Here is a 288,358-nt window from a genome sequence, read left to right on the forward strand (position 1 = left end):
GTGTCACTAAGGCTTGCCCAATTAAAAAAGGTTGCATTTCTGTTGGCAGTCAGTTTTGAGTGGTCACGAGAAGACTTGTGTGATGGATTCTATGTCTGGAGAGAATTACGTATGTTCTGAGAATATAATAGAACTCGAGTCTAGAGTTAGCATTCCTTCACTCAAAAGAAGATAAGAAAAAGTATGTATCTATTAGAGAGAGTCTTTTATTTTATTTATTTTAATATTATTTATATAGCCACCCAGCTCCCAAGCAAGTGACTCTGAGCAGTACACAACATTTTGAATAGGACAAAATAGAACTCTTTATTCGCCAAGTGTGACTGGACACACGAGGAATTTGTCTCCATTGCATAAGACCTCAGTGTACCAACAGACAACAAGATCATAAATCATAGTTACAATCGTTAATCATAAGATACATTTTTTTGCTTTGGTTATTTTGATGCTATCATTCTGCCTTTAGGCAAATACTCTGCTCTAAAATGAAGACTTTATCCTCACAACATTTAGACGAAGTAGGTTACATGGGCAGACAGTGATTGGCTTGAAGTCCTTCAGTCATCCGTGTCTGCACCTGAGTCTTCTTCCCAGCCCCCGTCCAGCAATCTAACAAATCTCTTTGCTATTTTGAGCCTCTTTTAAATGTAAATATCAGCACCATTCATAATGTTTAAGGGCTCAGGGTTTCCCCTTTACTATGGGAATATTGCAATGTTCATTTACCTCCACTTCTCCAAACATCAGTAACTCTTCCCACGGGCCAATTTCCTGTTAAATGTTTTTGGGAAAGCTCTGCATTTCATAAAGTACTACCAAAATCAAACCAATAACAACAAATCCAACCAACCTCCCTCCCCCAAGGGTTAATTTTATGATTCCCCACTGTATGATCTTCTACCATTCTATACTCCACAGTCAAACTACTGTGTTTCCCTGAAAATAAGACCAGATGTTATATTAATTTTTGCTCCAAAGGGCTTATTTTCTGGTTAGGTCTTATTTTGGGGGGGAAATATATTAAATGGCTGACAATCTTAACTGGGGCTTATTTTGAGAGTGGGGCTTATATTACGAGCATCCTGAAAAATCATGCTAGGATTTATTTTCCAGTTGGGTCTTGTTATCAGGGGAAATAGGGTAGGTTCTACAAGACACAGTAGAATAAACAGAGAATTCTAAGGCATCTCTTGAATCCAACTTCAATTGTCTTGGTAATACAAAAGCTCAAGGGGTTGTATCCGGGGATTTACTTTCCTTTTCTTCCCAAAGAACCACCCAGTGAAATAGATTGGGTTGAAAGACAGTGGCCCAATCTCACCCAAAGAGTTTCCAGAGCTTATGGTCACCTTATACTCTGTCCTGTTCTAACAGTTAACCATTATGGTGTAGTCCCAGAGATTTAAGTTGAAAAGCTTGCTGCACTCGTTTTAATGACTGTACTATGCTTTAATTATTATGGCATTATTCTTTAATAGCTGCTTTGAATATTGGCTGGATAAAAAATAAACCACAAACATGCAATGTTCTAGTTTATAGATAAAGTTAAGTAAAAACATTTTACCTACCAGAGTACCAGCTCAAACAGGTTGGAAACTGTTGCTTATCAAACTAACTGGAGACCTGCTGCTAGATTCCACAGCGTTCATCCAGCAGTTCAATAGTTCCTGAAAAGAGAAGAAAAGAACAGCTGAAGTAATTCTGTAGCATAGCCACGTTATCTAATGTTTATTTAATGTGATATTGCACAAACTGGAGAGAAAATATCAGTGCTGCAGATCTACAAATATACAAAATGACCATGTGAGTCCAGCGAATCAATCAAATAATTTGTAGGGCCTGAATTAATAATGCCTGCAGTGTAGAGCAACTGAACGGTTACAGAGCTGCATTAGACTTTCCGGACAAACAGACAGACAGACACTTCAGCTTTGTCCCTGCAAATTGAAAGCACCTCTCAGAATGGTGGTTCAGATTAAAACTGTTTCCTTTGATATCTTTCTGTGTTTTGGGGCCTTTGCTTGAAAATGTGTTTATCAGAGTTTAGTCAAATAAGCAACAAAGGGGTATACTATAGGGTATAAGCAGCTGCATTTTGTGAGCTGCTGTTTATGTAATCACCTAATGAGCTTTGATTTCAACCAGGAACAATATCAGATTCATTTTTCTGGGTGGGCAGAATGGGACTTCTGGCTCCAGCATTTCAAGCCAGCATTTCTGGAAGCTAATTCACTTAGAAAATTCCAGATTAGGGAAGGAATATTTTATATGCTGTAGGTATGTTTCTTCAATAATATGTAAGGTATCTTACAAATAGTTTTCTTCACATAATGTTTAGAGACTATCAGGGGTTGTTTAAAAGTTAGGGAAAGTATGTTTTGGGAAGTATGAGTCACTTCAAATAATTGTCAGTTCATTCCTGTGAAAGGTGTTAAGATAAATTCAGGGTGTATGTTCTCAGTAAGTGTCTATTGCCTATACTGCAGCAGGTTTATGTAATCTTTTATTTGCATAGCTAGCTTTATATTTAATCTAATATGTCATTGCTTGGAAGTAAATCCTTCAATTCTCTTTGCTAAGATCATGTTGTAAATGCTATTCTCCATTGCAAAATCTTTATAAAAGAAAAATGTGGGGTTCACATATAGCACTATGGCTAATGTAGTTTGTTTTGGGTTTTGTCTATTGCAGTGTGTAAAACTAGCTATTGTAGCTTAAAAGCTATAGTTTATTGTTTTATGTAATCAGGCCAGGATAGCTTCTTTAGCCAACAATAGTTTACTGCAATGTATGAATCCAGCCATTACAGAGCATATTTTCAACATTTCCATCTTGTTCCTTGGTCAGTCAATAAGACAAGATCAAAACGTATCTCTTAAAGGTTATAAATTGATTAGTGTCAGAACATTCTACACATCTCCTAAACAAGAAACAGCTCAAGAAAAGAACAGCTTCCATTAGGGTGGTGTTTTTCAGAAATGGCAACTTCAAGATGTTTGGACTTCAAGACATGTTTCTACATTTTAAAGTTAATTTGAAAATAAATCTCTTTGGAGTTTGTATCTAGATGGAGAACATCCCAGGTCTATTGGGCTCCAGGTTCCCACAGTCTGTTCTGTGCCATGTAGTAGCTTTAATCATGGTTCAGGGCAGTGGTGGATTCTGGATCCCGTTGCAACCGGTACGGTTCAATGGGGCCCAGAGTGTCCCACATGCAAGCGTGCAGCACACATGTGCAACGCACACATGTGTCCTTACCTCTGTGATGCTCCAGCAGCTTGGTGGAGCATCTCACAGGGCGCCGTACGCTGTTTGCACATGCACGGAAGCGCTGAAGAGCTCAAATACAGATAAGGAGCTCGAGTGGGCCCTCCGGAATACTGTACCGAAACAGTACCCGGTGTTCCCGGCAGGCATCGGTACGGCTGTACCGGGGCGTACCATCTGCAACCCACCACTGGTTCACGGATAGTGGAGCTATTTTTTGCAAAAGTGAAGAAGAAAAGAATTTTGCTGCAGTAGGTTGGCTCTTAGGATAAAAGGGACAATATCTTTTAAACAAGGAAATATTTAGCTTCATGCTAGAATTGGAAGACAGAGTCTTCCAACAAATATGTCCTGAGGTGTAGAAAGTTACTGACAAAAGCAGCTGCAGTTTTCCATTTTCTGCTGGATTTTTTAAAAGCTATGCAGGAAATTCTGCAAGAGAATAGTATACCTCCCCTGGAAAGACTTATCCTCCCAAACCAAAAGAACATTTTAAAAAAGCTTTATATAAAGGCTATCAGAATAAATACATGCTTTCCATGATGTCACAGACTCTAGACTTGGATGGAGGCCTCACCAATTATAAGTTGTAGCATTTGGGGACATAAAGTGGGAGGAGGAGTTGGCCTTCCCAGAAACTGACTTGATTTAATTCATGTGAGAACCTCTGCGTGGGAATCACTTAAGCAAGTAGCCAACTTCCACCCTCAGCTGATTGTCTGAGAGACGGCCATGGCTTACCTGTGTCCCGGTGAGCAAACATTTATTGCATTCCTAAATGCTTGACTGGCACATTATGCAACTGAAAGAACAAGTCAAGAAGTTGACTTAGCTGCCTCTGGGCTGTAGTGACTCAACTCAATCAAAACTGGGTTACCTGCTGTGATGAGTTCACATCATCACAGCCTGCCTTTGTTGTGGGACAGTGCTTCAGCTGGGTTTGGTATGCTTCCTAGATCTGTCTTCTGACTTTTTATTTTGGGCATAAATACTTATGTTTCTTCTTTACTTCTCAATATAATTTAGCTGTCTCTTTTCTTGCTGATTCTTTTACTGCAGTGGACAAAATAAATGCATTTTTTACAGTTCTGATTCTTGATAAGTTTCAAATCTGTGCAGTTTTGCCAGACTTTCCATTGGGATAATAAAAACAACTTAGATAAACATGGTGATCTTTTTCTTATTCCATTCCCAATGCTAAGCCTTAACCACAAACTTTTTCACTGGAAGAAAATGGCCTTTTTCCACCTCCTCCCCCCTCCCCCCAAATACATTTTAAAACTGTATGTGTGAATGTTTAAGAAAACACACACAGCTGCTGAGGTTTTTATGGCATTCCTATAAGAGTAGAGGAAAATATTTGATCAAAAAGGTAAAATAATTGCGATTCTATTTTCCCATATTGCCCAGCAAATGTCAAGCATTCTCAATCACAAACAGAATTTGAGACTTTCTATAGTCCTGATGTGTTAGATATTAAACTTTGGTGACCAAATACCCTGCTGCTTGCATTGCTGAAAGATGAAAGTTCTAGGTCTGAGGTTATATCAATTGTGTTTTATTTATTAAATTTATTTGCTGCCTGTCTCATTTTGAAGTGACTCCGGGAAGCTTATAGCATTAAAAACATTAAAATCATAAAGAATTTCTAAAATAATAAAAATGGAAATTACAGTTTTGTATCTCACACCACAACAACCAGAAATCTATGTTAATAGAATGGTGCATGCTCAGCATTGAGATAGAAATATCTACACAAACAAAACAAAACCAGAAAATATTCTTGGAGACATTGACATAGCCACCACTCTGAAGCCATTGTAGCAAAGACACCAATATATCCTGTGGGCATAAAGAGAGATGGTGAAACTGGTTGTCCCGTTGCTATAGCTCAGGGGTTAGCAACCAGCAGCTCTGGAGCCACATATGGCTCTTTCATCCCCCTGCTGTGGCTCCCTGTTGCCAGTCGGTGCCACAATTTTGAAAGGAGCTTCCAGTTACGGGGGGGGGGGGGGAAGCACAGTGCACCAGGAGGAGACTCTATAGCAGGTGGTGGGTTTGCCAGTCGACTCCACAATTGATAGGGCTTTCAGTTAGGACAAGTAGAGGAAAAAGGATGCTGCTCTAGGAAGAGACTCTTGGGGGGGGGGGGGTGAACTGGCTTTCCAGTTGCCTCCAGAATTGAATGAGGGGCTTCAGGTTAGGACCTTTGTGGTTCCTGGTGTTTTCTTTTCTGTGGGAAACGGGTCCAAATGGCTCTTTGGGTGTTTAAGGTTGCCAACCCCTGCTATAGCTCAATCACGTAAAGAATGCAGAAATAGGCAGGGAATAGAAATCTCCAAATAAATTAATATTAAACATTATTCAGAATAAGTTACTAAGGACAGAACTGTTTCAAAGTAGTTTCATCTTTAGCAAAGCATTTCCATTTGCCTCAGGCCACCACCTAAAAGAAACATTGGGTCAGATAGTATCTACAAGCAAGAGGGCAGTTTCAATGCAGAAGCAAATGTCCTTGGAGCTCATGGTTCAAACTGACCTCCAGTGGGTTTTTGCCTATTTCTTATTATTAGTTGAAAAGAGGAATGAGGAAACATGAAGATATACAAATGCACATATGCTGTTATTGGAATTGTTTCATGTACTCCTAGGCGAAAACATGTTCACAATCCTAGAATAGAATAGAATAGAATAGAATAAGAGAGTTGGAAGGGACCTTGGAGGTCTTCTAGTCCAACCCCTGCTTAGGCAGGAAACCTAGTTTGGTGGTGCTAAAATCTAACTGGCTACTGCAGAATTCTACAGCATCGATGATGTGAATTGGAGCCAAAATTTCCATCTCTAAATGATGGAATCACTTAGTCCGATTTCACAACTTTTTAAAGTCATAGTCGTTCAGTGAATCATGTGGTCATTAAGTGAATCCGGCTTCCACATTATCTTTGCTTTTTGGAAACTGTTTGGAAGGTCACAAATAGTGATTACATGACCCCTGGATCAGAGGTGAAATTCAGCAGGTTCTGAAGAACTGGTAGTGGAAATTTTGAATACGGTAGTTCAGAGAACCCGCAAATACCACCTCTCCCTGGCCCCAGAGTGGGGTGGGAATGGAGATTTTGCAGTATCCTTCCCCTGGAGTGGAGTGGGAATGGAGATTTTGCAGTATCCTTCTCCTGGAGTGGGGTGGGAATGGGGATTTTGCAGTAACTTTCTCCTGGCGTGGGGTGGGAATGGAGATTTTGCAGTATCCTTCTCCTGGAGTGGGGAGGGAATGGAGATTTTGCAGTATCCTTCTCCTGCAATGCCCACCAAGCCACACCCATAGAACTGGTACTAATTCTTTATGAATTTCGCCACTGCCCAGGATTTTACAACCACTGTAAATACATGCCAGTTGCCAAGGGTCCAAATTTTATTCACGGGACTATAGGGACACTGCAATGGCTGCAAGTCGGAGGACTGGGCATAAGTCACCTTGTACAGATAGTCACTGTAAAAATATTTCTAAAACTGAGATCAGCTGGAAAAGGGGTACGTGTGCCACCTGGTGCATAAAATCCATGGAAGTATGCACCACCAATGTCACACCCAGCCTTTTAGCAAGCTGTGGGGATTTGATTACCATTAGACGAGGTCTGTTTGTGCAATCTTTTCACATAAGGGATCGCTGGCTGTCCAAGGGGGAGAGAATCAGAACAGCTCTGTTGTTTTCTTCCACTGCCCTCCATGGGGATAGAGAAACACGATCCCGATTCTTTTTGCTTTGTTGTACTCCTTCCTGCGGCTTTTCCACTGCCTTCAGACTCTTTGCCGAGGGCAGAGGGAATCTGCTTAGCCTTTACTTTCTCACATGGTTCAGATGCGCAGGGGTGTGATTGTAAACAAAGTTGTCAAATGCTCCAGAACTGTCTACTCCTCCTGTGTCTTGTTCCCATCATCCGGGAGAGGGGGGGGGGCTTTCCAGCAAGAGGGCGTAAGCAAACAGAACAAAACAGTAATCTGGAGCTCTGACAGCATTTTAAAAAAAACACAAAACTTTAATGATAGGTTATCTGACTACCCAAGGTTTGGATTCACTTACTCTTTCTTAAGCACATCTGGTATTTTGTAACAATTTAAGTAGCAGGAGACATAGCCAGTGTTGCCTTGCAGGATGGAAACTCATCAGGGAAGCCAGTGAACTGCACAGCTCCACAGCTTTTTTGTACTCTGGGCACCCGGCCAATGTAGCTAAAATATGTGGATTGGCACTGAGTTCTTGCCACGCAAACACTTCTGGAAATTTCGGTGTTCAGGCCTGCCAAGTCCTTTATGCGTAACATGAGTTACTCTCTTCCTGAGCGGTTGTTTTTAAGCCTTTGCTTGTCTATACGGTTAAGAAGAAATACAATATCTTTAACTTAAATTTCCATTTCTCTGTTGCCAAGGTCACCGTTTCAGTGAATTAGTAGGAACTTCCCAAAGCATTTGTTTTAGTTACATGGAATAAAACATGTGGAAGAGAACTCTTATTTCCTGGAAATTTCTTGAAAGAAAGGCTGTCTGATTAAATTGAGATTGGTTGGCATCTGAAAATGGTAGCTAACTGGAAGACAATTGTTTCATGCTTTAAAAAGGCATATAAAATAACGTGATTTATCGTACATTAAAATACCTCTGCTTGTCAAGCCAATGTCTTTGCAACCACAAATATGAAAGAAAGATAATCATCTTGTCAACACAAAGGATAATTTGTTTCATCTGCCTGTTGTTAAAAAAAAGCCCTTCCCAAAAGCTGCTCCATATTTTTTAATATTGTGTGAATCATACAACTGCATACCTTTGTAGCATGGTGCTTAAGTGATTATACTGTAAAATCTGAAATCTGGCAGTGGATGTCCTGAGATTTGCAGCATACTGAAATTATTTTTTTTTAGAACTGAGCTGAAATTGTGTCAGTACTGGCATATAAATTAGTTAAATAATAGTAAGAAAAGACATAAAACTTTATTTGATTTTGATTAACTTTTGTCTCAACAATTCACAGCAAACAGTTGTGCTTTAAAAAAAACAACTGGCTTTGATCCAGATTTATCTAAACTAAACATGCTTAAACTCTTCTGGAAGGGAGAAAATACACAGAAAAAGAGAGGATTGTTGCTAGCCAAGTATAAAAAAAAACATGATTTCAAGTTACATGGATATCCCCTTTGTATATATATATATTTAAACCAAAAATTAAAAAGGAGTGATACTTGTCCAGATTGAGGTTAGTTTAATACATTTCAGCGTTTTGAACATTCACTGTTAGGATTATTTGCTTTGTGAACTTTTGTAGCAATAGCTGGATGGAAATGATGGCTCCTTTTCTACTATGGGCCAGCCTTTTCCCTCTCTCTCATACACATTATATGATGTTTATGGCTGAACATGGTGAGTAAGCCACTCATAAATGAGAAATAGGAAGGATCTCAAAGGATTCCAAAAGGATTTAAAAGATGGATTTTTCTGTAAATGACCTTGTGGACACTGCCCTTATCTGTGATATTATCATATGGTCAATCCACAGAAAGCATTCACAGTAAGAATAATCACTTACTAATGAAGGCAATTATTGTACTGAATACCCATCAGTTCTCCCATTAGTAATCCCTGCGCCTGCACCTTTCCTAGATAAACCAAAGCAAAACCATCAGTTCTTATTTACATTTGCATGGACAGCCAATGTGGTATAAGTTGTCCACCCTCAACTATGATAATTGTAATCCATGCTCAGCTATGGAAGCTCTATAGGTGACTTTGGATCTGTTCTTTTCACTCAGCCCACTCAACCTTATAGGGTGGTTATTATGGCAATAAATAGGTTCAGTGCTATATTTAAATATAAGCATATGCTAAATAAAAACATTGCATGTGAGTTTGATTTATTGTTCATCGGGGGTCCTTCATCAAAAAAATTGTCAAGAAGATGAGCTACAAAATACAATCTAAAACAAAACAAAACCATGAAACAGCATTCACAGTGGTTCAAATATGTTAGGGAAGGCTAACAATATATCTAGAAAAAACATTTTGACAGTATGCCAAAACAGTGGTAAGATCAGCATTGTTCTTCTACACAGAAAAAGATGTCATATTTTGGAGGCTATTTGGGGCTATTACTACCACCTTGGAAGGCTGGAATTGAGGGGGGGGCACCAAGAAGAAGAATGCAAATTTAGAGCAATTTGTCCCTTCATATTATAAACCAACACAAAGTTTCATTGTTTGAAATCTCAGATATAAAGTGACATAAATGGGCAATTCCTCCAGTGTCACTTTCCCTAACCTGTAGCTTTTCATCTGTAAAATATATTTGTGTCCGCACATACTTACTTATACTGCAATTGTTCCACCAATAATGCAATAACTTCTTTTCTTAAAAATAATTTTCAATTTCTGTGTCTCCATTCCAACTCCACTGCAGCTTGAATTCAATGGGCTTCTTGGAAAAGATGCTTATTGGATTCATATCAGAATCATCTCAGCACCACCTTTCATCTATCTGTTACTCATCATTCTTTTCAGTTGCCTAAAATTTCCCATCCAAAGTGATTATTTTGCTCATTTCTCTGTGTCTCAGATGTATAAAGAGGCGAGACTTATACTGGCTTAGACATAAGAAGGCATTTCCTTATGCCTGCCAAGTTAGCAAAAATGTTCTCCATCCTAGCTACAGATTACAGACCACCCTGTAGCATTTTTTTCTAACCTGTCATTGTTTAGATCTGCTTGGACTGCAATCCCTTAAATTCTCCAGGCAGCAGAATTGGAGGAGGGCTTCCCAATTGCCATGTTGGGTATGCTAACCCAAACATATGTTTTATGAAACAGGAAGCCAGGGTCTCTTACTAACAAACATCCATCTTGTTCTGAAGGATAGAGTTTACAGGATGTGTTGTTAACATTCCAGTCCCAAATTATTTCTTGTCCTTAAATGGGATTGAGCAACTTAATTTTACATAATGGTCCCTGCCAAGTAAAAGGTACTTGCAAAATACTTGAAAATTATTTTTATGTGTAAATCTTTAACTTAACAATTCATTTGACTGTAGAATATGCGTCATGCCCTTTCAGGAAAAAAATGTTCTCAAGAACATGAATGGCATTAGGGAGTTAAGATGTCATATTTTGTTTCCTTCTGTACTCCTCCACTTTTTAAAAACTCTCTTCCCATAACTCTTGGACAAAACACATAGTTCATCTGAGTTAAGCCAAGCCTTAAAGATCAGTCTGAGCCTTTAGAATCAGGCATGGAGCTCTTTACACCGTGTGACAGAGAAGAGTCTGAAGAAGAGGAGGCAAAGGGTGAGATTCTTGTTTAAGGCTTAAGCTTGTGGTTGATTCATAAATCTTTAGAGCCAGGGTCTCCAACCTTGGCAACTTTAAACCTGGAGGACTTCAACTCCCAGAATTCTGGGAGTTGAAGTCCACCAGACTTAAAGATGCCAAGGTTGGAGATCCCTGCTTTAGAGAACCCCCAACCAGGTGAGCTTTTGAAGCACTTCTGTTTTCTCTCAGAAAGTCAGTTTGCTCTGTATCAGTGATGAATTGGGGATGATGGGATTCCTATCTGGATCTCCCAGTTCAAGTCCTAATACCTTTCCCAAAACACAGCATTCTTTTCCTTTCCAATTTGTCCACCCTCTCGGATATATTGATTTACACTTTGCAGGAATCATCCCGGGAGGGTGGTGGTGGAAATCAGGGATGTCTACAAGTGTCCTACTCCATAGTATAATAGTGTCTTGCAGATGTTGCATTGCTATAGTTCCCAGATATGTAAAGATTGTTTCTGATCCTTCTGTAGCCCATTGTTTATGGTAGATAGAAGAGATGAGTCTATAAATAGTAGTGACACAGCAAATTAGTTCTACAAAGAAATTAACTTGGAAGTATGTAAAAGCACTTATGGAACAGATACCTTATATACTTTATTACTGATTTTCTGCATCACTAAAAATGAGATAAACTATCGGGTTTTAAATCTCTGCTTTTTAAAGCAGTGGAACTATCAGATGATGAAAAACCTCAAGGAATATTATACAAATGCAAATCTAGGTTAAAGCTGAGGCGGCTTTGTAGGTACATATTTTTGTATAATGAAGAGACAAATCAGTGATGCAGTTCTCAACAAGGAGGCACTGCATGTTTCAGCTTTAGTGACTGGGAAGACTTGCTTTATCATGCATTCAAGATCCAATGACCAAACTATGGAAAGCAATTCAGAGAGTATCTTTGTTAATGTTCCCAACAATCAGCAATATGGAAATGCTCCTAAGGAATTATTGTTATGTATTGCTATGTAATCTAAGATACAGGGATAGGAGTGAGAAACAACCATCCCCACCTTTCTTCTTTTGGTCTAGCACAAAAGGCAGCACCTCAAAGGAGCAGACAACTAATTCAGCAAACTCTGACTCAGGGTGTCTCCAGACAGAGGGGCTTTGTTATTGTATCCTGTAGTAACCAGGTGTGCTGAATCAGCATCCCTGCCTGCTCACACCTGCAAGGATTGGTGAGGAGCTCTGTTCTGAAAAATCATAGCAAGTACAAGACCTACCATTGGGTGCGGGAAGATGCAAAGTGGAAAATGAAGGTTGGCTCCTAACCAGAATTTATATTGGAATTGTTAGTATTTCTTCTGAAGGGGCTACAAGTTCTAAACTAGTGTGCATTTCTTCTCCATTTTTCATTTAATGCTTAGGGGTATAGAAAGACTGCTGTACTTGTTTCTTGAACTACAAGACATATAACCAGAGCTCCAGGGGTCTGTGAGTCTTCACTACCGTAATAGTAATTACAGGACAGTGGTGGGATACAATTGGTATGCCCCGCTATGGGCATATAGGTGCCTGCTGGAAGTACCAGGTACTGTTCTGGTACAGGTGCTCCAGAGGGCCCACCCACCCGCCCGCTTTCCTTACTGCTATTTGAGCCAATCGGGGCAGTTGGAGCATCACGGTTGGTAAGTACACATGCGTGCGCTGTGCACATGCTGTGCACATTCAGATGGTCAATGCCGGGCCCATTGCAGCGTACTGGTTGTAATGGGATCCGGAACCCCCCCACTGTTACAGGATTATGAAATCACCTAGTTGGGGGGTGGCTAGGATACATCATTAAACACCATTATTCCATGTCTTAATTTAAAGTTGTGTTATATTTCTTGGTGCTTGAAGAATTTCATGTGGCCTCTAACTCATTTGTTGTGCTACAGGGATTTTCTGGATCCATGTCATTAAATGTGATAGACATCTACTTTAGGATTAGAATATTTGAAGGGATGCCTTCTCCATAGCCTTCTGCTGGCCTACCAAGGTCTTCTTCAGGCTGCTTTTTCCCTGGATATCCTTATGCTCAGCTTTCTAGCTGAGGCTAGGAAGACAGAATTTTTAAATTCCAGAAATTCTCTCTTCCACTTTTCTCTTCTCATTATCCTTTTGGAAATGAGTGAGAGCTTTACTTTTAGGATGGCCTGGAGTTGAATAATTTTCATTGGTCTCCTTTTTCTCTCAATATTTTAAATGACCATTACATTGCTTATGTTGCTTTTCTGTTTATTAGAAATTGGAAACATGTTTGCATTTGTTAAATTAGCTATTTCACTGTACATCACCTACAGCAGAGCTAAGGTGCATTTTTAATAATCAGATTTATGGTTAAAATGTATTTTAAATAACCAAGGAAAGCAAGTATATGCTTATTTGTACACTAAGGAGAGGAAATATGATTCATTGTACATATTATTCCATTCAATAAACATTATAGTTCAGAAATATCTGGAAAACTTACAAGTTCTCCACCTGTTGACATGTAATTGGGTTCAGTTGAACTCAGTGAGACTTGTACATGTGTTGATTTGAATAAGGTTGTGGCGTGCTGGGAAGGTATTTATTTTTTTTGTCTCACCTTGAAAATGACTAGCAAGTGCTGCAGTTAGCTCTTCAAGAGATGCTTTCATAGGCACAAGCTGTTATGGAGGGTTAGGGACAAACAATAGATTTATCTTAAGGACTATATTCATATATCAGGCATTGTGTGATGTATTTGATATTAATCTACTACAGCCTAAAAAACCCATTCAATTTACAACCACAATTGAGCCCAACAGTTTTGTTGCTAAGTGAAACATTTGTTAAATGAGCTTTGCCCCATTTTACAATCTTTCTTACCACGGTTGTTAAGTGAATCAGTGCAGTTATTAAGCTAGTAACATGGTTGTTAAGTGAATCTGACTTTTCCATTGACTTCGCTTGTCAGAAAGTCACAAAAGGTGAATCACATGAACCCCAAGGACACTGTAACCATCATAAGTATGAGTCAGTTGCCAAGTGTCTGAATTTTGATCACGTGCCCATGGAAATTCTGCACTGGTGCTAAGTGTGAAAAATGAACATAAGTCCCTTTTTTACTGCTGTTTTAACTAAATGAACTGTTGTAAGTCGAAGATAATAATAATAATAATTATTATTATTTATTTGTCAGTGCACAACATATATACAATGAGATTGGTTGACTACCTGTATTGTGCTTTATAAGGCACAAATATGTAAGCTAATCATTCAGTATCCCTCACAGTCTCTTCCATTTGGCTGGAGACTGTTTCAATATAATACTTCCTTAATTGTACTGGGCTAAGCTACTGGTAAGCCAAGATGTTGTCACACAGATCAAAGTGCGAGAACTAACTTGTATTTAACAAGTACTTCTTAGGTGAAATGTGTGGGTGTAAGAAGACATACCCTAAAGGGAGTGTCCATTTAATGTAATTAGTTGCCAGGGTTGACCTTTGTGTTAGCATTTATGTTTCACATGTCCACCCAGACTCCCATTGAGTCAGCTTTTTGGTACACCACGAGTTATTCAAATGTTCACGGTGGAACACCAGAAGGCTTTTTTTATGTGGCATCATAGAGGTTTCTGGCATAAGATAGAAAGCTTTACCATGGCTTATATGATGTCATTGAGAATATGCATCTTTTTTCTGCATTTTGGGGATTTTAAACATTTGTTTTTTCTAGTTTATGCAATATACTTGGAAAGCACTTGGGGGGAGGAAATGCAAACTTTTGCCATTTCTTATTTTCCTCCTGTTAATGCTTCATTTCTGAATTTAAGCTTTGTTAGAAATAAAATGCAAATTTGTATTCGCATGATCATTCTAAACTCACTTCAGAATGATTGTCATTTTTATCTCTTATGTGCAGGTATCCAACAGGTGATACTTTCTTCCTGGCACTATCCATGCAGGATATGTTCTATTATTAAATGGATCCCTGCCATGAGCTGTTAAAGATACTGGAGAAAAGGAACACGAGTTAGAATATATAGTGTTACTATAAACCAGCAGGGTGAAAATCCAATCCACCTATTGCACACTTTAATTAGTCCGTTGCTTATATTATAGAGAATTGGAATAAACAACATAGGTTAATATGAAGAGTATCTGCATGAAAAGGACTTGTTGATACATAGGACTTGGGTTGCTTGACTAAAATTACTTCTTGTTTTTAATTGACATCATCATCATCTTCTTTTGCAAATAGTTTTGCTCTGAGGCATGCTGTAATATCAAAATGACACCAAACAAGGTGGAGGAGTTATGAGTAAGAAGCATTGCATGATAATATCTGAGTCATACTAACTGGATCATTTTGTATGTGAGAGAGAGAGATTTAGGCAATACACCCTGTAGGGCACTGACATGATATGTATTTTGTTTTCAATATTTTAATACACACCCCTACCTGGAGGCAACTATGTGCCTGCTTAGAAACCTAGGCGGACTTGTTCACAACCTTTGTGTTTTCTCTGCACGGCAATCTAACTATGTTGATTTGATTTTTACTTAAATCATAGTTGCAAGCAGGACTGTCTGCTTCTGGTTAGGATTTCTGTATTGGGAATAAAAAGGAAGCCTTCCAATAGAACAATTCATGCAGCGTTGAGCTGAGGACCACAAACCTAGAGCTGTCAAGTACAGAAATGAGGAATGTGGGAAGGATTATTTAGGTAACCTCTCAGACTGTTAGCCATTTGGTGACTGGGTTAAACTAAACTATCCTGGAGCATGGACAATTTGCTCAGAAAGCAGTAAAAACGTGAATTCAAGGGCTTTAAAAGGCTTTAGAAGAGGACAGTGTCCAACAAACAAAGAGGATACCTGTACTACAAGGATATTTGATCGATTATATGCAAAATTGCAATGGAATATGCATTTAATATAGCTGAATTATTGTGATCTGAATCACATTCATCTAGATCTTTGTTATCTATCTTCTAAACAGAAGAGAACAGTGGAGAAGAGCGTAGACACAAATAACTGAAGCAGAAATTTTTTAACTTATGGAATGGATACATCTGTTTTGCATATTTATGATACATAGAGAATATAGAAAATAGAAATTGATATTTTGTATTCCAGTGAAAGAAACCAGGTCCACTTTAGACTGTAGAAAAGGACATCGTGAATGGGAGCACTGCACAAGGACTATGTCCAGAGTTCAGCATTTATTGCTCAGGAATTCTTAATAAACGTGTGCAGGAATAAGCATTCATTGGGTAACCTGGGCTACTCAGCAGGTGGTTTGTGGTTACCTGTGTCATTTCTAATGGAATGTTAAACTTGCTTCCTAATTTGCTACCTGTCAAGACTTGGTTTAAGAAAACTGCTATGCAAGACATGCTGGTAACATGAAAATCAAGTACTCACTAGCAATTTTTATACCCAGCTGTGAAAGAATCTGTGGAGGCTTGGCCTCTTTTTAAGGTTGCTTCTGTAATTTATCTTGAATTAATATATGGGAATAAACAATGGTATTCCTGGGGCCTTTGCTCTCATTTAGTCTATAGATCTTGTTTAAGCAACTTGACACATATTCAGTACAGTAGTCAAAGAGTTCAGGCGTTTTTCTGGGGTCTGATGCAATTGATTGGTAGAGACTTAATCTGACAAAATAAGCCATTTTCAAAATGCAAAAGAAAATCAAGACTGGAAGAGCTTTTTTTCAATCTAGCAACCTCCAGATGATTGAACTGTAATCCATTTAATGCCCAAAATCTTGGCCAATGAGTTTGGGATAACAACTATTGAATCATGCTGAATAATTATTTCCTTTTTTATCTTAAGAATTCAAAGTCTTTAAAATATTAGATTCTTTATTTTCAGTACACATGTGATTACCAGTAGTTTTCTGTGGGGGGGGGGGTTGGTATCTAAAATGAACAGTTAATTTTTGATTCTGCCAAAAGTTTCCTGCACAAATGTTTAAATTGATATTATTTGGTGTGGGACAAATGATAACACCGGGCTATCTTTTTTCAATATTACACTATTTCTGATGTCTGCCAAAACGGTCAAAATGTTTGGTAATCTGGTTGAAATTTAATAACAAATGCCTACTACTACTCTTGCTCTAAGGTCCTTTAAGGCTGTAAAATTTCAACGTTCTGCTTTGTCTTCTTTTTCTTGCACACAAAACATAATGTAATTCAAACAAAAGGGAGATGCCAATGACTCCTTTATTTATAATTATAATAAGTCAATGATTACCAACTACTTTGAAGCTGTATCACACATAGGACATGGTCTGGTTGCTTAATTATTGCAAATTATTATAAGTCAATGCGACCAAGGGGGTAAATGTCAGCTATATGAATTTGCAATTTAATGTAAGCTAGTATTCAAGCAAGTTTGAACATTAACTATTCTGAATTATGACACTACTAGATTTTTCTCCTTAAAAAAAAATCCAGCTGAAGTATCAATCAACTACATAGCCTACCACATTTTCTTTGATATTTTGATTCAGTTAGTCCTCACTTAGCAACTGGTCATAAATGTTTGACGTTATGATGGCCATGGAATAGATGCTTATGGACTATAAAGTATCCCAATTGTTGTAAATGTCACATTTTCCCACATAATCATATGTCCACATATTGTGTGGTTGAGCTTTATGATCTGTCATGGTGTTCTTCAGTTGCATGATTGCAATTCATGATATTTTTGCCTGTTTTTGGCATATTTTGTAGGTTTCTGGCAAAAAACTTCCCAAATGGCTGTAGTGTTTGCTTAATGACTATGGCATTTACTTAATGATCATGGCATTTACTGTATGACTCTGGTTTTTGCCATGTTTGTTTAACATCTGCTGTGAAAAAAGCCAGAAGATTACTTCAGTCACATGGGTGCCTCAATTTATCACCATAATGACGTAAAATTGTAATTCCAGGCTCAATTACAGTCATAAGTTGAGGACTATCTGTACTGTTCCAAAAGGATAATAAAGAACAGTTCCAGCGTTGTCACTTAAAACATTCCCATTTATCTCCATGCTGTTTGGAAAAAATAAAGGATGGGGATGTGAGCTGTTAACAGAGCAAGCTTTCACTTATGTGTAACATAACCTCTTAAAGATAAACACTGAAGCAGCAACAATTCAATCTTTTCTAATTAAAACCATATGTGGACAGTACCAAAGGATTTGCCCCAATGCCCCATGAAGTAATGGCCATGCACCATGGAGGGTTATAGTTCTCATGGCAGCTTTCTAGTCATTCTAATCAGTATTGGCTTGTACAAAGCTTGATAAATGGTGATTAATTTGAAGAATGATGTTAAAACAGTGCAACCCCCCCCCCCCTTATTAAAATATATTGTATTTTCCAGATCTATGCTGTTTGCTTTTTGCTGTTTCTGTGCCATCCTACCCAAGCACTCTCTTATCCTTGACTGCAAAACCACAATATGACTTTCAGCTCTCACGGGGACAAGGCTGTAAATGGAGCCTGGCATATTTTGCTCCACATGTTTGCATTGCAGGAGTCCACATTCATCCATGCAAAAGCATTAAGCTAATTTCCTGCAAGCCCTATATCTTCCCCTGATGCATTTTACATGATCATGGATGTCTTTAGACCTGGCTGGTTTTCTCTCTCTCTTTTTGTCTTGTGAGAAAAAAACCCCTCTCACTTTAGAATATTGATTTCAGCAGAGTGAGTTGCTGTGGTTGATAGTTAGCACTAACCCAGATCGAGCTCAGCATTACATCAGACATCAGGCGAGAGAAATTGGCAGCAGGCCAGCCTGTAAAAATGGAATGTACTTGCGTCACTGTTCCCTTGGTAACGTTTCTTGGAGTCTTGTCAGCTGTCCCCTGAGGTTGTTTCCTTAATATGTCAACAGACATTCCTAAATCTTTAATGCTAATAACTCCCCCCCTCCCCGCTTCCCTTGGAACACTTTGGCGACAGATTTTGCAGCATATCCCATAGCCACAAGTCTAATTTAAAAGAGTATCAAGATTTAATAGCAGAGGCCTTGAAAATGTACATGTAAGCTTTTTTTATAGAAAAGGTACCTCAGACAGTCTTTCAACATTGTAAGGTTAGAGAATAGAAATAATGGGTTTTATTTTTTTATCCTTATTTTCTTAAGTATGTTCTACTTCATGTCAAACATGCACATAGTATCTTGAAAAATAGCACATCCGGTTTCTAAAATTGTGGTTACAGTGACCTCTAGCTTCCACAAAAGACTGAAATGTTGAAGGTAAGTTTCAAGAAGCTTTACTAAAATATATTTTGTATAATATGATCTCTCGCTCCAATGCACACAAAATCAGAGCTGTATAGTTAGCCACGTGCAATATAATTGCCCTGGTGATTAAATGAACAAAGGCCCACCATTTCATCTTATCTTCAATAATAATCTGTATCTGCTCAAAGGACATTTCAATGACCTCTTTGATCCTGTCCATCCATTGTATCTACTGTTTTCCCTTTCTTCTTCTTTCCTGAACCTTGCCAATTACAATTGTTTTTTTCTAGTCCATCATGAGCTTGCATCATGTGTTGAAAGCATACAAGTTTTGGCTTGCTGGTCATTGCTTTGAGGGAGTAGCTAGCTCTTTATTTACCTCCAAGGTGCCTGAGTGGTTCCTCTAGTATTTGCATTTATTAGTTTGTCAAACACATACAAGATAGCAGGTATAAACAAGGGTGGGTTCCAGCAGTCACTACTGCTGGTTTGCTCGTGGCCAATAAAAATTGTTCTGCGCATGCACAGAAGCAAAAAACAAGATGGCGCCACCGTAGGCCAGTTCAGGGGCGTGGCAGGCCTGGGTCACTGGAACTGGCAGAGACCCAGGCCACCAAACCACTACCGGTTCAGGTGAACCGGTAGGAACCCACCACTGGGTATAAATATAAACATGGATATAAACGGAAAGAAATGAATACAAATAGATGGGTGCAGTAGGACAGAAATGTTAGGCACGCTGGTGTGCTTCTGCACGCCTCCTATGATTTCAATGATTTATGAATCATGAAATACTATGGTTTCATGGCATTCTTGCTAACCATTTCCAAATCCCTTATTTGAAGCCCTATATCGACTTCCTTTTCCTCTCTCTCAGTGTATCGGTTTCACAGCTGCATATGTTATGGTAATATATAATTTCTTACAGAATGTACAAAATCTATTATTCCAGGAATTGGTTTATTTGTCCTCTGGATTTCATCAATTCAACTATTCTAGGGATGGTTCCCTGGAAGTGAACCTGAAGAGTTGGAGGTATTCTAGACCCTGGGCTTTAGATAAAGCAGGGCTGCTAGATGTGGTTCTGACCTCCCTTCTTAATATGGGGAACCGAGGCCCAGACTTGAGGAGTCAAAAAAGAATATCTACCTCCTTTTTCATCCAGGTAATAGCTGACTGAATTCCTAAAGAGATTTTGCTTGAACTGAAATCATAGATGGTTTGAGATTTAGGCTTATTTTATTGTTTCAACTTCTATACTTATTTTATTGTTTCAGCTTCTATGACTATCACTAAGTGTTGTATCTTATGATTCTTGGTGAATGTATTTTTTCCCTTTTATGTACACGGAGACCATATGCACCAAAGACAAATTCCTTGTGTGTCCAATCACACTTGACCAATAAAGAATTCTATAATCTATAATATTGTATATAATATTTGCATTTTTTTTCTCAGCCTTTGAATTGAGGCTGCTATGGGAATCATTTAATTAGACCCCCCCTCCCCAATGCACCCATATAACGGCAACAACATCTAGAACCAAGCAATCAATCCATTTAAAGAAAGAAAGAGGTATATCATTACACTATTCTTCCTATTCCTTTCTATATTTGTTCAGAATGCATGGCCTGCATTTGGAGGCAAAGGTTTATGATACTGAGGGTCGGTTTGCAGACTGTTTCCTTTTGCACTAAACGCAGGGGTGAAATTCAGCAGGTTCTGACAGGTTCTGGAGAACAGGTAGCGGAAATTTTGAGTAGTTCAGAGAACTGACACATACCACCTTCGGCTGGCCCCCAGAGTGGGGTGGGAATTGAGATTTTGCAGTATCCTTCCCCTGGAGTGTGGTGGGATTGGAGATTTTGCAGTACCTTCCCCTATCATGCCCACCAAGCCACAGAATCAGTAGTAAAAAAAATTGAATTTCACCACTGACTAAATGTGTTCATAAGAAATGTTACAGGGCTTATGCATTATGCAGGTACCTTTGTCACACTGCCATTCCCTTCTTCTAGCACTAGTCTTACAAAAAAAAGCATCACTCATTTATACATTTAATTTTCTTTAATACATTCTTTTTTCTTTCTATAATTTTTTTCTATTTTACTTTCTATTCTGTATCTTTCCTATTTTTTTTTCTTTGCACATTTTACTCTATTTTTTAAAAAAATTGTATTAGTTTTTAACTACTCTAATTATGGGGGTGGGAAAGGATGTTTTGTGTTTGGTTACTTTGTCCTGAACCTCACAATTGACCACAATATATTGATTATAAAGAATATCTATGTTTAGATCCTAGAACAAAGTATTTGTAGGTAAAAGTTCTTGAAACTGCTATTTGATTTACTGTTTACTTTCAGAATTTGTAATTCTTAGAATAATTGGATGCTGGCTTTGCTGAGAAGGGAGAGGAAAGAAAATAACTTAGTTGTAATTTCTGCAAAGATTCCCTTGAGAAAAGTATTTTGTGCAGTGTGTGTTTCTGGGTTGGCATGAATACATTTTGGGGATATTTCAAGACATCTAAGAAATTAGTGAGTAATAAAGACATACTGTATATTCTAGGCTATTTTGTTTTACAGGGCTTAGTGGATAAACTGGAATATCTCCTTTTGTCTTCTGATCTTTTTTCCCCCCATGAAGTAATCACAAAGTAGGATTGGCATGAAACAATTACTGCCCTCATTCATAGCAAAACAATTTGCAATGGAATCATAAGGCCTGCAGTAACTGATCTTTGCAGAATCAGCAGACGTAAGTTTTCATGTTAGCCAAATGTCTCCCTATTTGTATCCAAACAATGATTGCCAAATTGTAAGTATACCACTATTTACAATGGACTTCACTGTAACCTCTCTACTTAGATGACGACATTTAGAGCCAGAGTTCTCTACATTCTTACTTGGGACTATGTCATGGAATACTCACCAAATTCAAGACAATCTATCATGTGTGAATTAATTTGTAAATGCTTTAGATTAGACTTTGGGACATGGCTTATTCTGTCTTTTATATGTCCTTTAGCAACTAACTGCAAAATTTAAGATTTTTTCCCTTTTCCTAGCTGTTGTTGATTTTTTTTTACCTCTGAGGTTTTATGATCTTGTTTCTGTACAATAAGTCAAGATGTTGCTACAAAATAAAAATTTGTAGACATTTTCCAGGAAGAATATTTTTTCCTACAAAATTTTTCTATTTTTATTTTTTGTAATTTTGACAAATTATACAGTAGCTTAACAAGAATCCTCTCAATTAAGAGAAATGTTGGCCTAGTTTGCTATTTATCATTTCGTAATGATGCTTGATTTCCTGAATCATACCTCCTTTGAAATAAACATAGTGGTTTGGAATCTATCATTAACCTGTCTGTGGGGTTAGATAGTTCATGCTTGTGACTACCATACTTGGGAATATGCCCCTGAAAAAAAAACAACTTCTGCTTTTTATTCTGAGACAGACCTACACTTGAAGTGAGACGCCACTAGCATCCTATCTTGGTTTCTTCAAGAACACTTATCAGTTGTAGGACTGGTGCAAGGCTAAGTTTGGGATAAAGCTTTTTGTAGTGTATGCTGTGGGGTTGGATTAGAATGTGCTGAGTCAGGGCATCTGGACTCCTATATTAAAGCCATGTGGAAAGCCTTTTGTTCTTACCCCTTAGGCTTTAAAACCTGGCAATTAGTAGCTCTTGTTTCAACTTACTGACTAGTTGCAACCTGTTCTGGTATCAGGAATAGACTCGAGGACAACATACTGAACAGATCAAATGCTAGACTAAGAAACATGCATCTTCATTTGGATCCGTCTTCCTTGAAAGAATGTCAAAGTTTACTCCCTTCCTTTGGTCATCTTTGTACAGCTTAAAAATAGATTTAGACCATATGTTTTTAAAACATCATGGAGATGGATATGATCATTTGAAAACATTACATTGCACATATTAGAGCATTTATTAGACCAACTCAATATAAGTACAGTGTCTCTGTCTCTCTGTGTATATATTGTTGCAAGCTTTCAAGATCTCCAACTTTTTCTCCATCAGACAAAATAGTAAATAAGAAGTATGGTGGCACATGGTGAAGCCTTGGAATCTGCATTTTGCTGCAATCTTATTCTGGGATGGGGTTACAGTAGACTTTAAATTCAGTTCTGCCTGGTGCTGGCTTCAAGTAGTTCTGCCTGGTGCTGGAAGGTCTATTGGAATGAGGAAACAAGCCACTTCATACAGGGGTGGGTTCCGGCTGCTGCTACTGCCGGTTCGCTCAGGGAGGTGCTGCACACACTGCACACACTCTGTGCGCATGCTTGATGCACATTATGCTAAAAAAATGCTTCTGTGCATGTGCAGAAGGAAAAAACAAGATGGCGACGCCTATAGTGCCACCAAGAGAACTGGTTTGGGGCGTGGCAGGCAAAGTTACTACTTACTTGGCTGAACTGGTAGGAACCCACCTCTGACTTCATATTTTCAGACTTGAGAGTGATTTCTATACAATCATAGGGGAAGTTCTCACACAAGCAACATCTTGAATGATTACACAGTTACATTTTGAAGCAGTTGTTTAGTTCTCTTGATGGTTTGACATTTGGTCTCTGTACCTTTGACCCATCATTCCTTCTCATAGTGATTAATTCTGTTGTCTTTATATCCCAAGAGACAAGTCAAGATGGACACCTTGTCTTAATCAACTTCAGGGCCATTTGACTACACAGGCACAGCTATGCAGGGAATTTTTTTTGTACCAAGCTTTACTACATTTTAATCCTTCTTTTATTTTTGGTCAACTACAAGTGGCATACATCCCTGATTTTGTCTCTTAATTTCCCCACAACAACAGCACTATGAGGTGGATTGGGCTGAGAGAGTGTGACTGGCTCAAAATCACCAATCTGGGTTTCCTGCCTAAGGGAGGACTAGAACCCATAGTCTTTCAGTTTCTAGCATGGCACCAAACTGGTTTCTTTTTCTCTGGGGAAAGTGGCTTGCCACTTCCAATATGCTTTTCAATTTCCCAGCCTCGCCTCCAGCCCAGGGATTCCCTGCTCATCCACCCATCCAAGTATTAACCAGGCCCAACCCTGCTTAGCTTCTGCGCCAAGATGGTGCCACCTGCTGAGGAAGCTCAGAGGCAGACTTTTGTAAAAATGCAAGAACTGCAATTTGAAAGGAATGAGTTGGTCTCCCCCCCCCCTCGTTAAGTAGGGGCAGCTAACTTTGGGAAACTTCCACAGTTTGATATAAGAAAGCAGTTATATAAATGTTTTAAATCAATCAATAAGTAAACCAGTTGCCTAGGAATATGAGACTATAGTGAATGTTTCCCAAGCTCATTTTTGGGTCATCCCCACAGAAGGGCCGCTTCTTATCCCCAGAAATGAAAATGAGTAAGGCTTTCATCATGCAGTTGTGACCACCATCTTGACTTTTTTTGACACCCCGAGCAGATGCCCCTACCTGCTGTCACACTCAAATGAAAAGCCTTTAGCAGTGGTAGTCCTAAACTTACAAAGCAGTAAAAATATTAATTCTTTGGCAGCAGAACCAACACTAATTTTAGCATAAGATAAACAAGATTTTAGCCTTGTTGATGATTTATTGCTCAGGAACTGTCTCAAGGAAGCACTTTAGATACATATCTTAAGTATTTTAAAATAATTCAGTTTATATCAGTAAATGTAATTTCTTACTTTGAATATATTCTCATATTAGTGAATTTCACATTATTTCTTGACCCACTTTTTTCCAAGGGGTCTCCAGCTGCAATTGGCTTTCAATATTGGAGTTGTAACCCAGTAAGGAGACCAGGCTGGGCAAAGTGTTTCTGAAATTGTCCCATATGTCTTTTTTTACCTTAGTAGTTTAATATAATTCCCCAAAAGATATGGAGGAATAAAGAACAAAAAATAAGAATAAAGCAAACTTTGTAGGCTATGAATATTAGAAGTTAATTTTCCCTCTTTAAAGTGTATTTTAAATATAATAGGACTGCTTTTTATCTGCTGTGTACCAGCCTTGATGGTTTCCTTCTGCCACCTGCTGGGTATGAGCTATAATTTCAACCAAAATCTTAGTTTTATAAACTATACAGTATTTTTCCATCCTACTACAGTAATCGTTGGTGGGGAATGGGGCACTATGTCAAGTGTAAGAAGTAGAAAGCAAAAGAAATTAAAGACAGTAGATAAAATAAATCTAACTAAAACAACTTTATACCAACTTTATACTTCATACTCCTATCCATATCTTTCTCCCCTTGCGAACCAGCCTTGCTTTAACTATGTCTACCTTCTGGTTTATAGATTTCCTCTTTCTCTTTTAGAACTTGTTTTAGTATCTTATCAAATCCATCAAGCTATGACTCTCCTTGTCTTCTTCTTCCTCTTGACTCATTCATTTTTTTCCTTGTAGTGAATATTTGTTTTATGATTTGTTCCTCATTCATTTTCTATTTGATTAAACAACCTCAACATACCTTTCATATTGGTCATTCACTTTTATATTCAATCCATATTCATTCATCATCCACTCACCGTTTACTCTATCACTTCTTGGTTTATCACTCACATTTCTCCAATAGCCTCTTTGCAGTGCATTCCTCTTATTTTTCTGTTTCTACTGACGTACGCAAAGTGGCCACAGTCATTTTTTCTTTCTTTCAATGAACATTCATTCCTTGCAAGAGGCCACATATCTGCAATTGAAATTATCTGTCTATCAGCATTCATACTTCTTAAAATCTCTCCATCCCTTATTTCCGGGATGGCGAACCTATGGCATGCGTGCCACAGGTGGCACGTGGAACCATTTGTCAGGGCATGCATGCGCTGGCCAGCAGAGTTCAGCCTTTTTAAAAGATATTTTTTGCCCTCCCAGGCTCCAGAGACTTTATAGAAGCCTGGGGAGGGCAGAAAGAATCTCCCCTGCCCCCCCCCCCCAGGCCCTCCAGAGGCTTCAGGAGCTTCAGGAGACTTCCCTGAAGCCTCCGGAGGGCCTGGGGGAGGGGGGAGGCTGTTTTTGCCCTCACCAGGCTCCTATAAAGCAAAAAAGCATGCAAAAATGGGGGGAGCACCTCTCATGCACGCATATACACGGGGGGGGGGGGTCGTGCGTTGCATTATGGGTGCAGCACGCCAGGGCACGACCCCCCTGCGCTGCCCCTTATGGCACATGAGCCAAAAAAAAGTTTGCCATCGCTGGCTTATTCCATCTTTACTAAGTATTTTGCTAAGACATAAATCCATAAATGTGCTCTAATTTTTCACCATGTATGTATAATTTACAGTCATTCACTTCGTTTTCACTTTCACATACGTCCCCTAGACTTTGATGCATTAATTTTCAGAGCTATACTTATAATTACATATAAACTATCTAACATTAATTTTGTTCCTAGCCAGCAGTATAAAGTACAAAACTGCAAACAAGTTCTTTTCCTTGCTTATCACTTCAAGCGTTCTTTATGAAGTTCATCTCTGGCTGTTTATTGTACACAGAGGTATTCCGCTGGTTCTCTCCAGTGGGGGTAAACTGGTAACGGTGGCTGCAGGAGGCTCCGTCCACGGCTCCAACGTAATGTCCGAGCACTGTGTATGCGAAGGCAGTGCGCATGCGCAGGTGAGGCACATGCACAGGAGAGGCGCTTGTGAGCGAAGCTCATATTTGCGAACTGATAGGGAAGGTAAGTGAATCCACCTCTGATTGTACTCATGGATATCACACATCTTTGGCTTATTCCCTGCTCCTTGTGAACAATTTAAAATTCCATTTGTTCACATACACACTTTACTCCCATGATAAATCACTTAGTACATTTGACAGTCAACTTTGAACTTCCTATTCCAGCAAAACATTCCATAATTCAAGCCTGTTCATATTATCCAGTATTAACCAAGGTTCATGGAGCACATCAAAAGTCAATTCTGTTTTCTGGAAAACAGAGTGTGATCTGACTACGTCAAGGAATTGAAGGTAATCTACTCACTTAAATTATGCCTCATCTGTTCTGAGATGAAAACTAGACCTAGCATGTGGCTTCCCATGATCTGCAACAAGACCATGGTTGCCATGGTAACCATGAACTAACAAGCTGCCTCTGGATCTTTCCCCAAAGAAGACAAATTGTAGTTCCCAACACTGTAAGCGGGGTAGGGAGGGGATCTAATGGCAAGCTTGGGCAGGGATGCAACTGTGCAGCTGGGTAGGATATTCTGTAACAGCAGCAGGCCTATCTTTTCCATAGCCAATCTCATGATCAGGACCCTGCATTTGGTTATTTGCAAAAGAGGCCTCTGGCAGAAGCTACTAAGCATCAGCTACCATTTTCTTCCCTTGCCTTGGGAATGTGAGCAATGCCAGAACTGAAATCTGCATGGACGCATTTCCAAGAGGGAAACTGTGACCTATTTTTATTTACCAACCTGATGAATTTTGAAGAAGACTTAAGCTGCATCAAAAACCATGGGCTTCTGGGAAAGATTATGAAAAAAAACATTGTTTTGAGGAGAAGCTTCAGAGTGAAGGAGTTTTCTCAAGGTTTCAGAGGGAGCAGTGACCCTTGTAAGAGCACCTATTTTTGACTACACTGTTTTGCTTGCATAAACAGAGTAAATAGAATAAAAACATCATAAATATACAGTGCACTTTCATTCAAAGGAAGCCAATTTCATATGGTGCCACTACTCCCTGAATTTCCTGCTATTTGAGAAATGGTATGAGAAAAAGCACTGTTTGAAAACCTATCTATATATCTATCTGTTTTGCACCATTTATACATTTACACAGTGATGTATATCATCTGTGAAACTCATATGAACATCAGCCATGGATAAGAGGAACTTACAACAGAATACAGCCGATACTCTCTGTTCAGATGTATATGTATTGTATGTACCTGTCCTTACTCCTCAAGAGAGGCACCCTGTTCTCTTAGTTTTAATAGTTATAGTACCGGTATCTCTAACTTTTAGAAGACCATGTCAGCCAGCTACAAGAGTAATAAACCAGTCATCTGTTTAGTAAAAGGAATAAATCAAGAATAACTATGTTAACATAAGAATCAAAGAGATGCTTCAAAATTCCTATGGGATATTTTTTCCACTGAAAAAACAAATATAATTGAATAGGATAATTTTACGGCTGGCAGTTATGTACAAAAGAATACTATTTTAGGTTCTAAGCAACTCCTGTGCTCTAATAATAATATTATTAGAGATTCTGTCTACTTATCAGATCAATAGCTATTCATTCTAACATATGGCAGTCATACTATCTCCAATGGGTCAACCAGAAGAAGACACTTCATTTCTTTTCAGAGATATGGGGGAGACTATGTTGCTTTCTCTGTGTATATGAGCTTATTGATAAATTTAAAACTGATCCGGAAGGAGTATGTTAAACCATTGTAACTGTCTTCATATTAGCAATGCATTCCGGAGTTGGAATATTTCACTTACAAGCTCCAGGCTTGTTCCACCCTGAGATGAAATCCAGAGGAATGTTAACGTAATAATTCATTCTGATTGTTGTGTACTTAGAATGAATGTGTTATTCACGATATTCATTATTTATCAGTATCGAGAATTATGAATATTTTACAGAAAAAAACATAGAATTATAATAAATATAGGAAGGATAAATATACATTTAATTTGCAGCTATACATTGTTATGTGTTGGAAGGTTGCATAAAGAATTCTCAAGGGTGCCTTTTAAAATATTGATATGGATGAAGTGTCCTTTGAAGAATCAAGGCAATCATACCCTCTGGAGACCTCAGTAGATTAGTTCTGAAGGCTTTCCATGATTGTCTGTGCATTATGCAAATTTAGAAATAAAACTTCAATGCTGAGCTTGACATTACAGGGGATTCAAAATAGTTGCCAAATTATTGCTGATAACCAATGGAAAAACAAGAATGACATATTTCCTTATCCTGTTCATGAATGAAAAATAGGGACATGAGCAATGTATGGTGATCATGTCATATTTCATTTCCCAGGTATTTCTGAGTGCAGTAGATACATTAGGAAGTTGGCTGGTATTAGTCATAGTCTGATATAATGTCTACTGCATCTTTCTTTTTTCTTTTTGCTGACATTTCTTGTCTGAGGCAAGAAATGCAGTAATACACCTGATAAAATATGCAATTTTTGAACATTTCAATTAATGGACTCTGGTAAGTGATACATGTTTATAAAATGGACATAAGGGAATGAAGAATGTGCTTTGATGGATATGTGCTCCGCATGAGTGAGCAACGTCCAGCAAAGACCACAATCAATTGGATACTACCAGATGGTTGGAGAAAAAGGGGATGGCCAAAGAAAACCAGGGACTAAGCATTTCAGGAAGACCCGAAAAGTATCAATTTTAAATGGAAGGATGTTAAGACTAGCTGTGGATTGAGAACTGTGGAGTATATTTGTAGTCCAACGTGCTTAGCACAGGACATGAATAATAATTAAATGGACATACAAGGGCTACTTGGCAAAGTTTACCTAAAAGACATCACTCTAAAAAAGGCAAGGACTTTTATGACAAATACATAGTTTAGTTAAGAACCCCTATCTCACATTATGAAGCTATCTTTGAAATTGTTATTTTAAAAGGCATTTCAATGTCATAGTCCATATATTTAAAAATACACATTTAAATAGCCATAAATGCTTGAAAATCTCAGATTTACAAGTTATTGCTGTGCATATAGCTAGCTAGCTAACACATTACTACAAGATTGATCTGGCAGAAAATTGTAACCAACACCTTGGATTGCACCCAGAATCCTAACTGGCAGTTGGTGCAGCTCACAAAGCAATGGGGACATTATAGTATTGAGGTATGAGTAACTGTTTGAAGAGCTAGCTAGCTTGCTGACTCGCAGGCTGACATTCTCTCTCTGTTACCTATAAGACACACTTATTTTTCCATTTATTTTAAGGAACAAATTCTTTGTAAGGAAGTTAGGAAAAAAGAGAAGTCTTGACAACAGCAACACCTACTGTTATAAGAATGATACAGCATTTTATGATTCTATTTTGTAACAAATACTAAAAAGCATATCCCAAGCAACCGTATCCTGGGTTTCAGGATAGAGTTCAAGTATGAAGATTGCAATAGTTGTAGTTGTCAGCTACAGTTGTCAACTGTAGTAGAGCCAGAATGAGGGTTGTGTGTCCATTCTGATGCTCCTTGAACTCTCAGTGCCATCAGTCATGGCTGATTGGACCAGTTCAGGAATTGAATGGAAGACACTATGTTGCAATGGTTTGTGCCATGTTTCAATCAGTGTTGAGAAAAGGCAAGAGGTTGTGCCTGCAGCCCTCACTCATCCCCTTTTGTTTAAAGTCTACGTGAAACCATTGAGCCTACCAATAGTTTGGACTGAGGTATCATCAGTATGCCAATAATTATACATATTTATACATATTGGGATGACCAAGTTCTGACCAAGAGTTCGGAGATTATGAAGACCTGAATGGGGAAGAACACATTTGGGCTCAGTCTTGACACTTGAGTAACTTTTGGGGGCAAGCCAGAGGGAGAGAAGGGGAGAGGCTTCTGTGGGACAAGCCTGAGAAGGGGAGAGGAGAGACTGATTGTAACTACTCATTAATTTTCAAGCTGCAAGTGTCGATTTATCAAGCCCAATCACATAGTTTCAGAGTGGAGAATGGGTATTCAGCTAGTAGTAAGTAATTTGTACACATTTTTCTTGAAAAGAAAATCAAAACCTTACTGTTTAATGAAAAAGGATGAGCTTGCTTGCTTACTTCTCACTGCATCCAGTAGAAAAAAATCTGTTCTTAGAGGCATATCTGCCATGTGAAAATGAGGATTCATTGACCCATTCTTTTTGTCTTTTTTATTACAATTTGAGGACAGGCAAGGTTGATGTTTGAAAACATGATATTGATATTGTTCCCCCCTCCCAGTTATTTCTCTCATGAAAGTCGGGAAAAATTAGAAAAGGATGTTTTTCTTGCTTGGGCTGCTGTGGGCATGAGAGCACATATTATTCCTTGCCTTATATCAGGGTCCCCCAAAGTAGTTAACATCAACACTCAAGGGTCAATGGGATTACCCAAGGGGTAAATAACTCAAGGTCAAAAGGTCAGTAAATGTCTGGGACTCAACCTATGGTTGATAAATGATTTAAGATTATTTTGGTTTAATTAATCTTTCTGGGGCCTCCATAGAGTTCTTACACATGCTAGTCTTTAGTCCTGAAGGTGAGCAAGCTGGTGGCAATATAGTTACCTAGGATTGGATAGTAAGCCTCAAGCAAAAGTGGCTTTGAGTTAATATTCATGGCACTATCAGTTAAAGTAGCATTTATTAAATTATTTTCATATAATAAATGTTTGTGGATTAATGAACAATCTGAAATTACTTGAAGAAGTTGAAGAGCTGAAGTGTTTGGGACCCCTGTCTTTTATTAACTTAGCTTGCAAAACGCTAGGCAGACGATAAATCGCTTTTGAAGTTCTTCCATCAAAGCTACACCATGATGTCTTTTCCAATCTGGAGCCTGTAAATTCCTCCCTGCTTTTGCCATTTCCTCCTGACTGTAGCTTCATGGGCCCTACCCACACTTCCCCCCTACATAGCAATTCCTTCTGCAGGGTGAAGATCAGGTCAAATGATCAGAGGTTTCTACAGGAAACTCATTCCCTTCCAGATATGATTACTCCTCCTTTGAAAAGCAAATACTACTACACAGAGAACAATCAGGCTTTACTGTATACAGCATTCCGCATACTTTGGCATCTCTCTGATAAACCTTGTTTCAAAGGATTTCCACACTACCCCCTTTCCACCACCTTGGGAAAGAAGGGGGTCATAACCACTCTTTAAAAATGTTTACTTTCTACCTATTTGTATATTTTTGGGTGTCAGTCCAAGTTCAAAGATTACTGCAAAAGGAATAAAGGGAAAAATGAAGGAAGAGAGGCGTGTTAATTTACAATAGTAAAAAAAAAAAACCCCAGAAGAGCCTGTTAGCCTCAATTAAAGTTATGAAGGGGAAAAATGTAGAAAAAAGCTTGATTATGCAGACTGCATGTTAGATAGATTACAAATACTTATCAAAACAATTGTAATATGTTAAAAACCCATTTTTTGTTGAGACCTTCTGAAATTGCCTAAAGCCTTTATGTGAGTTTCCTTCCCTGGCCTTTCATCAATTTAAATCCTGTATAAATCTTCTAGCTGAGTGGCCCCCAACCTTTTGGGCACCAGGAACCGGTTCTGTGGAGGGAGGTTTTTTTCCATGGACCGGAAGGGGCATAGTTTCATATGCTGCCTACATCCCACGGATGGGGCTTCACTTGTTTGCATGGTTTCTGGCATGCCATGTGCCGGTCCATTGGCCGGGTAGATGGGTTGGTGGGGGTTGGGGATCCCTGTTCTAGCCCGTCTATACATCTGTTGCAATGATCTGCAGCTCACAAAAATGTATGCTTTTTAATAATAATGTTAGAAGATGTGCCACCAGATTCCTGATTATTCTATAAAGAGAATGCTTGAAGATTGATTCTAAAGACAATGTTCAGCTTGATTGTAGGACAGCTCTTCCGCAACTTTTTCCTTTTTTTTCTGGATAGCCTCAGTTTTGCAAAATATGAGAGGAAAAGCCAGCATTTTGGGCTACAGCTTGACTATATTTTGTCCAATCAAGCAAAATGTCTACCTCTAATGTATTAGATTGAGCCAACAAATTAGAAACCTATCTAATGGCTGAAGATATCCTCCTAAAACATTTTGCTTGTGTGATAAAAACACAACTATTTTTTACCAATTATGCCATTATATAAAATGAAGCTTAAAAACCACATATGGATTTTGTCTATTTGATTTTCTTAGCAGGTCATTTTATATCAAAACATAGTTTTGTTATATCAAAAATAAAGTTTTGTCAAAATATCACAATATGGATAAATAGAAGAAAATATATATTTTATTTCTCTAAAACGATGTTTGAAATGCTTGAATGCTCACTTCATATCAAATAGATCAATTACAGAAGAAAAATAAAGTAACATGTATACAGTTAAAAGCAACCTGGGTTCCCCAGAATACTGTAAAGAAATTAAGTCAACTCAACAATCTTTCTCTTAAATTGCAAATATAGCTATATATTTGTGTAAAAACATGGTTTGAGTTCTTGAGCTCCATCTAAAGAATGGAGATAGCCATTTTTATAGAAACCTATTCTTATATGAACCCACAAGATCTTAGTTTGCATACATTTTGCTTTTACCACAAGGTTGTACCATCCTCACAGCAAAGGCGCACATAAATTTAGTATCATCAATGTATAAAATGTATGGGATATTCGGATTCGCCCTAGGGCTGCACAGGAATTAAGACAGGACCAAGGCAACTCCCACTGCAAGCAACCCTCATTATAAGGTATCCTAAGCAGGTTGATAATATAAATTAAGAACTTCGCTTCACATTATAATGCAATCGTAATCTTGGAATCTGTTTATCAGCATTTATAAACAAGGGTTAAGTGCGCAACAAAGATTGAATATTCGAATCTGGCAAGTTCTATGCAATTAATACTTTTTGCCGGCTAAATCCTTACCTTGTCTAAAGGGTTCCCTTTCCTCGGCTTAAGGTACCGGGCTTCACCTTTCCTAACCCAAATCCTTTACCTAGTCCTATTTTGCCTAAAAATGGTAGACGTACCTCATGCATTATATAAATTAGCGATACTGTGTAATACAAGAAGGGGAATGGCTTCGCCAGCTGAATTCCTGCCTCACAGCAGTCTAGTACAGCGAATTGCAAAAGCCTCCCCAAAACAAACCTAGCAAGCGCAGCTAGACCTATCACCAGGCTAGTCCTCCTCTATAGCCACCTTCAGCGCAAAGGCTGCTGGGGAAAAGTATCGGGCAGAGCAGGCCGCGCGCTAATTGACTGCAAGGCCGCGTGGTTCCCCTTCGCCATGGATGCGGTGCTGGCCGACACACTGCTCTCCCAGTGCCCCGACTGGGGTGCGTGTCTGCGGTCGGTCTGCGGCGAAAAGGGTGCGCTCACCCTCGAGCGAGCGGAAGCATTGCGTTTCCTTTTGGAACGGGCGACACGTGTTGGGGCGGGCAACCGGGGCGAAGAGGCGCAACGGGCGGCCCGGGAGCTGGCGCTGCACCGCTGCCTCCCGGCGCTTCTCAGCGGGAGCGGCGTACCGGCGGGCGAAAGCCCGGAGGGGTGGCGACGATTCGTGACAGCCACCGGCGGAGTGTTGCGCTCCTGCATTTTGGTCTGCGGACCCCGTCTGGCTGAACGGTTGGCCGGCGAAGTGCTGGAAACCTGCGCCGGGATTCAGGCTTTGCAAATGGAAGGCAGCATCGAGGTCCTGTGCGCGGCGGCGCCTTGGCTGGAGGATCCAGCGCTGCTCAGACGAACCGTGGCGGCCGCCCTGAAGCTGCTGCGTGGGGAGGGAGAAGAACGGGAGGAAGAGAAAGCGTTGCTGGTGGGCGGCAGGCTGTTGCCGGCGTTAGGAAGAAACGGCGCCGCCCTGAGTCTCATTTGGGAAGGCCTAGTGCTGTCGCCCCTCGCTGATGCCCCGCGGGTGAACCGGACTCTGCTCGTCCTTAGCGCCCTCGCCGACGTCCTGTTTCCCCGACTGGACGGTGTCACCGATGGCGAGGCAGCTTCGCTGCTGGATGCGAGGCTTTCTTGCAAGTTTTGGGAAGTGGTGCAAAAGGGACTATCCGAGAGCGACGCTCTGTGCCGGAAACGAGCCCGGTATTTGTTGAAGAAAGCCGTCGATGTATCTGATAAAGTGGCCCTGGAGTGCAAGTGTAGCCTGGACGATGGCAATGGTATCTATCGGCTCTGAATGGCATATGCTAAACCCAGGGCCCTCTCTTACAAGCATTTAATATGTGAAGTGATTGTGAGAAAAGGCATCCTTGTGCTGGTTTTCCAGCCCAAGGCCAGCTGGACAGATTTTGGAATGGTATAATAAATTTCTTTAAATCTGGAGTACCCTGATATTTAAATCTGGCAGGTGTCAGAAGGTACTTAACATTAGGTGACCATAAATGAGAAATAAATTATGATCAAACCATTTCTCCACAGTCATTCTACTCTGTAATGAGTTCCATAAGCATCTTGGTCCATTTTGCTAAATTTGGATAATATTACAATCGGGCAAATAGCTATGGTCGGGATCATTAGGAAAGTAGCTGAAAAGATTATATGACCCAAAATTGTAATGGCCTTATACAGATCCTTGGCATATATGTATCTGGAAAATATACAGTTCTGTTCACATTTGGGAAAAAAGTATAATCATTCTGGAAACAATGCAGAAGATAGCAATCAAAATGTCTTCCCTGTGTGAAAAGGATAGTATTTGAAACTCCTTACATAGTCTGGAAAAAAAGTCTTTGGTGGGATATTAGTTGAGATCCGTAAAATCCTGAATAAGGAGATCCAAATTGCTGGAACTATTTTTTTAATCAAATATTGCTTTGGATAATAAAATCAATAGCTGGTAAGTTAATAGAATGGATTCAGTCAAAGATGGAGGATATAGGTAAATGTAGATGAAAAAACACTGGTAATATGCCTCTATGGATTTTCTAAATTTTCTCAGATAAGGGCAAAAAGTAGAACTAAGAGTATATAATATAGATTTTTAAGAGAACAATTATTCTTTCCTGTCAGAGATCATGTCACAAGACAATGTGCAGAAATAGATTAATAGCTTTTTTAAAGGTTCCCGTGACAAAAGAAGATGGATAGCTCTGTAAGGAGAGTGAGGACTACAGTATTGGTTCATTGTTCATTCAATTGCTAGTGAAGTTAATACTTCATTAAGAATGAACTTGGGTTTGCATTAAAAACAATGAATGGAAATGCTGGCCTAAGCTTCAAATAGAATGAGGTAAGCCAAAAATTGGTTAAGAACAAAAGAAAATTATAGTAGTACATCTTTTCATTGTCACAGCCATTCCATGTCCTGTCAAACTTTATACATTGATCTAGGAGAACCTGCTTCATACTTGTTCCTGTGGGATGCAATCTAGTTGAGAAATATGTAAGAGTAGTCTATGTGATGGATGCTGATAAAAAAGGAATAACAAATGAGGTGCAAGAAAGCCTCCAATCTACATAATGTGTAGCTATTTTACTGGATTGAGATAGTAATAGTGCTTGAGAAGTCTATAATACTAGCAAAGGGGCATGGGGGGGGGAGGATGGACTGTATTGCAGTGGCAATGGGTATACCATTGGGAAACCTAAAGGGCCATGCTGGGAACAGATTGTTCTGGATAAAATCTGTTTGTAAGAGTTGACAACAAATTGATGGCATATAATCAATGCAGTACCAGTATGGGGCTTATTAGGAGAGGGAGAGAGAAATTGAATGGAGTTCTTTCGACATATATAATTCTTTATTGGCCAAGTGTGATTGGACACACAAGGAATTTGTCTTTTTATATTTATAAAATTTATCAGTTTATGATAAATCATTTAGAATTCCAAAGAGAAATAATTATGCTCTTACTACATTATTTCTAGTTCCCCTCTTGGACAACTTGTATTGAGAGACGTTTTCTAGGATTATTTGAAGGGATCCGAGGTGCATTATTATTTTGTATTATTGACATTAATTTAGGCATAAGATTATTTCTATACCTTTGCTTAAAGACTAAAACATCTTATTTACTTATCTTATAGGATCTTATTTGTTTTGGTGGTGTGCTGAAAAAAAAGATCAATTTACTCAGTTTTGGGAAAATTATATTTTAATAATGGAGACTTTGGAAGGAAATCAGGTAAATATAGTTATTAAAAAGGATTGGTTTAGTTATAAACAAAATTTATTTACAGTATTTACTAAATTTATACTAAATTATGTGAGGGTTTGATATAGTTGTAAGATACGAAAAGTAGATGAAGACAGGAATTGAGATGTCAGAACTATGTTATTGGTAAATGGATACATTAACATTTATAGAAGTTATTGGTTTAGCTTAAGAAAACATGAATAGAATTTGAAAATACAAGGAATGATTCAAACTTAGTAATTATATTTTTTCTTATAATTTGTTGAAAGGACTTAAAAGCAGGATGACTTAAAATGTAAAGTACATAAAGGAAATCCTATGTGTGAATTACTTAGAATATTTATGCTAAGATTTTCATTGTCCCCATCACTTAATGTTATGTTATGTAGGTCTTAAAAGATTGATATCTAGCTATTTATAAAGCATGTTAATATAGTAATTTCTGTTTTCCAATTTCAGATACATGTAATAAAGCCAGTTTTACCAAAGTTGAATAGCTTGTATGAACTTGCAATATCAGAAGAAAAAGGTAAGATTTTTTGGGTAAGATAAGTCCTGTTAATGTTCAATATCAGCAAGTAAGGTTTTGAATTTATTTTCAGTTTTGCAAAATTTACTCGTGCTTGATTATTCTTTAGAAATATTGTTAGCCTTTGTAGTTGATAACAAACATATAAAAATGCAAGCCCTTTTAAGAATTCATTCAGTCTTGACGTTAGTTCATCTTGGTGTTCTTCTGTCGCAGATTACATTGTTGGTTGAAATATAAAATCATCATTTTAATTAATTTGATATATATCCCATCATTCTATCGATAAGGCAATCTTTCTGTGTATTTATGGAATATACAAAACATTTGGTTCACAATTAAGTGATCTGGCTCTCAACCATGCTAAGTTTTGGGGTGGAAAAAGAAGGCCCATGCTTTTTTTTTTTCTTTTGTTTGTCCATTCTGCAAAATAGTGAGCTCATGAGCACCTCCTTAAAGAAACTTAAGGATAGGATTTAGCATTGGTTTAAAACAAACCAGTGTGTTTAGACACATTAGAGTTTTGGGGCAGGAATAGTCTCAAGGGCTGCTCAGAGATTTGCTGCTTGGATATTCTGTTTCCTAACTTAGTATTTTTGCCAATTGATCTAGTCTGAACGCAAATAGATCTTGGACCATATCAGTACTTTCATCTTGTCTGCTAACCCTAACCCTGGGGTGTCAAACTCAATTTCATTGAGGGCTGCATCAGGTTGGATCCGGCCCACAGATATTGAGTTTGACACCCCTGCCCTAACCCATTCTCTCTTCTTATGTTGATATTGGAGGCCACTGTTTCACCATTATGGTACCAGCTGTACCCAAACAGAATATTAGTTTAAGAATGAGCCTTGCTGCACATCTGAAGCCAACTTTCAACTAAGCAATCTTTGACCATTTTGCAACTAATCATTTAACACAACTTGTGATATCTGCCAATCATCATTGAGGTGAGGTTGACAGACAGTCAGGCAGTCCTCAGTACTCCTGTACAGATAGAGTAATGATTAGATGATCAGATGATGTTATGTCACTTTTGTTTCTTTAGTGAAATTCTGTAGAATAAAAATGTTTAGGTTGTCCAATGCCAGCCCCAAGATTTCCTCAGCTACCCTAGGAAAAGGACTGTTAGATAGGGAAGTGGAGCTCTAACCTATCTCCTCTAGGGTGACTTTTGAACTCTACATTCAATTATATTGCATCCAGAAGTTTTACTTAGTAATAACTGCTACATTACATTGATAGATATTAACATCTCCATTTGTTTCTAGACCCAGTTAAAGGCATTCATTTTTTTATCTTTAAAGTTTTGAATAGTTTAAGTTCTGACTATCTAAGTAACTGCTAGTCTTTTGTAAACCACTACAGTATTAAAGATGAGAGAAGAGATCCTTTTCAAGCGATCCTCATTTTTAACATAGTTTTTCTTTGTAGATTGTTTTCATTGTAATGTTTCTTATAATTTCTAAAACTATATAAAATAATCAGCTCTTACAAATTAAATTATTTGTACAGACATGCAATCAAGTGAAATAGCTTATTCAAAGTGTACATATTTGTTTTTTAATAACAGGTTGTTGGATGTTCCATCCTTCATGGCATATGTGCATTTACAAAAGAATGTTTGAGAGTGAAAATAAGACATTGGCAAAGGAAAGTGTCATTCACTTTCTTGAAATCTGGCAAAGAAAATGTCTTCCCTCATCACAAGGATTTTCAGAGGTAAGGTTTACTGCCTATCCATATAAGATACTTCTTATTAATCTTCTAAATCAGAGCTCGCTAACCTCCGAGCTGCAGCCCAGTAGTGTGGCATAGACTGTTTGGAACAGGGCATACAAGCGACGGGTGAGTGCCCGCATGCAGCTCTACTTCACGAGCAGTGGGCAAGTATGTGTACGTGATGCTTCATTTGTGTGAGAAGGGTACGCCTGCGTGTTCACTGTTTGCACAAATGAAACTGCTCATTCTCGCCTACCACTCATGCAGAACCCGTCCCTCTCTCCCCCTCCTCTGCCACCGTTACTGGTCCACACAGCCAGGAAGATTGGGGACTACTGCTCTAAAGAAGGCCTAGCTGTCTGTTGCCATTATCTCCTTGAGCAAAACGTTTTAAGTCTTTTTATATAATTCATAATTCCTTTACTTATTTTTCAGAAGTTGAAGCTAGTGTTCTTGTATAAACTTACCTGAAGACTTTACCGTATTTTTCACACTATAAGATGCACACTCCCCAAAAAAGTGGGTGGAAATGCCTGTGCGTCTTATAGAGCGAATATTGCAGGGGGGTTGGTGTCACTTGTCACTGCTGCTGTCGTTTTCCAGCCCCAGGGAACGTTGGCGCCTTTGCTGCTGAGCAGCTGATTGGTGGTTGGATTGGCTTCCTGGAATACCGCCGATCAGCTGTTCTGTATGGTGACGGCAGCAATCAGTGGAGTAAATGGCCCAGTAGCAGTGGGTAATAGGTGGCGGCAGCAACGATCTCCACTACCTAGAACAGCTGCTCAGTTCAGCAGTGGAGGCTCCAGCGTTCCCTTGCAGCAACAGCAACTCAGCTCAGTGGTAGGTGCAACGGAGTGGAGCCCTGACAAGCCACATGCTTGGGCTGTGATAACATGCTGAAGCTGACCAGGCTGTTTGCTGTTTGCTGCAAGGACACTAGCCAGATGAATACTGGATGGATGCTGGGAAGCAGAGGCAGATTCCACCCCACCCCCTCTAAAGCTAATGTGTGTCTTATGGTCTGGTGTGTCTTATAATGTGAAAAATACAGTAATTGTTCCCTGGTTAACTGTATTATGCTTATATCTAAAAATATATTTACTGCAGAACAAATAAACTGCAATTAATGTCTTTTATTTCTTTTAATGAAAATCTAATTTCTTTTGTTTAGTTCATTATTGGCCCTTTAATGGATGCTCTCTCAGAAAGTTCTCTGTATAGCAGGTAAATACATTGTTTAATGAAAAACACAGAAAGAATTTTTGTAGATGTTAAAAGATAAGGTTTTTTTGGTTTCAGCCTTTATTGCACTTTGGGGAACAACTGCATATTTGTATATATCTTTAATAGCAGTTGAACTATAGTCAGAATAAGGAAGAATAGGGAGGAGAAAAAAATAAGTCCCTCGTTAATATTTGATGCACCTACATTTAACACAGTGAGAAAAGATGTAAAATAAACACCAGAAAATAGCTCTCTTGGATGCCACTATTGCTAGTTAATTCATTTTATAGTTCAGAAGGAGCCACATTTATCTTTTCTGAGAGGTCAAGGCCCATAGTGGATGCAATTGATGTAAAATGGTTAGACTTATATCATGCAGGTTGAAGGGGGCTGGATTTCTGTTCTCTCTGTCTCTGTCTCTGTCTCTCTCTCTCCCTCCCTCTCTCTTATACACACACACACTTTGAGGGCCTTCTTTTTAAAACAAAGCTATCCTCATTTTAAGACAAAGACTTCAGTTTTCATGTACTTTCCTTCTCAATGTATTTAATAATCGGAAGGGGTCCAAGGATGTCGACACAAGTTAATCAGGAAGTGAGTTTGTTTATTGAGAAAATGGTTGTCTGTTCTTTGAGGATAGCTTGCTTTTGGAATGTTAGCTGATTTAAATTGTTTTTTTCCCCAGTCAAAAGAGGTATCCAAGTATCATTGGATACAAAGAGGTTGTGAAAACCGGTGTTATTGCCTGTTCTTACCTCAATAGCCTCCTATACATCCTCTCTTATGGATGGGGGATCTTCCTGATTTAGTTAGATGTGATATGAGACAAAGAAGAGGAACTTTTCCATAGGCAGTTTTAATGAATGGGAATTCTGCCCAGGCAAAATGTCTAATTTTGAGAAACTCTTGTCCTGCAGAATTCTCTGGATTACAGTTTGCCCCATTCTGGCAAGGGAGATGAGTCTCTTTTTTTAAAGTTTGAGAATCTACTAGGGAAATCAAGATGCACGGCAAGCAGCTTTATACTCTCTTATCTCACAATAAGACCAAATGAAAACTGTGAGAACTATTCTAATATTTTAGCTATTTATCAGCATGAAATGTATCTCTGTTTAAGGTTTTGATCATTGCGAATGTATTAGATAACACAATAAAATGTTGTAATAAAATTAATTTGTAGACTTGGCACTGAATTTTTTTCAATTATCGCTTTGGTTTAACTTAACAGGGTATCAGGTCAGATTATGGGCACTTGTCCACCATTAGGAATAATTCTACAGAATTTCATGGCGATTTTCTTCACAAGCCTTCCAGAAAGTGAAAAAAGTATGTGTAGTTAATGGCATTATTTTGGAGTAACATAAATGTCAGTTCTCTGCTTCAGGATCGCTTATTATTACTAGCTGATTTTATTTTTATTTTTGTTACAAAGGCAGATACGAGTTTGATGGTGGTGATGATGATGATGATGACATGGGGATTGGTATTTGTGCACAGTTTGTCTAGCGATATCACTAGGTATCTGGGGCAGGCACAGACCCATAATGCAGAAGATTTTATTGGCATGTACCAAAAATGGCATTAGAGATGCATGACCTTTTGAAAGAGAAAAATTAACCCCAAATCACTTGCTGAATTTCATGAATGTGGTTACTGTGTTAAACTGTTTCTTCTTTCCATAGTAATGGGGCTCAGAAACTTGGGATGATACTAAAAGTTCACAAGTGATATTAAACACTCTTATTTTACAACCGTCTCTTTCTCAGTTATCCTGTATATTTATACCTAAGGTCAAAAAGATCTGTCTCTTGGGTTAGGATTAGAAGAGATTCTATAGATCTGAGGATTATAATCTAAAATGTGATTGAGAAAATATATTTATTCTTATTTACTATTGAAATTAGCTTTATTTTTATTATACTTCATTACATATATAAATTGGAGAGGAAAATGGGAAGGGACATATTGCAAAGCATAAAGGGAAAAAAATAAAAAAATAGCTTCCTACTTTATTTAATACAGTTACAAAGAAAAAGTACATTAACCTTTTGATCTGAAATTATTACATTGTACTTCTATAATCATAGACAATTATAATTGTCAAATACCAACATTAATGTAGTATTTCTTTTGATCTCAAGCAAAAAGTCCTTACGTGGCTTCTTATGAAACCAAAACTAGACAACACTCTTATCTTCAATAAGATAACAATGCTATTTTCTTTCTCTTTAAAGGGAGCTTTTTGTTAAATTTTATTCAGAAGATGAGCAACAGGCACTGGTGCGCTATTCCTGTTTTGTTTCTCTCCATGGCATTGGCACATATACCACAGTGTAGAGCACTGGATAGCAAAGGGCTCCTTGCATTAAGGTGATGTTCTGAATTTTGTTTCTGTGAATTTTCTGTATCCTCAGTTCATTGTTTGACTTTTGAAAACATGTATTTGATCCATTTGCAGAAACGTTCTGCAGTGTAGTATGATCACACATCAGATTCTTCTACGAGGAGCTGCTCAGTGCTTTCTTCTTAAAGCAGCTATACATTCAATAGATACAGTAAGTATTATATTTTAAACAAATGTTTGCTTTAATGTACTGAAGGAACCAATAAAGCAAAAACAGGCAAAAGCATGTCACATTGTAATATGCATAAGAAGGGTTTTTAAACAATATTAAATGTTGGCTATATGGAATAACAATCATCATTTTTTGTAATAAGTATTCCAATCCTGATAGGGATTTTTTTGGGGGGGGGGGGCTATTTTAAGAAAAGCAATGTGTCACATACACTTAATTGTTTTCTAGTGCTTTCATGGATAAAACTTTTTCCTTTAAAAATGCAAGACTCCCAACTTGTTTGATTTCTTGTTGAAAACCCAAACTGAAATATTTCTCCTATTTAAATGATCTTCCCAGCCATCTTTTTTTTTTTTTAAAACAGACAAGTCAGCTTTCATATGTGTATTTATCTTGCATTAAAATCCACAACTGCATGACTACATTATTATGTCTAAGGCAGGGGTCCCCAATCCCCGGGCCATGGCCCAGTACCGGGTTGTAGCCTATTTGGAACTGGGCTGTGCGAGTAGTGGGCCAGTGCATACATGTGTGTACGGCTAAACGTGTACAAGCAGTGGACCAGTGCATGTGTACACATGCTCGCAGTTCAACTTCCCCAAGTTGAGTTGTGTACATCCACATGCACACCGGCGGGCTGCTCACACAAGTTGAGCTGAGCACGCACATGCACCTGCTGCTCGCGTGTCTTGGTTCTCCCCTCCCCCTCTCCCCCCAGCCAGGCCACCAAGCTGCAAAGGTTGGGGACCGCTGGTCTAAGGTATGGTACTGCAAGTTACCAAAAAACGGTGCACTTCAATTTGTTCCTCCTGTTATAAAGTATGTCAGGAATTGTGCTGGCCTTATCAAGCCAAATTTATGTACACCATAAATGTATCAGGATTGTTATAACGCTTTTGTGTATTTCCTCTTTGAAAGTGGTTGTGGTGATTAAGTTGATTCTTGAACAATTTTGTCTGAAATGCGTGCATCGAATATAGTTCTAATATTCTAATACATTATTTGGTTACACTTCATTTCATATAAATAAAAGAAATAGAAAATGGACAAGTGAAGCAAAACACTTTTCTTCAGCAACAAAAAGACAGAACTTTTTAAGAGCGACAAAATGTGTTCAAGTTGGTTTTTGTAACAGCAGGCACTTAATAAACATTTTTATTAATTTAAAAAGAATGATATGATATTATGATAATACGATAATTTTATATTGAGTTTTGGAGCAAAATGTTGTACTAAAATGTACAATCTCTTCTTTATAAGATGCCACAAAAATTATTTATAAATTTTAAGTTGGATTGTCTTTAAAAAAACATAAGATTAATTTAATTGATTACAAGCTCATTACTAAATAATGCTTTGGTAAAACATTGTGTTATCAAACATGGTTAGAATTAGTATTTCTTGCGAAAAATGGGGGGGGGAAGCAATGCCACATAGTTAAAAAAAAGATGTGCAATATGAAAATATTCTATCTGTTAAAGTAATATTTAACCCAATATTTACTTTCCAGTATTGTAATAAATTCTGATTACATTTTTAGGAAAAAGTATCACTCTCAGATATTTCAAACTTTATTACATATCTGAAACCAGAAGAGTCACTAGGAAGAAGAACTGCTTTGTGGAGAATGGTGAGAAAAATGAAATCAATTATGTAACTGAGCAATAATTATTTCATTTGCTGATTGCTAATCTCATGATGAAGGATTATATGATATCAGCACTCCGATCAGAAAGTCATATGAACCCCTGTGTTCTTATGCCTATTTGTCTGGGAAATGTACCCATGATGCTAGGTTTATAATGCGAAATTGCAAACTTACAGTAGTTGAATTCAGATTGAATCAGCATTCCTGCCTGTGCTGTTTTGTCTATGATTTAATATTATTCTACTCTTCCACTGAGGTTAACATACCATGTTCCCCCGAAAATAAGGCAGGGTCTTATTTTCTTTTGACTCCCGAAATAAGCACTTGGCCTTATTTTCGGGGAGGTCTTATTATTTTTGAGGTGCAGGAGGCAGTGAGCATAGTCAGCTCAAGACTGCTGCTGTATTGCAATATTTTCGGGGAGGGCTTAGTTTTGGGGGAGGGCTTATTAGCATATGTGCTCAAAAGCCTGTTTCGGCTTATTATCCGGGGGAGGTCTTATTTTCAGGAAAACAAGGTACTACTGTATAGTTGCATTTACTGGTTTATAGAAAAATAATACAAGAAATAAAAATGGTGTTTAATTTTTGTTTTGCTCAGCTTTGTGATTGGTTGCACGTAAATGACAAGTACTTTCAAAAGACTTTAAACTGCGAAGTCCCACAAGCTAAAACAGCATTAAGTGTTTATGTGCAGCTTCTGGTGGAGGACTATCTTAAAACACCTCTTACCAATTGTAAGTATCGTGTAATAATAATAATATTAAAGTAGGAGCACCTTTATAAAATAGTTGATTTCTAATGTAGAAAACATTCACCATTGGGCTTATTACAAATTTTCAAGAAAGGTAATTTTATATAAGAGGAAAAGAAGTTTATATATTTACCACTACTTGCTTAATAAGTAATTAGAAAGTGGAACTAATTTCTCATTGGGGAGCCGTGGTCAGTTGCTCATCTTGAAAAAAAATCATGAAATTGAATATTAAATTTTATGTTTGCAAAACCAAAATTAAAATTTCTTGCAGCTTCCCAATATCACTGCATGTAATTAAAAAAAAAAGTATTTTAAGTTCTACATACAACAGCTTTTATTTTGAGCCAGACTGATAATTTTTGTTGTGAAATTGTAAACTTTAAAATATACTTGTACCTGCATGCCTGTCTATCTTTTCATATTTGAAAGTTTCCCCCCCCCCCAACAGCAGAAGATTGTCTTCCAGACTGGTTTGATGCTAAACGAGTGGCTACAATGATTCTTCTAGCTGCAGATGTGGAAGAGATAAGACACACATATAAGTAAGCGTAATATTATTCCATTAGATGCAAAATAGGTTAACAAGGACCGATCTCATCAGAACTCAGGGAGGCTTTCTGACTTATTAATATATTCGTTTTCTTTGGAAATGTGTAAGGATTTGTCCTCTCCTTCTGATAATTGATTGTAATGTTGGAAGAAATGTCCTTCTGCGTTCAGTTCCAAGTGGGGAAAAAGACACTAGAAACAGGGAGGCTGCTTGGAAAGATGGTTTAATGGTGGACAGGACCACATGGTTTGAAGTCCTGGGGAAAAAGGTGATCACATGCTTCAAAATGTTGAGTGAAAAAGAAAAAGAAGGGATTGCTGAAAGTTCCTGGGTTTTTTATACTCTCTGTTTGGCCCCACCTCTCTGTTTCCTGTTCCTGTGTAAGAAATGTATTCTGATTGGTTGTCTGACTCCCATGGGGCCATGCAGGGGTAACTCTCTAGGCTGTGTTTTGAGTCCAAGTTTGGTTGAGCATTGCTTTTTCCCAGATCCCCTGTGGTGAGATGGGTAAAGGGCTAATATTATCATGCCTTAATCCCATCATCCTGGAGCCGAAGGGGGATATCTTTGTATAGTAGAATATACTGGGTCAAGCTTTTTTAATGTCTGTTAAACAGTCTGTTAAAGTGAGTTTGCTTCCTGCCTAAAAACATGTTTCTCCATTTCTTATCCAGTGAAATATAATATTCTGCCTTTTCAATATTTCCCAGGATATTTCATTTTTCTAGGAGAGGGTGGGTTTTTAATTTCCTACAGTAACATATTCTTAAAATAATAGTCTGATTTAAATATTCAGTCTGTCTCTTTTTTCCATTCTCTTTCTACAAATGATTCCACTGATTCAGAATTGAAATGTGCCAAAACTAGTGTCTTCTGGTGTTGACACCTCTCAAGATGATAAAATATAGGCTGCAGTGATTTTTTCCTACTTGTTGCTGTTTGGAAGATGTAGGTGTGACTTCAGTACTATGAGGCACCTTCTGTTTTAGAAAAAGATGTTTTACTTTCCAGAAGTCAGTATAAGACTGTGATTCCCTTTTTATTGTTTATTTTGTTTAGTGACAACACCGAACGGATTGGCTTGAAGGCTCTCTTAAATCCTCTCCTGGATGTGTTGCTGAAACTTGGCACTAATCCCTACATCTCATCACTGAAAATTGATAAAAGCCTACAACTGCTATTGAAGATAATGCAGACTTGTTCAATCAAAACTTCTAGACCAGAAGTTGGTTAGTGGTACCTTCAGTATGTTAACTTTATTATTCTTGATCCTCTAATTAGAATAGCATAATAAAGTTTATGAAAATTACTTTACCCTATTAGAATTGTTAGGCACACTGAATATTTTGATCAAATAACTTAGATTCTATCATCAAATGTTTGCCGTTTGTAATAAGGATGAGATCACACAATCACTTTTGTAGTGATTTGACCAGCCATTTCAAAGACATTCCAGTACCATAAGGCATGAATTGGGATCTGGGGCTTAACATACAAAACTTTTTGAATCTACAATTTTCTATTCCTCCAGAAAAGCAAATTGTTGATACCCAAATTTATGGTATTCCAAAATGCTAGATCAGCGGGTCACCAACTGATGGTCCGTGGGAAAATTTGGTTGGTCCACAGAAAAAAATATTTGCATTTTTTATATTGCACTAAATTAGGGGTCCTCAAACTATGTTCCCTGGGCTCGATACATGCAATAAATGTTTGTATTGCTGCAGAGAGTCTCCACCTTCGGGGTCTTTTTCTGTGGGTCGGAGGGGTGAAAGAAATTCCGATTTGGGGTCTGCTTCAGCCTCCTGGTGCGGGGTTTTAGACGAAGGCTGGAGGGAAGTGCTGCTGATGGTGAAGAGCCAGAGAGCCTTGTTCCAGTGGGACTGCATCATGGCCTGGAACTGGCTGACCATCTCAGCCTGCTGAGCCTCCAGGCGCTGGTATCTGGCACTCCCGCAGAGAGGATAGACTTTCCTCTGCTTGGAAAGCCTATGTTCATAGTTCTCAGTGAGCTGCTGCTTCTCGGACAGATCCAATTTGAACTGATCCAGCTGTTTTGCCAACTCTTTCTCATGGTGGCTTCTTAGTTCCAACAACTGCTTCCTGTTGGAGCCCTAAGGAGCCCAGGCAGGGAGGCGAGGAGTGGTTGGGAGGGGAGGAGCAAATAGAGGCTGGCGAGGTGCTTCTTGATGTGAGTGACATCGAGTTGGACCTGTTCACCCTCTCATTTGACGACCTAGCCATGCCCACCCAGCCAGTCATTAGGCAGATCATATTAGTGGTCCGCGGAATTTAAAATTATGAATTTAGTGGTGCCTGAGGTCCGAAAGTTTGATGACCCCTGTACTAGTTAATTTATTGAACCTCATTTATTCATCTTTTTCAGGTTCAGCCTCTTATCTAAATAACTCCTTATTCTTACCCATCAAGGCAGACTAATTTTCTCTTTACTTTCCCTTTTTTTTGCTGCTTTTTAAAAGACTCATTCATTCATTCTTTGTACATCTCACTCTTTCTTCTCATCCTTCTGGAGTTTTGCCATTACCATCCTATTCTATCTTGTCATGTCTATGGAGATTCTCAGTCATCCAGGTCCCAAAGATGCTTTTTCAAAAGAAGGATGAGAGGGAAGAGTCTAAGCACACTTCCCAGACAAGCAATCCATAAAACTGTTTTGGCCACTCTGAATTATCACAACTGTTGAAATAAATAAGAATAAAAAGATGCTTTAGAATATATTTTATTTAATAGTTTAAAAATATCTAGTTGCGGGTCTAAAGTTTTAGTACCACTACTAAAAGGAGTGGGGAGAAGCATTATTCATAGATCTGTTCTTTGTAGAGGGAGGACAGATTAGAAGGCTCAGAGAGGGGAAGTACAAAGGAATTCTACTTTCTAGTTTTTATTGATCATAAAAATGTCAGCAAAAAGAAAAAAGAACTTTCATTTTAGTTTCTGCTTACCTAATTGTATGTTTTAGCTGTTTCAGTGGTAAAATGGTCTAAATCCAATTTGTAAATAGGTTTAGAAGCAAAAATGTATTCTAAATGTTTTAATGTAATGATTCTTTATATAGATGAAATAATAGTATTTCTCCAGAAGTCAATTATGCTTGCCACTGAAAGTATTTTGGATTTTCTCCTCAGAAGACTTACTGCAAATGAACTAAATAATGTAAGTATTTAGTGTAGAAACCAGTCTGGCAAACACTTGTAGTAAGTTGTGTACTGAAATGAACTTTGGAATTTTTAAAAAGTCCCCAATCATTTATAGCAGGTAGCAGTTTTAAAATCTTTCTAATCTGTAAAATAGTTATAAAAATATTACATATCCAAATACAATAATTAATGTATATTGATTTATGTAATTTTCCCTGGCTGATTAGCTATTGTGTGGAAATGTTATGGAATAATGTGTCCAGATGTTAATATAAGGAAATTGTTGGTTATATAAAGACTGCTCAAATATATTTCTTGCTTGCACATTTGTGCATATATGTTTGTGTCTCATTGCAACAAAATACAGAGAGGCTTTTCTGTGCCAAAAAGTGCTAGTTGTTATACAAAGTGGCAATGTGTTTTGGAAATGGAAAGGCATTACAATATTACAAGACTGAGCAGCCAATCTGTTAGGGAGCTTAAAGAAAAATCTTGTTCAGCATGCATAAATTATTTGTTTAGACAATTATGTCAGTATATTGTGTCTTACAGTAATGTGCAGATTTTTGTTTTCTTTTTTGTTATTGCAAAGATAACTTAATTTTTTTTCATTTTAGATGTCACATCTGGAACACTGTAATTTATATCTGCAAGTGTTGTCAGAACTAATGAATTTCTATTCAGCCAGTGAATGGAGAAAAAGACAATTTCTCTGCACATTTGTCTCATCTTTAATAAATACTTCTCTGTACAATCTGCAGGAGATACATGATAACGAGGTATTGTTGAGCTTACAATGGCCTGTAGTTAAGAATGAATCAAAGCTTGCATCTATTGGATTTTCTCTGATGATGCTAGGGGAGCTGCTACCACATCTGCATTATTTATTGGTTTAGTATCTGCCCCAATGTCAGATGTTCTTGTTAGTTGTGAAGTCATGTCTGACCCATTGACAACGTTCCTCCAGGCCTTTCTGTCCTCTACCATCCTCTGGAATCCATTTAAGCTCACATCAACTGCTTCAGTGACTCCATCCAGCCGCCTCATTCTCTGTCGTCCCTTTCTTCTTTTGCCCTCAATCGTTCCCAGCATTAGGCTCTTCTCCAGTGAGTCCTTCCTTCTCATTAGGTGGCTAAAGTATTTGAGTTTCATCTTCAGGATCTGGCCTTCTAAAGACAAGTCAGGGTTGATCTCCTCTAGGACTGACTGGTTTGATCGCCTTAGAGACCAAGGGACTCACAGGAGTGTTCTCCAGCACCATAGTTCAAGGGCCTCAATTCTTTGGCTCTCAGCCTTTCTTATGGTCCAACTTTCACAGCCATACATTGTAACTGGGAAAACCATAGCCTTGATTATTTGAACTTTTGTTTCAGGGTGATGTCTCTGCTTTTTTATATGCTGTCTAGATTTGCCATAGCTTTCCTCCCCAGGAGCAAAGTCTTTTAATTTCTTGGCTGTAGTCCCCATCTGTGGTGATCTTGGAGCAGATCAGAGGTGGTATTCAGCAGGTTCTGACCAGTTCTAGAAAACTAGTAGCAGAAATTTTGAGTAGTTTGGAGAACTGGTGAATAACACCTCTGACTGCCCCTGCCCCCATCTATTCTCTGCTTCCTGAGTTCCAGCTGATCTGGAGGAAATGGGAATTGTGCAGTAACCTTCCCCTGGAATAGGGAGGGAAGATGGAGATTTTACAGTATCCTTTCCCTGCCACACGCACCAAGCCATGCCACACCAAGCGATGCCCATAGAACCGATAGTAAATTTTTTTGAATCCCACCCAAAAAAGTTTGCCACACATAAAAAGGGGATAGGGCTTCAACTTAATAGGCTCCCCCCTCCCCCCCCCCATGTCTCCTCCCCCTGCAGACATCACTGGTGGAGTCACACAGAGCCAGTATATTAACTCTTAGAAAACCCCAGCAACAGCTGTTCTTGAATAACAGCATCAGTCAGAATCAGCTAGTTGCTGTATTTAGTATACTTGGTGAATATGTGGTCAAAATAAGCACAGGTATTTTCTCAGAATGAAGCTTTATAAAAATGTTAAACTAAATTAAATACTCCGTTAAACAATTGCAGATCAATAATGAGTCAGCAGCATTAAAATAGTAAAAATAATACTGCACCATAAACTAAGCAATTCTCCTGTGTTTTCACTTACTGCATTGGAAATGCTTTTGAATTGGCAGAGGAATAAATAAAGTTTTAACACTGCAGTGTTGTGGTAATACAAAAAATAGAAAATACGGCAATGTTATGAAATAAGATGGTATTGGGATGCCTAATAAAGCTGGATGGTTTTCATGATTTTCTGGTATTAAAACTGTACAATGTCTCCAGGCTTGCTTTTTTTTTCTTGATTGTAGATAACTTGAATTGTTGGAAGAAATGGGATGGATCAGGAATTGTATTTAGAGTTCAAATCAGCATGAGTTAAATTAGTCATAATAATTGTTAAAACTATATGTTTGGTGAAGAAGGAAGCTTGATAAGGTTCTTACCTCTATCCTACTTGCCAGTTATCTTAATCTTAAAGGGTTAAATAAAGCTAAAAGTTTAACTTTTTGTTTATCAGAGAAGGAAATGTTACCCATGTTCAAATTAGTACATTTACTACTATGTTCAAATTAGGACATATTTTTACAACACAACCAGACCATTGTATTTACACCTTCTAGGACATAAAACTTGAAAAACAGATTCAGAAGGTAGTAAGTTTGGCAGCATTAAGGGTTGTTTGTGAAATTATGGATCAGAAGCCAGACCTTCAACTTCAGTTTCTACCAGCTCTTGATTCCCTTAAAACGGCTATTTTCAGCACCCAACTTAACCATGTATTAAAGAAGCCTAACAACATGGAACAAAATAGGTAACGTATGTTGCTCAACATTTTTTTTCTACTAAAATATTTTACTATTATATTAGTAATAGTCTATCTTTTAATGTCTACCTTAAAAATCAAAATATTTTATAAATGTTATTATGACTTTCTAGTAATTGGTGTCTAGCTATTATTCCTTTTAGGGCTTAATTAAAACCTGAGAAAACGTATGTAAATGTATGTTCTTCTAAATATATGTTTATCAGGTTGCGCTAATACAGAAATAGTCATTTCTGTTTCTTTTATTTTTCATATTTCTTATTATATATAATAATATATAATAATTTATATATTACTGAAATTTACTCAACATTGTAATCTGATTTTTTTTACAGTTCAGTTGAAGAAGCAGCATCCCATGAAGGATGGGGGAAAATTGTAGCACGTTACATACATGATCAGTGGGTTTGTCTTCATTTTGTTCTTAACAATTATCAAAATCTTTCCAAGGACAAACATTTAGAGCAACATTTTTATGATGTTCAGGACTATAAAAGAATGTTACAGTCTGCATTAGAAGCAATAATGATTCTTTCTTCTGATCATGTTTTACCAGTTTTTCACTGCATGAAAATATTTGTTTCTAAGGTAATTATTACAAAAGAATGCATGATTTTATTATGTATTTTAAATTTGGCCTTGTCTTGAACTAAATGTGATTTCTGCTTGCCTTTAGCTTATGGAATCTTCTGAATCTCTATGCATAGAAGCTTTTGAAATGTCATGGAAAATAATATTTTCTCTTAGCAACACACAACTGATATTTTGGCCTAATTTAAAAGCTTTTATTCAACTTGTGTTTGATCCTGAGATTCTTGTTACCGCAGCCAAGTTCAAGAGAGAAGGATACCTAAAGATAAAAGAGGTGAAATATTTAAAACTGCTGTTGAGTCTTGTATATTTTTAATTACTGAATTCAGATGAGACTAAAACTGAAACATGCAAGAATCTTTTTGCTTCTCTCTCCCTGGGCTTTAACTCAGGAAGCTTCTGATTCACCAGGAAATGATAGGTACTAGTTTCATATCAAGCCAAGATACTGAACAACAGATATTCATCCCCTCATCCCACAGACATTGAATGTAATAATATAATTTATTTAATCATATACCGTAATTTCCAAACTAAAAATATCCAGATATTCCAACAGTAGAAAACAGCTAAAATTGTTCATTCTAAACTGCAAGAATTTATAGAGAACTTGCCTTCATTTGGAATATATAAAGTGTCTATGAATTGATTATTTATTAGTTTTTTATGCTGCACATAAAAAGGTGAAAACTGACTTTGGGCAGATGAATCAAGCTTCTTGATTAAAAATTAGTTCTGCAGTGAGGCTACAATTACAGAAAAGTTATGAATTTATTCTAGTCATGTTGTCTAGATACAGGTAGTCCTTAACTTATAGCCACAATTGAGACTGGAATCTTGGTTTCTGGTTGTTAAGTGAGATGCCCGTATGCAGTCACTCAATGACTGCAATCACAGCATTCCTGGTTGCAGTCAATAAGCAATCTCCGGAGTTATTAAATAGAGCCAAAAGGCTGCCTGCTTAAGATTTCAGCTTTACGGGAGATGCTGCAAGAACAAGCTGAAATCTTTAAAATGAAAAATTTCCCCTTCCCGCCATCCTTCTCTGCTTGCAACCTTCCTTGCTGGCTTCTCAATTGATTTACTGGGAAATACAACAGAGAAGATTGCAGATTGTATCACATGATTGTGGGGTGCTTGGCAACTATTTGTAAATGAAAGTCAGTGACCAAGCACCCAAAATGCACCGAAGGAGGGGTGGGGGAGGTGGAGGCAGCTTGATGTTTTATGGTGTCTGGAAGAGCTTTATGGGATGTCTGAGGCCATTGTAACTTTGAACTGTCATTAAATAATCAGTTGTAAGGTGAGGACTAACTGTATCCTACTTCAACCAGTCAGGTGGGTTGCTCCCGGTTCGGCCCGGATTGGGTGAACTGGTAGTAGTGGTGGTGGGAGGCTCACTCCACCCGCCTGGATGCTTCTGCGCATGCACCCCCAAACAAGTAGTAAAAATATTGCAACCCACCACTGCAACCAGTATAATACTTTTCTGAAATCTCCATTTAAAGTTGCATCAGGTTTATATTAAAGATATATGTCTGGGATGAATTGATCTTAGGAAACCTTTTAAAATGTTGAAAACACTTGTACATATACAATTCTTTACTTTGAAATAACTCCTAAGTGTATTGCTGCTTCAGTTTTTGTTTTATATTCTTTAGTGAAAAAGTACTAATCCAAGTTTGAATGAAGTTTAGAGTTAATGATTTATGCTGAGAATATTTATATTTCCTCTTTTGAAAGTGAGAATTCTTACTTATTGAAATTGTCAAAGAATTAAGAATGTAGGAAGAAAATATAACACAAATGGTATCAAGTAAAAAAAATTTCTTAAATTAATCTGCTGTAACAGAACTCAGTTATTATATAACCATGAAAAGAAGACTTACTTATTTTAAGAAGGTCCTAAAATAATGCTTTTTTTGGAAATCATTCAATGTCAGCCAAGCACATTTCCATTAAAATAATTGGACTTCTCTTTCATATTTTAATTCAACTTTTACAGATGTGCACTAGAGCAGAGGTCCCTAACCTCCAGCTGCGGCCCACTACCAGGCCATGGCATATTCGCAACTGGGCTGCGCGAGTGGCGGGCTGGCTCACATGCATGCCTTCACAGCTCAATTTGTGCAAGAAGAGAGCGGGCGCATGTGCACACCCATGCAGCTCAACTTGCACAAGTTGAGTTGCACACAGGCACATATGCTCTGCTTGCTGCTTATGCAGCCCTGTTCCCCTACCCCCTGCTGGGGCACCTAGCCACAAAGTTTGGGAACTGCTGCACTTGAGGTTACCCAACACCAGGGAACTAGTTTAGAGGAGGTCTGGATAACTACAAGAGGGAAGGGGAATCCTTCTGTTTGATTATTTCATATCTACATGAAATACAATGTATGTGTTTTATTTTGTTTTACAGTCAATTACGTTTCCCCCCCTTCTCTCAGATTATATTTCAAATGATTGAACTTTCATCTACAAAGACTGGAATCTTTAATGTTCTACTAAGCCATTGCTGTCAATCTTGGCTGTTTCCTCCTGGTGAAATAACTACTGTGGAAAATGCCTTTTCAAATGCTGGCAACTACATTGAACTCCTTATTGAGGCTTGTTTGTTTGGAACTATTTTCAGGCGTGATCAAAGGTAAAAACCAGAGCAAAATAAAAACGGCACTATGCATGCTTGTTTCTCACTTCTCTTTATATTTATGCTGTCACACACTCAGCAGGCTCCTGCCATTCTCGGGAATAAAATATGCTAACATGTTGCATTTTTTTTGCCGTGAACTTACGGTGATTGATAGCATAATCAATAATAAATGACTAAATTAACAATATTTTAATTTCCTTTTTTGTGTTCATTTTTAAATGTAAATTAATTTCAAGACTCGTTCAGGAGGTATACGCTTTTGTTGAAAATCTTGGAGATCAATGTGCAGCAAATGTTGTTACAGAAAGGTCAGTATCAACTTCTTTTATAATAGTTTATATTAGTCACGTATATAGCATTTTCATAGAGTATAATATATTATCACCTCTTTCCCAATATTCCTTTGCTCACTTTTAATTTTAATATGGGGTTCTAATTGGTTAAATTTAAGCCTAATATTTTATTCATTTGTGAAAACTGATGTAGCACATTCTGTTACTAAGTCCATTTACTGAAAATTCTAAATTCAACTATGGTATGAAAGTTAAATATGTTTAATTCTAGACTGCTAAGAGCTAACCATGAAAAGTGTGAGGCAGTTATAATTGCTCTCTAGCTTTTTGAACTCTAACTTCAGTATCAAAAAAGTTCCTCAGGCATTTCCATGAATTCAAAGGACTCCTTATAGAACTAAAGAGACTTCACAAAAGTAGTCAAAATCAAAATAGATACTGTATTTTTTCAGAGTATAAGATGTACCTTTTTCCCTCAAAAAAGAGGGTGAAAATCTGTGTGCGTGTTATACACTGAATACAGCATTTTTTGCCTCCTGAAACCCCGACCCCTTCACCAAAATGGCTGTGCATAGCCTTTAGGAGGCTTTTAGAGTGCTGCTGGGGGCTGAGGAGGGCAGAAATGAGCAAAAAATTGGAAAATTTTGCTCAATTTTGCCCTCCTACCCACCAAGAGCACTCTATAAGCCTCCTAAAGGCTATGCATGCCCTCTTTTTGACAAAAATGGGCCCGTTTTTGCAAAAAATGGGGTGGTTTTTGCTCATTTTTGCCCCCCCCCCAACACTCTACAAACCTCCTAACTATTAATGCCCTTTTTTTAAAAAAAACAGGCTCGTTTTTGTGAAAAAAAGCCATTTTGGGGAGTTCCGCAGATTGAAAAAAACTTTTTTTTTTTTTTTAAATTGCCTCTTCAAAATCTTGGTGCGTCTTATACTCCGAAAAATACAGAATGCTGGATTCCTTTGAATTTAGCTAAGATAGATTTGATAGGATGAAGATTTTAAATCTTGACTTTATAACTTGGTTAATCAAGGATGGAATGCTAAACTAAGCCGATTTTTTAAGTTTTGTCTTACCTAAAAAGGATATTGAAGTTTATTCATCAGCATCTTTTGTTTCAATCTTAGAATGGAAACAGTCTGTCTCTCTTGTTTTCATAAAGAAAATATAATTAATTGGTATTAAAAGTAGTTAATGTTTTAAAGAATACCATCATTAATATAAAATGCTGCAAACTTTTGTTCGTAGTACTTAGAGTATTATATCCTATTTTCTCCACAACAACCTTTTGAGGTGGGATGGGTTAGAGTTAAAAAGAGAGGGAAGGGAGGGAGAGAGAGAGAGAGAATACGTGGGAATGAAGATAATGTGTTTTCATATCTTAGTAAACCATATGTAAGTGTGTCTGTGGTTGCTGAACAAATTTAAATGTGTAAGACTATTTCAGAAAGCATAAAAGTTAATTCTGATTTATAATTACCGTAATATATTACAGTAAGAACAGAGATGACCATTATGTACGAGTTTGTGCTATCAAATTTATCTGCTTGCTGGATGAATCAAACAAGCAGCACAAGAAATTTATAGGAGATTTTGTCATGAAACTACTTGATAAAGTAAGAATATGTTTATAGTGCTCTCTCTATAAAAACAGTCATGTGAACAGGAATGTTATTGAATTGCCAATTTCCCTAAGCATCACCCTTCCTTCTGCTTCTTAAAATAGGGGTGAAGAGTGGGCTTTAGGTGGACTGGGGCAGATCTCACCTTTGGGTGATCTTTCATTGATTCCCAGCCATTTTGCATAGTTCCTCCTCTTCAGAAAGAAGAATTTGGCCCTGCCTAACTGCAGAATCGGGAGGAAGGTAGAACCTCTGTAAGATGAGTGGCATCTTGGTTTGGCAGAGAGACAATAAGGAAAAGCTGCTTGATGGGGGAATTGTTTCTCAGATACTACTAGGAGAGGGTCTTGTCATGAAACATGGCTATGGAAACTAGTCTAGAAAGTCTCCCTATGATTTTTAGCAGAAGAGGAAATTCAGTCCCAGCCTACAGTCTTCTGTGTTCTCCCACTACTTCCCTAGCCACCACTTAGTTCATCATCATGCCCTACCAATGGGCCTCATCCTCTGACTCCAGGCTGACAACCTCAACTTGTCTTTATTCCATATTCGGCCAATTATGCCCCTTTGTTGCCTTTGGTTTTCTGGTATTTAGACTGATTCCCACAAAGTCTGCTGGGTTGCCTCATCCCAGTGTTCCTGGGAGAAATGAGCAAGAGTATATATTCTTTGACAAAGTGACAAAATTAGTGGACCAAAGGAATGCCGTCAATATAGTTTACTTGGACTTCAGTAAGGCATTTGATAAGGTAGACCATAACCTACTACTAGATAAAGTAGAAGAACGTGGGTTGGACAGCATCACTATCAGGTGGATTCATAACTGGCTGACCAACCGCACTCAACGTGTAGTCCTCAATGGAACTGCATCTACATGGAGGGAAGTATGCAGTGGAGTACCCCAAGGCTCTGTTTTAGGCCCAGTACTCTTCAACATCTTCATCAATGATTTGGATGAGGGAATAAATGGGGAACTCACGAAATTTGCGGATGGCACCAAGCTGGCAGGAATAGCCAAAACTCCATTTGTCTGGAACGGTGAAGGCTTTCCTGCCTAGGCAGGGGTTGGACTAGAAGACCTCCAAGGTCTCTTCCTACTCTGCTATTGTATTATTGTATTGTATTGCATATATTACCAGCAAGAGCACTCAATGTGTGAAGGTCATCCCAATCACCTAGTTAAAGCAAGCAAGCACCTTTATTGGACAGCAGCAATATAAGAAGATGCCAGATGCATATGATCACTTTAGAAAAGTTATCATATTGGATGGAAGAAGGCAACAATAAACCATTCCCTGATTTTTTTTTAACCAAGAAAACCATATGGCTAAAAAATATAACATGATAGACAATATAATGCTGGACGTTAAGTCCTCAGGTCGGATGGCATTGCAGTCCATACATCAAGTTGCCAGTGTTGGGAAACCCTGATCTAGAGAACTGCTAAAGCAGTAAGTTATGTTTAGTTTTGCCAGGAAAATAGGCGAGCGAACCTAAAAAAGGGTGAAAATAGGAATCAAGGTAGTGGATCATCTGCTGTGCCTAAAGCCTGCTATTGGCCACAATGGGAATCTTTTCCTTTTCCTTTATTCCCCCTCCTTGATCTCATTGGAAAAGAGAATGGGAGCATGAGCTCTTACTCTTGTCTTGCTCTGCCTTTAGAGCACTTCATGTTGGCTCTTATGAAGATGGCAAGAACAATAACACTGGGGAACTCTGTGTTTGTGTGAGTAAACTTACATGCACTCATGCACACACAGCCAGTTTGGGGGTTATTGCATGGTAGTGCCTAGTAGTCTATCTGATATGGGTTTTTCTCCAAAATAACTTTCGTTAAAGCAAAGCTTTAGAAAAAGAAGTCGCCTCCCATTTCATTCCATGGCACATTTTATAGTTTGCATGTCAATTCTTTTCATACAAGAGTATGTGAGATGTTTCATAGTGTTTGTTGTTTGACTGAAATCAGAAATATTCCTATTTATATTCTTTGCAGGGTGAACTAATGTCCAAATCAAAAGTCCGCTATTATGTGAACTCCTTACAACATAGAATTGAAAACCGCTTGTGGCAGACATTGCTAGTTCTGTTTCCAAAACTTGATGAGGTATGGCTCACTTTGAACTGGTGGTTATTAAAATAGTGTTACCATTTATACCATCGATTTGCAGTACTATAAGTATCTAAGACTATTCTGTCTTAGATTTCTTCTGAGGATAAATGCATGTCGTGTCTATTGTTTCGTAAATAGTTATGTTGCCATCTGAAATTGAGGTCATGGGATGATCTTCCAATCAACCGTCTAATCCTATTTGTAGAACTCTCCCCTTCCTCATATTGTACACTGAGGGTGATCATAATCTTCAACTGTTTTATTGATTTGCATTAGTTTGTTAGACTTATATCCCACCTTTCATCCTGGATCTCAAAGTAGCATACATAGCATTCCCTCCTCCAATTTTTCTCTGCAACAATCCTGCAGGGTAAATTGGAATTGGAATGAGATAATGACTAGCACAAAATCACCCAGATAGTTTCCATGGTTGAGGGTAGATTTGAATCAGGGTTTCCTTGGCCTTAATCCAACAATATAACCACCCCAGAGTGAGTACATTTTGTTTTAAAATGTGTTAGGCCTTTCTGCATTTCATTGTGATTTGTCTACTGATTATTGGCTGGTTTATAATGTACAATAATGACCCACCTGTTCTATTCAATTTCATATGTAACAATTTTGCTTTAATGGAGGGAAGGCCAAACTTCAAGCCTCTGCAAAAATGTCTGCTGGGTTGTAACTTTTTGTAAGATAGAATTAAAATAATTAAAGGCATGAGAAATAATTATGACAATTTCACTCAGTTGAATTTACTTTTTGACTTAGCAGTTTGGAATACTGTTTTGCTCAATAGAAACAACAAAAAATGTGTTATCCGCTGCTTAGAATGATAGTGATCTTCTGTGGAGAAGAACCTTACATTTAGATTGTATAATTATAGTGGATATAGTGCAAGGTACTGCTAGAAAAATGTCACTTTTTAAATATGTGTGTCATCTAGGGAGAGAAAACAGAATAACAGAGTTGGAAGGGACCTTGGAAGTCTTCTAGTCCAACCCCCTGCTTAGGCAGGAAACCCTACACCACTTCAGAAGAAATATCGAGGAAAGCAGTTGTACATGGGGAAACCAGTACAATATGTTTGTTAAGATATTGACTAGGCAAAAGGAGATCTTGCTTCTAGATGAACCAACATAATTCAACAGTCTTCACATGGTGGTGGTTATCAGAAAATTAATAGAAGGCAATGCTTGGGACATAATTTTATCTATTTATTTATTTGTCACATTTACACATCTACCCTTCTCACATAGTGACTTTAATCTTAAACTCCTGAAAGAAAAGCAGGATGTCAATTTAATAAATAAAATATGATGAAGAAGTCATCTGTAAATTAAAACTGATTTGGTTCCTGATATTTTATTTAGGATATTTTATCAAGAATTGTTGACAGGATTCTTCAAGCTGGACATAATAATAATCAAGCATCAGTAAAGTATTTAATAGAGTGGAATATCATTCTGATTTTACACAAGTTTCCTCATTATCTTCAAAAATTCTGGAATTGCTTTAATTATGTGAGTAACTATGTATCAAGGTATGAGTGAAGTACAAATAAAGAAGAGATTATTTTTATAAAACTTGCATTCAAGATTGTTAGAAAATATACTCCATAGTTATTATTATTGAAAATATATGTTGCATCAGAATAACACTAGTTAGGATTAATTATTAGGAAGACAAGAATGATTCTTATAAGGCTCAATATATTTTTACAAATTGAGAAATAATTGAGAGTAATACATGACTTATTTTTCAGGATGAAGATCAATTTAAAACTAGCATTTGCACATTTTTAGCAGTCCTGTCACATTTTGACATAATTCTCCAGAACACATCTGAAAAAGTAAGTGTTTTTGTTTGAAACTAAAAATGTTGGTTATAGAAAATAAATCCTGTTATCTGCTCTTGGTATCAGATGAGACTATTATTGTACGTTTATATGAAGTTTTCCTTGAACATCTTTAAACCCACAAATATCTGTTTGGCTTCAATATCTAATCTAGTATCCTGTTTCCTTCAGGGACTAAATAACATAGGAAATCTCCCTGTTTCAGTCAATAAGTGTGATAAACAACTGGTATATAGACAGCATAGCACCATCATAGATGGCTTTAGGATTTTTAGGATCTAAGTATTTAGGATTTTTAAGGAGAATATTAATGTATTCAATTGGCAGTTTATATGAATTTTATTTTTTGTATCTTCCTACTTTGTTGAGTAGAGTCAAATATTCAAGTATGCTTCTCTCTCTTTCTAGGTATCAGCCTTGAAGAAAGCACTAATTGTTGTCCTACAGTGGTGCTTCCATCACAATTTCAGTATTCGGCTTTATGCTTTGATTGCCCTTAAAAAAATTTGGGGAATGTGCAAAGCATCACATGTGAACGATTTTGATACTTTAACTTCTGTTATTGAATCTAGTCTAAATCAAGTGGAACTCATGCATGGCACAGGGTTAGTAGTGCATGTTTTAATTTAAAGTATGGTTCTTTTTTGCATGAAATGGTAAAAATACTTTTTAGTTGATTCCTAGATAGGTTTGAGGAGCAATCTGGTATTATTTCAATGATAACCTCTTGTCTCAAACACACCAAAGAACACACCAAAGAAATTACAGTGCAATCATAAACAAGATTTAGAATTAAGCCCCACAGAGGGCACTGTATCTCAACTCGGGGGAATTATATTTACCTTATATTTATATCTGCCTTTGGATTTTGAATCCCTTAGGATGCCCGCAGCTCTTAAATATGTTATGTATCATCTTTTGTGACCTTCTGACAAGCAAAGTCAATGGGGAAGCCAGATTCACTTAACAATCATGTTACTAACTTAATAACTGCAGTGATTCGTTTAATGACTGTGGCAAAATTAACACCTGTCTTGCTTATCAATGGAAATGTGGCGCTCAATTGTGATCTTATGTATACCTGTACCCATAATATTATCAATACAGAAAATTGAGCCACAGTGACCCCAATATAATATTAATCCTTGTGCATTTGTATCAAAAATATTTTTTACAGACCTATTCTTTATTGTACCAGCGATGACAACCTACATGCTGTTTTCTAAACTTTTAAATAATATAAATTTATAAATATAATAATAATTATATAATAATAATAATAATTATAATAATTTATAAATATAAATTCCAGAATTTGCCAGCCAGCCATGCTGGCTGGGGAATTCTGAGAGTTAAAATCCACAAGCCTTAAAGTTCCCAAGTTTTGGAAACCCCTGGTCTATACAGAATGTTTCCTATTACATCACATCTTAATGCTTTTTTATTTTTAATCATCTGCAGGAATGCTAAGAAGAATTGGCAGCGCATCCAGAAACATTTTTTCTTTGAATATTTTCATCCACTTAAGGATTACTGTCTTGAAGTAAGGACAGAAATGAGCATTTTAAAATATATTTTTTCTGCCTGTCTTTGTATCTGCTTTACCAAGAAATGGTGTTGTAAGTTTTCACTATATTTCAGGCAGACACAGCTTTAAATAATCCCATAATGTCATAAAGCACAGCAGATTTGGTAGGATTCCTTGCTGCCTTAATCCATTAATCCATTATTTATTGAGTTATATTAAATAAATACTCAAATTAGATGAAACATTTAAATCTAATTCATCAAAATCATATTTTAAATTAACTCACATTTTTCAAATTTGGCAACTTTTAAGATGTATGAATTTCAAATCCCCATCATATTGGTTTGCGAGTTCTTGAAGTCCTCACATTAAACTTGCCAAGTTTGAAAAACACTAGATTGATCTCACAATGTTGGTATGGGTAAAAAATGGGAATAATTCTGTTTAAGCCTCTGTAAACTATTTAGGAGAAACAATAGGACACAGGATTTTTAAAAAAGCTAAAAGTAAACAAGCACCATATTATCTGGTATTAAAAATCTGCAGCAATTATTAATAGAAAAGTAAATGTTTATATCTATTACATATGATGCAGTGGTGGATTTCTAATTTTTCCCCTACTGGTTCACTCGTGCGCATGCTTGTGCCGCTTCTGCACATGTGCAGAAGTGTCCAGGTGGGTGGGCAGAACCTCCCGCCACCTCTCCTACCGGTTCGCCTGATCCAGGTCAAACTGGCAGCAACCCACCTCTGATATGATGTCATATTTTTTACTGAATAAGCCATTGTGTGCTGCTTCAAATCAAACTGATTTGTGTTATTTTTATAAAAATGTCGAAATTTTGTTCCACCTATATGCTTATTTTGCAGAATAAGCAAAAGCAACCCTAAGCCATCCCTATTTAAAAATAAGCTCCACTGAACTCATTTGTATAAATTCTCAAAGTAAATGAATATTGTATTTAGAAATATTATAGCTTAAGACTTGCTTTCTAGATGTTGGAAATCCTGAACAATTGTATCTTGACTTTAGCCCGTTAATTAGACATTTTATGTTTTCCAAGTCATCTGCAGCCATAAGAGCTAGAAATTCAATTTAAACAAGCAAAGTTCAATGTGCAGAATACTATATTTGTGTGAAGTTCATATTATACTGTGTATTCAATAATCTGAGTTGTGGAAAGTGAGAAGTAATTATTTGCTTATTTTAAAACTTTAATCTTAAGGTTAACTATGCCTACCTGACTTTAAAACCAATTGAATTCAAGCATATTTAATCATCAGTTTGACAGAAGCTGATCTTTCCATAGATATAGAATATACAGCTATTTGGAAGTAAGACAAGCATCATTGGTTGGCTTTTACTGAAAATACGTTACATTGAAGTGGAAGCTGATACTTCAAAATATTATTTTTCAGACAATATTTTATACGCTGCCACGCCTTTCAGAAACTCCTGAAGAGGAATGGATCTCTCTCTCTAAATTTACTTCATTCAGAGATATTCCATTGAGTTCAACATTCCCTTCCTGCCATTCTCAAACTACACTTCTTGACCTTAAGCCAAATGACTGGACTCAGCAAGACATCGGTAATGATAATAGTGATCATCGGAAGCTAAACAGCATTAGGAAATAATTTGTGCTAGTCGAATTGTTATACATATTTTATAAAGACTCTAAAATATATGATATTTAAGAGCGCAATTACTGAGCATGCAGACTCTATTTGTCCTAAGTACTTAAGTCCTAGAATGCTGAGATTCTTAAAGAGATTATTTCATTTAGCTAATTACATAATTTATTTCAGGATCAAATTTAGCTGAGCCCAATAATGAAAGGCGGTGGATGAATGTTCAGAAAAAAATTATCCCTTGCAAAGCCAGTGGTTCTGATTTGGATGTGGAGCTTATATTTCAAGATCGGGCCACTAAACTTGGAAAATCAAACAGGAAATTGATTGTAGTTGCTTCACTCATTGATAAACCCACCAATTTAGGAGGTAAGCACTTACTCATTTTAAACTACCTGCAGGTTTTGTTTTTGTTTTACATTGTATGCCTTATATTTACAAAGTAACAAACCTAGTTTAGCCTAGAAAACAATTTGAAGATTTAAAAAGAGGAAATAGATTCTTATAGTTTAATTCTCAAACTGTTTACACAAAAGAGAAATGTCTTTTGTTTTCTTAATTGTGTTAATACCTATGTTAGGCTATTTTAAGGAATAGTTGTCCTATGCAATGTGAATCTTTTGTTTTTAAAGGTTAGGTTTAAAGGTTATTATCTTTATTTTATTTATTCATTGTGCCTCTAAGTCAGTTGATTCCTGTCAACTGCCTGGACAAACTTTGTAGCTCTTTTGGCAAGATTTGCCATTGTTGCCCTCTTTGTAGGGCTGAGAAAGAATGACTGGCCCAGGGTCACCCAGACTAAGCAGGACTAGAACTCATGGTCTCCCAGTTTCTAGGATAATGTCTTAAGCACCACACTGACTCTCACTGCATGTTTGTAGCCTCAGTTTGAATCTCCTTCCCTGGTATTTATGTGCACCACTCAGTTTAGGAAATCAATTTCGTATTGAAAGAACCCTGTTTTATTTGTAGGCTTGTGTCGAACATGTGAAATCTTCGGTGTTTCTGCTTTAACAGTTAGCAACCTTCATTATATAAATGACAAGCAATTCCAGCATCTCAGCGTGTCTGCTGAACAATGGCTTTCTGTTATTGAAGTGAGTAAAATAAACCTTCCCTGTTGTGTCACAGACATGCAAATTAATTGGTATACAATCTCTTCCTGGTTTTCATATAGTTGCATCAAGTTGGACACTATAAATTGATCTGTATTAATTTTATGGCATATATTAGTTGCAAAATTTAAAGGGACAGTCCAACTTCAGCATTATTAGCTCTTTGATTTCAGTAGGAGAATTATAATTGTGGGTTTTTCATATATAGTCAATTCTAGCAGACAAGGGGAGGAAAGAGCGAGCCTCAGTTTGGGGCTTTGTGTAGGTAGCTCTTCTGAATCAGACACCAAATTAATTGACCTATTTAGTTACTGGTGAAATGATATGAATGGCACCGAGCTGAGGACTTGTTTACCATTCTTGAACTAGGCAGCATTTTGATCCATCCAATCAAAAGGTTTCTGTCTACATAGTATTGCCCAGAATATATCTATTCAGTCAGAACATGCTATATCTTGCTTAGTGTGCTAATGAAAGTACACACTTCCAAACCCTAATACTAATCTCATTTTTCAAAAATTTACAGGTAAAGCCATTTCAGCTTATTGAATATTTGGAACAGAAGAAAACTGAAGGCTATACAATAATAGGGGTGGAGCAAACAGCCAAAAGTTGCAATTTAATGGAATATTGCTTTCCAGAGAAATCCCTGTTGTTATTGGGGTAACAAAAATATAATTCTAATACATTTTTCAAATGTATTTTGAGTAGTAAATACTGACTATTCAGAAAATAAAAATAATTTTTTTCCTATACACTACAGAACCTTATTTTAGAAAGCTACTTTCCCTAGAGATTTATCTGTTAGGCAGTTACATACTGACAGTAGATAGATTGAAAATTTCATTAACTCTGCAGTACAAATAAAATGCAGGCGAATAAAATTGGGCCACTTATATTTGGGTGGATACTTGATTGTACCTAGCACACATTCTAAAAAAAAAAGTTTTGAGTCCAAATCACATTATTCTCAATGATAGTTTACAAATTGCTCAAGTAATTGCTATCCATACTAGAGTACATAAGACTGCCTGTTTTATTGTTAGTATTTATTGATTTTTGTCCATGGCCCGGACCTCCAATAAAAAAAGTGCAATAGTATTTTGGAGTAAGAGGGTGGAAATGAAAATTACAAATCTGGTTATTGATCTTTCTAGCTCAATATTAACAGCAATCTTCCATTTCTGCTAATGTAATGCATTTTTTGTTTCTTTTTTAAATCAGAAATGAACATGAGGGAATCCCAGCAAATGTAATTCAGCACCTGGACACTTGTGTAGAAATTCCTCAGCAAGGAGTTATCCGTTCACTTAATGTCCATGTAAGTGGTGCTCTGCTCATTTGGGAATATACAAGGCAGCAGATGGCCAAGGAAAAAGAACAAAGACAAAATGTTTAATTTTTCTTCAAGCTGATAATTTGATGGTGCTATAAATTCCCTGAAATGACTATAGCTATGATTTAATTATGTTTTAATTTTGTATATCTTCATTTTAAACAAAAAATGTTTTTTTTAAAACCATGACAGTATTAAAATTGTTTTAATGCAGTTTTTGGTGTTAGTGAATTCTGATTATATTGCTGTAAACACTACATCTTGATAGTTCTGAAAGTGGTGGTAAATAATTACTCATTTGCAGCATAATTGGGTGTAGTGTAATTTCTGCAACTCCACAGAGCTGTCAAAAAATTAATAACGCAACCTCTATGCTGTTGCTGGAGTATAAAATTATAAATTTAGTACATTAACTTTTTTCATTATAGAAATCTATTTGTGTGGTCACTAAGGAATAAAAAATGGGCATTATCAAGATGCTGCATACAGCAATATAGCAACTCACCATTTGACAATTCTAGTGTGTTTCTCATTGCACTTGGTCATGGCCATGAAATTTTCTGGCACTGCTTTTTAGGATATTTTTTTAAACATATACTCACGTATTTTTTTGTTTTTTCCCAAAGACAGCATTAACTCAAACTGATCAGTTTCCGTTTCTAAAAACTGCATCTATGTCTACAAATTTAAATTTTAATTCAACATATTAAACAAAGTGATCTCCCGTACATATGAATCAACCAGAATGAAATATTTAAGGGTTTTACTGTTGATAATTATAAAGATTCTTCAAGGTGTAATTTATACAAAGGAGCACTAGACATTACTTTACCAGTACATTGGAGGAAACTTTTGGAAGAGATATTTGCAGTGAAAACATGATACAAGTATTTGAATTTATATAGTTCATTTATTTTGACTTTATTGATGGTGTAGTCTTTTAGTGGTGAAAGGTAAGCATATTTTCCTAAGTGCCTCTTCTATCCAATAAGCATTTCAAATAACGGGAGCTGGAGCTTTCAGACCAGTATGAGATTTATAAACAAGAACAGGTCTTAAAATTTATGACATTGGTGCCAACATTTATGTTCTTCAATTATGTTGTTTTTCTGCAACTTCCTTTGTGTACAGTATTGTAAACGTTCTCTAGTTGCTATGACTTCTCTGTTTTCTCTGAAGGCAGAAATTTTCCTGATTCCATTTGTGCCTTATATTGTAAATAATCTCTTCTTTTGTTAAAGTATTTAACCTGTTTTGAATAAAATCACTTGGTTAGCAAGTCAACCAGCTCAGTAAAAATCTAAAGTAATAAAAGTACAAAAAATATTATACCCATCATGACATTTTAGATTTAATGCCACTATTATAGATCTATCTTCAAAAACTAATGTTCAATAAATTTTATCCACATCAGATTTAAAAAATAATAATAATATGGAACTACATACTGTATTTTTTGGTATAAGACGCACCTTTTTTCCTCAAAAAAGAGGCTGAAAATCTGGGCGCGTCTTATACATCAAATACAGCATTTTTTGCCTCCCAAAGCCCCGCCCCCTTCACCAAAATGGCTGTGCATACTTTATGGAGGCTTTCAGAGAGTTCCTGGGGGCTGGGGAGGGCAGAAATGGCAAAAAAAAATTGCCCTCCCCCAATCCCCAGTAACACTTTATAAACCACCATAAGACTATGCATGAATTTTGTTGACAAAAAAACGGGGCTGTTTTCGCAATAAAAACAGGCCATTTTTTGCCCCCCCCCCCCCAGGAACACTCTGCAAGCTCCCCCCCCCCCCCCCAAGGCTTTTCATGCCTTTTTAAAAAAAAGAAAAACAGGCCATTTGGGGGAGATTTGCAGAGTGCAAAAACTTGTTTTCCCCTTTTGGAAAGCTCTTTAACTGATTGATGAGAATTATATTGATCAAGTGCTGGGCCAGCAGAAACAAAGGCTTAGGTGCTGCAGGTTGTCAGTGATTACCTTCTCCAGCACATGGATAAATACACCTGGAAACATCTACCTACCTACCTACTCTCTCTCTTTCCTACCTACCCTACTGTATTTCTCTCTCTCTCCCCCTCTATCTATCTTCCTACCTACTCTATTTCTCTCCCCCCTCTAGCTACCTATGTATCTACCTACTCTCTCTCTCTCCCTACCTATGTACTGTATTTCTCTATCCCTCTCCCTACTTACCTACACCCCATTCTCTCTCCCTACCTACCTACTGTATTTCTCTCTCTCCCTTTATCTACCTACCTATACTCTCCCTACCTACCTACTGTATTTCTCTCTCTTTCTCTTCCTCTCTATCCCTCTACCTACTTACCTACTTTTTAAATTTGCCTCTTCAAAACCTTGGTGCGTCTTATACTCCGAAAAATACAGTACTTTTTTCCCTTGTCGCATATAACTGGGGAATATGGGGAATAAAGGGGAATAAAGCCATATCACTGTGCATGTACATAAAAACTGAAGTAGCTAGAAGAAACTTATGGAGTGAACAGCTCTGCAATCTAGGAAAATACATTGTTGCTTTAATGTTTTAAAGAAAGGTACTTCCTACATGTTCCTAGGTGTTACAGAGCAAGGTTTGCATAATTCTTGTAACTGTGTAGAATGTAGTTAGCTTAGAAATGATTTATGTATTGGCTACAAATTACAAGTGGTTCCTGTATTCCAAATTACAGGCAGATGGTTTTGAAATAAGATTTTCTATTATAAGAAGCCTTCCCATGGGAAAATGCTTTTAATTTAAAAAAAAACATGATACAATGGAAAATTGAAGGTTGGACACTAGGTGAAACTAGAAGGAATTAAAATTATACTTAAATGAGAAGAACACTTAAATTCAATTTACAAATACAGAATGAAGCAAAAGTATTTTAATATTGGCCACATTGAAGAACATTTTTGAATAATGGACACTTTCTTTTGTTCCCTATTTCTTTCTTTCTTGCCTTTTGCATATCCCAAAAAGAAATATGTTAGGTATGTGTGTATAAAAATGAATAAAAATACTTACTTACCCACTGCTGTGGGCATAAATTTTCAAAAGAGCACCTCAAATTGTCACATTTTGATGTATCTTTCATATTTTCATCTAAGCATTTCCAATAAAAATCTCGGGCATCCCAGCAGGCTTTCCTTTCTTTCATAGATGGTGCTGACATTTCTGAAACACCTAAAAAAGAATTAAAGATAATTTTTTTCTTCTTTTTTTTTGTAATTCTCTAAATCACAACCCACAAAAACTTGGAAGCTAGTCTTCAATTCTAAGTGCTTATTTCAAATATGTACCTGAATGTTGTAAAAGTCTCCCACAAGTCAGGTGTTCTTGTAGTTTACTTACCTCTGAAGATGCAAAGATTTAGAGCCAAAGATGGAAACAAGATTATTATAAAGCTAACCTAGTATTAATCCCATTTTTATCCCATCTTTTCTTCAAGGAGCAAAAGAGGTAACCCTGGCCCATTTTATTTTCTTAACAACTGTCAAGCGCCAGGGGAATCGGGAGATCCAGGCAGTTCAAATGGATATTATTAACATTTATTGCAAGTACAAGAATCTAAACTACTAGTGGTCAGAGCAACTTGGCAGTAGATAAAGGAATTCAAGATGGGCTAGACTTAGATCTCTTGTGGACACAAAGGGACTAATGATGTGTTTCCATCTGTCTCATCCTGGTCATCTACAACAGTGGTCTCCAACCTTGGCAACTTTTAAGACCTGTGGACTTCAACTCCCAGAGTTCCTCACCCAGCTTTGCTGGCTGAGGAACTCTGGGAGTTGAAATCCACAAGTCTTAAAAGTTGCCAAGTTTGGAGACCACTGATCTACAATACTATAGTAGTAATTTGCCAAACCTGAGTCTCCAGAGTTTTAATCCAATAATTCTAACAATCGTACCACTTTGGTTATGATTGTTTAATTACTAAACATCAAAATCTATAGGTTAGCACAAGGCTAAATAACAGTGGACATAAAGAAATGATGCATGGATAAGCATATGACATTAGGGGGTCGTCTCATGCAGGGGGGAGGGAGAGTACGGTAAACGCACACTTTTCTTCAGGTGAGAGTTTTGCATTTACCACAGAAGTTGAATTTTGAGTCTCAAGCTATTCCACTGCCATGTCTAGTCTGTGTTAGATCATTACAACTGATTCAAAACACCATTTGCTTATTAATTCCGGGGCCACACTTGCGTGCAGTGGTTCAACAAACTGAAAATAACAGCAGTACAGGTAGTCATCAACTTACGTTCCATTGAGTGACCGTTCAAAGTTACAACGGCACTGAAAAAAGTGATGACTCTTCTTCACAATTACAACCTTTGCAGCATCCCCATGCTCATGTGATCAAAATTCAGATGCTTTGCAACTGGTTCATACTTACAATGCGGTGTCCCATGGTCATGGGATCACCTTTTGTGACTCTTGACAAGCAAAATGAAATGGGAAGCCAGATTCATTTAACAATCGGGTTACTAATTTATCAACTGCAGTGATTTGCTTCACAACTGTGGCAAAAAAGATCGTAAAATGGGTCAAAACTCACTTAACAAATGTCTTAACAACAGAAATGTTGGGCTCTATTGTAGTTGTAAATCGAGGATTATCTGTAATCACACACAAAAAATACCCCTTCGATTCTCCTGTACTCGAGGAGCTGCTTTTCCTCGCTCTCTGCTCCCTGGAAATGCGATCTATCTACAGAAGAAGAGAAGGAAGGGGGATCGTCCAGTGAAAAGGTCTGGAAGCGCCGGCTACTTACCACTTGCGGCTGCACCGGGACCGGGACGTGACGCCGGTTACGAACAACTCCTTCGCCACTATCAGAAAGAGCAGCCAAGTAATGGGAATCCGTCACAAAGCCAAAAGCTGGAGGTGGGAAATAAAGTGCACGTCCCCTGCACGGGGCTCAAGAGGGAAGGGGGTCCGGGGGCTGAATAGTAAGTACAATCTCCTCGAAGTCTTTCCTACTTTGCACACGACAAAGAACGAGCGCCAATACAACAGGTGCCTTTCGAGGAGGAAGGGGAGAAGCAGCCAATGCAATCACGCTCACAAATGCCCGCGCGCCCTTTCTACACTCTCCTTCGCAAGTCCGGTTGATACTTACCTGGTGCACTTCCGGAACAGTTACTTCCCCGGATGTTTGTCTCTGACAACCACACCGGAAGTGGATATGCTACTCGTTCAACCGGCAGGCTGTGCAAAGAGCCTGGGAGGGGGGAGAGGAAGGAACGTGAGGCGGCTTACCTAATACGCATGCGCACTTGGCCCGAAATTGCCAGTCTTCCGTTCCCTTTTGTATAGGTGGGAAGGCGGAAAGTTTCCGTTGGGAAGTGTATAAAGATTCGCAGTCATCCAGGTCATGGTTGTCCCAAAGATGCTTTCTCAGGAGGCAACTGGACTTTAAAAAAAAAAATCTTTCGAAGACGTTTTGATTCTCATCCAAGAAGCTTTTTCAGCTGTGACAGGACATTGGGGAATGGAGGGATATCTGCCATTCCTTGCAGCTGTCTGCCAGGAATATAACTCCTCCCATTCCCCACTATCCTGTCAGAGCTGAAGAATCTTATTGGATGAGAAGCGAAACGTCTTCAAAGGAAAATCCAGTTGTCTCCTGCAAAAGCACCTTTGGGGTTTCCGTTGGGAAGGGAGTTGCTAGCAATTGGGAAGTTAGAAATTTTATTTGCTTTTTGCCAAGAGCATTGGAAAACCCGAGTGTGCTTTTTAAATTTTGCTTTTTAAATAATAAAAATAAGCCTTATTTTTTTTTTACAACCTTATTTATTAAGGTTTATATTGTCACTCAACTTGACTTTGGGCAAGTTAATATAAACCAAAGAACAAAAATACAAAAGCGAAATAATACCAGCTAAAGATATAAACAAGAAAAATGTACCTGGGTTGAGATTAATCTGTCTGTTTGATGACATTACTACTTTCATTCTGTGTTGATGGTATTATTGATCTGTGTAATCATTTTGATAATTTTTCCTTTATTGTGTGATACATATAGTTATATTGCAAACTGCTTATTCTTCAAAATTCTGATTATTGTGCTGAATTATATGGATTAGGATGTGGCATCATGTGTTGCGCTAAAAGATTGAGAATATTTTTCATTCAGATGAAAATATAGATGAAATAGTTTATTATTTCATCTATACCTTCCCTCTGAGCCTTAAGAATCCAGGGTTCAACATAACACAAATAAGATTCCCCCTCATTTTATCTTCATTTAGAACCCAGACGTATCTCTGGGAATAAACTGGATGAAAACAGTACCATTAGTCCCAAATCATCCAGTAAGTCTCATTGGTAAGTGAGAATTCAAACTTCAGATTCCTTGCTTCGGCTCTTAGCATTTTGTTTTTTTAAGTAGTTCATCTCTCCAGCTTTTAAATCACCTAGACTGAAAAAAATAATTACTGATGACGTGAGAAGAAATTCTCCTCTTTCTTCATGGTGGTTGTTTTTGTTATTGTTGTTAAATATTTTTGAATATTTCTGATGATGTGGCTCATTTGTGTGCATAATAATAATCCAAAGCCATTAGTGAATTTTATAGTTCTTCAGCATCATGGAAACTATTGCAAGTTTCAGCTTTTGTGATTTCAAAGATATTTAGTATTGTGTTTTTTGAAAATCGATTGTAGCTAAACTGGGGTGCAAGTTTTGCATTCAAAGGGCCTGTCTTCAGTCTGGCATTGTCAGCTAAAAGGATTGTGTAGTGGATGATGGGAAATATTTTTTTGTTTGAGACCATGTATTTGGAGAAAGATCTGAGGAACATCTGCTCCAGTCAGTAATGTAGCAACTAGCTGTTTTTTATTCAAGTAAAGAAGGTTGGCTGATCCACAAACTCTGAGTAAAAATTAGGACTAATATATGAAAATTAGAACTAATATATAAAATTATAAAAACTTATTTTGGCTAAAACAGGAGAAATGACTTTACAAAGAGATCTGTTCTAGGGGAAGGAACAGCTTTGGACAAGAGATAGTTGTAGATTTTGTTTTACTGGAAATATTTAAGATATGACCATTTCTTAAGTACACTATTTGGACTCTGCATTGAGACTCCTGTAATAACAATGGCTTGGAGTTGATGACCAAAGAAATCCCTCAGAATACTATTATTTGCTATCATTCTGCCATAGATGAAAGATCTATAGATAGGTTAATAAATATGATCTCATATCTTTAATCATTCTTGTTTCTGAAATATTTGGTTATAGATAACCTTTTAACAATATTACACCATTCTGTTCTATTACAATGAGGAAAACTTTCTAAAATATTTATAGATGTAATAAATAGATAAATGTCTAATTTTCTTCCAATATAATCAATGGGATGTTAAGTGGTTAATTTTGGTTCAGTTGTGCTCAGCATATAAAATCCTTAATTAATCCCTGATTCTAAAATCCTAAAATCAATGACTAAAAATGAAAAAAAAGTATGCAGTGATTTATGTTATTGTATAAACTATTTGTGAGTTTGGTAAAAAATGAATTTCTTCAATTGCCCAGATCGGCTGTAAAGATCCGTACTTGAATTATCCAAATTATATTCTTCTAAAAAATTATGTTTTAAATAGTGATTAATGACTTCCATATACAATAATGATATTTTTACTTTTAAATCATGTATCACATTATTTTTAATATAATCATGAATCTTGAATCAAATGTACTCTACAATTTTTCTCCTTACAAAATCTGATGTTATTCAAGATTTAATATGTAAATTGATACATATTGTATATAGCTACATTCTTCAGGATTTTTTATCTAAAGGGAAAAATTTAATTCTCAATAGTTTGCATTTATTTATTGTCCTCACATGTGCTGATAAAGGAAATAAATTTCAAGTGTAGAGGGATAATAAAGAATTTGATAATATTAATGGGAAAGAAACCATAAAAAATTCTAAGCACAAGCACATTTGAGGTAGATGTCACTAAGCTGTAATAGCATCAAATTTCTTTGATATTTTTTTCAAAAATACTACACAAATATGTGCTAATATCCAGTTCTAACATAACTTGTTTAAAAATCCAAAAACAATACTTAAAACATTGCTTTAAGCAGGTTGAGAAAATTACTATAACCCAGAGAAAACCTTTGACAGTCTTAGTACTTGTTTTTCCACTTTTTATTACACATTTTATGCAGGTTTTTTTTAAGTAAAACTAATGTAATTCACTATAAAACAGAAATGCAAGCAAAAGCCATTGACTTGATATGAAGTTGCAATAGTTTTTATTCGTTTTGTCAAGCAGATAATTGAATCTGAAATTGATTCAGTAAAAAGTTTAGAAGTGAGAGCCATCTCCATCTGACTCAAAAATGCCAAGGAGGTAGCATACACTATTGGGTTATGGCAACATTGAAAAATAATGTTTTCCATTTTGAATGCAGCAATGTAAACTTCAAAAAGAGTAAACTGTCACCATCGCCTATTCCTTTGCACATACCACATCATCTATCACAGATAGAAATCCAATGGCAAACCAAATTGTACAAGTAAACAGCATGGTGCTTACAAGTTTTCTAAAATATTTTATGTTTGATGTAAGTATCTTGATGTCCTTAAAAAAATAGCAATGAATAAAAGCAAATGCAATTCACTTATATTTTCAATATTGTACACATTTTTTTCCAAACAGCTGCAAGCTTTGTTGTTAGTTTTTAAGCATGGTTCTTGGATGTACGGCTTGATTCTCCCTCACAGAGATGCAGGTCAGGAGCGTCTCCAGATCTATGCAAGTGGGAAATAAATCTGGCCGCAACAGAAGACATAGTAGTCCTCAAATAGTCTGCACTCCCAGTAATCAGTAGCTTGAAGTAGGCACTCCTTGATTTCTTTGTGAATTTCAAAAGCTCTGTGTCTATGGAACACATTCTTCATGTTAAAAAATCAATACAAGCAACTTGCAAAGTTTCCTATTTCTATACAGACAATGGACTAAAATTCTTTAGAAGGCACTGTATTTTCCTTTGCATGATATTAAGCGCGGACTGCAATCATGCACACTTAAATTTGTTTCCCCTGAGAACTTTCTTTGCACAACCTCCACTGAGGCAGACAGTGTATGTGTGCAAAAATAACACACTGTACAAAGTATCCTGTACTCTTCCACTGTTCACATTCATGTTAGTGGGGTTTTCAAGAGTAATGCCTTTGTGATGGCACTTTGGTTCTCTTGATAGTTAATCCCATATGCTTCAGTGCAAACCTAACATTTTTACTTTCTTTTAATCTGGCACCAAGTGCACTTATCTTCACAAAACACTCTCCCACCCTCCCACCCCTTCTTCCCCAAAAATAGTTTATTTTGGTTTGTTTGCAAATGTTTCATGTGCAGCTCTCATAAAAAATAAGCTTATGACATAAGCATAATATTTGTTTCTCATATATGTGTTTGTATATTTATATATATATATATATATTTGTGTGTGCATGCACACACGCATAAATCACAGTGTGCAATGTATTATTCAGTACATAATGTTCAAAATGTATGCCCTCCATCTCATGATTTATCAATAAAATCATATATGCAAAGATCATTACTTTATACATTACATTCATTTAAAAAGAGTTTCATGTTTTAGAGAGTTTCTCCCAAGTGAAAGGTTGAATGTGAAACAGTGCAAGCAATTTAGTGATGCTGAAACTTGATGTCTTGGACTCTTATTATTATCAAAACTGTACATCTGTATATATTTACTGTATTGAACATATGTGCTTTACAAGAAAAAAGCTATGATTCAAAGTATACAATATTAAGGAATGTTCATAAAATAATATTAATGTGTGAAAGATGACATGGAGGGGCGTGTTCTTCTACTTTTATTTTGCAATCCCGAAACAATGTCTCCATTTCCCTCTGGAATTTCTTCCTTCTTTCGTACTTTGAGGCGGGTAAGGAGTTTTATTAACCACTCATCCCACTCCTCTGGTAGAAGCAGCAGGAGGAAGCCCAGGCCAATTATGACAATGGCAATTACACGGACACTGTTGAAGACAATATCACTCGAGTAGTGATCAACAACTGCATAAAATATTGAACAGATAACATTATAGATGGAATAAAACATATCTAAGTAGTACATATGCAATAGCAAAAGCTTTGGATTTCATTCTCACAAACCAAGAGCCCATAAATGTAGCCAAGTCATATCAAACTGAACATTCTTAGTGGAATCAGGCATTTATCAACTGACTGAGGTGTTTGACTTCTCTTCTTTGAATGGTGAAGGTTACCCGGTGAAGGCTACCAGACTGCTGATGCTCTACATTCTACTTGGGTTAGTTCTGAGCTAGCTTCACTCTGTATCAAAGCATCCTTATTTTGCAGATAGTGGCAAATAATGCTTTAAAGATTGCCAAAAATTGTTTTTTATTTCTTACATTTTTAGGCCGCCCATTTCCCCTATAAAGTGGATCTGGGCAGCTTACAGATAAGATTTATTATTGCTATAAGATTGTTGTCAACCAACTCTCCTATATGAAAGAGGGATACTGGTGTGAACTGATTTTTGTTGTGATCTTGCTCTTCATAATCAAGTAGGATCTCTGAGTAGGAACTGTATACTTGCCAAAACTCCCAATCTTAATTCCTTATTTAGCAGCTTCTGGAAATTGCTGGTGGATGTGACTGGTAATCTTCACACCACTTGCCATTATGACAACTATTACCAACAAAGTTTAAGATGTGAAATTGAGCAATCAAGTCTATAGACTGAGCAAATTAAAAAAAAACTTAACAAGTATGCCTTGTAGTAGCAGCAGGAACTCTATACTTTAAAAAAAACACTACCTTTCCAAACAAATTGACTTTCTATGCAGAGCGCTAATCTTATTTTTAGAGAGTAATGTTCTAAAGTTCTTTAAAGTGCTCTTAAGATTATCAAACACACATTTTGAATGAGATCAAACACTACTTCGCCAGAGCACACCAAAATATATGGACTCTAATTTGTGCTTCCAAAAATGCCATAATGGAGGTGGTAGCTTCCTAAGATTCTAGATGACACAACCATCCAGCAGCACACCTAGATGTCACCAAGGAAGGAATTTTGTAACCAGAAGCAGCCAATAGGAACTGGCCAGATACACCAAAGGAAAAGAAGATACATTCTTTTACTAAACATTTGATTCATAAACAAAATATAAATATTTTGACATTATGAAGCAGGAAATTACTACTACAAATCATCACATTCCAAACTCCACATGAGAACAATCCATTAAGGGATTTTCCTGTTGTTTGTCTTCTGAAACAAATGGGTGATGCTCTAAGGTTCAATACTGTATCGAGAGAAAAACTGCAAATAATCTTGAAATCAATATTTTCCCCAAATTAACCTTTACTGTAAAGGTTAATGCTATAAAAGGCTAATGTTATGAAATTGAAAGCAGTGAACATTTGCTATAACAAAGTTCTGGTTATTTAAATACAATGTATTCTACTTTACATATAAAACATGTACATTTTGATTTATATATCATTTGTTAATCAGCCTGTACATGTATGTCTATATGATTTAATGAAGAAGTATACTTACTAGCATTTACAGGTACGCTTAGTACAATCCCGAGAGATATCAAGGTAGGATATGTTATAGCAATCCCAAAATTTAATATAATATTGAATGCTGAAATAAGAAATAACATTTTCCATTTTAAAATTACTTTACTTTTGGTACTAAATCTGCTTTTTTACAGATTTAACCAGTTATTTTAAGCAGCCACATTTAGATTGATACAAACCTTTGCACAAAAAGATCAACATACAGTAGTTCTGAAACTACTGCGAATCACATGCCAAGGAACACACCTGGATCCAGTACCAGATACTGTATGCAATGCAGGACTGCTCTTACTTATTTTATTCAAACCTGTACATTTTGTCTTCCCAAATTAAATTTACTTCAGAAAGCATTCAAACTGCATGTATTTATGGTGAAAATAGTTTTTAATTGACTAATTTTTATATTTTATGATGTATCCATAATGTATACCTACCTTGTTGCTGCACTTAATCCCCTTATATGCATAGAAGAATATCAAGGAATTACACGATAGTTTCACATAAGGAAACACTCTACACAGCTCTTGCTTACATTTTAAAGGCCACTAAGATAATTTTAGAAGAGAACTACTTTCATCTTGCTTACTAATACATTATGAGAACCATTATGTTGTCATTGAAAGTTGTTGTGTAAGTCATTGAACCCGAGCACATGGCTGATGGGAATCTAATAAGTGATGTTAGAATTAAATATTCCTAGAGTTGAAAGAGGTTTCCTTGATAATACTAACTCTAGCCCCCTGCTCAATGTAAGAATTCAAATAAAAAATTCTGGCAAATGTCCGTTTCAGCCTGCCCAGTGGAGAGTAGCCAAGGAGGTGATTATTTGTTCCACTTTCAAAACCTTAGTTATTATTAGGAACTTTTTTCTAGAATTTCATGAGAATCTTCTTTCTTGCAACTTGTCCATTGCATGTTCTACTACTGAATTTGTGTCCAAAGCACATAACGTGCTTCTTGGTTGAAAGGATTAGCTGGTGACACAATCATTGCACAGGAGAAGCCCAAGGAGGCTCCTTTCATCTCTATGCTGTTTACCCACCAAAGTGGTACCTGTTCATTTACTTGCATTCACATTCTTTCAAATTACTAGGTGGGCAGGAGCTAGGGCAAATTGATGGGAGTTCATTCTATCATGTGGCTCTTCCTTGGGTTTCAAACTGCTGAACTGTCAATCTCTTAATGGTCTTTTGACTCAATATCATAACAATATTAGCCACCATGGCCTGTCCTACATTTTGGGAACAAATTAAAAGAGACCACGAGTTTCTTCTATGTGATACCTGTCGGGTGCCTGAAGAATGCTAGTATATTTTCCTTCAAATTTATTTTCTCAAGGCTAAGCTCTAATTCTATCTAATAATATATTAAATGTCAAATCTATTAAATGCAAATAGAAAAGCACATTATCAATACAACATATTGTGCTCATTACCGTGTTTCCCCGAAAATAAGACAGGGTCTTATTTTCTTTTGATCCCTGAAAAAAGTACTTGGCCTTATTTTTGGGAAGATCTTATTATTTTTGAGGTGCAGGAGGCCCCTTAAGTTCGGCCTGTGAATCAGCTAATCCAGAGATCGCTGGGCTTGCTTCTCTTTTTGCGGCCACCACTAAGAGAAGGGGCATGGTAGCTAGGGCTTGTAGGAGCGGCCTCCGCGAGGTCATTCCTCATGGATGGTGAGTGCATGTGGGGCATCTGGGGCATGTTGCCCCCTCCCCCCAGGAAATGGCAGGGACCAGCTGTGCATGCACTTAAATATTTTAGGGGAGGGTTTATTTTGTGGGGAGGGCTTATTTTAGCACATGCTCTGAAAAGCCCAATTGGGCTTATTATCCGGGGAGGTCTTATTTTGGGGAAAACAGGGTATTATATATTTTACTCACCAAATCAGTGTGATAGGTTAACCTGTTTCTTTTCTTTTAGATAAAATAGTTGCAGTAGTCTTTTAAATGTCAGGTTTAGAGCAACCATATTATGGAAGATAAAATTGCAATGATTGTTAGATATGATCAGAGATGGTATTCAGCAGGTTCTGACCAGTTCTGGAGAACCTGCAGCGTAAAATTGAGTAGTTTGGAGAACCGGCAAATACTACCTCTGACTGGCCCTGCCCCCATCTATTCTCTGCCTCCCGAGTCCCAGCGGAACTCTTATCAGGAGGAAATGGGGATTTTGCAGTAACCTTCCCCTGGAGTGGGGAAGGAATGGAGATTTTACAGTATCCTTCCCCCTGCCATGCTCACCAAGCCATGCCTACAGAACCAGTAGTAAAATTTTTTGAATCCCACCACTGGATATGATGGCTATATACTACATTTAGTTTTGAAGCAATGTACTTCTCAATAGCTGCTAGGCAACATGAGAAACCATTGTTAATATCTTTGGAGTAGTGGCATCATTTTAAACACCACCCCCCCTCAGACTGCATTGAATTAAATTAAATTAGATTTGATTAAGTAGGTTTTAAGTGTGATCTGCAGTCTCTTTTTCTTAAGACTATTTAACATAATTGCCTATAAGATGCCTCATTATAATTAAGCAACATTTACTTACTCAATAATAGGACTGAAAATCCACAAATGCTTCCCCAAGGAATGGCATCAAAAGAACTCCAGTATTCAACTTTGGTAAAGTAAAGAATGACAGGAATACAGGTAACAAAAAGGATATTGAAAACAGCTAACACTGACAAAAATAAGGCAGCTTCTCCATATTTAGCACTACCCAGGAGAAGCTTAAATAAAACCTGTAATAGAAAGAGAAAAACAATTTGAAGAACAAAAACCATTGTTCATACATGGTAAGAAATTCTTTAAACACTTATCTTAAAGTGTATTTCTAATTTAAAACATGCTTACATAATGTAGATTACATGAGAGGGAGAAAGAATTTTATTTACACTATTATTCAGAAATAGCTAGAGGTTTTCAGGTAAACAACTTCTATTACAATCCATTCTTGATCTATTCTGTCATTTCCAAGAAAGATGGAAGGAATCAAGAGAGGCTATAAGTACATTAAATGTAATGTCTCCAGGATATCCTGCAGACTTCTGTAAATTTGGCAGTGCAATTTCATGTTAAACTGTTTGAAAGCATTGGACTTGAAGATTGGCTAGAAATGTTCCTAAGGAAAAAAAAAACTGCCTTGTTTATTTTATAATTTCATAGTAATAGACATAAAAGAGGGCTAAGATTGTTATGTAAATTCCTATAAATGAGTGCAATATTGTACAGAAGTGCCTTTCAGAATTGTAATATTGATTTTTCTGCAGTTTCTTAGCAGTAGTCAATATAAAAGTTACTTATTCTAACCATCAGAAACTAACAGCCGTTTCATAGCCTTTTTTTATAATACTGTACAGCATTTTTAAATAATGTGAACTGACAAACAAGTTAATTTTAGTTTTGTTCTCAAACTTTGCTATTTGATACAAACAATAAAACAACTTCTTCAACAAATTTTGTGGTAAACATGGGACACATCTACCAGCTAGATGTATATAATCTTCTGCAAATTACCATTTTGTTTTAATTGCATGTAAAACATTAAGGTTGCAAATTTAATAATGTTTTAATGAAGAAATTTCTATATCAGCAAGATTCGCCTGAGCTAATGAATTAGTGGCAAATTTACCCATAATTATCACTGCTTTCATTGAGAATAGATATATTTCTTCACTTTGATTTCCATATAACCTCAATGATATCATGTAATTTGAATCCTATTCATGTTTAATAATGAATGCTAATTGTGTATTTATTTCTAAAGTACATGTTTTCTGTGTAGCTTTGTAATAAAATCACCTTTTAGATTTATGGAATAACAAACTGCCTTTCAGACAGAAGGTGAATTCCATTTCACACCCAATGCAGCTCATTCCACTGAAATAAATCCCACCTCACCTTTAGAAAGAAATTGAGCAGATTACTTAATGAACTTCATTGAACCATCTTTGCCAATATCTACCTGTACACCCCATTGCTAGTGATAGGTCCTGTTGGCAAATACCAATTGTTGCAGTTACATATTTTTTTCTACAAAATAGGTATATATTGTGGATCACTATGTAAGAGTGGAGCCTAAATGCTTGTATGAGCTAATGACAAAGAAAAGTAGTTGTTGGCACTGGCATCTGTAGTTTGCTGTGTTACACATATAGCACAGGACCAAACTCTGGGTTTCTTGGTGTTTGCTGACCTTGATTTTTCTATTGCAGATGATGGTGATTATAATGATGAGGTTACCTGGCCTGGTAATGAAATATCTGCAAGAAAACAACCAAACTCAACAAATACCAAGAACTACACAGCCACACATATGGATGCAATGTAACACAGATAAAGTAAAGTACTATGGACTCTGCAGCAATGTCAGCACTATAACTTCTTGCTTCTTTATATAGAACTTCAAACAGAAACTGTCAAAGTGGCTTTGACTAACTGCAGGTGGAAGATCCTACTTTGAACAGCTTCCAGGTCATTAATGTCAGTCAGTGATTGGCATCTGCAGGCTTTTAATGTGTCCAATGATGAAAGCAGTACTGTACTGCAGCGTATGTGTATGTATTTGTTCAGATATACATACATAGGTAACATTGTGATGAAAACAGGACTTATACCCTGATTTTTGCATTGTTTCTTGTGCCACTCTGCCTTTTGTTCCCCTGCCTTTCCCACTGACAACACAGTCATTAGTGTAATGCCTTTCGCTAGGAAATATATGCTGAATACAAAATCAGTGCAATGTTCTTCTAGCAGTACCTAAACTTTTACTGTATGTATTTTTCTATTAATTAGATATGTCATTGCTATTTATTGATCTGTTTATTTATTTGGACTTATATGCTACTTCAATCCATTCATACTCCTGTTCATACATGCGAATAAAATACAAAACCAAATTATCAATGCTTGGACAATTCTTGGTGAAATGATTCTTATCCTAATAACATCCTTTGATCACTCCCTGTAATTTCTGTTTTCTTTCCAGCTCTTTACTACAGAATAACTGCAAATTGTTACAAGATGAACAATAGAGATTCATGGGTTTTTTAAAATTTTGGGTTGGATCGATGTGCTAACAAAATGCCATTGCATAGAATGGGTTGCTGCTCCTGTGTACTTCTCAGATAATGTATTTCAAAATATATATTTTAAAAGCTATAACAAGTTTCATTTATAGAATATTAATGTAAAAGCCGACTTCTAGTTTTACATACACTCACATATAAGAACCAGTTTTGTATGGCCAGTTAATATGGACTTTTGTATTTGTATTTTGTTTCCTTTTAAAAAGGGGTTAAGATTTCAGCCTTTAAACCTTACTTTTTAAATTTGGCTTTATTTTGGTTATCTTGCCAGTATTATGATTTATCACAAGCACATGTCATAGAACAACTCTTATTAAATAGTCCTTGGCATATAGAAAAAAAAACCTATATTAGTGCTGAAATCAGCTTACTGGGCTTTGGGTACCTGGTAATGATCACTGAATTATCAGGAAAGAATGTTATATTATCTAAACCATACATTACTAGATTCCAAATATTTATTATCTTCTCAACTTTTACATTTTTTATATATTTTGGAATCTCTTATTTTTAATAAATAGAGTTGCTTTTTGGGTTATAAACAAATATATCCTAGGTGATCAGTGCATATTATATATTAATATAATGTGTAACAGAGGTGGTATTCAGCCGGTTTGGACCGGTTTGGCGAACCGGTAGTGGAAATTTTGAGTAGTTTGGAGAACTGGCAAATACCATCTCTGATTGGCCCTGTCCTCCCACCCCAATTGTTTCATGTCCTATATTCATTTGGTTTTTTTAGCTTAGCTGATTCGCATGCAGAGCAGATTGCCACGCCTCAACTGAGTTAAAAAACAGCTCAGATACCAGCAATGACACCGAGGATGGTCTTTCAGTGCGGAGCACACCTGCAAAGTGTGCTTTTTTAGAACCGGTAGGAAAACATTTGGAATCCCACCACTGATGTGTAATCCACCCATTCCTGTATCACAAGGCCATTGAATAGAATGACTTTCCTTCTAAATTTTTGCTTTAATTTTTTAAAACAATTTTTATTCCTTATGCTAAGAAATTCATGACAGTGTGATTGCAAAATGTCTACAGATGATATAGACTATAATTTCCAAATTTTCCAACTAAGCATTTCTTATGAACACCAATGTCCATTAGTTAATTGTAGAGTCATTATATACCCAGACTGAAGACTAAGAAGATATGCTGGAATACTCCTTTGGTGGAAGATAATGGTGTTCTCTCTTCCTTCCCCTATTCAAAATTTTTCCAATCTAACTTTCTTCTTGTATAAAAGCACATTTGTGCAAGTCACACATGCTTTTCAAATAATACCAACATTGCATAATTTTGGGATTAATTTTGAATTTTTTGTCAGAGTGAATGAATAGGGAACAGAAATTAAAAGCCTTTTCCTTATCCATCCCTTATGACCTATTGTACTTTTCCTGCTTCCAAAGTGAAAACATTTCCATTTTGATGTAAAAAATCTCCACTAATCAGTAGATAAGATAATCTCCTTCTTTCATGCACTCACTTTCCTTTTTCATGCTAGCAACAGAAGTGGATTTATCTAATCCTATTATTATATATTGTGTTATAAACCAGCATCTTGTAAGCAGATTTCACTAACCAATTTCTAAGCTCTTTTTTTAGTTGTAGAAATGGAAGTGATGCAGAATCTGGTCCATCAACAGCTCCAGGATCTCTTCTTTTATACAGTTTTTTTTTAAACATAAAATGTGAACAATTTTTCTTTAAATAGTTCCCATAGATTGGGTAGTGTTGAGCCTCAGGATTTAGTGACTATGTATAGACAACAGATTTCCTGAAGTTTTGCTAACAACTATGGCTGGCATTTTCAGAGGCAAGGTAGTCTACAAAGTTAGCCAGTCTACATTGCTAGCAAAAAATCAAGAAATCTGTTGTTTAGGAACAGCCCAGTGCACTCTGGAGCCCAACACTGTCCAACATAAACCAGCTGTGAAAGTTTACACTAGTTCCCATAGGGATAACAACCTGATTCAACAACCTCTAGTCTATGTGAAATTTTAGTTCTGTAGAAGCTCTGTGACTCTTTAGAGGATGAACTGAACTGAAAACAGAACTTGGACACATTTGGTCATGCAATGTTGGGCTGTATACCCAAAATTAAAATCCGTAGATTAATGGATTTAACTACTATACTTACCTTGTAAAGAGCTGATGTTGACGCAGATCCCACAACAAGTGCTATTCCAATAACTGAATGACTGTGGAATCCATCTGCGTAAGTCATCATAACTATCCCTGCAATAGCAAGTATAGCAGCGACAATCTGTTTTGGATACACAGAAGCAAAATGTTAATGGGCTCTAAAGTCCCCCTAACACCTGGTAACACAGACAACACCTTTAAACTGTGTTTTTTTCCTAAGACTTTAAGCAGCATTAAGAAATCTTTCATAAGCCTAACTAAAATGAGTACATTCCAGATACATCTTACATTCTTTGGAGAGATTAAACCAAAGGCTACTAAAGACAAAAAGCAAAATTAGCAGGAGTTCCATTTTATAGTTATATATCAACATGCTATTATTGAGATATTAATTTGTGAACAGTTGTGTATATTATCAGATCTATATGTTTGAAGCACTGAACCCTCAGAAAGGGTTCACTTGTCATTTTGTCTATAACAGTTTCTGGATATCTATAGAAGCACACATTACAAATATTGTTGCTAATTTCTGACTACATTTTTCAAAGGTCTCCTTCAGTATTTTCATTGTTATAATGTTTTGCAACATTTTACAATTTTGAAAGTTTTCCTCTGCCTAAAACATTAGTATCCACTAGTGTTCTGTTTCTAAAATCATGAAATTGCGAACAATTGCTTTGCTGTTTCTTATAAAAATGAAAACAGAATCTATTTCCCATGATAAATTATTTGTTCTTTATAATTAATTCCAAACTCTTACTGTAAAAGTTTAAATATTCCAATTTTTGTCCATTAATAGTTTTCTAGGGTCAAATTCTTATTTAACTTTTTGCTATTTATTTCAGATTCTTTAAATTCTTTAATTTATGATTAAAATTTATTTTATTCAGGATTAAAGGCAGATTCACTCAGCATTTTCGAATTTGCAATTCTGAAGGCGTTTAATAGCTTAGAAATAGCTAATGAGTAATTTTTAAAAGTCATTAGAAAGTGAGGCTTTGTGAACTTGTGTCCTTGAAACTTCTTTGCTGCGTTTGCAAGCAAATTGGCTAATCCCAATGTCTCTCAGCTCCCAAACCCGTGGAAAAACCTCTATCTTGCAGTCTCTTTGTGTGGTATCGATCACAGTAGTACCATAAAAAAGCTGCAACATTCGTAACTATTTGACTTTGACCCCCTAATGTAAGTAGTACCTGGCAAGAAAAATCTTTATATTTCCTGAGTTTACAAATTAAATAACATTACTTTTTAAAAAGGCAAATAGTTTTTCCTTTTGGCCTTCTAAGTCAAACAGATGAAAGTAAATGTGAACTCACTTTGTTCTTTATTACAAAAATATTTGTACAAATGTTGATAAATATTTTCAATAGTGAGACTTTAAGGTCTGAATGGTCTCCTTACTGCTTTGTTTGCCTTATTGAAGCAGCTTCTTCTCACTATTGCTGTAACTTGGCAGATAAAAGAATTATAGCTTTCAGAACAGCAATGTGCTCTTTAATTGAAAGAAATATTTACATTCATATACCCTAAAGTCTGTGAGATGCTAAGTGAGGCAAATGTCAAAATGGGCAATGCATTACTGTGATGTGACTCTGCTGTTATGTACTTGCATGCAACTTAGCAAGAGAAATACAAAAGGACATAGCTTAAGTTGTGATGTCACAATTCTTGTTCTGTAATTTTGCTATCATCATAACTAAGAATGAACGTCAATCCACTGAAGCAGCACCCAGACTTTTTTTAAAAAATGGAGAAACATTATTGGAAACCAATAATGAAAATGCATAAAATGTAAAGGAAAGCACAGTTCATGACATTTCGTTAATTAGTTGGCGGCCTCATGCTCAAAAAAATGATATTTAAAATAATATTTCAATGATATTTAAAATAATATATTATTTTATTATTTTCAACACTGATAGGCTTTTTAATAATAGTTAAGTTCTTAGGCTGACTCACAATATAAGCTCAAAAAAGGGTGTAGCAAATTACTTGAAAAGAAAACTAAGATACAGTCAAACCGATTTAACAGGCTAATTGAAAAGACATGATAAAAATTAGACAGAGTAGAGCGCTTAAAAAATGCCTCTTGGGGGAGACACTCTGATTAGGATCTTGAGGTTACATATTTCTAGTTATAAAGAGAGACGGTCTTTTTGTTATCGTTTAAAACCTGTTTGCATTCCTGGTAGAAGAAGCCAGTGGAATCAAGGGAACAATAATATCTCATATTTATATTATTCAGTTCAGGGGTGGGTTGCTGCTGGCAATACTGCCAGATAGGGGTGTGCAAAAATGTTGCGTTTGTGCGTTCACTTTGCTCGCACTCGCTTTGCTTGTGCACACACCAGAGACACTCTCTACGTGTGTACGCATTTGCAAATATAAAGGTCTCCGCATGCACAAAACCTTAAAAAATGGAATGAAAATTTTTTCATTGCAACTTTTTTTTTCATTTTTTAATGAATAAAACAAGAGGGTGCCGCCATAGGAGAACCAGTTTGGGGGCGCGGCAGGTCTGGGTCGCTACCGGTTACAGTGACCCAGGCTGCCCAGTTACTACCTATTCGGCTGATCAGGTCTGAAACGGTAGGAACCCACCTCTGATTCAGTTTCATTGAACTATTTCAAAGCCACGGATTCAACATGTTCTCTGAATGTGCAATTAATATTCCTCAAATATTGTACTAAGCCTTCTGTAGATAAACTCTTTTAATATGTCAGATTATTATCAGGACTGAAATTCATAAGACCTCTAACCTGATCTTTGTTTATTTAAAATAGCTCTTAAAACCTGGCTCTTCTTTCAGACCTTGGGATAGAGTGGGGATGATGGATTAGTTACAATTTATGTTATTTTTCCAGATGCCTATTATTTGTATTGTATTATTTGTATACTGCCCACAGTTGTGATGCATCCAATTTTCTCTATCTCTATGTTACATTTTATTGATAAAGAAATAAATGGAGACTAGTATAGATCTATTTCAAGCTATTTCGCTCTCATCAGCTAGCCATACCCTCTTGGGATTCGAACTTCAGCTGCCTGCATATTAGGCAGTTATATTAACCTCTAAGCCACAAGAAAAAAGATAGTTGATTAACCACTTACCCTCACTCCCATGAATCTGTCCCTGAGAACAATCCACGAAAGCAAGAACACAAAAGCTTTGTTGCAGCAGAACAATACGGAAACATCCGTAGTGTTTATTTTTTTTATTGCATGTAAGTACAGGTAGTTCGTGAGGGTCCAAAGAACACCAAAAGGTGCTGCCTTGGTAAAAAATACCTTCAGTGTCAAGCCGTTGTCTCCAAAAAAACGACAACATTCCCTAAAAGAAGAAAAGAACAATAGATCCTTAGGAAGTACATCAAATAGTATTTTAAGATTGACCTATTCTGTATCAGCTGCATTGTTAACTAGCAATGGATAGGGTTCAAAGGCTGAGTGAAAAACCTCTAGCGCACCCTCAGTCATGGAAAGTTTTCTGAATGTTTTTACTGTTTTAATTGTTTTATAATTTTAGAATTGTAAGCCATCCAGAGTCACTTGGTTGAATGGGACAGCTATAGAAATTGAATGAATTAATAATAAATAAAAACTGACTGGCTAACTTTGGAACAATTATTCTGTCTCAGACCAATCTATTAAATAGGGTATCTTTACAGAGTAAAATAGGAGGAGAGAACATACTCCCTTGAGCCCCTGAATCAGATTATAAATCTAATCTTAATGCAGCTTTATAACTACAATCTAAGGCCTAAATCAAAGCCTAAAAGCTAGTTATAAATCTAATAAATCAGTCAATTTTAAAAGAAACTTGTATTTTTAACTATAAGCATTTTTGGTACCAGAACAGATTTTAACAATTAAATTTCTGATTACTGTCAAAAAAATAAAAGAGAAATCAGATGACAGTGTCCTTCGAAATCACCATCATTTCACACATGTACATGTGCACACATGCACATGTGTGTGCATAAACAGAACACACACACTACTCTTTCTTCACTTGCCAGTACCAACAAATGTTCAGAGTCCAAAGAAGCATAATCACTATGAACAATGCCATGCATTTCAAATCTTATTGTTTTTATCCAGCCTATACATGGCATGTATTAATTCAAAAGAAAAGGCCAACATGTTTGGGCCTAGACAAGATTTAAGAAGATAATGAAATTGTCTTATTTTTTTAAAAAAATCTACAAATATAATTTAAGCATTCATCTGAGTGCGTCATCGTTTTTTAAGTAAATATACCAAAAGCAATTCAGAAGACTCTAGGGAAGATCATCTTATCCTATTCGATAATGAATATATTCCCACAGAGCCAATTTCATTAAGAAATAATTGGAACGAGATATAATAACATAATAGTTTGTGGCAATAAACAAGCCTTATATTGGCTGATACAAAGTTAATTCTTAGTTTTTAAATTATTTTTATTAAAGAGGGAAAAAACCCATTGACCTATCCTAAAGTAGAAGAGAGAGAGACAAGGCAAGTCTATGAACATAAAGCATGTTTGTATCTGCCCATTTTGAAATCGAGATCAAATCAATCAGCCCAAGCCGGTTGAATTTTGTTTTTGTAGTAATCAAGAGTTTGTACTAATGAAGACAGAGAAAGGAAGAAACGGGTCCCAGTTGTAAAGGGATGCATGTGGATGGATACACAAGATCTGGTGGCTTGGGCTCTGATTGATTCCAGTGACCAGGAAGCCCCTGTATCCACAACCTTTTCCACCCTCTTTGCAACTTCTAGGAAGAGCCATTATCCCTGTAGAAATCACCCATTTTACTTCAGAGAATTTCTCTCTTCACTGTCCCTTGTCAGGAAAGTGTGAGGGAAGTCCTGTTTCCTGCAGTTGCCAGGCCTGCTGGGCAAATCAAGTGCTAAGTAGCGCAGTGGTTAGAGTGCAGTACTGCAGGCTACTTCTGTTGACTGCTGGCTGACAGCAATTTGGCAGTTCAAATCTCACAGGCTCAAGGTTGGATCATCCTTCCATCCTTCTGAGGTGGGTAAAATGAGGACCCAAATTGTTGGGGACCCAAATATGCTGACTTAGAGAGGGCTGTAAAGCTATGAAGCAGTATATAAGTCTAAGTACTATTGCACAGAATGACTAAGGATCTTATGGAGATTCTCAGTCATCCAAAGGTGCCCTAAAACACCTTTGAGACAATTATATTTTAGTTATATACAAGTAATCCTCAAGTAGAGACTGCCCTTGTTTAGTGATTGTTCATAGTTACAACGGTAATGAAAAAGAAACTTTACAACCAGTCCTCAAATTTATGACCTTCACAGCTCTATAAAGCAAAGGAAATCTGAGTTTCAGTTCCACTTAATGATCACTTCACTTAATATCCAAGTTGTTGATCTGAATTGTGATCCCCTAAATGAGGACTACCTGTATAACAAAATCAGACTCCTACAGAAAAAAATTGAAGAGAAGAAAATAAAAAGGAGAAAGAATGAGCAATTGCTTTCTGGAGAAATTATTTCAGTGCGTATCTCACTGAATCTCTGGATCTCACAGGATCTCATACTAGCACACACCTAAACCCTTAAGATAATGAAGTAACAAAATCTGTACTGCAAGTAGCTTCACTGATCCCAGTTTGCTATCCAGATTCATTAGATACAGGCTGGCCTTCAACAGTCTAACCTTTGTTATGGCTTGATTTGCAGCCAGATTCCTAAACTAAAGCCCAAAAGATATAGGCAGAGTGCAAAAAACTGTCCACTCTTGTAAAGGCCCACCTCTCCCGCTTCATTTTTTGACATTTCTCTGCCCATTACTGGGATGGCCAGCATCTTCTCCGTAAATCAGCTACTTCTTTCTAAATATTTCAGTGGTAAATCTTTTGAAAGGGAACTTCACCACATTCATTACAGCAGTATGTTTTCCTTACAGAAGGTGATAATGCAATTTACAACATGAATACCTTCAAATAAAAAGGCTAGTTGGCTGATATTTGTTGCTCTCTTTTTCCATTTTATGAAATTAATTATTGAATCAGTCTGTGAAAAACAGAACCACAAATCCCATCTTAAAACACATCAGCAGCATAAAACCCCTCAAAATTAACTAAACATCCAATTAGTTTAACTGCACATTATGCTGCCTTTTTAAAAATACCATCTTAAGTGAGTGCAAATGAATAAAACAAATGTGAAGGGCTTCCCAGATGACCATGCTTACAAATGAGAAATATATCTTAATATACTACTGAAATGGAGGCATTATTTTAATCAATAAATATACTCATTCAGCATTTATTTGTCCTATCTGTTTTTAATCTAAACAGCAAACCATAGAATATATTTGTAATATAGATGGACAAATTCCTCCTCAGGGGATCATGATATTGACAGATAACAAACATATCTAATATACTTTTCTCCTCCTAGTGTCTCCACAACAACCCTATGAGGTGAACTGGGCTGAAAGAGAGACTGACCCTAAGTCACTCAGCTGGCTTTTACGGATAAGATCGGACTAGAATTCATGGTCTCTCTCTTTTAATCACTAGCCACCAAACTGACTCCCATTAACAAGGCCAATCATCAATGGTGATATACATGTTTACCTATTGCAGTTGCAAAATAATACTAAATGGCAGTAGTAAAATTTCCCAAAATATTTAAGGGTATACCAAAGCAGATAAAATATTGAAAGCTAGCTGTATTCTGGTGAACCTAGGATTTGCAAGCAAGGAAATGCCTTTCCAGATGTTGGCAAAATATGCTAACATTTTTAATCATTGCTCATGTTGGATAAGGTAGCTGGAAGCTGAAGATCAATAAAGTTGAAGGGACATAAATTGCTTGGTGCTGTATGTTCAGGAAAAAGTTGAGTTGTATTATATGTACATTTTTGGATTTGAATGCTGCAAGGTATTTTTCCTTGGAGCCGTGCAAAAACCCATCCTTTCAGACACATTAGTTCAAATTCACATTTCTTTTTAACATTTTACTTCCTTTCCTTCGGGGCTGTCTCTTCTGTAGTGGCTTGAATCATTAAACGAAAAAGCAATTGAATAAGCACAAAAACAGAAATTATGGTTTCAAAACCTTCAAAATGTCGATATTTTGAGAGCACTCCTTACTTTGCCTGTATAAGCCTGATTATGTTTTGAAACCTTTGACACCCATCCAAGTTGTTTATGACTTCTGGTTAGCAATGAACCAGTTTGAAACTCCTGCATTAACTCCTAAAACTAAAAAGGTTGGAATGAACCAAGAAAAGATACAACAGAGCCACTGGTTTTAATGCCAATCTCCTGTTTTCCAAAATTTATCCATCTTAATAGAACTCCAAAACAAATCCTATAAGAATCAGTTCCACAAGACTTCCAGTGAAATGTTGTTGTCCAGAGCAATATTTCTCAATGCATGTGATGAGAATAAAATATATCAGCAACTCTCAGGGGAGGACTGCTCTTGAATAAAAATGCCCAGTGTTTAGATAGAGCCAGAAACAAACTACTAACCTACTGCGTCTTTCTGATCAACCCAAGATGCTATGAACTCTTTACTGTAGTCATGTTTCGCGTTTCCATATGATAAGCCTTACCATAAAGTGTTCGATTTAAGTTGAAAATTGAATCTTGTCATATTGTAGAATAGATACTTTTCCATTGCTATGTGCTTATTATATACCATATAGTGGATAATTCCACCACCACTGCTTTTCTCTTCAAGTTCTGCATTTGATCTTGCTCACTTTAATTCAGTATAAAACATCTGCCAATGGATTTGAACAGCCTTCCAATTATCTAGACAAGTCCCCCATTTATAGATGGAAACTTATGTACAGCAGCAGCAATAAAAACATATTCGTGTTGCCACATTTTCATTTTATAGAGTATATCAACTCTATAGATGTACTATAAAGAGTATATCATCTATCTAAACTGAATCTAATCCATGTCCAACTTAAACACAAAGGTACGTAAAAAATAAAAACAGGTCTTCAAGAGTAAAATTATAAAGGGCACCCATCATTGTGAATTACCATAAATAACGTATTTCTACTAAAATTAAATGACTATCTTTAAATGGACATTAGGTAAAATAAATTCATGTGACTCTTCTGATATCTATGACTGTTAGAGGGAAGATATTTTATCTTATAGCTTTTATCTTATAACTTATCTTTTGCCATAAAGAAAAAGACAGTTAAATTATTTATTATTTTAATTAGCTCAATTATAAATGAACAACAGCAACAAAAAGCATAAGAGAGGGTGTAGATATTCACATAGAGATATTTCAATTAGTTTTAATAGAAATGTGTAATGTAAATTCTGCCTTCCTCTACAACGTCCTTATCTTCCTTCTATCCCCTTCCAATATTTGGGCCAATAATTTGCAGTCCTTTTTTTTTTTACCAAGTAGCTTAATGAAACATCTAAGAAGGGAATAAATGACAATACAGTAAATTATGACAACTCCCTCTTACCCGTATCTTTGTTGGGGAGATTGTTTTTCAGCTGACTTACAAACATGTCCAATGTAATACAAAGGAAAGAATAAAAAGTTCCAGTTTGTTGCAAACCATGTCAAAGTGAAGGGTGCATCAAATTTCTTAAAGGTCAGTTTTGCTAGCTGGGTTGAACCTGACCAGGAAGAGCAGACTCCAAGAACCACCACTACTCCCCAGAAGATTTTCTTAAGCTGGACCATGGAGCATGTTTGGCAACATGGGCTCCCTCTTCCACCAGCTTCCATCCCAGCTTGTGTCTGAGCTTCTGCTGGTGTTGTGCAATCATAGGAGCGCTCATCCCCTGAGAAAAAGCAAAGAAAAGAGGGTGAATGTTAGACTCAGTGATGTGTATTCTGCACTCTTTTATCTTCAAAGCAGTAAGCCTGAAATGGCACCATATGTGGATCTCAGCTTTGAATTCACAATTAAAAGAGAATAATTTAGAATCCTTATGCAACAGAATAATGCCAAGAGACTTTACTGAACTTTATTAACTCAGATTTTGTTTCCATACATACAACTAAGTATTTATGGGTTCAAGCCCAATACCATGCTTATTAAAAATCTATTATATTCCTAGTCACAAAAATGATCAGGTTGCATACATACGTTTTAAAAATATTGTACTCTGTGTCTACCTTTATGCCAAGTATTAAATCAAGCAATAAAGGTTTTTACAGTGCAGAAGTCATGTGACACACAATACCACATGTATCACTTTACTATGAAAATGATCTTGAGCGTGAGGTGTTGAATGTTTTTCTGCTCTCGCATTGGAAGGAATAATGGACAATGGCAGTGAAAGCACACTATGCCATTTGGGGAAGCAATAGATGACTTCAGAATATTTCATTTACACCTAATTATACGCAACAAAACATAGCATAAAACATACACTCATGTTACAATTATGGTATGGTATTTGTATTCTTTTACAGGGGTGTCAAATTCATGTCGTCACAGCATCGTCATATGACATAGCATGACTTTTTTCCCTTCACTAAACCGGGCATGGGCATGGCCACCATCCTGTCCACACCCCTATTTTAAGAGTTGTGAGGCCACTTGGAGGTTTATCTGTGTCCTCAGGGTAACCTCTCTGTACCCCTCTCTGTTGAGAGAGGGTTATTCAATTGTGACAAAGATGGCCTCTTTGACCCCTCTTTCAAACCATCAGTCCTCTCTGTCCAAAATGTGGATTTTGTTTTCTTTGAAAGAGTGGCCTTTGTCTTTTAAATGCAGGTGGACTGCTGAATCTTGACCTATGGGTTTGTTCTCCTATGTTGTGCCACGCATTTATGAAATGGTTGTTTTGTTTCCCCAATGTACAGATCTGCTAGTGAGACATATGCAGATCTGTACATTGGAGAAATAAAATAACCATTTCATAAAGATGAGTAATTGATTCAGAATTTTGTGCCCAGTATCTATTGGGCAGTGTATGGCCTAAGTAACAGACTTCATGATAATTTCATGTTTTACCAACAACTATGAATCTTGGTTGCCTCTCTGTCATTGTCTTACACCATTTCCTTGAACCTGTGCTATCCTGATTCTGGACTGAACATTGTAGCTTCTGTTCTGTGCCTGCCCATCCCATTCTCCATTTTTCCCAAAATGGGTATACATCTGCATTGCTGGCTCTTTGCCTACTTATTTAATTGGCTGAAATACTCCTCCTCAATTAACAGTTTATGATGTGTTTGTTCAACCCTGAACAGAACATTTTTAATATTAGGTAGTCAAATGCTCCAAACAATTAAAAGCGGATACAATATGACATGTAGTACTGATAATATAACAAACAGTGGCTTAAATATCCCCAATAAAGTGCTGTGGGGGAGAGTAATCTATAATGAAAGATTTATGGCTCAAAGAGACTAAGACTGAACACAATTACAAAAAATGAGTTTGCATAAAATGCATTAGACATCATAAACAAACGTTATTAAATACAATTGCTAGAAATAAGAAGGTACAGCCCTAGAAAATAAAGCACAAACTCCAGACAGTGCATCTTAACTTATTAATCCATCTTACTCTTGGTTTCAGTGTTTATTGAATACTTCTCACTGATTTCCAATTTTTAATCAATAGTTTACGAACAATTCATCCTAATTCCTTAATCTACATCAACAGTACTGGCACTTAGACTTACATATTGCTCTATAGTGCTTTACAGCACTTTCGGTGTGTGTGTGTGTGTGTGTGTGTGTTTGTGTGTGTATGTGTGTTTGTGTGTGTGTGTGTGTGTTACAATGTTTTGTATATTACCCCCAATCTGGGTCCTCATTTTAATGACCTCGGAAGGAAGGAAGGCTGAGTCAGCCTTGAGCTGGTCAGGATCGAACTCCAGACTATGGGCAGAGTTTGCCTACATTATTGCATTCCAACCACTGCATCACCAGGGCTCCCTCTGAACTCCCTCTATCAGCTTTATTCTTTAGACAAACTAACTTAGCTCTATTTATCATGAATCAAGACAGACCTAGAGAATCGCCTTGTGTTTTTTCAGAGTTGGGCTTATCTCAGTTGATATATGGAAGTCTCTAGGACCTCAATCCAGAACTTTTCTCCCCTCCATTCTTCCTTTCCCAGCAATCTTTGATCTCCCACAATCTCTTTCAAAAAATGGTAAGGCTGGGGAAACTTTGTATTCTGTTCAGGAAAAGCCTCTTATTTCCCCTTTCCCCTTTCTTGAGGCTAGGATTCCAAAATGACTTAAGTTTTGTTCTCACTTGCCAAAAGGGATGTGTTGAGAATCATTCTACAGTATATGTGTTATCAGGCTTAGTTTATTTAGAAAGCAAAGATGTTGCTCCCTATCTGGCTTTCTGGAAGTGTGACGGCAGATAGTTTCAGTTGCCTATGTGCAGAGGATTGTGTTGTAAATGGGCTTACCAATGTTACACTTATGGTTACTTTATGGAGCCATCAATGAGGCAATAAGCTTGGAAAAAGAATTGCAGATTCACCTGTAATTTAGAAATAGGTAGCAATAAAAGCTTGTTTGGTGACTCAACATCTTTCATTCATTCTGCACTTTAATTTAAATCTCTATTTTTAATTACCAGTATTTCTTATAACATTAGTATCCTTAAATTACTCTAACAAATAATTTTTCCTTCTGTTCAATTATGTCTGATTCTTGAAGACTGCCTGAACAAGTCCCTGCAGTTTTCTTGGCAAAGTTTTTTAGAAGTGGTTTGCCATTGCCTCTTCCTTACGGCTGAGACACAGTAACAGCAAGCCACAGCTGCAGGTAACATCATAACAGAGTTGAAAGAGACCTTGGAGGTCTTCTAGTCCAGGGGTCACTAACCTCAGGGACCACTAAATTCCTAATTTTAAATCCTGTGGACCACTAATACAATTTTAAAAAAAGATAAATAGTATTGAGTGCAATATAAAAAATGCAAATAATTTTTCTATGGACCACCAAAATTTTCTCATGGACGATCTGAGGTTCATGACCACTGGTTGGTGACTACTGTTCTAGTCCAACACCCCAACACCCACCCACCCACCCCACCCCCGTGCAAGCAGGAAACCATTCAGGCAAATGGTTGACCAATCTGCTTTTAAAAACCTGCAGTGTTGGAGCACCCACAACTTCTGGAGGCCAGTAGTTCCACTGATTAATTGCTCTGTCAGGAAGTTTCCCCTTAATTCCAAGTTGCTTCTCTCCTTGATTAGTTTCCATCTATTGCTTCTTGTCTTGTTTGCAGGTGCTTTGGAGAATAGCTTGACTCCCTCTTCTTTGTGGCAATGCCTTAGATATTGGAACACTGCTACACTTAGTCCTTCTTTTCATTAAACTAGACATACCTGATTCCTGCAACACTTCATATGTTTTGGCTTCAGTGCCTAATCATCTTTGTTGCTCTTCTCTGAACTCTTTCTAGAGTGAATGGACCAGGGTCACCCAGCAGTATTAGAACTAAGTCACAGTTTTCTAGCCTGATGCCTTAACCAAAACATCAAGTTGGCTCTCAGCAAAGTATATATCTCAACAAAAATATCCCAACAAAGATCTTGCCCTATTATAAATCACAGAGCTTTTCTGTGGGAAAACTCACTAGCATTTTATATGCAAGCCAGATGAAAACTTCAGAGAAACAAATTTTGTTGTTAAGTGGATAACAAAGCTACTTATTAAAATTACCCATTAATTTACAAGTGAAAAATGCTTTTTAAAGTCCCTAAAGAATAAATAGCCCAAAGAAGTTTGGTAATCAGCAGAATATAACTTCCTTAAAAGAAACCAGATTAAAAGAAATTATACTTGACACTGACAATATTTACTTTCTACCACACATTAATTCTTTGTATACTAAAATATAAGTCATTTTCATTTTACTATCATTATAGCAAACAATTACGAATACAAGAACAAAGTATTAAATCACACACCTAAAAATGTTCATTTTCATTTTTATTAAAAAAAAACCCTTGGAGTTCTGCATCTTAAAGTAGGAATATAAATGTATCTGAAATTAAATTGCAGCCCTTTCTGTAGCGGGAGATTACAGTGCCCATCATTCATGTCATTTCTACTTTGAGGATGAGTTACTGAAATATGTTACAGCTGTCTTTGATGTCTATCTGGAAACTTCAGAATATGATAGCCTGCATACTGACAAGTAAGGGCTGTTTCAGCAGCTTTGCTCCTGTGTATTGTTGGTACTGGACAAGATGCCCCATGAACTCAATCAAAGGGTTGACTTCTAAAGCCCTACATGGCTTGCGTCCATGTTTCCTATGGGGCCATATTCTCCAAATCCCGTTAGCTCATCCTGTGAGATTAACATGAAAATATTTTGGGATCCCTCTATTCAGGAATTTAGAGAGGTAAGGTTGGAATCACCCCTATGATATATTCTACTTGAGATCCAGGTGTCCCTCATACTTCTGGAGATTAAAATACTGAACGCTGTTATTTTATTCTGCCTGAATGGCTTGGCTTGCTTTTTTCCAATTAAATTTTAACATTTTAAATGTTTTAATAATTAATACCTTTTATGTTTTAGGATGATTATCATTTTTAGGTGAGCTAAAATGAGCTGAAGTCTAAAGACTCAAGTGCAATTCCAGAGTTGTCACAGTTGGCCAACTTAAAAATTTGAAACATAAATATAAATGTATAAATATTATATGTAAAATAAATACATTACAATGTAAAAAATGTAATACAAATCCTATTAGAAGATAATTGCCAAAATAGAAGATGGATTCATTTTTAATGGTCAAGGGATCTGGCAATGGATGTTAAAAACAACGCGGAAAAGAATTAAAACAGGGATAGAGAATGTTTTGCTTTCCAGATGTTGTTGCATTTGAAATCTGTGCATGTCTTATGAATTATAGTCCAATTTGGGGTTGGGGGATGCAGTTAAACCATATCTGATCTACATTTTAGAGAATTATATTACACGTCTTTGGTCAGAATTTCTTTATAGCTTCATTCCTAACTACACACTTTTAATTTGGAGTAAATTTAAATTTAATTTAATAGAAAGGCTTATTTCATAACCCTTTTTCAGATGGGGTTTAGGAACGCCACATATTTCCTGAAGACGTCTGTCAATGCTACTACTTTTGTTTTATTCTATAACATACAGTCACCTTTAAGTGAGATGAATGGCGTAATATAGTTTTTATAAAAACAAAACACAGAGAAAATACTGAGAAAAACAGCTTTGTGTTTTCTAGAAGATATTCACATATGCAGTGTAACAGCATCTTATGTAACTGTATTATAGGGTTCCACCACAAAACCGTGGTCGACTAAAGCGCGTGTGACTAAAGCGCGGTGACAAAACCGTGCCGTCAAAACCGCGCGACAACAGCGCGCCGACAACAGCGCGTCGACAGAAGCGCGCTGTAACATAACCCTAAAAATAACCCTAAACCTAATCCTAAACCTAACTAAACCTAACCCTAAACCTAACCCTAAACCTAACCCTAAACCTTAAGTTAAATCGCACTTCTGTCGGCGCGCTGTTGTCGGCGCGCTGTTGTCGGCGCACTTTTGACATCACAGTTTTAGCCCCACGGTGTTGTCAGCGCGCTTTTGACGTTCGCGGTTATGTCGTGCCACAGTATTATAGACTAGTCATGCCTAGATGTTCCATTACAAACAAAAGGATTTTAAAAGAGTTTCCAAAAGATAGTGCAAAATGTGTTTTGAAGTATCCACGGCAGAGTAGATTGGAAACATTATTTATCCTGCATCTGTAGTGAACATTTCATCCTTAACTGATTTCAATCTGGCAACAAACAAACAGGACAAAAGAAAAATAGTATATGCCCATTCTAAAAAGCTATACTTTGTGGGCCTAACTTTTGCAGGAGCCACAAAAACCATATCACATGTAAAATGTAGAATCCTTTGTATCTAGTGACTGCAGGCACATCATTTTCCCAGCAATAATATGTCAGAGTCTTGTCAGTCTTTGGGAATGTTAACATTTCCGAATCTAAGCTATTGACCCGAGATTTCCTGTGATTTTCCATCCAAATATTAATAAAGTCTGACCTTGCCATAGTCAGGATGTCTAGTGGAGATAGAAATTAGATTTGTAGATTAATGTTTATATACATGAGATGCTGTTATACATTCTAACCTCACAATGACTATGGAAAATCCCATCTCTAAAAGCAGCAGTTGTATACCAGAATGCAGGAAGTTCTTATCTTTTATGAACAAGATTAAAAAATAAGAAAAGATGTCTTAAGGCTGGGATGCATAATGCAAATCAAAGGAAAACATTTTAACTGTCCCCATGTCCCTAGTCCAAATAAAAATGACTTCATGAAAAAAAAGGAAAGAGCAACCAGTTGAAATTGTTAAGTTTTTGTCACATCTTTTTGCAAAACCTATTCCACAATTTATGTTTGGCCTGAGCCAACTAATAAATAAGAAAGCAAGTAATGAAAATGCCTCTATACATATTAAAATGTGTCTTCTCATGTGTGGTCCTTCTGTATTCCCACCCAACAATAAAATGCATATATGATCTGAAATATTTGACTAACACAATACATGGATGATGAAGTGATGACTATGATATATTTGATATTATAAATTTGCTTGATGAACCTAAATGATTACCCCCTCCTCTGAAAACAAGTGGAATCCTTCCAGAATAGCGTAATTCTGTATAGTTCCATGTAGTAACAGTGATGGTTCAGAGCAATGGATTCCTTCCTCAACCTAGTACCCTCCAAATTACTCATGCTAGCTGACATTTGAGAGTTGTACTGTAAATCTAGAAGGCTGCAGCAAACATATCTCTAAGTAAATCAGCCCAGAGTGGAGCATCACTTTTCTTCTTTTAATTCAAAGTCTCTCATCTTCTTACAACAATTAATCAGAGGAACAACTTGCCTCCAGAAGTTTTGAATGCTTCAACACTGGAGGTTTTCAAAAAGAAACTGAACAACCATATGTCTGAAGTGGTGTAGGGTTTCCTGCTTGAGCAGGGGGTTGGACTAGAAGACCTCCAAAGTCCCTTTCAACTTTGTTATTCTATTCTAATCTGTTTTCCTCATTTCTAGATGTCCAGCAAGCACCACTATTATTAAATCCCAAACACACTTATTTTCCCTCCCATCATGTCTTTTCCGTCCAACAATTAGCTTTTAATACCTTTGCCTCTTTTATAGTCATCCTATTCCCCGGGCAACCAGAGAAACCAACCCACAACTTGCAAACTTCTTATTCTTTGGAAGCCAACAGCACAACGCCACAAGCCCTCTCCCCGTCCCCATCCAACTCTCTTTGTCTACGGCCTTTTCCTACCGGCTCCTCTTTCTAAGTTCCCCATGCTCGCACGGCCGCTCCCGGGGCTGCCGGCTGCCTTTTCAATTCAGTTGTTCCTCAGGTCCCGAAAGTACATCTCAACGACTTCTGCAGCCCAGCTTGATTTACGCTCCTCTCGGGCAACGGCGGCGGCCCCCCCTCCGAAGCGCGACGAGTCTGGGCTGCCAATGGGGACCGTCAACCGGGCAACGACCTTAGCGATCTTCTCAGAGCACGTCGGTCCACATCTTTTCTTTAAAACGGCAGCGAGAGTTGGCGGACCCTAAAGTGTTTTCCGAAGTCTCCCCTCCTGAGAGCGGGCGCACGGGGGCTTTTGATGGCGGGGCGGAGGGGGGGGGAGAAAAGAAGGGGCATCTCCCTGAGGAGGAATGCGGAGTTCTTCCCCGAGAGGCGCTTCCAAGTGGATACCCGCCAAATTACCTCATCCACCTACCCCCACAGCCTAATGCGCAGCCTTTACCCATCTTCCAACCAGCTGCCCTCCTCCTCCTCCTCCTCCTCCTCCAATGCGCCAGGTTCGCGCCACCCTCTCCGGCTTGTTTGTACCAGGGAAGCCCCTGCGCTTGAAGAGAGAACTTACGGCGGGCCGGAGAACAGGGGGCGCCTGGCCGGCTCGACTCCCTCGAGGAGGGCGAGTCAGACGACCCCCGAAAAGGTGACTTTCACCTCCTCGGGACAGCGGAGCCGCATTGGCGAAAGCTTCCCTTAAAGAGAACCAAGTCATGCATGTCCTAATTGCTCCCCCCCTCCAACTCCTCCTTAGCAAGAGGGGAAGGGGAGGGAGGGGGGAACTGTAGCAGGCAACCCAGAAGCCCATCCGTCTTCTCCGACTTCCCCGGGGCAGCCTCTCTCTCTTATACCACGCCCGTCCCGGAGAACCACGGCAGGTGCAGCTGGGTCTCCCCATCCTCGAAGCCCTCCGAGCTTCCTTTCGCCCCCGCGGCGGGCCGCTCCCTCGCGGCAGAGCCTTTGCCGCCCTCCCCAGACGCAAAGGCAGCTTTTTCTGTCCCGGGGAAAAAACAACAACAACAACCCTGCCCGGAATCCTGGCTGGTTGGGCGCGTTTACCTTCCACTTTGGTGAGAGTAAGAACCGGGCTGTTGCAGGCGCTAAGAGGGGCTACTCTGGCCGAGTGTTTCTTCATGATGAGCCCTTCTGCCAGCAAGAGCCCTTCCGTCGATCGCCTACATCCTGAAGCCGGTGGCGGCTGAGCGCTGGGCTCCCCTTTCCCGTTAAGAGACACCAGCCCGCCTTGGCGGCTGCCAGCTTGCCTGCCTCACTTGCGCGCCTTCCGCTGCCCCTGCAGCTCTTCGCCGCCTCCTAGCTCGCACGCTCTCTCTCCTCTGCTGCAAACAAAACGTCACGGAGCCAATCCACGCCCCTTCGCCGGCTGCTGGCATCCTGGGGTATTCCGTGGAAGTGAAGGAAGCCCTAAAAAAACCCCACACTTCAGATGGAGATGTCCCGCGAGGGCTTGGAACCCCCTTCCCCGCCGGGCCAGAAAGAGAAGGGCGAGCTTCTCAAAAGCCCCCGAAACTGAGATTTCGCCTCATCTGTCAATTCATGGAGCTTTACGTTTCACAGAGCTCTGCAGTATATGAGTCATATTCGCTAAAGGTTATCCCGAAGGCACAAAATTGTACCGTTGCCATTTGGCAAACTGCATTTTGAGGGCAGTTTCATTAAAATAAGTAAATAAATAAAAAACAGTTACACCTTTTGGTGTTTGGTCTCTATGTTTTGTTCTACTTCTGAAAACCCTACAGCCACAGTACTGGAAAGAGCCAAGTGCTGACTCATACTCAATGCATAATCCACTCTTGTTCCAAGACTTTTTTTTTTTTTTTTGCAGTATTGTTATTCAAGGCAGGTATCTCCCCATTTCTGTGGCTGTGGTTCATTTCCCAAATGAAGAACATTTGCATTTGTTCCTCTTAAATTTAAGTGTGGTGTTTTCAAACCATTTGTCTATTGTTAGGGAGATGTTTCTGGATTTCACAGCCTGGGACAGGCATTTCAGTATCTGCTGAAATGCCTGTCCCAAATTCTGTTGAAAACTCAAATCATTAATAAAATGCTGATGCATGTAAGACACAGGACTTGACCATCCAGAACTCACAGAATTCCTTCCTCCAGTCTCATGAGGAATCATAGATGTTCACTTGTTTTCTTTTTTTTAAATTTTACCTGTGATTCTACTTAGGTCTCAGGCCAACCCAACTCAAATTTAACTACTGGCTAATAAGAAAGTCATGGGGAATTGTCAAATGCTTTGCTGAAATTAAAACATATTAGATAAAAAAATGAGACACATTTGACAATCAAGAGGCACTCTGGTGAGATGAAAGACTAAGCATGGAGTCCTCTTTATATCCCCCTGCCTTAGGCATGAACATGTCCTGGTAACTGTTTTGTGTGACATGACCTCATAAAATTTCATTCACCTTAAGTCCACAAACAAGGTAGCTTAAAGTCATCCATAGCTGTTCCAGGCTTAAAGCAAGTTTTTTGCTCTCTTCCCAACATAGCTGTTGCCTCTACGCAATCTGAGATGCTTCACTGACAGTATGGTTAATGATGCAATCAGGAGCTTGGATCTGCTTGACTCCAATTGGCCACTTGAGGCTGCTGTAAGGTTGCCTCCCACTCATTCAATCATTGTGTATACCTCCCATAGCTATTTTGCTTTGGGGTGCAGGAGGAACTGTGCTTCTGCAGGGATGGCAGTACTCCCTTGAGGTGGCCTTGAGAAAGTGTTGAGAGAGCTCTGGTTCTGTTTAACTCAGGAAAAAGAGATGGATTCTATTAGCTACGTCTTTCTGGTTCTCTACTAGCAAGCGTATTTCAGATTTTCCATTGGTTGCCAACAAAGCATTTTGGGTTACTTACTTTTTATTATGATGGTAGAGGGCACCCTTTTGCCTATTCCTAGACAACTTTAGTTGCTGATGATCATAGCCACTTGCTGCCAGCATTGCCAATCCTTAGTTTAGCATGAAACTCATTATCAGTCACTCCCTCCTACTTCACCCTAACATGAAGTGTTAATACCACTTTATAATGCCTTGGTAAGGCCACACTTGGAATACGGCATCCAGTTTTGATCACCATGATGTAAAAAAGATGTTGAGACTATAGAAAGAATGGAGAGAAGAGCAACAAAGATGATTAGGGGACTGGAGACTAAAACATATGAAGAACGGTTGCAGGAACTGGATATGTTTAGTCTGATGAAAAGAAGGACTAGGGGAGACATGATAGGAGTAGTCCAATATCTCAGGAACTGCCACAAAGAAGAGGGAGTCAAGCTATTCTCCAAAGCACCTGTTGGTAGGACAAGAAGCAATGGAAGGAAACTAATAAAGGAGAGATGCAACCTAGAACTAAGAATAAATTTCTTGATAGGACAATTAATCAGTGGAACGACTTGCCTCCAGAAGTTGTGAATGCTCCTACACTGGAAGTTTTAAAGAAGAGATTGGATAACCATTTGTCTGAAGTGGTGTAGGGTTTCCTGCCTAAGCAGGGTATTGGACTAGAAGACCTCCAAGGTCCCTTCCAACTCTGTTATTCTGTATCATTCTGTACTCTATGCTCTTCTTTCATGCTTATAACCGAACAGGTAGGGATATAAAGAATAGAACATATCTGGTGTTCCCAGAATCCATGCTATAATCTATTAGCTAGTTGGGCTATTTATAAACACCAAAGTAGCTCTTTTTTGAAAGGACATTCCATGTAATAAAAAAAGGTCTAGCTGACAGGGTGATATCTATTACAGGGAGAAGTATGAGGGAGTTTTACGGATGCACAGAAGGAGCACTATATGGCTTCACTCCATGTTTGCTGCCTCCTCTGGGCTATTTCTGAATATGGGAACACTGAGCCAGTTCTCAGAATTAGCCCTCCAGAGGCATGGAGAGCCCTCTGCACCTGCAACCTGCTATTTAGACCATGTGACAAGTGGCCAAACCCATCGTTTAAAATATCATCTATGTTTTTCAAACTGTCCCACTACACCATTGGTGATGGGCTTTCCTGGCAGTAGGCAGGACCAAAAATGAAGCCACCAGTAAGAGAATGCACTCTCCTTGTCTTGCATTAAAACTGATTACTCAATTATGGATGCAGAATAGGCACTGGCAATTGGAGCAGCAAATTTGGCATGCTTTTTTATAGCTGCAGAACTAGTGGGCTGCACATTTATGCTGCTTACTGGCTATGCTCTGTGAATTTTTGCTTCATATTCTGAAGTTATCAGGAAAAAAAATAGCTTTTTGCTGTTCTTGGAATTCTTTTTACTAATTTTTAGAATTCTCTTTACCAATCTTAGCTCATTCTGAGCTTTATCTTTTCTAAAACCAACCCTGCAGATCCATGCTATCTGTAAATTCTCTTCTTTGACCTGTTCCTCTTCTCACCTGCTATATACAGCTTCTTTTGCTTCTTAAACTGTCATGTTGGCTTCTGCTACAAGCTACATTCCAGCAGTGTGGAATATCTTATACATCTCTTGCTTCTGATCATCATTCTTATTCAATGGGCTTCTCATTTGTTGGAATGTCATCCTTCTGAAAATTTGTTTTCTTTCTTCTTCTGCCAAATCCTATTGTGTCACCTCTTTTATTGCATTTGATAAATCTTCATCTACTCTCCATATTCTTGATAAATCTTCATCTACTCTCCATACTCTTCCTGCATCCTTTGATTTCCCCACCCTCAAGGTTCATTATAAACTGTATTTGCTGCAAATATATACTCTATTCTGGGCTATTTTTCAAGCACAAATACTAATACACCACACACACACCGAGGATCACAAGTGAAGAGTCCCACCCAGGGGGACTCAGTTCTGTTTCTTAAGACACTATTAATACTACAGAAAGTTACCTGACCTTACATAAACAAGCTCTTAAAATCTGGCTACTCCCTTGGCTAGAGTTTGGGGGGGGGGGAGCAGACCACTTATGGGATGATTAGCCTGTTGGAGTTTGTGTTAGTTTTACACACATTTTTGTGTGTTGCTTAATATTACTTTGTTTTAAATTGTTTTGCATTCAGAGTTGTGATAGAATTGGGTAACCCAAGATCAATCAATCAACTAATCAATCACATTTTCTTGTTTCTCTACAGGGGAGCTGTCAAACTCCTGGACCATCACATGCTGCCCACGCCCACACCTGGTTTAGCAAAGGGGGGAAAAGTCCTGATATGTCACATGATGCGACAACGTGAGTTTGATGCCCCTGCTCTACAGGGTATCAGATTAGCTACAGTAAGGAAATATTTTATTAGCAGCCAATGCTCTTATTCAGTTAGGACTCCTTCACACAGCCTGTTTATCCCAGTGTGAAGGCACCTAGTATCCCAGGCTGAGGATATGAATGCCCAGTGTTGTCTTCAATCTACCCCCAGCCCACTGTAAAGGCAGGTTCTGCCTAGCTTTCCATGCTACACTTCAAAATGCTCTTCCATTCCTGTTGGCATAAGCCTTGCTGAGCCATTCATCATCTTCCCCATTTCTCTTGATATGGGGGCAGGAAAAACAGAAAGAGAAGGGGAAGTTGATAATTTGCATTGCAAATCTCCATAAGACAGGAAACTGATAATAGAAGATCTGCAGGTGTTTTGCTGACATTATTTTGTCCCAAGATGAATTCCCCATCTTTCTTCCCATTGGCTCTTTGTGTGGACAGAGCTCCATCTTAATTTATCCTCAAGGGAAAATAGAGGTCTGCATTATGACTAGCATTTCTTTAAGCTAGCAGGCTTTTTATGTTAACAGCACTTTTGTCAGCCTCTGCTTTGCTGTTGCTTCGGTTGCCATGAAACGGGGAGGGAGGGCTTGGTATTTGGGAGGGGTTGCTCATTGTGCTGGAGGAAGGTTCTGGAGTTCACCAGTTGATCGGACTACGCATGCGTGGGAGTTTCCCGCCAGGACTAACGGCACCGACATTCCATCTTCGTGATGCCTTTTGAAGTTATCTTGCACCTGACACTTGGGAGAATTATGATTGGACTGTAACTGTGATGCCAAGGGGTGGGGAATGGGCTATTCTATATATCAATCGCTTTCCCGCCTAAATATTCAGATTTCGCTTCGCTATGCCTTTAATCATTTTTACTTAGTAAAAGTACACTTGATTTCCACACATGGAGTCTCGTGGTCTTTCTTTCCTAATTATTTAATGGAGAGGTGCTGACAACTTTGGTGTTAAAGTATGGAAGAGCACTTAGAAGAAAAAATGGTCAGAGACAAGCTCTCTTTGCTCTACAGGCAAACTCTCATCCCTCCCCATTTTTCTTCAGTCTTGATCATATCCACTTCACTACCGCTTTAGCATTTGAACTGCAAGAATGAGAAAGTTTTTTTGCTGTGCAAATTCATGGATTTTTCTAAAAAAAAAAAAAATCTTAGAAAAAAGGCATCATTTTTCCTCCCCAGTACAAGATATTGACTAATCTCTAGCAGCATGGGACTCTCCCCTTAATTTACTTTTTTTTCCTGGGCAGTCCTAGGGGAATTGGCAAAGGTTGAAGGCTTTTAATTCTCCCCCCCCGCCCAATACTCCAGGAAACAAATAAACAATAAGGAAACTCTGACTCAACCTCAACTCAGGGGGTTGGGAGTGGGGAGCACCGTTTTGCAGTGGTTCTCCTACCTCTCGGATTGATCGCAGTTCGTGTTGACTCCTCACTTGTGGAGTGCCCCAGGGGTCGGTTCTCTCACCCCTCCTGTTCAACATATATATGAAACCACTGGGTGAGATCATCCATGGTTTTGGGGTATGGTATCATCAATACGCTGATGATACGCAACTTTTCATCTCTACCCCAAACCGTCCCAACAATGCCCTCGATGTCATGTTCCAGTGCCTGGAGGCTGTGCGGATCTGGTTGGGGATGAACAGGCTCAAGCTTAATCCCTCCAAGACTGAGTGGTTGTGGTTCCCGTCAGCCTGATTTGTGCATCATGTACCATCTTTGATGATAGGGGGAGAAATTTTAGCCCCCTCAGAGAGGGCCCGCAATCTGGGAGTCCTCCTGGATACGCGGCTTAGTTTAGAAGAAAATCTTATGGCCGTGACCAGGGGGGCCTTCTCCCAGGTCCGCCTGGTACGCCAGTTGCGCCCCTTCCTGGATTGGGATGCCCTGTGCACAGTCACTAATGCCCTCATCCTTTCTCGCCTGGATTACTGTAATGCTCTCTACATGTGGCTGCCCTTGAAGAGCACCCAGAGGCTCCAGCTGGTCCAGAATGCAGCCGTGCGGGTTGTCATGGGGGTACCTAGGTGCTTCCATGTTATATCCCTTTTAGACGGCCTGCACTGGTTGCCGGTGGTTTTCTGGGTGCGATTCAAGGTGCTAATTATGACTTAAGCCCAGAATACTTGCAAAACCACCTACTGCCACCGGTAACCTCCTACCATCCAGTTTGATCCCACAGAGTTGGCCTCCTCAGGGTGCCTTTGGCCAGGCAGTGTCGGCTGGTGACCCTCAGGGGGAGAGCCTTCTCTGTGGGAGCGCCTTCCCTTTGGAATGAGCTGCCCCCAGAGCTTCGCATAATCCCCGACCTCCAGTCCTTCCGGCGCGCCCTAAAATGTTGGCTTTTTCAGCAAGCCAACCTAGCCTGAATACAATAAATTAAATTATTAATTTTAAATTGTTAATTTTAATTTAATCCTAAATTTGATTTAAATTGTCAATTGAAGGTTATTGGATTTCCTATTTAATCTTTTTTAACTTTTGTTATATGTGTTTTTATGTTGTACGCCACCCTGAGTCCTTTGGGAGAAGGGCAGCATATAAGTCCAATAAAACCAAACCAAACTCTAATGTATAATGAAGACAATCATCCAAAAGCTCACCACAGGCCATAGTCCTATTGTAATCAAACAGACAGCAGTACTTTCCTAAATGTCATGAGAATTGGGCCAACTGTGCTTTTGGGGCATTATGTTTCAAAGTATTTGGAATAGCTTTGAATAGCTTTGTGCTATTTCCAAAAATGACTGTTCTCAACCAAACCTCCTGGACCTCCAGCCTTCTTAATCGGTCTCCTTTCTGTGACTGATCCTTACTCGACAAGATGGTCCATGATATATTCCAGTGCTTCCAAGCACTTTTATATATCAGCTTCATTTCATAATTATTGCTTTTTTCAATTTTATTAACATCAGGTTTTGAACAGTGAATTTCATAATGTAGACCTTAGGGGATTCTATTGACTTGCCTCTCCGTCAACATGAAACCAGCTCAATGGATGAGGGTTGACAAATGTTACTAAAACCACCTTTGGAATCTGGCACACAACCATTCTTCCCATAAATGTGCAACTCTAACCTTATTGGCAGTCAGTGTAGCAACTGCACTAGAAGGCTTGGAGTTGGACTAGAAGACACCGAACGTCCCTTCCAACCCTATTATTCTATGTCCTTCTGTGTATTCAAGCAGGTGATGCAGTAGACCAGCCATTTGATAATCATGACATGAGTTACTCTTGCAGAAGCCTACTGATGATGGTTTTCAGAATGCCTACTCAGTATATCAAGATGGCACCAGCTTGGGGAAGGCTGACTTAATGTATATCTCCACATGTAGTATAGTTTTTAATCTTTGTTAGATATTTTACAAAAATATTTCTTTTATAACTAATTGTGATTTTCTTGTTTTATTTGCTGGTATCTGATTGAATAAAATTATTTGATTAACGTAGTATCTGATTAGTATTTTCATTTTTAGGAAGTAACACATTGTATAAAAAATGTCTACCACTATGGCTATGTCAGGTTTTTTTTCCTCCAAAACACAAAGTTTTTCATTTTCAGGTATGAGGCAAAGTTTAATAGAAAGCTGAACTGCCTCATTATCAAACTCTTAGAGTAGGCTAATTTTAGTGCTATCAAAGTGAAAATGAGCTATTTAGAGTCTGGTGATTTCCATTCTACAGGAATGTTAAGAGGATAAGTATATTCTCCCAAAAATTCTTCTATTATTTATCATCATCATCATCATCATCATCATCATCATCATCATCATCAGGTTTTCATAATCTTTTTTTTCTTGGAAACTATTTTATTGTTGCACTAATCCCAAGATTCATCTGTCTTGAGAATGACTGTTTCCTAAATATTTTATTTTCATTATTCTAAAGGACATATCAATATTGTCATTCATTTTGTTCTATTTCATTTCTGCTTATGGTGTCCATTTCCATTTTCCCCTTGTATTCTCTATTTTACCAAGCTTCTCCCAACCAACTTGTTGGCCAACCTAAATGTTTTCTTAGCTGCACCTTTCATGTTCATAATATTTGGAAAAAATAGAGTACAGTATGCTTTTCTTTGATAACTTTTGCAAGTTATCCTTTAGCCATGGCATTGGTCGGCAAAATCTCATTTTTAAATGTACTATTCCTGACTATCTCTGACCAATAGTTTGTTCTGATATCTGGATAAAGGAAGATTTCTTTTATATTCTTCCATATAAATATTTCTTTTCTTTTTTTTTTGTTCCAAAGGTTTTATTTCTTTTAAAAAACACAAATATTTCATCATTCGTCAATCATTAAAACATTGAAGTACAATTTTTTTGTATGCCCCTCCCTCACTCCAACCCCCCAACCCCCCTCCTCCTTCCCCCCCGACTTCCCAGAACCCATACACGGTATGGATTTTTAACTAACACAGTCTAAAATCTATTGAGAAAAAAGAAATAAAGAAATTAATGACATTCTATATTGACCTTAGCTTCTTCTTACTGAACTAACTTTAAACAGTTTAAATCATTTCTGATCTTAAGCATAGGCTAACTGGAATTTCTTGGTCCCGTATTTATTTTGTATATAGTCAATCCATTTTTTCCAGTCTTGTTTATATCTCTCATTTGAGTGATCTTTAAGATATGCCGATATTTTAGCCATCTCGGCTAAGTTTGTGACTTTCAATGTCCATTCTTGGATTGTAGGCAAGTCTTCCTTCTTCCAGTATTGCGCCACCAACAGTCTTGCTGCAGTTATTAGGTGCAGAATCAAGTTAGTTTCTGAAGAGAAGGTGTGGGAGGAGTAACCATGGGTATTAACCAAATCTGCTTGCCTATTGGAGATTGAGGAAATCTTTGGAAGCCACACCTCCTGCTGATCCTGTGGCCACCCAGATTAACCTCAATCTTGGCCTGAACGGAGTGTTTTTTTCCTCTCTCCCTTCTATCCGAAATTCAGGAGTTTTTTTCCTTTTCAGCAAAGCTTCAGCAAGGATTTCATTTAAATTGATCTCACCTGCCTTCTGCTGTGCTCCACGCCGCTTATTTAAGCCTCAGCTTGCCAGCACACGCACGCAGACTCCTGCGGGGCCGCCCGATCGCTCCAAAGGGGGTGGAAGCCCCAGGAAGCTCCAGGATCGCAGGGAAACATCCAGGCGACGATCGGAGGAGCCCAGGAAGACCAGAGACCCAGAACCCTTCCAGGATCGCGAAGAGGGTTCCAGCGGCGAAAGGAGGCTCCCGACAGCACCAGCAGTCGCCATCTTGGATCGTCGCCATCTCAGGAGCACGTGGGAGCGCGTAAACAGTGTCCCGACGCCGAAAGCGCTCACAAGGCCATAGGAAGCTGGAAGAGGCTTCCTTTCTGCTCTGCCCCGCCGGTGATCCGTGGGGAGAATTCAGGGCCTTGCCTGCCAGCAGCGGAATCTGCAATCGATCAGGGAAGCTGTGGATCCTATCCCTAGGAAGGGAATCCACTCACAGCCGGCTGCAGAAGGAACATGTGGGTGAGCAACGAACCGTGAGTAATGGCGGAGGCGACTAGGAGCAAAGATCCTAGACCCAGAGCCCCGGGGTGTGTGGATTCAGAGGAAGGGCCCTCTAGAGCGATTCCTCCTGCTCCCAGAGGCAGATCCCCAGCTAAGAGGGACAGGGCCAGGGCTCCCAAGAAGCCAACCCCCAGGAAGGAGGCCAGAACAACCAGGGCCTTGGCCAGGGAGTACAGGACGACCATCAGCCCTTCTCCCTCCAGATCCCGCTCCCCCCGCATCCGAAGTGCGACTCTTGCAGGACATCTCCAAGATGCTTGTGGCAACACAATTCTCAGCGGACGCCACCTTGGATGTGGTAAAGTATGCGTCGCGAGCTATGTCTTCCTCAGTTGCTTCTAGGCGACTACTCTGGCTACGTCACTAGCAGGCGGAATCCCGGATGAAGTGGCACCTAACCGGCGCAGACTACACCGGCGACAAGTTATTCGGGACGGCGCTGGATGCTCTCCTTGTGGAAGACAAAAACAAGCGGAAGATCCTCCCATCAACTAACAAGCGGTCGGATTTTCGCCATGCACCATACCCTAGGAGGACCTCCTACAGACCACCTGACGGAGACAGCCAGGGCCAGAGGTACCAAAATCCCAGATTTCAAAGGCAAGGGGATAGACAATTTCAGAACAGGTTCAGGGGCCAACACCAGGGGAAGCGACCCTTTCGTGGAGGAGGCGGTCGCCCGTTCCGCAGATTCAAGTGATCCGCCCCCGGATCACCCCATCGGCGGTCGCCTCTCCATGTTTGCGGATGCCTGGGAGCGTATCACATAGGATGAGTGGGTTCTCCAGACGGTAAGGCTCGGCTTCGCCTGGAGTTCCGCTCCCTTCCCCCCAGTAGGTTCCGCACCTTCACCTCCTCCTCAGACCCAACCAAGAGGGCCCTTAAGGCCAAGGCCATTAAACATCTCCTCGACATCAGGGCAATCGAGAGGGTCCCAGAGGGGGAGAAGGGGTCAGGATTTTATTCGAACCTCTTCCTAGTGCCCAAAAGCTCGGGGGGCTGGAGAGCCATCCTGGACCTAAAGTTACTCAACTCCAGGGTGGTATACCGTAAATTTAAACTGGCTTCTCTGAAATCCATCCTGGAGGGCATCCGGCTGGGTGACTTCCTTGCCTCCATTGACCTTACAGAGGCATACCTGCATATCAGGATCGCCCCGGAACACCGTAGATTCCTGAGATTCTCCCATGAGGGGAACCATTTCCAATATAGGGCCCTGCCCTTCGGGTTGGCCTCAGCTCCCAGGACCTTCACCAAGGTGCTAGCTGCAGCTGCTGGTCACCTGCGTTCCCTCCCTGTCCATTTATTTTGCTACCTAGACGACATCTCGTCTTGGCCAGGTCCTCTGACTCAGCTGCAAGGGATCTGAATACTACCATTGACACTCTCAGATCCCTGGGGTTCTCCATTAATCTGGAGAAGAGCCACCTCGTGCCCTCCACCAGGCTGCTTCACTTAGGGTCCATCATTGTCTCCGTGGCGGGGGGAGGTTTTTCTCCCTCAGGATTGCAAGGGCAGCATCGTTAAGATGATTCATGAGATTCGCAAGTCACGCTCTGTCCCTGTAGTTCTTCTTTCCAGGCTCCTGGGGAAGTTCATCTCGTGCATAGGGATCATCCCTTGGGCCCGACTGCATGCCAGGGAGCTCCAGTGGCTCCTACTACCACATCAGAAAGCCGGGACGAGCGACGCGACCTTCAAGATCCGAGTATCACCCCAGGTGCTGCTATCCTTTCGCTGGTGGCTGTCCCCAGCTCTGGACAGAGGTTGCCTCTTCAGAGATCCACCAAGGATGATGCTCACCACTGACGCAAGCCTCTTTGGCTGGGGGGCCCACCTGGAGAACCAGATCGCCCAAGGTCGGTGGACTCCAACAGATCTAAAGCACAACATCAACTGGTTGGAGCTCAGGGCCATCCACCTGGCCCTCCGACACTTCAAGGACATGGTCAGAGGTCAACACGTCCTAGTCCTGACAGACAACGTAGCAGCCAAGGCACACGTGAACAGACAAGGAGGCACCCACTCCAAGGCTCTCTGCGACGAAGCGCTGCGCCTGGGTCACTGGGCGGAGAAACACCTGGCGTCCATCAAAGCGGAACACATCTCCGGAACAGAGAACCATCAAGCAGATTGGCTAAGCAGAGAGACGATTGACAACGGAGAGTGGCAACTCCATCCCTCAATCTTCCACAGGATCTGTGAGAGGTTCGGCCATCCGACGGTGGACCTATTTGCGATGCTGCACAACGTCCAGCTACCGAAGTTCGTCTCGAGGTTTCCGACCCCGGGAGCCATGGACACGGATGCCCTACGCTGCAGCTGGCCACCAGGTCTTCTCTACACCTTTCCCCCCCTTCCCCTCATCCCCGGGGTTCTGAGGAGGGTGGTAGCAGAGAGGCCAGATCTGATACTGGTAGCTCCATTTTGGCCGCATCGCCCCTGGCTGGCAGATCTTGTGGACTTGTCCACAGCTCCTCCCTGGAGGATCCCAGCCGGGGAGGTGGCGCTTCACCAGGGATCCCTAGAGCACCCGGACCCGGAGTGGCTCCTTCTGACCCCTGGAGCTTGAGCGGGAACAACTGAGACAGGCTCAGTTTTCCAAAGAGGTCATCAGGGTGGTAGAGGCATCCCGAGACAATCCACCACCCGCATCTACAATGCCTCTTGGGTGGCCTTCTCAGATGCCGGGGTAAGGGTATTTGTCCTACGACTGCCTCGGTTCCTCAGGTTCTTGACTTCCTCCAGGAAGGCCACCAGAAGGGCCTCACCACCAGCACCCTTAGGCGTCAGGTTTCCGCACTTTCCACCGTTCTGGGGGCGGGGGGTGAACACTCCTCCCTTATCTCAACATCCGGTTCTTAGGTGATTTCTCAAGGGGGCAGCGAATCTGAAACCCTCAGTGGTCCATCGATTCTCCTCCTGGGATCTTCCCACGGTCCTCCAGGCTCTAACGGAGGCTCCGTTCGAGCCTCTAAAAGAGGTTTCCCTCCAGCTACTGACCCTTAAGGTTGTTTTTCTGGTAGCCATCACTTCAGCCAGAAGGGTCTCAGAGATCAACGCCCTTTCCAGCAGAGCAGACCTCTGCACCTTCCTAGATAACAGGGTCGTCCTCAGACTCGACCCTTCCTTCATGCCCAAGATCAACTCCCCCTTCCACAGAGGGTTAGAGATCATCCTTCCGGATTTCTGTCCCCATCCCTCCGGGGAGAGGGAGAAATCCTGGCATAAGCTAGATGTTAGAAGAGCCCTACGCATCTACCTGAAGCGCACGGTGCCCTTTCGACGATCAGAGGCCCTCTTCATGTCCTTCCAAACCTCCACCCGAGGGGCTAAGGTCTCCTCGGCCACCATCAGCAGATGGATCAGAGCGGCCATCTCGCAGGCCTATCAGGCTCGGGGTCTTCAGGTCCTACAGGGTATCACAGCACACTCCACTAGAAGTGCTGCCACCTCAGCCGCCTGGTCTTCCCAGGCTCCCCTAGAAGAGATTTGTCGAGCGGCCGCCTGGGCCTCCCCTTCTCTCTTCATTAAACATTACAGATTGGACACCTACGCCTCTGCGGACGCCGCCTTCGGCAGGAGGGTCCTTCAGGGCGTCCTGGACTCGCAGGGGGGCTCAGGCCCGTCCATTCCCTCCCAGGACAACTAACTTTGGTATGTCCCATGGTTATTCCTCCCATACCTTCTCTTCGGAAACTGGCAGTTGGACTTACCTGAACTGCATGTTTCGATGAGAAGTGTGGGAGGAGTCACTTCCCGCCCGTTATGGCGCCCTGCGCCGTGAGGTAGGGCCTGAGCATGTCCAGGTTCAAGCAATGGCTAGGAAGAATTGGTGTTGGCTGTTTCTCTTTTTGCTTCCTTTCAGGTGCCGTTTCCGCCTTTCGGTTAATCTGGGTGGCCACAGGATCAGCAGGAGTGTGGCTTCCAAAGATTTCCTCAATCTCCAATAGGCAAGCAGATTTGGTTAATACCCATGGTTACTCCTCCCACACTTCTCATCGAAACATGCAGTTCAGGTAAGTCCAACTGCCAGTCTCTACCACTGTAAAGTCAGTACATATACCTAGTAAAAATAACTGAGGAGTAAACTTTATCCTTCTTTTAAAAATATTTTGCATAACCCACCATATTTTTATCCAGAATGCCTTAACCTTTTGACAGGTCCACCATATATGATAATATGTAGCATCGGGAGAACCACACCTCCAACATTTAGGCTGTACATTCGGATACATAGAAGCCAACTTTTTAGGATCTAAATGCCATCTATAGAACACCTTGTAAAAATTTTCTCTCAGATTTTGAGCTTGTGTAAATTTCACATTTCTTACCCAGATTCTTTCCCATGTATCCAACATTATTGGTTCTTCAATATTTTGAGCCCATTTTATCATACAATCTTTAACTAATTCTGTTTCCGAATCCATCTGTATTAATACATTATATATCCTCTTTATATGCATTAAGCTTTGATCTCTCATTTGTTTAAACAAGTTATCCTCAACTTGGATAAAACCAATTTTTTGATCTATTTTCCACCTAGCCTGTAATTGCCCATACTGGAACCATGTTTGAACTACCTTCTCCTCTTTTAATACCTCTAAAGATTTTAATTGTAATACCCCCCTTTCCGAGGTAAGAAGCTGTCTGCAAGTAATTCTGTCCTGTTTTTGTGCTATATTCATATTTTCAATTGTGTGTCTAGGAATTGCCCACATGGGTATCTTGTCATTTAATTTATATTGGTATTTTTTCCAAACCAGATCACTACTTCCATTCTCTGTCCTTCGGCTCGTCACAAGAGACCATCCAGGCAGAAACCCAATATTTTTACTGTTGCCTTTTTGTTACATTTGGTTGTATTTGTGCTCCCTTTATTTATTTATCAGCACAAATACAACAATACACACACACACACACACACACACACACACACTTTCAAGCAGCAAGTATTCTTAAGATCTCTAATGTACATTTTTCCATGCAAAAGGGCACTGCTGAACTCCTTTTTAAATATTTTACTTCCAAGTGGTGGTTAAAGGTTCAAGAACTAATTATTCAGGCCTAGAACCAAAAAGAATGATCCGCAGATAATCTTTGGTCTTCTTTGTAAGAAACATGCTGATACTTTCTAGAGCTTAGATGAAGCAATAAAATATTTTTATATTTTCCTTTAAAACATTTCTTAAGCTTATAAAAACAGCACCTCCGTGTGGCTTACAGTATAAGCGAACAGCCAAAGTTATCGAAGATGAAGTGTCCATCTTTGCTTAAACAATCAGAGCAGAGAGATACAGATATTATATTGTGTTATGCCCGTACATCAGGGGTGAAATTCAGCAGGTTCTGCAGAACTGGTAGTGGAAATGTTGAGTAGTTCGGAGAACTGGCAAATACCACCTCTGGCTGGCCCCAGAGTGGGATGGGAATGGAGAATTTTCAGTATCCTTCCCCTGCCAAGCCCACCAAGCCAAGCCCACAGAACTGGTAGTAAAAAAAAATGAATTTCACCACTGCCCTACATATGGGTTTTATGTTGCTTCTACCATTAGCAGCAATCCAGCAGGGTAGAAAAATTTCCATATTTTTATGGAATAGGGAGTCTCATGCAAATCTACCCCTAACTTAATTTACCCCAAATAAGAGACAGTTATATATCTGTGTTCAAAAAGTACACATTGAAACATGAAAATCTATTCAACTAAAGGAGAAAATTCACTACATATAACTATATTACAAAAAGGACACTCACCCTTCAAAAAAAAGTTCACTACCTTGGAGCTATTTTTATGTTTAATGTCTTCCCAAAGTTTACAAATAGTCCTTGACTTACAACTACAATGGAACCCAAAATTTCTGTTGCTAAGCAAGACAATTGTTGTGAGTTTTGCACTATTTTATGACCTTTCTTGACACAGTTGTTAAGTGAATCACTGAAGATGTTAAATGAATTGGGCTTTCTTATTGACTTTGCTTGTCAAAAGGTCACAAAAGATGATCCTATGACCCAGGGACACTGCAATCGTCATAAATACATTTCTGTGACCAAGTCTCTGAATTTTGACCATTGCGTATGCCCCAATGCTTATAAGTGTGAAAAATAGTTATAAGTCACTTTTTTTTCAATGCTGTTGTACTTAATGGCTTACTAGATGAATGGTTGTAAGTCGAGGACTACCTGTATTTGTTTATTGGGTCCCAGATATTTTTATTCCAATTTTAACTGGCATCAAACTTTTTAAAAAGGAGCTCAATTCACGGTCCATCAGACTGTTGGGTGGACAGACTGGCGTGTCTAGGTGGTCATGAGACTGGGTGGGCGTGTCTAGATGGTCATGTGACTGGGTGGACGTTGCTAGGTAGACATGTGACTGGGTGGGCATGGCTAGGTCATGTGACTAGGTGAGTGGGGCCAATTTAACAGTCCATTGAACAATGCACACAACTTAAACTTTAATTTGTTTTGCTCCTGGAGATGTTTTATTTGATTTTGTTTGAATGTTGCTCTTTTGGTTTTCATTCACTAGATTGTTTTTTCAGTTGTTTAGGAGTCTAGTGGTCCACTTCAGGAAATTCAGTTTTTCAGCAATTCTTCTCAGCCCCTAGGAGCTTGAAAAATCTCTCTGTCTCTCTGTCTGTCTGTCTGTCTCTCCATCCTGCTCTCTGTCTCACTCTTTCTCTCTCTCCCCCCTCTCTCTTTCTATCTCTCTCTGACTCTCTCTCTCTCTCTCTCTCTCTTTCACCCCCCACTCCAGCATTCTCCAGCATTCTGCAGGCCAAAACCAGGCAAAAATGGGCCATTTTGGCCATTTTTTGGCCTCCTGGGGTGACTGTGTGCCCTGCTTTTTACCTCTCCCACCTCCAGAATGTCTTTGCAGGCCAAAATTGTTGGCCTTACCTTTCAGTTCCAGCCTGCGGGGCTCTCAAAGGTAAGTCCTACGCTCAGACGAAGGGTGGGCAAGCCATGTAGGTGGAGCAGCACCGTGGTCCTGCGCGGGCTGGATTAATGGCTTCAGTGGGCCGCATGCAGCCCATGGGCCGTAGTTTGAGGACCCATGCTATAGAGGAAAAAACCAACTGAGGGCAGAACAATTCTGAGCCCACATAACTTGAATTGACTACACTGTCTCTCTGATGTTTCTTTACTCATAAATCCAGCCTTTCAAAGCATTTTTTTCACATAATACACATAAATTCTATGTAGCTTGTTGCAAAAAAATAAAATAAAAATGGTTCTTATAGCCAGAGCACCTCATGGAATCTGCCAGAACAGAGATAAAGTATATAGTTGGCTGTCTTCCAGTTTAGATATAGTCATATTTTAAGCAGGTATAATTGCTGAGAAAATTGTGATTCCATTAAGTGTTTGACTTTTCTATGAGGAAAAGGGGTTTATTATATTTGAACAACAAAATAGGAAAGTAGTGAGCTACTGTTTCCTCTGCATAAGTAAATGAAGTCCAGAGACAGTTTTGCATTAAACAAGCTTAATGGTTTCATTCTACTGGCTCTCTCCTTCTTCCCCTGATAGCTAGAGGTTGTTTAACAACAGCTTAAAAAAAGTTTAAAAAAGCAAAAGAATGAAGTGGGGCTGCGGTCAACACATTAGAGAAGTTGGAGTTGGTCAGAAAATGAATTTCCAGGATTCTCATGCATGAAGTAGCTGAATTTGTTGCCATTATCCAATCAGTACATGATGGAAGAAAAACATCATCAGGAACGTGTACCGAACATCCCAAAGATGTAGATGAAACAGACAAATGTCTGGAGGAGGGGACTTCAGCCTCTCTTTCCATAAACCCTTCAGAAGAACCTCTCAAGAGACTGCAGAGAAATGATATGCCTTGACATGATTTGGGATGACTGCTGTTTTTACCACTGTGACATGGAGGCAATAGCAGCAAAATAAATGCTTGTGAGAAGGAAGAGCAAGCTGCAAAAGTTGGCTGCTCTTTGTGTAGAATAGGCACAATAAATAAATAAATAAATAAATAAATAAATAAACAAACAAACAAATAAATAAATAATAAATATAGAGATCTGAAGAAAAAGAAATTGTATAAACTGAAGCATATTACAAACAATGCTTTCCAATAGTCCGCAATTTACAACAGCTATTGGGACCAGAATTTCTGTCACTAAGCAATGCACTCATAAAGCACAACTTGCTTTATGACTTGCTAAGAGACACAAATCCCCACAGTCCTAGTGGCTACAAAACTCTGAGGACTGTTCATAATAATCATTGATTCATTGCCTTTGAATGACTTTGAATGATTGCTGAACTAATGGTCCTAAGTTAAGGACTACCTGAATGTTGTAGAGATTGCTTAGAGCAGGGCTGTCAAACTTGCCCCCCATGTGCTGGCCATGCCTACGCCTGATTTAGCAAAGGGGGAAAAAAGTCCCAATATGTCATGTGATGCTATCATGACAACGCGAGTTTGACACCCCTGGCTTAGAGAAACACACAGTTCTGCTTCTTACTATCTTCCATAAGCAATGTAGCCATTCTTCTGGGTATCCACATATACAATGTGGATTTTGGCACCATAGCAGTGACTCTTAGAATTCTAGTTTACAGTCTCATCTTTGAAGAGCAAACTTAATTTATATAAACTGAAATAATTCATGAATCATTGAAAGTATCTCTACTTCAGACTATTAATCAATATGGACATATTTCATCACTTGGATATAAAGGACTTGCAAAAACAAAATATTATTTATTTTATGCTAAATAAGACAATGCAATTCAGTATTCTAGGCAGCATTTGCCATGTGCTTAGTTAGGTTAATACCTTTATTAATGATAACCTTTCTTTCTGAAAATAGGTATATGTTTTATCTCCACTCTCTTTATTATAAAGAGGGAATTTTTATGCCTTCAAATTATATCCCTTTAAGTCAACTTAAGCTGTTTCTCAGTACAAAGTATTAATTTAGAGAAGAAGGCTCAGCAATAAGCCACATGTTTTATCTGCGGATGATGCTCTGGCAGAAGGCAGCCAGTGAAAGTTTTTGATAATTCACACTGAATGAACTATTATTTAATAAAATGCTACCCTATAAATATTTTTCTGTTTAGTCATATGTTTATTATGCATGCATCTTATACATATATATAGCAAATTTGCACTGAAAAATCTATGTCACAAAATGTAGATGTAAACATATGTTCAGAAGCAAAATATTCTGCTTCTTGAGTCAGGTAATACTAGCCAGGTGTCCTTTTGAGTTTAGCTTAATCAAATCAAATGGTACAATTTGATGTAAATTCCTCATATTTTAAGGAAATATGGTATCGAAACTTGAAGTTGCCTGCAGGAAACTTTCAACCAGAATCTGGCTTCCTGTCATATAAATCCATTGCTTTGTGCCCTGCAGTCTTGAACAACAGACAACTCTTGCCATTCTTTTATGTGACATCTTTTCAGGTACTTGACAAGATCATTCCTACCCTCATTCTTCTTTTTTCAAGTCTAAAGATTCCCGCATCTTTCAGTCCTGCTTCATAAGATTTAAGGATTACTTTATGACAAGAAGAGTTATAAAATGTAATTTTATAAATTTTGTTTTGTTTTTATTGCATATGATCATTGGCCCTTTTTAAAGAGACCCATTCTCTCTTGGAGTTGGAAGGGCTTCTTCTGAGGAGTAGTTTAGGCATTGCTGATGGATAAAATTGCTGAGATTTTCTCTGAGTTGGACTCTGATTGAGAAGATTTGGTTGATTTGCCTAAGATAACAGTCAGTTATATGTGAAAAGTTGGATTGCATACTTCTCAAGGAAGTGAACAAGATTTTTGAGACCGTTAGCCTGCCCACCACATCCTTCCTGATTAGTGAAGGTCTCTTGAGATGTGTCTACTTGGACATAATTGAACAATAAGATTTTGAAAATAAAATACTGTTTTGGATATGTAAGGCTGACCACTTAACCACGTTTTTAAATGAAAATACTACTTTGGAAAAGCAGAGACTTGAACACTGATATATGTTGATTGCTGAGCCTTTCACTTTCCTTCCTCCAATATGTCTATGGAGGTTCTGAGTCATCCAGATCATGGTTGTCCCAAAAGTGCTTTTTTCAAGAGGCAACTGTGCTTTCTAGTTTTTGTTTGAAGATGTTTTGCTTCTCATCCAAGAAGGTTCTTCAGCTCTGACTCCATTCCCCACCATCCAGTCAGAGCTGAAGAATCTTCTTGGATGAGAAGCAAAATATCTTCAAACAAAAACCAGAAGGCCCAGTTGCCTCTTGAAAAAAGCACCTTTGGAACTTCCTCCAATATGTTAATCAAATAAAAATATTTTTTAAATTTGAAAATAAAATCTCCTTTATACAGGATCAAAATGAAAGCATGCTAAGCAAGCAATCCCACTGCCCTCAGAAATGATTAAGACCTCCCTTAGGTTTTGCTCAAGAACCACAAAAATGTGAGATTGCGCAATACCTTCTGATGCCTAATGGTTTACAATTCTTATGATGGTCATTTACAGTTATTCTACCTATGATGATTTCACCTGTAAAGTCACCTGATAGACATCTACCGGAGATGTCATGTGTTGATGGACTGCAGAGTGTGATCAGCATCGTTTCTTAGACATTCCAGATGCTGGAGGACATATGCCAAGTCTGGGCACCAGCTTCATCTATGCTACTCAGGTAAGAATTATACGGTCTTCTGAAGACATTCTTTCCACTTGTTCAAGTCACGCTTCTTCAGTCGGTTGACCGCCCCATGACCCCCTTGGCATGAACAACAATGTGAAAGTTGTAGGTTTGGTCCATCAGGCACCTGCTGGGAAAGGGTTGTTCTGGTTTTATTCTATTGTTTTAATTGGCTGCTGTGAGCTACCTAGCAACACTATGCGAGATAGCAGCCATATACTGTACATTCTTCAAATAAGCAAAGCAGAAGTTCCCTGCCCAAGATAAATAGATTGGAAAGCATTGAAATAATGTAAGAAAAGCAACAATTGACTGTTTTGATTATGATTATCAGTGGAAAAAATGAGGTCAATATCTCTGTCGTTTCACACTATTTACCTTGAAAAATTGAAGACCTTCAGAGTAGTTCATTAGCAGTATATCATCAATCTTTTTAATTTAATCATTGTGTAATTAATGAGTCCAATATTTACCTAACAATCACAGTTAAAAATCTTATTAACTAAAACCACAGTACACATTTATAAAAGTCAGTATTTAGCAAAAAAAACACAGCCCAAAACCACCATGCTTCGTGACATTTGCAAATCATGAGTAATTTTATAATTGCAATTCTATTAATCAATGGAAGGTTCTCTGGATGCAGATTAGATATTAGCAGCTGCCTTTCAAGAAGAACACAAAGCCCAATCTTGTTTATTTCTACAGCCCTCCAAAATAAGGTGATCTGATTACAATATAGTTAGTAGAATCAATAGCATTACTTTTAGAGTTGTTCATTTCAGGTTTACAAGTTAAATTAGAAAAAATCTAGTGTAATCCACATAAGAGCCTGCTCTTCTTTTTTTATGCAGAATCTGTACACTTTTAGCATAATATATCATTTGGTCTAGTACATGTATGACTCATCTGAATACTAAATAATTTACAGTGGATTTTTATCAGAATATTATTTTGCTGCTCTATATAAGGGAAGGGAACATCACAGATTTTTCAGGATAATTGGAGTTCCCTAAAACTCAAAAAAGATATAAAATTGACTTATTGGGATTTTAGAAACTAAAACTCAGCCTTAATAAATGTCATTAATTATCTGGATCAGTCTTAAATGCAAACTTTCTCATTATGAAGATAGACATCAGCCTTGAGCTGTCTATTTTTCCAGGACTTTGCTTCATAATTCTTTGTTTATGTTGCAATACACTTATGAATCAGCTATCACACAGGTGAGGGGTCTCTGAACTCTTCAGCTCATTGACCAATTCATGAAATTTTAGATTCTTTATTGACCCACAAAATATTTATTATATGAAAATAATTTAATAAATAATACTTTAATACTATTATGCCGCCTCCTCCTCCTCCTCCTCCTCCTCCTCCTCATCATCATCATCATCATCATTTTCTTATCCCAGGTACTTGGGAAGGACTCAATAGGTGGATAAAAACACAACGTTCAATCTAAATTACTGTGCTTACTGTGCAACAAACCTTAATAGTATTCCCCTTTAGAAGTCCCATCAACTCCTAAGAATCAATGTTGACCACTTTAGACAACCCTGGTATAGGTAGTATTTTTTTATAGTTTCTTTAAAGAGATTACTCCAGGAATGTTACCAACTCTTCACAAATAACCCTCTCTGACCCACAATATTAGGACAAATGAGGAAACGAAGCATCTGTGAATGGAAAATAAAAATGCAAAATAATTATGATTTCACAAATCTAAAGAAGAACAGCATTCCAAGCGTTATCACTTGAATGACATGTTGCAGCTATTTTATTTTTATATCTGTATTAGACGTTTAAAGCACAGAGTCCAGGCAAAAATTGAGGGCTCTAAAGCAGTTTGTAGTCAAAAGGAGAAAAATCTTGGTATAAGTATAAGAGGGAGGTCATGAAGCACCTATTTCCTAATTCATTTTTAGGGAATCAACCTGAATCTTCATGGAAATTAAATGAAGATAATGCACCTGAGGAAACATAGATGTAGTCTGTAAACTAAGTGAAACCAACGTTCTGAGCCCAGAGACAGGTTCCAAATTAACAACAAAGGAAACCAAGCTATCTAGTTGAAAGAAAAAAAACCCACAGCTCAACTAATTAATCAAACTGGTAGTCAGGACTATATAAAAGAAACAAGAGCTCTGTGGCAAACTAAATTCTAATTTCTTATCTTTGCCTGTATGTATACTGTTATGGCATTACCTGAAACCTGACTATTCTTGAATCTTCATATTCTCTGGACTTTTTTTTTTTTTGCAAAAAGAACATCTTATTCTTGTTCACTTTGCAAAAAGCTCTGAGTTTTCAGTGTGTTTTGGTTTATTTCAATTAGGGATTTACAATTGCAACAATTACCTTGAGTTTCTATTAAAAGCTGGGTCTGCGAACATCCTCATTCCTCCCATAACTGCAGATATCCTCTGCAAAGTTAGTGGGGTTCCAAGAAAATAAAATTTTATTTTAAAAAATTGCAGACAGGGACTTCATGTATTCCTCCCTCCCCATGCCCCAGATTTTGTCTTCAGATTATGCACTACAAAGCCTTAATGATTTTCCTAATAAAATACAGTATACACTAGATATTGGTACCACAGATCTTGATGTATAAATATCACCACTTTACATAACTTTGAAAAGATTTGAAACAAAATCTTAATATTAAAACAAAACAAAATACTGTGCCTACAGAAAGTACATATAGCTGGGAGAAAGGGTTTAGAAATAATGTTCTTGTGGTGCCATCTTGTGTTCAAAACATAATAGCTACACTGCCCAACTTTTCAAACAAAGAGACCCAGATACACACCATATTAATGATAATGTACATCATCATACCTCTTGGTAATGAATTGTTTAGACTAGCTTGGCCATCATTATTTACTGTAAGTGCAAGAAATTAGAGTTAGATACATTGACGAAGCTTCTCCTGCTATTTCTTTTTATCTACCAGCACTGAAAGAAACCTAGGTACAGAAAGCATGATCTTATGCATATATTAAATGATACAAATTCATTTAAAAGTTTTTTTCTTGGTGGTTGTTTTTTCTTTTTGTCAGAATCCAGAGATTGACCATTTAAAGACGTTTTACCAAATACTAAGTATACAATTGAAGTTATTTTGAAACTTTTAAGTTTAAGTTTTAAAGACAGAGTCAGCACTGCTCCAAATCTGACTTGGGCCGTGAAACTACGCAGGATCAAGTTGAAGATCAACCATCTCCATCTTGGGTACTATCCAGATGCATGGGATTCAATGTTTAGAATGCTCATTAATGGCAATGAGTGTTGGGAAACCTGGCAATTAACAATCTACATGTTTGGAGAGCAACCCAGGCTGACATCCAGCTCCTACTAAATTACACTGCACTTAGAATGGCTTTGTTGCCTTTCATCATTGCTCTACATTTTACATGAACTGAAAGGAACATGATTACTTTAAAAATAGTGTCTTTCTATATGTGAAGATCTTGGCGTTCTGCTAACTGCAGCAGAAACATATTTAATTCACTCTTTTTAAAGAACTATCCTGATGATGTCACCATCACATCTCCAGCCCACTGCAGAGCCAGTACATATTTGCATTCAGGTCTTCCTGTTTTTGATGTAGCACCTTCCTTTCTCTCCTGACAAGGTCTTCTTGCCATAGGAATGATCTATGACACCTCAATATTGGTGATGTCTAGCTCCTGTTAGACAATTCAGGCTACTCTGAGCTTTCTCCAACTGCTGGGAACCTCTCTCCATGGCCATTCCTCCTTGAAATGGGTTCCACATCTGCTTATATAATACCTGATGGGTTTCTCCTATTACAAGAAGTATCATATACTGGTATTTAAACAACAATACCCAAAATTTCTTGATAGAATTCTAGCCCCTGAATGTTTGCATATATGCTTATGCTTGGGTGCCTTTGGTACAAATATACATTGAGTAGAAATGCATGTAGGAATAAATGAGAAACTACAAGCTGGGATTTTGTTTCTTTTGCTCCCCAAATATTGTAGTGGGGGGAGGGGGGTTGGTGCGGTGCTGATCAGCTGTTCTAGAATGGGCTGCAGTGAACTGGCCAGATGAATACCAGATGGATGCTGGGAGGCAGAAACAGATTTTTTTCTTGTTTTCTTCCCCAAAAGCTAAGTGCGTCTTATAGTCTGGAGAGTCTTATAGTCGGAAAAATACAGTATTTCCACAAAAGTGCACTTCGTTTTCTGGAAATTCACATCCATGCCTGAATCACTGTATCATTTGGCTGCTGTGGTAACTCCCAGTCTGTTCGCCCCACTGCTTTGCACTTTCGAGCTGCAGATGGGAAAGGTATGAGAGGAATTCATTTCAGCTGACACATCCTTGAATCATTCATATAAAAGGAAGCTTCTGTAACAACACATTTTCTGTGTATTTCACACTGAGCTTCCCATCTACCTCTTTTCCATTTTTGTATGTTTAATTTACGATTTTACTTATTCAAATGAAAATGGAGGGAAGGAAGCTACTGCTAGTTACAAGAGAAAAAAACGGACATAAAATAGATCTCATTCAAGAAACTGATTACTCCAGAAGCTTCTTATGCAATATAAAGTGTCAGCATAAATTAAAGAAAGAGCAGGCCCTTTAAAATAAGGAAGACTTTCTTGAGAGTAAAACTCCCAATGCAGTAATATCACAAATGCAGGAGACTTGTAAAAAAACCCTCCAGGGCTAGCTCGCTAAGGTTAAGGCAGTTACTGAAGAAACCATAGATGTGACCTCATTTCATTTCTAAAATATAGCAAATTATCTTTCACACTCTTTGTTGTTACTGTTACACAAAATGTGGAATACATTTTCAGGAAAACTGAAAGTTCTTATTATTCTTTCCAATAGAACACTGGACTGAAACTGAGTAGAGAGTATGGGACTTTGTCTATCAGCAAAACCTGTCTAAAGACGGATCACAGTGGGACATAATTTGGTGGGAGAGGAGAGGATGCTTAAAGAAAGGTTCTAGTTGAATATAATCAGATCCAACTTGGATCTATGGAGAGAAACATTCCAAAAAATGTTTCTCTCAGAGATGTACCTTTGAGAAATGGAGCTGTGCAATGTCTCAAAATGCTGTGTACTCTTCATTCTAAGCATTCATTCATTCATTCATTCATTCATTCATTCATTCATTCATTCATTCCAAGTATTCTTCTTTCTCCTTTCCACTTACATCACCCATATCACACGCCATATACACATGCATGGGTATTCACACATGCACAGAGGTGCCACATATTATTTTTTTATAAAGGAAAAAAAAATATGGGTGCCTTGTTCTATATGCTTTCCCTACCTTGTTAATAATATTAATCCCCCTCACCTCCAGGTTCTGAAACTACTTTTACTAACTGTTTGAAACAAGGTGAAAAGAATTGATAGATCAATCGGTGATAAAAATTACAAGCAGATTCAGAAACAGAAAAAAAAAAAAACCTGGCAGGCATGATTTAAATTCCTTGTTTCAACATGTTTCATTATGCAATCTTGCTTTCACTTCAAGTCCCATTTTTATAGTAATTGGAATGCCTTCTGGTTATGACAGCTGAGAACTAGGATTTCCTGCCAATTTGAAGTAGAAAACATGGGCAAACTGTAGTGTAAGCCCTTAAAATACTGTCAGTAACTCGTAGTAAAAACAAATCCCTCCAAATCTTCACTCCCTCGTCTCCAAGCTCTTTCGATTGATTTACTCATTGTGTGGAGCTCAATTCTCCTAGAAACATCAATTTGGATGACCTAATGATTATCCACTGCTGTAATAAGGTAAATGCTATTTCTATAGTTAAGAAGAAAAATATTAAAAAAGTGATGTAGGATATGGAGCTGTTAAGCTTAAATCAAATGTCATGTATTTACTGTTAAAGCAATCTGGTGAAGTTGGGATGAATGAAATCTCCGTCTGGGACTTTATAAAGCTTCTGTCAGGCAGAATAGACACTGTAAGCCAGTGCCAGGAGACAGTTTAATTAACTACTACTCTGCTTTATACTAATGAACACATTAGACATAATTTAATATCTCACAATTCAGTAATTCTAAACTGTTTCCTCTGAACTCCAGGGGATGAAGATAGTAATAATTCTTGACACATCAAAAGCGTTTACCAATTATGTTGACAGTACTCAAAAACATGTCCAGCAACAGGTGTGCATCGATCATGTAGATGTACATATTAGAGAGAGCATATTATTGGTCTCATGGTAAAGGCACCAGGTTAAAAGCAGGGAGACCATGAGTTCTATTTCTGCCTTAGGCACAAAGCCAGCTGGATAATCTTGGGCCAGTCACTCAATCTCAGCCCTAAGAAGCAGGCAATGGCAAGCCACTTCTGAAATCTCTTCCTAGAAAAATTGTCAGGATTCAACACGGAAGGAAGGAAGGAAGGAAGGAAGGAAGGAAGGAAGGAAGGAAGGAAGGAAATTAAATTTCAAGTTTGAGTCTCATTTTATAAATTAGGTCTCTATACTGTTTCACTGTTTCAAATTAGTGAAAACTTAATCAGGCAGAAATTTTGGAAAGATATTCAACAATTTTGTAATTATTTCATAAACCCGATGAACAGGAAAGTTAATCAGTTGGATATAATGTGAATAGAAAGAAACATTGCTCCTGTCTTGTAGTGTTACAATTCAAGTTCTTTCATTTAAACTAAATGCAGGGAGATTCGGGATCAAAGAATGAACTACTTTTTCTCACCGATCTTACTGTAGATAGATTGTACATAACAGCAGTTGGGCCAGTACTGTAGTTAGGATGGATTTTAAAAGTGGCTAAATTGGTTCATGGAGGAGCAGATTCTTAATGAGTACTAATATCAAAGATACTTTACTACCTTTTGAATTAAGGGAGAATGTCATAAATGCTAGTCACTTCAACATCAATAAAAAAAGTTATTGCCCTTCTCTCCAGACTCATGGGCTTCTCCAATTCATCTGATTGCCAATATGGAACACAAAATGCTGAATTAGATGGGTCTAGTAGAAATAATGAAAAAGCAGCCTTTTGTTGTTGTGGCCTTGGTATCTTCTGTCTCCTGGATATGATGAATTCTATTCAAATTAAATATGCCTAATTTGAGGATTTGGAGGAGGGGCATCAAGATTTCTGAAATCTGGATTACTTCCCATGTTGTGGACTCAGTGACTAAATTTGATACAAATAAATACTAATTTATTAGTTTATATAATAGCATAAAATAAACTGTGATGCCTGTGAAGCAATTGAATTCAAGCAATTCCCTGCTATATTTTTCTACCATTTTAGTTACTTTGACTATCCAGATATATTTTTGTAAGGAAGCTGTTACACAGGAAAAAAAGAACACGATTGTGTCAGAAATTCTCAATTCAAGTCTATTGAAATAATGAATGAATGCTACAGAATAACACAGGAAATATTCTTCTCACTACTTTTTTTTTTTGTAAATGAAAGTATGCCCTGAGTAGACCTATCTGCTTAATTGTATTCAAGTTGTTGAGGATTTGAATTGTGGATAATGAGCTTTTCTTTGGCGATGATTTAGTTAATCAATTTTAGTAATCATCTCCTGTTAACTCTGAAAGAATAATGTATGATCAGCATTTTTTACTTCATAGAGCTACATGGTATGATTTGGCTTTTTTGTAGCTTGAATGACTGTTCACACGCTGTTGTGATTTTTTTCACTGTATTGACAGTTAGCACCAAGATACATTCAAAAATAAAAATTTGCATTGTGTTTTTTCTCCAATACGTGTACAAATATCATATCCTAATATTTACAATTTATACTGTATTGATTTTGTGCCATCCAGTTACTGTGACCACATAGATCATATTCTCCTGCATAATTTATCCCTAATCTGACTCTTTAGATCTGTCACCAGTATAATCCACTTCATCCACCTTGCCATTGGTTCTCTTTATTCCACTTTCACAACATTGCAGGCTTCTCAAAACAGCTAGGTAGGTCTTCTCGTAATGAGTCCAAAATATGGTCATTTGATTTCAGTCATTTGTGCCTGAGTTGATTTGTTCTACACTACACAGTTTTTGTTTCATTGGCTATCCACAGCTTTCTCAGAAGTGTTCTCCAAGACCCAAGTTCAAAAAATGGTAATATTCTTTTTATCCTCTTTCTTCAAAATCCAATTTTGCTTCCATAGAGTATCACAGATAAAGCTTAGCAGCAGAGGGATTTACTTAGGTTTACTACTGGTTCACAACTGTGAGTGCACATGTGTGCATGCTCATGTCGCGCTCACATGCATCTTCCGCGTATGTGTGTGGCTTTCTGTGCCTGTGCTTTGCTTGCGTGTGGCATTGAAAATGAGGCTACCTAGGATGTTTTGGATCCACGGGGGGGGGGGCAGGGGCGGGGATGGGCCCACCCAGGCCCACCCACAGTTCACCGCTACCGGTTTAGGTGAACTGGTCTGAACCGGCTGAATACCACCTCTGAAGCTTAGCCTTTATATTTCTGATTTTTGTAGGGATAGACAAACCACAGCATCTGATTATTCTTTCTAAGACCTTCATTGCTATCCTACCCTAGTGTGTGATATGTTAGTTAGTTAGTTAGTTAGTTAGTTTGTTTTTACTGATAAATCCTTTATTGTTAATAGTCATATTTAAGAAGCAAACCCTGCCCACCACTTAATATCTTTATTGTCAAAATAGATGGGAGAGGTAGATGCTATTTGTATAAAATTTTGGAACAACCTTTTTCCCCTTAAAGAAACCAAAAATGGGGACAACAAGAAAGGGGCACTTTTTAGAATACAAATACTATTAATATTTAGAATGTGAATATTACTAATAAAAAGACTTCTCTGAATAATTTCATTTTTTTAAGAATGTAGATGGTCCAAAAACATAAACAAATAAATAAACAAACCTGTTCCTTTTATTGACACAAAGGAAAGTTTGTTTTTTCCCATACACAGAGTGACTATATTATGCCATAAATAGATACATATTTTGTTTATAATAAATTATTGAAAATTAAATCTGATAGAGGAGAATATTTGTAGTTCAAGGTTTAAATGAGGGCACCTTGGTGCTCTCTGAGTTTGGTTGTTCTCTTGTAGATGTTTCATTGTCCAAACTAGGTAACATCATTTGTGTACTAATGGCATCACCTAGTTTGGTTAATGAAACTTCTGGAAGGAAACAACCAAGTTCAGAGAGCATCAAGGAGCCCTCAATTAAACCTGAGCAGTAAATGATATGATCAGGTTCTATTAGGCAAAGTGATATAGAAAAAAGATTAATTTACACTACAATGTTTTTCATAATAGTGCCAAGTCTAGAGCTAGTGAGGGGCCATGGGAGTTTGCTGGCGAAGAAAGTTGGAGATTATGGAGGTATATTATGAAGACTTGAGAAGGGTCTCCAGGGTCTTCATCTATCCTCTGAACTGTAAATTAGTGCTATGAAGATTCACAATGACTGTAAAAGATAGCTCCAGGGTGACCTCCAGATGATTTGGAAGCCTGCAACAGATTGAGAACTGGACAGGACTATGCAGTTGAATGGTTCATTTGGAGAGTTAGTGGCAGGGCAGGGCCAGTATTGCCAATCAGTTTGATGTTGGGTTAGAGGCACAGACAATTAGCTGTTGAAGATCAACCAGTGAGTGGTGACAACAGAGTAGCAATGATTCCCAACTGAATGGTCTTGGCAGTGAGTCCAGTGGAGACTGAGCTCCCTACTGAGAGGTTATGATAGCAATCTAGGGATGTTTGACCTCAGTGTTCTGGAGGGTACAGGCACCTGGATGACAGTGCAGAATAGTTGTCGGAGCAGGCTGAAGCCAGTCAGTACATAGGCGGAAAGATTAATTTGAGTCCTGCGGCTGATGCAAGGCTTGTCAAGCCACCTTGTCTTTTGCATATGGTGGCTGGACTCAGAGATAAAACATATCTAAGGCCAGTATGACTCTGTTGTACTATTTTCATTTATAATAGTCCAAGATCTAGATGTGAAAAGGAACAGACTTTTTAGCAGCAGAGTAGATGTCAGTGGGTAGTGTGAGGGACTGGGTCCTGCTCTCCCTTCAGATGAGGAGAGGAAGGAAGGGCAGTGATAGTCTTTGGTTTGCTTCAGTTTTGGAGCGGTTTGAGAGTGTCCTTTATCCCTCTGGCTGCACAGCAACAGCTGGTGTGAACCTGGGAAGTGGTGTGATATGGTATATGCATGGATAGGTTGAAGGATGTTAGTTGTGGTGGGGGGACTAAGGGATTGCTGAGTCCCAAGCAGAAGTAAATCAAATTAGCTAGCTATTTTTTAAAATTGTTATATGAGATCAGGGGTGTTTAAACTTTTGTGTGTGTAGAACTTGCTCATTAAGAAATTTAATCCTGGAACCCTTACTCAAGGGCGGTGGTGGTAGGGCCCTTTTCATTACCATAGTGATTAGGTGGGGGAGCTTCTTCTCAAGCCCATATCGTGTTAGTTGGATTCTCTGATCTCAGGACAGAACAAGGCCTGGGAAAGTTAGTTTACCTGGGGCAAGGTGAAGGTAGTAACATCATTGTAGTGATGAGCAGAGGTAGATATGATGGGAAGGAGGGGAAAAGCTGTTCTTGGGAAATGCCCCTTTGTATTTCACACCAGTTCTGCATTCTGCTCCTAAGCTGTGCTTCAATGCCTGTTCATTGTACCTTCAATGATTGATTGCCAGGTGGGGCAATACTAAGGTCCCTTCTCACCCAGAACCTAAGGAGAGACTTGGGCTGGCTCCTCTCTGATTTAGGCTGGATAGAAGAGAGACAGGACAGAAAAAAGTGATCAAACTTTCAAGATTCTGTTATTCTTATCTGCCTTCCAACACTGATAAGGATATGAGAACCCAAAAGAACCAATATCATTCCTTTGCACAGATGTTAACCATACAAATGGCTTTGGAAGATATTTTATGGATATTAAGACCTAAACATGGATAATTCAATACTGTACTTCCAAATATATATATATATTTAATGTAGCAGGATTATGGTTTCAAAATCTAAGGGACTAGTTTGGAAAAAACTCAACAGCACTTTTTCGTGTGCTGTTGATAAAAATAGGATCACCAACATGATCGCCAATATCCAATGGCAGAAGAAGAAGAAGAAGAAGAAGAAGAAGAAGAAGAAGAAGAAGAAGAAGAAGAAGAAGAAGCAACATCTAACTGCAAAATAGAAATTATGTATGACCCACTGCCCTCTCAGATCAATCTGAGGTTCACATCTGTGAACAACATTGGTTTCTTTGCTCCTCTCATGAGAACTGAAATCAATGGGAATGGAAAGGGGATACTGTATAAACCAATCTTCCCTGACAGATCAGATCAGCAGATCTCTTGGCCCTAATTCAATAGTCAAGATAGATTTATTCCAGCTGAGGTTATATTATATTGATTGGCAATGTCTGATGATTGTAATAATGTAGATATTGTTTTGATTTTTTATATGTATTCATTCAGTGGTGAAATTCAATTTTTTTTTTACTACCAGTTCTGTGGGCGTGGCTTGGTGGGCATGGCAGGGGAAGGATACTGCAAAATCTCCATTCCCACCCCACTCTAGGGCCAGCCAGAGGTGGCATTTGCCAGTTCTCTGAACTACTCAAAATTTCCGCTACCGGTTCTCCAGAACCTGCTGGATTTCACCCCTGTATTCATTCCACGTGTACTATTTTATGCTTTTATCACTGTAAACTGTCGGGAGTCTTTAGAACTTCAAAGTACATAAAAACAAATGCATAAGAAAGATGAAATAATAATTTCTGCCTCACTGGATCCAGTCAGCATTTCTCAATATTCAATCCAGTTTTTCATAATCACTTATAATGTATAAATTGGGTGCAAAGGTACTAAGAAAATACCCTGTAAAATCTCTCAACCGCTCAAGGAATACAATACAAAGCATTAATTAAAACTTCAATAAATTTCTGATAAGGAATAAGAATGACAAAACCTCTGAAAATTCTTTCAGATTTGTAAATTGTTGCTTTGCCATAGCCTGTTGAAAAGAGCATTCAATTTTGGCATACTTACAATATGTCACATAAAGCAGCCTGTTATATGCAACACTCTTTTCATAGCCTACTGCGATATTCATATTCAATGCAGATAATCACCCAGAAACAGATTAAAAAAAGACGGAGAATTCATTCAAAAAGGCAGACCTGTAATTTTCTGTTAACCTCTAACAATGAAATAGTATTCTTTATCCAACTTTTTTTGTAATTATTGCTTTCCAGCCTAATAGCCTTTTTCCACTAGCTGTTACTTGATCTGTATAAAAACACTTCAGCAGATGGCAGCATCTAACTGATTTTGGCTTTTCACAGACGCTAAAGAAGGTTGACTGTTTCCATTCCATATCCAGGCCTGAATTTAGATTGGCAAGCAATATAAATAATCCACCCCCTCTAGAATCCTCTGCATTTCATTCCTCATTCTCTTCTGAGTAAAGTTGTTCAGAATGGAAAGATTGAGAATTGGACAGATTGTCAAATAGTATCAGGATTCTGAGATGGCCTCTTCAAGATAAAACTCACTACCACCGTTTTCCAAGCAGGGAAAATTCATCAGAAAGGCACTGGCACATTACATATTTGTACAAACAGTTGTACCTCCCTCTCCCCACCCAAAAAAACCACCCAAAATCCTTGTGAAGCAGATACCTGAAGGAATGATCCAAGACTCTTTGTTGAAGCTCATACTATAGAGTTGCCTTAAAGCTTCCCCATACAAAAATCCTCCAGCAACTTACCCAGAGCTCCCAAGGGCTCCCTATGCATCTAAACAAATCAGAAATGCTCCCTCTCTTTTTTCTCTCACTATGTGGAGCTCCTTTCCTGCCTGTAACCAAGGGAGCATGATCTCAAAGTCCATGTCTCAATCCAAATCTAGCCTTTGAAATGAATTCCCAGGCTTGCCAGTACAATCTTCCACTGATGGTCTTCATGTATGACTACCAATTTGTTTGCATCTCACTTCTCATGCTGCCCACATCACTCACTCTTTAATCTTTTCCCTGGTTTTCATCTCTCTCCCCAGACCTCTTCCAGAAGGTCACTGTCCACAACATGGACCCAACTTTCCTACATAGGTCACCAGGGGTGGGATCCTACCAGTTTAACAATTGGTTCGCTGAGCGCGTGTTTTGCACACATGCACAGTTTTGAGAAAACTTACCTTCCGCATAAAGATCAGTAAAGTGCAGAGGCAGGTGGGCCCACATGATCATTGGAGTGAACCAGTTCGCTTCCAGCTGATCTTCGGAGCTACCGGTTCGCCTGAACCGGTCCAAACCGGTAAAATCCCACCCCTGTGGGTTACCCCTGCTGTCTTTCTCATAGTCATCTAATTCACAATAGATGCCTCAGGCTAACAGCAACCACCCAAGAGGGAAGCTTTGTTTCTGCCTCTATTCACTCCTTGTTGCCTCTATTGTTGTCCAAGGATGAACTGGCACCATGTCACATTCCAGTCCTAGTCTAATCAATTATATCTTCCTCTTTTCTTCTGTCCACTCCAATTTCCCATTGCCTGTCAGGCAATCTTTTTCCATTTAATAACTTCCAAGTCTCCCTTAATCTTCCTTTCTTATAAAACACATTCCACTCAATTCCCATTGTCTAGGCTCCCAACCTTTCCTGCATAGTCTAACCTGCATCATTGTTAACAAAAGATATTTCCCCCCCATGGTAAAACCAAGGAAACATAACCTTGCCTTCTTCCATTATCAAATGCATTCACATCAAATCTATTTTTTAAAAAAAATCAAAGTCTAATAATTGCAATAATGAAATAATAAATTAAGATATTTTAGAATAGGTTATATAATTAAAACTCATGGTAGACATGGAGGTTTGTTTATTTGTCTGTTTAGGAATAAATGTACCATGATTTTTTTACCAGTTAGATGTTAGTGGCAGAGCACACGTTTTTATGCAGAAGCTTGCACAATGAATGCAAAAGAAAAAGAGAGAGAGAAAAAACAGAAAGTATAATCCAGAGAATTAATCACTGGAATAACTAATATTGTTTTGGACCAAAAAGTAGTCTAACTCTCTAAAGTATTCAGAATTTATCTAGCATAAAGTACACAGAGAATGCAGAATTATTCATGAATTATTTCTGGTCATCTTAAAACCCAGTGTTGTACCTAAGGGGATCTTAACATTTCAGCCACTAGAGCAAACTGACATTAACTTGAATAAATTTACATCAGGTATTTTGCTTTCCAGCAGAAAGTTGACTAGCTGATTTAAGCTCAGATAATAATAATATATAAAATGAGATTTTTTTTTGAAATTGAAGTGTAGAAAGTTCCTTTTCAGAATGTATCATAAATGTACTAACAATCATACACACATTAACTAACATGATCAACAGTCTTATCATCTTCCATTTAGTCTTTGTAACATAAAATGAATATTTAATAGTCTATTTACATGAATAGATTTATATATTGTAAAATGTTACTTGTACTTTTATAATTCATCAACACTCTATCCCCAGTGACAGCTCTGCACACAATCTGTACCTGAGAGTTTTAAAGAATTGTTCACGTTCATGTTAAATTAATCCGGGATCTGAACAAATGTGGAAGTTATAAAGCCTGTCATTCCAACTCTCTAACTTTCAAACAGAGTCCATATATTATTCTGTCTACTACCTATTGGGTAACAGATAGTTTTGCACAACAGAAGCTATATTTTAGAATTTTAGAATTTTATTAGTATTTGTAGGCCGCCCTTTTCCCTGAGGGGACTCAGGGCGGCTCACACAAAACTGGGAAGGGGGAATATACAGTATAAGGAATCATACTTTAAAATTAGTACTATATTATGTTTGAGGCTACCACCTTTGTCCTAGCCTACCCAGCCACGCGCACCTGGCCATAGGTTGACCACATTTTGGCACTAGGTGGCTACCTTGAAGTTGTTGTTGTTGATCAGCAAGTAATAGAGCTGCAGCACAGCGCCATGTCCAGTGCCTCCGTTACTTCCAAGGCCTGCTCACCGGCCGGTCTCACTCACTGGCCCCACAGACCACGAGTGCTTCCTTTTCGCCGGAAATGGTAGCCCCTGTGGACTCATCACCTCCTGTGCGTGTGACCAGGGGGAGCGCCCGGCCAGGCTGTGGTGGGCCAATGCTGAGGTGGTGGGGACTGGCCCCTTGCTGTCTCCAGGGTAGCCCCAAAGGCCGGATCTAACCACATCATGGGCCAGATTTAACATGCGGGTCTTGAGTTTGATATGTCTGTACTAGGGATATGTAGTACAAACTCCTCTATTATGAAGAGTAAGCAAATCCGATGTATGTAGGTGGTACACAGTTAAATTTCACCATTAGTTTTCATTAAGTTCACACATGAAGAGCATTTTGAATTATCTTATGCAACAGTTCCATTTACTCTTTGCTAACGCCCTAAACTTTTCTATCATATTAAAACCAACCAAATATATTTTATCAGTCTTTATTTTCGATAATACTGGTGGTATTTTAAATATATTCATAATGTGTGACATACAACTCAAACTACTTTGAGGTAGTGTAAAGTTAGAATCCCTCTAAGGAAGATGGGTGGCTTAGAAATATGAACTATAAATAAATAAATCTCTTCCTGTTTTAAATAGTTAGTAATAAGATAGTATTCCCCTTCTCCTACAAGTCCAGCTACAATGCCTTTTCGTGGTGATGGAAGTGTTGGGAGGATATGCCAAGAGATATATTCTCACTAAGGTCACCCAAAATATGAAGGTCATCCTAGCTGCCCAACTAAAAAAAGGGGGGTATTTGCAACAAGTAGCAAAGATATAACAAGATGCCAGAGGCAGATAATTGCTTTAGTGATAATGGCAAAGACATCCATTCATACTGCATGAAAGAAGATAATGGCAAAACCACTCATGTATTTTTACCAAAAAACAACAACAACACATGGATAGTTAAAAGGGAAAAAAAATGACTTGATGGAATGTAATCAATCCATCAATCCATCCATCAATCCATAACATTTATATATTTCAAATTCTGTTGATAATTGCTCTCCTTGCCCATCTGCAGAGATTCTGTTGTTTGTTGTTTTTCTTAATTACTTCCCTAAAATCCTTCATTCTGTCCAGAAGGATTCCCAAGGCAAAATCATTACGCAGTTAAGCCATCTGTTTCCACTGCCACTTACATATTAGATAAATGCCATGTGTTGCTGAATGAAATGAGAGTGCTCACCTCTGTTCTCCTTAGTAAGAAATTATTAAATAAAATCTGCAATATTTTTGATGATACACCTCAGCTTAGGCATGATGAAAAAGGCCTACAGTTATATTCCTGCAAATGAATCCTGCAGCAACATTTTGTGCTGAATTCATCCTCTTCAAAGTATAGTCAGCCAATCACTCTTATTTCACCATTTTAAACTCCAAATGTTTACTCCATTATTTTGACTTGAAATGCTCCTTGGCATTGCATTCCCACTGAACATGCTCTACCCCAATAGGATTGTGAAGTATTTTAGGATTTTTCCTCTAAAGATGTATTTTAGTACTCCTGTAAGTTCTCTTTTCCTAACCCTATACTTCTCTCTTGTGCATTGATGGAGAAAAGCAGCTTTTTATTAATACAGATAATTCTCGACTTACAACAGTTCATTTAGTGAGAATTCAAAGTTACAATGCCACTTATGACTATTTTTCACACTTACGACCATTGCAGCATTCCTCATGATCATGTGATCAAAATTTGGATGCTGGGCAACCAAATTTTTGACGGTTGCAGTGTCCCAGGGTCATGTGATCACCTTTGTAGGATCTTCTGACAAGCAAAGTCAATGGGGAAGCCAGATTGATTTAACATCCCTGTTACTCACCTAACAACTGCAGTGATTCATTTAACAACTGTGACAAGAGAGGTCGTAAAATGGGGCAAAATTCACCTAACAACCCTCTCACTTAACAACAGAAATTTTGGGCTCAACTGCGGTCATAAGTTGAGGACTACTTATACATAAAATTTCTACATGTCCCTTTCTCTATATAAAATATTTCAGCTGCTTTAAAATATTTAGACTCCTCTGTGTATTGTTCAATGAATATATATGCCAGAGGGCTGGTTTGAAGATGCACTGGATAAAAATGACCTAGGAGACAACTAGCACTCCATAAAATGTATGCATCATGCATTGAAGGCTGTTTTATTGGATGAAGTATATACCACATTTTGTTTTCAGACAATCACTTTCTTTGGGGTTTACTATAGACATTCCTTGCTCACACAAATGTCTGTAGATGATATTTACTGCAATTTATAATTCACTTGGGTGTAAGTATATACAGTAGTGTTAGGTATCCTGTTGAAGGAAGGTTAGCAATATTACTCAACTTAGTTTATTAGACATTTCTAGGTTATTTTTAAACATTCTAAGCCAGAGTTCTAACCCAGAGTTTCTGGGTTAGCTGCCCAGAGCAGCGGAGAAGGGAAAGAGGATGATTTTGTGGGAGGGGCAGACGCATGAACAGGTGCATGCACATAGGAACCTGTGACTTCCCAATGATAGCACTCATACGAGTGGGGCAGCAAGTCCCCACAACAAGGCTCAAACAAGTGGACCACAGGTTGGGCTATTATTTCCCACAATGCTCGTGGTGATGCTCATGCAATTACAGGCTTGTGTGTGCAGATGTGCATGCAGTAGCCAGCCAGCCATGTGGCCTGGTAGTGATTAGGTTATGTCCAGTAGTGGACCGTGGCTCACAGGTTGGGGACCCCTGTTCTAAGCTATATCAGTAGTGAGCCGGCTCATACTGGCTCATGACAGCCAATTGTTAAATATTCAGGAATTTTGCAAGCTGGTTAAGTTACAGAGATGAACCAGGATTCCTAGCACACCAATTAGCTGTTTGGGGGCTCACAGCAAGTTGTGGCCATGGAGCCAGGGATAAATACATTTATCAGCACACCACTGATCAGCCTGCAGAAAAAGCAAAGCCAAGAAGCCCCTCCCACTTGAAAAAACCCATAATAGTAGCAAAAAGCACAATATGACTATTGTGTTCATCTATAATTAACACAATAGTCATAAAAATGATGCTACAGTATATGGCGCACTGCAAAGGCTTTTCTGCATATAGCTGCAGGTGCTTGATTTCTTGGCATAAACCAGTTGGAAATGAAGCTCTCCTAAGAAACCCATTCCCACATTTCATTACCTTCCCACACATTGATCATGCAAATGACTTGATGCTCTGTTCACACTGCTTTTTCCACACCAACCAATGGTCTTTTTTTAATGTTCTTCCTTGGCAAGCACCAGCTGTTTTCCATTTGTGGGTAGGATGTGTTTTCTATTCATAGAAATTTTGTATGAATCCCCCTCTGTTGACTGCCCTTGTACTGGACACCTTCCTTCTGGTGCATCCTTTGATGGACTGGCAAAAGAAAGGAAAACACCACCTTTTCCTTGGCTGAGGAGGAGAAAGAGCCAGAACTCTGACATCTCATCTGTGAATACTGTTCTGTCAGTGTATTATAAAGAAGAAAGCAACTATTAAGGTTTTTTTACTTGTCTGAAAAGAAGAAAAAAGGCCAACCATCGCTGATTGAAGGAGAGGAGGCAATCCTCTCACAGCACACATTCACCCTGCAGTTGCGGTTGAAATATTTGTCCATGATAACAGAAATGCAACAGGCAAACCAGACCATGCCACTTGTACTGACATAGGTCAGTAAAAACATTGCTTTTGGCACATCACTGGGAAAGGCAGATGGAAACTCCCTTCCTGATGGGAGCAGGAAAAAGATGATATTTGACATTTCTGCCCTTTAAAAATGGCCAGAGGAAAGTTATTTCTACTTTTCCTAAGGTAAATTATGTCAATCTATTTTGTATAGCTCCATAATCATCACAATTTCCCAGTGGTTACCATGAATGGAATATATTCTAAAAATATATGAAAGTATTTAAGGCAATCTCTTGGATGAATTTTAGAGCTGTGATTATGGATCTTTTTCTCCAGAGTAGTAGAGGAAAAAGACAAATTTTGACATAAGTGCCAGACCTCAAAGTTAGCTACTCACTAACTTTGATTTAAGGTAATTTATGGATCTTCTCTATAATCTGACCCAGGAAAAGCTTCCCTTTTTTAGAATTGCTTTAATGTTCTTTTAAAATAAGATATGAAATTTTGGACCACCTAAAAGAAGAATCATATACTGAAGTTGGTAGAGGTAATAACAAGAAAGAGTTACAATAACAATATCAGTTTTAATCAAGTAATGAATACACAGAGAGACAAAAACCCACAAATACCTTACCTGCTTGCTCTGATAGAAATCTCAGAATCATTTGTTGAGATTTATGAATAACCAGCTCTTCAAATCAAAAAGTGTTTTCTCTGTCATAATATCATATAGCCTTGATATTTTTGCCTTTGAGCAGGCATTCGGAAATGGATTAATAGTATTTAGGAGGCAAATCTCATTTTAGGGCCTTCAGTTGATAATTTTCTAAATTAGGATACTAGTTTCATCATAAGAGAGGAAGTTGGATAGATATGTAAACTACCGGTATTTTGGCACTGTTACTTCTTTTCAGATGGATCCATATTCTTACATGTTATCCTCTATCAGCCATATCAAAATAGTCTGGTAAGTAACTCATTGAATTGTTTCTTTCCCAGCTTGCTCACAACCAATACAAACACAAATCACTTTTTAGACTGGAAAGAGAAAAGAGTTTAATAGAGTTGCTTTGTCAAAGATATATTGGCTGAAGTGTATGCTAATTCCTTTTTTCCTTCATTGTCATTTTTGGTTAGACAATCTTTTCAAGTACAACAAAACCCTGCTAATCTGTTCACTAGAGAATAAGGCAACAATACAAATTCCATGCCATTATATTGGAAAAAAAATAGCTTGCATTCAGCCTCTATTCTATACTGCCACATTGTCACCCCATAACTCCAATGATTCTGGACTGCAAAGCTTTCTCTCTCAACTCACACATGGTAATTTCTAAGGGAAAACAAATCATCCTAAGAGATATGATTATATGCAATTAGCTCATATGTGAGCCTCCACCATTTTCAATAGTGCTTACTCTCATATACCTATGCATATGATCAGTCTGCATGCTCTCTTTCATTAAAAACTTATACCCTATTTCCCCTAAAATAAAACCTCCCCAGATAATAAGTCCAATCAAGCTTTTGAGCGCATGCGCTAAGCCTTCCCCGAAAATAATCCCTTCCCCAAAATATTGCAACACAGCAGCAGCCATGAGGTGACCATGCTCACTGCCTCCTGCACCTCAAAAATAATAAGACCTCCCCGAAAATAAGGCCAAGTGCTTATTTTGGGGGTAAAAAAATAAGACCCTGTCTTATTTTCGGGTATATGTTCATAAAGAAATAAATCTCAGGAAAATACATTCAAGACTCCTACAGGATATGTTTTTGTTCAATAGTACATAAGGCAGTACTATAGCAACAGTGTTCTTCATGGGAGGTAAGGAAGAGGCATTGTTTGCCATGTCACAAAACAGTGTAAAAGAAATTTGGGCTCTTGTTAATTGAAGAAATTCAAGAGACCATCCAAAAAAGAAGTATTATGGTGGTGAGTGATTCTTTGTTAAGGAGAACTGAGGAAACTCTAGACAGACATGGTACAATGTTACAGAAGGTCTATGGTCTCTAAGCTAGTTCAAATCCACCAATCTCTTCTCCATGAGGGGGCAAATCTTCTAAATCAAAGCTGTCAAACTCACAGCCAGATGCATCACATGCTGACCACGCCCATGCCTGGTTTAGCAAAGGAGGGAGAGTCACGATACTTACATGACAACACAAGTTTGACACCCCTGTCCTAAATGGTTAGGAGAGGACTTAAAAGGAATTTTGGAAACCAAAAACTTTGGGCAGGCAATTGAAGGAAATGAGAGCACAAACATTATATGTTTTAATCAATTCTTTCAATGGAAGATCATGATACAAGAACAGAAAACGGGATCTTGAAATTCAACAATTGACTACACAAATGGTATAACTGAGAATGAATTGAATTATATGGCAATGGTTTAGAGTGCTCACTTCATTCCTAGGAAGAGCTGAAACTGTATCCTTTTCAGTGGTGATGCTTCTTATAAAAGCTGGGAAACGTCTCACCCATCTCAACAGGAGAACATTAAACCAGAATGAAAGGGCATGGTGGAAACAATCTAGAATGTGCTCAAGAACTGGTGCTGATATAAGCTATATATTATAGGCTATAATATATATTTCTCCCATTTCTTTCTACCAGCAACTGTTAAATCATGAGGACAGTTCCATGATAAAATGAGTTTCACTAAGTGGAGACCAGTACCTGTTCTAAAGTGGATGAGGTCATCAATATCAGCATTATTGATATAACAGTGGGGAACATAATTTAAAGCAGGCTGCAATTTTCAGTCATCAATGGGAAAGCATGCTTTTCACCAAACATGCTGTGACTAGCAGCTTGTTGTGAGTTGTTAATAATGAACTTTAAGATATAATTTTTCAGTCAATGGGGAAGGGAGGAAATGGATATAACATGTTGATAAGGTGATTAATTGCACTTTTAAATTATTCTGAGATAATCACAGACTTGAGTTATGCTGCCTAATCAGGAATAGTGACTGTGATATATAAAATTAAACCATTATAATGGAATTTAAATATTTTAATATATTAACAAAAAATTTTTTTGGAAATATTAATTATAATTAAACTGATAGCTTGGACCTCAAATTAGTAAAGAATTTGTTACTACCCTGTTTTCCCAAAAATAAGATTTCCCAGATAATAAGCTCAATCGGGCCTTTGAGCACCTGCACTAAAATAAGCCCTCCAAAAATAAGCCCTTCCTCCAAATATTGCAACACAGCAGCAGCCATGATGTGTCCATGCTCGCCACCTCCTGCATCTCAAAAATAATAAGACCTGCCCGAAAATAAGGTCAAGTGTTTATTTCAGGAGTGAAAGGGGGAAACACAGTAAGTGGGATTTAAGAGATTAAGTGGAAGTGCTTTCATTTCTTTTAAAAGCAAGGATATATTTCATGGTGGACAGTGTGGTAAAACATCATTTTGGTTCTCTCTGTATCTCTCTTTTCTAGTAAGTAAAGCAAGCCAATAGTATTTCATGAGTTTGTTCATTGTTAAAGGGTCCCTGGTTGCTTTACATGCCTTCAGATGCTAGCACAATCATATGTGTACTAGGGACATTTCGTCACTTTGGCAGTCCCTATTACATCTACAGAAACCAAACAGATGGGCAATTATATCATATTTCAACACTGGTGATTGGGACAGCCTCCTCCAGCCCATTTGGGAGCAGTTAGCTAACTTAGGGGATGCAGCGCAGATTGTCTAGATGACTAAGTTCTGTCCTTTAATGGAAAGGATCAATTAGGGGCTGCTTGTATTTTCTTCACAGTACCCAACATCTGTCATTTGAAGTGACAATTTACCTCTGCCTAAAGTAGGGCTGAAATTAGAACCAAATATCATTAAGATGGTAATTATATTTTAAAAGTGCCTTTAAAGGATTTCCATGCATTCATACATACACTATATTGCCAAAAGTATTCACTCACAACTGCTTTTGATTATGTGGATGGGTGAGTGAATACTTTTGATTGAATATAGTGTATGTACACTATATATTTACCCATTTGGCCTTTCAGGGCAAACAATGTTATACAAAGTGTTGCAAAAAGACTATGATGCAATAAGCAAAGGAACCTAGTGACAAAAGGATAAAGGGAGTGTAAAACTATTTTAGAATATTATTCACTATAACTTCCCATACTTATTACTGTAAATTGTAAATCATTTCTATTTAAGATTCCACGCTGTCCATACTGATTAACATAATGCATTTTGTTCTTTATACTTTTTATTAGTCTTCCATCAGGTCCACAACTATTTTCCTTCCTTCTCCCTCCCTCCCTCTGCTTTGTAGTTCAAACTTAATCCATTCTCTCTGCAAAACCAAATGTGTCACTTCCATTTTGGTATGTTGTCCATATTCATCCAGTAGCCGTTCATTCTTGAGTCTGCATCTTCTTGTTTTAACATAGATAAACTCTTTACCACATTCTTTCTTCATTCAACTTCCATGTTTTTCTGACATATCCAATTCTCAGCTTTGTACAATAAAGTAGAGCATGCTGTTAGATTTAAACATTTTAAATGCTTTGGGGAAATATTTACTTCTTGAAATAACCCATAAACTACTCATTACCTTTCCACTCACATCTGCACCTATTGGAACTTTTCTGTCCACTAACTCATTTTCACTTCCATTTTTCTGCCAATTACATACAACTTGCAATCTTTCACTCCATTTCCCCTGTCAGACATAGTTACCATGATATTCAATAAATTGAACTGCGTTTTCCTCATTGCATCATACAATCTAAGATCCACTACAAATCATTCTGGTTCTCAGCCAATAAACAGAGCAAACAGAAGTACCTTCTGCTTATAAATATACATTCATAATCATATTTTTAAATCAACAAGCCTCTAACACCACCAAATATAAAACATATATGTTTATCCTTAAATAGATTAAAACACATAGTGTATTTTGAACTTCTGATCAATGAAGAGCTATTCATTAAGCATTTCATTTATTCAGTCATGTTTTACTTCACTCATATACTGCTCAACATAAGTTTACCACTTTTGATATATTTATGCAAAATTTCCATAATTTATTTCTATTCACTTAATTATATACCTGGGCTAAATCAGCATATGTACAATGCACTTTTTTCACATTCACATTTTTAATTGCTTGATTTAGAATAAAAAATTGACTGGCACACTCCATGCCCATTCTAGAATTACATTGCCCTTTCCAAACTTCAATAGTTGTCATCATCATATTATCTTTTGTCAAAAGGAAAAAGCTACTCCACTAAAACATTACAAGAAACGGAATAATAGAGATATGAGTTTGATTTTCTATCTATGCCAGTGGTTCCCAACCTTTTTTAGCCATGCCCTACCTAAACATCTCTAAAATCCCGATGCCCCCACTGTAACATATAATTCTACTCAAAAAGTGAACTCTTCACACGAAGGAAACCTAAAAGGCCATTAACTTGGTTTGAACAAGGTTCAATTTGCCCCCATTAAAAATCAAATTGCCCTCCTGTTGGGCATGGGCCCCACGTTGGGAACCACTGATCTATGCAGTAATCACTGAGCCTCAGATGAAGTGAACTGAGAGCCTCAAGGTCAGTGGAGGTTATATAGAAACAGAAAAAAAAAATACTAATCCATATTGTGTAATGAATTACATAATATTGCCTCCAATATTACTTCACTAAATGAGGCATATGCACTGGATCTTGAGGCTGACCCTTAGCTTTGTGTTTCCTTGTTCCATCCACATAGAAGGGAAGCTGGGCATTCTGTTTCTACCTGACTGAATACTCCATTTATTGTGATAAGGTGGCCCTGCTTCCCTTTTCCCTTGCTTGGCAGATTTAGTCTCCCATTTTACATTCGTTATTTGCCTCAGGGTCAACTGTGGTTAGATGCAGCTTCAAAAAGCATTCTTCATTCTGCTTGTTACTTGAGTTACATGGGTGAATATACTGTATCAATATTAAAACAGAAAGGATCAATTTGCTTTTTGGGCTTTGGTAGTTGAGAATAAAATTCAAACATCTAAATCCCACACTTTAAATCAGATTCCTGTCAAACGCCTTCTGGACAAAGTATGTATTTTTCAGAGTATAAGACGCACCTCCCCCTCAAAGAGCATGGAAATGTTGGTGCATCTTATATATCGAATACAGCCATTTTTGGCCTTACGAAGCCTCGCTTCCGCATCCCATTTTTACGAAAAAATGGTCTGTTTTTCACAAAAACGGAGGCGTTTTTGCCTTCCCCCAGGCCTGCTGAAGTTTGCAGAGTGCTCCTGAGGGCCAGGAGGACAATTTTTTTTCTTACTTACGTCTTGATGCGTCTTATACACTAGTGTGTCTTATAGTCTGAAAAATAGGGTAATTTCTCAGACATAAATTGTAGTGGCCAAAGGGATGGACTTCAGAGACTGAAGGAAGAATCTTTATCAAGACAATGGTCAGATAAAAGAGACTTCAGCTGGGACAAAACTATAACCTGAGAAAACACAGATGGTCTTCAACTTACAATCACAATTGAACCCAACCTTTATGTTGCTAAGTGAAACATTTGCTAAGTGAGTTTTGCTCCACTTTACAACCTTTCTTGCCACAGTTGTAAAGTGAATAACTGTGATTGTTAAGATAGTAAAAACAGTTGTTAAGTGAATTTGGCTTCCCCATTGACTTTCCGAAGGTCAGAAGGTCACAAAAGGTGATCACATGACCCCAGAACACTGCAAATGTCATAAATATGAGTCAGTTGCCAAGCTTCTGAATTTTGATCCTGTGACCAATGGTTATAAGGGTGAAAAATAGTCTGCAATGGTTATAAAGGTGAAAAATGGTCATGTCACTTTTTTCAGTACCATTGTAACTGTGAACAGTCACTAAACAAACTGTTGTAAGTCAAGGAGTAGCTGCATTTCAGACAAGAATGAAGGCAAAGGGAGGGAAACAGGAATCATATTCAGACCTTCAGGATTCTGTTACTATATTTGTATAATAAAAGTAATATTGGCCTGCATGATTCTGGTTTCCTAGTCTTATCTATCTTGAAGAACCAACATTAATTTGCATTTACTTTTGTGACCTTGTTGATACAATCTTTAAAGCAAACTTAAACAAACCTCCTTACATATATACCACATCTATATTTTAATATTAAAATCACACTCATTTTCTCTGCCTCTTTTAATTTTCATTGCACCATATTCATAGTCTTTGCAACTATCTAGTTCTTTCTATACACATTATTGTAGAGAGTAAGGAAGACAAACTTGACAGAAATATGCAAGAATCGTTACAGAGACAAAAGGGGAATGAAATATCTATCTATCTATCTATCTATCTATCTATCTATCTATCTATCTATCTATCTATCTATCTATCTATCTATCTATCATCTATCTATCTATCTATCTATCTATCTATCTATCTATCTATCTATCTATCTATCTATCTATCTATCTAATCCTGAGAAAGAAAGTAACATTTGGAAGCAGTTCAGGAAGATGCCTCCCTGATATACTGGACTATAAAAAGAAGCAGGAATTATAGCACAATCTGATTTGCAAGATTCTGTTATGGCAGCCTATCTCAATAAAAATAGTTTTTGCCTTCTTCTAGAATTGATTTCCTGATCTGCTCTACTCAAATGGGGCTGACAGTTATGCAATGTCCATCTCTTGTCCTCCTTATTGCAGTAATTACCTTTTCTCTTTCACAGCTTGATCGTTCGACGATGCATCTTCCCATTAGTATAGTCCACAAATTTCTGTGACATTAACATCATTCTTTTCACTCTGTTTCAAGTGTCTTTTCCACATTCTCTTTCCCAAGGTTCATTTCACTAATGTCCTTAAATCCATCACATACAATAAGATAATTCATGTTTTTGGATTATTTTCTTTGTTGAATCTGGACCTGAATTGATATATTCAAATATATCTTTGAAATACAGATTTTTAAAAGCAATCATTGATACTATTATTTGAATCTATAAATGACTCAATAATTTTTTCTAAAGCTCCCCTATTAGTCTATCCTGTTATTTAATACAAAGGTGGGGAACAATAACTCCTTTATGACCTATGGACTTCAACTCCCAGAATTCCTCAGCCAGCATGGCTAGCTCAGGAATTCTGGGAATTGAAGCCCACAAGTCATAAAAGGGCCATCATTCCCCACCTCTAATTTAACAGAATAACTTTTTCCTCTGATTACAGCCATCAAGATATCTAATTTTTTTTCACGACTAATCCCTGCTTCTTTCATTATTTTTCAGTGGAGCCTACAAATATCTACTTTTATACATTCTCACAAAAACATGATGACATCAATGAATCTTTTTTGACATGCAGTTTAATACTTTCATATGTAGTGCTATTCTGAAAGAGTCGCTAGAATCCGGATCCTTTGTCCCTTTCTCCAGGCAATTAGGTTCTTCCCTGCTCCCACCTGGCATCTCAATATCCCTCATTCTGTCTTTCACTCTGGCCATCTCTTCTTGCCTCTGACATGTCCTCTAACACGTCTGGTGCCCCCTCTAGTCATTGGCTCATTCACTTGCCCGGATTAGCTCTCCTCTGTTGTCTAAGGCTAGTTGTACCCCACGCATATTCACGCTACTCTCCAAAGCCAAGATGTATAATCTAAAGATTATTTTGCATGTCACTGCCTGTATTCCAACAACAAAGAGGTACAGGCAATGTACAGAGAGATACTTAGAAGAAATGTGGAAGGAGAATGCTTATTTCATTTTTTACAATTGTTTTTTAAATGTGACAAAAGGATTATGTATTCTTCCAATTAGGTTCACTAAGGTACAAAGGAGTAGAATCTTTTCAGTGAAGGCATTAATCTTAAAGTCAGATTCTGTAAGCTAAATTAGCAAAGCAAGATGGCAAATAAAGAAAATGCTATCTATACACAAAGTTAAAGCTGTATTTGAAAAAAGGAAAAATGAAAACAGCCACCAACAAGCAGACCCTCAACTGAGAGGAGATGCCCATTATTTAAAGCAAAGATGGGGGATTATAGCGCTTTTATGATTTGTGGATTTCAATTCCCAGAATTTCTGAGCCAGTCATTGTTCCCTGCTTCTGATTTAAAGAATCAAGGATGTTCTGGAACAAATCCAGAATACCAAGGAATCCAAAAGATAGAAAAGATTCACAGGCAGCAGCTTGTAAGCAATGTAATTAATTGAACTATAGAAAGAAAATAAAAGGAAAAAGAAAAGCTTAAGTAACATGGCGCTGTTAGGTTTGTATTAACTTTAAACTGCCTATTTCCTTACTTCAAAAGAAGGCAAGTCCCATTTATGGCTCATTAAAAGACACGGTAGTCAATAAGTAGATTGATTTTTTCACTCTAATTTTCTGCTGGAATAATTTCGACACTTTTCTTCACAGAGGGAAATTACACTGACAAACTGGGGCAAATTTGAAACAACATCTGGTAACCAAAGAGATTGTATAGATTTATTTTACAGTTGTTTCATTCTTTTGTTGCAATGATGGTAGTAAAAGCTAATCCATCAACAAGAGACAAATAATAAAAATAACAAGTAAAAATATACAAGTCAAGATTTAATTAAAACCCAAATTAAAAATGTCTTACTGAGCAGCAGAAAGAGAAAAGGTGTTGTGGAGGACGTGGGGAACTCTATGTTTTAGGCATGGAAATAAAGCTTTCTTCCAAAGCTTTTTTAGTCAGCCATCTTTCTACCCCAGTTTGAACATATTGCAACTATTTTGCAATGGAATTTAATTCCTATTTGAGATCAGATCCTTTGATACCGTCACCTCAAGTGATTTAGGAATCTAAAAGGTAGCAACCAGATTTTTTTAACTGCAAGCAGATATTGGAAGGAAGAGATCAAAGAAGAATAAGTCTAAGTAGTTCTCAAAAGCTGCTAAGAAAAATTACAATGCTTGTCAGTTGCAACTGCTGCCATTAATTGGATTTATATCCTGCCTTTGCCAATGAAAAATGAAACTAAAATCGGTTAATAATAAAGAGAGAACATGTAATGTATCTCTTAAATACTTATGTGTTCATTTATTCATCCATTTTAGTTGTTGAATAACTGACTTTCATTTATACATTAGCTATAGCTTTAACTGTAAAAGGTGAAATTGCCTTCATTCCTTCTTCTACTATAAATATTACAAGGTAGCATTGCAATATATTCCATTAAAAATGTTTTGAAAATACAATTTTAAGATACAGAATGAGAGAGAGGGAGGGAGGGGGAGGGAGAGGGAGAGAGGGAAAGAGAGAGAACAGACACAGAGTGTGCAAATAGTGTATTGTATCCCCCCCCAAAATCTTCAGAAAATATACTATCTACTCTAGACATACTGAACAGTTCCTTGCTCCATAAATATTCAGTATTTCTGTGATCATAATATAAGTATCCTCTAAAATAAAAAAGAAGAAGAAATGAACTCTCCTTAATATTTAGCTCTGCTCCTGGTGACTCGATGGATATTATCCTGTACTTGATAAAAGTTACAGTAGAGAAGTGGGTTACCCCCTGCTGCTTTCCAAGATTTATTTCATTTCCTGATTAGTCCCCTGCTTTGATATTTCCTAGAAGTCTCCTAGCTGAGTAATAATTAAGACTGACCTGCTTAGCTTCTGCCAAGATGCTGGCCCTGTGAGCTCCCTGTGCAGAAAGCTCAAACTTGAGAGTTCAACTGAAGAGAGGGGGGGAAAGCAGAAGATTGAGGAAGAAGACGAGAAAGGAAGAACCAAGGAAAGGGAAAGATTGCAGATTAGAGTGCTGCTGGTTGCCTATGGGGTGATTGGAATACTGTTGCTTGCTGGCCTAGCTGAGGCAATTTTGGGAAACATACAACAGCATGAATTGGCTCCCCAGAGTCTCAGCTCACCTAACTAGCAAACTTGAAGAGTAAAAAAGAAATTGGTAAGAAGGTAAGTTTTGTTATTGCTCTTTGATTTTAATCAAAAGAAAAAAGAGACAGAGGGAATCACTCTTATGATTTGCAAGGTGTGTGCCATATTTGCTTTTCTTCCAGAACAACATAAATTATACATGATACAACTGCAGACTTCCTAGGCCCTAGAGACAACGTGAAGATTACCAGGGGAAACAGAAATTTCTTAAATCAGACATACAAAGAACATGCTGATGGACAAGAACTCTAGAAAACCATTAAGAATAGATTTAGAGTTGGGCAAATGTCAAGTGACAGAAAAGGCCAAGCATGTCAATAAGAACTCTTATACTCTGATGTAAGGGTAATAAAAAAGGTGCTCGATTTTGCAGAGATGGACAGGCTAACTAAGGGATTAAAAGATAGAGAAGAAACGTATTATTATATGATTTGGAACATATGGTATGATTGGCTAGAAAATAGATGTAAAGACCATACATAAAGATTACTTAAGAATTGGAATATAAGACGCACTAGAGTATAAGACACACCAAGATTTTGAAGAGGCAAATTTAAAAAAAGTTTTTGCACTCTGCAGATCTCCAAAAAATGGCCAATTTTTCTCAATTTTTCCGAGGGTCTCTAGTTCCTCGTAGGATCCCTGCTCCGGAGCTTGTCGGGTGTGAGTCCTTGCTGGTGAAGCTGGACCTTGGGGGTCAAGTGGGCTTGTTGTTAACGTACCTGCCTCCCAACAGCATTACAACAGCCCTCCCCTCGCTCCTCGAGTCAGTAGCCGAGCTGGCAGTTGAGTTCCCCAGGCTTATGGTACTGGAGGATTTCAATTTGCCTTCGCTCGGTGAGCACTCTGATGGAGCGCAGGAGTTCATGGCTTCCATGACAGCCATGGACTTGACCCAAGTAATTCGGGGCCCAACTCACTCAGTGGGTCACACGCTCGACCTTGTATTCCTCTCGGAGCAGTGGAGTCATGATCTTGGTCTGAGAGGTACTGAGATCTTGCCCCTGTCATGGTCGGATCACTTCCTACTGAGGCTTGACTTTTGGAGGCCAATACCCCACTGTAGGGAGGAGGAACCAATTAGGTGGTTCCACCCCAGGCGCCTGATGGACCCTTTGGATTTTCAGATGGCGCTTGGTGTTATACCTGATACTCTCATCCACAGTCTGGTGGAGACCTTGGTTGCCGCTACCTCCTGGATCCGAGGTAGCGGATCACGGAGAGTACCTTGGTTTACCGAGGAACTCTGGGAGATGAAATGCCAAAAGAGACGCCTAGAGCGCCGCTGGAGGGCCAGTAAGTCTGAGTCAGACCGAGCACTGATGAGAGCCTATATCAGAGCCTATCTCGTGGCAATACGGGTGTAAAAAGTGCACATTTTGCCGCTCTGATTGCGTCTGCTGAATCGCGCCCAGCCACCTTGTTTAGAATAACCCACTCCCTCTTGAAAGGGAGGGATGCGGATGACCCTTTACAAGGTAGAGCTGAGGAGTTCGTTCAGTTTCTAGTGGATAAAGTCGCTCGGATTCGGACAGACCTGGACTCCAATTGCTCAGAGCTAGCCGAGGTACCGGGGGAAGGTCTTGAGCGGAATTTATGGATTGATTTTCAACTTGTCACGCCTGAGGAAGTGGACAAGGCCATAGGAGCGGTGAGTGCCTCCACTTGTATACTGGACCCGTGCCCCTCCTGGCTGGTCGCGAACAGCAAGGAGGTGACACGTGGCTGGATCCAGATGATAGTTACCACCTCTCTTTGGGAGGGATCCTTCCCGCCCCTTCTAAAGACGGTGGTGGTGAGACCCCTCCTGAAGAAGCTGTCTTTGGATCCAGCCAACTTGAGTAACTATCGTCCAGTTTCCAACCTCCCCTTCGTTGGGAAGGTTGTTGAGAAAGTGGTGGCCTTTCAGCTCCGGTGGTCCTTGGATGAAACCGATTATCTGGATTCATTCAGTCCAGATTCAGGCCTGGCTACAGCACAGAAACTGCTTTGGTTGCACGGATCGATGATCTCTGGAGAGCCAGGGATGGGGGCCTTCGATACCATTGACCATGGTATCCTTCTGCGGCGGTTGCGTGAGGTGGGAGTGGGAGGCACCATTCTTCGGTGGTTCTCCTCCTACCTCTCGGACAGGTCGCAGTCAGTCTTGGCCGGAGGGCAAAGGTCGACCCCTAGGCCTCTTAATTATGGGGTGCCGCAGGGTTCAGTCCTGTCCCCCCTCCTATTCAATATCTACATGAAGCCACTGGGTGAGATCATTCGTCGGCACGGGATAAAATACCACCAATACGCGGACGATACACAGTTGTATCTGTCCGCCCCATGCCAATTCAGTGAAGCAGTTGAAGTGATGTTTATTATTATTATTAATATTTGAGATTTTATTAATATTTTATTAATATTGATGTGTCAGTGTGTGATGTGTCAGTGCCTGGAGGCTGTCAGGGTCTGGATGGGTGTGAACAAGCTTGCACTCAATCCCGACAAGACCAAGTGGCTTGTGTTTTTCCCTCCCAAAGATTGGCCTTGTATTCCATCTCTCAGGCTGGGGGGTGAAATTATACACCCCTCAGACAGGGTTCGCAATTTGGGAGTCCTCCTGGACCCACAGCTGACTTTAGAACATCATCTGTCGGCTGTGACCAGGGGGTCATTTGCCCAGGTTCACCTGGTGCACCAACTGCGTCCCTATCTGAACCGGGAGGCCCTCAGAACAGTCATTCATGCCCTTGTGACCTCAAGACTGGACTACTGTAACGTGCTCTACATGGGGCTGCCCTTGAAGAGCATTCAGAGACTTCAGCTTATCCAGAATGCAGCTGCGCGAGCGATTGTGGGTGCACCTCGGTACACCCACATTACACCTATCCTCCGCGAGCTGCACTGGTTGCCTGTTGGGCTCCGGATGCGCTTCAAGGTGCTAGTCGTTACTTTTAAAGCCCTACATGGTATTGGACCTGGGTACTTGAGAGACCGCCTCCTGCCAATTACCTCCCTACGACCAATTAGATCCCACAGATTAGGCCTCCTCCAAATACCATCTGCTAGCCAATGTCGACTGTCGACCCCTCGGGGGAAGGCCTTCTCTATGGCTGCTCTGGCCCTCTTGAACAATCTCCCTGTGGAGATCCGGACCCTCACCACCATTCAGGCTTTCCGCAAAGCCATTAAGACCTGGCTGTTCCGGCAGGCCTGGGGCTGATGAGTTCCCAGCCCCATGAGAATTGTTGCGACTCTTGCTTTGTTTTTAACTTGTTTTGTCTTTTGTTCTGTTGTTTGTATTCCCCTTCACCTTTGTTTGTTAGCCGCCCTGAGTCCCTCGGGAATAGGGTGGCATACAAATGGAATAAACATTTACATTTACAAAAATGGGCCCGTTTTTTGTCAAAAAAAGGGCAGGCATAGCCTTTAGGAGGCTTGTAGAGTGCTTCTGGGGGCTGGGGATAAAAACAGCCTGTTTTTCACTCATTTTTGCCTTCCCCAGCCCCGAGGAGCACTCTGGAAGCCTCCTAAAGGCTATGCACGACCATTTTTGCAAAGAGGGTAGAATTTTGGGAGGCCAAAAATGCTGTATTCATTGTATAAGAGCACCCAGATTTTCACCCTCTTTTTTAAGGGAAAAAGGTCCGTCTTTTACTCTGAAAAATAAGGTATAATAAAATGGAAAAGTATTGTATATATTTGTAAATATTGATACAAGTTAAAACTAAAAGGTATTATGTACATGTATGAATAATTATACAATATATAGAATAGTGATGTATATAATTGGAAAGAAAGAAGATTAAAACAACCACAATATAAATATGAGTGATATCGATACTAGAATGCTGTAAAGAGTGGGAATGTGGTATAAATGTTGAAAAATGTTTAATAAAAACTATTATATAAAAACTCTTATATTATAAAGTTTCAGAATATATTTGATTTAAGGGCCTCTTTGTTGAAGACGTTTTTTGGAGCTGATGAAAAAGAGTTGCCACAAGTTGTAGGGACTGAAGGGGTTCTTTTTCATAGATTCTGTGAAGAGAAGGAATTATGCCTCTGCCCTCAAAGAGAAGGAAGTATTTATTGGTGGTGATCAAATATTTTTTTACTTAAGAAACAATCTGTCCTGTCTGGGGTATGAAGGGCAGACTCCCAAGACTAAAAACCCCATTCTACTGATTCATGTGGAAGCAAGTAAGAGACATGAGAATGAGATAGCTTCAGACACATGTTGTGTTTTCTCCAGTCCTCCTGTTGACACATGTGACTGCACAAAAGAGAATATGAATACTGGTTATGCAAATGGTTTTGAATTTTTGAGACTTATTTTCAAGATGAATGGCTCTTGGAAACCATCTCACTAATCTGAATCCAGTGGAGAAGTACGAAGACAGCCCCAAAAGTAATGCAGTACCATAGGCTGGAATTAGGATTGGGAGCAGTATGGAGGATAGTGATAGTGATAATGTAAATAACTCAAACTGCATGACTCAAGAATTCCAGCATTTCTACAAATATGGGGAACAAACAGGAAGAACTAAAAGTGACAATGTCAGAAGGCAAATAAGAATTACCAGGCAACCTGTTGGGCTGAAAGTCATGAGTAGAAGACATAAACAATATATTCACATGGCAAACCCCATCAAACATTACTTCTTGGGGAACTCTTGTCTCTTGATTTGAATATTCATATAAATTAGATTTGACTTTGTTCATATTTTACTTATTTGAATCCCTATATTTTTTATAAGCAACTTAAAGCAGTGAACATATCCAATACACCTTCCTTTTTTCCCCTTAACCCTGTGAGGTGAGTTGGGCTGAGAGAGTGACTGGCCTTTCTTATCAGAACATTAGACTCAAACTTTGTATCCAACTGTTATCAATAAAGGGAAATTGCAGTTATGATGGGGTGAGAATAAAAGAGCTAAGTGTATTTCTGGACATAAGTTCCAATGCAACTTGTCAACATATTCACCCAAAGTCATCTCTATATTTTCAGTATGGTCTAAAGTACTTTCGTAACTCCTATTAGAATCCCCATGATAGATATAGGTAGGCAGGTAGGTAGGTAGGTAGGTAGGTAGGTAGGTAGGTAGGTAGGTAGATAGATAGATAGATAGATAGATAGATAGATAGATAGATAGATAGATAGATAGATAGATAGATAGATAGATAGATAGATATAGCAAGGAAGTGAGCAAGCAAACAAGCCATGTTTCTTGTCTATAGAAGTCACCTCTCTTGGTGTAGGAACATTAACACCATTTCACAGGTTCAGCAGGGAGGCCACAATTAACCACACACCTAGGGTAAAAAATTTAGGAATTGGAACATTTATATTCCAACAACTCCCCACCCATTCACTAATGAGCTAATCCAGGTTAGGTGAGAAATGAAATGTCTTTGTAGAACATATGTAAGAGTTACCTTATAGGGAAATGGGCAGCATCAAAAATAAATGCTGGATGGATGGATAGATAAATAGACAGACAGACAGATAGCTCCATTAACTAATTTGCTCAGCCTGAGAAAGCTTCATGGATAAGCAGCAAAATATTTTGAACCAAAGAAGTCATGATACAACATACTGTATGTTGTACATGAACTGTGGTGAGCAGCTTCTAATACAACAATAACCTAGAAATGTTTTAAATAAATGCTGATAAATCCTCAAGGGCCTTCAGAAGCTCAGGGATTAGATTTACATTGCAGTTAAAATTCAGAGATTACAAATACCATTTTGTAAAGGAATTGGAAGGTACAAGTGGTTGCTGAATGCTACTTTGACGTGTTCATCCCTAAAAGCATATTGCAAAGCCTAAATCCTTCCTATAAACCTGTGCCTTTTTAACCTAAAATCCCTGAAAGCAGTGTGCTGCATTTGCTGCCAATTGTTAAATCTGATTTAATTCCTTCGCTTTTTGTAATATTGTCATTTTAGGAGCAATATTTTTGCTTTTGAATTAGAATGCGGAACACATTGATAACCTCTTAAAACAATATGATCAACAGTGTATCTTGCAAAACAAATTTGCAATATATTTAACATTGTATTTAACATTTATTTTATTGCAGTATAGCACTGAAAATACTCAAATTAAAACTTTTATTTTTAGTATGAAATAAATAATAAGACTTGAAACAAATAATGATTTGGTTTAGTTAATATTTTAAAATCAAAGTCCATTTCGGTCACTTTTCCCACATTACCAATAGGTTCACATATAAAGTAGGTTTGGTTTGATGGCATTAAATTCCTTATTCCAGTTCTCTGTCTAAAAGGAAAATTCCAGAACCACATCTGTAGATTAAGAAGTAAATAAAAATCCTATAATGTGGCAATCGCAAATTTCTTTCCTATCACAGCCAAGGGATTGCATAGACTTGTCTATAATACCTTCAAAAGTTGGAATAAACAGTGCTAAAAATACTGTTTCTCATTTTTTTATTCAGTTAAAGTAATAATTGAAATAAAAATAAAAATAAATAGACTAGTGTTAAAAATAAACACAACTTCAAAATGGATATGCTTTATCATTAAAAAAGAAGACATCTGGAAATTAAATTATAAAAGACCAGCTCCAAAAACTTTGACAACATTGCTCAAAGTTTTCATCCTACCGCTCTGTTAAAAGAAAAAGGCAAAGAAGACTAATACAAATATTGATAATTCATATTTTTTGATATTTTCATGATTCTGAAAGCTGATGATATAGCCAAAAGAATATGTACTTCTTTAATATACAACAATTGATCCAGAGTTCTATTAGATCTAAATAAAATGTAAGATGGTAATCTGTAATATGGTTTAATATCCCAACTCTTGAGTTAGTTCTCCAACAACAGTGTGATTATAATAAACCTCTACTGAATATTACTGGAGGTATCCAATATATATAAATGAATTGTTTTTGTTGTATTAATATTATGACAATAGAAAATCAATTTTACAATGTTTAAAATCACCTTCTATTTGTTTACCAAGTGTATAACATTCAATCCCATTATTCCATGAATCACACAAATCACCAATTTGAATTTAATCAAATTCCTTCAACTTTTTCTGGAGAATAGTTACTGGCCATAAATAATTCCACAGAAACCTCTAAATGCTGTGGTTCAAATCAACTAAAGAAAAATGCTTAAATTGAAAATACTGCCAAAAAGTAAATCAAACTCATAGCAAACAAATTCTGCTGTTGTTTTAAAAATATCTTCCTCCGAGACTGAGTTGATTCAAGTAAATAATATTGCAAGGAATCCAGTTATAATCAGAAAAACAAAATAGTTCCAAATTGGCAATTGTGCCATAGGTTTTTATGGGTAAATGACTTCCAAATTACATCTGCAACTCAATATTTTCCATAGTTCTTGTAGCACTAAATGCATTGAAACCACACAAACAGTTTCGCAATACATGCTAGGATTCCAATGGAGTCAGATCATAATGGAGTCAGTGGTTATAAAGAACACAAATTCCAGGCTGTGGAAATGGGATACACAACAAACGGGATGCTGTAATTCCCCTATACAAATTTATGAAGTGGCTGCATCTAGAATACTGTGCACAGCTCTGTTTGTCATTTTTCAGGATGGTCATTGTGGAGCTGGAGTGATAGGAATAAGAAGAAGGAGGCAACAAAGCAATCCTACCTTCAATTTGGGGAAATGTTGCAACAGTGGATCTGCTTACGTTAGAGAGCAATGCATACAGGGAAATATATGTACAGAAAGGATAATGTTAATAATGAAAGGCTGATGGTTCAAATTTTATGACTTGATTGCATCAGCCTAATTTTATAGAATGTAACAAATAAATAATATAAAAATACATTGCATAGCATTGGGATGGTATGATGGAATCATATAATGGCTATATCAAGTAAGAAGTAACACATTTGGGAATATGTTGTACTGCTTGAGACTCTTCCAAGAAGTGAGAGACCAAGTGATATGAAAGAAGAATGGGAGCAGGACAGACCATATATGGGATGTCCTAAATATATCTGGACCTCTATAGTGGCACAGGTCTCAGTAGATAACAGACTCTAATTGATCTTGTCTGGACTTGCAAGTTAAGTAAAGTCAAAGGCTGTAAACTGGAATGGGAGATTTTTTGGGGGGCACATCCTGGAAGAATGCCAAACCACTTCTATATTGTTGCCAAGAAATGGATGAATATGTCCAGGAAGCCAGTGCAAGTCAAGCTTCACCTGATATTTTTTTTGTGATAAAAAGCTATGTATGTTAGTGATTTTATATAAAAGTTGTGGGGAATGAGAGATTTGATACAATAATAACTTATCAAAACAAAGGGGAATCATCTGCTAGACTTAGATATCATTACACCAGTAAGATCCATTTTTTGATATCTCTGCTAAAGGTACTTAGGGAAATAAGAATTTATCATCCTTACCTAATGCATTCTGGATTCGGGGAGTTGTCTGTGAATAAATGTGTGCATCAAGGGATTGTAAGGGAAATAAATTTGGATGAAAGAGCATTTGAAAGACAACTTACACAATGAACAATCATTTTGTACTTTAGATAAAAAGCAGAATGAAGTTTGTATTTTCTGTGTAGTTGCCAAGCAACTATAGGACTTGGAGATGTACAAAATCATTTAGTTGGAATCATTCCAATTTTCAACATGTTGAAGGTGTATATACATGAATGTTTTTTTCCTTGAGATAGGAATAATTAAATATTAAGTTATTTGAATACAATTACTGAATTGTTGAAATGTGTGTTGGACTGAAAACATCGCTGATGATATTACAGCTAAGATGGCTTTGTTTATTTAATCAAATTTTGGGTTCATATGCTGACATGTGAATGAACTTTATGCTCATGCATACAATTATTCTCTTTTTATAAGCTGCAATAATAATTCCACAAGTGCTTGATGACAGCATACTAAAAAGCAGAAACATCAGCCTGCCAACAAAAGTGTGTATGGTCAAAAGCTATGGTTTTTCCAGTTGCAATGTATGGCTGTGAAAGCTGGACCATAAGGAAGGCTGAGCGCCAAAGAATTGAGGCCTTTCAACTAAGGTGCTGGAGAAGACTCCTGTGAGACTCTTGGACTGCAAAGTGATCAAACCGGCCAGTCCTAAAGGAAATCAACCCTGACTGCTCTGTAGAAGGCCAGATCCTGAAGATGAAACTCAAATAGTTTCACCTAATGAGAAACTCAAATACTTTGGCCACCTCACTGGAGAAGAGCCTAATGCTGGGAAAGATTGAGGGCAAAAGAAGAAGGGGACGACAGAGAATGAGGTGGCTGGAGGGAGTCACTGAAGCAGTAGACGTAAGCTTAAATGGACTTTAGAGGATGGCAGAGGACAGGAAGGCCTGGAGGAATGTTGTCCATGGGTTCGTGAGGGGTTGGACATGACTTTGCAACTAACAACAACAAAGTGCTTGATTAATCATAGTTTCTTGTCAACTTTGAATTGGGTAACACTGTATGTTGTACTAGAATGTAAAACAGCCAAGATCTTAAATAAACTTTAAAGTGTGCCTTAAGATTCTGGCTTGTACCAAAAATCTATAATTTGCCAGTTCATTAATAATTGAAAACGTTCAATTGAAGGCCTTTCAGTTTGTTGCACTGGGTGAAGAAACAAAAAAAAATAGTAGGAAGATGAAACATAGTACACATGAAGTCAGCTTATAAACCTTAGTGCTAGCAATTTGGAATGTACCATAAAGTTATTCATGGGAGGAAGGGAGATAGCAAAATATACATCACAACATTGCATTTGTTTGTGATATTGTGATACAAGGAGGAAAAGCTGAGATTTGACATCACACCATTTTCGCATTATTGAGGTTTGTGCCAGACTTCTATGGAGCCATAAAGACTCCTTTGGGAGATTATCTTGAAAAAAATAAAGTGATTCTTTTCCATTTTCACAAATATTAACTTGTAGTAGGCAATGAATTCATTTCAAGCATTCAGTTTTATAGAAATATTGATACATAAATAAAATGATTTATTACATTGTCTACATCTGAAATAACATAATAAATACATTTCAGAAATGATACTTTGGTTTACTTATAAAATAGCAGTATCCTGTTTCCCCGAAAATAAGACCTTCCCAGATAATAAGTCCAATCAGGCTTTTGAGTGCATGCACTAAAATAATCCCTCCTCCGAATATAAGCCTTCATGAAAACATTGCAAGACAGCAGCAACCATGAGGTGACCATGCTTGCCACCTCCTGCACCTCAAAAATAATAAGACCTCCCCAAAAATAAGGTCAAGTGCTTATTTCGGGGGTCAAAAAAATAAGATTGTGTCTTATTTTCGGGAAAACATGGTAGAAACCCTCATCCAGATAAATTTAATTCATCCTCCCAAATCCCTTAAGGAAAGATAGAATACCACGCTCCAGTAAAAGATTGATTATCAATGGTATCTACTTCTTACAGATGAAATCAAGTTTACAAATTGAGGAAAAATATGAAGTTCTTGCTCAGATATATAGAAAGGGATATGATAATAGGGAGGATTTTCAGGAGTAATTTTCACAGACATTTAAACTAAAAGTAACTATCTAGATTTAAAGACAAGTTCTTGTAAAATCTGTACATGAGTAGAATACCAGTGAAAATGATGGGTTCTTTGTTTCTGGAAGTTTTTAAGAAGAGTCTGGATAGCCAAAATGTTGTAAGTGGTTTCCCTCCACAGTGGAAAGAATTAGATAAGATGATCCTTATGCTACCTTTCAATTCTACAGTTTGATGATTCTATTATTTGCTTTTCCTCTGGAAAAGAGACATAATTTAGCTTATCTTGTATCTATATTTTCTTATTTCAGTGAAATAAGAAGGTGAAGGTATCAACACATCTTTTCAGTGGCAACAGCCATCACTTTCCTTTACAGCAATGCAAAGGAGAGAGAGGAAAAATATAGCAAAAAGCTTCCATCAGTGGAAGATTGAACAGGCAGCATACAAAAGAAATCAGTAAAAGAACACAATATATAGAATCTTATTTCAAAGATAAAGTGTAGTCCAACTCTTGGTGATTTCATGGATGCTGTCATGAAGTCTCCTTGGTAACAATAAGGAATAATTTGCCATTGTCACCACTGCCATCCTATCCTTTCCAGTTTTATTGTTATTAGGTGACTGTAGCAGTTCCTGATGGACTACCGGTAATAGTCTTTGTATCACACAGAGCTGACCGTCCATCAGGAACTGTTGTCAACATACCTCCTAGCTTTCCACATATTAGCATACATGTTGAGATTTTAATTCCATTCAGTCTTTGTAAGGTTGCCATGTTTTCCAAAGAGATGGGCAGTGAAGACAGGGGTCAAAGAGTTCAGAAGGCAAAGCGTGACTTTGATTAAATATTATAGCCTGCTCTGGCAAGATAAACATACAATAATCTGTTCTGAATAATCATAAATATAAACTGAGAAGCAATATCCTAATAATTTCTTTCTAAAATAGATTTCACCCAGGATTATGGAGTTCCAAAAAGAATAGTTTTTCCCAATTGAAGGATACACAATTTCCTTCTGGAGAAAATGCCACATATTGTTTTCTACAGCAAATGTTACTTCTAGCAGTCAAATTCATAAATACATTTTAAAATATTTTTATGCACAGAACTGAATTTTCAAATATGACTAAAAGGGCATGAAACCAACACCAGAAATTAAATATATAATATTATCAGCAGAAAACACCCAACAAAAATAATGATGTGGTCCACGAAAGAGAAATATCCAAGACCTATTGGATGAAAAATAAAACCCAGAACAGGATCACTGATTTGGACAGAATCTATGCAAATGATTTTGGAATTTAACAGCAGTATTTGTGGCATCAATCTGAATTAATAAAATTAGTGTCTAAAAATGAGGGGATTGGGAGAAGCTTTGAAGGAAGTAAATACTTTTAAAATGGAAGAAAAAAGGCATGTAGGGTACCATATACTGTACAGTATATTTGTATATAAAAGGATTGTTGTGGTTAAAAATGTACCTGTTAATAAATGGAAAGCAAATCCAAAGATGAGCAATTAAAAGTAACACTATATACCTTAGAAATAAGAAGTTGCATTGCAGTATCAAACTGGAATATTTGTTTAGCCAAAGTGTAAATTGTTGCAATCTTAAAGCTTGTAAATTAAAACATATTTGAAGATACAAGATTACCAGCAACAAAGCAATCTGTCAAATAAATAGTACATTATTTTCTTTGCCAAAAGTTTAACTCTTTAAATGTTTGTTCCTTCAGTTGAAGATGCAGTCAATGAATGCACAGTACAGTACATGGTTTCTAAATTCCTGAATTTGTAATAATTTTTATGTAATTGAATTATTTCTTCTCATTTTCATTTAAAAACATACTGTTTTTTGTTATGCTCAAGAGGTTTTTAAGTACTATTTTCTAGTTTTAGTTTTAGACTTCTTTGTCCCTCTCATAAACTTTTGCTAAATATTTCAGATGTAGCACTATAAGTGAGGGACAAATAAATGAGTACATAAACAAACAAGTAAGTGATTAGATATGAGAAATAAGGGAAAATGATGGTTACCTACAGTATATCCATCCATTTCCTGATGTCTTTAAAATAATATTTCTTCTCATTGCATTTAACAGTTGGGAGAAGAAGAGAAGATAAAGGATCGGAGAGTTTAATAAGCATCAAAGAATTTGTCAAAGGTATTTCCTCCTTATTAGGTGTCATGTTTGGGATCCATGATCTCCAAGCAATAAAATGGTTATTTGAATTTTAGAATTAAATACTAAAGTTACAGTTGGAGTGTGTGCTTTGAAAACAAAACAAACCTAAGAGTATATTCCAATAGCAAATCCAGTTTTGCAATAAAAGTAAGTGAACCAGCAATGTTGCTTAGCCAAACATGGGTTTGTTTGAATACCTCTTACAAGATCTTTAAATGTTTATTATCCTGATCTATAAGACACGGATGCAAATAATTCTTAATAAACCTACAATGAGTTTAATTATTGTAAACAAGGCTAAGAAAAGAATAAATGAAGGACTGATTGATTATGTACCATCAAGTATCATCAGTCTCCATGGAAGTCTCATGCCTTCTCTAATATCAACATTCAAAAACATTAATAGCACTTAGACTTTATATACCACTTCACAACACTTTACAGCACTCTCTAAATGGGTTTACAGTCAGCATATTGCCCCCAACAATCTGGGTCATCATTTTACTGACTTCGGAAAGATAGAAGGCTAAGTCAACCTTGAGCAGGTCAGAATTAATATTCTTTCTATCTTTCTTCTTCAAAATCTAACTTACACTTACATAGAATGCTTCAGAAAAAAACCTTGTCTCCACAATTCTGATCTTTGTATAGACACATCATGGTATCGGAATATCTTTTCCAAGGTTTTTATTGCAACTGTACCAAGTTCTAGTCTATGATGTAGTTCTTTATGATAGTCAATCTAAAAACTAGAAGTTATCCACCATTTCAATATCTCCTTGTCAGTTTGATGGGAAATTGCTGCACCTGTTGTCAACTCTTTCATTGTGTTCCTTCACTTTCATTATGAAAGCTTGTATATCATTGAATTTTAGCTATCAGAATAGTATTAGAAGCATGTTACTTTCTCCAATTTTAAAACCACACTTATTTTCTTCCAAGTAAACCCAGCTTCTTCAAAACCTTACACTAAATGTGATGGTATGACTATTGTTACTTTCCAGAAAAAAAGTACTGACAGTCCACATTGCTACAGAAAAATATTAAAAATTAAGATTACACCCATAAGCATTAGTTGTTACTATATTTTTGTAGTACAGTTCACACTCCAGGCAGTGTCCTTGTACAAATGTATTACAAACCATGTTTACCTTCAAAATATAATTAAATCTTTCCATCTTTGAATATTACTCATTCCGCCTATACTATTCAAGCTTTCTCTTTTATCTATCCCTTCTTGCTCAAGAACTGCAGTTGATTTAATACTTCTGCATTGTTATTGTTGTTGTTGTTAGTTGTGAAGTCATGTCCGCCCCATCATGACCCCATGGACAACATTCCTCCAGGCTTTCCTGTCCTCTACCATCCCCCATAGTCCATTTAAGCTCACATCAACTGCTTCAGTGACTCCATCCAGTCACCTCATTCTCTGTTGTTCCCTTCATCTTTTGTCCTCAATCGTTCCCAGCATTAGGCTCTTCTCCAGTGAGTCCTTCCTTCTCATTAGGTGGCCAAAGTATTGAGTTTCAACTTCAGGGTCTGGCCTTCTAAAGAGCAATCAGGGTTGATCTTCTTTAGGACTGGCCGGTTTGATCACTTTGCAGTCCAAGGGTCTTGCAGGAGTCTTCTCCAGCACCATGAGTTCAAAGAACTCAATTCTTTGGTGCTCAACCTTTCTTATGGTCCAATTTTCACAGCCATACATTGCAACTAGGAAAACCATTGCCTTGACTATACATACTTTTATGGCAGGGTGATGTGTCTGCTTTTTAGTTTGCTGTCTAGATTTGCCATAGCTTTCCACCCCAGAAGCAAGCGTCTTTTAATTTCCTGGCTGTAGTCCCCGTCTGCGGTGATCTTGGATCCCAGGAAAATAAAATCTGTCACTTCCTCCATTTCTTCCTCATCCATTTGCCAGGAATTGAGAGGATGCCATGATCTTAGTTTTCTTAATGTTCAGTTTCAAGCCACATTTTGCACTCTCCTCCTTTACCCACATCAAGAGGCTCTTTAGTTCCTCTTCATTTTCTGCCATTAGGGTGGTATCATCTGCATAGCTGAGGTTGTTGATATTTCTCCCAGCAATCTTAATTCCAATTTGTGATTCATCTGTACCCGCCTTTTTCATGATGTGCCCTGCATATGTTAAATAAGCAGGGCAACAGTATACAGCCTTGCCAAACTCCTTTCTTAATTTTGAAACAATCAGTGGTTCCATGTCCAGTTTTCACTGTTGCTTCTTGATATAGGTTTCTCAAGAGACAAATAAGATGGTCTGGTACTCCCATCTCTTTAAGAACTTGCCACAATTTGTTGTGATCCACACAATCTTCTGCATTAGGAGGGCATATTAGGACAATACAATCAGTTCCTAGTTTATTATACTGTAGTTTACTATTCCAAATCCTTATGCAGTATCAGTAATTTATGAAACATTTCCCTTAACATTTTTCATGTTCTTATTAGTTGTTCATAGTAGTCACATTTGATATACTTAAACACACTTTTTCCTAATATAAGTCAAGCAAATAAAGAAGAAACTCAGCAATGTCAAATGTTATATCTTTCATTATATCTGTGTTATAATTAGCTTTGTGCAAGGTGACAACAATTCAACTTGAAAAGCTTCACAAAGCAGAGTCAATGTGATTTTCTTTATTGAGGCAAGGTGATTTGCTTCAATGAAGCCCTGGGCATGACCTCTGTCTCCTGTCCCTCAGTTTCTGCATGTTGTATTTTTGAAGAATATTGCTGGAGAATCTGTAAAAAAGTGTGGCTTCATAAGCAGAGCATATCCAGGCAACAGAATTGCTTCTGTTCACTCTTAAATAAGCAGCCTTGAAAGTGCTGTACAGTGTCACTTATCGTAGACTCTATATGTGCACTTAGATTCATCATTCAGGAAAGACTGCTTTACTCCACTCTTATTTCTATACAGATATCAGCTTGCATTTTAAGCAAGGAGGCATATTGTGATGGAGAGAGTGACTGCTAAAGAAAACAAACATATATGCTAATAGGTTTGGTCTTTGAATCAAGGTGTTAATCAGTGGTGTGGTTTAAGTAAGTTTCTTTATGTTTGGAAAATTCAAGACATTTAGAACATTTATACTGGGTGCATTTCTGTTCATCCTTTTGAGTCAGTGTTGACATGGTGATTTCCTGGACCAGTCACTGTAGTTTTCTTCGCAATATTTTTTGGAAGTCATTGCCTTTTTTCTAGGAATGAGGGAAATAACTGGTCCACAGTTATTCAGCTTGGTTTACATGTAAGGCCAGAATAGAACTCACATTTTCCGCGACTGGAGGGGGTGTGGTTTCACGTGCATCTAATGGATGGGGCTTCATTTCTTTGCATGGCCCAGTTGCTGGTATGTTGGTCCAGGAACCAGGGGTTGGAGACCCCTGCTATAAAGGATGACACAGGGATGACCATAGTGATTCTGAAGGATGTGGTTCAAGAAAGAGTGGCATGAAGAATGCGGCTCCATAGAGTGGCCCAGGATCGGACACAACTGAATGGCTGATGACTTTAGCCTCTACATCAGATTAGTTCTTTTATAAATACTAGCCCAAATCTTCAGGAGATTCTTCACAATAATTAATTCCTCAAAACTGTTTCATGAAGCAACATGCTGTCTCAATGAAAAGCAGCAGCCATACACTATAACTTCCTCTGGCACTTACAAAAACAAGTTTTCTAGTTTTGTGTTATATTTGTATTATGTCAGTAGGTCATCAATCAGCCTTACTACACAGAAAGCTTTCATTATAGAAACCTGAGGATAATTTAAATAGCAAAGGATTACTTTTTCTCTGTTACAAGTGGTCAGATTTGAACTTACCTTGTCACAAGGGCTTTGTGACAACCAAAGGCATACAGTACTTGTTTTAGTGGCAAAATTAGACAAGTTACTGATTTCATTTTCAGGCATACAAAACAATCAAACAGTATTTTATTAGTAGCTATCTAACAGCTAAGATAGGGAAGGTAACAGGGTTTCATGCGTCGTCGGCATTTAATCATGCTGGCCACATGACCACAGAGACATCTTCGGACAGCGCTGGCTTTTCAGCTTTGAAATGGAGATGAGGATGGCCCCCTATAGTCAGGAACGACTAGTACATATGCGTTTTAACAGCTTTAACAGCTTAGCAAGTCAGATTCTTTTCTTCTATTCTCTCTACCTTTTCCTTTCCCTCTCTCCCCTGCCTATCTCTTTATTGAATATGAATGTCACCTATAATGTTGACTAAATTTATGCTTTGCTTTTTTTAGATTCCTTTCCTGATTAGAGTTAAGTAAGGGGGTAACTGTGCTGCTGGTAAGGCGCTGTTCTCTTTAATCTCTTATTTGAAATTCTTACCATTGGAAAAGGGGAAATTTTATCTTTTGCCTTGGAATCTTCCTGGGTTCAAAAAAGACACCGAAAGATTGGAGCAAGTCCAGAGAAGATAGTGAAAGGATTGGAAATCAAGTCCTATGAGAAAAACTTAAAAACCTAAGCATATTCAGCTTGAAAGCTGCAGCCTGTGAGAAAATGGATTATCTCTACTTCTTCCAGATGCTGCTATCAACCTCGAAGACCAGCATGTACATTTTAGTGAACACATGACAGGAGAACAGAGAGTTCTGGACTATGACATGCTGTCACATCTCCCTCCAACTATTGATATTATAATGTTCAATTGACTGAGATTTTAAAAATTAGAAGAAAATTATGATGGGAGAAAAACCATTTAGTTATTGTATTTTAAAGGATCTGGATATGTACTATTTTCTACTTTCTTATCACTAAACATTGCAGGGAGTCTTCTTTATGAACTTATTATAAAGATTATGCATTGAATAAATAACATGCACTCTGTATTAAGCAGTACCAAGACACTAACTTATTTGAATGTAACTTGATTGCATCCATATATATATTGGTGTTTTTTTTAACTATTTATTCTCTTTTCCTTCAGTGTTTGTGGTTTTTAAAATGAGGATTTGATTGGAAAGCTTTTGACATTATTAACAATTGCACTGAGAAGTCTGAAAAGCCTTCTTCTCTCTATGGTGCCAGATCAGCGTTGCAGGGAGGCACCCCTCCCCCATTGTTCATAGCAATAAATCTAATCAGAGGTTCATGCTGGCAGAGCTACATTCCATGACCTTTTTTCCAAGTTAAGTCATTTGAAAGCTGAGAGACAAGAAGGCATGGCAGGTAGTCCCTCCACTGGGAGAAACATATATATTGGTTTATTTTCCAGAAAACAATAAAATATTTTGACAACTAAAATAAATGAGATGCGTAGAATACAGTTTAAGAAGGATTTAAATGGGGGGGGGAAATGACTTTGCCGATGATATGCATTTCTGAGTCCCCCCCCAAAAAGAATAAGAATTTAAACCATGGTTTGCCTAATTAAACACAGCATACTGAGTTCATACAATGTGTAAAGTCATTCCCCATGTTGGCAAACCACAATAGTTGGATTTACATAGCAAATGAAGCCAAAACTAAATAAACCATGTTACAGCTTACTGCAGTATATGAGTACTTTATGTGTAAGAATCTTTATGCTATATCTAAACTGCCTCTTTTCCCATCCATGTCTGACTACATGTACTCAATCTGTTGATTTAAAAAAGATTTAAACATGTCAAATGTTTATTGAGAATTCAAGGATGACCAACAACAAATATAACCTTGTACAATATTTTTCCAAAACCTTGAGAAAAATTGGTTTTTGCTTTAAATATATGAACACCTTCAATAACGGCTGCATGCATGATATAAATTACTTTTATAATAGTGGCTTATACAATAGTACTATATTTAAAATATCTACTAGAGACCATTAAGACGAATGAAACTACATTAATTTTGCATTAAAGATATGGACAAGTACTTCTTAATTACTTAAAAGCTTTCTCAATTGTTCCACAATAGGCATCCAGTTTAGAATATATTATTTTAAAAAATTATTCAATAAATTCTGGGACATGTTGCACCAAGCATTAGGACTAGCATAGACATGAATGCATTCATGTATCATGTCATGATCCTAAGACTCTACAATCCAGAAAGAAAAAGTCAAGATGGCTCTCATTGGTTATTTTTATTGTTAAGAAGGAAAGAGATTAGTATACAGAAATTGGAATAAGACCACTCCTTTGAAACAATTTCTCCATAGCTGCACTGTCCTATAGAACAGCCTGTTCCATGAGGTTTGTATGGCTAAATTCTATTAGGCATCAGAAAGCTTATATAATCTAATTCTTTTCTCAGGCCCTACAGTCGGATGGAGAGACCTGCTCCTTGATAGTAGTGAGAAATATTTTTGCGTTGTTTTTATCTACAATGTAGAACATGTGTTTCTTTTGGTTTTGGTATTGCTTGACTTTAACAATTATTTACTGTTTTCAACCCTAAGATGTAAGCCATCTGAGTCATGCTGTGATTGAGGTGGCATACAAGTTGACAAAAAAATCCCATGTTGGAAACTGGATAAGCCCAAATTTTATCACTCATTTAGATAACGAATTCATTAATATGGGGACTCTGAAAGCCATTTGAATCTCTTTTTTCCCCCCAAAATGCAAGGCCAAAGGGCTAAACTACCCTTTTTCAAGATAGGACTGGCCCTGTAATAGCCATTTTCTCATTATTAATTGTATTTTGAGATACTCCATTTCTTTCCCAAATCCAGATTCAGCCCTGAGATCTCTTAAAATCCACAAAGTCTGCTTGGAAATGGGTGTGGTTAGTAATCCATTTATAGCTTGGCAAACTGAATTGTGCAGATTGTGCAAACATGAGAGTCTGAATTATCTCCCTTAATTAAACTAATGAACAAAGACTCTAACAAATTAAAAGCAAACTACAGCTCTCTCTTCTGTTTTTTTTTTTACTGGGCAAAGTCAGAGCCCTGCACTTGCATGTCATGTTACACTTGGCTGTGATACAGATGACTCATTAGTGGCATTTATAAATGGAAGAACTAGCAGGTGAGTATAAGAGCATTCACTGCTAAGTATGTTTTGTGGAAGGATCCAGGAGATGAGTACAAGGAAGCTTATTCTTAGCAATATATGATACATAAATGATCCTGCAGCATGATAATTGTTGCAGGTGGAAATGGTCATATATTAAAAATGGTAACCATCTAAAAGTACCAAAGAAATATCCACCAAGCACTATTCACCAGATGTGCTGGACCAACACACCTTCTCCAAAAAACGTACCCTAAAACCTCAAAATACAGAATATCTTTTTGTCTTTCAGTCTGAAATGTGATTTTCCTACAAATTATTAAATTTTGAGTTCAATAAATTTAACACCATTCATTCTAAGTTCTCCCCTTAAGTTTGTTTTTCTTGCAGATTCTTTCAAAGTTCCAGAGAATTCTCCTGAACAGCATGGTTGTATCATGGAAGATAAAGACTGCAGAAGGCACCTCGCACAAATAGTACAATGAAGTGAGATATAGACATTTATCCTCCCATAATATTAGAAACATAAATGAACAATAACATATTCTCAGAATTCCAAATTTTTCCATTAGGCCCAAAAGACTTAGTAATCTATTTATTCATGTTATATATAAATATGCATGCACACATTCCCTCAATTTACAAAAAAAGCTAAGTGCAGAGATGTTTATTTTGAAAAAAAAATCATTTCTGCAAACACAATACAATTTTATTAAAATACTTTTAAGACAGCAAATACAAAATCTGTTAAAATACATAATGAACACCTCATATTAGAAATATTAAATTTAAAATTTGAGAAAATTGAAGGGAAGGCAAAAAGAACAAGCTGTTTCCCATAATTTCTGTTACAGAAGCTGTAATTAAGAGGATTATATCTCCATTATCTGCCACAAATGCTGAGAAGTCACTTTGATCTGCAGAATTTATGGGAGGAAAAAAATTATGCATGCTGCTTTCTTTCATACAGACGATCAAGAAGATCTATGATGGAAAATATAATCACTTGGTGAACTAAGCATCTGTCCTGGGCCTTCGATGATTAATAAGAGAAAAGTCTAACAATATTTTTGAGCATGCTAGCTAAATGGAACTTTGTCAACAGTCAACACCACTGTTGCTTGAATCCCACAGGGATTCGGACCTTCACCTCTCTCCAGGCCTTCCGAAAAGCCGTCAAAACCTGGCTTTGCCGGCAGGCCTGGGGGTGATGAGTTCCCTCCCCTCTCGACATGTATGGTTGTGCGACTGTTGCTTATTTTTATTATTTGTATTTCATTTTGATGTTCCCCTTTCCCTTTTTGGATTGTTCGCCGCCCTGAGTCCTCCCGGAGAAGGGCGGCATATAAATAATAAATTCCATTCCATTCCAATCCTGGATTTAAGGACTGAGTTATTTCATGTGGGAATAAGTGGTCCAGTATTGTTTCTTTGGAACCTGTCCATGGTACTGAAAAATCTGTCCCTTATTACTCCTATAGTTTCTAAGTCTCAAGTCAGCAGTGCATTGTGTTTTATGGTGGAAAAATGTATTTCATATTTGCTTAACACCTGTTAATCCAGAGAAAGAATGAAATATACCTGGATCCGTACATAAGCGTCACTGAAAACATACTACATTAGAGAGTAATCCTTCATTTTTACCTGGTATTTTTTTTATGTGGCACAATCCCTTCTACTTCCACTTTAGTCTAGCTCAGAAGTATCAAACTCAAGGCCTGGGGGCCAGATCTCGCCCATGGGATGCTAAGATACAGCCCATGGGGCCACCCTGGAAAGAGCGAAGGATCAACCCCGGGGTGCCTCTGCTCCGTTTTCACTGGCAGAGGGTTGCAGGAGGCCGTCCCAGTCAAAATGGAGCTCGGGACCCCATTTTCACTGGCAGAGCACTCAGGCCAGCCCCCTATGATTAAACACAATCCTGATGCGGCCCTCAATGAAATCAAGTTTGACACCCCTGGTCTAGCTGCGTTAAAATGACCCAGTGATAATACAACATAGAAATAGTGTTTAGCTTGAGGGGACATAAAGAAGACAACTAGCACTAGTATGCGCTAAGATCTCATATAAGTGAATCCACAGAACAATGAAAACAGACTAAAGTTTTCACATTTCAAATAGCTTCTAGAAAGCATTTAATAAAGTTTCACTAATGAAATTTCTCATTTTTCACTCTCATTTCTTTTGTAGACTTGAGATATGGGAAATCTAATGGAATGAGAGGATATTGTCTTTATTATTTAGCCGCCCTGAGTCTCTCGGGAATAGGGCGGCATACAAATTAAATAAACCTTAAACCTTATTGTTGCTATTACTGCTTTGGCTTACATTCAAAGATCTACAGGTTTCTGTACAAAGCTTTAATACTGTACAGTGGAAATTCTAAAGGAATTTTTATATGGTAATATAAAACCTTCCACTAGTTTTTTAAAAATCAGACTGTGGCTAACTATCAATGATTTTTATCAAGAAAAATCCAAGTATATCTGTTTGTAATTTGATCCTCATATTATGAGCCATGAAACAAGAACTGTCTTAGCACTGAATAACAGGTAATGTTACCCATCTTGTATAAGAAAACCATGTAGAAATTGAATACAATGCCCAATTGCTGGATTTTTTTTCACCTTGGAAAAATAGATGCAATTACATTGGAACAAGAAATCGGTCAATCCTTTAATATTGGGCACAATTTTCTCTGAGAAAAGAAAAAATGCTCTATCAGAATGGGACCACAAGTAATGTGAATAATCCATGACTTGGCTATCAACAATTTTATTTTAATTCTCCTATTAACCATGTATTAATGTATTCTTGAGTGTATTAATATATTAACATAATTCTTGTTGCCTTGAATATATTAAAAAATTACATCTTATATTTCAAAAGGTGAATTCAAGAGTGTCATGCCTAATACTTCAGCTATAATTTTAACCCTCTCCTTCCCTGTCCCCCATCCCCCAGAATGGTGGGCTGGGCTAAAATAGATAAACAGGCTATCACTCACTTCCAGTGATATTCAGAGGACAGAATTCACCTTAACTTGTATTGGCTTTGCAAACTGGATCAAGTAGTAAGTAATGGTAGAAATCATGCGAAATGCAAAATTACCATAATATATCGCATCCCCTATTTCTTTGATTGTTCCAAAATGAATTCAAATCTAAATTTCAGAGATTAAAACATTGCAGATAGTCCTTAACTTACAACAATTCATTTAGTGACCATTCAAAGTTACAACAGCACTGAAAAAAGTGACTTAGAACTGTTTTTCAGAGTTACAAACTTTGCAGTTTCCCCATGATCGTTTGATCCAAATTCAGATGTTTGGCAACAGATTCATATTTATGACTGTTGCTGTGTCTCAAGGTCCTGTGACCACCTTTTGCGACCTTCCGACAAGCAAATTCAATGGAGAAGCCAGATTCACTTAACAACCGAGTGATTAACTTAACAAACTGCAGTGATTCACTTAACAATTGAGGCAAGAAAAGGCCATAAAATGGGGCAAATATCTCACTTTACAACAGAAATCTTGGGCTCAATTGTGGTCATAAATCAAGAACTAATGTATCCATATTTATTTGAATGCATTTTTAGAATTATATCCCATGTTTTCTTAAAGGAAATCCAAGGTAACATATATAATACTATATGGCTTCCTCTACAGTAGTTTTTTCCCACAATAATCTTGTGATGCAAGTTAAAGAATACTGACTGGTCCAAAACTGCCTAGATCCGTGATGGTGAAGCTATGTGGCATGCAGATCCATCTCTGTGGGCACATGAGCCATCACCCAGGTCAGCTCCACTGCACATTCATGTGCGCCTCTCACCGGCCAGCTGATTTTCGGGCCTCTGCTGGGAGATGAGTGCTCATGCATGGGAGTCCCCATGCACATACATGGGGAGGTGGGGCCTGTGGGGGGCATTGTGCTATCACGTGTGTGTGAGCATTTTCGACACCCAAGGAAAAAAAAGGTTCGCCATCACTGGCCTAGATGTCAATCACACATTGGAAGTGCAAAAAGACTTAGAAAAAGGAATTCAGCGCAGAACATTTGCAATCAGACAGAAAGATAGAAAATTTATTTCCATCTGTCATATTTAAGTAGAATGCCTGGTTCATACTGAAGGTTAAGTCAGAAATTACATTTTAAAAATCGTGGCTGATGTTGTATGTTAAATGGATGACCACTGCTTGCACACAATCCCAAGTTATATAAATCTGCCTTACTATTATGTGTGAATTTAGCCTTTGTCTGTGCTGTGTTTTCCCAGTGCGGGGATGATTTGAATTTTGCCCTTTACTCCAATTGTTCTTCAGCTGATAAAACTTATAAAATGAACTGCACTGAGATCCTTAATTTGCAATGTCTTAACAAATGTGTATGAGGAAGAAAACAAAAAGATTGTATCATAACAATATAAATGTCCTATATTAACCCTAATACTATTTTCTTTAACCAAAGGAAGATGAGGCTTTCCCCATAAATAATTATCTTTGAAGTGTATTGTATTTCCTGAATAATATCTCCCTGAGATGGAAGACATAATAAAAACAGGCGATATCTATGGAAGTAGAGCCTCTTTTATCGGGGGCTTCATGTGCCTTTCTTGAGCTCCAAATCCAACAAGGCACACCTGGAAACAGCTGCTGCTATTTCTTCTCTCCTTTCTCATTGCAAGCCTTGCTGCTTCAGTCCACTTTCTGCATGTGGCAGAGAGATTTTCTGGGGAAAATCTACTAAACGTTTACCCCATATATCCTGCTTCCCTGAAAATAAGACCTCCTCGGATAATAAGCCCAATCGGGCTTTTGAGTGCATGTGCTAAAACAAGCCCTCCCCTGAAAACAAGCCCACCCCTGAAAACAAGCCCTTCCCTGAAAACAAGCCCTCCCCTGAAAACAAGCCCTCCCCTGAAAATAAGCCCTCCCCTGAAAATAAGCCCTCCCCTGAAAATAAGCCCTCCCTGAAAATATTCAAATGCATGCACAGCCGGTCCCCGCCATTTCCTGATTACTTGCTGCACAAACAACATGAGGCGACGCCGGAGGGTGGGGAAGGAAAGGGGAACATGCCCTATGCACTCCACATGCCCTTACCTAATGACCGCTCCTGCAACCCCTGCAGCCTCAGCGATGTGCCTTATGCCCCACACCTTACCTACCACCGTTTACTCCTCCAGCTAATGAATGACTGTGTTGCGCTGCCGCAGCAGCATAACACAACAGCAGCCATGAGGTGACCATGCTCACCTGCACCTAAAAAATAATAACACCTTCCCCAAAATAAGGCCAAATGCTTATTTCAGGGGGTCAAAAGAAAATGAGACCCTGTCTTATTTTCAGGGAAACATGGTAAAACCTTATCATGGCAGAGGGAATCATGATCTGGTAGAATTAACCCTTCTCCCACCTCCGGATAACTATTTGAGAGGATTTGCAGCCATATTTAGTGACACTGTATGTTTTCCCCTCTAGGTTCTTTCTCTGCAATTTTCTTTCCATATAGAAACACTGTCAAAATTCCATATAGAGGCTCTGTCAAAATGCCTGAAGGCTGCATTCCTCATAATTCAATACTGTTTCTCCTTATGACATGGTGGCATCTGAAAAGCCAGTCATAGTGTGCCACGGAAACTGCCTGTCCAATTACTGTGTTTGCTTCTGTTGTAAATAGTTCTATTAGATGGCCAATTATTTATCTTGGTACCAGCAAATGAACTCTAGGAACTACGTTACTCTGTCCTGCATTACTACAGAAAAAAAAGCTTATTAACCAGAGTGTATAATGAACTGCTTCACCACCATAAGAGGCAGCTGGCTCATTGCTTTCTTGATCAGGTAACTTGCAGTTGGATTCTGCAAGGCTTAGGATGGCATACTAAGCTTCAAAAGCCCCTTAAAATCCAATTTTCTACTTCAGGTGCCTATTTTACCACCTACATCAAAATAATGGACTGGAGGATTTGGAGTATAGCCCACATACAGAGATGTAAGTAAATGAGAGGTTTGCCATGAAATCCAGTGAATATGCTCTCTGGCCAGCATAATGGCCATGTAATATACCCATTTTGAAGATAAAATTTGGCAGCAGTAGGGTAAATATATTATTCTTGTCACTTCAGTACGGTACAATTATAATCCAACAGGGACCCGAGAAATTGAAACCAAAGCAGGTGGAAGTGAATGGGTGATTTCAGATAATAAGATTGGCCTAAACTTTCTCATTGATATAAGAATAAAATGGGGCAATCCCAATGCTTCTTTAAAAAGATTATAAATAAATAAAAACAATACAGAACCCCAGAAAATCACAGGATATAATACAGAATCCATTTTTTTAAAAAGCTCTAAACTCTTATCCTGCCTCAAGTGAAGTCTAATTCACTTAATAACATAATAATTTGCTGATTTTCCCTCTGCAGTCATGTCCCTATATTAGTACACAAATATGCAATAAGGAGAACACTGATATATTATAAATAAACCTAGTACTTTATTTCTGTAAAATGTAATGCCAAGACTTAAATATGCTTGAAGTTTTACCTCAGTCAATGGAAGCTTATGATTAATCAAAGATAATTCATACATATTATTTCTTTTTAATTTAAAGCTTATATTTAATCTTACTAATCAAAAATTGCTCCTACTAGGTATGGTGTGTGCTTTTTAAAAAAATTTAACTGGCACAAATACTTAGTTTGCAAAAGTATTTTACCCCTTGCTGCTCTTTGTTATTTCATCTTCAACTCAATTACAATTGCTTCTAAATTTCCTGGATAAACTGAGAATTTTAATTTGAAATTGCAGAACAATTGATATGATTAAAGTTGGTGATTAGGAAACATGAACCAAAAGCTCTTGGTCTGATATTTATGATCTCTGCAGAATGAAAACAGCTGCAGCATTCTTAATACAATGCTGAAAAATACTGCTCCTGGATTACATTATTTCACAGGGCCATGAGGCAACTCTTCCCTTGTTTTCGAGCTCTGGAATGCTGCAACAGATCTTATGCCACCAACACTACAAATATTTGTAGTGCAAATCATTATCTTTGCTTCTGTAATTCCTCTGTGCCAATTCTGACTCAATATTGACACTAAGATCAGGACTTAACATTAGTCTGACTGCCAGGCAAACTGAATTCTTTCAAGATCTATACAGCACTTTGCATTTTACACTAGAGACAAAAGACTTGTATACAAAGTCTTCCCTCTTAGCACATCTTTATTCCCTTTTGTATTTAACCACACATTATGTCTTCTTCATTAGCCACCTCCTCTTTCTCCATTCTTTGCTCTTTTGCCTAGTTATTTCCCAGCAGACACATACAGCTTTTTCACTGACTGTCATGGACTTACTTGATATTCAGTGCTTTTACTAATTTATTTATTAAGAGTACAATTCTATGCAGGCTTCTTCAAGAGCATCTTTCATTGTAGGTAATGGATATTTTCTGCAGCTAAATTCCACTTGCTTCCTTTATTTAATATATACGAAATACAATAAAAAGAATTCATTGTTTGATCACTGAAGACAGACTGCCACTTTCAACATACAAATCAATCAATTTTAATAGAGATCTCAGCTCTTGGTATTATTTTTATAAATGCTTTCTGCTACAGTATGTATCAGCATACAGAGATTACTTGCTGTGCCCTGAGACATAGAATTTTAAATCCCTTCTCTTTTACTGATGTAATGAAGATAGTGCCACTGTAGCAAATCTTTTTCAGGAATTTTTCTCTTTGTTTTTGCAGAAGATAATGCTCGCTCCCCTTAAGGCTATGTAGAAATGTGACAAGATAAATGGAATTTTCTTTCCTAGCACACTCATTAAAAGGTATAGATACTTTCACATACAAAATGCCAATCTATTCCAATAAAATTTACAGCTTTTTAAAGACATTCAGAATAGGATTAGCCAGGATTCAGTGAATATTGCTGACAGAAAATATAATTAAGACTTGCTTTGTGATATAGATGCTAATTTTGATGAGCCTTAATTTATTCAATACTATTTTCTCTTAGGTGCAGCTGAATAAAAAAATGTTCTAAGAGCACAATTGCATCAATGTTTACTATTTATTTATATGCAATCCTTTCTCTTAAAAGAACCAGGAATGCACAAAATCATGAAAGCACATCACTAATTGAAACATTCATATAGAGTCTAAGTGGAAATATCTACACCTCCATACAAACTTGTATAAACACTGACAGCAAATAGTAATTTAAAAAACATTTTATTTCAAGGACAATGTATTAGTTCATGCAACGTATTATCTCAGAGATATCCAGATGAATAAATATATCTTGGATGGAATTTATAAGTGGGGTATCATCCCTGAGAAATTCAAAGAAAAAAACTCACGTTTTTCAAACTTGGCAATTTTAAAACCTGTGATTGGGGAATTCTAGGTGACAATATACACATGTTTAAAATTGCCAGTTTAAAGGTTAAAGGTGAGAAAAACTTGCATAGAACTATGTCCCAAAGGTGCCTTTTCAAGAGGCAACTGAACTTCCTTATTTTTCTTCGAAGATGTTTCACTTCTCATCCAAGAAGCTTCTTCAGCTCTGACTGGATGGCGGGGAATGGAAGGATTTATACTCCTTGCAGACAGCTGGTTATTTGCATGCTTTTAGAAACAAAGGTCACTCTTTTGAAGACAGCAAAGCCTACATTTTGGACAGAGAGGACTGCTGGTTTGAAACATGTCCAAAATGTGGACTTCATTGTCTTCAAAAGAGTGTCCTTTGTCTCCAAAAGAATCCAAATGAAGCAAAATGCCTTCAAAGAAAAAAAGAAAGTTCAGTTGCCTTTGAAAAAAGCACCTTTGGGATAACCATGACCTGGATGACTGAGAATCTCCTTTGACATTTGGCATAGAGCCATATATGCAAGAGGACCATAAACAGAGCCAGTACTAACATTAACCAACAGATAATACTAGGGATGGACTGAAGTTCCTCTCATGGGAAATAGTATTGACCAACATTTTCTCTGGGATACTGGTAGATTGATTGTAGAATAAATCAACTTGGCTTTCCAAAATGGCTGAAAATCTAATCACACTGAGGGAACACACAAGAGAGACACTGATTCAAAATTGTCATACCGTTTTTCTATGGGGACAAGGCCTGCAACACTGACAGTATTGTTCTTTGTGGGATTCCTGGGATATAAACAGGATGATTGCCCTCATAACAAGAGCATCAGGAATGTAAATATATTTATCCCATGTTTTGCTTTCTCAGCCCTTGTGTCAAAATGTCCACTGTCATTGTTTTCCAACTAAATAATTTAATGGGAAATTGGGGGAAGGAAAAATGTTGTTTCTGTCCTAAAATGGATTGCTTTCATCTAGTATGCTCTGCCCTTTATTAAATACCACATTCTTATGTAGAAACTGTAAGAGTTTACACGGGGAGCTTACTGGAAGTAAAATCAGATCTTCTGCTCATCTGACTTTGGTTTTTTTTAACTTTTAGCAGAAGTCAAGGATATTACCTGAATGGATAAAGATAAGAATTTTTTAGCTCTAATATCATTGCATTAACTTTCATCACAAATTTCCTGCCTGCTACGATTTTTGCTGCCTTCCTTCCCTAAAGCCAAACATTCTGCTCTTGAATATGATTGATTATATGCATCAAGTCATTGTTGACCCTTAGTGACCACACTGATAGATTTTTCGCCATGAGTTTTTGAATATAAGCCCTCCACAAAAAAGCCATTATCATCTTTTCACACCCTAGCCTCCTGGTGTTAATAATACATAATTAAACAATATATTAAATACAGAACAGCCACCAAAATCTGATGCTTGAGGCAGCTACCCTCCTCCCTATAATTATACTGCAAGTCCTATTGCTTAATGAATGTGCAGAGTGTTAACATTTTATTTCTTGACCTTAAAAGTTCAATCTGATGCATGCCTATTTTGAAGTAAATCCCAATTAGTTCAATGAGGCTTATCTCAAATCTTGCAACAGAAAATTGCAAACCTCTCATTTGGCTCTCTGTCCTACAGTTAAGCACTGCAGGACTACAGATTGTCCCGTAATTACAGCTTTTCCCTGTGCATATTTTATATTGGAAAAATGTAAAAAAATAAGTGAATCATTGAATTAAAAGAGCTTAAAGGTGAATATAATCAAGTGTGAGTGGAGTAAACTCAGGTATTATATGCAAAGATAAAGTGACATTTCTTTTCCTATAGACATTTAAAAATGAATGCTTTTGTGTCTTATTAAAGTGAAGAAATATATAAAAGTTCACATTGCATATGTTATACAACAGAAAAAGTGACTTTAATTTAACTATTCATAACTGCAGCAATTTCAATAAATCGCCAAAAGATCAATCTCTACAACTGTAATTATTCTAAGTCCATTCCAAACACTTGTCAGTTCAATCCATTTCCGAGACCCAGTTTGTTTCCTCAAATATTATGAAACATCACATGAGTTATTAGACTTCCATTGCTCTGCAATAATTTTATTGGTGACTAAAAGAATTTCCCAAGCCCACATGTGTTAGAACAGTGATGGCGAACCTTTTCAGCACCGAATACCCAAACCGGAACGCTTGTCCATGTGTGTGCGCCAGAGCACCGGAAACCCGAAGACCAGCTGGACGGCATACGCCTGTCTGTTTTTTGGCAATTTTTCAAGGCATTTTCTGGCAATTTTCCGGCACTCCAGCACCCACGAAGACCATCTGGCAATGGTGCGCATGCGCACAGAGAGGGCTTCTGGCACGCGTGCCATAGGTTTGCCATCATGGTGTTAGAAAGTTTTGAGCAGTTAAAAAAATAAGTAAAGTACCCTATGACAAATTTTAGTGCTTTTTCTGAAGTGTATGGCAATGTGCTTGGCATTTGAAGGAAAATAGTATAAATATGTATCAATGAATAATTATAACGCTTTCTATCTTTACTTATAACATTCTTCACTGAACCAATTAATGGAGTAAGCTGATAAGACATTTCATTAGAACAAATAAAAAACTATTTGTTTTCAGAGGGCCCCCCCAAAAACCCACTTTCACCCAAATTCCTTTCCATTTTCCGCAACCTGGGATTATTTTAGCACATGAAAGAAAAAAGAAATATATACATATACATACATTTCATTCTTGGCTTTAAATTGTGTGTGTGTGTGTGTGCATGTGTGTGTGCATGTATGTATGTACATACATACACGCACACGCACACACAAACACACACAATTTAAAGCCAAGAATGAAATGTACTGACAGGAATAGCACAGCTACTATCTTCTCTGGAAGACTAAATAACACACATCCCACTGAACCAGCATTTGACACTTTTTCCTTTACAATATCCTTACTGCAAGTAGGAAAGATAAGTTTTTTTAAAAATGCCTCAAGAGAAATTTGAAAAAGTCACACAAGGACATGGACAATATATAATAGGAATAGGAATAGGAGCTATAGGGTATAAAGGATTCATTGCCTAAGCAAAAAAAAATTGTCAAGTCCTCAACATCTTTGTGTCATTACCACAAAGCTTGCATGTCCTTCTTCATTTCCATTTCTTCAGATAATTTTCTCTAGTCTGTTTTGCTTTTTGCATAGTTAGATAGCTATAATGGTGGTATTGAGAGCAAATTTTCAGTATAGAAAAATATTAAAAAACACATTATTGTATCAAGCTGGTATTTCGATTGAAAAGAAAACAGTGACAAAATGAACCATTCAGGTGATTTATTACTGAAACTGAATTTTGGTGTTAGTGTTGTTCTTACTACTGCAATTCCTAGTTTTAAAAAATTAATTGGATGTGAGAATAGCTTCAATGCTGACAAACTAGGTACTGCCTGTGACAAATAACAGTTTTATGAATATAACAAATTTATTATTCATGGATTCCTCACATTCTTTTTTAACCAAGAAGCTGCTTCTTTCACACTAAGAAAACACCAGTGAATTCAAACTCTGTTGTAATGGCCATTGGCCAAGCATCACTTTGGAATATCATATTCCGTAAATATATAAAGATAGATCTAAAGGCAGCCACTCTATAGCCAATGTCTGAAAGCTTCAAGGAGGGAAGAGGCAGGGCCAGTAACCCAAAACTATTTCCATGGTCTAGCCTCTAAATTCACTTGATAATTCCACAGATTCTATATCTTTATTTTATTAAAACTATAATGTCTGTCATCAATTGGATTATCTGAAACCATACTTTCCCTAAATGAAGAGCCGTGGTGGCGCAGTGGTTAAAATGCAGTACTGCAAGCTTCTGCTGCTGCCGGCTAGCTGCCTGCAATTTGGCAGTTGAATTCTCACTTCCTCAGGGTTGACTCAGCCTTCCATCCTTCCAAGGTCAATAAAATGAGGACCCAGGTTGTTGGGGGCAATGTGCTGACTCTGTGAAACTGCTTTGAGAGGGCTGTAAAGCACTGTGAAGCAGTATATAAGTCTAAATGCTCTTGCTATTGCTAAATATTTCCTCTGCAAGCTTCAGCACTGTCCTGGAACTACAGTTCAGAAATATGTTTTTGACCTTTTCCAAGAAAATGCATTTAAAATTACTTTCCATATATACTAGCAGTTCCTTGCTTTCTAAGATGTCTTTGATATCATTAAGCTGTTTTTGAATTTCTACATAATCTGCAACACTCATGTCCTCAGATAGATAAGGAGCAGCTGCCTATAGGCTACCTTCCAACAGGTGGCAGATGGGAACACTGCTTGCTTCCTAGGCTGTTTGTTTCTGTCCTGGGTAATCCAAAATTTTAGTACAAAATACTTCATAATTGTTGATCTGAATCTAACAGTATAGTCTGTATTCAATAAATATTGTAAAGTGTTTCTGTAAATTATTATAATAGCTTAACAGATATTGATATGCAGCCATGCTACAGATTTTCAGATTTACTTGTTGGACAATTTACCAAATTAAAATTTTGCAAATATGCAAATTAGCACTAGAAATGTAAAAATAATAACTGATAGGAAAAGGATGGGATACATTTTAATTAATTTATTTCATTTCTGTATCTGCCTGTCTAAAATGACTCTGGACAATGTACATCATAAAAACAAAACAGTACAAAATAAACATATATAATTTCTGAATAAAACTATTGCCATGTGTGTTAATATAGCCAAGAAATAAGGCCCTCAGCACACTCAGGGCCCCCGCCCCAGGCACATAAAATGCCAGAAGGGGCGGGATCATCCTAATCTCTAAAGGCAGAAGGTTCTAGAAGGCAGGGACTATGACAGAGAAAGCATGTCTCCTTATATTCCTTTATGGAATATAAATGAAATTATAATTATGGAATATAAATGTAAGAAATTACCAAAGTAATATTTTTATTATGACCTAATTACATAAAGTTGGGAAATCTATGTGCAAACTTTATTTTTTTATAATAGTCTATCCATTAATACTTTAGGATTTCTATTTTAAATATTTTTACTTCTAAAACTTACTAACAAGTTCTACTTCCTAGTAAAAAGACCCTAATATATTGAGTGATTCACTTTATTGAACTTCCATTTATCTTTTAGTAAATTGGTAATGTTGAGAGACTTATTCTGGAAGCATCATTTCATTTGATTGATAGTTCGTATTTTAAAAATCTGTCAAAGTCTGACCAATGCTGGAGGCAGATGGCTGATATCTATAAAAAGATTTATATGTTGTGAAATAAAATAAATAAATTCTCATGTCCTATTTACAATGATCTAATTGGTGAGTGTGGAGACAGAATGATAATACATGATAAATCTTCCAGTCTGAGCCAAAATGGCTCTACTTTTAATATTTATTTTCGTTAAGGTTTAAGTAAGTGTTAAAAAAATTGCACCAGAACATGATGCATATAGTTCTAATCTACAGTTAATACTGTGCTTAGCAGCAAAAGGTTGCAAACAGTTATTTCACAATATCAGCTGCTGCCATATTTTTTGCTTTTGCTTTTTGTATTAAAGATAATGTCAATTCTGATCTTCTTATTTCACCCAGATAATAATCAATATGATCATCTTTTTTTTCCAGAATGATCTTTGCCTAATTTCACATGTTTGTATTTGATTCTGATTACTTTGGGAGTTGACTTGGGGTTAATGCAATAAATAAATAGTCTATAATATAAATGGATTTTACCAAGAATTACTGCACTAAAAACAAAATGAAATAATTAATGATCAATTATGTATGGTGTATCTCAATGTTATGACTCATTCTTCATAAAACAATGAAGTTCAATATGACTCTTCCTCAAGTCCCACAAATGCAAGAAGACTGAAAAACTGTTGTGAAAAATTCCCATTGCAATTAAACCTTGGTTACCTTCATTTTCAAGGCCAAATTAAACACATTGGCAATCTGGAATCATGCTGTAAATGTGTCACTCACATGACCTTTTTTATTACATCAAGACAAGCCACAGTTGCTCAACATGAAGTCAATAGGACGATTAGTCATTATGTCAGAACAACAGATTAACACTCTGCTTCTGAAGCTGTCCTTCCCATAATGACCAATCTAGCAGAAGTCAATTAAAATATTTATCTCAATGGGAGTAACGGGGCTATTCATATTGCAAGATATCACTCATTTTAAAGATGAAAGAACAAAGCATGCAAGATAGTAATTACTACAAATGTATGCGGCGGTCTAGTTATTTTTGCTAACAAAGCAAAAAGTGCCAACACATTACCAAAGAAATATATTCTCTCTGGTGTGTTTCACTAGGTTTAGGTTTAGGTTTAGGTTTATTGGGATTTATATGCCGCCCTTTTCCCTGAGGGGACTCAGGGCGGCTTACAACCACAGGGGAGGGGAAGTGCAAGGTCAAAACAAACACTTTGTGAACAAAAGAAAAATAATAAAACACAGCTTTCATTCAGCAATCAAACACTCGGGCGGGTAATTGGAAGCCTATCATTTCTAAGCCTAACATTTCTAATGAACTGCAGATGCTTATGAATAATTCCAAAAATCTGCTCAGCATGTACCCAACTTCTCTCTTTTGTAATATTATAAAATGCTTTCCTTACACAATTATCCAAAAATTTATTAATGAATAATCATAAAGATATATCCTCAATCAGGAAACTTTATAATATGAATATTATGAGGACTATATTGATATACTGTACATATATCATACAGTATGATTTCATTATCAAAACCATGCCATTTAGAGATTCATATTTTATAACTAAAATAGCTGCTGCTGAATGTAGTCAAGAATATATATTCTATTACTGGGAGGATATTCCTTGGATTTCTGAATATTTTGACAATAGAAAATAGACCTTTAAAACATAGATACAGTTTTTCTTATTATGAATGTTTACATTCTCTTTTTAAAAAAATGAAAGCACACAATAAACAAATCTTGCAGCATGTAATATAAAATAAAATCTGAATATTTAGGGAGAGGAAATACATAATAATGATTATAACATTATTTACAATATTAGTGAGATGCACAGGATATAAATGTAATAATAACCAACCAACCAAACAAACAACATTATTTACCAACAATAACATTATTGTAATATTTTTCATGTTTTCTCAGAGCACAAAGACTTTTTAGACAGAATTATATGTTTTAATAAGATTAAGATTTGTACAGAAATTCATAACAGAAATCTGTGATCCCTAAACTAGCCTTTTCCAAAGTTTCACTGAAGTCACAGGCTTATTCTGTGATTAGCTTTCTTTATTTTATTTATCCTATTTTTAATCACTAAAACTTTCCCAAAGTGGGATTATTTTAACCTGAAAGTTAAGATTAACTAGTGCCGTTGCAATTTTTAATGTTTTACAAAACTAGCAGTGATTAGTCAGAAAATAGAAACTATCTGGGGCAAAAGAAGAGAAAGTGCGATTTTAGGAAGCTGAGTTTAGCAATCAGGAAACAGTAACATCCATAGACCCTAAAACCTCTAAGACAGAGTCTGCCAAAGAATCTGCACTCTTGCTGCTCAAGGTCTTCTCTGCACTACCAATATGGTGTATATTAGGCATAAAGCCTAATGGAGAAAGACAGCCAGGCAATCCAATAGGACCAGTGAAACTGAGGAATTGAATCAGCAGCTAGCCATTGTCAAAATGGCATTTTTCCTGGGACCTGTCCAAGGTCCTGAAGGATCCTTTTTTTAATTTCTCCTTTCTGATCTGTATTTCCACCTCTCACTTGGCACTCCACTCTGATGAGCCATCTATTCTCCTTCTTTCAGCATCCACCTTGGGGTCACCTATATCCAAACTGTGCAATGAATGAATATCTGTATCTGTATCTGTATCTGTATCTGTATCTGTATCTGTATCTGTATCTGTATCTGTATCTGTATCTGTATCTTATCTATCGATCGATCGATCGATCGATCGATCTATCTATCTATCCCAATCAACATCTTCATCTCCATGTGGTGTGTGTGTGTGTGTGTGTGTGTATGTGTGTGTGTTGCACAAAACTTATGTTTTCATTGTTCCACAACAGACAATATTGGGGCAACTGCCTATTTACACAAGTAAATACACCTCTGCATAGAACAAAGTACAGTAGCTAATCAATTTTATAAAAGCATGGACAATTGTTTCTGTCTCTTTACTTTAGAAAATAATATAATAACTGTTTTTTCCCAATGAATATAGTAGTTGACTGCAGTAATTAAGAATACATCCCAATACTCTAAGCTCTTTCAAGACTCAAAAGACTTTCTGAGATGCAGTTCTAACAGATTACCAGTGGGCATTCTTCTAACAATCCCAACAGTCATAACTTATAACTTGCACACCTTTTGAAGCCTATTACACCTGACAGATACATGTTTAGGAGAGAACATCTGCTGTTGGATTAAAATAGGAACACAGAGCTTAGACGGACAGAACTATATTATTTTCACTGACCAATAAAAATGCAATCAATAAAATGAACAACTTAAAACCATTCCCTACCAACAAGAACTATTAGCAGTCATTTGTGTGGGCAAGGCTTCACATAATGTAGGGGGGCAGGAGCTATTTTTAGAGAAATACATTTATCTTAATTATTTAACAGATTATGCAGATAAAAGCTATCAGGGTGCCCTGGAAATTTAAATAAAAGAGGGATAATCAACTGGTGGTGAGTATCTCTGCAGATTTGGCAATACAGAAGAACATGGATTGGGGTTTCTGTGGTGTAGAGATCAGTGTCTACATGATATTAATAATAGCAAAGGCTTTAGATAACCTCAACCAATGTAAGTATTATACTGCAAACTTTTTACAATCCACAAGTCATTTTCCAAAGATTTGAATATTTCAAATATTTAATTGAATAAAACACTCAACATGAACATTTCTTCATTTGATAGAATAAGACACTGCGTAAGTAGATGGGAAATTATCAGATGCAAAATAGGGAGACTAGTGTCCTGGGGAACTCTCTCCAGAACCAACAGGTGAGGAAATGAAAATAAAACACAGGCAATAATTGTTGATGTTGTGTACCATCTGTAATGCAGAGGCATTCAGCCACAAAGTTGGATTTAGGTATTTTTTTTACCTACATCTCAGAACTGGAAAAATGCATTCAGAATATATATGCTAGAGTACACACATGCATACACACCAGTGGTGGGTTTCAAAAATTTTTGGAACCGGTTCTGTAGGTGTGGCCTGCTTTCCGGGTCCACTGGTGGAACCTCTTCTAACCGGTTTGGTAGATTTGACGAACCGGTTCTACCGAATAGGTGCGAACTGGTAGGAACCCACCTCTGATACACAGACATGCACACACACATGCACTCATACACTGTATGCAACATCAGCACTCTGTGATAACAGAAAAATATTTCTGTGAAACTTTGGAAATGTGAAGAAAAATAGTTTTTTTAAACATACTATTATACTTAAAATACCAAGTATCTCACAAATTTGTGCTTAACTATCTTGAATTCACAATGCATTTTAAAAATTCAATTATTTCAATTTGGGTACAAAAACAGACAAATGTTATATGTTGATCTCCAATTAATATAAATAATATAAAGGTACTAAGAGCTCATTTTCTGTAGATTAATTCAACATATGCTGCATCTGAAGAGAAAAACAGCTCATTAAATCATCCAGCTATAAAAACATTTATCTGAGTTATCAAGATCAGTTCCTTGAATTAATAATGCAAACTTCAGTCACCATTTCATGTAACATTTCTCCCTCCCTCCCTCCCTCCCTCCCTCTCCTTCTTTCTCCCTCTCTTTTAAATGGCTTTATACTATAGTGGCCTTTTACAAAATTCTTATTTAAGCCCAGCTTGAATTTAAGCGGAACTCTCTCCTTCAGTCTGAATATTTTATATATAATAGTCATTATATTTCCTTAACCATCAGAAAGTTTAGCTGGCCATATCTGTACTCATAATATTCTCACAATGGTACAGGCCCATTGAAAGAGAACAAGGTTTCTCCCATCAGCTCCCTGGATGGAAACATGTGTACAAAAGTATGGCACACACCGAGGAAGAAGTCTGGCAGAAAACAATTGTGAAGAAAAGATGAACAACAAATCAGCTCAAGGAGAGTCAACTGCCAGCGTTATTTCCACAGGGTTAATTCCAACTACCAATTTAGGACTTTCTGTCCACCTGTCAGGAACAGCCTAAGGAAAGTTGGAGGGAGGGAGGGAGGGGGAGAGAGAGAAAGAGAGAGAGAGGGAGGGAGGGAGGGAGAGAGAGAGAGAGAGAGAGAGAGAGAGAGAGAAAGGCGAATGTTGTTGTGAAAGAGAATGACAGAAACAAGGCACTTACTTTTATAGCTGGTAGCCCAAGGCTGATAGCCATAATAGCCCGTAATCCGCAGGATCCTTTCCTCGATGGATGTGAGTCCAACGGAAGCGCTAGTGAGGTCTTCCACCGACCTCCATTTCAAATCCTCTTTGATCGCCTCATCCACCACCAGGTACTTGAGCTGCCGGAGTTGTGGGCTGATGTCTGACAGTCTCCTGGGGCTGACATCAGGCGACCTCCTCATGCCACTAGAAAGGAAAGAGCAGCAGTAGCAGCGGGTTGAAGGAAAAGAAAGAGAACAGCCAGAACAGACCGGGAAGCAATCAATGCAAAGCTTCCTCGGAAATATTCGTTATCAGGAGGAAAAAATAAATAAATAAAGGATCCGCCAAAGATGGGCAAGCTGGGTTGGAAAAACTGAGGAAGGCACTCGACACCCCAAAGCGATGCCCACTTAGCCCGGCTTTTCCCCTCAGGTGATCTGCTGGACAACAACAACACCACCATCCCCAGAAGCTGTAATCCGACCCTCCTGCCTCAGTTCAAGACACCCGGCAGCGCCTCCAGGACACACACACACGTCCTTCAGCGGCGCCCTTTCCAGGAGCCCGCCAGAAGAGCCCCGGGATACCTCCGCACATCCCGAGTCGCGGCGCGGGAGAGGCGGAAAGCTCCAGGCGAACTTGCAAGCCCACCCGGCACACCGTTCCCTCCCTCCACATTCTCCATCGTTCTTGGCACCCTAAAAGCGAGGAGCGGGAAAAGAAGAGCAACTTTGCTCCCACCGGTCAGCTTCGCGCTCTGCCAGGGCTGCGGCGTCCGGACCCAGCTGCGGCTCCTTGGCGGAGGCAGCGAAACAAGGAAGCTGAGCGCCCGAAGCGGAAAGCGCGGGGGGATGTTCCTTTCTTTTCCCGCTCCTCTGCGCCGCCACCACCACCCTCCCCGGCCCTTCTCCCCTCGTCGCCGGGCACTCACATCGCCATGCTCTTCCCCCTCGCCGTGCTGCTGGGAAACTCGCGGATCCCCATGGGGAAGAGTAGCGGGGGAGTGGGAGCTCCCAGACTTCTGGGAAGGGGCAGCCGACCCGGGCTGGCCGAATCAACACGGAGCGAGAAAGAAAAGCTGCGAGAGAGGCGCGGCGTGAAGTGACCGGGAAGAGGGACGTCGCTTGTGCTGGCCACGGCGGCGGCAAGGAGTTGCAAAGCGCCCGGCCGAAAAAAAGAAGAAGAAGAAGGAGGGGGAAAAACGGCCGGAGACTGTCTGCCTCCACGCCGGGGTCTCCCGGTTGCACCACGCGGGCGAGGCGTTGGTGCCTGGCTGCAACCTGCTGTTGCTCCTGCTGCTGTTGCTGCGCGTAGAGAGGAAACGAAGCGAAGGTGGAGGAAAACGCCCGCCGACCTCCTCGCAGCCAACTCCGCTCGCTCACTCGCTCTTTGCGCTCCGTCGTTTTTCTCTCTCTCGCCAGAGGGGGAGCCCTCTTTTCCCCTCCTCCGCCTTCCTCCTCTTCGTGAAATGAGCGTGGCGGCCGATAGGGGGAGCCCGGGAACGTTTGTGCAGAAAGGCAGGGAGAAGAAGGCGAAAGAGCCTTTTGGGCAGGAACCGTTCAGGAGTTTTACAGGGTTGGATCGCGCGTCTTCTCCCCCCGCCCCCGGTAAAGTAAAAAATATATATTAATTATGGATTCCTGGAAGTCTTTCTGATTGTATTTACCCGAGGCAGCAAAAACTTGTCCCACTGTGGATAAAGTCATGATGTGAACTACTGTATCGCTGGATACAGTCCCCCTCGATGCTATAGATCGGTCATCCCCGGCGCGAAAAGGACTGCCAGCTTTGGCGGAGAAGTGGGCAGCGTGGAGCACAGGGGCCAGCCATCTTGCAGCCTCTAACCCCCTTTCTTACATCGCCCGGGGCGCCGTCTGATTGTAGCGCTCTATATATCGCAATTCTCTCCCGATTTAGGTGTAAGGTGGAGACACGCTCCACGTTGTTTTTGAATGAGTAAAGAAGAAGAAAGGAAATGAAACTGAGTGAAAGCAGGATATCCATAGGTATGACACAGTTCATCACTTCTTTCCAACCAATGCAGTCCAGCCCTCTCCAGAGACGTTCATTGAAGATGCTTTGCAGCCCAAAACCTTTGCCAGATAGAAAGCCCAAGGTTATGGTCTTTGCTATCGAGCACAAAGGCAATGGAGCAGGACTGCTTCCTTTACCTGCCTGTTTTATGAAAATCCAAACGAAGGGGGGGGGAATCTTTTTTTCTGACCTTGGGATCTTCCTATTTTTGATTCTTCTACCTGACACATAAAGAAGGCAAAGCCAGGGGCAGCTGAGCCAAAGCAAAGGCAAGGTGGAGGTTGCAGATATGCCATAAGGACAGCAGTTTGTTGTATATAGGGCATAACCTTGCTAGAGTTTATGCCATGCAAGCTGGCAAGATGAACGGAAGAGGACAGTTATTTATTTTAGGTCTTAGTCATTGCAACGGGACTTGAGCAGGAGAACATCCCAAGAGAGTCTATTCACTATTGAATGATTGTGATGATGATGATCGTGCATTTTGAATTTGGCACCCAAATCCAGTGAAATTTACAGCATTGTGGTTTATTTTTGCATGCTCAAGTTAAAATCCCAATACGCCTGTTTTGAACCCTTGGGAACCTTGTCCATATATCTTGTCGGCAGAGGAAAAACATCAAGTGTCATCTAAAGGAAAGACCATTTGCGGCTCGGTAGGGAGGATCCCTGACTAGCATATGCCTAATATGCCAGACAATTGCTGCATTCCTATTTCTAACCATTTTAAGGTTTGGCTTGAGAATAATGCAAATAAAGCAACTGCTCTGCAAAGGAGGAGCCAAGGTAATCCAACCACCATCATTTAAACATGGCTAGTCTCATATGCATTCTGCTTGCATATAAACATGGAGCCTTTGGAGTCCACGTAATGATTTACATCCCTTGTTGCTTGGGGATCAGTAGAAGCAGAAAGACGCTACTCTGGTTGAGGCAATAAAGTTCACATAACAATATATTGAAATGCTATTCATGGAAGGACATCTTAAAAGTGAGAATGACCCTAGAGCATCATTGTGCTCTGTCTTTCTCTCTAATAACCAGCTATGCATTAAGTGCAGCATCTTCTGCAGTTCTCTTTCAGCAGAGGCTTCTGAATGGACGTGGTCCTGAGCTTAAGAGAGGTTTGTGCCCTCCTCCTGATTCTTGGGATGTCAGAATAAATGACAGCATTGTGATGGGGACAAAAGCAGCATGAAATGAGGACTTAAAGATTATTGAAGGCCCAGAAAATGCAGCTGCCTTTTTAATGTTGTCTCTCGTATCCTGCTTATAAAAACACGAACATGTGCACTCCGTTAATTTGAGATTTTATTAAGTTGCATATTAATGCATATTGCATTAATAAAACTCCTTTATTTAATTTTATTAAGGGTCAGAATCCATCCAACTCCAGTCTAGATGCTGGGGTATCAGAAAGGGCAGGACAAGATTCATACACATATCAATATCTCAGGCCCAAACTGCCTTGCGTGTGAAATTAAAGTTAGCATAATGGATCCTGAATTGTTCTCTTGAGATGAATACATTATCTCTCTTCAAATCTCACAGGCAGCTTAAGAGATACCATTCCAATGTTGTCTCATAGTCCAAAATCAGTTTATTGTTTTAAAGCGCGGGTAAGCTAAAGGGCCCGAGTACAGTACAACAGAAATGCAAATGAACAAGAAGACTAAAAGGGTTGTAATTCACAGCCCTGATGCATGATTCCAGTTAGGGATAGGGAATTTCTAAAGCACAGTTCCAGACCAGTCTGACTCATCTGGTTTACATGGCTTCAGAATGAACCTGCCTCTTACTAATAAAAACCTTATGTTCTGTGAGAAAGGAGCATAATCCCCTCTGTTTAGCTCATGACCTCTCTTCTCAAATCTAAGGCTTTCTGGGCAAACAACTTATTTTCAAAGTCTAAATTACATATCTGCAGTGTTAATTTCCCCATTATTGTAATCCAACTGTATTCAGAATGAAGTATCAGCTGAATTACTAATTTCATGGGCAGTGGTTTTAAAGCAATAAATGTAATGAATTACCACTATATTTTGCTGGCAACAACACTTTTGTGTCACCTAACTTATAATATCTGAGAATACGAGGCTAATGGAATAGGCTAGTAATTTATAATTTAAGACCATGGATATTGTTTAAAGTGCTGGTTTTCAAACAGGAAGGGAAGAAAACAAGCAGCCACAATACATAGACCTTCTCAATAATTTATCAGAAGAAACTCTGCTTATCTTCGTTTACCATAGTCTTCTCTAGCCTGTGCCCTCCAGGTTTGTTAGACATCAACTCCCATCAGCTCCAGCCATCATGATGAATGGCGAGGTATATTAGATTTGAAATCCGGGGCAGGATTAGAATGGGAAAGTTTATACTAGCACCTGAGCAATATTGATTTGTTCTTTTGTACTTTTCACTGGCCTTATTTAATATTCAATAGGCTCAACTTTAGGGTCCCCATTTTCATCTATAGAGCACATATTTTAAGCTGATTGGAGTAAGATGGAAATAAATTCCCTAAGATCTCAAAGGTATTTGTGAATCTTTAAAATAGTTCTCTTCAGCCTGGAGCCCTACTACTTGAATACTCTTGGTAGCTGAAGCTTCTAGGTTAGAGAAATTTGCTCCAGGAAAAGGGTAGTCCTAAGCAGATAGACACCTGAAAAAGTTACATTGCTGTTTATCCACTGTTTTCCCCATTATTTCTTTCATGAGTTATTGGGAGGGAATTAACTCTACAATAGTGACTGTAGAATTAATTCCCTGTAAGGGACACAGTGGCTCAGTGGCTAAAACACTGAGCTTGTCAATTAGAAAGGTCTGCAGTTTGAATCCTGCATAACAGAGTGAGCTCCCGTTACTTGTCCCAGTTTCTGCCAACCTAGCAGTTTGGAAGCATGTAAAAGTGTACGTTGAAAAATAGGAATCACCTTTGGTGGGAAAGTAACAGCATTCCATGTGCCTTCGGCATTTAGTCATGCCAGCCACATGACCACAGAGACATCTTCGGACAGCACTGGCTCTTCGGCTTTGAAATGGAAATGAGCATCACCCCCTAGAACTAGCACATATGTACGAGGGGAACCTTTACCTTTTAATGAAATAAATGTTATCTTTTGGTCACATTTTGATGTCTGATGAGGGTCCCAGAGATTTTTATATTTTTCGATAGACTCGAGGAAGGAGCAACTCCTGGGATATTCTCACAGCCTGATTGGTCCAAAGACTGAGGGAATTTTCTTTTAACCTCCTCCTTTCTCTGTTGGCTCCCAGTTTCCTCTCAGTCTTTTGGTCCAAGCACTGCTTTTGGTTCTCAGAGAGAGTGAGTAAATTCTGCTATTTAATTCTGATTTGGTCTATTGGCTACTTTAAATTCCAAACCATTGAGCTGCAATCTTGCAGCAAGCCGAGGGAGAGCTAATTGGCATTCCGCTCTCTCGTGAATATTGGGAGCTCTGACCGGTCCCTGGAACTGCGGGGGTGTCAGGCTCTGTTTCGGCAGCTCTGCGGGAAGGACTACAGGCTAGAGGTGCTGATTGGGCTTCGGGCAGCTTTAATTAAGACAGAAGCAAATTCAAGCCGCAGCAGAAGAAAGAAAGCCCTTTTTGGCGCACGGAGACCTCCGGTAGCCATTTTAAAAGTGCGCATGTGAGGTGGCCATTTTCTGGCCCTGGGCTATCTGCTTGCATTGTGGTCGGAGACATCAAACTGCGAGGACCCGTTCTCCCTTGGTGGTTAGTGAGGGCTCAGTGTTAGGGGATGCCAGGACATGGGGTTTTCAGAGGATGAAGAGACGGTTCTCCCGGACCCTCCAGCCTTCCCCAATCTATTTGCTCCTTCCATGTTTAAACCTTTGTCACATAATGCTAGGAAGACCACTAAGGTCGGAACAGGGGACCCTGCCTTCCTCCATCCTAACTTGGTCATGTTCTCTAATACAGCGACCAACAAGGAGGAGGTCCCTGCTCCTCCCCTTTTTCTAGAAGTGGTAAAGAATCAGTGGTCTCGCCCTTCCACCTCTCCCAATCCCGGGAGCAACAACCGCCACTTCTACAATATGGAGCAGGCCTTTTCCCAGGCACTTCAAATGCCTCCTGGACCCACAGCTGACTTTTGACCACCATTTGACGGCTGTGACCAGGGGGGCATTTGCCCAGGTTCGCCTGGTGCGCCAGTTGCGACCCTACCTGAACCGGGAGGCCCTCACAACAGTCACTCGGGCCCTTGTGACCTCTAGGCTGGAATACTGCAATGTGCTCTACATGGGGCTGCCCTTGAAGAGCATCCGGCGACTTCAGCTAGTCCAGAACGCAGCCGCGCGAGCGATTGTGGGTGCACCTCGGTTCACCCACATAACACCTATCCTCCGCGAGCTGCGCTGGCTACCTGTTGATCTCCGGGTGCACTTCAAGGTGCTACTTATCACCCATAAAGCCCTTCATGGTAGTGGGTCTGCGTACTTGAGAGACCGCCTCCTGCCAATTACCTCCCTGCGACCAATTAGATCACATAGATTAGGCCTCCTCCGAGTTCCATCTGCCAGTCAGTGCCGACTGGCAACTACACGGAGGAGAGCCTTTTCAGTAATAGCTCTGACCCTTTGGAACGATCTCCCCGTGGAGATTCGTACCCTCACCACCGTCCAGACCTTCCGCACAGCCCTTAAGACCTGGCTAGCCCGTCAGGCCTGGGGACAAAGATAACTGTCCCCACCCGAATGATGAATGAATGTTGCTTACTATTTTACTTCTATGTATTGTTGTGTCTATTGTCTGTATACCCCCCCCCTTATTTTATGTAAGACGCCCTGAGTCCCCTCAGGGAAAAGGGCGGCCTATAAGCATTAATAAATACCTTAAATACCTTAATGTGGAACCTCCAATAGCCACCCTTGCTAATGCCTCGTCATGATGACATCCCGCCCCAGTTAGACGCAGGTGATAGTCAGTTGGGGTGGGGGGCAGTGGGATGTTTGTCCCTGGTGTTTTCTGTTTTTTTGCCAGCATGTTTCTGGTCATGCGACTTTGAGGAAACTAGGAGCCAACAGGGAAAGGAGGAGATTAAAAGAAATTTCCCTCAGTCTTTGGACCAATCCGGCTGTGAGAATATCCCAGGAGTCACCCCTCCCTCTCGTCTACCAAAAAGAAAAGTTCAGATAAGGACCAACGTTCTTTCTATCACCATATGAGACTATGGGAAATCTGCCATGTTGGGTTGAACTATTCAGAACAACAGAATAAGAGACCTTGGGGAACTTGCACTCCAAACCCCTATACCTGGGATGGCGAACCTATGGCATGCATGCCATAGGTGGCACGTGGAGCCATTTGTTAGCGCACACAAGGCGTTGCACTGTCAGCTTGCCAGCACGCATGTGCACACTGGCAGCTGAGTTCAGCCTTTTTTAAAGCCATTTTTTGCCCTTCCCAGGATCCAGAGGCTTTATAGGAGCCTGGGAAAGACAAAAAGAGCCTCCCCCGTCCCACAGAGGCTTTCCAGAGGCTTCAGGAGCTTCCGTGAAGCCTCTGGAGCACAAAAAAACCCGGTCCTATGGGCAAACAGGAAGTTCGGGAATGAACGGTCGGTTTAAGCCCTCCAGAGGCTTCAGGGACCTTCAGAAGGCTTCCCTGAAGCCTTCGGAGGACTAAAAAGGATCCTACGAGCGAACTGGAGTCACTTCCGGTTTGCTCAGAGGGTCAGTTTTAGCCCTCCGGAGGTTCAGGGACCTTCATAAGGCTTCCCTGAAGCCTCCGGAGGACTAAAAAGGACGCTACGAGCAAACCAGAAGTCCAGCTTGCTCAGAGGGTCAGTTTAAGCCCTCCGGAGGCTTCAGGGAAGCCTCCTGAAGGTCCCTGAAGCCTCCGGAGGGCCTCCAGGGGGATGCTGTTTTCGCCCTTCCCAGGCTCCTATAAACCCTCTGGAGCTTGGGGAGGGCGAAAAAAGCATGGAAAAATGGGAGGGGGGAGTGCCTCTCTTGTGTGCATGAACACTGGAGGGGTCGCACATTGCATTATGGGTATGGCACGCCCGTGCATGCCCCCCCTGCACTCCCCCCTTATGACATTGCTGTCCTATACCATTTCAGACAAGAGGCTGTTCAGTCTTTTCTTAAAAACCTCCAGTGTAAGAGGAACCACAACTTCTGGAGGCAAGTTGTTCCACTGATTAATTGTTCTAACTATCAGGAAATTTCTCCTTAGTTCTAGGTTGTTTCTCTCCTTTGTTAGTTTCCATCCATTGCTTCTTGTCCTGCCTTCAGGTGCTTTGGAGAATAGCTTGACTCCCTGTTCTTAGATATACGAACACTGCTATCAGGTCACCTCTATTCATCTAGCCTAATCTACATCTTATTGCCTGTTATTACTCTGACTCATAAAAGTCATTATTATTAAAATTTCACCAGTTGTTAGAGCTTTGCTTTGGTTGAAAAAGCGTCTCTTCTTGAGCAGACTGTTTACTACCAAGTGGGATATAGAGTTTGGCTTGCTGTATTATTTCCCCCTGCTGTTAAGATATATTTTTTCCATGCGGAATATTTGAGTTGAAAAGTGGATTAAAACATTCAGATATATAAATGCTTATAAACACTTCTGTTCTTTCTGCTCACCAGTCCTTTCCAATAAATTTGTAGCTAATGTGTTCTCTTTATTTCTGCCTTAAAAGGCTAAAAACAACACGATGGTAGCTGAACCTGGAAGATGGGGAAAAATAAAACAGCTGAGAATTAGGCCACTCACTAGCTCTGTGAAATTATCACATTTCAAAAATGAAGTCCTTCTTTGTTGGGTTTTCAAATACACCCCAGTTAAACCATGAATAAATTAATGGTCCCAGAAAACTGACATCATAAGAATGAACAGGTCCAAAGCTGATAATGAACTCTTAGAATCTTGGAAAAAAGGAAAATGGTATCCAAAAAAGAAATTAGCCAAAAATAAAGAGAGAAACAATGGGAGGTGGAAAAGGAAAACTTGGGGGAGAGCCATTCAAACAATCTATCGAACAGTGATAGGAAAAAAAATCAGAAAAAATGATATAAGGCATATAAAAAGAAGAAAAAGAGAAAAGAAAATCTTGGAATTGGAGATTAGTAGAATGAAATGAAATTAGTAGAATGAAATGAAATATTTTAAGCATGGCAAGAATATGTATCTAATTAAGATGTGTGTAAGCTGTATTAATAATTTTAAGTGCAAAGTAATTATGTTAAATGCTTGCTATATAAAAAGCTGAATTTGAAGACATGTTACTTGTAGAAAGTAGATGGAAAGGGAATGATAAATTTGGTTTATCTTTAAAGGGAAGAAAAATGATATTATGTATATAATAAAAATTAAAAGTTGGAAAATATGAGAAGAAAAGTAATATGGAAAAAATGGTAATGGAAATATAATGTAAAATGAATTATGTGTATGTGAAAACGTTAAAGGGGAAATCCGGACAACACTTTGTTCATAAAAATTTTTTTAATTATGTTAACAAAAAAAAATAAAAAACTTTGTTTGGATAAAAAAAGGAATTTTGGAGTTGAAAAATATCATTTAGATTCCTGAATTCAACCCTTTCCACACTACTGGGAATCCAAATTAAATCATCCCAAACAGATGGATGCCTAGTCTCTTCCCAAAAATATCCAGCAAAGGGGAACCAACAATCCCCTGGGCTGTTAAAATTGCAAACTCCATGCAGAGAAGATAGCACATTTAACTACATTACTTTAGAAAATTTTGCACTTATTATATCACCATGGATACCTGCTGGGGGGTAACATATAAAGAGGACCAATTATGTTTAAATTAGCCACAATCCTGATATTTCACTTAAAAAAAACCTTTGTACATACCATGAAGTGAATCTATATAGTCAGATATTTTCTAGCCATTGTGGGGAGAGGGGGGGGGATCAAGCTTCCTCCTCCTTTTCAAAGCTAATGGCCAATAAATGAAGTTGTAGAAATAATTTATACTTCTTATTGTGTGTTCACTATTGATTGATGATCCAAAAAAGAATGAATGTAATCAAGAATTATAATAGAGCTGTAGTTGGACAGAGTATCTATTCATTCTTAACATTTTTCACAGGCTTGTTATGAAATCAGAGGTAGGAAATACACTGTGTTTTGCTTTTGAGGGTTAAGTGGATTGTAAAGGCAATAAATAAGCAAATAAAGACATTAGTGTAATTTCAATGTCTTAGCCTCAAAGCTGCTACAATCCTTCCAAAAATATCCCAAATGCACATTTAATATTGTAACATAGCACATCATCATTTAGAAATCTAAGACATCATTTTGAGAGGGCGTGCATCAGTTCAAGCTATAAACAGGTGAGGAGCTTTCTTCCCAGGTGGGTATCAGTCCACTGCGAAACTAGTATTTGCAACAGTATTTATTTCTTCTGGTGATTTTGTTATATGGTTTTCTTGATTAAACATTTTCATACTGAGTGGATCCTGTTGTCTGACAAATGAATGCCAAAATGGTTCATTAACATGCTTGGCACTGAGCTGGATTGGCAACAGCATGGGCTGTGCAAATGCAGAACACTTCAAGTCATATTTTTAAAGATCAAATCAGGAGCCGATGACCTTCGGAGTGAACTTTAATTCTAAATTATCCTGTAGTATTTTCCTCCTATTATTCTGATGATGTTAAATAGGCAGAACAAAAGAATCAGGATGGTTTATTATTTTGATTATTACTTGGAGCATTTACATTTTGTTGCATTTTTAAAATCAAACTACAAAATGAAAGACAATCTTCTCATACTCATACACATTTCTTGAGCATTAAAAACTATCCTAAAGTTGCAAGCTGTGAATGCTAACACTCTATTAAATAATATAAAAATGAATGTTAGGCTGTTTTCTGTGTGTGTGCCCAGATGACTAAGAAATATTTCCTGCTGGAAAGATCTTCAAAATATTGATACTTCACTTGATTCCTTAAAGTTGACAATATCAATGTATACATAATAATATTTAGAAGTACTCTCATAGAATTGAATTTGGTTCAGAATCAGACACTATGGTTAGAGTCTAACATTGGACCAATATCACCGTGCACATAGAATTTTCTCTCTACACTTGCAGCCACTTTCACCCTCAGAATCTGCCCCAATGGGTTTTGAAGGTTCAGAGAAAACTTTTGGAGGAGAGCAATCATCACTCCACCCCTACCAATCGTGTCCTGCCACCTCCTTTTTTTTCTGATAGAGGACTGTCATGGGATTCCATCATTTGTAACACATTATACAAACACTTCCTGCTTAATGCATGATGTACAGAAAATAATACATGATACAGTGAGGACCTCAATGCAATTGTTAAAAGTCAAGCAACTGGAAGCAAATACTGTCACTTTTGTTTCCCTTGCCTGACCTTGTTTTTTGAAAAAACTATGGCGATTCTCAGAATCAATGTGACATAGCCTTCCCTATTGTGTTGCCCTGAGGAAAGGTTGGCTTACTGATTCTATCAGCTGCAGCCAGCATGAGCAATGAAGATGTTGTAAGAGATGGCAGGAGTTGCAATTAAAAGATCTGAAGGGCATTGGGTTGAAAAAGGCTGATAGAGCAATGGAAGAATTAAGACTTGATTACTTGCACACAAATATGACTCACTTAAGGGCCGTGATTCACTTAACAACTGTAACAAAAAAGATTGTAAAATGAGACAAAACTCAAAACTCATTGATTAACAAATGAAAATGTTGGGCTTTTGATTGTCAGTGGAGGACTACCTGTAATAAGTAAATGTTACAGACCTGCACATTGTACCGAGTCATGATTTGTTCAACAATATAATTATGGATTATTATTCACATAATAAACCACATTTTATAAATCATAGTGGTTGAGTTCACACAACACTGTAAGCCACAACCAGACAAATTGCAGTACACCTCAATGTAGTTTATGAAGCCAGCTGCTACTTTCCTACTTCTGGGCCTCTCAGAACATTTATACAACACCAGCTATTTTATCTCTTAAACTTAATCCAACCTACATTTGGGGGAGAAGGATTCTCTGAGTCGAATTGTCTTTAGTAAAGGTTTCAGTTAACAAGGAAACGTGCTTACCTTGTCATTTGCAAATATAGAACTTTTAGGAGTTACAGACACTGTAAACCACTGTGTTTTTTCCTCTTGACATCCCATACACATGTACTGACCCCCCAAATCTCTGAGTCTTTGAGTAATGAAACTTTAATTACATCCCTCACCTACACCTTCCATGCAAAAATCATAAGTCATTTATTACATTCCAAGATCCTAGCATTCGTGAAGGTAAATATAACTTGAAACAATCACAGTATAGTCCCACACCAGATAAAGCGGAGTGCAGGGGATTGATGCCATGTTTTCTTTTGGGGTGAAAGCACAAGTTGCTGAATCTCTCTGGAGAGAAGCATAACTGAGCCTCCTTTGCAATGGCTGATATGAACTTGATAATTTGTTGGGAAACAAAGCAATAATTCTTTCCAATAGGAAGATACTTTTTCCTTAAAGCTTCAATGAATGAGCAGAACCTTCCTGATAAAAGTTGGTCACATGAGAATTCAAATGTCTATGGAGATTCTCAATCATTCAAGTAATGCTTATGTCAGGGTTTCAAGTAACACCCCCAGAGTTGGGTTGCTAATTTTTTTACTACTGGTTTGGACGCACTCGCAACACTTCTGCGCATATGCAGAAGCTTCTGTGCACGCACAGAAGCGTCTGGGCAGGTGGGCAGAGCCTCCCGCTGCAGCTACTACCGGTTCACCCGATCTGGGCTGTACCAGCAGCAACCCACCTCTGAACACCTCTAACAAAAGAAGATTCGAGATGTTATATTGGCACATCTGGGAAAACTCAAATCTGAAAGCTTCCAGGTTTTCCCCACCCAAAAGTAAGTTCAAGCCCCTGCCCAGCACCCACATGTCCATCACATGTTCCAATGAGGTATCGTCCAGGCCAGGAGTTACCTCCCAGTCATTGCAGCTGGAGGGCCAGTTGACCTTGACTTTCTGAGAAAGAATGTTATTATGGCAACCTATCACCCACACTACCTATCACCCCCTCCCATTTTCCCACAGTAGAAAATGTGGCAGGCCTGAAGCCCAAAAAATAAAAGATGGCTTCCAGCTCTGGCAGCTTGTCCCAAGCTTGTTACTTGTTCCAGCTTGTTACTTTTCCAAAAAACAGATGGACTTTCTTAGTTTTTCCCTTGAAAATGTTTTAGTTTTTCCCTTGAAAATGTTTTGTTTCTCATCTAAGAATTGAAGAAGCTTCATGGGTGAAAAGCAAAACATTTTCAAGGAAAAACAACAAGAAGAAAATCAAGTTGCCTTTCGGAAAAGCACCTTTTGGGAAATCAGGATTGAAAGGAAAAGTGAGTTTCTGCACTTTCCAATATCCCAGCATTGATCAGAAATCAACTTAATGGCCCAAATCAATTTAATGGCCCAATGTTGAAAAAATAATTGGGGCCAGTGCTGATACCCCAAAGCTGCAAATCACCAATCTGAAAATGTCCAATATTTATACTAAAAAATTATGAAGTTTTACCAAAGCATGTATACACACACACACACACACACACACACACACACACACACACACACATACACACACACATATATAATAGCCCATGGCTCATAATAAATGTATGAGATCAGTTAAAGGTCAAATTTGGCATGCCATTAAATAAAGCATTATATTCTTATTTCAGTAGTGCTGTAGAAACTAAAAAAGAGATCCTATAGCTCAGCCTCTTCATCATTTGTCTAGTAACTCTAGTTGGATCCTAGATTGGAGGCTTCAAACATCAATGGTCTCATGACAAACCATAGATTTGCCTACATTTTCCTTACTTTTAATGCTGAATTCTTAAATTCTGTAAGGACAGTTGAAGAAGACCTTGGATCCAGCAAGCAATGATAGAACAGTCTATGACTAGTATAAAAATGTCTTCTCTGATTCTTCTGCTGATCTTTAAACACAGCTGGGTCTACAGTCCTATGTTATCTTTTGATCAGAAACTATATTTCATTCCTTCATAATATACATGTTTGATATACATGCTAGGAACATAAATCTATAAAATGTTCCTGGAACCCATGGTTAACTGGACAGTTCTGCCATTTGATCACATGTATTAAAATAGGCAAATGTTCTTCAAACTTTATGCCATTTAAAATGAAACAAAAATATTCATGCACTCTATCTGCTTGCTGTTTAATATATTAATGATGGATAGCTTAAGCTCAGATCCCTATTCATTGGTAAAGCTCAGTGGGTGGCTACATCTGTTTCTCATAGCCTATGGCTCATAATAAATGTATGAGGTCAGTTAAAGGTCAAATTTGGCATGCCATTAAATAAAGCATTGTATTTAATATACATATTTTAACATGCAAATAATAGTCACTGTATGTTTAAAAAAAAGCCATAATTATCAGGAGTCAAGCAGATGGAAAGGGCTGATGAACTCCTTTGAAGTCCCTCTTTTTTTTTTGCATTTAATTAGAGGAAATCTAATTAGTGCGAATTGGCTTGGGATTACAGGATGATATCCAAGCCATTCAGAGGGCACTGAGTTGGGTAAAACTATTTTAAATTGTCTGTGCTTGCTTTGGCAGCACATATACTAAAATTGGAATGATACAGAGAAGATTAGCATGTCCCCTGCGCAAGGATGACATGCAAATTTGTGAAGTGTTCCATATTTTTTTTGAACCTTACAACAGCAGCAAGACTATTGATGACGCAGTACTGGAAGAAGGAAGAATTACCTACTATTCAAGTATGGACACTAAAAGTAACAAACTTAGCAGAGATGGCTAAAATATCAGCATAGCTTAAGGACCATTCAGATGAGAAATACAAGCTGGAATGGAGAAGATGGATTGACTATATTCAGAACAAATATGGGACTAAGAAATTCCAGATAGCTTATGAGTGAATGAGCAAGGAAGGATACAATTTGCTTAAATTAGCTGTACAAAAGGGGAGTTAAAGTACAACTGTGGGATGATGCTAAAGTCTGTTAGCTTATTTTAGAATATGGATGTTAATGTTTATATCCTGTATTTGCTCTGGGAGGTTGTGGGGGGGTTGTGGGGGAGTTTGGGTTTGGGGCGGGAAGGGAGGCATATATTCGTAAAACTTTTTTCTTTTAACATTTTCAATTAAAAATTGTTTGATTACTTGTTTAATCTGCAGATTCTATATCCATAAATGCTGTTCTTCTTCAACCCCAAGGATTTCTATGGAAAATACCCATGACTTTTAAACGAGGCCATTATCCTGTTAAAGAAATCTTTGTTAATTAAGCATTCATGCATCTAAACATAAATTAAGAATTTTAAATATGTATTTAATTTTCCTAAAGTCATTATATACTATTTTATTGTTGTGCTACGACAATGTTTACATTAGTACATTAGTATCAGCCATGTAATCATAATACATCAATGTTCCTTTCATTTGATTCCATTTCTCATGTCTAAATTGGGCCAGTTGATGGTTCAATCCACTTTCTTCACTTCTCTTATCTTAGTCTACCCTTTCACTTTTCTGATCAGCTAATAACGGGATACAAATAGGCCATAGTTGGACTCAGAAAGAATGTAACAGGATGCTGAGAATAAATATTGATTGAATATTTATGATGAAATTATACAGAGAATGCAATTATACATTTCATATCACTTTCCACATGGAACATTTTGTCACTTGGGTATTATGCTGGGATCTCAGAAGCAAAACATCTGAGCTGATTTTCTTCTGGCTCCACTGCAGTGCAATTCATATTTAGTAAGTTTTGTGCTACCAAACATCTCAAGGCTTAATGACAGACCATTTTCCTATCAGCAAGGATTCCTATCTAGTGTCACCTTACCTAAACTTGGACGACTTGAACAGTTCTACCAGCAAACTCACCCTTCATGCTTCTGGTCAATTTCTAGATAATTTCACAATCCCTGTAAAAGATAAAGCAAAAGCTTGATTTTCCCCATTTATGTAAACCTTGCGTCCATATTCTTGTCTCAACCACCTTCTCCATCCCTGAACTCAGTTGAGTTATTAGATTCTCCCCCTTGTCACAAACAAGATAATTTGTAAAATCCTAATTGCTTTCGCTTTCTCCACAGTATATGCAATGGGAAACTTTAGCACAGGTAAAGTATTTGTTTTTGCAATTATCTGGAAGCTGAATGAAGTCAACAATCATAAATACCTTTACTAGGTAAGTAACATCTTTGAACACATTGAGGTTTATTTCCAAGCAAATATGCATACTGCAGACATTGGTAATGGCACACAAAACTCCATGAATTCAGTCTTTGTTCCCAACAAGTGCCCCTCCCCACAGCATCTCCTTAAGTCTCAGTCCCCAGGTGTGTCTTGTGAAGAGGGGTGGGGTGCTCTCCTCCCGAGTTGTCAGGTCAGTCTGTGCTGTTCCCTCCTCCTTTCCACTCTCTGTGCTCAGAGATCTGGAGGGGGTGGTCCTTGCTCCTCACCTGAGCTTCATCGCTCTTCATCTCCACTGCCTGCCCTCTCTCAGTCATCCTCCCCTGTTCCTCCCTGCTGGCAAGCTGTCCCAAGCCCAATGGACCTGTTACTGTTATGAGACCCAGGACTGTGTCACCCTGCTCTTCCCAGCATTCCTCTAAAGCCAATGGGGCCCGCCCCTTGACCTCCAGCGGCCCCAGATCTAGCTCGTCCTCCTCCATGGACTCAGGCTCTGACAAGGCCATGACAACAGGCATAGGATCTACTTGGGGGCCCCCGCTTTTCCCAAGAACATCTATCCATCCCACATGCTCCCTCAGGAAGGTCATGCTCCACCTTTCTTGTCATAAAGGCGCTTTTTCCAAAAAGCCAGTAGACTTTCTAGTGTTCGCTGGTTGAAACATTTTGCTTCTCCAATCTAATATAATGGATTGCCATTTGCCAACTATGCCTTTTGAGTTACCAGCAAGCAGTGAATGGATGAAGAATAGGCATTCCATTCTACAAATGTATAACATTACATTACATTAACTTTTTCTTCTTTTTAAGAAAAGTTTTTAACAAATCATTTTTAAAAAAAACAATTGGATCTGAGGGTTTGTCCCAAAAGATTACAGCTGTAACTTCAGCCAGCTTTAGTGAATACATTTGGTTGAAAGATAATTTGCACATTGAATGTATAAGATAGAAATAATAATTTGAAACCCAGCACTATAGCCACTGTCCCCCAATAGACTAGGAAAGCTCCGAGGGAATTACAAGAACTTATTTGATGTTCTTTAGCTTCTCCATGAAAGTAATGGGATAATAGTTATGAAAGCTTACATTTAATGGAAAGTAAAGATACTCAATTTAAATCCATCTTCTCCCCCATGCCAATATTTTAGCAGACACAGAGGACTAGTCTAAGCATTTTCAGACTGCTTTGATGATCATCAAAAAAATAATAATCTGTAACTGTGAATCAGAAATGGGAAACATTCCTATCTGCAAATTTCCCTGTCCTAGAAAGTGATAGAACGTCCAACAGAACAGGCCAATAAAGATATTTGTTGGTCTTACATTGAACAGCAGAAATGTTGTTTTCTTAGAACATGTATTATCACGTTACTCAGAAAAGACTTTACACTATTCTTATAAAGTGCAATCTTTAAATATATTTTTCAGGAATGTGCTTGTACACCTTGCTGAACCATGTTATTTGCTTGTATTTTTTTGGCTTAACATGACATTGAGGCCTATAATTACACCTTGGCTTTATCTATAACCCAGACATGATGGATTATTCAACAAACTATGCTTTAAAATCCTGGCTTAACCTCATGTGTACAAATACAGCTAAACTGTTATGAGTCCCAGCTGATCAGGAGGAAATGGGGATTTTGCAGCAACCTTCCCCTTCCACACCCACCAAGCCATGCCATGCCCACCAAGCCACACCCACAAAACTGGTAGTAAAAAAACTGAATCCCACCACTGCCCTCATGAAACAGTACTTCTGGAGAAAAGACAAGAACATCTGATTTAACTAGAGCAATCAAAACCATCTGGCAGCCTGAGGATATCTCAGGACCAACTGAAAGAAATGCAAGTGGCATAAAAGAGAGAGAGAGGGGTGTGTGAATTTTTTTTGCTCCCAGCTCTGGGCCATGTGCAAGATTTATGCTGCATCATTTAATTTCTCAATTAGGTAACATTAAATTACTTCTCAGGTTGAGCACTAGCTCTCAAGCCATCCTGGGGGCATTTCTAGTCCATGCCCCTTTCCTGTGGGAATTACATTTCTCTTAGCATTTTACTGCTTGTAATAACTCCAGGAAGAAAAATACAGCATTTCTCTCACATAGAGAAATGGATGGGGAATTTTCAGCTGGGAAATGGTTGGAACATGGACATCTTTCCTTTTTGGCTATGGCAGGCATGCACTGAAAGGCTGAAGACAAAAGTTGTTCTACCATTATTGTTTTGTATCCTAGCCTTATGAAGATCTGTTTTCTACACAGGGGCAAAGTGGGTATCTCCCTCCCTCTTGCTTTGGAAACAGAGCTTACAACTGCTTCAACTCTGCTTCTTCCGATGGGCCAATAGAGAGGTCAAAAAGAGAAAGAAAGAATTCAAAGTAGAAGAGAGATAAGTGAACAATGTGTTAGTTGCTGCAAAGTTTCACAAAGCCCAACTGGGCATTATTCACCTTTTGGTTAATATATGGATAATTTTCCATTTCCCCCCCAATTTATTGGCATTTGTATGCTGTCCACTCCCAGTGGGACTCTGGGCGGCTTACAGGCAAAAACAACATATATTAAAAAATTAAGATAAAACAAATATTAAAAATCAACAACATGCCTACAGTTGGAATGGGGCTGGATACTAATCAACAGCCCCAGGCCTGCCGGAACAGCCAGGTCTTCGTGGCTTTACGGAAGGCTGGAAGAGTGGTGAGGGTCCGGATCTCTACGGAGAGATCGTTCCATAGGGCCGGATCAGTAACAGAGAAGGCCCTTCCCTGGGGACCTGCCAACCGACATTGACCGGCTGATGGCACCCAGAGGAGGCCCAATCTGTGCGATCTTATTGGTCATTGGGAGCTAAATGGCAGGAAGCAGTGTCTCAGGTAGCCAGGTCCTAAACCATGAAGAGCTTTAAAAGTAAATAAGTTAGGTGTCCTGTCTCTGCTGTAGAAAAAAACACTTTATGTGCATCTTATATGCTATTTTCTTATAGTAGAATGTATACTGAGGCGTAACAGAGTTGCTGCTAAAGGTGTAATGCCCAAGAGAGTGTTAGTCCTTTCTATAAATATTTTGTGCACACCCTCCTGATAAACAATATGACTAAGGTAAATGGGTTTAATAAAAGAGGGTATAGAGGGATATAATTGTTGTCTGGTAGACTGGGTCACAATGCAGAGGCAGGCTTATTTTGTACCTCTTAGGCTAGGAATCTCACCCACAATACTGAATCTGCACAGATAATTATCACCTGGAGACCAGAGATAGACATGAGATCCAATTGGTTAAAAAAAGAATATAACCAACTCAGTGGTGGGTTTCAATTTATTTTACTACCGGTTCACTTGTGCGCTCATGAAATGCTTCTGCGCAAGCACAGAAGCATCTGTGTGGGTGGCCGGAGCCTCCTGCTGTCGCCACTACTGGTTTGCCTGATCTGGGGCAAACAGGTAGAAACCCACCTCTAAACTAAACTGTTGGGTACTTTCTCTCCTTTGGCAAGCTGAGCCTTCTTTCTCTGTCTAGAATTGTGCCTATGCTCTTTTTTTCCTGGATTAAGAAGCTCAGTTAGGAAGGTGTATGCATTTAGGAATGGAGATAAGATATAATGGTCCTTACCATCACCTTGGTGAATTCTTTGGGTGAGACTATGAATCACTTCATCCACAAAGAGGATGGAATGATTCATAATGTGTACTTGGTGTTCTAACTACAGGAACTTCCTGTGTGATAGCTGGATAGGGATAAGTGGTAATTCTGTAAGTCAAAAAAAGGGCATCTTTTTATGGTGATAGTTTATGATGAATCTGATCATGAAGAGGCAGTTGAAGTCGAAATAGCTTACCATTCCTTGTTCCTTGTGGCCATAATGGCAAAGTATATCGACTATTGTGTGGTCGGGGAGATAGGATAAAGTAATTTTGAAATGCACCTAAAATATACCTAGTGTAACTTTTATGATTACTCACATATTAGTTACCTACCAGTTGCATTGTAATATAATGTATTTTACATAAAGTTACCTTTGAAGATCATCTAAAAACTACCATTGGTACAAAATGCAGTAGTCTAAATACTGGTGCATTACAATACTTCCAGATATCACAGCTACATTGATTGCTAGTAGGCACAAAATGTTGGTGGTAATTTGTAAAGCAATTCATGGCACAGGAATTGGGTAATCCAATTGTTTCTCCCAATCCTACAATATCAGAGTGAGTTGGCAGGCTTTGGGGTCCAACAATTAAACAATGCCAGGAAGGTGTATGGAACCAGGAGGGATATCTTCTCTGTTTCTACGCCTGCCTTTTGGAATAGAAACCTTTCCTCCCTGCACTCCCAACTGGTACTGCCCTGATTATACTGGCTTTTAGGAAAGCAGTTAAGGCTAAGTTCTGCCCACAGTCTATGGACTGGGGTAGCATGTGGTGCCACTAATCACCATGTAAGCTAGTTATGAAGGGAGATGCCTAAATTATATGCAAAGTGGGTGCGTGGGGACTAAGTGTTCCTCCTTCACTTAGTTGCATGTCCTATCCCCCGGAATGGCAGTCTGGTCCTTCCCTCTTTGTGGTGAAATTCTGGAAGAGAAGCCACTGAGAAGTAGAGAAGAGGAACATCTTGGAGAATCGAGAACTACTCCACCTATGGTCTGACCCTGGAATGGCAGTCTGGACCTTCTTTATGGTGGGAATCTGGAAGAGAAGCCACTGAGAAGTAGAGAAAATGAACATCTTGGAGAATCTAGAACCAGTCCGCCTATGGTCTGGCCCTGGAATGGCAGTCTGGTCCTTCTTCTTTATGGTGGGATTCTGGAAGAGAAGCCACTGAGAAGTAGAGAAGAGGAGAAGAGGAGAATCTAGAACTAGTCCGCCTACGGTCTGACCTAAGCGAAGTACACAAAATTATCTGCCACAATGTACTATCTGTCAATCACTACTTCAGCTTCAACCTCAATAATACATGAGCAAACAATAGATACAAAGTCAAGCTAAACCGCTCCAAATTTGATTGCAGAAAATACGACTTCAGCAACAGAGTGGTCAATGCTTAGAATGCACTATGCAACTCTTTTGTTACATCCCCAAACCCCCATAATTTTAACCTAAGACTGTCTACTGTTGATCTCACCCCATTCCTAAAAGGTATGTAAGGGGCGTGCATAAGTGCCTACCATCCCTGTCCTACTATCTCCATTTATTTGTACCCATTTACTGTGTTCATATTAATGTTTATACTTATACCTGTTATCTTTTACATGTTTGACAAACTAAATAAAATAAAATAAATAAAACCATCACTTTCTTCATCTACCTCCTTGCCCGCATCATGAGTTGTCCCAGCTGGAAGGGTCAGGTTTATATTTTCTACCTATTAGAGTAGAAGATATTTATTATAAAAATGTCCATTCTATAGCATTATAAAATGTTTTAGGCCCAGTACACTTCAACATCTTCATCAATGATTTAGATGAGGGGATAGATGGGAAACTCATCAAATTGCAGACAACACCAAGTTGGTAGGAATAGCCAACACTCCAGAAGATAGACTTAAGATATAAAAGAATAGATATGAACATTGGGTGCTATCTAATAAAATGAAATTCAATGGTGAAAAAAGTAAGGTTCTACACTTAGACAAGACAAACCAAATGGACAGGTACAGTATAGGTGGTACCTCAATCAATAGTAGTATCTGTGAGAAGGATCTTGGAGTCCTAGTAGACAACCACCTAAATATGAACCAGCAGTGTGCTACAGCTTCCAAAAAAGCCAACACAATTCTAGGCTACATTAACAGAGGGATAGAATCAAGATCACGTGAAATGTTAATAACACTTTATAATCAATGTAAAAGAAACCTTTTACCAATATGCATTTTCTTTTGTGGGTAAAGTATGATGGCTGACTAATCTAAGAAATACCACAGTGTTCTAAAATTTAGTAGTGTTAAAGAAAAGAAGGAATGTTTGTTAAATTTGATTTGACCCTTATAGTTGGAGACAAAGGAAAGTTTGATTAGAGTCTTGGATGAATTTGCCTGGGAGACACAAACTTGTCTCAGCGTGAACCAATGCTAGAAACATGTGAGCCAAATCACCCCACAAATGTTCTATTTACACAAGCTGTGGAACAAAGGAGTATAGACTCATTGAAATGGAGCCACTTCCATTTTTTATAAAAAGGAGGGGGAGTGTGTGTCTGTAATTCTTCATCTTGCACACTTCCATCATAATTCATTTGTCTGCAGGATTATTTGTATTGTTATTACTGGATGAAAAGGGGGGACAGAATGAACTGAAACCTTGAGACTGATTTCACCATTATCAAAAGCCAAGTTAAGTGTTAAAAATGGGATAGCAAAAATGTACTATTTGTCCTTTAGATGTACCCAAAGACATGAGTGGATTTTGACTTATGCATTAGGATTCCTTCTTCTTTCCCATTCCCACTGCATACTTCCCTTCCAAAAGCAGGAATGGATAGTCCTAAGCAAGCAGGTTTGAGGCCTTATTCTATACCATACTATATTCCACATCCATGTATTAATTTAAGGAGGAGGGGATTGATATGCTAACAAACACATATTGTCTCCACATGGTTTCACATCTTATTTATAGATTGATGTGTTTATTGTAGTTTTGAAAGAGTGTGTATTTTTTACTCAATCAGAACCTGCTGGACATAGGATCAAAATGTATTGCTATTACCTAATTTTTGGTATGATTCAGCAGTTAGAATAGTTTGCAAAGGTACAAGAAGTTCTGTATGTCATCCTCACACATGCAAGTTACACAGCAGTTATTCACTTAAGAACTGTGGCAAGAAATGTGGTATAGTGACCAAAGTTACAATGGCATTGAAAAAAGTGACTGATGACCATTTTTCACACTTAGTGACCATTTTCACACTTAGCGACCGTTGCAGCATCCTCATGGTCACGTGATCAAAATATTGATGTTTGGCAAGAATTACAATTTATATTTGTAAATTGTAGTTATGTTGAAATAAAAAAATTACAATACTATTTTTGCGTTATATGAAAATTTTTGTTGCTCCGTATAAAATTTTTTATCAAGCCCCCCCCCACCCCGGTCGAAGGTGTCCCTCTTTACCAATCTGAAAATCTGGTCACCTTAGGTATATTACATGTTCTGAATTATGAATCCCTCAGGATTTCTAGCAAGTTGACCTTTTTTGCAGCTTTAAGTGTTTAGTTTTGTGGCCAAGATTGCTAAGTACTTCTGAATATTGCCGCTGAAATATGAGCCTTAACTTTAAACCTATTTTTATATATATTAAAACATTGTTACCATTTTGTTTAATTTAATGAAAATTATAAATGATTATTAGCATGTTTTTTTTCTTTGAAACACAGGTGAATGCAAAATAAAAATATTTCCAAAAAACTTAAAAGTTCTGTGATAACAGTCCTTTATTTAAAATAATTCTCTTTGTGATCCTTGTCTTTTATTTTTTTAAGTATTATTTGACATTTTCTAAACATTAAAATCACAATTATACTTTTACAGCTTTCCGTTATCGGTATTTCTTTTTTCTGATTTCGGGTTTACCATTTTCCATTCTATTATCTTATACATATTCTTTGTTTCATACTTTCTCATTTTTACAATATATACATCTATATACAATATTTCCATTTCTATTGCTTTCTAAGTATATGCCATCTCTTTTCATTATGTTTACGATGGAACTAAGAGATAGAGAGGAAACAGTACCACATGATATGGAATAGGTGGTATAACTGGCTCGAAAAAGGATGTAAAATCAATGCACAAGGAACACATACATCCTTGTCTTTTAATGCTGAGTATGAACCTTCTTTAGCCTGCTTCTAGACACCTTAAGTTATAAAACCTAAGTGGTCTGTATATCATATATGGCTATGCTTATGTTTAAATACATATAGAAATACAGTGTTTACTAATAAGCTTTGTACAAGAATTTTAATTGATACTCAGCAATATATTATCTGTGATTTAGTTATATTAATCCTTGGCCATTTTTTTGAGCATCTTAGTGCACCTTAATAAAAACTGACAACTTTTGAAGTATTTTTTTTAAAATTAAAATTATTCCAATTACTATCAGTAAACTGAAATTGGTTGTGATTTGCAGTTTATTTTTAAGGTTGCCACTGGCTTGTCAGGCCATGATATTTGTAATTCATATGAATTATAGCCAAGCAGTTGAGGAAGGGATTAGTAGGAAAGGCTGCTTTAGTTTCAGTCTGCTTTCTACTTGTTGAGTATATTAAATAACAAAGTGATTCCTTTCCATACAAGCACTTATGGTGGAAACATTGTTAAACATTGTTAAAACATTGTTAAAATTTAAATTTTGGGCTCCCCTCCCACCCAAATCTTGTTTCTGTGGTAGACTGAGTTCTAGAGAAGGTAACACTTGCATGTCCTTTTTTGCCACTTTAGTTGGTGAAGCCAACAATGAATTTATATAGTTTTTCGTGAATTAATACAACTACGGTTGCTGACGTCCATTGTGATGGGCTTTGGTGGGTTGGAGTCAAGTGGGATAAATACTGTTTAACAAGAGTCCCTACTTAGCTTAAAACAAAAAAAAATGTGTTGAGATTTGCAGACATTGTGTTTTCATTCCATTTTCTCCTTTTATAAATAGTACTTTCAAAGATCTATTCCTACCTAAACTACTATTTATTGTAGTTAGATGGTAAATATGAGAAGAATAACTGCAAAGGACTCACAAAAAATAATCGAGTTTTATACAGCATACTTTCATTAGGTATTAAGTATTAGGAAAAGATGGATCTACTGAAGTTCAGTATGAAGTCAGAAGTTTCCATTGCATTCTGTGGCCAAATTCACTTTTCCTATCAAGCCATAAGCTGTGATTATAGTGGCTCAGTTAATACCAAGTACTAAGCCAGTGGTATTTGAAAGGCCCTAAGCTAGTTCCGTAATTACATGTAGTGATATAATTACATCACTGAAATTTTTAAAGCTTTTAAAGTTTTTCTGGTATTGCACTGCATTTTCTATATGCTCCAGGTCACATGTTGAGAATGAAGTGTCCCTGAAGCTGTGGTCCAAGCTTCCTAGGGAATACTAAAGTTGTACTATATCAATTCACCTGATAAAATGTCCTACTTAGTTCAGTGGGACATATTTTGAGTACTGCACACAACACAGGATTGCATCTCGAGTATGAGACAATGTGACTTATAATGCAATTACATATATGTATAAGATGGGTGTCAAACTGGCGGCCTGCGGGACAGATGCATCACACACAGGCCACGCCCACCCAGCTCCAAGAAGAGGGAAACATCGCAAAATGTCACATGATGACCATGTGATGCTGCAAGTTTGACACCTGTAGTATAAAGATCATCATTAGTTACTTTTGCGCAAAGCACACACTTTTATATTAAGTGTATATATCTTCATTAGAGTTTTCAAATGTATGGATTATAGGTTACTGTAGATGCTTTAACTGTTGTTAAATTATTACTGCCTTCTGTAAGCTGTCAGGGAATCAGTTTAATAATAGCAATAGCGTTTAGACTTATATACAATGCTTTACAGCCCTCTCTAAGCACTTTACAGAGTCAGCATATTGCCCCCAACAATCTGGGTCCTCATTTTACTGACCACGGAAGGATGAAAGGCTGAGTCAACCTTGAGCCGGTCAGGATCAAACTGCCGAACTGTTGGCAGCCGGCAATCAGCAGAAGTAGAGCCTGCAAATACTGCATTCTAACCACCATGCCACCACATCAACTCTGCTCCACAAGATCAGACCACTTTCAATCAGAAACATTACATCCTTCCCCCTTCTTTTTTCCATTCCATATGTTAACCCATTCCTACATCCTATATTGTATAAAGCCTTCTGTATATCACAGTTGGGCCCACAGATATTGACCTCAGTTGCCCATCATGGCTTTGGTGAACAAAGACACTCACATAACACCTTTTCAGTAATACAGAGAAAATGTAGAATTGAGTCCACCCTGCCCACCATGTCACATGCAGTGTTTTCTGTAAATGATAAGATTGGATCAGTTTGAGCACATTTCGGCCAATCTGCCACAAGTGCTGCCAAATACTTGCACATAATTAGGACATATTTCTCAATTGACAAGCTGATCATCTACAGAGAGGGCTTCTTGGCTACACATGTATAGGTAGCCCTAAACCTAGCAACATAAATTCGGGGCTCAACTGTGTTTGTGAAGTGAAAAATCTGTTAAGTGAGTTTTGCCTGATTTTACTACTTTTCCTGCAGTAAATCACTGCAGTTGTTAAATTAGTAACATGGTTGTTAAGTGAAGCTGGCTTCCCCATTGATTTTGCTTGTCAGAAGGTCGCAAAAGGATGGATCGCATGATGACGGGACACAGCAACTGTCATAAATCTGAACCAGCTGTCAAGTATCTATGTAAATCACATGACCATGTTGATGCTGCAAGTCGTAAGTGTGGAAAATGGTCATGTCACTTTTTTGCGTGCCACTGTAACTTCGGTCACTAAATGAACTGTTGTAAGTTGAGAACCTCCTGTATACCTGCAGCATTTGCACTGCTTACATGGTGGTGAAAGGGAAAGAGGCATTCAGCACAACTGTGACTGTACAAAGCAACCTCTCAAAAAGATTTTGTTGGGCTTTTTATAAAGGCAGTGTGTGCACTTAAGAAATTGCTTTGTCGTTGTCTATTTCTATCATCCCAAGAAGCTCCAGATAAAAGTAAACAATTTACCCACAGCTTTGCAATATAGTTCATGATTATCCCCACTGCAAGAATAGAAATGTGGGGGAGGGGGCGACTGAGAAATAGTAGTTGATGACTGTTTATGACTTTAAATATCTTGGTGGCTCTCCAGAAATGGAACTAAAAATTACTCTTGTGGAATATTATTGCTAGTCAGAACTTTATTTTATGTCCCACTTTGACCATTTGTCAGGTTCGTGCTACCCTCCGGCTGGGCGTTTACGCCATCAGCCTTATGACAGGCTTGATATGGTACTAGCAGCAGCAACACTTAGAAAGACGGATTTTGCAACCGAGTTCACTCCGACCTTGCAATTTCACTCAGGCTCAACATTGAAAGGCAGCTTTCAAAACCTCCAGCTATTTCCCATTCACAGTTATTTCGCCCTTCCAACAGCTTTTCACGCCTGGGATGCCACTGAAGCCAAGCTAGTGAATTATAAGCTGCCTCCACAAAACCCTCATTGGAGAATGGTGGCTGCTTTTCAAGAGGCAACTGGACTTTCTGGTTGTTGTTATTTTCTTTGAAGACATTTCGCTTCTCATCCAAGAAGTTCCTTCAGCTCATTTCTTGGATGAGAAGTGAAAGTCTTCAAAGGAAAGGAGAAAAGAAACCCCAGAAAATCCAGTTGCCTCTTGAAAAAAAGCTCCTTTGGGATAAACATGACTGAGAATCTCCATATAGATCTGTGTTTCCCAACCTTGGCAACTTGAAGATGTCTGGACTTTAACTCCCAGAATTCCCCAGCCAGCCAGCTGTCTACACCATCAGCTGGCTGCCTGGGGAATTCTGGGAGTTAAAGTCCAGACATCTTCAAGTTGCCACGGTTGGGAAATACTGTTATGGACGGTGGTCGTTTTTTCTTCTTTCCGCCTCAGTTATGGATGGAACTGCGGCGCGGCTTAAGTTCGACGCTCTCCTGCCCTCCGCCCCCCCCCCCAACCAACTTTTCTAGCGAGCGTTCTAAAAGTTGACGTCATTGCTTTTGAATAAAAACAGGAGCCGTGGTTTTTTTTTTTCTTAAGCGTCCTCCGCTGCGGCATTTGAAGGCTGGGCTCGGAGAAGGGAGTGTAAAATTGAACGGTGGGAGACCCGAGCTTCTTCAAAGGAGGCGCTGGAGGGCTGTGTATCCCATAATAACGGGGACACCCTCCGTCGTGTAGCCTAACTGTGGGGACAAGGAGAGATACGGAATAGCGCAAAAGGAGGAGACTAGCGGTGGTGTTATCGTAGGGTATAACGAAAAGAAAGAGGTATTAAGATAGGCACACAATAGGTCTATGGGAACAGGAACGGGAACTGAACTGAATTGGACTTCGTACGACCACTGGATTCATCCTGCCGAAGCACATTTATTGAGAAATTCAACTTTGAACTGATTGGCCACAGAACTTTTGGCATTATTTAAGCAGGTGTTATTTAAGAAATCCTGTTGTTAACGCTTAATGGCTTTGGAGATTCTCGGCCATCCAGGTCATGGTTAGCCCAAAGGGGCTTTTTCAAAAGGCAGCTGCATTTTGTTTTTCCCTTGAAGATCTTTCGCTTCTCATCCATGGTCCGAACTGAAGAAGCCTCTTGGATGAGATATGAAAAGCGAAGTCCAAATGCCTTTTGTAAAAGGACCTTTGGTTTGTTAACATTGTTAACGATTATTAGATATTTCTACACTTTGATTAGAAAGGGAAAGAAATCGGTTCAATTGATGATTTCCATGATACTTTTAAACTGGTAGCATATTCAAAAAACTGAAACAAGATGCTTTTGAGCACCTACAAAATGTATTAATTAGGTAAATTAAGTTCTGCCTTGAACAGGAGGTTGGGCTAAAAGATATTCAAGGTCGTTTCCAACCTTATTATTCTATGTATTAAATCAGAGAATGTGACTATGGTTTTATTGTTCAACAGCAGTTGGAATGTTCAAAAATTCAAATGCTAACTTTGGTGTAAAGGTGGTAGGACTGTCAATTTGCTTTGTAGTAATAATGATTGCTTGCAGGCTTGTATAGGGACATGCCTGAAATTATGAATATTGTGTGGGTGAGGAATATGGGTAGAGAAAAGAATTTGAATACCTCTTTGGAAAGACGAAGCTGTGCAGGACATGAAACAGAGAACAATATAAACACCACAATCTGTGACAGGCATCCTAGTTTCAACCTGCTGGTACTCTTTGTTTTCCATGAATCCCTTGGAAAAGGAGAGAAAGGAAAATAACACATGTTGGGGGTTGTATAAAATTAGACCACGTGTTAAATGTAGTTTATGTTCAGATGGTTGCCCATTTTGGTTTTAAATAAACAGTAAACTGCTACACTGTTTCTTTTAAAAATACTACACAGATTTTTGAAGGCAGGCAACTCTGCACTTCTTCAAATGAAATGCATTTTTGTGCAGAAGCTGTATGATTGATTCCAGAATAAAGTGTAGCTGTTTTAAGGACTTGCAAACCAATGCAGCATTAGTGCCCCTTTAATCCTTGGCATATTCTAGAGCATTTCTTTATTTTCAGAAGCCTGCACAGCCATACTTTTTCCACTTTAAATGGGCATAAAATTGCTGCATCTTTCTAAATTGTAAGACAACATGATAATGAATGTGTTTGTGTGTTTTTAATAAAATCTATTCCCTCAATAATTTTTCATATCTGCTTTTAGGCAAGAAGAATTTTAAGAAAAAGCAGGAACCAATATTTACACTAGAATGATTTCATAATTTTTGTATTTTTCCACCTTGTACAGATTTTCTATATAAAATAGTTAAATATTTTTTTATGTAAATAAGCTGAGCCAGGTAAGTGCCTTGATATACTAAAACAATAACCCTATTTTTTCTCCAGTGCGCTGCTTGGAGAGTCCAAGCATGGGTTAAAACAGTCTATCTGCCCTAGGACTGAGTGAGTTTTTGCTCTTGGCCATGCCTTCCTTTGCCTCCATTATTCAGTTTAAGAAACTCAGTCCGCCCGTTTGGACTGTTCTGGGGAGCGCTCCAGTCCTAGAACAGATAACTGGACTCCCCACATTAGCTATATAGTCTAAATTGGTTGCATTTAGTTGAGATTAAAGTTTTGCTTCAGTTTTTTGTTTCAGGTGTTCTATGAGGATCGGAAGATCGACTTACAGGTAGTTTTGTGCTGAGAGGGCTCCCGGCCGTTTCTTCCCCTGCTGGTCGCACACAGGCAGGAACGAGAAGTCGCTTGTCCGGCGAGGGCTGGTCAGCAAGGGGACATTGGGAAGCTTCCTGAATGGTGCTGATCCCCACTGGGCCTTTGTGAGCTCGCACGGTGAGCTTGAGCACTCCGGCGAGAGTGGCGGTGTTCCTCTTGCCTGGGAAAGGCGGCGGCCATTTTTGTAGTTTGCATGCTTTTGCTTGCGGCTACGCACATATCGGTTGCCATTTTGGTTGAGCTTCGTGGACGGAGGGAGCAGTTGTGTGCTGTCGGACCAAGGAAGAGGACCTTGTTAAGCCCCTCAGCTGCAGACCACTGCCAGGAAAGCGGGCCTTGTCCAGGGCACCGGCCAGGCCTGCCTTCCTGTTCCCCACTGCTCGGAGTCTCCGAGTGAGGCAGGAGGAGGGAATCCAGCCTTTGGGTGGCCCTATCCTCCCCGTTTGGTCTGCGGGCACACCTTTGCCAGCTGGCAGGGTGCCCAGTGCCCAGCTGCTGCAGTGAAAGTTCCTGTCTGTGTAGAACATCATGGCAGACGATGGCAAGGAGGCACAGGAGGTGCAGGCAGGGCCCTCCGCTAAACGCAGCAAGCTATCCCCTCAAACCAAGGGAAGTAAAGGAGGGAAGGGCGCCTGTAGGAAGTAAAGGAGAGAAGCCTCCCTGGGGACTTCTGGGACTGGTGACAGGGCCAGGGAAGGTTCCCAACCAGGGGGGGCTGTTGAGGTTAAGGCCCCATAACTACAAGGGTCTCTGGTGAACATGAGCCACGAGGTGGGCTCACCCACGTGGCATGGGGAAATGCAGGACTCCCACTCCTTCCTGGGCAGCAGATCCCCTTCCCTGATAGATGAAAGATCTGGGGGTGATTCCCCAGAGGCATCCTGGGGTTACCCCGATTCCCCTAGCTCCTCTGTCAGGGAGGAGCTGGGGCCCTTCCAAGGTCTCCTCCCTGCTGAGGAGAGGTCCAGCTTAGAGAGGCATCAGGGCAGGCTTGGTCCAGCTAGGCCTCAGCCTAGGGAGGACAAAGGTTCGGCCTTGTCTGCAGAGATGAAGGAGGTCATCTCCATTGCCATATCCCAAGGGATCACTGAAGGCATTAAGCACAGGGAAGCGGGGGCATTTGGGACCCCCAGGTCTAAGTGAACCTCGAGTTCTGCTCAGGCTCAGGCTCCAGCCTCTCCGGGCACTTCGGTTGCCACAGAGGAGTCAGTCTTAGGATGGGGGGAGGCTGGAAGTTTTGAATTGTTTGAGGATGAGGATTTGCCTCCTGACAAGCCAGCCTTTACAGGATTGTTCAAACCAACATTGTTTAGGTCCATATTGCATAAGGCCAAGGTGGCTACCGACTTAGGTTCTACCCCTAAGATTACAGCTGCTGCATCCTCCTCTACCAAGGATCCCAAAGAAGGTCTGTTCAAGGAGACTGCTCCCACTCAGGAGCTAATTCCAGTTCCAGATCTGTTTTGGGACGTAGTCCAGAGAGTGGCTTCAGCCTGGTACCTTGACAAATCCTAGCAGAGCGGATAAATCCCTTTATTCCATGGAGGGTAAAATGGAGGATGTGCTGAAACTGACCGAGATGGATGAGCCAGTGGTTTCCTTAACATCGACCTTGAACCTGCCAGCAGACCTCCTGGAAGGTCTAAAGGCGGAGGATAAATGTTCTGAGAAGGCCTGCCATAAGACGCACCAGGCGGCCACCTGGACTACAGGGCATCCACCTCGGCCTCTTTCTTCATCATGGCGTCCCTTCTTTGGCTCAGACAGCTGAGGGCTAGGCCTACCGCCGGGGGATCCCGGTGGAAGCATGACCTCAGCAAGATCATTACGGCTGTGGAATACTCGGCAGATGCCTCATTGAACACTGCAAAAATTTGCCTCTAGAGCATTGGCATCAATGTCACTTCACGGCGGCTGCTGTGGCTTCATCACTGGCAAGCCGACATGAAGGCCAAATGGAAGCTTGCTTTTTGGGGAGCTCCTGGACAAGTTTGTCATTGAGACGAAAGACAAACGTAAGATTCTCCCGGCCACCTTGAAGAAGGGTGAGCGCAAGGGTTCTGGTTCCCTTCGGAAGCAGTCCTTTCGGGCTCCAGACGCCAACCAGCTGTCCACTTCTTCCACCTACCAGAGACCCTATTCCCAGGGTGGGGATAGGAATCAGAACAGGGGTTCCTTTGGGTCATACGGCAGGCAGCAGCAGCAACATTCCTTTCGGGAGCTGTACTGTGGTGGGAACAACTCCCGCCAGTTCCGTAAGGGCAAGTGACCATCACAGGGGTCCTCGCATAGGGGGTCGGCTACAGTTATATGCCAATGTGTGGGAGGAGATCACCACAGACTCTTGGGCCCTCAACACGATCAGGAGGGGCCTGGTGTTAGAATTTCTCTCTTTTCCACAAAGGACATTCATCCGGTGCCCGACCCCAAAGAATCCCCTGAAGAGGTCCCTTATGCAGGAGGAAATTGCTCATCTTCTCCAGATCAGGGCCATAGAACCTGTTGCCCAAGAACAGGAGAGGCAGGGGTTCTATTCCATACTGTTCTTAGTCCCCAAGAGCTCAGGGTGGGGTGGGGGTGGAGAGCAATGTTCCCTCTAATTTTCTTTCAGTGTGAGCAGAAAAGTATAGTGTTTGAGCGGCATATTTTCATGCCTGAGCACCTGAATTTTTTTAACAGATGTCACCTAAGACAACAACGAAATCAGTATTATTTGAAACTCAAAGTTATGTTTATTCAAGGTACCCGCTTAATTAAAAGTGTTATATAATATCAGTATCACTTAACAATGCTACTGCTTAGCAACCAAAATGTTGGCTCAGAAAGTCTGGCTTTTGTAGCACGCAAATCTTAAAGCTGTTGTTACAACACCCTCGCACCCCTAACCCTTTAGAAAAAAACCCCCAGGGGTCTTCAAACCTGACAGCTTTAAGATTTGTGGACTTCAACTCCCAGATTTCCTCCTCCAGTCATGTTGGCTCAGAAACTCTGGCAGTGAAGCATGCAAGTCTTAAAGCTGTCAAGTTATAAGATCCTTGCACCCATAACCCTTTAGGGAAAAAAAACACAGGGATCTTCAAACCTGACAGCTTAAGACTTGTGGACTTCAATTCCCAGAATTCCTCCTCCAGTCATGTTGCGGCGATGTCATCTGCGTGGATCTGCTCCATCTTCAGTTTTTTTTCACAGGGGTCAGGGCTGCTGCTGAAGATGCCAATGAGCCCCCCCCACCAGAATAACTGCTGCCGCCTCCCCCTCCTCCTCCAAGAGGACCACCACATTTGCTGGGCAGGTGGGCAGAACACCACCTGGCATACATCAGAGCGGACCACAATTCAGGGTCCAGCAATCAGGAGGCAGATTGGTTGAGCAGGCAGCAGATTGACCACTCCGAATGGCAGCTGCATCCAGACCTGTTCCAACAGATTGTGAGGAGATTCAGCAAACCACAAGTGGACCTCTTTGCCACACATGCCAACACACATCTGCCATGATTCTTCTCCCAATACCGTTCTCAGTGGACGGAGGGGACAGATGCACTGAAGTGCAAGTGGCCTCCAGGACTATTGTACGCATTCCCTCCTCTACCTCTCATTCCGCACGTGGTATCCAAGCTCATTGCAGAAGGTGCGGAGATCCTCCTGGTCACCCCCCATTGGCCCAGGAGGTCTTGGTATTCGTATCTAGTGGGTCTCTCGATGCAGAGACTGTGGAGGATTCCTCAGGATCAGATCTCCCTCTGCCAGGGGGCGGTTCGCCACCTGGATCCCCAGTGGCTGCAACTAGCTGTCTGGCACTTGAGGGGAAGCTCCTGAGGAGGCAGAAGATCTTGGACATGGTCATTGACACTATCCAGGCTTCCAGGAGGCCTTTGACCACCAGGATATACAAGCTGACCTGGGTTGCGTTTTCTTCCTGGTGCCAGAAACAAGGCATAAGGGATGTGTCCGTGTCTGTTCCCCAGCTGCTGGACTTTCTGCAGGAGGGTTTGGACAGGGGTCTGGCCCCCAGCACTCTCCAGCATCAGGTTGTGGCCCTTTCTACCATCCTGATCAAGGGGTCCTCCTGGCCCTTGAGCCAACACCCGCAGGTCAAGAGTTTCCTGAAGGAAGCGACAAACATCTGCCCCCGAGCTGTTCACCGTTACCCGTCCTGGGACCTGCCATTCATCTGGGGTCGCTTGGTCACAAAGCGTCTTCCCACACCATTGGGTGTTGGTTGCAGGCCTGCATCAAGCTTGCCTACGAACATCAGGGCAGGTCTGTGCTTAGCCGGGTGACTGCGCGTTCGATGAGGAGCGCTGCCACTTCTGTGGCTTGGGCGACCCAGGCATCTATTCTCGATGTATGCAGAGCGGCCATGTGGGCTTCTCCCACTGCATTTATCAGGAACTATAAGATTGACACCTTTGCCTCAGCCAAAGCCTCCTTTGGGCAAAGAGTTCTACAGAAGGTTGTGGATGTTCCGGAGACTCAAGTTTCTTCCCACCCAGGGACACTATAGCTTGGGCATGTCCTACGCTTGGACTCTCCAAGCAGCACACTGAAGAAAGACCGTTGGCTTATCTGAACGGTCATTCTCAGGGCGCTGTGAGGAGAGTCCAATCCCACCCTGGGTCTTCGCGGATGCGAGGGTGATGACTGGATGTACGGGCTTCCTGCTCGATGGTTCCTCATTTTTTAAACTGAATAATGGAGGCAAAGGGAGGCGTGGCCAAGAGAAAAAACTCACTCAGTCCTAGAGCAGATAGACTGTGTTAACCCACACTTGGACTCTCCTCGCAGTGCCCTGAGAACAACCGTTCACGTAAGACAACAGTCTTTAACTTGAGTATATGTGTACAAAATATTTAAAAGTATATTGATCCATAAGTTTCAGGGGAAAAATATCAGAAAGAAGATTTCTTAAGGGACAGATTTCTCTCAGAACTATATTCTCTATTTTTATCAAAAACCAATTTACAGTTTAAAAATATTTAAAGTTAGCAAATTGAAGTAGAAGATATTTTAGTTAGATTCGATGGATGATTTAAGAACATTTGTCTGGTATCAGAAATATTTGCAGGAGATAACCAGGCTGAGCCCGAGGGAAGGGTCAAATGCGTTATAAGTTACGAGTCCCTGCATGTTCACAAGACATGCAAGTCCAGCCCACCTTGAATGCTTCTCTTCTACTCATTTCCCTTGACTGTTAGTGGGTCAGATTTGTAGAGAGCTTAAGCTTGCAATAAATCTTTATTACTCATGTGAACATTCTGAAATGTCTTGATTTCCACTTGACAATATCAGCAAAAACAAGGCATGTGTTAAAAAAAATCCTCTTATACCTAGCATTTCTCTGATAGTGAAATGTTCACTGATGAATATAATAGCTTTTATAGTCTTATAAAATTAATTGTGAAATTATGCTTCTAGGAATTGACACTTGTAACATCTTTTAGATAACTTATGAAAAGTTGTAAATAAATTGTCAAGTCAGCTTTGCCAGCAGGCAGTACAGGTAGTTTTTCGGGTTATAAAGACATTTGGGACTGGAATTGCCATTGGTAAGCAATGCAGTGGTGCATTTTCATGTGACTGTGCTGCTTAGGGATGGCGATCCCAGTTTTCATCATTAAGAGACCATCGTGTGGATCATTAAACACCGACCTTACATGACAGTGACTTCCAACTTCCTGCTCGCTTCCCCATTGACTTTCCTACTGGAAAGTCAGCAGGAAGCTTCAGAAATTGCACTAGCACCATAGCAGCTTGCTGCAACATTGCAATTGCAAACCAAGTGCCAAGAACCCAGATCTCAATTGTGTAACTGCAGAGACGGTGCGATGGCCAGAACTCTGCAGACCAATTGTAAGTGCCCCTTGTTGAGCACTGCCACAAGTTTGAAATGTTTGCTGACATGGTGTAATGCAAACACTGCTCCTCTGTGCATGCTGCTTTAGTAAGAAAATTCTGATTATTGGACAGGTGTGCTGAATCTTTTCTATTGGAGAGATTAATAATGCTTTTTTTCTTCTCTACAATTCTTTGTTCCCAGTCATGAAGAAAGTCCGTGATTTCTTCAAGAAACAGAGATTAAGAAGAACATGTCCTTTGGAGGATATCAGGTCGGATGCCTCTTTTTTACAACCCCCTCCGGATGGAGGTTGGGGCTGGGTTGTAGTGGCGGTGGCTGCTACCCACTGCCTGCTTGTCAGTGGATTTCATAGTGCCTTTGGTGTTTACATGCTGCCCCTTCTTGATACTTTTGAATCAAGTAACTGGCAGATAGGTAGGTCATTGTTACATTAAGGTTTCCAGCATAGCTTTGATATATTGTACTGCAGTTTTGTTTATAATTATGTCTTGCTTATTAACAGTCTTTAAGCAAATGGTTTAAACTATATGTCAATGCTCTTGAAATCCACAAGAATTAGTGTCCTTTACATCAGTAAAACATACAAGTGAGTTGATAATATTTTTTTTATGATATTTTTTTATATGTTTAATTAAATGCATTTGTCTTTTTAAGCTTGGATTGGATCAATCAGCTATGCCCTGATTATGATGTTTGGTCCCGTGTCTGGAAAACTCCTAGTGAAATATGGAGCCATCAAAGTGGCAGTAATTGGAGATTTGATGACCATAGGTGGTCTAGTGTGGTCATCATATGCAGACAAATTTAAAACCCTATTTTTCACCCGGGGAATCATTGTTGGTGTGGGATCAAGTCTGGCCTACGCTCCAGGTAATGCTTTACATTAAAATCAAATTTTGTCACACATTTCTTCTGTTTTTGAAAACATATTTTTGCTTTGCTTTTGCTTTTGCTTTTGCTTTTGCTTTTGCTTTTGCTTTGCTTTGCTTTTGCTTTTGCTTTGCTTTGCTTTGCTTTGCTTTGCTTTGCTTTGCTTTGCTTTGCTTTGCTTTGCTTTGCTTTGCTCAGCTCAGCTCAGCTTTGCTTTGCTTTGCTCTGCTCTGCTCTGCTTTGCTTTGCTTTGCAGCACTTTTTCATGAGAAAACTTGTTAGGTAAGCTTTCCATTGGGAGAGCGAGTACGTTCAGCGAAGCGTTGTGAGAGTTGTGTTGCAGAACACACAAACCAGCATACAGAGCAGTGGTGGGTTTCAACTAACCAACTAAGAAGAGATAGTATGTCAGGTGCAATCATTTTCCTAGGGAGGACTTCCATCTTTAAGTAGAAGTGGGCAAAAAGACACCACCCAGGAACATGTACAAACTGAAAAAGAAGTAATGTAGGGGATAAAGAAAGAGAGAAATGTAGTTGTTTCTTGGAGAAGGTGGGTAAACTTGGTAAGCCCCTTTTGTGGGTGGCCATTCCTAGCCGCTTGCGCCCGGTGCTGCGGTTGAAGTGAAGCCCCAAAGCCCCTGCCACCACCGGAATATCTGCTGCCGCCGCCTCCTCCTCCTCCAACAGCACAGATTTGCCGCCCAATGCTGTGGCTGAGGTGAAGCCGCCAAAGCTCCTGCCAGCCCCCCATCTGTGGCAGCGATGCCTCCCCCTCTGCTTGGAGCACCTGAGCTGGGCCCCGCGTTACCCCTGCCGCCGCCGCCTCCTCCTCCACCGTGCTTTTGAGAAGCCATGAGGCCTTTTTTTCCTGCTCCCACCACCTCCACCGCCTTCTTACTGGCTTCCGCAGCCTCATGGCTCCTCAAAAGCACGGCGAAGGAGGAGGGGAGAGGGATAACGCGGTGCCCAGTTCAGGTGTTCCGAGCGGAAGGGGATGTGTCACTGCCATGGACGGGGGTGGTGGCGGGAGCTTTGGCAGCTTCACCTCAGCCGCAGTGTCGGACGGCATATCTGGCAGTGCTGTTGGAGGAGGAGGAGGAGGTGGCAGCAGAAGATATTCTGGTGGCAGCGGGGGCTTTGGGGCTTCACCTCAGCTGCAGTGCTGGGCGCAAGCGGCTAGGACTGGCTGCCCACAGAGGACCTCCCCGGGCTTGCTTTGCTGAAAACGGGGCGACTGGTGCTAGTTTGAGCGGCCGGCGCAAACTACCGTCAGTCGCCCAGTGCTCAACAAAACAAGTCTGGGGAGGTCCTTTGTGGGTGGCCAGTTCTAGCCGCACCTTAGAGGGGGTGTTCCCGGAAGTCAATTGCTTCCAGGTTCACCGACCAACTGGTCCGCAAGGACCGGTAGGAACCCACCCCTGATACAGAGACGCTGCAGTTTAAATAGGCTTTTCCTTTCGTGGAAATAGAGGTATCAGAGTCCATCAAACAGTCCAAGTCATAAACAGATAAGACAGTCCGTCATCAATGTCTTTCAGTTAAGGGATAATCCAAATAACATAGTCCATAATCATACAAACAGTCCGTTTGCTAACTGTTGCAAAACTTACAATAGCTCACGACACTCAGATCAGATCAGCCCAGCATCTAGCAAACAGAGAGCTAGCAGTCATTCTGGCTCTCTCGTATGGCCGATTGAGGAAAAACAGCAACCAATCACATTTTACCGTATGATTTAAAGAAACAATTACAACATTGCTACATGATTTATATATTGCCAACCCAACTGTTAGATTAAATTCCTAACAAAACTCATTAGAAATAGTAGCATGGTTTTTTATTGTGTCAGATGAAAAGCAATGTTTAAGCTTTCTCCTTTCCCAGACACCTTTTTCATGTTAAATAAAACAGAGGGTGATGTGACTGGACTTCAATATAAAACAACTACTTTAAATTTCTGTTTGTTTCTTGATGGGTCTGATAATGCTTAGCCTATATTTTACTACAAAACGTTCATTTGCCACTGGATTAGTGATGGCTGGAGGGGCTGCAGGAACTTTTGTACAGAATATACTTCAGCATTATTTAATTCAGAATTTTGGATGGAGAGATAGTTTGCGTGTGTATAGCGCAATTCTAGCCATAGAATTTTTCCTGTGTGTGGGGGGGAAGAGAATCCATATTGGGTAAAATAAGGATACAAAATAACACAAAGAGTTCTTTTCAGGTTTCTGAATTTTCCTACACAATTACTCAGACAAAACACAACTATACATCCCTGCCCCCCCCCCAATAAATAAGTAGCAACATGGGAATAAAAAGAAAGTAAATCCAACATTTAGGACAACTATTGCAACCATGTTTGCAATTTGATCTCAATCAGGGATGCTGGTTGTAGACTGAAGGCCCCAACGGACAGTGTCATACAGCAAATGGAAATTATATGAGTGGTACAACAAATGGGGCATTGCTTAAATTAAAATGTGACCCTACATTATCTCAGCTTCCTTTCATGGACTGTTTTCCAAAGACCCTTTCTAATTTTATTTAAATTGGGGCAAGTCTTTAATAAGGTAATATGTAACCATTGACTATAGATGGAATCATAGCACTAGCACCCAGGCTTACATACCTCTTCACAGTGCTTTAAAAGCCTCTCTTAGCGGTTGGCAGAGTCAGCATATTGCCCCCCAGCAATCTGGGTCTTCATTTTACCGACCTCGGAAGGATGGATTACAAATGCATCCTAGGACTGTTTTGAAAAGGTAGTTTATACGTTTAGTTTCCCTCGTCTTGTAATATCTAATTCAAATTTTCTGCATCTGGATGTGGATGTGATGTAGCAGCTAATAATATGGAACAGAGCAGAAAATGTATGTCTTGTAAGTCATAAATTCATTGGACATGTGAGTAGATAAGAACTTGACACATCTTAAGTGTTCTGTAAAAGTAAGTTTCACACCCATGTATTTATTAAATTCAGATTCTGGTTATTAATGATTGTAGTGACATTTGTCTATCAGAGATTATTTTGCACTTCCCTGTCTTCTCCTGTTCTCCACTGTCTCCCAGAGTCTAACTATGCCCACTGCATCAATGACACTCATCCTCTGCCGTCTCCTTCTCTTTTGCCTTCAGTCTTTCCCAGCATCAGGGTCCTCTCTTCTTATTTGATGGCTAAAATATTTATGGTTCAGCTTCAGTATCTGTCCTTCTAAAGGACAGTCAGGGTTGATTTCCTTTAGGATAAAGCTATTTAAAGAAGCTGAATATAAATGCAAGATCAGACCCAGATGGCCTGGCAATAGCTAGAACTTAAGGAAGTCAGCGTGTTTGATCCTTATCCCACCCCTACCCCCAGATCTCAGGTATTCCACTGTAGATTTTTTGTTAACTTCTATTCGTCCAAAATTACTTTTATCATCCCTCTCATTTATCATTCTGTCTCCAATCTAATTTGGGTTTTCAGATGATAAGAAATCAGGAAAGGGCTAGCTCAGTTATTGTCAGTAAAGAGACCTGTCACTGACTGCTTATTTTATTTAATAAATTTATAGGGCAGCTTTGGGGAACAGAAAAGCTGGGACATATTAATTAGGAGAGACCCTATCAGTATGCCTTATAGGAAAAGACAAATCCGTTCTTCTGGGAAATATTATAGTTTAATTCCTGAAATTCATGTTTCTTGTCTTTTTCATTTCAGTAAAACCTGTTAAGATTTGGGTAAACACATGCTTGGAAAAAAGACTGTTTTCAGTTTAACACCCCAGAACTTGAGGCATAGGACTGCACTAAAGCAACTCAATTCATTTCTTAAATCACCCATGCTGTTTGCTTCCAGGAATGCAAATTGCAAATGAAAGCAACTAAGTAGTTGTGTCAAGTATCTAGAACAAATTTCCTTAACCTAGGGAAAATTGAGTTACCGTATTTTTCAGAATATAAGATGCACCTTCCCTCCCCCCCCCCGAAAAAAGGGGAAAATCTGGGTGTGTCTTATACACTGAATACAGCATTTTTGGCCTCTTAAACCCCGCCCCTTCACAAAAATGGATGTGCAGAGGGTTTGGGAGGCCTGCAAAGTGCTAATGGAGGCTGGGGTGGGCAAAAATGAGCAAAAAAACACACTGTTTTTTGCTCATACCCCCCCCCCCCAAGAGCACTTTGCAGGCCTCCTAAAGGCTATGTGTGCCCTTTTTGTGGCAAAAGGGCCTGTTTTGGCAAAAAAAACCAGCCCTTTTTTGCTTGTTACACCCCACCAGTCCCCAGGAGTACCTAAAGGCTATGCATGCCCTTTCTTTTGGCGAAATACAGACCACTTTTTCCTCATCCCCCCCCAGCCCCCAGGAGCACTTTGCAGGCCTCTGAAGCTCTCTGCATGCCCCGTTTTTCACAAATGAGGCATGCAGGAGGTTTGGGAGGTCTTCAGAGTGCAAAAACTTTTTTTAAAATTTACCTGATGTGTCTTGTACTCCGGTGCGTCTTATACTCTGAAAAATACGGTAAATTGCAGCTCCTGTTATCCAGTCAGCCTTGCCAAGTAGACTAGACTTAGAAATCAATGCCACATACTTTAGGTCTAAAATTACTTTTATTCAAAGAGCTATAGTAAAAAATTCTTGCAATTCCCAATGTGCTTCGTTTTGCTCTCATTTTATCTTTGTGTGACGTAGAGAGGGGTGTGTCTGAGATGATTACTGAAATTAGTTTCTTGGAATGGACTTAAGTCACGCTTGTTTGATGGTTGCCTTGGTAATGGCTTTTCCTCATGTTTTTCTAGGCCATTCCCTTATGCCTTTCCCACCGAACATACTGGCTGCATTTCGGAAATTGTAGGCACCAGGGTAGAAAAAAAAATCCCGGTGTGATTCCTATTCATGATAAAAGTAAACTTTTTGTGTACAAGGAACTCATTCTCTCTAATGCCTATACCTGCTCCAGCTGTGTCCAGCAAGACATGTTAGCAGAGGTTCTTGTGGTATATTAAATCATTTTTTGCAATCATCCTCAAAATAATTGCTTAAACGTCGCACAAATCCGTCCTGTGCTCATTTGTGATGCACTTTTTATGTTATCCGGGTTGCACATAACTGTTGTATTTATTGCTTTCTGGTGAAATTAATCAGTATTGCGTACACAGTAATAATTTCTCTTTTTTTTTACTTTGTATTTTACAGATAGAACTCATCCAAGTGTAGTTGACAAATTTAACACATCGCCTCTAAGAGGGTTTATAGTCGATTTAGCTTTATGGAAAGATCGTATTTTTGAGATATGGGTCGGTTCTCTTGGATTAGCAAAATTTGGATTCTACGTACCTTTTGTGCATATGGTAAGTTGCCATTATCTTTTTTTTTGGCTTTTCTGTTATAGCTTGGAACGAGGGTCCCCAACCTGTGGGCCATGACCCACTAGTGGGCTTTGAGGGTTTGCAACCAGGCCATGGTAATCGCCGGCTCATGTGTGTGTGTGTCCATGCATATCTTCACTTGCATGAGCACCAGCCAAGCACATACACACGCTCCATTTAAATGAGCAGTAGGTATGTGTGCATGGTACTTGCACAAATGGAGTGTGTTATATTATATCTATAGTGTCAAGTCACAGTACTTTTGACAGTGAATGTATGCCTTTTGGATTCAAGTTCTGTAAAGATGTTGTCCCTTAAAATGGCTTCTACTGTACAGCACAGTGGAGTTGCCATGGTAATGGCTTCACAGTACTCCACAAGGGGCTCCCTCTAATACAGGATTGGGATAAATACATACCCAGACTACCCCGATTTATCAGCTAATTCTAACTATTTTAAGACATGTGACTAAACATTCAATTTTTACCAGTTTTAATCCTTAACTCAATTTTGGAGAAGGGCTACATCAATTTGGGCCAAGTTGATTTATTTTTAGTAGCTGTAAGATTGTCGTTTGTCCATAATAGGTAAGTGGTCACTGAGAACAAGTGTACATTTATTTCAAAAGTGTCAGATACACCAACTGCAGTCTTGACTGTACTAACTTTCAAAACTTGAATAATACTTGGTCAATTACTTTTGAGGAATAATTTTTGAAGAAAACATCGTGTCATTGCCAAAGGATCTAAATTTGGTGCCGCCTTCATATATTGGATTAAATCCCATAGTCCCCTGTCAGTTTGATTTTTGGCAATGCATTATGGAGGCACCAAATTGGAGAACACTAATGTATCCAATGAAGATAGACTTATCAGGAGAGGAGTATGAAATGTTTGAATTGTCAGTCAGTTACATCTATTTTTTTTTTGCTAACTATTTGCATAAATCTTTAAACAAGTATGACTGAATTTGCGGCTATATTTAATTACTAGGTTAGCTTAATTATGACTAGTGTTCACTAAACAGAATACTTTAAACCCGACATGTTAAAAATCGTGCTTCATTTTCTTTTTTGCAGATAAAACTTGCAGATAATTTGGGTATTCCTGTGGAAAAAGCATCCTACATTATGGTGGGACTTGGAGTAAGCAGCATGATTGGTTGTCTTCTGTTTGTAAAAATTTGTGCTATTAAAAGTGTCGACCGACTTTTTGTTAACCTGGCATCCATATCATGTGTTGGTAAGTTTCACAGTAAGCTTCTGAATGTTTTTTGCCTGAGAAATTATGGTTTTAGATCTAGAAACATCTAGAGTGTCATTTCTTGCACATATGAGTTATATCAGCACAACTACAAGTTAACACTGTGCCTTAAGTTAATTATTGCCAAATCTTCTTGAGGCCATTCGTGTGATGGCTTGAATTCCAGTTCTCACTGGAACATGATGAGTAGAAATTAGGAATTAGGAGAATGGAATCTGACACATGAGGTGGGTTCTCATGGGAGAACCTACTGTATTTTTTGGAGTATAAGATGCACCCTTTTCCCTCAAAAAAGAGGCTGAAAATCTGGGTGTGTCTTATACACTGAATACAGCATTTTTTGCCACCTGAAACCCCACCCCTTTCACCAAAATGGTCGTGTATAGCTTGTAGGAGGCTTTCAGAGAGCTCCTGAGGGCTGGGGAAGGCAGAAATGAGCAAAAAATGAGCCATTCTATGCTCATTTTTGCCCTCCCAGCTCCCAGGGGCACTCTATAAGCTTTCTAATGCCCTTTTTTTTGACAAAAAATGGCCTGTTTTCACAAGAAATGGGCTGTTTTTTGCTCATTTTTTGCCCCCGACCCACTCCCCAGGAACACTCTACAAGCCTCCTAAGGGCTATTCATGACCTTTTAAAAAAAAACAGGCTCGTTTTTGTGAAAAATGGGCCATTTTTGGGAGGTTTGCAGAGTGCAAAAACTTTTTTTTTTAAATTTGCCTCTTCAAAACCTTGGTGCATCTTATACTTCGGTGCATCTTATACTCTGAAAAATACAGTAATTTCTTTATGGCACTCTAGCAGAAGACACTTGGGCACTTGAAGCCAATGCATAGGTTCCTTAATATGAGGCACAGAAGATGCATTACTATCATACTTGAGAAACAAAAATTTTGGTAAGCAGAACTAAAATATTGGAAATTAGCAGTGGCAAAGCCTGATGAGTGCTGTTTTATCTTAGTTTACATTATAGAGTAAATAAATACATTTGGTTCATATTGAAATCTGTGTCCTTCATGTTTTATTTTTCAGGTGTGGCCTACTTTATGATTCCTCATTGCACATCTTTTACACATCTTGTAGCCGCTTGCTCCTTTTTGGGATTTTTCGACGTAGGAAACTATGTTCTCCTACCTATCCTTACATTTGATTTGGTGGGAAAAAGAATGCCTGCTGCATGGGGATTTGTGATGGCTGTCAATGCAATTAGCTGTTTGGTCCACTCTTTGCAGGTAAACCAGTTAATGCGATTTGTCTGTAAAAAACACTGAGCCTGGAGAAAACTATACTGCTAATGTGTCCAAGAACTGACTCTTCCCAAGGCCTGCCTGAGTATTTATTTGCTTATTATATTTGTATGCCTGCAAATCTCACAAATATGGCATACAGCAGTGAATTAAAAAGAAAAACCAATAAATATTTAAAAACAGTCATGTTTCAAAACAATAAAATGGCACCCAAGCAAGGGGAATGATATGAGCCACAGTAAGATAGCTGTCAGCGTTCCAAATATCATCCAAAATTAAATCAGAGTCCAAGGCAGAATATTCCTCAAAAGTTCCAATTTATTAAGAGAGACATGTTGGCACATATGTAGAAACCTGAATCTGAAAGCTTCCTGGGTTTCCGCACCCAGTTGAAAGTTCACAATCTTGCCTCCACACCCACAAGTCCATCACATGGTCCAATATTCCACTGCCATGCTGGCAGTTTCACCCATCCAGTTCCGGTCAGGCTCAGAGAGGTAGAGAACAAAAGATGACCTTGGCTTCCTAGAAAGGAATTTTATTTTGATAACAATACATTCTACTTCTAACTATTCCCCCTCCCAATTCCCTACTAATGAAACAGCATAGTAGAAAAGAATATTAGTGTGGCAGGCCAAAGATCCTAAAAGGAATCGGCTGCAGGCCTGACAATAGCATCACAGGATTTCCCCAGTCTGCTAGGACCCCCAGGTCTGATGGTACAGCCAGGTCCTGAGGACTTGAATATTGAACAGGATGGACTTTGCCTCACTTCTGGGGGTAAAATATCTCAAAATGGGAGGGCCACACCAAAGACAGTCTGCCTTCTGAGACCCAAGTTTAATTCCCTAATAGTTGGGACATGCAGCCTGCTTTCTCTGGTAGGACAAGCACATATAATGAGGAAGAAGCAGTCCCTCAGATCTCTCTTCCCCAACTACTCTCACCTGGAATCAGCCCCGGAGAAAGGAAGTGAACTGGAACAGCACTCTTATCGCCCACCCTCAATCAAACTCAATCCAGAAGGACTCCATGGTCAATGGTATCAAAAACTGCAGAGAGGTCAAACAGGGCAAGGATGGATGCCTCACCCCCATCTCACGCTTGCCTGGCTTCTTGAGGAGCAGGTGAGGCAAACTGACCATCACTAAAACCTCCTCAAATAATCCCCTGAACCAGTTTAATCAGCAAAGAGGGACATGGATCTAAAGAACGGGGCTGAGCTTACAGCCCCAAAGACCCTGTCCGTTTCCTCTGGTCAGACAGGTCCATTCCTGTTCAGATAACGGCAATATTCCTTGCTAGGTATTTCCACTGGTTCTGCAACAAGGCCAGTGTCCACTTGGTTCTCTGAGCCCCTCTTAACCCCTCTTAGCTGCTCAGGAGCCCAGAAGGACACATGCCCACCCAGAACAGAGTGGCAGGACACAATAAGTTCTGCACATAATAAGAACAGAGACTTAATGATGCTTTGCCATACTTACCACCACTAGTTAGGTCTTTTTTCCTCTTTCTTTTCTATGTATGCCTATATAGGTACTCCTTGTTTAATGACTACTCATTTAGCAACCATTTGAACTTATGACAGCACTGAACAAGGGTAGTTACAATGGGACTTCGTACCTACAACCATTGTAGCATCTTGCAGTCATGTGATAAGAATTTCTCTGGCTGGCTGCTCACAAAGTCAGTGGGGAAGCCAGCAGGAAGTCAGAAGCTATGCTCATAAGAGGTTCTCGCTTAACGAACTGCACAGTTCTCATTTAACTTTGGTAACTGGGGATTGCAAGAACTGTTGCAGCTAAGTGGTATGGTCGCTATTTTTTAATATAAAACTATGTTGCTAAATTATGGCATTTTCAATTCCAACTAGCAGTTAAGCAAGGACCAGCTGAATAGCTTTTGGGATCAGGAAGGTATATGCTGTGATTACTTAAATCTTTTTGATACTGGAATGTATGGTATCATTTGAAAGAAAATTCTGTTTTGGGAAAGGAAGCACAAAAGTAAACAACATATTTTTGTTTCAGGTGTAATGTATGATGCATATGGGAATTATACCATTGCCTTGCTAGTAACTGGGGTTTGCAATATTGGAGCATTTTTCATACTTACTTTAATACCCTCGTTGCAAACATCATCAGTCCAGGCAACAAAAAACTACATTAATGCTTCTGTATGTGTAATAACGAATACCATCGTGCCTTGGCAATCTCCAAGTATCTCATTAGGGGTAAAGAATATTTGATGACATTTCTTTCTCTAAACAAGAAAATTTCTTTCGTCTTCTTTTTCTTCCTCCTCCTCCTCCTTTGGTAGTATGTGTTCTGTACTAACCTGATCTTTGATAGGCATTTTATCACAATGACCCATTCCGTTATTAGCATTTCTATTGACAGGTGGTAGAGAAATTAATATAGAATCTTCATCACGGTCTTCGTGATTTGCTCAAACAGGATGTGCCAGCTACATGAAGACTCATTCAAAACTCTCAGAGTTTAGAGGTTTTGGCATGAACCCTTGCCCTTTGTGTGGTTCCAGCTATTTTTTAGAAAAAATGCATCACAGCAACATATTTGGCTAATTTCTCTGGAGATTCCCCCCCAATTCTGTTATTTTCTTCATTTCATTCGTTCCTAGACAAATGCAAAGTATAAAAAGTACAGTTTCATTGCCGTTTGCCTTTAAGATACTTAAGGCCCTTTTAATAAATTCCAATAGTAGGGAGTAACCCCCTCTGAAATACCTTATACCCCTTTTGTCTGGGAAAAGGCTGCATTACACAGGCTGTTAAAAAATATCAGATGTTCATAAAGGAGACCTGATATAATTACTCTTTCTGTCAGAAATTCATTGGATACAGTACTAAAGCTGTTGAAACCATAGCAGCTGAATGTCTAGATTGAGGCCTCAGTCCCCATCTGTCTCAAAAACTGTATACTTAGTTCTTGTTTAGTGACCACAGTTAGGACCAGCAACTCAGTCATTAAGTGAAGTAGTTGCTAAATGGAGAATTATGTGACGGTTTTTGCATATGATTTTACTTGAGCCTTCCTGCTTACAATATCAGAAGAATACAACTCCAGTTGTATGGTTGGGAAGGTCCCCAAATTTGATACTTGAGGAAGCTGGGTAAAAGGTTGGATCTTATACTCCCTTTCCCTCACTCCAGTGCCCTCTGGAATGCTTGTCTTCATGCTGCAATAATTAGGAGGAGGAAATGAACAGATGCTTTAGATATTTACAATCTTTAGAGAGGAAGTGATTACAAGACAGTAAGGCTTGAGTTTTGGTTTGGGATCACAATTCTTACAAGCTGATTTAGGATGTTGGGAATTATAATAATCTCTATATATATTTTAAAATTGTCCCAAAGCAGAGTTTGAAGGCTATGTGGAAGGATGGTTTATAGCTAATGAATCCAAAGATTATTTAAATTATAGATTTCAAAAGGAATATGAGTGATCATGATAATAGATGATAAGACTTTTAAAATCAGATGTACACTGTCTTTATCTCAGATACATAGTGTGTATTCAGATTACGAGAGGAAATGGAAGAATGCTGTTGAACTGCCATCATTAATACTGTCTTTCATAATACATTTTTTGTTACAGAGTGTTACTTCCTCATTCACAATACCTATGATACCTCCTGCACCAAGTTTCTCATTCCATTTAGAAGAACTCAGCATGAAATACTTTCAAAGCATACTAAAGTCAGATACAACATCTGTTAAGATGACGTCAGAACCTAGGACCTCTATGGATACTGTGGAATATATGAAGGCTTTCCTGGATCAAGAGAACGATACAGCTGAGGGGAAATCAGAATTAGCATCTGTTCAAAGTCAAACTTCAATCTCCATGACCCAAGACCTACCCATACCTTGTAAAAAAGAAGATGTAGTGGTCTTGCATGAGTATGAAAGTGATGAGGAACCTGAAATTACAATTGAGGTAAGGCCTGGACAGGAGTTAACTGTGCCAGAACAACTCATGAAAAAGGAAAGGTATGGACAAGAGCTAACCGTGCCAAAACTATTCATGAAAAGGGAAAGGTCAGACTCTAAACAATTGGAGCATTTTCCTCACAGAAAACAATATGGGGTGGTTTTCTTAGATGAGTATGAAGGAGATGATGAAGAAGATGAAATTGCAACTGGGGTAAAGCCTGGACAAGAGCTAACCGTGCCAAAACTATTCATGAAAAGGGAAAGGTCAGACTCTAAACAATTGGAGCGTTTTCCTCACAGAAAACAAGATGGGGTGGTTTTCTTAGATGAGTATGAAGGAGATGATGAAGAAGATGAAATTGCAACTGGAGTAAAGCCTGGACAAGAGCTAACCGTGCCAGAACTATTCATGAAACGGGAAAGGTCAGACTCTAAACAGTTGGAGCGTTTTCCTCACAGAAAATAAGATGGGGTGATTTTCTTAGATGAGTATGAAGGAGATGAAGAAGAAGCTGAACTTGCAACTGGAGTAAAGCCTGGACAAGAGCTAACCGTGCCAGAACTATTCATGAAAAGGGAAAGGTCAGACTCTAAACAATTGGAGCGTTTTCCTCACAGAAAACAAGATGGGGTGGCTTTCTTAGATGAGTATGAAGGAGATGAAGAAGAAGCTGAAATTGCAACTGGGGTAAAGCCTGGACAAGAGCTAACTGTGCCAAAACTATTCATGAAAAAGGAAAGGTCAGACTCTAAACAGTTGGAGCGTTTTCCTCATAGAAAAGAAGATGGCGTGGCTTTTTTAGATGACTTTATTGGTGATGAGGAAGAGCAGTTGAGATATGTGCCTTCTGCCTCTCACAAAAAAGAAGATGAGTTGGTGGTGGAGGATCTGGATGTCCCTAATGATTATCAAGAGCAGCTTAAGAGCACAGCTACACTGAATCCAACTGAAGAAAATAAAACTTCTACATCATTGAAAGACTCTGGAAAGACTTCCCCACACAAAGAGCAACGATGTGGTATTTGCTAAAGATGAAGTTAGCAATTTACCGTTATAAGAGAGGAAATAGCAATAGTAGTACTATTAGTATTTAGGATTACGTATTAATTAGCATTATTAGCATTATTAACATTATTATTAGTAGTAGTATTAACAGAATTTGATCTAGCACATCTGCATGACTCCCTAGTAGCAATTTCTGCACATATTCAGCTAACTCTTCTTAATGCTGAGAAATTAGATAATCCAATATTTTATTGTTTTCATGATCAATATAGGAAAATATAGGAGAAAAAAAAACAAAAAACAACGAAAAACAAAACAAAACAAAAAACAACAGTTTGAGCATTATTAGCATTATTAACATTATTATTGGACTTACTTGGACTTAATCTTCATAAACGTCAACGTCCACAAGGCAGTGACCGTTGCATTGTGAAGGCCAAAGGCAGAACGTCATGGATTACAGAGTTGTTTATCCGTGTGTTGTCCTGCCATTGGATTCTCAGCTTGTTTCACGGTTCCGTCGCCACGGGAACCAACACTCCCCAATTATCCGGGCTTGTGACCGGCTATGGTTTCCTATAGGCTGAGAACATTATTATTAGTAGTAGTATTAACAGCATTTGATCTAGCACATCTGCATGACTTCCTAGTAGCAATTTCTGCTCATATTCAGCTAACTCTTCTTAATGCTGAGAAATTAGATAATCCAATATTTTATTGTTTTCATGATCAATATAGGAAAATATAGGAGAAAAAAAAACAAAAAACAACAAAAAAACAAAAAACAAAACAAAACAAAAAACAACAGTATGAGCATTATTAACATTATTAACATTATTATTAGTAGTAGTATTAACAGCATTTGATCTAGCACATCTGCATGACTTCCTAGTAGCAATTTCTGCTCATATTCAGCTAACTCTTCTTAATGCTGAGAAATTAGATAATCCAATATTTTATTGTTTTCATGATCAATATAGGAAAATATAGGAGAAAAAAAAACAAAAAACAACAAAAAAACAAAACACAAAACAAAACAAAAAACAACAGTTTGAGCATTATTAGCATTATTAACATTATTATTAGTAGTAGTATTAACAGCATTTGATCTAGCACATCTGCATGACTTCCTAGTAGCAATTTCTTTGTGTTATTCTGTATACTTTTTCATGCTTGTTTACCCAGCTTTTACACATGTTTCTGAAATAATTGTTTATTTTTCATTATTTTATAACTTAGATGTACAAACAATTTGAAAAGAACTGAATTCCAAGCAGATATTAAAACCATTTTGTCATTTGCCTATTTTTGGAAAATAAACAAGCGTTTAAATTATTTATGCTTTGTAGCTAAATTGAGTTGAGACCATCTTCCTATGCAAGACGAAATATGTAGCTCTAATCTTTATCTTCATTTTTTGCTACTGCACAATAGGACTATTCTAAGTGTCAAATTTTGTTCATCATATGGTGCACATATTCAGCTAATTTAAGGTGACCAGACGTCCCGATTTTCACGGGACAATCACGCTTTTGCACAATTTGTCCCGCGTCCCGGGACATTCTTAAAAACTCCCCAATTTTTGTGACCGGACCCGTAAGGAAGCCTGCCCCGCCCCCAGCCCTGTATACCCATCCCAGCCGGCTGGTATTTTGTTCCTTCTGTCTCCCCGTTGCTCAGAAAAGCAACTTCGGGAAGGTCCTTTGCTAGCAGGCAGGTTCTAGAACGCCTGCAGCCACCAAAGGACCTTCCCAGAGTTGCTTTTCTGAGCAACGGGGAGGTTATCAGAGTTATCAGTGGCTATCAGAGAGAGGAGGGCAGCGCAAAGGAGGAGCAGAACGGCCTTAATCATGTCGAGCTGCCCAGTCAAAAAACCCTTTCCTTCTGTAGAAAAGAAAAGAGGGGGGTGAATTTGAGAGACCGACTGAAAGAGGGAATCTTCAGCCAGGGCACCCTTTGCTCTGCCACAGCAACCTTTTCAAGCAGGATCAGACTAGTTTGAAACCTCGCCTTCTATTTTGGCGGGGAAATTCCCTGCCGCCCAGGCTCCATCCCGCAGAAAAAATCCCCTTCGCCAAAGCTCGAGAGGCAAGCGCTGCCTCCGCCTGCCAGAATCTCTGGAGAGAACTTTGCAACTAGCTAAGGAGTGGCGAGCAGTGTACTTGAGCATTTGCACGCATTCAGCCAAGGTCCTGCAGAGCCCCACAACTTTGGATGACCCGATGGATTTTACGATGGATGTGCACCCCTGGGAGGTGCTGAAGAAAGACAGGCAGCTCAGTCTGATCCAGGACGACAGGCGCAACACACACACAGAGTGGGAAACACACACACACACACACACACAGAGGGAGGGAGGGAGGAGAGACACACAGAGAGAGAGAGAGACACAGAGAGACAGATACACAGAGAGAACAACAGAGAGAGAGAGAGACGGAGGGAGATAGAGACAAAGAGTCATACAGAGCGAGAGAGAAACAGATACAGAGAGAGAGTGGGGGATTTAAGAAACTTCAGAGTGAATCCAAGAAGAGGGAAGAGATGGAAGACTGGCTTTTCGCTCTGATTTCTGAGCCCCCAGCTGTTAGTGATGGAGGAGGAGGAGGACAGCTCATTCTGTGGCGTTTTAAAAAAGTCCTGTTTTTTTTTTTAGCAAAAAAGGAAAAATCTGCAAAAAGTCACGGGTAGCCCCTGGGATTGTTCCTCGCAAAGCATCATGGTTGCAGAGAATGCAAATGAAGGTGTTTATCTCCCTGCCCGTGTCAAATCAGAGTCATGCTGAGTCCCATTCAGAGGGCGGAGGGGCGCTGTGCTTTTTTGTTTTGTTTTACCTATGTTCTCACAACTATGCAAAGGTGGGTTTTGTGCTACAAGGATCTTTCTTTCTTTTTCTGTCTGTGGTTCCGATTGCAGTTCCTTCGGATTAAAGCACCATTTCTCATTCCTTGCAAAATGGCAGAGCTGCCTCCCTCCCCACTTTCCTTGCAGCACCCTCGGTTGCAAAATGTTCCCCTGATTTGGTTTATAGTTCGCAGCAATGCGATCCAACAAATAGGAAAGTTTTAATAAGATCTACTGACTTTATTTGGTCTCTGCTGCCCCCCACCCTACCCCCTTAGCCCTTGGGTTTTGTCCCCTCCCAAGGAGAGAGTGGGAAGGAGAGGAAGGAAGGAGGGAGGGGGGAAGGAAAAGAAGAAGGGAGGGGGGGAGAAGATGGAAGGAGAAAAGATGGAAGGAAGGAGAAAGAATAGAAGGAGGAAGGAGAAGGAGGAAGATAGAAGAAGAAAGGAAGGAAGAAAAAGAAGAAGGGAGAGAGAAAAGAGGGAAGGAGGTAGGAAGAGAAGGGGAAGAGGGAAAGAGCAGAAAGGTAAAGAGAATGAAGTTGATAGGCAAGAGGAAGGATGAAGGAAGGAAGGAAGGAAGGAAGGAAGAAAAAGGGAGAGAGAGGCAAGAGGAAGGAGGAAGGAAGGAAGAAAGAAAAAGGGAGAGAGGAAAGAAGAAAAGATGGAACTAGAAAGGAAAGAAGGGAGGGAGGAAAGGGGAAGAAAGGGAAAGAGCAGAAAGACAGAGAAGGTGAAGGTAGATAGGCAGAAGGAAGGAAGAAGGAAGAAATAGGAAGGAGGGAAGGAGAAAGGATGGAAGGAGGAAGGAACAGAAGCGAAGGGGAAGTGAGAGATAGAAAGAGCAGAAAGACAGAGAAGGTAGATAGGCAAAAGAAAGGAAGCTGAAAGAATGGAAGGAGGGAGGAAGAGAAAAAGAGGAAGGGAGTGAGTGAGGAAAGAGAGGATGGAAGGAGAAAGGAAGGAAGAGAGGGAAAGAGCAGAAGACAGATAAGGTGAAGGTAGATAAGCAAGAGGAATGAAGGAAGGAAGAAGTGAGGTGTCTCGAGGATGGGGAAAACGTTTAGTGACCAAAGTTACAATGGCATTGAAAAAAGTGACTGATGGCCATTTTTCACCCTTAGCGACCGTTGCGACCATTTTTGCACACTTAGCGACCATTGCAGCATTCTCATGGTCATGTGATCTAAATTTTGTTTGGCAACAGATTCGTATTTATGATGGTTTCAGTCCTGGGGTCATTAATCGCCTTTTGTGAGCTTTTGACAAAATATAAATTTTTTAATCAAGCCCACCGATCCCCCCGGTCAATGGTGTCCCTCTTTACCAATCTGAAAATCTGGTCACCTTAAACTAACTGTTCTTAATGCTGAGAAATTAGATAATCCAATATTTTATTGTTTTCATGATCAATATAGGGAAAGAGCAATGTAAAGAGTAGTAAAATAGCAATAGCAATAGCAATAGCAGTTAGACTTATATACCGCTTCATAGGGCTTTCAGCCCTCTCTAAGCGGTTTACAGAGTCAGCATATTGCCCCCAACAACAATTGGGTCCTCATTTTACCCACCTCGGAAGGATGGAAGGCTGAGTCAACCCTGAGCCGGTGAGATTTGAACAGCCGAACTGCAGAACTGCAGTCAGCTGAAGTAGCCTGCAGTGCTGCATTTAACCACTGCGCCACCTCAGCTCTAATGCATAGCAGAATACTATTTAGAATTCTGTATATTTTTCTAATCTGGTTCATTTGATTAACCACCTGAAAATATACATACAGTCAGGTTAATAAATATTTTTGACAATGATAATTTTGGGGGGCATTTGGTCTTTGCACACCACCAAATTGAATTTGAAATAAACCACTCAAGAAGTGAGCAAACTGAAGGTTTTCAGCTTTAATTCAAGGGGTTTGACAAACATGTGGCACTAACCATTGAGCCATTTTAATACTATTGTATTCAAAACCTTTGAGAACCAGTTTCATGTGGTGGTTAAGGCATCAGGCTAGAAACAGGCTAGAGTGTGTTTTAGTCCCACCTTAAGCACCTAGCCATCTAGGTGACCTTGGATTCGTCACTTTTTTTCTTTTTTAAAATATTTTTTTTATTTTCAAACAAGCACAAACACACAAAACATACAACATAAAAACCTCTTCAACTGCATACAGTGTATCGATTGGTCACAAGATCTTTCTGCATCCTTTCCAGCTTTATCAAAAATCACATATTATCAATCAAATATCTTTGTATATATTATTATACTTCATTTGTTTGATTATCACTATTGTTTCTCCATTTTAAACAAGGTATTCTAAATATGTATCCATTCATATTATAATAATTCATTATATCTTCTATATATCTAATAATAAAGAATGTTTTATATCCTATTCTAAATCATTCTATTTTAGCATTGATAACACTAATAATTTTCAATTCCATGCTTTTCCCATTATTAGTATCATCAATCTAATATACATGTATACAAATTGTTATAATTGTTAAACATCCATTAAGCATAACTATTATTACATCCTTTTTATGTAAGGCATATTAAATTTGAAGTAAATTTATATTATGGCGTTTCATTACATCATCTTGAAATCATCCCATGATATTACATCTTTATATTCTCTTCTATATGGAATTATTTATCATTTATAAAAAGGCTTTTCAACATCATCTCCATCATCTTCAATTACAAGTGTTTGTATAACATTTCATATTATCAATCTAGTATATATAAATGCTTTATTATCATTATTATCATTTATATCTATTATTACTTTGTCTTATACATAGTACTCAAAATTTAACTACATTTAACTAAATTTTATTGTGACATTTCATTTCATCATCCTGTATCCTTCCAGAAATAGTGCAGTCCAATATCTCTTGCCATTTGTAGAATCTGTATTCTAAGTGTTTTCTTGATAAGTCTTATGTGGACTTCTCTTACAACTTGTTGTTCATTGCATATCTTATAAAGATTCGAAACCCTCCATCTCTTCCTTTCAACACCTTGACTTTTGTTATTACTGGTGCTTCTGCGGAGATTACTCTCATTATTGCTGCCAAATTTTCTTCCCTTTCTTCATCTATGTTTTGACATCTGAGATAGAGTTCCAGTTCATCGATCTCTCCTTTCCGTATTTCGCACTTATCATTTCCCTCCACACACTATTTGCTGTCAATGTCAACAATTTTCTTATCACTTTCATATATCTTTGTGGATTTTTGAATTCTGTTCTCAAATTTCATCATTGTTTTATAAGTATTCTCAACTCTTCCCTCCATACTTTCTGTATTTTGATCTATAATTTCAAGTCTATTTTCAATTTTCTCTGTGATTATTAAGACTTTTTGAATTTCTAGAATAGTTCTTTGCAATGTTAATTCCTTTTCTTCTTCATAGCGTGCCATTTTTCCAAGTTATAAACACTGCCACTAAAACATCCAAGGCTTTTGCTAGGTTTCAAACAAATTCAGTGAAGTTTTTCAGTTCAAATCTTTCTCTTTCCTTCAAAGGAACACCTGTATAAACAGAACGTTTTCCACTGACCCTTTCAGTAAACAAGGCCAATAGTTTTGTATCAGATGTTGCCAAGCCTCTAGACTCTAGATGGCAGTGTTACCTCTTTTCCCTCTGTTTTTGCCTCTCTTTCTAAGCTCTGAACTCCGTAAGTGAGGAAAAGAATTGTTTATAGATTACGATCCAACCAAGCCTTGCGAGGAAAGAGTCTTTTAATCCACGAATACAAAAAATGGGAAAAGTATAGAGGAAGAAGGAAAAAAAGACCAGTCCAATTTAAAAGTAAAAGGCATTTGTAAAAAGTCCATCCATAGAGAACAAACAAAATTAAAGTGGAAAAGATAACACGGTAGTTTTAAACCAGGATTAATTTGCCACTTACTTCCTTCTGTCTTCAATTTTATTTTAACTCTAAGTCTTTTGGGTTTTTTCTTCTCTAATAATAAAGCTTTTTCTCATCATTTTGACACACTGTCTCTCCTGTACTGCTTCCGTTTCAGCGGCTTGTCCCAACCTTCTGCAGCCATGGCTGCTTCTCTTGTAGTTGGCAAAAAACCTTTTCCTGGATCAATCAGAGGCTTTGTGATACCCCTGAGATCAGCAGGACATGCCCTCCTCTATCACAGTTCCTTCAGAACAGTTTGGATCTAAAAAGGATTGTCCAGCAGCAGAGATATCGACAGCAATCCTGGAGATTGCACGTCGTGTCATAGCGACGTCAAGACCCGCCCTCTTTGGAGACAATAGTGGCTCGATTTATATGGCAAGGCAAGAAAGCACGAATTAAAACCCAAATATTGCAAAAACGTAGAGAACTGGGAGGCTTCGGAATACCCAACTGGGAAGCATATTATAATGCAGCAATTATGACATGGGTGAAGGATTGGGTGATGTTGAGTAGAAGGCGCCTATTGGCTATAGAAGGACATGACCTCCCTCAGGGATGGCATGCTTCCCTCTGGCAAGAAAGAGACACCCCCCATAGGTACTTCATGGGACATTATATTCGGAAGATTTTGATGGGGGTCTTGGAAAAGATGAGGAAAAAATACTATTGTGTGTATGTGTACAGACACACAATAGAAATAGCATATATATCCTGGAAGGAACTAGAAAAAATATATGGGTTCTGATATTAACTTTATATACAGATCATGTCATTCAAATATCTTTACTTTTAAATGCAATTCTATTGAATATTGCTTTGGGATCCCGTATGTAGAGGAGGTGGGTGGTGGGGCTTTTGTGAATGCAGTCTAGAAGTAAAAATTACTCTGTTAGATTATATGAACAGGTAAGATGGGAATGAGATGAATATAGAAAAAAGGACTGGGCACTTTGGAAACAGAATGAACATAATGAGCATCTGCTTGGAAATGCATCAGATTATTTCAAATATGAGCATTAAGTATTTATGGTAGAAAAATGAAACTAAAGACCTGAATGGTTTGATTATAATGAATGTTAGAAATATTGAAGGTGTACCAGTTTGATGTAATGGCTAAGGTGCTGGATAGCAACCAAGACACTGTGTTCTAGTCCTGCTTTAAGCATGAAAGCCAGACACTCTCATAAAAACTGACCTCACATGGTTGTAGGGAAAAAGAGGAGAGGGAAAGAGTATTAGGTATATCCACTGCCTAAATTTCTTATAATAAAGATGGGGTACAAATTAATAAATAGCAAAAGCTTTTGAATGTGGGATAGTCTATTTTTCAGCAGTCAAGAATGGTTGTTGGGAGAAGAGATACAGATGCAAAACACAAGGTGAAAGCAGAATGATTACAGAAAGGGAAAGCATGAATTTTATTTGCAAAAGTATTAAAAAGATTGTGTAAGAGTTGACAAGGCTGAACCCAAGGGAGGGGGCAAACACATAGTCAGTCATGAGTTCCTGTGCATCCACAAGAAATATAAACCCAGCCCACCTTGAATTCCTTTCTATTCTTATCTCTTGTGAATTTCTCTTGGCCCTTTAGTAGCTCAGATTCTTGTAGAGAGCTCAATCTCCTGATTTTCCCGTACTCAACACATTAGTTCCTAACAAATGCATGGAAAGTAGATGTTTAAAAAAGGATGTAGAAGCTGTCTGGAAGATAATAAAGGGTGAGTTAATTGTGCTGAAAAGTACCACTGAAGTGCATGAAGTTCTGCTAATAAGAAGAATGAGGAACATTTGGTGGAATTATGAAATGGAAGAAGTTGCGGATGAGGGGAAACAACAAAAGAATATTGGAGAGTGGAGGAGAGGGAGGGACGGAGAGTATAACATGCAGATTAAAAGAAAATTAATTGAAAGGAATTGTATTAAAAGAAGCAAGGAACATTAACAAAAGAGGAAAAGATAAAAACAGCCATTTTGATTAAAATAAAATTATTTTGGAAGGGATAAAAGGCTAAATGATGAGGCTGCAGCAAAGTAACTGAAATCAATAAAGGATGAAAAGATTAAGGATGAAGCTGAGATGATGGAACATGGGATTGAGTAGTCAAGGAAACAAATGATATATCATAGAATACAATTGAAATGAAGAAATATTGGGGGGGGGAGATGAAAAGTTCTACATGCTGTGAAAATGTTGAAAAATGTTAAGGCTGCACATGTAGCCAGTGTAGTTGGAGAAATGTTACTGATGGATGTGGTTTGCTTATGGAGTGAGAGAGCAACTTTTTAATGTATAGAGCATTCCTGATGATTGGAAGAATGTATCCATCCTATTAAATATGGGATTCAAAAAGTACTGGGGGAGGCAATTCTGAATGAAAGGGAATAAGAGGTGACAATGAGTAACATTGGGAAGCGGACTTGGCTTTATGTTAGGCAGAGATTATACAGACTGGGGATTTAATTTTTTTTTTTACTGATCATTGAAAAAGTTAATTCATCTTTCTTAATTTAGGAAAACACATAAATGTTAATGGATTCAAATTGATCATTTTTGACAATTATAAAACTGAATGGTTGGCTGTTAATACTGTAAGAGTAAATGAGGGAAATAAGACATGCACAGGAATTAATGGAATATACTTTGAAGAGTATACTATCCCTTCATTTAATATTCTATATTTTTGGATACATGCGTCAATAATGCTTTTGATAATGATGTATTTGTGACATCGATGTGTTCAGATGATGCCAGTTTGTTGCCTAAGAACTGAAATGGTCTGCAGTGAATGTTAGCTTATATGATATAACAGAATGGATCTGAATTCCAGCTCTATTCTGATTGGTTGTGATATGCATATCACAACCAATCAGAATAGAGCTGGAAGAGACCTTAGAAGTCATCTAGTCCAATCCCCCCACTCAAGTAGGAGACCCTACTCTCTTTACTTTGGAGTGCTGCTATCATGTCCCCTCCTAGACCTTTTTTTCTTTAGATTAGCCAAACCCAAATCCTGCAATTGTTCTTCATATGTTTTTATCTCCAGGATCATAATCATCAGTTGCTAGTTTGCACTGCCCCCCCCCCAAGTCTCAACATCTTTTTTGTAATGTGGTGACCAAAGTAGTTGGATTAGAGACAGGAGACAATGAAAGAAGTAAAGAAATATCTATAATTCAACTGTCTATGGCGATTCTCAGCCATCCCGGTCTTGATTGTCCCAAAGGTGCTTTTTCAAGAAGCAACTGGACTTTCTGGTTTTTCTTTGGAAACCTCTTCAAGTCCAGTTGCCTCTAGGATTCCACCCTATTTTCTCTCTATATAAATCTTTCAACGCAATAGGTTGAAAGTCCTCACCAGCAAACAGGTTACCCTTCCAGAACGAGCTGATCCCGCCACGTTTCGGCTGAGCCCAAAGCCCCGTGAGGACCACGGTCACGCTAGATCGGTTACAGTTGGCGGAGGATCGGGGCTTGAAGGTGTGCCTGCCGTTGATCGGGTGGCCCGCTCTTGCACGCCGCCGTTTCAGCCTTTTCTGTTTACGGTTGCTGTAGCTACAGGAGAGCCTCTCGGCGTCTTAAACTTCCGTCTTTTTAGCCATTTCGCTCAAGCTCGGGGTAATTTGCTTCCCTCATATACAAATCCTAAAGAAGCTCCGGAGGAGGACGGTCAAAGGCATGTGGATGGGTTTGTATAATATTTGTAGGGGTTTCTTCTTCTTCTCCCCCACGCTCCCCTCTTTTTTAAAAAAGAGCTCGTTATTGCATGTTCTTTTTACTCTACTGCAAGGGTCCCCAGACTTGGCAACTTTAAGATTTGTGGACTTCAGCTTTCAGAATTCTCCAGCCAGCTATGCTGGCTGGAGAATTCTGGGAGTTGGAGTCCACAAATCTTAAATAAAGTTGCCAAGTTTGAAGACCTCTGCTCTAATGGAACCAAAGGATGAGCGCAGAAGAATGAACTGCGAACAGGATGAGCGCAGTGGCTGCAAATAACACGGGCCACCTAGCGTTCCTGATCATTCCTGGTTTAATTGGGTGCATTCGCATTCCAGACGATAACTCTTGTTCAAACTAAATTCTAAAGCTAAACCATGATATTGCGGCTTTCTGGGTTGACGGCTCAAGCTTTCAGAGTCTACCTACGAAAGTAGGCTTTTAAATTTTGGAAACCACGCGTCTATTGCAGCTGAACTGAATTGAATTGGACTTCGAACTCTTTAAATTGCACTGCATGCGTAGACCAGGGCTGCAAATAAAACTGCCTTCGATTGGCAAGTAAGGAAGAACATGTGCGGTACTGCAGTGATTTTTAATCTATGAACACAGTGCCTTCTAACCACTGTTTGCTCAACATGTAGACCCCTAGTTGCATGCTTTGTACAAACACGTATCTACATAGCAGCCAGAGAGAATGACGCCCTGCGTCTGCATATTTCAGAGAAGTCTTCTATGGCTCTGAGATGCTGATAAATAAAACAGAGGAGGGAAAGTTATTTTAATCCTCATACAAACATCTTATTTCTTGAAAGCAATAACATAAGTCCTATGGGATGGTTTTTTTTTTCATCTGTTGATTCCATGCTGTCAATGTTTGTCTTTAGTTTTTTTGTTTATGTTTTATTGATTTGTATCATAATTTCTTCCTTTGATTAACGAGGGCCTCTCAGAATTGTTGAGACTCTGGCAGTTTACAAGATTAATAATCTATTATTACGGCTGGTTGCACAGCCAGCCAGATGTTTAGACTGGATTTGGCATTTTGATCCACTTATCAAGTCCTTTCCAAGGACCTGGAGTAGGCAGAAGTTGTTGTTTGATGGTGTTAATGGTATTGTTGTAGGGCATAAGCTGTTCCAAATAAAGCTGCCTTTTGAATTGATAGATAGATGGTGAATTTGTCAATGCCAATGGTATTCAAGTGGTACTCCAGTTGTTTTGGGATTAATTACATCAAGGCACCTATTATCATTGGTACTATATTTGCCTTTTTTTACAAGTTGTTTTACTTCTTTTTGCAGGTCTTTTTCTTTTATAATTTTCTCCAGTTCTTTCTATTTTATTTTGCTATCCTCAAGTATTGTCTACATCCCTATATTTTTTATCAATTTCCTTGATCTTGGTGAGATGGGTGGAATAAATATCTCAAGTCTGCTGATTATGTATCCTTATTAAATGTTTTGAGAAATGGGAAAGGCAAAACTATAGCTTGGAGAATAAAAAAATATCAATTCCCTGGATTTCAAAAGAGTCCCCGGTGAAAGTATTACCTCCTGGAACAAGTGATCAGAAGAAGATACCTATCATTGAGAAATAGCACCGGCATCCTTTTCATTGAGCAGTTTATATTCCTCAATAATTCTGACAATAGTTGTATGCTGGGATGAGAAGTTGCTATACCTGAGGATCTAGGTAACACAACACTCTTTCTGGATATCAAGCCTTTCAGAAACTCGATCAGCTGCATTTCTTCCAAGCATTTCATGCCATAAATTGCAGCTGGACTTCTTCCTGCTGTGAAACTTTGGGAAAATCCAATTCTGCTGCTGCAGTTTTCCTCTTGAGAATTCAAGAAGCCATATCTCTCAAGGAATGTAGGTAAGAGTCTTCTCTGTCTAAAGTAAGTTACATATATATTATCACTCAACTACTCAAATAAATTGGGTAAGGTATTTTCAGGGTTTGTTGCAGAAATCACATCCAGAAAGCACACTCAGATAACTGATTCAGCAGGATTCATTAACCTCTTTATATATATAATAACACATGAGTAAATGTACAATACCAATAGTGGATTCTCCAACATGGTAGTAGTTACAGACAAAACAGGCAGAGGAGAGATTGGTTTCAGTTCAGAGTTCAGAGCTTAATACAGCTAAGACATGCCCAGACTTCTTAGTTAAGTTTCTGTTTCCAAATAATTGAATTGAATTTGAATTGAATTTAATGAATTTATAGGCCGCCCAATCCCGAAGGACTCCGGCCTCATTGGCTGACCTGTTACCATGCTTATTCATTGGCAGACCTTGCTACCATGTCTCTGCCGGTTCATGAATATTCTGACAGGTATAACAGAGTAGAGACCTAAACAAGAAGGTATTTCTCTGTTTTTAATTATTTATTTGCCTTTGGGTTTTGGGTGGATGTGTAAACTTACACTTTCTTGAAAATTGTTATTAATTACAGACATCCCAAAAAATGTTAAGTGGGCTTGTGTACAACATTTCTCTGTAGCTCTTTTTTTTTAAAGTATATATTTTCTTGCATGGAGAAGAAGGGGTGTCAAAAAAGTTAACGTTTTTATGCCCCATCACTGCCCCTGGTTTTTTAGGTTTTCAGGACAGTTGTGGAGGGAAGTCTAAGGGCTGAAGGAAAAAAAGCAGATTTTCTAAGGATTTGTGGACAGTTCCTGCTAGAAAATTGTGCCTTTGTGAAGCAGCATTTTGATTTTGAATCCAAAGGCCTATACATCTTTCTTAGATGTTCTTTTCCCCATTATGCTATTGGGTGAGAACCAGTGGTGGGTTACGACCGGTACAGCATGTTTCTTTGAAACCTCAGAACTGTAATTTGGGGAGAAGTTGCCAATCAGAATGTCAGTAGGCCCAATTTTGACTAGGAAAGAATCTTCCATAGATTGAAATTACCAGATTTTTCAAATATTTCTAAACCTAAGGTTGAAAGTAACAGTCACACATGTATTGTGGCCCACTATACAGATTGCAAAATAATTTTCTCACCCCCGCAACCTGAGAAGGACCTCCTAATTTGGCACTTAATCATGTTTATGCTATTGCTGGAAAGTGGCACCATGTTTAGCTAGCTTGACTGCTGCCATCTTGAGGCGGGAAATACACAAAAAGTGTAGAATAAGCAGTAGGTGTAACAATATTTTTTTTTTAAAGGAAAACCCTTACCCTCTCAAAATAGGTATAATCTTTGTTTAACAACCACTCATTTGCTAACCATTTGAAATTATGACAGCACTGAACTAATGATGCTTATGACTGATCCTAGAACTTCTGGACACTTGGCAACTGACTATGACGGTTTCAGAGTCCCACAGTCATGTGACTGCCATTTGTGGCCTGCTGCTGGTTTCTCACAAGTTAAGTCAAAAGGAAGCCAGCAGGGAAGATCACAAGTCACTTTGGTAAGCAGCTTGTAATCTCCCCAACTGGCAGCAGCCACCCCTGGCCCCAGCGTCTTCTCGCTGTGCCTCATGGGTCACCTGCACCCCTTCCCCTGCCCAGAAATAACCACTTTCCTGCCTGCCTGTCTACTTGCAAGCCACTTAGGACTCAGTTAATGACCTGAAATCCTAACTTAACAATAGCAGTAAGGAATGCTGAGAGCACCATTGCTAACTAATGCAGTCCCATAACATTGTGCTTTATAACTGCATAACTTAGCAACAGAAATTCCAATGCCAATTACCGTTGTTAACGGAGGACTACCCATGCACGTTACAAATTAAACAGAAATGAGCAGATACAAATTTTCAGTTCAACTCTGCACATTTAGTTTTTACTAAGCTACTAAATTAGCTGTCACAATCGTTGTATCAAGGCATTTTTGACTAGAACATGTTGTACCCTCCTCTTTAACCACTGAGAGTTATCAGTATTTTTCATGAGATCTATATTTGATTAGTGCCATCTAAATTAAATCTTAAAATGTCAGGATTGCTGTGAGATATTTTTATAGTTGTTGAGAATATCAGGCCTTGTTTTAAAAATATTAAACATTAACTAGTGCTGGAAAAGGGATTTGTTTGAAATGCTATTATACTTCAGCGGGTTTTACACATCAGCCTGACATTTCAGAATTTGAAGCAACAGCACATCAATTGTTCATGCAAGGATTTCAGTGATTGCCAACCTTGGTGTTTATAAAAGGGTTGCAAATGTCATGAGGTGGTTGCACCACAGTCATGTCCCCCAGCAGATATTCCTAACCTTTTGGGGCCAATTGAGAACACTGAAGTTTTGAAGCTTATCATGTCAGCAATTTTAGCTGTGGCAGAACTTAATTTAAAATCCTCCACCATGTGAATAGATAGTATAGTAATTTCCTGTGTATCCCTAATGATTACAAATTGTCACTCCAGCAGCTGCTCATAAACCATGGAAAATCCATAAAGATTACTTTGCCTTTTTTTTTTTTTTACAATTCATGACCTTACAAAGTTGATGGGAAATAACGTGACTGTATTAGCTGGTGATAAGGTATGTGCTTCTATAAATGGGCCAAGAAGGATCAAAAGATGGGGCATACCGAAGTGGGGCTTAATGAATTTAATTGTGGCACATCTTGACGTGAGGATAGGAGAAATTAAATTTGGAAGCTGTGATACTGAAAGAAATTCATATATTGAAGTTGACATCTAAAGGGAGAATGTTAATATGCATTAACATCTATGTGCCAGCCAGACAACAGGTAAATTGGAATAACCTGGCACAGGTATTAACTGATACATTATTTGCCAAGTGTAGATTTAATTACTGTGTTTTTCAGAGTACAAGTCGCACCGGAGAATAAGACGCACCAAGATTTTGAAGAGGCAAATTAAAAAAAAGTTTTTGCACTCTGCAGACCTCCCAAAAATGGTCCATTTTTCACAAAAACAGGCCCGTTTTGTGTCAAAAAAAGGGCATAAATAGCCTTTAGGAGGTTTATAGAGTGCTCCTAGGGGCTGGCGGGGCAAAAACAAGCAAAAAACGGCCCATTTATTTGCAAAAAGGGCCCATGTTTGTGAAAAATGGGCATGCATAGCCTTTAGGAGTCCTATAGAGTGTTCCTGGGGGCTGCCCCCCCCCCCAAATGAGCAAAAAACAGGTCATTTTTCGCTCATTTCTGCCCTCCCCAGCCCCCAGGAGCACTCTGGAAGCCGCCTAAAGACTATACACAGCCATTTTGGTGAAGGGGCGGAGTTTTGGGTGGCCAAAAATGCTGTATTCAGTGTATAAGACGCACCCAGATTTTCACCCTCTTTTTTGAGGGAAAAGGTGTGTCTTATACTCCAAAAAATACAGTATTTGCAGGTGTTTAAATGCTTATTGAACATAAAACATAAAGAGATTTTTTGGAAATGAAGGTCATTTTTCCTCTAGATTACATGTCACAGGATAAGATTCTGAAATAAGTGCAGATTAGAATTACCCTATTCAATGTACAAATTATGAACTGTCAATTTTACATGGATAACAATGGGATCCGTCTGGAGGTTCTCATGCGTCAGACAGCCACAGACTGGTAACTGTTGTTGATTACATATTTACAGTATATCCCCGCATTGATCCTGGTGGTACAATGCTTTGACATTATAGCTTAACCAGAGAGCCATCACTTAGTATTGGCTTAGACTTACCGTGCAGAGGAAATGATGTAGTACAAGAGAATCACAATATAGAAGGCACTAGGACAAATCAGAAATGATTAAAGTAGACATTTCCCCCTGGCTGGAAATGTAAGATCAGTGCTATTTAGTTTGACAGTACTACAGTAGAGGGTCATGCTTATTCAAAATCCAGAAAATATGAACAGCATATATTATACATGGAAGTGGTCAGCAATCTTCTACCCCATGTGTAAACCTTGTCATGGAGAAAGAGTAATAGTGGGGCTTTCATTGATTCATGTAGGTTAAAGAAAGCCATAATTTTATAAGGGGCTAGTTCTTCTACTTGATGTTTATTTGGCAAAATAATACCTCCACGAACAATTAAACAGTAGTAGATGAGTGAATTTTCATTCAAAACTATTCTCAAAATTCTCACTAAATCAGGAACTGATGAATGACTTAAATGACCATACACTATTAAGGGACTACTTTAAAAAAAATTACACAAAGTAAAGTAAAGAGCTTGCACACAAGCTTAAGTTACTGATGGTGAACCTTTTGGTTTTGGCATATCAAAAATTCAGAAAATTCCTAACCTGATTCTACTGGTATGTCACTCCCCCACATCTACCCACAAACAAATAATTGGAGAATAGAGAAATAATTCTCTATCTCCCTGTTACCTAGGCTACCCGGAACAGCATGACTCAGCAGTAGATCACTGCATGAGCCTTGGGAAACAATACAAATGCCTTCAGGACCCAGTTCTCCCCAGGATCTGCTGCATATCTAGTTCAGAGAATGCTGTTCTGCAGCTTCTGAAATCCATAGGTAAGCATCTTCCAATCTTGCACCATCTTCTGAGGATTCTGGATGGGCAATCATGACCTCACATGACGGGCTCAGGAATTCTGGGAGTTGAAGTCCACAGGTTATAAAGGGGCCATAGTTGCCCTCCCCTGCTCCAGAGACTGCACAATGTCTGGAGGTTGCACAAAGAGTACACCCCATTCTTACACAGCCTCTGCAGCCTCAAAAATTCATGCAAGAATGGGACATGCTTTCAAGAAAAGTTGTTGTTGGATGTTGATGAATGCTAGCAGGTCACCCAAAACATTGTGGCATGTCATCCTTGACACACGTCATAAAGTTCACCATCAAGGGATTAGGACAAAGAAGTGGAGTGGGAAAAAATGTAATGGTTCACCATGCATATCATTTGCAATTAAATTAATATGTTGCTGTGATTATTTTCTGGGAATAAACAGTTTCTCTTACTCTATTAAAATTTCCAGTTTGGGAAGAACATTTGGAAGAAACTTTTTATGTGGCCGGCATGTCTATATGCTGAGGCACATGGAACACTGACGTGATACCTAGTTATCTACTCACATTTGCATACTTTTGAACTGTTATGTGGGCAGGAGCTGGGGCAAGTAATGGAAGCTCATCCCATCATAATACAACAATACAATAGCAGAGTTGAAAGGGACCTTGGAGGTTTTCTAGTCCAACCCCCTGCCTAATGTGGTGCTTGAATCTCAAACTGGGCTGTCAGCTTCCGAAGTGACAAGCTCAGCATCTTTAACCAGTGAGCCATTGTGCCCCCTTCTTTGGGAGATAGGAGGTGGCTATCTAAATTTGTTAAACAAATAAATGTAGCGTTTTCTCCTTTTATCATCAAGTGAACCCTCTAGCCTTTGGCTTATATTGTTTTTAATCTACAGTATTTTATTATTTGTCTTTTGTTGTTTTTATGACCTTACATTTTATTGCTCCTTTGTTCTATTTAATTGATTGCATTTTATTGGTATACATCTATGGCCTGAAGTACATTTATTAGTATTTATTAGCTCAACTGTATCCTGCTTTTCCATTAAATAATTTTCAAGGCAGTGGTGGGTTTCTATTTTTTTTATTACGGTTTACTTGTGCTCATACAATGATTATGTGCATGCGCAGAAATGTTTGTGTGGGTGGGTGGAGCCTCCCACCACCGCTACTACCAGTTTGCCAATCTGGACTGAACCAGGAGCAAGCCACCTCTGTTTCAAGGGGGATAAATGTATCTCAGGCCATAGATATGTGCATTGTTTCCAGAAAGGTCCATCTGTGATTAAATCATAGCCACCAAAGTGTAACACCATCTTCAAGGTATCTATTGTTCAGCCTTACTTCACAGCGAATATTGTCAAGAAAATTATTTTAATATAACTATATACTGAAGCTGAAAAACGCCAGTTGTTTTTTTAACAGCAGCCTTTTCCAATTCATAGCAGCAGCAGCTGTTAATTATTACCTTAAAAGAAGTCTTTATTAAATAAATAATCTCTTTCTCCTGAAAGAAATACCAATCACTCAGAGAAACAATGGAACATGATCCATTGCCTACACTACTATGAGAGCCAATGAATAAAACATACCCTGTTTCCCTGAAAGCAAGACCTCCCTGGATAATAAGCCCAATTGGGCTTTTGAGCACATGCACTAAAATAATCCCTCCCCAAAAAATTGCAACCATGAAGTGACCACGTTTGCCACCTCCTGCACCTCAAAAATAATAAGACCTCCCTGAAAATAAGACCAAGTGCTTATTTCGGGGGTCAAAAGCAAATAAGACCCTGCCTTATTTTTGGGGAAACACGGTAGAATGCCAAACATTTACTCCGGAATACAGAGAACCTTTATATTGCTACCAAATGTCAGAATGATATAGAAAATATTTGTGGATCTAGTTTGTTTCCTGTAGTCAAATCTCTCTTCCAGCCTCCTTTTATGTACTTCCCTGGTAACCAGAGTTCTCTTTTATGTTTAAACCATGGATGTCAGATTTAAATTTTCTCTCAAAGCAACAACAGCCATCCCAGAATGTGGACCTAGTTTGTTCCCCCCCCCACCATTATTATGTTGAAAACATTTGGATGTAAAAGGGGAACCTGGCTTTTATATAAATAAGAATATTTGCATTTTCTCACATGCACAGCTCTGAAGGAAAGGCCATGTCTCAAATTTTATTCAAATAAGTGGCTTGTAAAGGTTTACCATGTCTGGGCTCCAAAACACCAGATGATGAGCAAAGAATTTATTTGAAGCAATCTAATGGTCCAGTGGATATTGCAGACTAAGTATGAGAATCTTACCTTTAAAAGCCGAATGCACTAATCCAATAAGCTACCAAGTCATTGAGCAACTTGAGCAAATGAAAGAAGCAGATTTGTATCTCTGAATGTTTAAGCCCTTGGCCAACCCAGTGGTCCTTATATGCACAGCAGTTCCAATATGACCACTTATGTGTTGCATCTAGGCTTGGCCATCCAATTAAAGTGAATAGGAAAATCTGCATAAGTCAGTTCTGCCTAAGGGAGAATTCATAGAATAGAATAGAATAGAATAGAATAGAATAGAATAGAATAGAATAGAATAGAATAGAATAGAATAGAATAGAATAGAATAGAATTCTTTATTGTCCAAGTGTGATTGGACACACAAGGAATTTGTCTTTGGTGCATAAGCCCTTAGTGTACATAAAAAGACAAGATACATTTGTCAAGAATCATAAGGTACAGCACTAATGATAGTCATAGAGTACAAATAAGCAATCAGGAAACAATCAATATCAATATAAATCATAAGGATACAAGCAACAAAGTTACAGTCCTGGAGTCATAAGTGGGAGGAGATGGGTGATAGGAAGAATTTATTCTGAAGATCAACAATATTATCCTACTATTGACTCATTACAGTATTGTGATAAGTGGAAAGCAGAGGCTTTATCCTGTCACAAAATGAATGCTACATCTTACTTTTTCCATGAAATCATCCCTTTACATTATTAACACTGAACCTGAACATTTAACATAGAGCTCAATTTCTCATTTTCCCTTCTCTCATTTTTTTATTTATTTCGGCTAACAAAGTTATCTCCAAATCTTCAAATATTGGTCTTTCACCATCTGTTTTTGATTCCAGCTGCCATTCTGAGTTAAACTGGCCAGTCTTAAAAGACATATGTTGTATACACTACAGTATAGCAAAAACCGCACACCTTCTTGTCTCACTCCATTCACTATTCTTCTAATTGCTGTTTCCCCAAATTCAGTTCTTGTAGCAGCATCTTATTCATTGTAAAGACTTCTCATTTCTGGAATTAACAATCAGTTCTCTATTGATTAGAGTAATATAGTGTGAAACAGAGCAAAATAATTACAGTAGTTGGCTTCCTAACTTGCATTTGTATTGGCTGACATCCATGTTGTAGTTGGCTCTCTTCAGAGATAAGAAATTATCTGATTAAACTGATAACAGATACTACACTCCCAAATAAAAAACTCTTATTAGTTGCTAATCCAGCCAATGTTATCTAGATATGGTCATAAGTTAGAATAGACCATCTCCAAAGACTGTAGCCAAATATTTTCTTAGTTTCACAGCTTTTAGTTACAAATATGTGGTCACATCCAAGTACGGGTGAAACATATCTTCTGGCATCATCCTGTCATGATGATGATGTTATCTATCCAATCATATCTGATTTGGCGAGTCTCTCCACATCTCCACATCTTCTGATCTTGCACTATTTCTTTGAGTTGTTCTATGTTCTGGCTGGTGTTAGCTTTGATGGTGTCCAACCACCAGGTTCTTTGATGGCCTGGTTTCCTTTTACTGCTAACTCTCCAAACATAATTCCTTTCTCCAGTGAATTACTGCATGACATGGCCAAAATAAGCGAGACACAGTTTTGTGATCTTGCCTTTGTGATGTGCTCCAGCATCCTATGTATTCTTCTCCTCCCTACTCTTTTTTTCTGAGATGTTTATGATTCCTGTTCTGTTATGGATGTGGGACAGAATTCTCTAGAGATACATTTAATTTCCAAACCTAATGGAATTTTTCAGCTAGTATGAAATACGGGATCTACCAAGAAAGACATGCTGGTCTCCTTTCTGTTCCACACCAACACTTGCATTCCATTTTCTAATTAATTGAAGATAATAAAAATATAAATATGCACCATTTTAGCAATTGTAGCCTTCCTAACATTGGGAGCAATTTTTACTGAGATAATGTTAGCTTTCTTTCACTGATAATAACTGTGCAAGTTAAGAATACAAAAGACATGGTAGAATAAAGAGAAAGGCCAATTCTAGTCTATCCCATACATGTGCAAATGAAAGAGAGCAATAAGCATCTGGAAACTCTGCTGAAGTGACACACCAGCAGAGCTTTAATTACCATTTGAATCAGGTAAGTACAAACTAAAAATGAACATGACACTAATTACATGCAGATAAGGAACAAAAGATATTTCACTGTTTTAATGTTCTGTAAAAAGAAAAACCAATGGAATCCACAAAATGGGCAGATTGGTGTTAGTGTGTGCGGGAAGCATGTTGATTTTGTAATTCCTGTTCCACAGTTCCATAAAATATTGTACATGATTTCTGAGGCTAATTCACAGAAAGAGCAGATAAGGTTGAAAACTTGTCATTGGATGATACAATTTCAATGGGGGAGGGGGGAGAGATATATGTATCAAATCTAATGAACAATTTCCCCTATGATAGCATGAAATATGGGATCTACCAAGAAACATAAGGCCATCTCATTTCTGTCCCATACCAACACATACATTCCAGCAATTGTCAACTAGAAAAAAAGATGTCAGAAAAATTCTTATGCTGAACTTATGTCACGAATCAGCCTCTTCTCTCAAGATTCTGTGGGGTATCCAGGACCTGGATGGCTGAGAAGCTCTACAGACCTTTAGCTAAACAATTTGGGATGAACACCCTTTGAATGGTGTGGGAGCAGGAATGGATTTCCAGAGGAAAAAAAATGCACACTACAGGAACCCGGAGCACTACTCAGGTGACCCTGAGGACATAGCTAAACCCCCAAGTGCTTCAATGACTCTCTGAAAGGATGCAGATTATCAGCTGTCTGCAAGGAATATAAATCTTTCCATTCTCCACTGTCAGAGCGGAAGAAGCTTCTTGGATGAGAAGTGAAATGTCTAAGTCAAAGTCCAGTTGTCTCTTGAAAAAGCACCTTTGGGACTTCTCTCAAGATGTTTTGGGTGTCAGCATCCCCCAGGAACCATAGACAGCACTGAAACAATGATCATGTGGGCAGGGGGATCCTGTGATTGTTATAATTGTAAGCCAATTGGTAAGCATCCAAATAGCAACCATGTGACTGCAGAGATGCTTCAACAGCTGCGACTTTGAGGATCAGCTATACGTCTCCCTACTCATCATTGCCATAACGTCAGTCACTGAATGAAGGTTCACTAACTGAGGACTGCAATGCTCTAAACCTAGTAAAGGTCACTAAAGATTGGGTGAAAATAAGGGCCGAATATAGTTAATGTTAGATAAATATAGTTCATGTTAGATAAATGTATATCTTATTAATTAGGAAAAGCAGGGGTTATATTGATGAGCATGACCTTTTGTGCGGGAGGAAGGGAAGCAGGTTTTAATGTTTTTACTCCTAGTCCTAATATCAGTTTGGCTAAGATGGACAGCAAGTAAAGTTCAAGTTGTCTTCTGCCCTTGCCCATTTCTAACAATAAAGCAATTTCAAATTCATACCGAGTGATGGAAAATTGATCCAACCCAGAATTGAATCTTTCTTCAATTGTCCAGCAAGTGTCAACAAAAGCCCCAGAATAACAAAGTTATTCCTGTCTCGTATTAACATCCTGAAGGAACTGTTTTATGGTACTAAGTGAGCTTTGAAAAAAAATCCATTCACTGGAGAAAATGATGGAAATTGCTCCAGCATACTCTACCAATTAGGATCTTGATTTACAGTATAAGTAGGACAACAGATACCTGTCCTGTTTCAGGCTTCAAATTCATACACACTGAGAGATGCAAGGTGAGAATAGCAATTTACTCAAGGCTGAGCAGAGAACACTAGACAAGGGAAGGATTGTAAATCAACCAATATGCTGGAAAGAAAGCTTGCCTGGATGGTTTTGCTTTTAACAGGAGCAGGCAGAAAAGAAGTCAAGATCCAATCAAAATTCAGAGAACCGGATCAGGTTTGTCGGCCAATCCAAGATCAGAGTTTCATGAACAAAATTAACAGGAATAACATATCTGAGTAGAAAATCAGGCAGTTGTTTCCAACGGAGAAACAAGATCAGGGCTGCTGCTTAAATCAGGTGGCAGCTAATTATTATAAATTAAAATAGTTAATAGTTAATTGTTATACAGCAAGAAGCCTTACTGAGCATCTTTGTTCTGCTCACCACTCTATTCATGGAGAGTAAATACACTAAACGAGGAATTACCTAAGGTGCTTAAACACAGGCACCATCAGACATAATAAGGCATTTGACTGCTCCAGCCATCTAATGGTGCCTGTGTTTAAGCACTCTTAGGCAAGGGTGGGCTTCAAAATTTTAGCAATGGGTTCTCTGCCCAGTTGCTGGGTGGGCATGGCCATTGTGAATGTGGCCTAGTCAGCCTCCAGCACCACAGGGGGGGGGGGTTCTTTCACTGAGCCTCTGGCAGGGCGAAAATGGCTTTCCTTAGACTCCAGACGTCCTCCTTCTGTAACTTCCAGGGGGGGTGCATTTTTCACTCTCCCTGAGCCTCCGTGCAGGCCCTGTACATACCTGATATCCCATGGGCTGCATGGAGACTCCAGGGAGGGGCAGAGCAGGGTAGGTAGGACAGGGCCAGCCAGGGGTGGGATTTGTGGGTTCGCCAAACTGGGCAGATCCTTAGCTAGAGGATCACCCAAATTCATGCAAAACTGAAGCAGCCCCCCCCCCCCCCCGCCCTTAGGTGATTCCTGGTTTAGTGTCTCTTGAAGCTAATACACCACAGGTTGAAGCAGCTTCATCAAAGTTTTGAGTCCTAAGCCGTGACAATACCAAGTATTGCAAACTTTGGAGTGAGAAAATCAACAATTAATTATTGTCCATGATGCTTCTAGACATTTAAAAGGCAAAGAATGATGTCATTCCTAAGAGAAGACTGTTACATACTAAACATATATTAGTTTCTCTAGCAAGCTGAAATCCAATTTAGCAATACTCTTGGAGTATTATTAGAATATTAACAGTGTTAATATCACATGTAAATACTACATGGGATATTATAGATACAAAACTACAGTCAGTTAACCAACATTTGGATTTTATTAAAGTATAACTTTATATCTAATATTTTGATTATCTTTAGAATTTTTATTCATTTAACAGCATTGCTTTGAAATTTGAGAGTACAATTTAATTTAAGTCATCAAGAACATTTATCCACATAATGAATAATCTATATTTTGGGGTTCAGGGTATATTTTCTTTAGAATAATTTAGAATCCAGGTCTTCTAATGCTGGATTACTAGTCTTCTGAAAAAGACTAGTGTGGGGCAGGTTTGTACTGAATTCATCTGTTTACATGCATGCCACAAACCTTCCTATTAAATACTATTTACTATAATACTAATTACTATTAAATACTAATTACAGCTATTGAAGAGTCGGGAAAAATGCATTCTACACAAACTCTCTTAAACTAGTATTCTAGACACCCATATGTTTAGATATATAGCTAAAAATATTACCAAACTGAAACTGATTTTGAAATGGATTGCTACATTTATAACTAATATTTCTTTTGTAGCATTCAAGGAATCTACATAAAGTAACCTGTGTAGTATAAAATCTGGCGAATTACCAAATTATGACCAATATTGTAGAGGTGGTATTCAGCAGATTTTGACTAGTTCTGGAAATCGCTAGCGGAAATTTTGACTAGTTTGGAGAACTGGTAAATACCACCTCTGACCAGCCCTGCCCCCATCTATTCTCTGTCTCCTGAGTCCCAGCTGATCGGGAGGAAAAGGGGATTTTGCAGAAACCTTTCCCTGGAGTGGACAGGGAATGGAGATTTTACAGTATCCTTCCCTAGGAGTGGGGTGCGAATGGATCAGAGGTGGGTTGCTGCCAGTTCATCCCAGATTGGGTGAACCAGTACTAGTGGCAGTGGGAGGCTCTGCCCAACTGCCCAGATGCTTATGCACATGCGCAGAAGCTTCTGTGCATGTGCAGAAGTGTTGCAGATGCTCATGAGCAGATCGGTAGTAAAATAATAGAAATCGACCACTGGAATGGATATTTTACAGTATCCTTCCCCTGCCACACCCACCAAGCCATGCCCACCAAGCCATGCCATGCCCATAAAACCATGCCCACAGAACTCGTAGTAAGCATTTTTTAATCCCACCACTGCAGTATTGGTCATGCTTTAAAAATCCATGCAAAATCCACACATGGATTTTGATTCACGCAATATGTTTACACACATTCTACTAAGCACCTATTTTTGCAGAGCGTACGTCCTTAGAAGAGAAACAACATACATACAGTACTGTATATTCATTCTGATACGCCCATCATGTTTTTCCCATTTTGAGGAATCAGTCTTTATGGAAGGTGCAGATAAGGAATAAGAAACAGTGATAAATCAATTAAAGATCTAAGAAAAAAAAAATAAAACAACTTCAGATGGAGTCACATTGATCTCAGCTATTTATCATGGCTTCAAAGCTTCTTCAAAGCTTTTGACATGACTCTTTTTAGTAAAAAAAAAAAAAAATAGTCTAGTTTACCAGTCAACCTCTGCCACATATTCTTTGCTAATAGACAAGCTAGTACCAGTTAGTCGTGGTGTATTTGGTATGCCACGCACAATCACAGTGTAGCTTAATCCCAAGCATGCTCAGGATGTTCTATATAAGACAGGATCTCTTGCAAGAAGGCATAGGGTTAAAAACATTCCATCTACTAAAAACTATAAGCAGTGGAATAGCCTATACACAGGATGCAGAAGCGAAATAAAGGGTGTGCAATAGAAAATAAAGAGCTATGAATATAGAACAGATAAGTAGCAGATTTAATCATATACTCATCTGGTATTAGCTGCTTTTGATGCTATTGACAGCTAAATGGGACTAGCTTTTTCCAGAAAGTGGAATTTAACACATCATCTGGCAATGATGTGGGGGGTGGAATCAATACTCTGAGATAAAGGATATAGTTGCCATTAAGGGATTTAATTGCTTCACTGGGGAATGAAAAAGTTCAAAGGTTCAGGGGGAGAAAAAAGCAAAATATTACAGATTGACAGATTATCTTTATTGAAAGGCAGCAATAGAATATTTGGTTTCAAGGCTTAGCAATTTCTTGCATAGTATCTTGTGAGAGATATCTGTCAGTAAAAGCAACCTACAGGTGCCAAACGAATCTGAATACATGAAGCGCAATTAATTGATGGTAATCTTCTGTCAATTTGGCATCTGTCTTACAATTTTGCCTTCAGGAATTTTAGAGTATGTTTCTAACGTCCTCAAAGAAGCCAGCTGGATTTCTGGCAGGATGATCCAGAGGTGGGGTGTGTGTCAAAAGAGCCAACAACCACAACTATATCATTGAAGCCACACTGCTTTTTATATGTGCAATGATACATGTCAAAAATGCACGGCTTTGACTGTATGATTATGGCTGCCATCTTGGCTTTTGTGACACCCCCTCCCCATTTCTGTGGAAACTTCAAATTATTCTGGGGAGAGAAAGCACACACAGATGTGTGCACACCTGCAGGTACACTCTTTACAGGTAGTCCTCAATTTACTATCACAATTGAGCCCAACATTTTTGTTGGTAAATGAGAAATTTGTTAAGTGAACCACTGCAGTTGTTAAATTAATAACATAGTTGGTAAGTGAACCTGGTTTCCCCATTGACATGTCTTACAAAGGTGATCACCTGACCCCGGGACACTTCAACCATCATAAATGTGAGTCGGTTGTCAAGCATCCAAACATAAATCACGTGACCATGGGGATGCTACAATGGTCGCAAGTATGAAAAATAATCATAGTTACTTTTTTCAGTGCCATCATAAGTTAATATGGTCACTAAGTGAACTGTTGTAAGTCAAGGACAACCTGTATATCCATAGGGCACTCAAGAGGATTTTGTAGGGAATAAATAATACGTATATTTATCCTTATAAAGATGAAGCAGATAAACTGAAAGTGTCTGATGATTCTGGAGGGGAAGGAGGCAGATAACAAAAAACAAAACAGGTTGTTGTCTTTTCCTTGGAGGGAAAAGACTGATGGGTACAACAAAGGATTGTGTTTGTGTTAGAAAGTGCTAGTCTCAGTAGAAAAAAATAGTTAGAACTTAGAAGTACTGAGTCAGCTCAAAGCAAGATCACTCTATATTTCTAATCCGATTCTTCAGTCTGGCTGTAAATGCGATGCTATCATTTACATTGCTTTTTGTAATTCCTGTGTAATATTTGGGAGAGTGTATAACCTGTAACCTTATGGGCTACACAGGGCTCTTGTGCATTCTTTTGGCAAGAAGCCCAGTGAGCACTCTAGTCATGGCAATAAAAGTTGTGCTTTGTTGCATCCATCCCCATACACTTTATTTAAGTGAGCACTTTTCCTGCTAGAGCTTGGTGTAGTTGTCAGGATCAAAAAGTCAAGAGACAGAATACTACACCTCCCTATCATTTGCAGTCTTTGCTTTGCCCTTTTTCTTTCCCATCAGGAAGCCATTTGGCGATATTTGATTGGGATTTAATTTAGGGGAAGCTTTTAAGAGACTCAGCAGGAGTGAGTCCAAGACTCAGTGGATGGAAGTTCAAGTGACCTGTGACCCTGAACAGCAGTTACTACTTCCTACCATCTGACTCTGCAAGAGTAAATAATGGAGAGTGAGCTCAAGTTGCTTAAGAAAGGGGATGTTGGAGTGACAATTGTTCTTGGCTATTTGTTTCAATCTGTTTCCCACTGAATTGTGGTGTTTCTCTTAATAAATTCTTGCCTATACATCAAAATTGGGTATTTCTTCCACTCAGCCACCCTCACTTGCAGAGTTGGTAGAGATACCCCCTCAACTGCCACATCATGAAAAGCAAGGTGAAGAATAGCTGCTTTCTGGTTTTTTAAAGAGCCCGAGAGAGGTTGTAAGTGGGCATGAGCAAGAAGCTTTCTCCATGTATGTGTTTGTCTCTATGTATGATCAGTAGCACTTAGACTTATATACCGCTTTACAGCCTTCTCTAAGCGGTTTACAAAATCAGCATATTGCCTCCCAACAATCTGAATCTTCATTTTTACCAACTTTGGAAGGATGGAGGGCTGAGTCAACTTTGACCCAGTCAGGACCAAACTCTAGCTATAGGCAGAGCCAGCCTGCAATACTGCATTCTAACCATTGCACTATCATGGGTCTTTATAAACTTTCCACTGCTGACCAAAGCTGTCTGTGAAGTTTCCTAGGTGCAACTGACCCGAGGTATTATTTCTGGACAATCTCTCCAATTAGAAAGCAATGAGTATTGATGACTATGTACGCTCCAGTGGACTGTGTCTGTTGGGTGAGCATATGATGTTCAGATGTTTGGTAGACATAGTAACTAATGCAGGGGGTGCATCATAAGAATTAGTGTTGCAAGGACAAGGCAGATAGGAAAATGGGACAGGCAGGCTGCAAAGGAACAGAGAAGGTGTATTTGAAGGGTTGCCCAGAACATGAAATATCAGTGCTTCATAGGGAATCCATGTTGCCAGATAGATGGAGGTTTACAACTCTGGGACCCTTCAGTTTAAAAGATATAGAATACCTAAGGGAGAAGAAGATAATGCAGAAAGAGGGCAGGAAAGTGCCAATTACCTTTGAAAAATGGGAATATATTGTGATTAGTTTGTTTTTCTTTTTCTTTCTTTTTTCGTTTCTGTTTTAATTTTGCACCAGTGAGGTTAAAGCTAATTTCTTTGTGTTTAAGTACAATGACAATAAAGATTATACTTATACTTATACTTATTACAAAGAGCCCTGAATTAGTGATCTCCATAATAGTTTGGATAAAGAAAAGCATCTTAGGAAAAAAAAGAGGAGGATAAGTCTTGAGTACACAAAGCAAATGTGCTTATATCCTCAAAAATCTTGTCTTTTATAAAGTATCTTACCTTGCCTAAACCATCAGTTTTACTAATGTAAGACCTCCCTGGAGAAGAGAATGTGTTGGACGTGTGTGTCATAGACTCATTTCTCTCTCTTCCCCCACCATGTCAAGGTCAAGGGATGGAACGTGTTGGCAGAGATTTATTTTGAGAATGAGGAGGATAGTGAAAAGCTGAAAGAGGAGAAAGAGCCTAGGAAAATGGAGTTCCCTCCAAAGCATTATTCTCCAGTCATAAAGGATCTCCATGGACCTTGGCGTTATAGTCAAAACCTATGACAAAAGTTTGCAACTCTGGGGTTGCAGGAGAGACTATACATGTGCATGTTCCATATATTTCCAAAGTCAATAAATATAAGCCGAGTTTAGGAAATTTCATCAGGAATTAGACAGTGACCTTCAGGCATGGGCAAATGTCAATCAGTGGTTGGGTTGCATAATGAATACTGGGCATTACGATTTATTCATAATCCTGGGCATTATTGAAGCAATTGCAAAGGGAAGCAGCTTGGCCAACTTAGAAGCCGGCCATGGAGGCCAAATTTATCCAAGCTAAGGCAAATTGCTAAGGCAACACCAAGTATGAGCCATGGTGGTGCAGTGGTTAGAATGCCACTAGGCTAATTCTGTTGACTTCTGACTGCCAGCAGCAGTTTGGCAAATTGAGTCTCACCAGCTCAAGGTTGACTCAGCCTTCCATCCTTCTGAGGTTGGTAAAATGAGGACCCAGATTGTTGGGGGACAATAAGCTGACTTTGTAAACTGCTTAGAGAAAGCAATAAAGCACCGTGAAGCATTATATAAGTCTAAATGCTATTGCTATTGTTGCATGTAAGCAAAGTTCTCACCCTCTAGCTCCAAGGAACATTTATTCTTATAGCTAACACCAGTGTTGCAATGTGTCATACTAATCATCCTTCTCCAAAGCAGCTCATTCTCTGATTTGTTGACTGTGACCAGCTTGGATTATAACCAGGACCTCCACACAGTTTTTAACAATAAACAGTTCTTTAAGGACTTACTAGTTCCTAGCAGGTCTCCCAAGAACAATAAACAAAGGTTTGCACTGTGAATGTAAGCAGCAGTAGGATATAACTGAGATGAAATAACATGCCTATTGAATAGCACCCCTCTTCCCAACTACGTGTCTGCTAAAAAGGAATTAAAGGAGGAAGTTTAGATAGAATCAGAATTTAAAAAATGATGACCCTGAACTGCATTGTCAGAATTTGTGGAAATGCAGTGCAGTTCACAATCCAAATCTTTTTAAAGCAAGAGTTTTAATAAGAAAATATTGAACACTTGACAATATCATACAATAAAGGTAGCCTTTGACTTACGATAGTTTGTTTAGGGGCCATTCAAAGTTACAACAGAACTGAAGAAAGTAACTTATGACCGTTTTTCACATTCATGAAAGCATGCCTATGGTCACGTGATCAAATTTCAGATACTTGGCAACTGACTCATATTTATGACAGTTGCCATGTCTCAGGGTCATGTGATCATCTTTTGGAACCTGACAAGTTAATGGGAAAGCCAGACTCATTTAATAACCATGTTACCAATTTAACAACTGCATACATTAACAACTGATTCTCTTAACTCTGGCAAGAAAGGTCGTAAAATGGGGTAAACTTCACTTAACAAGTATCTCATTTAGCAAAAGAAATTTTCAGTTCAATTATGGTCATAAGTCAAGGACTACCTGTACAATATTTAAATTGTGGAGGGGAATCCAGGTGAGATATACTCGGATAAAGGGTCTACTTATACACTGTTAGGCACTGAGTGACTAGAGGAAAAATCCAGACTTGGCCACCCTCATAGGCTGACAAACTGTCAACACCAACTGCCACATTAATATTCATCTTTCAGCACATGTTCAGTCAATTTTTTCTGTTGTTGGGGGAGCCAAACATTCTGTATGAAACCAGCCAGTGTACAAAAATAGTCTGGCCATTTTGGTTGGCAAGATGGATTTTTTTTTAAAAAAAACAACCTTATGGCTTCAAACATTCAATTAGCCAAAAAATAAAATGTTATTTATCAGAGGCTATATCATTTTATAGGAACTGATGTCTCATTCAGAATAGCTTTCCTTTCCTACTGAACATCTAGCAAAATTTCGTTATTGATCTTTATTTTTCTTGTCAATATTTCAAGAAAGATTGAATCATTCTGACTCTATCTGTTCACAAAACAGGACTCTAAACTCCAATATAGGGACACAACCTAACTTCAATTCAATGATCAGTGGATTAGTGTCCCATTGTTCAGCTTCTCTCCCATTTAATGGGAATGGTGTTTGTTTGTAGTCAAGTATTTCACATCTGAATCCACATTTGACTAAGAAAACATACTACATACTACTAAGAATACTTCCCCCGGAGATCCGGGCCCTCCCCACTCTCATGGCCTTTCGCAAAGCCATTAAAACCTGGCTTTTCCAGCAGGCCTTCTGATTGGGTGTTTGTTGTCTTTCTTTTTAACTTCGTGTGTCCTATTGTTTTTAAGTCTTTTTTTCTTTTTAATTTCTTTTTATTCTGTAAGCCACCTGGAGTCCTACGGGATTGGGCGACACAGAAATCAAATAAACTCAACTCAACTCAACTACACAGAACCTGTTTGCCATACATTATGCTTTGGTGTATCTTATGAGATGACTATAATCATCTGCACACTTCAGAGTCAGATATATCAATTCACTCTGCAACAAGAGATCATGATCACAGATAGTAGAGCAGCAATAGACTTAAGTGATTACAATGCAGCAGGAGTTCTTTGGGGCCATTTTTTTTTACATCAATCAATATATTGAAAACAAAGCATCCTTCTGAGAAGTTGGATTTTTTTTAATGGTCATGCGTCAAAATCCACTATATATAAACCAACAGTTTGATACTAAATTGAAGTAGAGGAAGATGCTTTCTCTTCCTGAGTTGGGAGCACAAGTTCCCCAAAGTTTTATGTTTTTAAATTATAATCCAGACAAAAGTCCTTGATTACATAGTTTTCAATTTTTCAAAGCCAGTCAGTTACTGTTTATCAGTGCCAGGTGATCCATCTCTATCAACAGGTGCAGGAGTTCTGAATTATCTGAATTAGAAATAGATTTCAGGAGATACAATCAGTAGCTAGCAAAGAACATGACATATCCAATTTCTTGGCAATTAAGGCTTGCAGAATAGCTTCGACTTTCTTTGGAACAAATTTATTCCTTCACTGGATGTGTCCTAATATAACAATCACTTCAAAGCCAAAATAACATTTGCTTTTGTTCTGTATTTGTCCTGTGCATGGAGTCCCTGAAAAATTGCCATCTGTCTGTTTTAAGCTATTCCACAGCTTCTGTATGGTGAACAATATCCATATATCAGACAACATCAGGAATCCCCTGTAAAAAAAAAAAATCCAATGCATTTTGATAAGCCTCAGGGACGCTCAACAATCTAAATACAATTTAACAGAATATCTAACAACACACTACATACCGGTAATAGAAGTTGTCAGATTGTGAGATATTGGTGCCAAATCTTGCCAAAACCCTTTTAGTGACATCTGATTTAACAATAATACATGTATCTTATAAGGCATGGAAAATATTGTTTATTATTGAAATAGAATGCTGTTCCCACCAGGGATGTGCAGTCACTAGAGGCAGGGGAGGCGTGGCCTCACCAGTCATGAGGAAAAGGAAAGAATTTTAAAGAATTTTTAAAAAATAATTAAAGCCAAAGTAGTTGCTACCAGATTCTAAGTCACAGTGACTTGGAAGAGTGCTTAGTGTTAACTATAGGAGGAGGCCGGAGAACTAGGGGTCTCTTTTGCATAGGAATTTTTCGTCTTTTAAGAGTTAACCAAGGGTTAAAAAGCAAAGAATTCCTTATGCAAATGAGGCACGTGTTCTCTTGCCTCCTGTAGAGGGCATTTTTAGAGGCTTTTTAGAGTTCTCTGGGAGCAACTAGCTCAGTCTGATTCAGAGCTCTGGCCTTTCATGAGGACAGAGTTGAAATCCTTTCTGAAACAGCTGCAAAAGGTGCATGTGTGGGGAGGGGGGAGGAATTCAAAAAGTTTGATTGCATGCAGAACCCACGTTGCCTTTTCAAACACACACACACACACACACAGAGAGAGAGAGAGAGAGAGAGAGAGAGAGAGAGAGAGAGAGAGAGAGAGAGATGGATAAAAGTATATAAGCCCAGCTTCACTGAAAAGGCAACGTGATTCACCTGCAATCAAAGGCTCCGATCGGAAGGCAGCAGGGGAAGGGGTGGGGTATGGCAGAGGAGCTGCTTTCAAGCCTTTGGAAAATATATCCAATCCAACTTCTGTGTTTGTGTTTGAGAGTGAGTGAGTGAGAGAGGGATGCAAGTTCTCTGTGTGCGTGTGTCTGTTTGAGAGAGGGGGGAGGGAGGGAGAGAGGGAGGAAGGAGGGGGAAGGAGAAGAAAAAGAATGGGAAAACTTATTTTGCAAGGGGGAAAAATGCTGTCGCTTTAAATCGGAACTGAGCATGCCTGGCTGTGGAATTCTGGGAGTTGAAGTCCACAAGTCTAAAAAGCTGCCTCACCAGCCATAAAACTCACCACACATCACTGGTTCCCACATTGTTTACCATATTCAAATCAATACAAAAATGGATTTCATTAAGATCTTTCTTTGGTACATTCCCTATGATGGTTCACTAAATTCATTCCTGTCTGTATTTCTATAACTCAATTTTTCAGCATTTTGTCTAACTCCAAATTTATAGTTTTCCCATGGCATGAGGTGTACATCTCAGATATCTATAGAGATATTGCTCATTGGTGCAATTTGGCAATATTTTAATGGAACACTTTCATTACCTGGCTGTAGCAGTTACTTCAATGCCAGATCCTATCTTTGTTGCTGTTTTTTGGGTTCTTTTTTTTAAACAAAGTTCTTAATGTAGTTTCCAGCGGAACTCATAAATCAAAACTCATCATTAACAGGTTCTGTGATATTCTTCAGGTTGTCTTTGTTCCCTATACCTCTCTTAAGTCGTTCCTTTTCCTTCTTGGTTGCAGTGAATCCTGGGGTTTGCAATTCTGCAGCTATCTGGCTAACAAGCAATTGGTTACCCACCCCGCATCCTAAATGGCATTCCATGTGAGTTCTTATGTCAAAGGACAAACAAGCAGAGTGGCTTTCCTAATCTGATGGCTTCCAGATGCATTGAAGACAGCAACTCATTTAGCCTTGCTGGTTATAGTTAAGATAAATCTGAATAGCAGAGACAGAGGAATATAGTAATATGCTAGCATCACAGCTGCTTTTTAGAAGTGTCACTCCTCTTCTCTGAACTAGACTAGACTAGTGATGTAAGTTGATCTGTGAAGGTGGAGGGTCTCTAAATTTGATAAATTGTTATAATCAGTGGCGGATTAATTTTATTTATTTTTTATTTTATTTATTTCATCAAACATGAATTAGATAACAAATATAAGTATAAACATGATTATGAATACATAAATATGAATACAAGGGAATATTAGGACAGGGACAGTAGCCTCACTGGTGCCCTAAATACTGACAAATCTTAGTGCCCCTCCTCCTTTGTACATACTGTACAAATCTTCATTGGTTTTTTTCCTTTCTCAACTTTGTGGTGCCCCCTTGGGCCTGGTGCCCTAAGCACATTCTTAGTCTGCTTAATGGTTAATACACCACTGGTGATAATAAGTGCCAAGAAGGAACTCTCAGTATTTCACCCAGTATCTGCAAGCTTATACATCTGGGAATACATTTTACTACTGAATTGATGACTTCCCTTTGAATTTTCATACATTAGGATTTCTCTGTAAATAGGACCAAGCAATTATTAGAGAAAGCAAAACTGGGTTTTAAAAATCTGGATGACTTTGCTGCCATCTAGGGCACATCTAGATGGTTGTGTTTAAGTCTACTGCACCAGTCTTTAAGTGGCAGAAGAGTATGCTGACTTGAAATTTGCTGGCCCAACAACCCAACTCAATTCTGTAATGAAGTACTGCCTTACAGTTTTAGTGTAGGATGCTTAAGGCAAGTGATTGACTATCACCTGCCATCAACTGATTTTCTTAATAATTGATAAGATGGAGCTGGTCAAATATAGACAGTTGTGATTTGACCGGAAGTTCTCCAGCTGGACAGACATGGGGTGTGTGTGAGTTCTTAAGAGCCTCACATGAACCTTGTCTGACAAACCTATTCCAAGATCCTTTTTGGAAGGAGCAGCATCTCATCAGACCCAGTGGGAGGCAACAGGTCCCTCGCAGATTGTAGATTTCCCTTTTGAATTAGAGTAGGGGTGGCAGCATGTCAACCTGGCTGCACTGAAGCTGGTTTCCAGGCAAAGCTGGAACAGGAGCATGCAGGAACAGGAGGGTGCAGGAGACGAGATGAAAGACCTGTAAGAAAATTAATTTAACCCAGAGTCATAAATCAAAACTTGGAAAAGGCAAAGAATCTTGAGAGTACAAATAATATTAATAGACAGATCTGGATTTTGGCAAAAGGAAAGAAAGAACAGGAAAATGGAGAGTTGAAACACTAGCCCCTCCCCAAAAGCTATTTGTTTGAAACAATTCAGACAGAAAGGGGAAGAAAGCAGAGAAGTAACAAACCCACTCAAATACAAACTCTAAATTTGGTTTAGGATTTGAAATAGAAACCAAACATTCTGAGGGATTTACTTCATCTAACATCTTTCAACTAATATATCTTAAGCAACTCCAATTAGGAAGAAAAATCAAGAAAAAAGCACTATCTTCTCACTTATAACTGATAACCTAATCTTGACTGTGCAGGAAGTTTTAATTAACCAACTGCCATAAATCAGAATTTGGAAAAGCAGGAGGTAAAGCGAAACATACCCGAGTCTGGCTGTTTGCAAGTTTGTTCCAATTAATATATTTTGAGCAGCTATAGCCAACTGGAGGTGGAAGGTAGCAAGGGAAAAAATAATAACAAGATCAAGAACTGGAAAACTACGAAGGTTTTCATCTTCTTTTTTTTGCAAAAGATCAAGATGGCTCCAGCTTCTCTTTCATTTTTCACATTAATTGAATTAGCTAAATTTAAGGTTGAAATAAGATCTGCCTAACTAACTGCAATTTTGGAACTGGACATTTAAGGAAGAACAAAAGACCAAGATGGCTCCTGTCACTCTTCCCCACAGCAGCTGAAGTAGATAAATGTAAGGTGGACCAGAACTCTGAAAGAACTGTATAACTAACTGTAACTTTGGAACTGGACATCATGGAAAGCTGGGAATTTGAAGAACTACGTGAAATTATAAAAATATGCATAAATCATTAAAATCATTAAAATCAAGCCTAAAGAAGCAGGGATTTAAAGAAGAAGGGAAAGAAGAATGGGGAAAAGATAATGAAGGGGTAGAAATGGTGGGAAATAAAAAGCAGACAAAAAATTCCATTGGGCCTGGCAGTAGTATTGGGAAAATGATAAAGGGGGGATGTGTCCCCACAAAAGGAAATTAAAAGCAGACAAAATATGTTTTGGAGGTTGACAGTGGCATAAGGGAAATTGAAATAGGAGGTTATGCTCCAACAAAGACATATATAAAAGATTTCTTTGACAGTGGATTGGGGAAAATTGAAGAGGGTGGACGTGTCAAAACAAAGAAAAGAGAGAAGGCAGAAATAAAGAAGTGGGACAAAAGACTTACCAGGAAAAAATCAGACAACTAGAAATTGTTATATGGGAAAATATAAAGCTAAGGTAATTGCTTTATTCCTAAATATGACAATAAAATGGAGTTGCTAATTGATTGAATATGATAATGGAAAGATAATTAAATAAAGGTCAAAATACATGGAATATGGACAAATATGAAACTGATATGGGGAGATTGTAAAGCAGAGGTTTGTGATTCACTTTTTTACATGATAATTAAACTAAGTTGCTAATTGATTGAATATGATAATAGAAGGACAATTAAGCATGGGTTAAAATATATGAAACATGGGTATACATAGAAACTTTAAGATGATGAATAAAATGAGAGGTATACTGTTTGAATTGTAATAAACATTGAAAACAGTAAGGATTGCAATTTATAGACAATTAAAGGTAATCTAATCCAAGATATGGAAAAATGGAGAGGGAACATGAAATATGGAAAACTATTGAGATTTAAAGACAGAATCACAAATTGGAGGCTTGTAAGGATGTATAATTATATAAATATAATGATGAGAACATCTGGGAATTGTAACCAGGTCTACATCTCAGCCAAAAATAGGCTGGGGGGTGGGTGGTTAAAAGCACAATGACAATATATGTATACTTTTTTTTAAAAAAAGGAGGAAGATATATGTCAAAATTAAATATGTATATTGAAAAGGAATTATAAATACCATCAACATAAAATGGAGCTCGCTCAGAAGCTGAAATTCCCCAAGTAAATGAGATGAAAAGTGTGAAGTAGAGAAGAGAGATATGGGAAGAAGAGAGGGGTAGGGGAGAGGGCAGGAGGGGAAGAGGAGGAGAGAAAGGAGGAGTGGAAAGGGGAGAGAGGAGAAGGAGAGAGGAAGGGGAAGTAGAGAAGAGAAGGATGATGGAAGGAAGAAAGGAGGTAGGGAGGGGGAGGAGAGAGGGAGAATGAAGTGATGGATAACGTACAAATATGGTGCATGGAGAGCAAAAGAGCCAATAATTGTTTTTGGGAGTTGATGGTAAGGTGACCTGATGTAAACGTTTAATAATACAATATGATGTTGGCTATGTAATAGTATACATGTGATTATATGTTATGAAAATTGAAAAATAGACAAAACTTTTTTAAAAAATACAGGCAGTTGTTTTGAATTGCGAGTTTAACCATTTGTTTTGAATTGCGAGTTTAACCATTTGTCAAGTTTCCTGATTGTCCTTCTGGTACATCAGAAGAGTTCCTTTTTCATTCCACACATCTGCTCGATCCCTGAAACCCATTACCTAGGCTGAGTTCTGTTTCCAATGAGCACTAGATATGTGTTAAAATATAGCCTTATACTCAGGCAGTTGAAGGTTCAAGAGGCTGTCATGGAAGTCAGTCATCTATAAGCTTTCCTGTTGTCAGTGAAGAGAGTTGCCTCCTTACCAGTTCACAAGAACGTGATTACAAAGAAATAGCAATAGCACTTAGACTTATATACCGTTTGACAGCCCTCTCTAAGTGATTTACAGAATCAGCATATTGCCCCCAACAATCTTGGTCCTTATTTTATCCACCTCGGAATGATGGAAGGCGGAGTCAACCCTGAGCTAGTGAGATTTGAACTGCTGAACTGCAGCTAGCAGTCAGCTGAAGTAACCTGCAATATTGCACTCTAACCACTGTGCCACCTCTGCGCCAGAAAAGCCTCTTGTTAAATGTATATGGTAATCTTCTGTGGTTAAGATGCTTTTAACCCTATGCCTTTCACCTCAATAAATGTCACCAAAGAGACGCTGTTAGAATTGTGTTTGGAAAAGAATCACTTTTAGTCAGAGGCCAGCTGCCAAATAACCTAACATACCACAAGTATGATAAAGGGGTTGCAAGGAGGGTTTTTCCAATAACATATGCTCTGGCTACCTTGTCCACTGATTACTGTCATGTGCTGAATATGTCTTATATTTTTTTAAAAAGTGGCCTTAAAAACTACTTAGAAGCTCCAGGGAGTCCAGAATGTAGTGGCATGGGCAATGATGGGTATGACAAAGAATAACACCAATAGATTACTAGTAAGCTTCTGAATTCAGTAGGTCTTCTCTAGTTTCTACCTGGCCTATATAATTGGGCAGATTCCATTGTTCATACTCGTACATTAACTTCATTTTAATCATGATCTGTAGTTTTAAAGTGCTGTAAGGCATTTGAGGGGATGCGGTGGCTCAAAAGGTGGCTCAGTGGCTAAGACACTGAGCTTGTCGATCAGAAAGGTCAGCAATTCGGTGGTTGGAATCCCTAGTACTGCATAACTGAGTGAGCTCCCATTACTTGTCCCAGCTTCTGCCAACCTAGCAGTTTGAAAACATGTAAAAATGCAAGTAGAAAAATAAGAACCATCTTTGGTGGGAAGGTAACAGCATTCCGTGCGCCTTCAGTGTTTAGTCATGCCGCACGGAGACATCTACGGACAGCGCTGGCTCTTCAGCTTTGAAATGGAGATAAGCACCGCCCCCTTGAGCTGGGAACGACTGGCACATATGTGTGAGAGGAACCTTTACTTTTAAGGCATTTGGATACATCGAAAGAGGCACATTGAATAAGCACTTTCAGGAAGTATGCAGATAGGCTTCCTCTTGCTTATGTGTGTAAAAGAACAACAGTTTTGTATTGCAGCTAAAATGCTGTCCATGGCATATTTGCAGACAAGGAAAGCTTTCATAGCAACCATGTTGAGCTTTCTGAAGAACACATCTGTGTTCATATTTCAGGAAGGGAATTTTTTTGCTCACACAATAAGCTTCATAAAATGTCTTTGTCATATGCTTTGCATATACATTTCAGCACACTATTTGCTACTCATTCAGTGCTAAAATGTGTCAAATGTAGGGTTATTTTCTATATTCCATCTCTCATTTTATTGTTTTCTCTCTCTCCTGTTTTCCTCCAAACTACACCATTGCTACAAACAGTATATAGACCTTGTTAGGACCTTGATAAAGGAACTGCTTATCTTTGAGGAGACCACAACAGTGCCTTGTTGATTTTGCTGCCCAGAATTCCAAAAGAAACATACCTCTTCCTTCTTCATGATAACTCTGAATATTTCTCCTTCTACATCTCCAGGTTCCTAAAGCAAAACCTCACTATTCCCAGTCACTCGCCTTTCCCTTCCCTTTCTTCTAGTTTCTCTTAAATCATAACATGTGTTGAATTAACTAAGAAGCCACAAGACTCTTTTCTATGATTTAGAACAATATTATCCAATCTTAAATGACATATTATAAACAATAAAATAGCTATTGCAGACCAGATGGCACCTGTCTTACATGTCATCATGACATTGTTCTGTTATATTAGTGTTAGCTGCAACACAATCAAATTTTACATTCAGGTGTGTATGGAAAAGACTGATGGGACCAATGCAATGCAATGTTCTTTTCTTGTCAGAAAGAAAGAAAAGAAGGAAGGAGACACATTGACTGTATCATTGTATTTAAAACTTTCATAGAAAGTAAATTTAATCAATGACTATTCCTCCCCCCCCACACAACTGTTTCAGAGAATGTTTTTGTCATAACCCAAACCAACTCTAGAAGGAATAAGGAAGATGAATGATTATGGAGTAATATTAAATTCCCTTGATCTATCATGCCTGTAGGCCGTAAGATGAATTTGCAATTATCCCAATAGATCCAAATATTTTTCATAACCATAAATAGGATAAGAACCTTGTGTCCTTTGATTACTTGAGGGAAAAATACTTCATAAAATGTATAAGAAATAAAATAGGTGATCAATAGACACAAGATGGAGTGTTTTTTTAAAATATGGATACAACGTATTGCAACTAGCAAAGTTGAAAAGCAGTCTATGAAGAGAGATGTCAGACCAATACGGAAAATGATAATACGTGAATATGTGATTTTTAAATGTGTGTGTGTGTATGTGTGTGTGCGCGTATGTGTATGTATATGTGTGTGTGTGTGTGTGTGTGTGTATAGATAGATAGATAGATAGATAGATAGAGATAGAGATAGAGATAGAGATAGAGATAGAGATAGAGATAGAGATAGAGATAGAGATAGAGATAGAGATAGAGATAGAGATAGAGATAGAGATAGAGATAGAGATAGAGATAGAGATATATATATATATATATATATATATATATATATCCGCTGTTCCGCTGTCACCCTGTGTCCTGACATGCTGACCTGATTCTGAGGGCAAGTTAAAACAAATCCCTTCCAAACAGTAAGAGCAGTCTGACACAGAACCAATTACCCAGAGAAATGAAGGTCTGTCATTCCCTATATATGTTCAAGTGAGGGCTAGATAGACATCTGTCTTGGATGCTTTCACTGAGCAAGAGGTTAGCCAAATACCTCCCGACTCTGTCAATTGATATAATTGGAATTCTAATTATATTCAGAATAACTGTGTTTTGAGCAAGTCTCATTTATGTGCTGTCATCCTCATATCGGTAACTAAGATCTCCAGGTCCTACTATGTACTTGAAAAGCAGTAGGGGCATAATTTCTCAAAACTGATCACAATTTTTGCATTAATTTGAAATTGTCTTGCGTCACAAAACACCAGCTGTAGAACATTACTTATTCCCGTGCCATAGTATAGCTGATAACCATGAACTTCATCCTTCATTTCTATATTTCAAGCTTTGAGCCTCCAGGAGATTCCAAGAATAGCCATTGCATTTGGAAAAGCTCAGTTCAAGTAAGAACATATCATGTGTGTTGTGTCATGGGATGAGTTGAGTGAGAAATGCCGTTGTTCAGGAAATTCTGCATTGACTATCACTATGGCAAGATCACAAAGATTTCATGGATGAGCATTGATAAGACAGGAAGATCAATCAGAAACAAAAATGAGTATATAAAGGAAAATGAAACCAGGAATAGATACACTGTTAGCTCTTGTAGTACTGATGTGGACACAATGCAGTCAATAGAGCAAGAACAGATGGGCTTCCAATATCAAATGTGCACCTTGCCCCCACAAGCTACAGACATAGATATATAAGCAAAGCTATTTTGTAGAGGACATTTTGTAGAGGACAAATAAACATGTCTGATAATAGTGATTTGGAAGGTGGAAAAACAATTCTTATTAATTTCTATTTCTATGTTTCAGAATTTAGCTCTAATTGTTTTTGTGTATAATGAAAAATGGTTGGTTTCTAGGCTACTTTATGAAGACCAATGTGCTTCCTGAACTTCATATATGAACTAGGTTATCCCTTATCGGAAACCCTCTTGAGACCTTTGTTTAAGAAAACACGAATGGCTTTCAAGAGCAGGGAAATAAAGTTCCATCCACTTGATGGTGCCAATACTTTTAAAGGTAAAGGTTCCCCTCACACATATGTGCTAGTCGTTCCTGATTCTAGAGGGCAGTGCTCATCTCTGTTTCAAAGCTGAAGAGCCAGCGCTGTCAAAAGATGTCTCTGTGGTCATGTGGCCGGCATGACTAAATTCTGAAGGTGCTCGGAGCGCTGTTATCTTACCACCAAAGGTGGTTCCTATTTTTCCTACTTGCATTTTTACATGCTTTCAAACTGCTAGCTTGGCAAAAGCTGGGACAAGTAATGGGAGCAAAAGCTGGGACAAGTAATGGGAGCTGGGACAAGTAATGGCAGTAGGGATTTGAACTGCCGACCTTTCTGATCGACAAGCTCGGCATCTTAGCCACTGAGCCACCGCGTCCCTCATGCTCTTAAGCAGATATAAAATTGGCCTGAGGCCAAAGTAGGCTTACAACATACAAGAATTGAAGGCTGTAAACTTTAGGTGTTAGCAACCAGTCCTCTTAATTTTTCCATTTTTTGTGTAACCTCTCAGAAATATAGTCCCATATCACAAAAGTTGTATATATCATGATTAAAACTATATGAAATGCAGTTTTAAAACTATTTTAAGGAGAGTAGTTGTGGTTGTTATATGTCTCTCCATTTGGATTCAATAGGACATGACTCTTGTGACAAGGCCAAGGACCTCAGCTGTATTTTATAACATATAGGGTAGATCATAATGGTGAGGGTAGTTCTTCCATGTTACACATAGAATAGAACAGAACAGAACAGAACAGAACAGAACAGAACAGAACAGAACAGAATAGAATAGAATTCTTTATTAGCTGAGTGTGGTTGGACACACAAGGAATTTGTCTTTGGTGGATATGTTCTCAGTGTACATATCCAGTCAGTCTAGTACATAAAAATAAAAATAGGCTTTTCAACAAGACAGAACTGAGCTAATATAACCCGACTATGGTAGTTTAAGCAAGGACTGTTATTTCTAGGTCCAGTGACAGGTATTTCAATCCAGTAGTTTAGATAAAGTGCAACTGGTGAATTAATGACTGATAAAATATAACTAAGGAATGGACCATTAATAGCAATAGCACTTAGACTTATATACTGGTTCACATTGTTTTACAGCCATCTCTAAGCGGTTTACAGAGTCAGCATCTTGCCCCCAACTATTTGGGTCCACATTAATGTTTGAAAACACTCAGTTGTGTTGTTGATTGATAAGCAGGGAGCTCAGTTCCTGAACAGATTTGAAATTAGGTCTGGTAATGCCTGTAGTACTCTCAATGCTGGTTTTTACAGACAAGGTTATAACTGAATTTCCAACTGATATTAAGTGGGGTAAAGGTGTTCCTTGGTTGCTGCTTCCACAGATAGTATGAAATGAAGCTTGATATACTTCAGAGGAAGTGCAAGCTTGTCCAAAACAGAAAGTCTAGAAGAGCAGATTCCATCATCCATTTTCTTGTCTGGACAAAGTATGTTTGACCAGGTTGTAGAGCAAATGTATTTCACACTGCAACAGATCTATTTCTTTGAAATTGTTACTGTGGATATGCCAGCAAAGGGTGCTCTTTTACGAAATGAAATCCTTATCTGAAGAGAGACTTTGAATAGGACAAAAAACAACAGTGTCTTTTGTGCTGGGTCATGTGTTTAGATAATCGTAAAACTATGACAGAGATTGTATTGAAAATAATGGTATTTTCTTCAGTAAGAAAGATATAAAATATTTGTATCAAGCTTCTCTTTGTCACGACTTGGTGAGGAAATGAAAAATTAGCCTGGTGCTATTTAAATAATAATAAAAAATCCCCAAAGATTAATACAATTTTTTAAAAGGTGCATATAACAATGACCATGAAACAGATGCAATTAGCATGCGATTATTATAATGAGACCATGTGCATGCATAGAATTTTACAGATAGAAGTACCATCTTGGGAAAACACACAACATGAGATTAATCCTGAAGGTAACATACATTTCTGACCAATTCATTGTTTTGCACACTAAACAACTATTGCTATAAAACAATTAAATGGCTTTATGAAGTAGGCCTGCATGCTAGAAACACAAATCTTTTTCCTGTGAAAAAACTTGCCTACCATTATATCTATTTGATGAAAGCAAAAGATAATTCTCGGATCTAACATGATCTAGCCATTTTATTTAACCCAGCATGTTGTTTTACAATGGCCACACATAACTCAAGACATCACTCTATTTCTTGACTTTTATTTCAATAGAATAGAATAGAATAGAATAGAATAGAATAGAAAAGAAAAGAATAGAAAAGAATAGAATAGAATAACAGAGTTGGAAGGCATCTTGGAGGTTTTCTAGTCCAACCCCCTACTCAGGCAGGAAACCTTACACCATTTCAGACAAATGATTATCCAATATCTTCTTAAAAACTTACAGTATTGGAACATTCACAACTTTTGGAGGCAAGCTTTCCACTGATTAATTGTTCTGTCAGGAAATTTCTCCTTAGTTCTAAGTTGCTTCTCTCCTTGATTAGTTTCCACTCATTGCTTCTTGTCCCACCCTTGGGTGTTTTGGAGAATAGCTTGACTGCCTCTTCTTTGTGGCAGCCCCTGAGATATCGGAACACTGCTATCATGTTTCCCCTAGTCCTTCTTTTCTTTAAACTAGACATATCCAGTTCCTGCAACCATTCTTCATATGTTTTAGCCTTCAGTCCCCTAATCATCTTTGTTGCTCTTCTCTGCACTCTTTCTAGAGTCTCTGGAGAGAAGTAGAATTATCTGGAGAGAAATAGGAATTATCTGGAGAGAAGTAGGAATTCTGGAGTGGAATAAGAATACAAAGACAGTGGGAGCTTTGAATGAACAAGGCAATATTGCGTGAATACAGTTTCTTTTTAGAGTTGCTGTTATACAGTGGGGTTTATCAAAGTATCCCTTGTTCCCAGAGTCTGTATTCTCCTACTATTATTTCCAACTTTTTTTGGCTCCCTAAATGTTCCACATGTTTTATGGCCAAGTTGACAATTTCGTTTCCTGAGAAGAGTATTTGAGGAAGGGAAAGTGCCTAATTTGATCCCTGATAGTTGAGCTAGTGTTTTCTTTTCCCTGAAAAGATGCATTTGGATTAGGATCATGTAGCTTAACCCCAAAATTCTTCTTTAGAAGGGAAAGCAAGCAAGGAAAAGTTTGAAAAGAGGAAAGCTTACTCTCCTTAGTGAGGTCAGGGAAGAAAATGAAAACAGGATTTGGATAGCTCTTGGCAGGATGTTTTCTTAGATTCAATCAACCTAGATATGATATTGAAACAACATTATATATCAGCCTGGTAATTCTGCAAAACCAAATACCACTTTTGATTAATGAAAAATGCTGCCAGCTGAAATGAAACAGCATTTTTACAAGGATCTCCACGTCACAGTAAAGGGCTTTATATATCATGTATTTAATAAGTGGATGTTTAATGGTTGATTCCTTCATGTTAATCTCACTGCAGACTTTTGTATCCATGTATGAAAAGGCTCTAGTGTTGAAACCCTCATGCTAACAAACTAGTTCTCGTGTGGCACTCGTGACAATTTGAATTTGAGATGCCTGGCTTGGATATTAAGGGGATTGTTTGCTATTTCAAAAGGTTTTTTTCTCCCATGTAACGTACAGTATCATCACTGCAGTTTTATAGTCCCTTTACTCTTTCTCAGCTGCTGTAATGTGTAGATATAATTGCAGTCTTTGTTCTAGGTTCTTCTGTTTTCTCCTACATTTCCTGCAAAATGTAACATAAAGGGATAACACAAATTTAAAATGCTGCTCCCGCTTTTCTTACTACCATATAGGTAGTCCTCGACATACCAAAGCAATTGTGCCCAAAATGACACTTTAAAATCCTTTGCCCCACTATGATATTATTTATGAATTATAAAAAACATGTGCTTCTGCTTGTGTGATTTGGTTTGTATTCTTTAATTCATCTCCAACAGGTGTGGATTATGCTTGAAGCAATGAGATTGTCAACTGGGAGCGTGTGATGGCATGAAAGCTTACTGAATGTTTGTTATTTTAAGCTTCAAGAGACCTGAATGAAAATCTTTTTTTTTCTTTGCACAAATTTGGAAATCAAAATTGCTGAATACTATAGGGGTAGAAATAAAAAATATATGAGGGGGGAAATGGTTCAATTGTAGAAAGAAGAACCATTCATTTTGCTAGTGTCATCCTTTCCATGTATGGTGGAAAGATACTTGGATGCACCCAGAGTTATCCATGATATTTGATATGGAAAAAACTGCATTTGTTGAGGCACCCAATATTCATCTATTTTTACTTTTGAAGGAAAACTAGAATTGGTAGAGAGTACATGTTTTGCAACCCAAGACCTTTTCTGTTTACTGCTGATTGTGGTGTGGAGCCTGCTGATTGTGATTAAAGGTTCAAAGGTTTCCCCTGTCCAGTTTTGACTCAGGGGGCCGATGCTCATCTATGATTCTCAGCCTAGGGACCCAGCATTGTCTGAAAGACTTTTTGTCATCATGTAGCCAGCATGAAAATGTGGAAGCAGAGGTGGTATTCAGCAGGTACTGCCCAGTTCTGGAGAACCGGTAGTGGAAATTTTGAGTAGTTTGGAGAACTGGTAAATACCACCTCTGACTGGCTCTGCCCCCATCTATTCTCTGACTCCTGAGTCCCAGCTGTTCTGGAGGAAATGGGGATTTTGCAGTAACCATCCCCTGGAATGGTGAGGGAATGGAGATTTTACATTATCCTTCCCTTGACCCCTTCCACCAAGCCATGCCCACCAAGCCATGCCACACTTACCAAGACATGCCCACAGAACTGGTAGTAAAAATGTTTGAATAAATGTGGGAATTTATTGCAGTAACATTTCTTGCTGAAGCAGTACCTATTTATCTACTCGCATTTGCATGTTTTCAAATTGCTAGGTTGGCAGGAGCTGGAGCGAATAACAGCAGCTCACTCTGTCATGTGGTGCTCAGATCTCGAACTCGGGCTGTCAGTTTTCCAGTTGACAAGCCCAGCATCTTAACCACTGAGCCATTGTGCTCAGTGGTGCTGTATTATTAGCTATGCCTCTTTTCTCTTTCTTAGAATGGAGCCAGCCATCCAATCTCTGATCATAATTCAATGTGGTGTTGTGACAATGTGCAACCATTGGATTTGTAGTTGAGTCAGGAAGGAAAAGAAAGTCAACTTGAGAGTAAGAGCAATAGCAATAGCAATAGCAGTTAGACTTATATACCACTTCATAGGGCTTTCAGCCCTCTCTAAGCGGTTTACAGAGTCAGCATATTGCCCCCAACAATCCGTGTCCTCATTTTACCCACCTCGGAAGGATGGAAGGCT

General features: G+C 38.6%; 4 protein-coding genes, 1 long non-coding RNA gene and 1 other non-coding gene across 10 annotated transcripts in view; 3 read left to right on the forward strand and 3 right to left on the reverse strand.

Moving 5' to 3' along the window:
- The window catches only part of LOC106543363 (uncharacterized), a 15,736-nt gene extending 8,308 nt beyond the window's left edge, over positions 1–7,428 (reverse strand). The window contains exons 1-2 of the long non-coding RNA XR_015697159.1: positions 7,349–7,428; positions 1,569–1,667 (exon numbers count right to left, since the gene is read on the reverse strand). This is a non-coding gene — a long non-coding RNA (uncharacterized LOC106543363). The remainder of the gene's footprint in view (positions 1–1,568; positions 1,668–7,348) is intronic.
- A 26,312-nt stretch (positions 7,429–33,740) lies between these two features.
- On the forward strand, positions 33,741–66,623 carry TARBP1 (tRNA guanosine 2 -O-methyltransferase TARBP1). Its single transcript, XM_014059369.2, has 30 exons — positions 33,741–34,659; positions 36,527–36,624; positions 37,096–37,165; positions 38,739–38,887; positions 40,059–40,111; positions 41,340–41,437; positions 42,346–42,481; positions 42,570–42,666; positions 44,228–44,317; positions 44,936–45,071; positions 45,540–45,633; positions 46,701–46,870; positions 48,718–48,815; positions 49,417–49,578; positions 51,478–51,668; positions 52,016–52,268; positions 52,357–52,545; positions 54,716–54,912; positions 55,155–55,226; positions 56,708–56,828; positions 58,828–58,938; positions 60,315–60,464; positions 60,707–60,793; positions 61,208–61,404; positions 62,261–62,342; positions 63,747–63,918; positions 64,137–64,328; positions 64,932–65,056; positions 65,601–65,737; positions 66,299–66,623. Exons 1-30 carry the CDS (start codon positions 33,783–33,785, stop codon positions 66,471–66,473), a joined length of 4,779 nt encoding a protein of 1,592 aa, XP_013914844.2. The 5' UTR covers positions 33,741–33,782; the 3' UTR covers positions 66,474–66,623.
- A 533-nt stretch (positions 66,624–67,156) lies between these two features.
- Positions 67,157–71,577, reverse strand: COA6 (cytochrome c oxidase assembly factor 6). Of its 3 annotated transcripts, none has more exons than XM_087718084.1 (3): positions 71,532–71,577; positions 69,437–69,591; positions 67,157–67,659 (listed from the first exon to the last, which is right to left on the reverse strand). In XM_087718084.1, exons 2-3 carry the CDS (start codon positions 69,578–69,580, stop codon positions 67,564–67,566), a joined length of 240 nt encoding a protein of 79 aa, XP_087574210.1. In that variant the 5' UTR covers positions 69,581–69,591; positions 71,532–71,577; the 3' UTR covers positions 67,157–67,563. The 3 variants fall into 3 exon arrangements, 2 of the variants coding, with proteins under 2 accessions (XP_087574210.1, XP_013914846.1); XM_014059371.2 differs by lacking the exon at positions 71,532–71,577 and adding an exon at positions 71,184–71,513; XR_015696995.1 differs by lacking the exon at positions 71,532–71,577 and having other exon boundaries at positions 69,433–69,569.
- Positions 71,578–75,808: 4,231 nt separating this feature from the next.
- Positions 75,809–192,497, reverse strand: SLC35F3 (solute carrier family 35 member F3). 3 transcript variants are annotated; one of them, XM_014059373.2, is made up of 8 exons: positions 192,102–192,497; positions 191,148–191,374; positions 93,736–94,060; positions 88,377–88,596; positions 85,260–85,385; positions 80,578–80,770; positions 77,997–78,086; positions 75,809–76,480 (listed from the first exon to the last, which is right to left on the reverse strand). In XM_014059373.2, the coding sequence occupies exons 1-8, from the start codon at positions 192,152–192,154 to the stop codon at positions 76,236–76,238; spliced, it is 1,479 nt and encodes a 492-aa protein (XP_013914848.2). In that variant the 5' UTR covers positions 192,155–192,497; the 3' UTR covers positions 75,809–76,235. The 3 variants fall into 3 exon arrangements, with proteins under 3 accessions (XP_013914848.2, XP_013914849.1, XP_013914850.1); XM_014059374.2 differs by lacking the exons at positions 191,148–191,374; positions 192,102–192,497 and adding an exon at positions 102,653–102,917 and having other exon boundaries at positions 75,811–76,480; XM_014059375.2 differs by lacking the exons at positions 191,148–191,374; positions 192,102–192,497 and adding an exon at positions 101,564–101,675 and having other exon boundaries at positions 75,812–76,480.
- A 13,315-nt stretch (positions 192,498–205,812) lies between these two features.
- On the forward strand, positions 205,813–205,919 carry LOC148045010 (U6 spliceosomal RNA). Its single transcript, XR_015697200.1, has one exon. It is a non-coding gene; the product is annotated as a U6 spliceosomal RNA (small nuclear RNA).
- A 21,491-nt stretch (positions 205,920–227,410) lies between these two features.
- LOC148045011 (monocarboxylate transporter 10-like) lies at positions 227,411–240,942 on the forward strand. Its single transcript, XM_087719006.1, is given in 10 exon segments — positions 227,411–227,642; positions 227,883–228,096; positions 230,074–230,258; positions 233,278–233,432; positions 234,529–234,691; positions 235,743–235,922; positions 235,925–235,942; positions 237,988–238,190; positions 239,575–239,969; positions 240,690–240,942. Coding segments are annotated over 10 exon segments (1,998 nt in total).
- Positions 240,943–288,358: the final 47,416 nt, after the last annotated feature.

The sequence above is a fragment of the Thamnophis sirtalis genome, unplaced genomic scaffold (assembly GCF_051295495.1).
Source record: "Thamnophis sirtalis isolate CommonGarterSnake01/CBP01778 unplaced genomic scaffold, rThaSir2_p1.2 scaffold_6, whole genome shotgun sequence".
In the NCBI taxonomy this organism is placed as follows: Eukaryota; Metazoa; Chordata; class Lepidosauria; order Squamata; family Natricidae; genus Thamnophis; species Thamnophis sirtalis.

Coding starts and splice junctions, on each gene's coding strand:
- TARBP1 (XM_014059369.2), top strand. CDS start 33,783: ATGGATGCGGTGCTGGCCGACACACTGCTCTCCCAGTGCCCCGACTGG. Junction 54,913..55,154: donor ATTTTCAGGCGTGATCAAAG/GTAAAAACCAGA, acceptor ATTAATTTCAAG/ACTCGTTCAGGAGGTATACG. Junction 58,939..60,314: donor TGTTTCCAAAACTTGATGAG/GTATGGCTCACT, acceptor TATTTTATTTAG/GATATTTTATCAAGAATTGT.
- COA6 (XM_087718084.1), bottom strand. CDS start 69,580: ATGTCAGCACCATCTATGAAAGAAAGGAAAGCCTGCTGGGATGCCCGA. Junction 67,660..69,436: donor ATTTATGCCCACAGCAGTGG/GTAAGTAAGTAT, acceptor TATTCAAAACAG/GTTAAATACTTTAACAAAAG.
- SLC35F3 (XM_014059373.2), bottom strand. CDS start 192,154: ATGGGGATCCGCGAGTTTCCCAGCAGCACGGCGAGGGGGAAGAGCATG. Junction 191,375..192,101: donor AGGGGGAAGAGCATGGCGAT/GTGAGTGCCCGG, acceptor TTTCCTTTCTAG/TGGCATGAGGAGGTCGCCTG. Junction 80,771..85,259: donor CAACATCAGCTCTTTACAAG/GTAAGTATAGTA, acceptor TTTCTATTACAG/GTTTTATTTAAGCTTCTCCT.